Raw genomic sequence first — 268,961 nt, forward strand, 5'->3', positions numbered from 1 at the left:
TGTCCAGCCACTGGTAGGATTTCTGGATATCAGCCACCTCCTCTATCTGCCGGTGGTACATACCGTGCAGGGGCCTGTCCTTCCATGATGGTTCCTCGTCTCCCTCCTCTTTCTTGGGTTTCTGCTGCCTGAGGTATTCACTGAGCACTCGGTCAGTTGGGGCCATCTTCCCAATGTATTCTTGGATGTTCCTTGTCTCATCCTGGACTGTGGTGCTGACACTCACCAGTCCCCAGCCCCCTTCCTTCCGCTTAGCGTACAGCCTCAGGGTGCTGGACTTGGGGTGAAACCCTCCATGCATGGTCAGGAGCTTTCTTGTCTTTATGTCAGTGGCTTCTATCTCCTCCTTTGGCCAGCCTATTACCCCAGCAGGGTACCTGATCACGGGCAGGGCGTATGTGTTGATGGCCCGGATCTTGTTCTTACCATTCAGCTGACTCCTCAGGACTTGCCTGACCCTCTGCAGGTACTTGGTGGTTGCAGCTTTTCTAGCGGCCTCTTCATGGTTCCCATTGGCCTGCGGGATCCCCAGGTACTTGTAACTGTCCTCTATGTCTGCAATGTTGCCTTCTGGTAGTTCAATCCCCTCAGTTCTGACTACACTTCTCCAGTCCGAACGACATTCCAATGTCATTGCTGTATAGCCTGGTAGTGTGGATCAGTGAATCGATGTCTCGTTCACTCTCGGCATACAGCTTGATGTCATCCATGTACAGGAGGTGGCTGACAACTGCTCCGTTCCGTAGTCGGTATCCGTAGCCAGTCTTGTTAATGATCTCACTGAGGGGGTTCAGGCCTATGCAGAACAGCAGTGGGGACAGAGCATCTCCTTGGTAGATCCCGCACTTGATGGTGACTTGTGCTATGGGCTTGGAGTTGGCCTCTAGTGTTGTACGCCACATCCCCATTGAGTTCCTGATGAAGGCTCTTAGGGTCCCATTGATCTTGTACAATTCTAGGCATTCCAGTATCCAGCTGTGTGGCATTGAGTCATAGGCCTTCTTGTAATCAATCCAGGCAGTGCACAGGTTGGTCAGTCTGGTCTTGCAGTCTCGGCTGATTGTTCTGTCTACCAGTAGCTGGTGTTTTGCGCCTCTGGTATTCTTGCCAATTCCTTTCTGTGTCCCGCTCATGTATTGACCCATGTGCCTGTTCATCTTAGCCGATATGATGCCTGACAGGAGCTTCCATGTAGTACTGAGGCAGGTTATTGGTCGGTAGTTGGAGGGGACCGGTCCCTTCTTGGGGTCCTTGGGGATCAGGACCGTCCGACCTTCGGTTAGCCATTCCGGGTGTCTCTCGTTAACTAGCAGCTGGTTCATTTGTGCTGCCAGACGCTCGTGGAGTGCAGTCAGCTTCTTCAGCCAGTAGGCGTGAAACATGTCGGGCCCTGGTGCTGTCCAACTCTTCATACTGGAGACCCTTTCTTGGATATCTGCCACTGTGATGGTTACTGGACCCTGTTCAGGGAGGTCGCTGTGGTCTGCCCTCAGATCCACTAGCCACTGAGCATTGTCGTTATGGGTTGCATCCTTCTCCCATATGCTCTTCCAGTATTGCTCCGTCTCCAGCCTTGGTGGTGCTGTTCTCTTATTGTTCCCTTGCCACTGAGAGTACACCTTTGCTGGTTCTGTGGAGAACAGCTGGTTTATTCTCCTGCCTTCTATCTCTCTGGTGTACCTCCTCAAGCGGCTGGCCAAGGCTGTGAGTCTTTGCTTGGCAGTTTCCAAGGCCTCAGGTATGGACAGCTTGCTGTATTTCTTAGGCACCTTATTTGTCGCACCTTTCTGCAACTCTGTTAGTTGGCTAACCTCCCTCCGTGCTACTTTGATCTTGCCCTCTAGCCTCCTTCTCCATGGAGGGTACTGCCCCTTGTGGCTGTTCAACTTGTAGCCAAGCATCTCACTGATCACTGCTGCCGTATTGTAGATCAGCTTGTTAGTGTCGGTAATCGTGGTTGTAGGTATTATATATATATATACATATATATATATACAGAAACTCTTTCTTCAACTCAGGCTGGCTGTTAATTTTTTCTCTCCTCTTTTGTTCCTCTACTGACAGGTTCCCCTTTGCTATTTTAGCCTGAAATGTACCATTTGGTAATTACTATAATTTTTCTGAAGCATATGCATTTATACAGATTAAGAATGAATATTCACAACACAATTATGTATTAAGCAATAGAGATGCTGTTAAGTCTGATGTCATTAGCCATTTCCAGGTCCAAACTCCGCTGCAGATCCCAAAGTCAAAGGAACTCTGCGGCATCACTGAGAGTTACAAATTGTCTAAATTCTTTCATCTTTAATAAAATGATCAGTGTGGCTGCTCTACCAGGTGTCCATGAAAACAGAATACATGAAATTTAACAGAGTTAGAAGTTAGATTGCTTGTTTCCACCTAAACATGATACACCAGCTCTGCTACCACTTCCAACATAAATAGAGACAGAACACTAAACAGCAGTGATGTTTGTAGGGTTACTGAAGTTGTGTTGTGTCGCTAGCGACACAGCTATGTTAGCATAACATAAACACAGTGAAGCTGGAGGATGAATGCTAACTTTTTTCCACTTGATAAAGGTTAACGTGAGGGTTCCTGATGATTAGGCTGACAGTGATCACTGGCTGTTTTTTAGGGGCTTGTTCAGATGTAATAGAACAAGATAAAAAAAAAACATTAAAACATTTTAGCAGCACAACAGGCTTAATAAACACAGAATAGTTTAGGCACTGAAGCAGGATTAATACATCATCACTTAAAGAACAGCTCTCGGGCACAGCTAGCTCAGTAGATGCCACATGATCGGAAGGTTGGGTGTTCAAATCCAACGAACAGCGGCTATCCTGGATTGGTAGCTGCCCACTGCATCACTGAGTGAATGGGTCAAATGCAGAGGACTAAGCATTACAGGATTAATAATGTATACATAAACAATGAGATTCAAGATAAGGCAAATTCGATAATATTTGACACATCTGTGAAGCAGAAATATCAGTAAAATACACAGGAAGTAATATATCTGAAATATTAGTAAAAAATAACTTAATGTAATTGATGAATAGCACACTTTTGTGGCATTTGTCAACACCATTTGAAAAAGGTTCAACACCGTCAGACAAAAATCCTGATGGTGTTGACATCTGGTGGTGTTGACAAAATACCCGACTTTCTCTCATAACACATGTTTTTCTGACAGAAGCCATCTTGTTTTTCATCAGTTGCTTATGGCCTCTACAATCTACCTAAATGAAGCTCTTTTTACAAGAAAAAATAATTAAATCTTGGATTACATCGACTGTGGTGTTGACGCACTATGGTTGTGACACAGAGTTTTATCAGAAAGGTGTGCAATAAATGAAATAAAAATAAAACACAGTGACCTCATGGCATGTGTAGCAAACAGGAAGTGGTAAAGGGGTCCTCAGAGTGTAAGCTGCCCACAAAAATGCCTGATTTTTTTGTACTTTTAAAAAAATCTGATGGTGTTCACAAAAACTCTGGACACGATTTTAATCACTTAAAAATATTTAAAAATAAATTTTCAATTGCATATTTTGATATTATATAAGGTATTGACTTAAATACTTAGTGGTGAGAGCCATATTGTTTAATTTTATATTATTTTTAATTTTTTTCCTGTATTTTAATATTATCACACCTGCTTGTGGACAGCAGATTTTTAAGGTAATGGTAATGTATTGTACCATTTAAAATAAATATATATGTATAAAAAATGCTAAATCATACTTTTGTTGTATAAACATTGCCTTGGTTTGTCTTTTAGGCAGTTGGGTAACACTTGTATGCACATTTTTAACCACAAAATTGGGTTTTATCTGCCGGACATGTTTTGTCCCTTATCTGAAGAATCACTGACAATTGTGCTAAAACACTAGAACAATGAGCATTTCCAATTTCTTTTATGAAATGACATTAGGATGAAAGGAAAAATGAGTTGATCCGTGGACTGTCAGATGATAAATGATATTTCTTTCTTTTCAATGACAAATTATGAGAAATGACACCGTTTCTCTGACTGAGCAGGTCAGGTCAAATGTTTGACTGCCTAATTTGTCATTTCCATCAGAGGATGAGAACGGACATTTGTCCTTTGTCTTATTCCAATCTCTACATCCTCTATGAAATCTACTGGCTTCAAAATACTTCATATGTTTGCAGGGTGGAGGATTGGAAGGAGCTGCATTCAGTAGCTCAGCAGAAAGCGATTTCTATGAGTGAAGCTTCGCTCAAAGCTCCAAGGACAACTCTTTTTGTTGTGAGAGAAAATCTTGGCACCTCTAAGTAAAGGTTAACAACTCAAATTCAGTATTTCATGGTCTCCATGGATACAAGTGAAAAGTCTTTTATTGAAGTTACACAGTAACTTCGGTGTGGGCACATATGCTTTTAAAGTGTTTTTTTCATTCATTGTTCAATTGAGTTGAAAAGAATTCAAATACCTCGCATTTGAAGGTTTTTGCATTTTAATTCCTTCAATAAAAATAATCCAAATACCTGATTTGGAAAGCAAAAAATCACAGACTTCAAAGGAAAGGAGTGCAGAGTATTTCAGCATATTTAGATTTGGACATTTTTGAAAACATATCTACTTTAACTAAAAAACAAGAAATCATTTTTAAAAAACAAGAAATCAAGGAACCAAAGATTTGTATTTGTGCTGTAAAACTATCTTAACAGTTCACAGTACTGAGGCTGGAGTTATATGGCCTGAGATTAAGTCTTGTTATTTCACACAAACCTGGTCAATTTGTAAGCAATACGAATTGATGAGATCAGTTCTTGGGGAGCATTCAGACAGTAAATGTGGGTAGATTTTTGTGTTGGGTGAGAAAATGTTCCAAGGACACCGACCACACTGGAGGATCATTGTACCAACATTGTCTTGTAATAAAAATGGTTAATGGACATCCTGCATCTGTCCACTGCTGCCACCCAACATTTTGTTGGGTTGTTGAGGTTGAACGGAGACAGCCAAAGGAAAAAAGTCGAGTCATGCTTGGATTGTCCTTTTTTTTTCTCTTAAATTAAGTTTATAGTAATTCATTAATAATGATTATATCATTGTTTGGTGAAATGATAGCCCTATTATTGATGACCACTTTCCAAACGAAATGAATTACTGTATACAACCACAGACAGATCACATTTCAAAACCAAGAAAATAAGAAGATCGCACTCGCAGATATTTCCCAAGACTCTTCATTTGACTCAACACAATGTGGTGTTCAAATTTGTTGCAGGTGTCGTGACTACAACTTATATAATCAGTTTTGATTCATTGTTCTTTCACACAGTCAGAAACACCACTGGTGGCGGTGGCCATGTTGGCAGGCTGTATTGTTGTCTACAGTTGGTCATAGCACCTTTTCACAATTGCTTAACTGCTTAGTACGTTCTTCAGCTGCAAACTCTATTTGCTCAGTTCACAGTTCACTGAAAACATTTGAATGCATTCATGCACACAACACTGTCCAGTCAGTCAGCCAGCACAGAGCTTCCAAAATGCCTCCAACCTGTAGCATGCTTTATTCTGTTATGTGTGTCATCACATGTGACTAGTAGCACGTATCTATTAAGACATTCAGTCAGAGTGCTTTATGCACATGGCAAACAGTGTGCATGGACAGTGCAGAGAAAATACACAATCTTCGATATTCCAACAAATTCATTCAGGCTTTAAAGCCCTCAGCTAACATGTTAAATCTTAAAATTCATGACAATACAATTAGAAAAAGACTAAACAGGCCTTCCAAACATCTTGGAAAGGTTGCCAGGAGAAAGCCACACTGTCAGGGCTCTGTGTGCGGGCAGTCGGAGATGAGGATCCAAACGCAGGACTCGGAGACTGAATTGCAACAGAAAACCTCGGCTTTATTGCTGGCGATGAGCAACACATGAACTGAACAATGACACTGAGCACAGAAACACACATACAAAATCTGAGGGTACGACATGACAGAGAGCAAAGGCAAACACAGGGCTTATATACACAGGGGAATAATCAGGGAATGGAAAACAGGAGGGAGACACAACTGGGAGAGATTAGGGCTAACGAGACAGGGGAGCGAAGCTAGACACGCTGACATAAGACAAACCTTCACAATAAAACAGGAAACAAGAAACAGACTTAATACTGAACTAAACCTATACTAAACATGAGACGCAAACCTAAGAACTAATCCCTCACCAAGAATAACTGAAACATACTAAATCATCATCATCATCATCATCATCATCATCAAAGCTTGACAAGAGATCAAGAAAAAAAAATACAAAATCAAACCAAAAAAAAAGAGACTCAAAACACTGGGTCAAAATAACCCAGAAGTGTGACACACACTGGCTTCAGGACCTGGACACAATCACTGAGTCAGCCTTAAACATGTACACCAAATATGAGGCCCTCTGTCTGACTGCCAAACTTTGACTGAAATTATGTCAGGAAACAGGACAAGGATCCCAAGGTAACCAACAGATCTACAATAGATTCGCTGAAAAAACATCGATATGAAAAGCAATCATGGTCAGCATCCAGAGCACAGGACAGCAGTGCACAAACAAATGCCTACAAACGGCAAACGAAACGTAAAGAAAAGTTGGTCAGATTTCATCAAGGATTACGTGTGAGACTGATAAAGCAATACAGAAAATGATCATGATCTGCTAGTAAAGGTTGTACTAGTTACAGTATCATGGGTGCATTTTCTTTTTCTTTGATTTACGTTCTGTACGCTGCTTTTCAGTCCAGTAATACCCAAACGTCTTAACCAGAAGAGAGAACAGGATGCTGAAGATGCCCGGGCACAGTGTGAGAGAGATTTTCAGTGCAGTCGTTCAGTGTTTTGGTTAAACAGCTGAGTCACTCATCGGTAGTTTGGTTGAATCTGCTGTGAAAACTACAAACCGTGGTGACATCAGCAGCTGCTTGTATTTCCATCATTATCTTTTTCCTTTGTCTTCTAGACCCTTTACAGCATAGTGCTTATTGTACACAGAAAAGTTGCTCTTCTGCTTTTCAAATGCCACCATTTTAGCACTGAAATTCACCTCTGTGCCTGTTGCCAAGCAACTCCTGACCTGACAGGCTGTGTTTTTCAAAAATCTGAGGAGACAAAAATAAGAAAGCAGCGAATGAGTAGACTTTTATTCTACTTGTTTTTAATGCCTTCTTCAGTGTTTGTTCCAATCCTACAAACATCAGATTGTGTTTAGCTGGGTCTCTTTCTTTCTTTTACTTTTTTAAAACTTCTTATTTTGAATTTTCATTGTGACAGAAATATGACAAAAAACTAAAGCAAACAAAAAAAAACAAACAACAAAAGTGAAAGAGGCACAAAACGGGTCACTGTGTTGTATAGAGCGCTTTGAGTACTCCGGGAGAGTAGAAAAGCGCTATATAAGAATCAGTCCATTTACCATTTACTGTTCCAGGCATCATACAAACAGAGAGATAAGCAAAATTAAGTGACAGAACCTTCAAGACGTTGCTTATATTTATGCCATTTAATCCAACGTTGTTGAAGACGATGATCTTTTAGTCATAGAAAGAAAGTCAGTCTCTCCATAAGATGTATTTCCTCTATAATCTCTAGCACTTGCTCTAGTCTGGGAGGATCTGTCTTAAGCCAATTCCTTGTTATGACCTTTTTAGATGCGATCAACAGGATTTTAAAAATATATCTGTCCTTTTTTAGAATCGAATCTCTGGGTAGCAAGCCCAGTAAGAAGATCCTGGGATCCTTAGGGATGGCATAGGGCATGATGTCATCTGTTAACTTGGATATACTGTCCCAAAAGGAAGTCTGTTGTGTACTTGTCCAAAAGATATGAGAGTGATTGGTGTTCAGGTGGCCACACTGTCTCCAACACTGCTGCTGGTGCCCTTGAAATTTGTTAGTAATATGTGGAGTAATAAAGAATCTAATTGGAGTTCGTGGCGGAGGTGTGGTCCTGGGCTCGGCTGCAGGGGAGGAGTCGTGCAGTGAGCTCAACGGGGCGGTGCTGGGGAGGCAGGTGAGAACACAACTGGTGGCGTTTGGTCTGATGACAGTTTCTTCCCCTTTTTAAGTGAGAGGAGCGGAGGAGAGCTTGGAACCGCTGAGACCGGAGCTGACCAGACTGTGAACTGTCACAACAAGCAAAAACCAGAAATAAACGTGACATCTCGCTCTAACGAACTGTGTTTGTGTGAAGTGCATTTCACAGAGGTTTCCACCTGAATTCCCTCCACCTTTTGGAGCTAGTTGATGTTTGTTGTGTGGTGCACATTGAGAGCGAATCACCCTCTGACAATCCGATTTTCAACTCAGCTTCCCATTTTGACTTCACATATAGTGTGTTGTTGCCATTTTGCTTTTGTAGCCCTTTGGAGAGTTTAGACATGTTTTTGGTGGGCAGACATTTGTAAAAACCTTGACAAGGTTAATTTCTGGGGAGGAGGGGCCCTTTATTTCTGTACTGAAAAAATGACGAATCTGCAGATATATGAACAGATCCGTATTTTCCAGGTTAAATTCTGTTTTCATTTATTTAAATGATGTAAAGGCAGATACAGAGCTGTTAAACCTTATTTAATCCAACATGAGAATGTTGGATCTAACCTTCCAGGTAGGAAGTAGGAAGGCCATGACAAAATTTTAATATTGCTCCCCAGATTGTATTTGTTAACAACTTCATGCCAAGTTAAAAGAGTGTTTTCCACTATATGGTTATTTAAGTTACTTATCCTTGATTTTTCTACCAATCGTGTTTGGGGAGGAGACTTGCCCATGCTCAACCCAATTTGTTTCCATTGGCCCTCGACTGCCGGGAAACACTGGGCACTCCTCTGGATACTCGTACACCAGAGAAGAGCTCCTTAACTGCAGGACTACAACGCCTGTGGATTTATTTCCAATATTTGTCGCATCTGCGGCAGATTTACTGCTGACTCTGACCAGGAAAGCGAGACGCAGAAAGAGAGGGAAGCGAGCCGGCGCACTCGTGCGTTTGAGGAGACGCGGACTGCGAACTGCTCTTCCTGGGATCTTCCTTTCTAATGTACGCTCACTCGGCAATAAGATTGACGAACTGGCCCTGATGAGAAGCATGAACAGAGACTTTGCCTCCTCCTGTGTCTTATGTTTTACGGAGTCGTGGCTCAGTGAGAACATCCCAGACTGCGCGCTCAAGCTGGAGGGCTTCCATCTGCTGCGCGCGGACCGGCAGGCCGCTCTCTCCGGTAAGTCCAAAGGTGGAGGTCTCTGCTTCTACACCAATAGTGGCTGGTGCACAGATGTGACAGTGATTGCTCAGCACTGCTCTTCCTCTCTGGAATATCTTTTTATCCACTGCAAACCGTTTTATTCACCGCGGGAGTTTGCTTCATTCATCCTGGCCGCTGTTTACATCCCGCCAGACGCAGATGCGCAGGCAGCTCAGTGCGCACTCGCGGAGCAGATTCTCCACACGGAGCGGACATTCCCGGACTCTCTCATCATTGCTCTTGGGGACTTTAACAAAGCCAATCTGAGCCATGAGCTTCCAAAATATAAGCAGTATATTAAATGCCCGACCAGAGAGGAGAGGACATTAGACCGCTGTTACAGCACGATCAGCGGGGCCTATCGCGCGGTGCCCCGCGCTTCACTCGGACTTTCTGACCACGTCATGATCCACCTAATCCCCGCGTACAGACAGAGGCTGAAGCTCTCCAAACCCGTCGTGAGGACTAAAAAACTGTGGAGCAACGAGGCTGTGGAGGAGCTTCGCACGTGTTTGGAGACCACAGACTGGGACACAATGAAGGCTGCTTCTAACAGCTTGGACGAGTTTACGGATACTGTCACCTCCTATATCCACTTCTGTGAGGACAGCATTGTGCCATCACGCACCAGGGTGAGTTATAACAATGACAAACCCTGGTTTACTCCTAAACTCAAAAAGCTGTGGCTGGAAAAGAGAAAGGCGTTCAGAAGCGGAGACAGGGACTGCTACAGAGAGGCCAAGTACAGGTTCACTAAAGAAGTGGACGTTGCTAAACATCAGCACTCTGAGAAGATGCAGCAGCAGATCTCAGAGAATGACTCGGCCTCTGTGTGGAAAGGTTTTAGAAATATCACAAACTACAAGCCTAAAACCCCCCACTCCACTGATGACTTGCTCTTAGCCAACACCCTTAACGACTTCTACTGTCGTTTTGACGAGCCATCAGGCAGCCTTCACACCTCCAACGGCCCCAACAATAGAGGCACTTTGGACACTCATTCCCCCACCTCTCCCCCCTACATAGAGCCATCACCACCTTCAAACTGTTCACCTGCAACACCCCCCTCCTCACCCCACACAAAAGAGGATTTCACACCACCTCCTCCCACCACAACTCTTCATATTCATGAAGCAGATGTGAGGAAGCAGTTTAAGAGTCTGAATGCTCGGAAAGCTCCCGGCCCAGACGGTGTGTCTCCTGCCACCCTCAGACACTGTGCAAACGAGCTGGCCCCAGTGTTTTCTGGCATTTTCAACTCCTCACTGCAGGCATGTCATGTGCCTGCCTGCTTCAAGTCCTCCACCATAATCCCTGTCCCCAAGAAACCTAGGATCACTGGACTAAATGACTACAGACCCGTGGCTCTGACGTCTGTGGTCATGAAGTCATTTGAGCGCCTAGTTCTCTCCCATCTCAGGACCCTCACGGCCCCCCTCCTGGACCCCCTGCAGTTTGCATATAGAGCCAACAGGTCTGTAGATGACGCCATCAACATGGCCCTACACTTCATCCTGCAGCATCTGGACTCCCCAGGAACCTACGCCAGGATCCTGTTTGTGGACTTCAGCTCTGCCTTCAACACCATCCTTCCAGACCATCTCCGAGGCAAGCTTTCCCAGATGAATGTGCCTGATCCCATCTGCCGGTGGATCACTGACTTCCTGACGGACAGGAAGCAGCACGTGAGGCTGGGAAAGAATGTCTCGGACTCCCGGACCATCAGCACCGGCTCCCCTCAGGGCTGTGTTCTTTCTCCTCTGCTCTTCTCCCTGTACACCAACTGCTGCACCTCCACCCACCAGTCTGTCAAGCTAATCAAGTTTGCAGATGACACCACCGTTATTGGACTCATCTCGGACGGGGACGAGTCTGCCTACAGGAGGGAGGTTGAACGTCTGGTGTCCTGGTGCAGCCACAACAACCTGGTGCTGAATGCCCAGAAAACAGTGGAGATTATTGTGGACTTCAGGAAGCACACAGCCCCACTCCCCCCCATCATCCTGACTGACACCCCCATCACCTCTGTGGACTCATTCCGCTTCCTGGGTACCACCATCACCCAGGACCTGAAGTGGGAGCCCACCATCACCTCCGTCATCAAGAAAGCCCAGCAGAGGATGTACTTCCTGAGGCAGCTGAAGAAATTCAACCTGCCAACACGGACGATGATGCAGTTCTACACTGCAATCATCGAGTCCATCCTCATTTCCTCCATCACTGTGTGGTACGCTGGAGCCACTATCAGGGACAAACAGAGACTGCAGCGTGTTGTGCGCTCTGCTGAGAAGGTGATTGGCTGCAGACTCCCATCTCTGCAGGACCTGTACACCTCCAGGACACTGCGGCGTGCAGCCCGGATCTCAGCTGACCCTTCTCACCCTGGACACAGTCTGTTTGACCTGCTCCCCTCAGGCAGGAGGCTCCGGTCCATTCGCACCAGAACCTCTCGCCATAAGAACAGTTTCTTCCCCTCTGCTGTTGGACACATGAACAATAACCGTATGACTGTCCCCGCCACTAACACATGACCCTACGCTGTGTTCACTGCATCATTCCATGTTTGGCACTGATCACCACCTGCACTCATGTATATATCATGTATATATCATGTATATATCTATCTACTTAGCACTTTTAATTCTTATTCTTATTTTTATTTTCATGTCTATTTAAGCTTAATTTATAACAGTATGTTTGCACTGAAGCACCGCAGCAATTTCCTAATGTTGTAAACCCGCTCAACATTTGGCAATAAAACCCTTTCTGATTTCTGATTATTATTATGACAGGCGGAAGAGGAAGTAGTTCCTTTGAATGCAGACAATCCGAATGATATAGTTTCTTTCCACTGTGTTCCTGTTAACGATAAACTACAAATTTACCCTAAATTACTAAAATATCGATATTTTAATGTGAGAAGCGATTCTAGAACATAAATGACTGGTATCAAAGGAATCGATATTTCAGTATCGATCTGCACATCACTAGCATTTGCACAAATTAGAAACAACCTGTCTTAACCTACAGGAAATAATTCATGTATTTATGATTTCCAGTGTGGACTATTGTGATTCATTACCAGGCTGTTGTACAAACCCTAGAAAATATTTCAGTTGATCTGAAAAACTGGAGTGAGATTAATGTCACAAGATTACTTCATTGGCTCCCTCTTTAATTCAGAATCAAATTTAAAATCCTTTCTTCACGTAAAAGGTCTTGAATAATCTAAAGGTCCTCATATGATCATATCACCCCAAACCTTTCCACAGTTTGTCTTTTGTCCTGTCTCCCTCCCCCAACCCCAACTTTTGCACATCAGCATGAGCATTTGTTAGCAAAGCATTCTTCATTGCATTAGAATGTGTGTGTGCGTGCATCACTCTTCATCGCATGAGCTTGTGCATGTGTATTTTGTTTGTGGATCATGTCAGAGTTTTACCCTGATACTGCTGGATAAACAGAAGCTCACTCACACAGAGCTCAAGTTTTCACTCGCGAGAGGGAAGCACTTGTCTCCAACCCACTTCAACTTGCTTTTATTGGTTACACACATGAATATTCATAAAGCTTGTTGCTGTATTACCTATGAGAAATTACTATAACTGGTTATAAAGTGTGATTGTGCTGTGCAAGCATGATTATACATTGTGTGTGGTTATATGGTAAATGGCCTGTATTTGTAGAGCGCTTTTACTAGTCCCCCCTAGGGACCCCAAAGCACTTTACACACCCAGTCATCCACCCATTCACACACACATTTACACACTGGTGGAAGCAGCTACAGTTGTAGCCACAGCTGCCCTGGGGCAGACTGACAGAAGCGAGGCTGCCATATCGCACCATCGGCCCTTCTGGCCAACACCAGGCGGTGGGTGAAGTGTCTTGCCCAAGGACACAACGACCGAGACAGTCCGAGCCGGGGCTCGAACCGGCAACCTTCCGATTACAAGACGAACTCCCAACTCTTGAGCCACGATCGCCCCGGATGGGAGTGCAGCTCTCCCAGATTGTTGTTGGTAGAATCTGTTCTTCTCAAGGCTGCTTGTTCCCCTTATCAATGTCATGCACGTAGTCATATGCGTAGGTTACCTAGATAGCAAACAGATGAATTCTAGCTTTCTAAATGGCATTGTGTAGCTTTTCAAATGGCAACCTACAACACATACATTACCTAACAGATCACTTCTCAGTGGATCAGCATTTCGATTTAGGTGTGTGTGTCACTTCTCACTCAATCAACGAGTGCACATGTGTTTGTGTTGTGTTGTATGTATATATCACTTCATACTAAGTCAGTCTGTGTGTAGATGTGTGTGTTCATCACTTTCCTGTTCTGGTGTCTTGGGTAATCCACGGCCTGAAGCGTGCCCTGGGGTCCTGCCCTCCTCCTTTTCAGTCTGTTTGTGACCATTGCTGCTGCTGCTCACAGTTCTGTGATTCTGACCCCCATTGGGGCAGTCCTTTCTCCAGTGTCCATGCTTGCCGCAGGTGAAACCTGCATCTTCTTCTGTGTCTTGTCTGTTCTGAGGTGGCTTCTGACCTCAGTTGCTCCTTATGTCTCTGTTGCGCCCTGCTCTCTGCTGCCCGATCATCTATGTTGGTCCGTCACTTCCCTGCACTGTGTTAATACAAAGTTATCAAGGTCAGCATTCTTTTGCTCGGCCTCACTTTTCATCCAGGCTTAATGGGCGTCTCGGCACAGCTCTGTCCGCTGAAGTTATCTGGGAATTTCCTCCGTGTAGTGAAACGGGCTTTGGCACCCTCCTTCTCTGCTGCATAAAATCCCTTTCCTGCAGCACTGTCGACATTTTCAGGTTTTTGTTGTGGGTCCAGCTGCTACAGCATTTGGTCAGGGTCACGTCGAAGATGGTAGAGGGGAGAGCAGGAGTCCAGGTCAGCCTCGGCTTTCAGGGCCTGCAAAGCAGCTTGTAATCAAGCATAAAGAGGAAAACAAAAACAAAACAAAACGAAAACAGACAGGAGTGTACGAACAGGAAAATGATTTTGTTTGCTGTGTTACATGGAGAGGGGAGAAACGCTGGGCCGAGCCCTGTGTCAGCCCTCTCTCCTCCTTGTTTTTTTAAAAATAATATAATCAACTCATAGCTCGCCAAGATGACAGGACAACAGAAATGCATATTACCATATTACCACAAAATAGAATTTTCTTCATACAGTAATCACTTTTGTTGCTCAATCAGCAGAAAACATCTTACAATTTGACTCTTAACCACTAAATGTATTGTTTCGTCACTGGCTAGTCATTCCAGTCTCTTTCTTTTTTAAAGTTAAGCTGTTGTCCAGCAACCCGGAGAGTTTGTTTTGTCAGTAGTGGATAAACTCAGCATTTAACAACAAGTGTGTGTTAGGTTTCCCTGCTTTAATATTGCTGAAAAGTATTTGACATGTTTATGAGTGTAAGCTGATTTTCATTCCATGTGTGGGTTAGTGGGCAGTTCAATGTATGTGTATGGCGTGGAGCTGTGGACTCAAACTTCTCTACAAAAAGCATTTCATGTCTCCCTGTTTGAGTGTGTGTATGTTCTCTTTTTACCATTTTATTGCGATAGTCTGGACCAGGGGTCGGCAACCTCTCTGATGACGAGTGCATCTAAAATTTCCTCAGAAGTCAGTGTGCCATATGACTGCATTAGCAATAAATTGAATAACGCTCTATAGTAACAGTTACTCACTATATAGAACAACTTTATAGAATTATATTTGTTCACAGATGTTGGCAGCTATCAGCGAATAGTTATCAGCTATTTGCAAACAAAAAAAGACTTTTTATCCACAACAGCAAATGAACTGTACAACAGATAGTGCAAATGCTATTTATGGTCTCCTCACAACAATGATAAGAAAAATAAACTGGGCCAATATGGCATGTTTGTTAATACAGAGACACACATGTTAATGTGATCACTGGTCTCCACTCAGAGACACAGGTCTCCGAGTGTCCAGCATTCAGACCTGAGGACTCATGTGAGAGAAAATCTGCTCACACAGACATGTAGAGCCAAACACAATAAGGCCTCTGCAATGTTCTGAAGACAGTTAAACTTGTCAGGTAGTGACGTCCAGCAGGTGAACATGCAGCTCCATGAACACGCACAGCTGTGGATTTCAGCTGCGTTCATAGTTCTGCAAACTTTGACCCCACAGAGTCGAGCTTTTCAGTTCAAGCAGCTGCATTTTGATGTCACATTAACTGGCATTAACTCAGCCAGTTAATGTGAGACAAATCCAGCTGCTCATTAAAGCTTTCTGGTTTGATCAGAAAAGAAAACATTGGTCCAAACACCTGAAAGTCCAGAAAATCCATTGTGAATTCTGTCTCGAGTCTACGGATGTATCCGTGTGTTTCCGTGGTGCTGATGCAGCGCTGAGCGGACAGCTGCTGAATCTTTTGAAGTGTCGGAATGTGGAAATTTCAACATCGCTTGATGCTAGCAACGTCCCTCTCACCGGTAGGCTAAGTGATTTTTAGCCAATTACAAGTTGAATCTGGTAGTTGGGGTTGTTAGCTAAGATACTGTCATTAAGAAGAGGCACAATGTGTCTATGCGAGCTAATTTGCAATGTGCACCGCTGGCCCGGCCATTTATTTTTTAATGCACCCTCTCACATTAACTCACTGCGTGTTTTTCCCAGGGCTGGACTGGGACAAAATAATCGGCCCAGGCATTTTGACTAGAGACCGGCCCCCCAGGTGTTAAAGCCATGAAGCCTTATTTCCTTGTGCCCACCTCTCCCTGTTAATGCCCTACCTGCCCCCCTGGCAACACTTTGCTAGACCCGCCCCTGCACAGTTACCAGCTGTCAGCTACTTAGAAAAGGATCCTGGTGTTATTTGTCTCTCAGAAACAGTTCATAACTTCAACTCATTCATGTCACCTAAAAGGTAAACCTGTTTCTCCATCACCTGTTCAGCTCTGATGATTCAGTAAGGACATCTCCTGGTTTCATCTTCATGTTTCCCTCTCACCACATATCCAAACCATCATGACCAGCAGCTTTACAGCTGTGGCTCCAGCAAACATCAGCTGATACTAGAAATTAATATTAAATAAATTCTAACAACAGCTGATCAAACGTGCTGCTGTTGTTTAGCGCGACATCCGCTGGTTTCCTCTTTCTGGCGCAAAGGTTGGCAATTCTACTAACTAACCTTATGAATAAAATAAAGTTCAGTAACATCATAGCATCACCCAGCTGTATAGAAACTCCATCATGCTAGCTAGTACACAGTACGAGTTATTGTAACTGACTGTAAAAAGTCAGCACAATGAAAATAAACTCCACCTAAACTTGGTTTATACAGTGGGGCAAAAAAGTATTTAGTGAGCCACCGATTGTGCAAGTTCCCCCACTTAAAATGATGACAGAGGTCAGTAATTTGCACCAGAGGTACACTTCAACGTTGAGAGACAGAATATGAAAAAAAAAAATCCATGAATTCACATGGTAGGATTTGTAAAGAATTCATTCGTAAATCAGGGTGGAAAATAAGTATTTGGTCACCTCAAACAAGGAAAATCTCTGGCTCTCACAGACCTGTAACGTCTTCTGTAAGAAGCTTTTCTGTCCCCCACTCGTTACCTGTATGAATGGCACCTGTTTGAACTCATCATCTGTATAAAAGACACCTGTCCACAGCCTCAAACAATCAGACTCCAAACTCCGCCATGGCCAAGACCAAAGAGCTTTTGAAGGACACCAGGAAAAGTATTGTAGACCTGCACCAGACTGGGAAGAGTGAATCTACAATAGGCAAGCAGCTTGGTGTGAAAAAATCAACTGTGGGAGCAATCATCAGAAAATGGAAGACATACAAGACCACTGATAATCTCCCTCGATCTGGGGCTCCACGCAAGATCTCATCCCGTGGGGTCAAAATGATCATGAGAACGGTGAGCAAAGATCCCAGAACCACACGGGGGGACCTGGTGAATGACCTGCAGAGAGCTGGGACCAAAGTAACAAAGGTCACCATCAGTAACACACTACAACGGCAGGGAATCAAATCCCGCAGTGCCAGACGTGTTCCGCTGCTGAAGCCAGTGCATGTCCAGGCCCGTCTGAAGTTTGCCAGAGAGCACATGGATGATACAGCAGAGGACTGGGAGAATGTCATGTGGTCAGATGAAACCAAAGTAGAACTTTTTGGTATAAACTCAACTCGTCGTGTTTGGAGGAAGAAGAATACTGAGTTGCATCCCAAGAACACCATACCTACTGTGAAGCATGGGGGTGGAAACATCATGCTATGGGGCTGTTTTTCTGCCAAGGGGACAGGACGACTGATCCGTGTTAAGGACAGAATGAATGGGGCCATGTATCGTGAGATTTTGAGCCAGAACCTCCTTCCATCAGTGAGAACTTTGAAGATGAAACGAGGCTGGGTCTTCCAACATGACAATGATCCAAAACACACCGCCCGGGCAACAAAGGAGTGGCTCCGTAAGAAGCATTTGAAAGTCCTGGAGTGGCCTAGCCAGTCTCCAGACCTCAACCCCATAGAAAATCTGTGGCGGGAGTTGAAAGTCCGTGTTGCTCGGCGACAGCCCCAAAACATCACTGCTCTCGAGAAGATCTGCATGGAGGAATGGGCCAAAATACCAGCTACTGTGTGTGCAAACCTGGTAAAGACCTATAGTAAACGTTTGACCTCTGTTATTGCCAACAAAGGTTATGTTACAAAGTATTGAGTTGTATTTTTGTTATTGACCAAATACTTATTTTCCACCCTGATTTACCAATAAATTCTTTACAAATCCTACCATGTGGATTCATGGATTTTTTTTTTCACATTCTGTCTCTCACAGTTGAAGTGTACCTCTGGTGCAAATTACTGACCTCTGTCATCATTTTAAGTGGGGGAACTTGCACAATCGGTGGCTGACTAAATACTTTTTTGCCCCACTGTATCTGACCCAGATAGACTGCAGGTCATAACTTCTTACCTGAAGTTCAGTTCACCTGACACTTGGACCGGCGGCCGCCTCGGGTAAAATAACCTTTATCTGATTTGATGGTTTTGTTACAGACTTTTCAAAGAAGTGTTTTGCTTTTCTTTCACAAATGTGGGATTAAATTGTGTTAAAATGTACAAATCAGTGATGTCATGTTTTGAAACGAGGACCCAGGCACAGGGAGACTTGATGAATTTAAGAATCTTATGATTTAATAAAGAAATTTGCAGACTTTCACAGAGATGGTAAAATTATGATGACTGATAACAGAGACGAGGACAGGGAGGAACAGGGGTTTAAATGCACCAAGGAGACAGTCAGAGGGAACTCGGGACTACTGGAGGCATTTAAGGATGCAGGGACTGACAGAGACGGGGAAGAAGTCTCATCGTGATGAGTAAAGTTTATCTTGCCTGGATGGGCAGCTCTCTGGGTGCTCAGCACCCCCAAAGCTCTGATTCTAGAATCGCCCCTGTCCTTGGGGTGGACCAATTTTTGGCGCAGCGTGTTTTGGGGTTTAAAAGCCACAGAGATGCGGTGTTTAGAAAAAATGTGACTCAACTGTGAGTGACTCCTGACATGTACGGGATCACTACAGGTTTTCGCTTAGTCTCCTGGATCAGCTGGAACTTTCTTTATGTGCCTTCCCAGCTTTGACAAATGTCCAGCTGGGATAACCACATTTACTCAGGGCCTTCTTGATGTTCTTCTGCTTCCCTGGCTGCTGTGTCAGTGGGGCTGGTGTTCGCTCTTTGTTGTAGCGTCCTGAACATCAATATTAAATGCTTGCTCTAAATCCAGAGTTAAATTCAAAATCCTGCTCCTCACATACAAGGTCTTAAATAATCAGGCCCCATCTTATCTTAATGACCTTGTAGTACCATATCACCCTATTAGAGCACTTCGCTCTTGCTCTGCAGGCCTACTTGTTGTTCCTAGAGTATTTAAAAGTAGAATGGGAGGCAGAGCCTTCAGTTTTCAGGCCCCTCTTCTGTGGAACCAGCTTCCAGTTTGGATTCAGGAGACAGACACTATCTCTACTTTCAGGATTAGGCTTCAAACTTTCCTTTTTGCTAAAGCATATAGTTAGGGCTGGACCAGGTGACCCTGAATCCTCCAAATTCAAATTCAAATTCAAATTTTATTTGTCACATACACAGTCATACACAGTACGATATGTAGTGAAATGCTTACACAACTGCTCGTGACCTAAAGAAAAAAAGAAAAGGCTATGAATAAGATAGGAAATAAATATGAAAAATAAAAAGGGTCAATTTAACTAGGAAGGAATAAAATAAAATGTAAAAATTAAAGTTAAAAATGAAATAACTGTACAACACAAATTAGAATGAAGGGTAAATTTAACTGGGAAAGAATAAGATAAAATATATAAATTAAAGTTGAAAATAAAATAACTGTACAACAAAATACACAATATAGAACTATATAAGAATGTATGAAGAAATATAAATAAATATATACACAATAACAGCAGCTGTACAAGTATTAACTGGAAATGAAGAATATAGTGACCAGTGTTGTGCAATCCACATTATGTCTTGTGCAGTGCAAATATGCTTAAAGTGATTAAGTGATGAAGTGAAAACAATGTCCAGTGTGTGTGTAAGAACCATATGTGTGGGTCAGTACTGTGTGGTGGTGTGATTGAGAGACCGTATCGCCTGCGGGAAGAAGCTCCTCCTCAGTCTCTCTGTGTTGGTCTTCAGGGAGCGGAATCGCTTTCCTGACCTCAACAGAGAGAACAGTCTGTTGTTGGGATGGCTGAGGTCCTTCACGATCTTCCTGGCCTTGGTCCAACACCGCCTGCTGTAGATTGAGTGCAGGTCAGGGAGCTCGGAGTGGATGGTGCGCTCAGCTGACCGCACAACCCTCTGTAGAGCTCGTCTGTCCTGCATGGTGCTGTTCCCGAACCAGGTTAAGATGTTTCCCGTCAGGATGCTCTCTATGGTGCACGAGTAAAAGTTCCTGAGCACCTTGGAGGGCAGTTGGAAGTCTCTCAAGCGTCTGAGGTGTGAGGGACCAAGCAGCCAAAGCAAAGAGGACACAAGCAAAAATATCTTCAAAAAGGGTTTTCTTTATTTTAACCCTCAAAAAGTCCAAAATTAACAAAATTCAAAACCATACTTAACAGGCCCATAAAACAGGTCAACTAAATATAATTCTACAAAAAGTAATTTCCAAAAACTTAAACAACAAAGTGAGACACAACTTAACTCACAAACTGACCTAATTAAAAAGACACATGAGGGTAGCTTTTATAATGATTTGGCCAAACCATTTGAACACAATAGGGGGGAAAACACAAACACACACTAATATTAACTAAGCACAGAATAACCCAACTAAACCTAAAACACCCCTGCTCCTGGTAAGCCCATGGTTGGTCCTGCTGAGCAGGCATTTTGTCCCCAGAGTCCTCAGCCACGCCCTTTGCCCAGACAGGAAACAGCCACCGCCCAAACCCAGGTAACTCAAAGAAAGAGAAACATAATTAATATAACAAAACATTTTAGAAAAACCATACAATGCTACTATGTGCGCGCCTCATAATACCAGTGTTAGGTTTAACCAAATGATTAATGAATTATATTAATGAAGAATACTGCAAAGCAAAATAATAAAGTGAAAAATGGACTAATTTACCCCTGTGTGGCTGCTGCCATCACACACCCCCCCTCTTCAGGACTCTTGCTGGTACAGCGAGAGAGGAAGTCGGCGGTAACGTTGTTCTTCCCAGGAATGTGCTTGATGACAAACCGGAAAGGTTGCAGAGCAAGGTACCATCTTGTGATCCTTCCGTTCTTATCTTTCATCTTTTCCATCCACTGAAGTGCACTGTGATCCGTCTCCAGGGTGAATTCTCTTCCAAGAAGGTAGTACCTGAAGGAATCAAGGGCCCACTTGATTGCAAGGGCCTCCTTTTCCACTGTTGAATATCGAACCTCTCTCGGGAACAGCTTTCGGCTGATATAAGCAACAGGATGACGTTCTCCTTCCAAACCTTGAAGTAGCACTGCTCCCAGACCCCTATGAGATGCATCCGTTTGAAGGAAAAAGTGCTCATTAAAGTCTGGACTGTACAAAACTGGTTCGCTACTCAGTGATTGACCGATGTCCTTGAAAGCTGCTATAGCCTCCTCTGTCCAGTTAATCTGATTAGGACACTTGATGCCTATCAAGTCTGTTAGTAGAGCTGCCCTGGTGGAGAATCGTGGTATGAACCGACGATAAAAGCCTGCCATGCCCAAAAAGGATCTTAGTTGCTTCCTTGTCTGTGGGAGAGGACAAGACTCAATGGCTTGGATCTTACTGACCTGAGGCTTGATCACCCCATTCCCGATCACATGGCCCAGGTACGCAGTCTCAGCAGAGGCAAAAACACACTTAGAGGGGTTCACCGTCAACCCAGCAGTGCCAAGACGGTCGAAGACAGCATGCAGATGTTCCAAGTGTTCCTCCCATGTGGTGCTGTAGATGACAATATCATCAAGATATGCAGATGCAAAATCTGAGAAACCACATAGTACTTGGTCCATTAATCTCTGAAAGGTTGCTGGAGCCCCATGCAGCCCGAATGGCATCACTGTAAATTGGAAGAGACCCCAAGGTGTTCGAAAGGCAGTCAACTTCTTTGATCGCTCCGTTAGTGGCACCTGCCAATATCCCTTGCACAGGTCAAGTGTGGTCAAGTACTTTGCCTTCCCCAGCCGTTCCAGCAAATCATCAATGCGTGGTGTGGGGTATGAATCAAACAGTGATATTGAGTTTAGGTACCTGAAGTCTATACAGAACCTCATGCTTTCATCCTTCTTTGGCACCAGGACCACTGGATTACACCACTCACTCTTTGATGGCTCAATGATCCCCAAGGACAACATGAGGTCGACTTCCTTCTTCAGGGATATTAGCAGACGTTCAGGGATCCTGTAGCTCAAACGCTTTACTGCGACGCCCTCTTTAATGACAATGTCATGCTCAACAATATCTGTTTGGCCAGGATTCACTTGAAGCACCTCAGAGTTGCATGCAGCTCTCACCTGAAGCTGTTTATCATCTGGCAGATGACTAAGGTCAAAATCTACCACATCAGCAGAAGGCAAGTATTGCTCACCAACCTCTTCTTCCTCTGGCACACCCCTTATGAGCATCACCTCTGCTGTCTTTTCAGGGCGCTGCGCCCATTCCTTCAATAGATTTATGTGCAGAACCCTGCTGGAGCGTGGCTTTCCAGGGATGAACACTTGGTAAGTAGTGGACCCCAATTTCTTCTGAACCTCAAAGGGCCCTTGCCACTTAGCCAATAGCTTGTTGTTGTCAGTGGGGAGGAGCACCAACACCTTTTGTCCAGGACTAAAAGACCTCTGACGAGCTGCTCGGTCATACCAAAACTTCTGCTTCTGCTGGATTTTGGTCATATTTGACTGAGCAAGCTCACTCATTTTCTGCAGTCGCTCCCTCATCTGCACAACATAGGAAACAATGTTAACAGAGTCCATCTTTTCCTTGCCTCCCTCCCAGATGTTTCTTAGGAGGGCTAGAGGTCCTTGTACCTCATACCCATACAAAAGTTCGAACGGAGAGAAACCAGTGGAGGCTTGTGGCACTTCCCTGTAGGCAAAGAGAAGATAAGGAAGCCACTGATCCCAATCAGCACCATTCTTATCTACCACCTTCCGGAGCATCTGCTTCAGAGTCTGATTGAACCGTTCTGTTAGCCCATCAGTCTGAGGATGGTATGGGGTGGTCCTCAGGCTTCTAATGCCCAGCAGCTTGTACACCTGTTTTAGTAAGTTGGACATAAAGTTACTCCCCTGATCAGTCAGTATTTCCTGTGGGAACCCTACTCTTGCGAAGAGCTGTACAAGGCAGAAAGCTACTGATTTTGCCTTGATGGATTTCAGTGGGAAGACCTCTGGATATTTAGTTGCGTAATCAGTGATTACAAGCATATAGCGATTCCCTGAGTTACTCTTCTCAACAGGTCCAACAATATCCATTCCGAGGCGCTCAAATGGGGTACCAATAATAGGCAGTGGTTGGAGTGGAGCTTTGGAAGGGACTTTGGAGGATGTCATCTGGCACTGAGGACAGCTCTTACAGAAGTAGGCTACATCTCTATGGAGGCCAGGCCAGAAAAAATGTTGTTTAATACGAGCTGTGGTTTTGTGCTTACCAAGGTGGCCAGACCAGGGAATAGAGTGTCCCAAATTAAGCACAGTTTCTCTAACCTCTTGGGGGACCACTAGCTTCAGAAGTGAGCCCATCTGATGGTAAAGTATGCCATTTTGCAAGACATAGTCACTTTTGTTAATGCCTGCCTCCTCTACTTGGTCCTTGTCTATTGCTCGCTGAAAACAGGAAGCTAAACTAGGATCAGTTTTTTGCAACTCTATTATATTGCCAGGAATTTGAAGTCCCAAAGGCAAGTCTGGGTCAGTATGCATTTCTGGGTGTACTATAGTATGCTGGAACTTCTCCTGTCTCCTCTGTCTGCGACTTTTCCGAGGCTTCACAAGTGCAACTTCCCATTCCTCATCAAAAAATGGCAAGGCACTGAAAACTTCTGAGGTTTCACTAGATTTTTGAGCTTGGGCTCTAGTAACAGCCACATTGCATTGATGATTCTGGTCTGACTCCAACAAATCAAAAAGCACTGGAAAATCTCGTCCCAGAATAGCTGAATAAGGCAGGTTATCAACCACCCCAACATTTAAAAGGTAAGTCTGTCCATTCACTTTAATGTACATGTCAGCTGTTGAGTACATCTTCTCATCTCCGTGCACACAACAAATGGGGATGGTATCACTGACACGGACAATATTGGGGGGCACAAAATCTCTGTGTATCAGTGTACGAGAACTGCCAGAATCAAGCAAAGCTCTTAAAGTTGTTCCATTAGCTTCAATTTTTATCATTTTAACAGTCTGGTCACACTGGAGCCCATGTTCAGCATGTGAACGTGGCATGAAACACATTTGAACCATCTTAGCTGAGGTTTTTGGGCACATTGGCTTTGTGTGGCCCTCTAACCCACAGAGGTAACAAACAATCTTTTTTGAATTTTTTAATGGTCTGCCAGCAAACTGGTTCTCACCCACAGGAGTTTTTTCTGCTGACAATGGCCTTTGATGATACATCTGGGCTGATTTGGGGCCTTCCTTTGGCATTTTATTTGCATTACAGGTCCAAGGTTGCCCTTTCCTCCTGGCAGCTACAAACACTTCTGCCAGCTCAGCTGCCTTCGCTGCAGAAGACGGATTGTGCTCTCGAATCCAAACCTGTAGCTCAGGGGACAACATTCTCAAATATTGTTCAAGGATGATTATTTCACCAATTTCTTGGTTCGTTTTACCTTTTGGCTGAATCCATTTCCCGTACAGATCTTTAAGTCGAGCATACAACTCCTTAGGGTTCTCATCAAGCCTGACTTCCAGTGAACGGAATCGCTGCCTGTAGGTCTCCGGGTTAACATCATACTTGGACAAAATTGCAGCTTTAACTTTGTCATAGCTGAGAGAGTCATCAATATCCATATGAACGTATGCCCCTCTTGCCTTGCCCGTTAGCAGTGGTATTAATCGAAAAACCCAGTCTGTTTTTTCCCAACGATATGCTAAGGCAATGCGTTCAAATGTAGTCAAAAAATGCTCAATATCATCACTATCAGTCAACTTTTCCAGTCTGGGTTCATGCAATGAAAACTGACCTGATAATGACTGACTGGATTCAGCTTGAGCTTGAGGAGAACTAGGAATGTGAGGTAGCTCCCTTGACTCTGGTGACTCTGTGGTAGGTAATGGTAGCTCTGGTACTGGTGATGTCCGGGACTGCACCTCTAACTGTAAAAGCTGAAACTGATGTTGCAATGCTTTGAATTTTTGTTCTTGTCGTGCAGTTACCTCTTCTTGCCTTGCTTCCCGAGCCTCCTGTTGACCCATATGAGCTTGCAATATTGACATCAGATCTGACAGAGATGGCTCCCTTTCTTCAACCTCAGTGCTCTCCACCATTTCAGAGACTCCAATTTCCTCCTCAGCATCAGCTTCCTTCTGAACAGTTACTCCTTTCTTCTTTTCCACCTTTCCTCCACGATGCATTTTTCTTTTTTTTTTTTCTGGGGGTGAAAAAGCCTCAAAGAAAAAAATACTGTGTCCTCAACTGGCAGATCCCACTGCTGCCACCAATTGTGAGGGACCAAGCAGCCAAAGCAAAGAGGACACAAGCAAAAATATCTTCAAAAAGGGTTTTCTTTATTTTAACCCTCAAAAAGTCCAAAATTAACAAAATTCAAAACCATACTTAACAGGCCCATAAAACAGGTCAACTAAATATAATTCTACAAAAAGTAATTTCCAAAAACTTAAACAACAAAGTGAGACACAACTTAACTCACAAACTGACCTAATTAAAAAGACACATGAGGGTAGCTTTTATAATGATTTGGCCAAACCATTTGAACACAATAGGGGGGAAAACACAAACACACACTAATATTAACTAAGCACAGAATAACCCAACTAAACCTAAAACACCCCTGCTCCTGGTAAGCCCATGGTTGGTCCTGCTGAGCAGGCATTTTGTCCCCAGAGTCCTCAGCCACGCCCTTTGCCCAGACAGGAAACAGCCACCGCCCAAACCCAGGTAACTCAAAGAAAGAGAAACATAATTAATATAACAAAACATTTTAGAAAAACCATACAATGCTACTATGTGCGCGCCTCATAATACCAGTGTTAGGTTTAACCAAATGATTAATGAATTATATTAATGAAGAATACTGCAAAGCAAAATAATAAAGTGAAAAATGGACTAATTTACCCCTGTGTGGCTGCTGCCATCACAGAGGTGGTAGAGACGCTGTCGGGCCTTTTTCACCACGGTGTTGATGTGACAGGACCATGACAGGTCCTGCGTGATGTGAACTCCCTTAGTTATGCTGCAGTAGACGTAGGCTGTCGGGGGATTCCCATGATCAGAGGTGGGTCGAGTATCCAAAAATTGTACTCAAGTAAGAGTAGCATTACTTTAAAACATTATTACTCAAGTAAAAGTGAAAAGTAGTCGTCAAAAAAGTTACTCAAGAGTAAAAAAGTACTTGGCGAAAAGACTACTCATGTAGCGAGTAACTGTTTGAAATGTCCGATTTATTTTTTTAAATAAATGCTATCAGACAAACAAAAATAAATAAATACACAAATTTTACTATTTTCAAAAGGAATATATGTAAAAACAACAAAATAAGGCACAACAATTCTAATTTCCAGGTTTCAGTTTTTCACAACATAAAGCTTTTTTCACCAATACCTGCAGTAAATAATATAAATATATAAACAGTGCAAACAATTTCCAGTGACAAGATATGCTGTAAACTTTATATTCATCTTTGCTCCAAATGGCACAGCAGCCTCAGAGAAAACAGAACGAGGCAGCTTCAACGTATGTTCATACAAGGCAGCTCAGTTTACCATAAGTTGTATGGGTGTGCATCTATTTCTGCATATTCAGCAAAAATGTGCCATTTCTTCACTCAGTGAGGTGATGGTTAAGCTTCAGCAGCAGTTTGCTCTCAAGGTTCTTTCTGTGAAGCTGTGACTGTTCAGCAGTGAACAGGAGTCCTGCATGACTGAGAAGTCCTTCACAAGCTCCAGATGCAGGAAGAGCTGTACTGACTTTGATCGCAGCTTCTTGATGTGAGGAACGCCATGCAATAGAGCCACACCTCCAGTGAATGGACATGAAAGGTACCTCTCCAGCCCTGCTTCTGGCTTTCCTGACCCCATGGATCCATCATCTTCGTTGGTTAGGCCGCTGTTTGTGCTGGTCTCATCCAGCTCTGTGTCTATGTGATGTCTGATGAAGTGGAGACCTGTGGAAAGATGTAAGGTTTTCAAAAGAATCAGGTCTGATCATTATAGTGCTGTATACACTGCCAAGCTGTGGATGTTTGCTTGGAGCTAGCCTCCAAAAGCTGCCCATACACTGTGTGATTTTTGGCCCATTTTGAGCCGATTTTTCAGTCGCGCAACCGTTTTGGGGATCGGCCGTGTTTTGCCTTAATCGTGTGTGCATCGTGTCGTATACATGGGGTAACGAAAAGCAGTTAACGACCAGCTCCCAATCATCAATCGTTTGGTCGCATGATAATCAAACCTGTTTGAAATCCTGTCGCCCCTCAACGCAGCCTCTCACACTGCGCACGCACAAACACAGAAATGAAAGAAAAGGAGGAGCAGCACAGCAGTGCAGCGTGTGATCTGGACACAAGAGATGGAGGCACAACTTGTAGGATGAAGCAAGCTCATCTGAGTACGTAAGTGTAGAGCTGCCACCCAGGCAAAAGAAAAATAGAGCTATGTCACGTTATAACGTGAAACGTTTATTGTTCTAACAATATACTTTTCATGTTCATGCAATATACCTTTCACGTTTGAACAACGTTAAAAGGGAGTTTTTCCTTCCCACTGTCGCCAAAGTGCTTGCTCATAGGGGATCATATGATTGTTGAGTTTTTCTCTGTATGTGTTATTGTAGGGTCTACCTTACCATATTAAGCGCCTTGAGGCTACTGTTGTTGTGATTTGGCGCTGTATAAATAAAATTCAATTGAATTAATGCTGACGAAACAGCCAGCTCGCCACACTCGCCGCTGCCAGCCATACACATCACCACCTCCAAGAACAACACAGAACAGAGCACATGTTGATTGTAGTTGAATCCATCTCACCCTGCACGGCATCACAGACCACGCCCTGCCACAATAATAAAGCATTTTTTATTTAATTATAAACTTTGTCCGAATCATTTCCTAGGTTTTAACTATTTAATAATAAAAAGGAAACATCACAAAAAACACTTAAGGTTATGAAAATTAATAGAGATTTAGCAATTCAATGAAGCAGCCACCTTAAGTAAATTGTGACTTTCCCCAGTTAATATGGGCGCGCTTCCTAAATGATCAGCAGGTGCTAAATGCCTGACGGAGTGAACAGGATGAACAGGTAAACTCGAGATTGGATCGAGATGATTGGTGGTGTTCTGGGGAAAAGAAACAAAATATATATGTTTTTAATTAAAGTAGCTTTATTGTTGTCTGAAGATAATGTTGATATGTAAGCTATATGTATTTGCAGGAGCTGGAGATGTATTTTTTATTGACATCTTTAATCTTGTCAAACTACATGATGCACTGGCAGATTAAAAGGAGCAAATATATATCTGGAACACAGAGAGTGTAAACAAATCTAACTAGTTAACTTACACACTTGTTCATCTGAAACAGCAGATATACTTCATGTATTTCCAGTGGCTTACCCTTGCAGACAGACTGACATAACGACAATGTCCAAACTGGAGGCTTTAGTGACAGACTGATCATATTTAAAATTGAAGCATTAATTAATGGTAGGGCTCGATTAGAGACATGGGCGTGGGCTTCTGTTTAGGACTACATTTCCCCTTCCCTTGTGTATTTTAGCCCTGTGTTTTGCCCTGCCTGTTGTTGCGTGCCTTGTAAATTCCTCGTTCTAGTTTTCCCAGTTTCAGTTCCATGATCCTAGTTTTCAGAGTTTTGGTTAGCGCTTATTTGTTTGCATTGTTTGCTAGAGCAATAAAGCTGCCTCCCTGAGTTCACTCCTTGATTTTTCGAGTCCTGCATTTGGGTCCTTCATCCTGCCTGCCTCACATCTAACTATGACAAACAGTGGCTAAGTGACCTTTCCCCACTCTGACTGCGGGGGCCTGGCTAGTTACACAATGAGGGAATACTGTGAATATTATTAGCAACTGATTCAGCAGAGAGTGTGCTTTGGATAAAACATGTGAAACATATACTACGAAATAAATCATTATCTAAAGGTTTTTAATTAAACACAACAGATAACTACATAAACACCTCTGTGCATTATAACAGGAATAGGAAGAGATATAAATGGTAAATGGTAAATGGTAAATGGCCTGTATTTATATAGCGCTTTACTTAGTTCCTAAGGACCCCAAAGCGCTTTACACGTTCAGTCATCCACCCATTCACACACACATTCACACACTGGTGATGGCAGCTACATTGTAGCCACAGCCACCCTGGGGCGCACTGACAGAGGCGAGGCTGCCGGACACTGGCGTCACCGGGCCCTCTGACCACCTCCAATAGGCAAACATGGGGTTAGTATCTTGCCCAAGGACACAACGACCGAGATATCGCAGCACATTTGGTAGGAAGGCTGCTGTCACAGATACATATTCTAATATTTCCTGATATATAAAACCGTGTCGTGCCAGGGTCCATGAAAACAAAGCAAACGGAATTTACCAGAAATGCTTCATTTCATATTCTTTATGTAGAAATGCAGCAATTTATTAAAACAGGCAGACATAAGCAGAATATTTTCAATACATAGTGGACCAATTATTTGTATTTAATAGCAAAGTGAAAACCACAAAAGTTAAGCATACATGCTTTTAAGTGAGCTCAAATCATCCCTAAAAGTATGTTTCGCATCGAGCCATTACCCCAACGTGTCCATTCAGTCAGAAGACTGAAGTGCTCATCAACCCCACCGTAATCCTTTGTTAAAATGATTAATAATCTATATTAGTAAAGTGAGCCCTTATACCACCAGTCCCAACTAGATGGAAACACAACTGAAAAGGTCGTGTCCCTGTGGAAGATTGTTATGTCAGAGGTTAAGTCAGAGCTGACAGAATGTATTTAGAGTTTCTTTGCACAAATGAGGCTTGAAGGTAAATTGGCCCACCAGACAAACATGCAGAGGTGACCTGATCAAATCTACTTTTAGATTATTTTGTTAGAAATATTCTCAGTAAGATGAAACTGCGGTCAAGAGTAAGCATCAACTCGACACATTCTGTCAGGGATTGTTAACTCTGTGCGATTCTATAGTTTGTACAGTTTCACTCTTCCTCCGCCTCTGCCAGGTACCTCCAGCATGACGTTGGAATAAAACCTCACCAACTTCCCAAGTGTTTGTTTTTCCCCCAGTGCTCACCTCAGAATTCATTATAGGAGTGGAGGTCAAGGAGAACAGAGACACACCTCAAATGAAACATGTGTTGTCATCCAATGAGGCTGTCAGCAGTACTTCAGCTCTCCCAGCTCTTTTCCAGCCAGGAAGGAGAAGTCCCGGTAACTCAAACAAAAAAAGATGTATTAATATAACAAAAAATAGAACTTTGACCTTGCAGTGTTAATATGTGTGCATGCCATATAAACACTGGAAGGTGTGATGAAGAAATAAATTTAATAAAGAAACAATATTGGACAATAAGTAGAATATATTTAAAGCAGCTAGTGGTGAGGTGTGGCGCTTACCCTGTGTGGCTTGCCATCACATACTAAAAACAAATGCCAGTCGTTATTGTTGGGTCGGGGCTTCCCACAGGCCCTGCTGGTTTAGAAACTTATTCCCATTAACGACAAGGAAGCAAGGCAATCAGCGATCGATCGATTTTACTTGCGTAAGGGAGGCCCCAGTTGGTGTCTCAGGAAAGCACTCTGAATCCAACCTTGCTGCCTTCTGTTGAAAACAGTTACAGTACCTGGCAGGTAGCTCCATGCCCTCCTGGGTTTAAAATGCACCTTAGAACACACATGCATCAACACTACAATGAGCGGGTGGAGGGAGATTTGGAGTCTTCTCTCACCCCCATTCTCTGCGACCTGCTGGAGCGGGGGGGCTAGGAGGAGGAGTTGGCCGTCTGACTGCGGTCTGGAGTGTGGGGCCTCCCTGCTGCTGCGGAGTCGGGGCGGTCTGCCTCCCCCCACCGCAGGGAAAAGGGTAACACTACCTGGGTCTTAGTGCAGTTTCTCCCTCCGGGGGCAAGGGTACCTAGACCCGGTTCGTAGAGTACGCTTGGGGAGTGTGATCGTGTGTACAACGTCTCTTTATGTCTGTCTCCACGTTGGTTGAGTGTGGAGTAAGTGCATATGAGAGCATGAGGGTGGGAATGGATGTTTGTGTCTGTGTGTGCCTGTATGTCTGTGTCTATATGTCAGGTTGGGTGTCAGGCGCCACCTCTCTGGGGACATCTCAGGCCCTCCAAGGTTTGGAGGCCTATCTCCCCCTACCACCACTTCCCCTGCCGGTGGCGGACTCCCTCAGACATCGGTGCGTTGGTGGTTCTTTGTGTCTGGGGGTGGGCGTCCAGGTACACACCGGCTCACTCCTTGGCGGCCGCTTATCGGGGCCTGGAGCCTGGGGCTCGCTCGGGCCACTTCGGAGGTGGGGTGCCCCCGGCCTCTCGGCCTGGGGCTCGGTCACTCAGGCGCAGCTGGGGGCCGGCGGAGCTCACGGGCGCGTCACTGCAACTCCCCCTGGCTTCTGCTCCGCGGCTGCTGAGTGAGCCCTCATCTGGGACTCTCCTCAGCTCTTTCTGGGACAGTGGCGCGGCTGCCCCTCTGTTGGTCTTCCTTGGTCTCTTGTGTTCTGGGGGCCTCTGGATGTCTGGAGTTTTGATCTCCTCCACACCTGCTTCATGCCCTGGAGGACGGGGCTGTGGCCCCCCCCCCCCCCCCCCCCACACCCTCTAGCAGATCATTACATGAAGGAACCTTTTAAAAAAAACAAGCGCGTCCATGCTCACAGGTGTACACACGGGTGATCACACCCACAAACTACACCCTTTTTGGCTCCTACCTCAAAGCACACTGTGCGCTGTTGATCTTATGTGCTGCACAATAATGTTTAATATTTAGTATTTACTGTCATATTCCCATATATCATTGTGATGCTGTTTATTCTATTACTCTTGTTCTCTTCTGCTTGTTTTCTTTTTTCTTTCTCAGCAGGTGATCCAGGTGATTGATATATGCATTTTTTTTCTCTGCCCGTTCTGTTGGTTTTTGTCTTTTGCCCTTCTCCCCCGTCCCTCTTCTCAGCTGTTTCTCTTTCCCTCTTTCTTTCTCCCCTTCTTTCCCCCAGTCAAGTCTGTCCCGTATTCAGTAAGTGAAAATAAAATAAACAATAAAAGGTGAATCAAATGGACCATTACGGCAAGGCTGGGATGGTCAGTTTGGTAAAGTAAATCCGTTGGGCATCTTTCTTTGCCTTTAGACAACAATTCTGATGCAAAAGAGCCAAACGGGACAGGCCAAAAAAAAAAAAAGAAAACAGTTACAGTACACACAAGCACCACCCATTGTAAAACCCCCCTATGGTTCTAAAAGATAAAGTTCTATGTGTGTATGTGTGTGCACGTGTAAACACGTGTGTGTATGTGAGTGTGTGTATGCATGTGCGAGAATGTGTGTGTGTATGTGTGCATGGGAGTGTGTGTTTGTGTTTGGGGGTGCGTTTGTGTGACCTCCTGCCCACAAAAGGGTCATAAAGGCAGGAAGTTTACTAAACAAGAAAACAGAACCCTCACATAGGATGTGCCTATAATAAAACACTACAGCCTCCCACACCAACAGACTGGCTGGGGAGGGCAATAGAAACAAAAGAATGTCTTTGATCATGCTGTTTGAACTAAGAATTGTAAATTTAAGTAACACAATGACAACATTTAACAATTTGACTCCAACAGTTATAGCAAAAATAGTCTGATGGCAGCTGGAGAATATACCAGCAACAGAAAGCAAATATAAGATTATTCAGCATATTACACAGGAAAAACACGGGATAAAACATGTCCCCTCTTTAGTTGAAGTGTCCATTTTCATATTTTTGGTAAAATAATACATTAACCTTCAGTTTGGCATTTTCTCATTAATCTTATAAGACGCAGTCATATTTGGGTAGACAAGTACAGTGGGGCAAAAAAGTATTTAGTCAGCCACCGATTGTGCAAGTTCCCCCACCTAAAATGATGACAGAGGTCAGTAATTTGCACCAGAGGTACACTGCAACTGTGAGAGACAGAATGTGAAAAAAAAATCCATGAATCCACATGGTAGGATTTGTAAAGAATTTATTGGTAAATCAGGGTGGAAAATAAGTATTTGGTCAATAACAAAAATACAACTCAATACTTTGTAACATAACCTTTGTTGGCAATAACAGAGGTCAAACGTTTACTATAGGTCTTTACCAGGTTTGCACACACAGTAGCTGGTATTTTGGCCCATTCCTCCATGCAGATCTTCTCGAGAGCAGTGATGTTTTGGGGCTGTCACCAAGCAACACGGACTTTCAACTCCCGCCACAGATTTTCTATGGGGTTGAGGTCTGGAGACTGGCTAGGCCACTCCAGGACTTTCAAATGCTTCTTACGGAGCCACTCCTTTGTTGCCCGGGCGGTGTGTTTTGGATCATTGTCATGTTGGAAGACCCAGCCTCGTTTCATCTTCAAAGTTCTCACTGATGGAAGGAGGTTTTGGCTCAAAATCTCACGATACATGGCCCCATTCATTCTGTCCTTAACACGGATCAGTCGTCCTGTCCCCTTGGCAGAAAAACAGCCCCATAGCATGATGTTTCCACCCCCATGCTTCACAGTAGGTATGGTGTTCTTGGGATGCAACTCAGTATTCTTCTTCCTCCAAACACGACAAGTTGAGTTTATACCAAAAAGTTCTACTTTGGTTTCATCTGACCACATGACATTCTCCCAATCCTGTGCTGTATCATCCATGTGCTCTCTGGCAAACTTCAGACGGGCCTGGACATGCACTGGCTTCAGCAGCGGAACACGTCTGGCACTGCGGGATTTGATTCCCTGCCGTTGTAGTGTGTTACTGATGGTGACCTTTGTTACTTTGGTCCCAGCTCTCTGCAGGTCATTCACCAGGTCCCCCCGTGTGGTTCTGGGATCTTTGCTCACCGTTCTCATGATCATTTTGACCCCACGGGATGAGATCTTGCGTGGAGCCCCAGATCGAGGGAGATTATCAGTGGTCTTGTATGTCTTCCATTTTCTGATGATTGCTCCCACAGTTGATTTTTTCACACCAAGCTGCTTGCCTATTGTAGATTCACTCTTCCCAGTCTGGTGCAGGTCTACAATACTTTTCCTGGTGTCCTTCGAAAGCTCTTTGGTCTTGGCCATGGCGGAGTTTGGAGTCTGACTGTTTGAGGCTGTGGACAGGTGTCTTTTATACAGATGATGAGTTCAAACAGGTGCCATTCATACAGGTAACGAGTGGGGGACAGAAAAGCTTCTTACAGAAGACGTTACAGGTCTGTGAGAGCCAGAGTTTTTCCATGTTTGAGGTGACCAAATACTTATTTGCCACCCTGATTTACGAATGAATTCTTTACAAATCCTACCATGTGAATTCATGGATTTTTTTTTCACATTCTGTCTCTCACAGTTGAAGTGTAGCTCTGGTGCAAATTACTGACCTCTGTCATCATTTTAAGTGGGGGAACTTGCACAATCGGTGGCTGACTAAATACTTTTTTGCCCCACTGTATATTAAAACATGCATATATCAAGATCAGTGTAAATGATGGATCAGTGTTGTTACAAAGTGCCCTAAACCACTAGATTTGTGCTTTTATGTTGTCTCTCTGTTAGCCCCTTGTATGCTTTGACTGCTTTAACTGGCCATGTAGTGCCATTTGTAGATGTTGCATTGCAGCTAGGCCAAAGGTGAGCCAGTTTCTGCTGTGGTTCAACCGATCACATCAATGAGGACACCTTTATCTTTCTTTTCATCCAGATCTCCAGCAACTTTTGAAGGATCCTTTAAAGTTTTGCATGCCAGATGGGTGGTGTGAGCCCTCTGGTGTTCTTGATCTGAAGCACCTGCCTGTAAAAAGCGGTGGAGCATTTCTCAAGGAGGTTTCATCACAAACCCAAACCACCTCAAGTGAATCCTTTCAGAACTGGATCTATCCACCTAAATGTCAGAACAGCTACACTGCACTCGAATAGCCCAGATACAGTGAAACCCCCCCCCCCCCCCCTTTTTTTTTTTGCTTTAAAGACTGAGCATACCAGCTTCCCCTCCAGTACCAGCATGATGTTTCATGTACCTGAGATATTCCAAAGTCAGATTCCTACCACTATCATCCAACTCACACACAGACTGATGCTTTCAGCTGTGAGCACAATGCCAAAGATACTCAGTGCTCAGACACCGCTAATCAAATGACGGTAATAAAAGAAACGGGTCTGCAGCGCCTCGGGTCCGCCGTCGGCCCTCTTCAGCTGATAACACAACCAATCACTTCATGGCAATTTAAGCAGCCCTGCAGCCGCAGGCAGGAAAGGAAGTAGACAAAAGATTTCACTTTTATGTGTCCAATAGATAGCCACCTGTTTATTTTCTATTGTGTTACTGGAGACTTGTAAAGGTAAAGAAACTAAATCAGAAACTCAGGTTAAACTACAAGATGGAGATGATCTATTAAAGCGCTCTCATTACAGCTGCTGTTTTGGATGTTTAGTTTTGACTTGCACAGTGGCATGACCGGTCCCAGACCTCTCAGACGATCTGTGACGGTTCATCGTGCAGCAACACAACTAGATAGCACTTTGAAACGCATGTTTGCTTAATATTTGCAGGGAATCTAAGCCTGCAGAAGTAGCTGCAGCTAAATTGGGAAAATCAGTTATGTAACTCTTTTTCTTTTTTTATCTATCTTCGTCCCATTACCATCTAGGTGTCATATTGAAATTACAAAAAGTTAAAAAGGTGTCAGTTTGTCAACTGTTTAAAATGAACTACTAGCAAAAGAACAATCACAAAGTTAATTCTTCTTAAACATTAACTACTCCTCACGCTACAGTAGCTAAGAGGCAACATTTGCAAGTACGTATGTGTCAAATACTGCATTTTATCTCTTAATATTATCATTTTATAGTGTGTTTTATAGTGTGTGTGTGTGTGTGTGTGTGTGTGTGCTCTCATGTTCTGCGAGCACAGGCAGCAGTCTAAAAAACCTCCCAGCAGAAACTCATGTGACAAATCCAGTAAGAGCTTTGAAGCTGCAAAAGCAACAACAGCAGGAGTGTTAACCAGATTACCACCAGCTGACAACCATGAGATGTGTAAGACTGCAGGTGTTAAGACCTGGGTTCAGTCTGAGCCAAACATACAGTGCTCTGAGAAAGTATTCGCATTTCTTATTTTGGGTGCATATTTATCACACTTGCATGTTTCAAGTCGTACGTTTTTAGTATTTGGCAAAAACCAACCCCAGAAAATAAAAATTACAGTTCTTAAATGATCAATTAGGTTATTAAGTGAAAAAAGCTATCGAAACCCACCTGCTCCTGTGAGAAAAGGTAAGTGTCTCCTAAATCTAATGGTTGGTTGTGCCATCCTAGACAGCAGAAATGAAGCTTATGCGTTATAATAATAATGGATTGCATTTATATAGCGCTTTCGAGACCCTCAACTCAAATGGCAGCCTCGATATGGCGAGGCTGCCTTATCGTGCCATCAGCCCCTCTGGCTATCACCAGCAGGTGAAGTGTCTTGCCCAAGGACACGACAACCAAGACAGACAGAAGAGGGGACCGAACCGGCAACCTTCCGGTTACAAGATGAGCTTCCCAACCCCCTGAACCAACCAACCCTCTGTAGTCACCAATCTGTCTGCTCCCCAAGTGTTGGCAGCTAATCTACGAATCACATCACTTCCACTTTCTCACGCTGTCAAGCTGATTGTAACATCACGGTCGGGTTCAATCAGCTTTCTGCCAGGCTTTTTCATGCCAATCAGCCTTCATTCTGCGTACTTTAAATCTCACTGCGCATCTGTCATTCTTCAAACTACAAGCTGGGGGGGTTGTAGATTACCTGACAGGAGGACCAGAATATGTGCATCTTCAACAGTATGTGTCTAACAAGGGGGTCAGCAACACAGGCCCACCACAAGGGGCTATCTTTTCCCCTTCCTCTTCACCCTCTACAACACAGACTTCAGCCACTACACAGAGACCTGCCATCACAGAAGTTTTCGGATGACTCTCCTGTGGGTGGATGCATCAGTGAAGGTGTTAAGATGGATCACCAGGCTGGTCTCCTTTATCATGTGGTGTGAGTAGAATCATCTACAGTTATACATAACAAATAAGAAACAAGGAAATGCTGACAAATGAATCCACTGACCCCTGTTCCAATCCAGGGAGTTGATGTGGAGACAGTGGAGGACTATAAATACCTCAGAGTACACATGGACAATAAACTGGACTGGGTTAAAACACCACTGCACTGTACAGGAAGGGCCAGAATCATCTGTATCTTCTAAGGAGGCTGAGGTCTTTCAACATCTGTTGGATGATGCTCAGGATGGTCTGCGACTCTGTTGTGGGCAGTGTCATACTCTATGCTGCTGCATGCTGGAGCAGCAGGTTGATGCCAACAAGATCCACAAGATCCACAATTGATCCACGAGGCCAGTAACATTATGGCAATGGAACTGGACTGTCTGAAGGTCATGTCAGAGAGGCAGATATTCTCCAAGAAAATGAAGATGCTGGATAATACCTGCGACCCACTCCATGAAGTGCGGGCCAGCCCCAGGAGCAGGCTCAGTGAGAGACTGAGATTACAAAAAAGAACCACTGAACAACACAGGAGGTGATTCCTGCCTGATGCTATCTGGCTATTCCTCCATCTCAAAACAGTGCACGCATAATATCTGCAAATCCACTACAGAGAAAATAACTATTAGTAAGATAAGAGGGGTGCATTATTTCAATTTTATTTATATTTTCATTGCTAAATATTAGAGCTATTTTGTAATGTATTATAGTATTTAATATGGTACTTTAACTTGTTTAACTTGTCTACTCACCTACTGTCTACTTACCGTCTTGGAGCAACTGTGACCACATCATTTCCTCTGGGATTAATAAAATATTCTGATGACAAGTGTGCAAAACAAAACAAACAAGCAAAATAATCAGGAAGGTAGCAAATGCCTTTTCACACCTCTGTATGTACGACTTCTATTATTGCTGCAGCGGAGCAGTGACTGATGATACAAGGTTCAAACATTTAGCTTCCACCGGACAGAACCATCTCGGGCCACAAACAGCAGAACTCTCTGCCTGGGAGGGATGTGAGATGGGCAAATGAACTGAATCATTTCTTCAACAGATTTGATTCAGCCATGAGGCAGTCTGCAACATCGGCTGCAGACTCACCCACCCCCACTGCTGCTGTTCCACCTCAGACACTTCACACCTCCTCTATTCACCCTGCTCACTCCCCCCCACCCCCAACTGCAGCATCCAGTACACACTCAACACAAGGCTCCAGCCTGTCTCTCTCAACCACCCAGGTTAGGAGGGAACTGAGGAGGATTAATGGCAAGAAGGCAGCGGGTCCAGATGGCATCAGCTCGAGGGTCGTCAGGTCCTGCGCGGACCAACTGTGTGGGGTGATGGAGCACCTCTTCAACCTGAGCCTGAGGTTGGGAAGAGTCCCACAGCTCTGGAAAACCTCCTGTGTTGTACCAGTGCCAAAGACTTCACGCCCCAAGGACCTCAACAGCTACAGGCCGGTGGCTCTGACATCCCACCTGATGAAGACCCTGGAGCGGTTGGTCCTGGCTCAGCTTCGGCGCCTAATAAGCTCATCACTGGACCCACTTCAGTTTGCCTACCAGCCTGGCATTGGAGCGGATGATGCCGTCATTCACCTCCTACATCGTTCCCTCGCTCACCTGGAGACCGCTGGAAGCACTGTGAGAATCATGTTCTTTGATTTCTCCAGTGCCTTCAACACTATTCTTCCCTCGGTTCTAAAGGACAAGCTGGTGAACTCTGGAGTGGACCATCACCTCACTACCTGGATCCTGGAGTACCTCACCGACCGACCACAGTATGTGAGGACTCAGGGCTGTGTGTCGGACAGGGTCGTCTGCAGTACGGGGGCCCCACAGGGAACGGTTCTGGCTCCGTTCCTCTTCACCATCTACACTGCAGACTTCTCCCACAATTCCACCCAGTGCTTCCTGCAGAAGTTCTCTGATGACTCTGCAATAGTCGGCCTCATCACTGATGGGGACGACAAGGAGTACAGAGGTCTGACCCAAGACTTTGTGGACTGGTGCCAGCTGAACTACCTCCAGATCAACGCCAGTAAAACCAAGGAACTGGTGGTAGACTTCCGCAGGCACAAGCATTCTCCACTGCAACCACTGAACATCCAAGGTATGGACATTGAGGCTGTGGACAGCTACAGGTACCTTGGTGTTCATCTGAACAATAGACTGGACTGGACTCATAACTCAGACGCCCTCTACAGGAAAGGGCAGAGCAGGCTGTACCTGCTGCGGAGACTCAGGTCGTTTGGAGTGGAGGGCCCACTCCTGAAGACCTTCTATGACTCTGTTGTGGCTTCTGCTATCTTTTATGGCGTGGTCTGCTGGGGCGGCAGCATCTCTGCTGGGGACAGGAAGAGACTGAACAGGGTGATCCGAAGGGCCAGCTCTGTTCTAGGATGCCCTCTGGACCCAGTGGAGGTGGTGAGTGACAGGAGAACGGCGGCTAAGCTGTCATCCCTGATGGACAACATCTCCCACCCCATGCAGCAGACTGTGACAGCACTGAGCAGCTCCTTCAGTGGGAGACTGCGGCACCCACGGTGTGGGACGGAGAGATTTCGCAGGTCTTTCCTCCCCACTGCTGTCAGACTCCATAATAAAGACTTTAACTGATCAAACACACACATCCACACATGTGCAATAACACTAAGTGCAATAATCCTTTCTGTCATCGTTGTATTTTTACTCAGTTGTATATAGTATTTGTATTTGTATTCTATTTTTATCTTATTGTATATTTATTTTATTTTATTCTACTGTATGTAGTATTTTATTTTATTCTATTCTGTACAGTTGTGTACTGTATTTATTCTTATTGTATTCTAATTTTTGCCTCATAACTTTTGCACTGTCCACTTCCTGCTGTGACAAAACAAATTTCCCACGTGTGGGACTAATAAAGGTTATCTTATCTTATCTTATCTTATCTTATCTTATCTTATCTTATCTTATCTTACATAAAAATGTAGGGTTTGTCCTACATGGAGGAATGTTTGGGGGCCACTCTACCAGCTGTACCCAGCAAAGGTGAAGATCATGAGCATCAAATAACAGCATTTGAGAGCAGTCAGCCGTCCCGTCATCCAACTATGTTAAGGTGTTTTGGTTGTGACTCAGTCTGACTTTTATACTGTTCATGGTTGTAATGAAACTACGGCAGTGTCAGGCAGGAATGGTGGACCCAAAGTGTAGACTACCGGTAGGCAAAGCTGCACTCAAAAACAGCTTTATTGCTGAACATGTCATGGTCCTGGGTCGTTGACCCAGCGTTTTGTGTTTATTCTGATTTGTATTAGTTTAGGGGTTAACCTGAAGTTTGGTGTATTGTCAGCCCTACCTGTGTCTGTCCTTGGTGCTCTGTTCCTGTTCCCGTGTTGTGTTGTAAATCAGTCTGTGTTCCCTGCTTTACTTTGAAGGCTCGTGTCCTAGATTTCCTGTTCTATTCTGAAGGTCTGTGTCTGTTGTCATTGTGTTCAGCTTTCTACGTAGCACTCATAATTCTTATTCTCATGTATATATCTCATGTATATCTCATGCACATATCTTTCTTTCTACATAGCACTTTAATTCTTATTGTCTGCACTGAAGCACCGCAGCAATTTCCTAATGTTGTAAACCTCAACATCTGGCAATAAACCCATTCTGATTCTGATTCTGATTCTGATTGTGTCCTCCAGTCATCATGTGTATTCAGATCAGCTGTTCTTCCCTCCTGTGTGCGATTACCCGATTACCTTGTGTGTGTGTGTGTATATATAGTGGGTGTCGGTCTGTGTTCGTTGTCGGCTCGTCTGTGTTTCTTGGTATCCTGTTCCTTAGTCTGCGTCTCTCTGCTCCGCTCTCCGTTTTGTAGATTTTAGGTTTGCTCTTTAGTTTCTCCCAGTTTAGGTTTGTCATTACTCATGCTTCATTGCCTGTTTTTGCCACTGCCACCGTGTAAATAAACGTCACTCGTATCATCAGTTTGCTGCATCTTGGGTCCTCCTTTTCCTCCACACCACACGGCTCACTCCGCCAGCCGTGACAGTACGAGCCAACCAGGCATGGACCCAGCGGCATCCGCACCTCCCGAGGAGCTCCGGGAGGAACTAATTGACTCTGTTTCCAGGTTGGTCAACCTATGGCTCGAGCATGAGGGGGAAATGGTAAATGGTAAATGGCCTGCATTTGTATAGCACTTTTCTAGTCCATAGGACCCCAAAGCGCTTTACACTACATTCAGTCATCCACCCATTCACTCTGGACCCCTGGAGGTTAAGAAGCCAGCTGTCGCTGTCGCTGCCTGAGCTGAGTCACTGCTCTGTGCAGCTGCAGTCTGCTTTGTGTTTGCCAGAGGCCCGTGCGCCTGCTGGTTCCGACCTGTTCCTGCCAGAGGCCCGTGTGCCTACTGGTTCTGATCTGTTCCTGCCAGAGGCCCGTGCGCCTGCTGGTTCTGAACTGTGCCTGCCGGAGGCCCGTGCGCCTGCTGGCTCTGGACTGTGCCTGCCGGAGGCCCGTGCGCCTGCTGGCTCTGAACTGTGCCTGCCGGAGGCCCGTGCGCCTGCTGGCTCTGAACTGTGCCTGCCGGAGGCCCGTGCGCCTACTGGTTCTGACCTGTGTGTTCCAGGGGCCCCGGTGCCCACTGGTCCAGAGACTGTTTTCGCTGGGGGGCCCGAGGAGCCCGTCCAGCCTCCTGCTTCGCCTGCTGGGGGGCCCGAGGAGCCCGTCCAGCCCCAAGACTCGTCAGCTGGAGGGCCCAAGGAGCCCGTCCAGCCCCCTGCTGCAGCATCATCATCTGCCTCGCCTGGCCCGGCTGCAGCATCATCGTCTGCCTCGCCTGGTCCAGTCTCCTCATCGGCTTCAGCTTCACCTGGTCCGGCTTCCGCTTCAGCTTCGCCTGGTCTGGCCCGGCTTCAGCATCATCATCTGCCTCGCCTGGTCCAGTCTCCTCATCGGCTTCAGCTTCGCCTGGTCCGGCTTCCGCTTCAGCTTCGTCTGGTCTGGCTTCAGCTTCAGCTTCGCCTGGTCCAGCCTCCGCTTCAGCTTCAGCTTCGCCTGGTCCAGCCTCTGCTTCAGCCGCGCCTGGTCCAGCCTCTGCTTCGGTCTCGTCTGGTGCTGCGAAGGCCACGCCACCTTCGGGTCCTGAACTGCCGCCTCGACATCGGCGGTCATCTGCCAGGCCGCTGGTGGAGCGTCATTGTCAACATGGACGACCTCCTAGACGCCGCCGCTGCCTTCCGCGCGGTCGGCCTCCAGACTTGTGTCATCGCCGCCGTTGCTGTCCGCACAGTCGGCCGCCTGAACGGTTTCCTCGTCGCCGCCGTTGCTGTCCGCACGGTCGGCCGCCTGAACGGTTTCCTCGTCGCCGCCGTTGCTGTCCGCACGGTCAGCCGCCTGAACTGCCTCCGCTCCGCCACCGCTGCCTTCCGCTCGGTCGGCTTTCGGAGCTGTGTCGCCGACGTGGCCGGCCTCAGAAGATGAACTGTCCTGGACTTCTGAGCTGTCAGCCTCTGGGCCGGCCTCCTGAACTGTGTTGTTGTTCTTGTGCTCCAGCATGTGTGTTTTTGTTTTGGTCAGTTCCCTCGGTTCGCTGGAGCTTGTTCTGTTCGGTGTTGGTCTCTCCGTCCTGGGCCCCCGCCGCCCGCCCTGGGTTGGTCGTTTGTTTTTGTTTTGGGCTGTCTGGAGCCGGCCCTTGGAGGGTGGGTACTGTCATGGTCCTGGGTCGTTGACCCAGCGTTTTGTGTTTATTCTGATTTGTATTAGTTTAGGGGTTAACCTGAAGTTTGGTGTATTGTCAGCCCTACCTGTGTCTGTCCTTGGTGCTCTGTTCCTGTTCCCGTGTTGTGTTGTAAATCAGTCTGTGTTCCCTGCTTTACTTTGAAGGCTCGTGTCCTAGATTTCCTGTTCTATTCTGAAGGTCTGTGTCTGTTGTCATTGTGTTCAGCTTGTGTGCTCCAGTCATCATGTGTATTCAGATCAGCTGTTCTTCCCTCCTGTGTGCGATTACCCGATTACCTTGTGTGTGTGTGTGTATATATAGTGGGTGTCGGTCTGTGTTCGTTGTCGGCTCGTCTGTGTTTCTTGGTATCCTGTTCCTTAGTCTGCGTCTCTCTGCTCCGCTCTCCGTTTTGTAGATTTTAGGTTTGCTCTTTAGTTTCTCCCAGTTTAGGTTTGTCATTACTCATGCTTCATTGCCTGTTTTTGCCACTGCCACCGTGTAAATAAACGTCACTCGTATCATCAGTTTGCTGCATCTTGGGTCCTCCTTTTCCTCCACACCACACGGCTCACTCCGCCAGCCGTGACAGAACATGAAAACTAACTAAACTGAAACTACAAATAACCTAAACAGGCTCGGCAGATGGAACACACAGTACAGGATTAGGGAGCTCAAAACACAGACCAAAGAAAACACAGGGCTTAAATACAGAGAGGGAGCAATCAGGGAATGGGAAACAGGAGGGAAAAACACCTGGGACAAATCAGGACTAAATTCAAATTCAAATTCAAAAAAATTCAAATTCAAATTCAAAACAACTAACGACTAACAAGAAAAGAGAAGCAAAACCAGATACATTAAGACGAGACACGGACTTTCAAAGTAAAACAGGAAACATAACACAGACAGGCGGGCTTGTCAAGGGGATACAGTTGACAGGGGAGACAGAGCAACCATGGAACACAGAGACAGAAACCAGAAGACCAAGGACTCTAACAAAGAAACCAAAAGACTAGAAATGATAACTAATGTCAAAATCAAAGTTCAATAATAATGTAAAACAAAAAAAAAAACTCTGGGTCAACAACCCAGGCACCCTAATGGACAGCCCAGTCCACATGTTCATGCTTTTCTGCATCTAACACACTTTATTAGCGGTTGCTGTTACACGTGACTGCGACTTTCCAGTCGCCAGCTGAACATACACACCAAAAACTGCAAACACGAGACCCTACACAGATTTTAAGCTGTCGAGGCATGATTGCGGTGCCACGGTGTCCGTCTTCCCTGCTGCTGCACCACAGCCCATGCACCACTACAATGGCCTAAGAATACATTCTCTATTACTCTCAGTAATTGTAGTAATTGGTTACAATCCAGAATTTCTTGGTGGTTTAATCAGGAGTATATGACAGGGTTGCCAGGGCTCCATGTGTCAGTCATGAGTTAGTGACACATTTCCTTGCATTGTGATAAGTTCTACATTTCAGCATTAGCACAGGTCCAAATGGTACACCCCTGGGATCTGAGGAGCTAAGAACCTGGTGGATTAATTCCATTTCCAGTTATCCAAACTATTTCTTGTTCCGAGAGCAATTGGTGGAGAGTCCAGTCTGACCACTGGTGGTGGTCAGAGGGCCCGGTGGCGCCAGTGTCCGGCAGCCTCGCCTCTGTCAGTGCGCCCCAGGGTGGCTGTGGCTACAATGTAACTGCCATCACCAGTGTGTGAATGTGTGTGTGTGAATGGGTGGATGACTGAATGTAGTGTGAAGCGCTTTGGGGTCCTTAGGGACTAGAAAAGCGCTATACAAATGCAGGCCATTTACGATGACCTGGAATGAGAGCCTTCTCAGAGAGTCAAAATTAATACTTGACGAGCAGAACCACTAGGATAAACAGCAATCAGAATGATGATAACAAAGAGAGGGAAGGTAGTCAGAACTGAGGGGATTGAACTACCAGAAGGCAACATTGCAGACATAGAGGACAGTTACAAGTACCTGGGGATTCCGCAGGTGAATGGGAACCATGAAGAGGCCGCTAGAAAAGCTGCAACCACCAAGTACCTCCAGAGGGTCAGGCAAGTCCTGAGGAGTCAGCTGAACAGTAAGAACAAGATCCAGGCTATCTACACCCTGCCCGTGATCAGGTACCCTGCTGGGATAATAAGCTGGCCAAAGGAGGAGATAGAAGCCACTGACATCCACACAAGAAAGCTCCTGACCATGCATGGAGGGTTTCACCCCAAGTCCAGCACCCTGAGGCTGTATGCTAAGTGGAAGGAAGGAGGCCGGGGACTGGTGAGCGTCAGCACAACAGTCCAGGATGAGACAAGGAACATCCACGAATACATCACGAAGATGGCCCCAACTGACCGAGTGCTCAGTGAATACCTCAGGCAGCAGAAACCCAAGAAAGAGGAGGGAGACGAGGAACCATCATGGAAGGACAGGCCCCTGCACGGTATGTACCACCGGCAGATAGAGGAGGTGGCTGATATCCAGAAATCCTACCAGTGGCTGGACAAAGCTGGACTGAAAGACAGCACAGAGGCACTAATCATGGCAGCACAAGAACAAGCTCTGAGTACAAGATCCATAGAGGCTGGGGTCTATCACACCAGGCAAGACCCCAGGTGCAGGCTGTGTAAAGATGCCCCAGAGACAATCCAGCACATAACAGCAGGGTGCAAGATGCTAGCAGGCAGGGCATACATGGAACGCCATAACCAAGTGGCCGGCATAGTGTACAGGAACATCTGTGCCGAGTATAACCTGGAAGTCCCGAGGTCAAAATGGGAGACGCCCCCAAGGGTGGTGGAGAATGACCGAGCTAAGATCCTGTGGGACTTCCAGATACAGACGGACAAAATGGTGGTGGCTAACCAACCGGACATAGTGGTGGTAGACAAACAGAAGAAGATGGCTGTAGTGATCGATGTAGTGATACTGAATGACAGCAACATCAGAAGGAAGGAACACGAGGAGCTGGAGAAATACCAAGGGCTCAGAGAAGAGCTCGGGAGGATGTGGAGGGTGAAGGTGACGGTGGTCCCCGTGGTAATCGGAGCACTAGGTGCGGTGACTCCCAAGCTAGGCGAGTGGCTCCAGCAGATCCTGGGAATAACATTGGAGATCTCTGTCCAGAAGAGCGCAGTCCTGGGAACAGCTAAGATACTGCGCAGGACCCTCAAGCTCCCAGGCCTCTGGTAGAGGACCCGAGCTTGAAGGATAAACCGCCTGCAGGGGCGAGGGGGGAATTGTTTTTTTAAAATTATTTTTTATTTAAAAGGAGATTGATCTAATGTAACTTTGCTTACGGAAAGAGAAACTTCAATTTAGGTGACCCAGTTGGACTGTTCCTTGAATTGAGCCAAAATATAGGGTCATGCTCACTGGTTGATAACTGGACAGGCAATATTATCTTTGTACAGTAGGACCTTGGAGGTCCTCAGTGCTTAATTACATGTGGATTAAAAAACTGACAACCTTAATGAATCCTGACTGTCTAAGCAGGTGAAAATGGGCTAATGGAAGTAATTTCTTTGCCTGATTGGTCTGTTAGAGGTGAAGCTGGTTTTAATTCGGACAATTAAACAAGGGATATAACTTGTGGTGAGGATTGGAAATCAAATTTGTCATTTGTAAAACATCATCCATGTGGACACATTAACTGGATGGATAAGTGAGGATTTATGAACTACAGAATGGGGGACACCCAATTTGACTTTGAAAACAACAAAGCACTGCCATGCTTGAATGCTGTTTGCATGACCCTACACAACAGATAGAGAAAAACACCAACACATGCATACATTACACATTTAAATAAAGTCTTGACCCATCTGTTTGTCAATGACCTATCCTATGACCGATACCAACCCTACAGGGGCTGCATAATTGGGTGGTCTGGTAGATTTACTCAGTGTGTCACTGGCTACAAATGCTCAACCTAATGTGTATGTGTACAGGTCGCTGTGCAATTCAACACTGACTTTCCTTGAGGATGCATGTCCTTCACTGCCCTTCAGTCTGTAACCAAAACAGATGGCTGTAGCTCTTCTAATTTCTAACATGAAGTCACAGGGGATTAAGCGACTATATTCATTGGTTGACTGATATTTGAAATATGTGAGTGGGTGACAACTTAACACCTTCAGCAGAAGAGGTAGCAAAAACGAGCATTAGTGCCTGAACAAACTGAAACCTGCAGTTTGGGTATTAGCCATGCATCATGCATAAAGGACAAACACATAGCAGTGCAGCTAGTTGCAGGCTCTGAGCTTCAAAGCATGCAGTACATACCTTTTGAAATCAAAATTAAAGCCTAAGTAACCAATGGGTGTGAATTGGTAGATTGGTAGATGTTGCAAGCATCCTCAGAATTGGTGTTGTTTTAAAGTAACTGCGCAGCTACACAAAGTGTCTGAGAGCACAAGTATGCTTTTACTCAAACTGGTGACATTATGGTTTATGAATTACTAATTACTAATCGTATACAGTACTGTGCAAAAGTCTAAAGCCTCTCCTCAAACTAGGTGCAGTTATTTTTGAAATGTGAAAGCATAATATGGTACAGAAGACAAAAGAAGACTTTGTATCATTCTAATAAGCTTGAAAATCAACATTTTGTTTGACCACCTTTATTCTTTCTCTCTTTTTTTGACATTTAAGCTTTTTATTGATTTTGCAACATATAATTAAACCTGTATAAGAGGGAGAAAAACAAAAAAACAAGCAACAAAAAACAAACAAAGAAACCTCCAACAATTAAATGTAGCTGAGATCTGCCCATTTTCATAAGCTTTATACACTTTTTGTAGGACCAGAGCAAGAATGTCAATAAATGTTTTTTAATACTCAGCTGTTAGGCCATCGTTACCCAGTGATTTCCCTGATTTCATCAAGAAACTTTCTTTCTTCTTTATAGAAGCATATGCTAGATATTGCAAACAATCATCATCACACCTTCAATCCGTGCCTGAACACATATTATTCTTCCCTCTGCATCTTTAAATTCCTTTACCAGTACAAAGTTAATATTTCTTCTGATGAGGATGATAACCCCATTGAGAAGGACTTGCACTTGAGAAGGAGCTGTAGAAAATGTGACCTGCCCACCCAGTTTTTAATTTTGACTTCACCTTGCTTTAAATGTGTCTCCTGTAGAAATACTACGTCCGCTTGTGTTGTTTTTAAATAAGACCATATTTTACGTCATGTTATTATTCTAATAAATTTTCCTGTCATTTTGCGAGAAAATTTGCAGTAATTTGGAACCAGTGCTCCTGCATTTTGGAGTGATCATTCTCCCTTCCCAACTGACTAACCCCAGAAATTGCCACCAGCCAAAACCCCTGAACAGAGAAAACATTTTTATAAACTTGAAATGGGAAAGAAAGAAAGAAAGAAAGAAAGAAAGAAAGAAAGAAAGAAAGAAAACCTTAGTTTGCTGCAAGGCAGCGATATAAAACAGAAAACAAAAAACAAAACCTTATCGGGTCCGTGAGTGATGCAGACCAGCTTCGTAGCTTTGTCCCAGATGACAGGCGGCACAGAGCCCTCTCCCACCGACTTATCAACTACACGACATCTGGTTCGTAGCTAAAGTTAAGAGCCCCTCCCTTCCTTCCCTCCCCATCTCCAGCTGCCTCCCTCTACCCGCTCCACCACAATCACCCACACATGCAGGGCCTTGGGGTAAAGGTGTGTCACCAGGGTGTAGGGGAGGCATCCCCCCCTGTCCCCTTCTGGCTGCCTGTGCCTCAATTTTATCTCACAACTTAGACATTCACATTACTCACACTCTCATAACACATACATATAGGATCTTGGGGGTGGGCACGATACACGGAGTCCAAAGTACCATCAGGGTGTACAACCTCACCCCTGGCGTCGGGTATCAGACGCCACCTCTCTGGGGACATCTCAGGCCCTCTAAGGTATGGAGGCCTATCTCCCCCCACCACTTCCCCTGCCAGTGGCAGACGCCCTCAGACATCGGTCATCGGTGCATTGGTGGTTCTTGGTGTCCGGGGGTGGGCGTCCAGATACGCACCGGCTCACTCCTGGTGGCTGCTTTTCGGGGCCTGGAGCCTGGGGCTCGCTTGGGGCCCTTCGGGGGGTGGGGTGCCCTCAGCCTCTGGGCCTGGGGCTCGGTCACTCTGGCACAGCTGGCGGCCGGCGGAGCTCACGGGCGCGTCACTGCAACTCCCCCTGGCTTCTGCTCCGCGGCTGCTGAGTGAGCCCTCATCTGGGGCTCTCCTCAGCTCTTTCTGGGACAGTGGCACGGCTGCCCCTCTGTTGGTCTTCCTTGGTCTCTTGTGCTCTGAGAGCCTCTGGATGTCTGGAGCCTGGATCTCCTCCATACCTGCTTCATGCCCTGGAGGACGGGGCTGTGGCTCCTGTTAGTACAAGAAAACATAATTAGAATATAATGTGCTTAAAGCTGCTTAGATGAGAGGGTACAGCAGTAGATCAGAGGAATAGGGAAGGATTTGTCTGTGTCTTTCAGTTTGGTTTAGCTATAGGCCTGAGAGTGTGTGTAATTGTGTAGAGGGAGGGGAATTTATGGACACTGGGGGTCAGCCTGTCATATAAGGAGACAGGAAGCTACATTTGGGGGATGCTGATGTTAATGCTTGTACCTGAATGTAATAAAAGCTCATAATTATCATTATTTAGAAGTAGGTTTGCAGGAGACTCTCCACATGCTTACCTGTAAAAGTAAGACAACAAGAGGCCAATGGCCCAGTGGATGCAGAGTGGGGGTCTCAGTGCTTGTAATCTGTTAACTATGTTTTGTAGAGGAATTTGGCGTAGCTTGGGTGAGGGGAGATGGCCCTCTTTATGACCGACGTTCACAATGAGTTTACAACACACCATGTGGGTTTTACGATGGGGTCGCTTCTATAAAACTGTGACAAACAAAGAAGTAAAGATCTGCAGAGGGACACTGGCCATGCACGTCTCCCCTTCTAGAAGGTCCATGCATAACTGAAAATGAATAAAGGTTTTATGAAATGACTACTGAGTCCGGTGCCGTCTCTGGATGCCCGAGGAATAAAAAAGAACTGGGATGAAACTGCTTTACATAACACTCCCCACACCCTCTAGCAGATCATTACATGAAGCAACCTTTTGAATAAAAGCGCGCTCATGCTCACAGTCACAAACTACACCCTTTTTGGCTCCTACGTCAAAGCACACTGTGCGCTTTCAATCTTATGTGCTGCACAATAATGTTTAATATTTAGTATTCACTGTTATACTCACATATATCCTCGCAATGATGTTGTTTATTGTATTGCTCTCTTTTTTTGCTTGTTTTATCTTTTTCTTTCTCAACAGGGGATCCAGGTGATTGATATATGTATTTTTTGTCTGTTTGTTTTGTTTGTTTTTGTTTTTTGCCCTTTATCACCGTTCCTCTTCCCTGCTGTTTTTCTTTCCCTCTTTCTTTCTCCCTTTTCTTTCCCCCAGTCATGTCTTTCCTGTGTGTAGCAAGCGAAAATAAAAATAAAATAAACAATAAGGCAAAGGTGAATCAAATAGACCAAAACGGCAAGGCCAGCATGGTCCATTTGGTAAAGTAAATCCGTTGGGCATCTTTCTTGGCCTTTAGACAATAATTCTGATGGCAAAAGAACCAAACGGGACAGGCGAAAAAAACAAAAGGAATTGATCGATGTACTAGCATGAAAATTAAGCTACTCCGATATTTTGAAAATATTTCATAAAGATGTTTTTATAAATAAAAGATGAGACTGAAAATATCTTGCAGAGCTTTAGCAGTTCAGCTTAAAGTTCCTCAGAGGCTGCAAAATTAGTGTCTGAACAGAACACTGAGAGGTGGGATTTATTTCAAAACGCTGCTTTGGAAAAGACGTGTAACAAGATAAAAAGACTGAATAAAGCTGTTTTAAAAACCCTGAAAAAAAAAAGGGAGCAGATGGCTGAATTTATTAAACTCCACCGAGACAGCTGGTGACGCAAATCTGAAGGCTAAACCGTTGTCCCATTTCACAACCGCTCACTACCGGCTAACCCGGCCTTTGCGGTGTACATGAGCTTGGTCCACCGAAGGCCAGGTCGGTCCTCAGGAGTATGCTGCTTATAAATTTGGACACCCCTTGATAGTCCCAGTCCAATGTGCAGTTAATTAATGGATCAATCCCCGCAAGGCGGCAGGACCAGACAACATCCCGGGACGGGCTCTTAAAGCATGTGCCAATGAGCTGGCGGAGGTTCTGACCTCCATCTTCAACCTCTCCCTCAGCCAGAACACTGTCCCCACATGCTTCAAGACCACAACCATCATCCCTCTCCCCAAGAAAAGCCCAGCCACCTGCCTGAATGACTATAGACCAGTTGCACTCACACCAATCATTGCGAAGTGTTTTGAGAGAGTGGTGCTGTCCTACATCCAGAGCAACATCACAGACACTCTGGACCCCCTGCAGTATGCCTACCGATCCAATAGGCCCACGTCAGACACCATTGCCGCTGCCCTTCACAGGTTCTACAGCTGCATTGTGGGGAGCACCCTGACCAGCTGCATCACTGCATGGTACAGCAGCACTACTGCTGTGGACCACAAACGAATGCAGAGAGTGATAACAACCACTGAGAAGATCATCAGAACTCCGCTGCCCTCTCTGCAAAGCATCTACCATCGCGGAGTCCAGAGGAGAGCTGCCTCCATCCTCAAAGACCCCACACACCCCCAATACGGACTGCTCACACTTCTGCCCTCAAGACGAAGGTTCAGAAATGTGAAATCCAGAACATCGAGACTCACTAACTCCTTCTTCCCCACTGCCATCAGACTCTTGAATAGCTGACCCAGCCCGAAAAAAGGACATGGGCCTATCTCCCTGCACGCCCACCACCCGCAGGAGGCGCTGTAGGGTAGGGTGCATTGTGAGCCGGGCGGGGACCAGGAGGATCCCCGACTACCAAGACTGGCAATTGGGACATGGAATGTCACCTCTCTGGTGGGGTAAGAGCCTGAGTTGGTGCATGAGGCTGAGAGATGCCGGCTAGATATAGGCGGGCTCACCTCAAAGCCCAGCTTGGGCTCTGGAACCAGCCTCCTGGAGAGGGGCTGAACTCTGTGTTAGTATGGAGTTGCCCCTGGTGAGAGGTGGTGGGCTGAGGAGGGTGTCTTGGTATCCCCTCATCTTGCTGTCGGTATGTTGGGGTTTCTCAGAGAGGACGATAGGGTTTGTTCCCCGTGCCTCCAGGTTGGGGAATGGGTCCTTACCGTCGGTTGCACTTATGCAACGAGTGACAGTTCAGAGTACCCAGCCTTTTTGGAGTCCCTGGGTGGGGTACTGGAGGGTGTTCTGCCTGGGGACTCTGTTGTCCTACTGGGAGACTTCAACGCTCATGTGGGCAACAACAGCGAGACCTGGAGAGGCGTGATTGAGAGGAACGGCCTCCCAGATCTGAACCTGAGCAGTGTTTTGTTATTGGACTACGGACCACAGTTTGGCCATAATGAACACCATGTTTGAACATGAGAGTGTCCATAAGTGCACGTGGCACCCTAGGCCGCAGGTCGATGATCGATTTTGTAATCGTATCACAGAGTTGAGGCCGTATGTTCGGGACACTCGGATAAAGAGAGCGGCTGGTGAGTTGGATCAAGTGGTGGGGGGAAATGCTGGACAGACCTGGCGCGCCTAAAAATATAGTGAGGGTGTGCTGGGAATGTCTAGCATAGGCCCTGGTCCACGAGATCTTCAACGCACACCTCCAGCAGAGCTTCAACAGCATTCCGAGGGAGACTGGGAACATGGAGTCCGCATGGACATCTCCATTGTTGAAGCCGTTGCATTGAGCTGTGACCGCAAGGTGGTTGGTGCCTGTTTGGTGGTAACCGCCAAACCAAATGGTGGACACCAAAGGTGAAAGGAGCCACAAGGCTGAAGAAGGAGTCCAACCAGTCTTGGTTAGCCTGTGGGACTTTGGAGGCAGCTGATATGTACAGACAGGCCTAGCAGAACGCAGCTTGGGCAGTGGCTGAAGCAAAAACTCGGGTGTGGGAGGAGTTTGGAGAGGCCATGGAAAAAGACTTTCAGACTGCCTTGAAGAGATTCTAGCAAACCGTCAGGTGACTCAGGAGGGGAACGCGGTGTTTTGCCTGTACTGCGTATAGTGTGAATAGAGCACTGCTGACTTAGACTGAGAAAATTGTCGGGCGGTGGAAGGAATACTTCGAGGCCCTTCTTAATTCCACTGGCATGTCTTCCATGAAGAAAACAGTCTGGGGACAAAGGGGAGGAGCCGCCAATCCTGGGGGAGGTAACTGACGCAGTTAAAAAAAACTCCTTGGTGGCAGAGCCCCTGAGGTGGATGAGGTCCACCCTGGATGTTGTAGGACTGTCTTGGTTGACATGCCTCTACAATGTTGTGTGGAGATCAGGGGCAGTAACCCTGGATTGGCAAACCTGGGTGGTGGTCCCCATCTTTAAGAAAGGGGACCGGAGGGTGTGTTCCAACTATAGGGGAATCACACTCCTCAGCGTCCCTGGAAAGGTTTGGCTAAACCTAGAAATTCTGTCCATAAAATTATGAACAGAATCTGTGATGAAGAGCAGACCTGGTGGAGCCATTATCCACCAGGAACTATGCGGACCAAACTCTTGTAACAGCTCTCAGTGAGAGAGTAATACTACAAAAAAGCACCACTGCTAAACGACACAGGAAATCATTCCTGCCCATGGCCATCTCCCTGTACAACTCCTCCATCTAACACACTGTAAATACTGCAATAGTTACATCCTGTTAGGATGCCTGGGTCGTTGACCCAGGGTTTTGAGTTTATTATATTATTTATCATTTCTAGTGTTTGGTTTCTTTGTTAGAGTTCTTTCTTATGGTTTATGTCTCTGTGTTGTCCTTAGTTGCTGTCTCCCCTGTCTGCTATATCCCCGTGTCCAGTCAGTGTCTGTCTGCCCTGGTCCCACGTCTCTGTTCCCTCTGTTGTAGTGCCTGCCTGTGAGTCTGTGTCTGTAAGTTCAGTCTGTGTTATGTTTCCTGTTTTATTTTAAAGGTCCTTGTCTTATGTTAATGTGTCTGGTTTTGCTTCCCCAGTTTCGTTAGGCCTGATTTGCCCCAGCTGTGTTTCCCTCCTGTTGCCCATTCCCTGATTGCGCCCTCTATGTATTTAAGCCCTGTGTTTTAGTTTGTTGGTGTTGCAATCTACCGTTTTCTATGCTGTGTGTTCTGTCTGCTTGCCTGAGTTTATTTGGACTCTCAGTTTTGTTACCTTTTTTGAGTTCAGCATTAAAGCTGTTTTGAATTTACATTGTGCCTCCGACTGTCTGCACTTTGGGTCCTTTTCCTGCCTGCACACAGCCTTCACATAACACATCCTTTTTGCACATGCTCTACAGTAAAATAACAAATGACAAAGTTCACTGGTTAGAGTTAAATGTCAATAATATATATTTCACCTCTGTAATATTCTTGATATTTATAATTGAGCGATTTGTATATATTACTGCCATTTCTTAAATCTGTAAACTTTGCAACATATTCCATTATTTAAATAGCTTAGTCTGTTACTGTTACTGTCTTGGAGCATCTGTACCCCACATAACTTTCTTAGGGATTATTAAAGTATTCTAATTCTGATCTATCAACCTCCCCATCACTACTACACCTGTGGTAATATCACCTTAAACCTATTTGTCACTGCTATTACACACCTCACCACAGTCTTGCTGCCCACCTAAATCTCCTGCACCACTCGCCAATACTTCTCGGTGCAGATAGGAGGGCAGACAGGTGGTGATAAGTCCGAGAGCAGTTAATCGCAAGGGAGATCCAAAAAATGGTGACCAGCATCCAAGAAGTGAGTGAGCTGCTGTCAGAGCAAGTGGTGGATCCAGAGACTACAAGGGCACTAGTGGAGTATGGTAAGTTAAACATAGAAAACACATAACACAACGAGTAAAAATGGCTTGTTACAAACTTGAGGTAGCTGACAAACTAACGAAGAAACGATGGTCTTAAATACCACCTGTAGATTAACCAGGATCTTCCACAGGTGACTGTGGCAGGTGCACTGATGAATGCTTCACCTAGGGGTGGAAACAGCAACATCACAGAAAAACACTGGTTACTCGGCCCATGACACTGTTGGCACCCTGTCATATTCTTTCTCTGGATTACCACAGTATCTGGAGAAAATCAATACCATACACTTCTTCTCCATTCCTCAGGGCTCTTATAATTTTTCAAGATTGTTTAACACAATCTGGTTACATAGTCCACTGTCCTCTTTCCTAGACTTCTCCATAGGCTTTTTCACTCTCCATCCTCTTCATAGTTGCCCTCACTTCCTCCTTACTAATCCTTACACGTTACTGTCCTCCATTTGTCCTCCTCTCACGCTCATCTCCTCCATTAGCTCCTCAAAGTACTTCTTTAATGTTCTCAACACTTGTCTGTCCAGAACACACACTAAACACCTTCTTGGCAATATAGCAGCACTACAGATGTACTTTTCTCTTCCATAGCATCCACAGTCTGTTTAAACTCTTCCCTGAACTCTGTGCAACACCTCTCCTTTTTTTAAAACTTTTACCATTCGGTTCTTGCCTCTACTCACCTCCTCTCCTTAACATCAATAACCATTGTACAGCCATCCATCCAATACTGCCTTGCTGCATTTTCCCTCTCACTAACTTAAGTAGAGTTTATGGTCCAGCAGATGTAGCTCAGTCAATATCCACTCCACTCCACGGACTGCTTGTCTGCCTGAAAAGAGCTCTGTTGCCAGATAAAGGCAGGGTGAAAAGTATGTGGTACCACCAGTCTGTGGACCACTCTTGCTTGTGCCGTTGTTGGTCCGTGAGCCAGCTGCAAAGAAGAGTAAAGTTACAACATACAAGGAGCTGAAGTGAAACTGAGAAACACCTTCTCATTTAATGTTCATCTAGATGTAGCGTGTTCAAGAAAAAAAACGCTACATCTAGCTGCAAATTGTTTGATTGATCGGTGATTTACTTACCTGGATGATTAGGCATGCATCAAGACCTTCTCATTTAATGGTTTTTCCTTTATTTTCATGACTATTGTCATGGCTGGCTGTGTGGGAGCCAGGAGTAGAATCCAAACACAGGACCCAAACAAAAAGGTTAAGTGAAAGAGGCAGCTTTATTGGCTTTGCAGAAAACCCAAACAGTAAATATATAAAAACAGGGAACTCAGTTCCCAGTTTCCCAATTCCAACTAAGAATAGCAAGGGAAATGAGGAGCACAGGAAAACACAAAGCACCATGGAGGACATGACAGCAAGCAGAGTAAGACAGAGGATTTAACTACACAGAGAATAATGAGGGGATGGGAAACAGGAAGGGAACATGGCTGGAACTAATCAGAGACAACGAGACAGGGAGGAAGCAAAACAGAACAGAATGCATGAAAGACAGAAGACGTAGAATAAAACAGGAAACACACACACACTAAAACACAGACTGACTAAACATGAAATATGGTCAGGCAAGCAAACAGAACCATTAATTACACTAAATCAACGAATCAATTAAAACAGAAAACACATCAACACTGGCAATGTAAAGAACTATTTACAGCCTGGAGGTGTGTTTGGGGTCATTGTGCTGTTGAAAAATAAATGATGGGATGGCATGTTGCTGCAGGATGCTGTGGTAGCCATCCTGGTTCAGTGTGCCTTCAATTTTGAACAAATCCCCAACAGTGTCAGCAGCAAACCCCCCCCCCCCCCCCCCCCCACACCATCACACCTCCTCCTCCATGCTTCACAGTGCGAACCATGCATGTAGAGACCATCGTTCACCTTTTCAGCACAAAGACACAGCAGGTGGAATCAAAGAGCTCACATTTGGATTTATCAGCCCAAAGCACAGATTCCCACTGGTCTAATGTCCATTCTTGTGTTTCTTTAAATCTCTTCTGCTTGTTGCTTTTCTTTATTTGTGGTTTCTTAGCAGCTATTTGACCATAAAGGCCTGATTCACACAGTCTCCTCTGAACAGTTGATGTACAGATGTGTCTGCTACTGGAGCTCTGTGTGGCATCTATCTGGGCTCTAATCTGAGCTGCTGTTTATGTTCTGAGGCTGGTGACTAGGATGAATGTATTCTCAGCAGCAGAGGGGACTCTTGGTCTTTCTTTCCTGGGCTGGTCCTCATGTGAGACAGTTTCATTGTAGTGCTTGATGGTTTTTGCGACTGCTCTTAGGGACACATTCAACATTATAAAAGGTTTTTGGACTGACTTACCTTCAGTTCTTAAAGTAATGATGAACTGTTGTTTCATCTTTACTTACTTAAGCTGATTGGTTCTTCCTGTAATATAAACTCTTAACAGTTGTCAAAAAGAGCTGTCAGCTGTGTACCAGCCTGACTGCTGCACAACTGATGGTCCCAACCCCATTAAGAAGGAAAGAAATTCCAAAAATGAGCCCTGACAGGTCCACCTGTGAAGTGAAACCATTTCAGGTGACTACATCATGAAGCGCACTGAGAGAAGGCTGAGGGGTCGCAGCGCTGTTAACAAAGCTACTTACAGGAATCTATAAACAGTGTTGGGATTTTTTTTAAACCTGTTTCGGTCTGGTTTTCAAAAGAAACATCCTACTAAAACTGTTCCTTTGAAGGCCTGTACTAATCTGTGATTGCTCCTGACGCCCATGATGACATATCACTGCATATGCTTAATGTTCTGACTGTGATCTCTGCCTCTGTGTTACATTGGTTTTCTTATTTATCTAATAGGACCTTCACTGTTAGAGCAAATACATGCTCTCTAGCAATTACCTTGTTAAAATACCATCAAGACTGAGACCATGGTCATTGTTTCTCCTAAAACCAGTCAGGGTCTTACCTCCTTTTATTTAACTGCTAAGTTAAAATCGGTGCTTTATATTGATTCCTTGCTAGTTTCTGTTTCACGTGTAAAATATAGTTCTTGTTCCTGTTTCCTTCGATTAAGGGACATTTATAAGTTGTGACATATGGTCTTTTTGGCTTAACTGTAGATAATAATTCATGCATTTGTGTCATTGTGCTTAGATTAGTGTAATGCCTTATTTAATGGCTTATATAAATCATCTCTTTCGTGCCTCCAAGCGATACAAAGGCTGTGGCCCGACTACGAACATGATCTAATGAGTGAGCTCACATTACTCCTATTTTATATTCGTTATGCTGGTTCCCAGTAGATTTTAGGATTTGTTTTAAAATACACACAGAGCACTAAATGTGCTAAACACTCTGCAGCCTGCAGTCTTTGATCACAGGCTCAGAATTTGATCTTCTTTGTACAAGATTAAAGAGTAGAGGAGGCAGAGCCCTTCAGTCTGTGACACCGAGACTGTGGAACAGTTTCTCACTGTAATTATGCTTAGCTGACTGTGGATTTACAAATAGTTAACAGGTCTTTTTTTAATGTAACCAGGCTTTCTGTTGATTGCCTGTTCACTTAATTTTGTGTCTTAATCTTTTATTACAGCAGTTTATTTTCTTGTTGAATTGACTCTGTTTTATTGTATCTATGTATGTATCTGTGAAAAGTGTTTAATAAAGAAGCTTGTTTATTTTACTCCCCAACAACATGAGCTCCATTTGCACTTGTTAGCAGGCTAATGACTAATTATATGTGTCATCCAAGTGGTTGTTGAAGTCTGAGTTGCATAGCAGTAAATGTAATGTAAGGCTCTTTGCCTTCTTTCAGCTCCTTTTCTCTGTGTTTCTAATGGATTGTTATCAGGGACCAAGCCGCCAAGAACATACAGGCACAGGTATAACCTTCACAAAATGGGGTTTTATACCCCAAAAAGACAAAACTATTAGAAAAATTCAAAATGACAGAAACAAACTGTTTTAAGAACCAAGTGGGCTCATGAAAGAGGTCAACTTAACAAACATTTAACAAACCTTGGCTGTGTCCCAATTCAGCGACCGCAGGCTTCGTAGTGCGCATTTGGAGACCGATTACGTCACAGCGATGCGACGAAGGGTGTCCCAAGTGTACTCCAAATGCTGTCGAGAAATGCACCATCGATTTCCAAAATTTGAAGTGTGGTCTTGTGTAGACTTCATGGCCCCACATATCCCAGGATTCATAGCGCGGTGGTGGGTGTGGATATTTTTTTCTGAAAAAAAAGGTGGGTGGCTGAAGCGGGGCGGCCGAAGAGTAAACTTATAAAAGTAAGTACTGAATAAGGAGCTTGCAAAGAAAAGCGTCTGGACTTCTTTAAGTTGCTTGAAGACGTTTCACCTCTCATCCGAGAAGCTTCTTCAGTTCTAAGGTCAAATGGTGGAGAGTCCCAGATATAAACCTAGTGGGAGTTTCCCCCCACAGAGGGACAAAAGGACCCCCTGATGATCCTCTAATTTCCTGAGCCAAGGTGTGAAACTGGGTGTGGGTCCCAATCAGCCAGAGTTTCGGGTGAGCTCATTGTGAAACCTGGCCCCACCTTATCATGCGAATTCCTGAGATCAGATGGCCCAGGATGTGAGTGGGCGTTAAGGCGTCTGGGGAGGGATCTCAAAACTGGATTATAGATGGCAGAAAGAGCCAAGAGCCTTCCTTTCCTTCCCCCTAACCCTTTACACAGACAGTTGGCCGCCTCTGTTCAAAGATGGTCGCTCACAGTGGACATAGATGCTTCTTTCACTCCTCTTTCAAACCATCTGTCCTCTCTGTCCAAAATGTGAACATTGGCATCCTCGAAAGAGTGTCCTTTATCCTTTAGATGCAGATGGACTGCTGAGTCTTGTCCTGTGGAGGTGGCTCTTCTGTGTTGTGCCATGCGCTTGTGAAGTGGCTGTTTGGTCTCTCCAATGTAGAGGTCTGAGCATTCCTCGCTGCACTGTACAGCATACACCACATTGTTAAGTTTGTGTTTTGGCGTTTTGTCTTTCGGGTGAACCAGTTTCTGTCTGAGTGTGTTGCTGGGTCTGAAATACACTGGGATGTCGTGCTTGGAGAAAACTCTCCTGAGTTTCTCTGATACACCGGCTACATAGGGGATGACAATGTTGTTGCGTCTGTCCTTCTTATCCTCCCTCGCTGGTGTCTGATCTTCTTTTCTGTGCCTCTTTGCTGACTTTAAGAACGCCCATTTAGGATAACCACATGTTTTAAGTGCTTCTGTTACACCACTCCAGGACAACTTGGTGTAAACAGCAGAACCGAGTTTATTTGGGTACTTCAGAACCGTGGCTTTCACATACAGAGCCCAAGAATACACTCTTCTTCTTTTTTTTTTCCGAACATTGTTTTTCTTTTTCCGTGACTGCCCCCTACTGGTGGAAAAACATGTAGCAACCAAAAATCCAAACATATAGTTGAATAACACAAATACCAACAGATTCGTGCAATGTTTTGGACATATTTTAGCTTTACACTTTACCAAGTGCTACATTCCTCCCCTGCTAAATAAATGTTGTCCCAACATTGAGAAAACATGACAATAAGAAACAAAAATAAACAACTATACTTCTCTTTTCCTTGTGACAACGTAGAGATGGCGTAAGTCGGCATAGGGTTTAGCAGTGCTCTAAGATCACTTTCACGATGCACTATTGGACCTCAGGTGACAGAATCACATGTTACTCTCTTACCAGATAAGCATCGGCTTACAACAGTGCTGAGTTGTTTCCGACAGTCCACATACAAATATTACCCTCCAAGACGTTACTATCACTTTACCACGTGCTCCGGAGCTTGTCAACTTAGATAGTAACCATTTAATCACAATTTACCTCATCAAACATAACGATCCAAACGCATCATAAGTCAATATTTTCCGTGGACATCTCTCCCTCTGAGATCTTCTCGGCTGCGGTTCCGACAGTTCTGGGTTCATTTCACTGGGCTGATCTGGCGAAGCAACAGTGTCTGATGATGCTGAGGTGTCATGTTTAGCGTTACCTTGTCCATTCACCATATCTACTTGAAACTCTTCAGCATCCACTCTAAGCGCCGTGCTCTTTCGCTGAAGGTCCTGGTCCAGTTCAGTAGCAGGTGCAGACACCATTAAATCCCCTTGAGGCTGACAGTGGTGGTGCCTCACTCTCTGAGACCAATACTGTTCTTCATCATCTGAGCTCTCTATATGGTTCGATGCGTCTTGTAGGTCTCTTTGTTTTTGTGTCTGTGTAGTGTGGCTTCGTTCAGTTCTTGTTATTGTGGGAAGTGGTAATGCATTACAGGGCATTAACATGTTGCGGTGGAGGATACAGCCTCGCCCAGCACCACGCTCCGGCTTAACCTCATAAACAGGGCTGTTTTCCCCCTTTTGAGAGATCACTATGCGAACTTGATCCTCCCAATAGGAGCGTAACTTTCCCGGGCCTCCCCTCTCTGACATGTTCCTGACAAGTACCCTGTCCCCAGGTGAGAGTACAGCACTTTGTCTCTTCAGGTCATAATGTGATTTCCCTCTTGCCAGAGTCTTTTTAATGTTTCTGGATGCAATGTCATATGCTTCTTTCATTTGTTGTTGCCATTTGTGAGCATAATCCTCATATGATTTGCATTTGTTTGTCTCACTCAGTCCAAAAATTACATCAATAGGGAGACGTGGATGTCTACCAAAGAGTAAATAAAAGGGCGAATATCCTGTCGAGTCACTAGTTGTGCAATTATAGGCATGCACAACTTTGTTTACATAGTCACTCCAGTTTCCTTTCTTTTCCTCATCCAGGGTCCGCAGCATTGACAGCAAAGTGCGATTAAACCTTTCCACCGGGTTCCCCTGTGGATGGTAGGGTGTAGTCTTTGAATTGGCTATTCCTGTGTACTTCTGCAGCTGTTTGAATAAATGGTTTTCAAATTCTCTGCCTTGATCGTGATGTAATTTACCAGGAAAACCACATTTCAAGGAAAAGTCATTAAAAATTTTGTCTGCTGCTGTTTTGCCAGATTTGTTGCGTGTAGGGTAGGCTTGAGCAAACTTGGTGAAGTTGTCCTGTAACACTAAAATATACTCATACCCTCCCCTGCTCTTTTCGAGATGGACATAGTCTATTGAGACCATTTCAAAGGGTGCAGTAGCCGGCACGTGACACATGGGGGCCCTACACTGAACTGTAGGTTTTTTCTGAATATTACATTTGCACACGTGTGATGAAAAACTCAATATCTTTGTACATATTCGGCCAATAAAACCTACTCCTTGCCAAATTCATCACACGGTCCACCCCCAAGTGACCCATTTCGCAGTGAAGGTGTTTGTACACCAGTTCTTTGTGCGATTCCGGAATCACAATCTGAGTGTAAGTCACAGTCTTTCGTATCAGCAACCCGTCATCTGAGATAAACAGCTTTTTCCACTCGTGTAGTAGCTGTTTTCCTTTAGGGGTTTTGAGCGCTGATGTCTTGTCAAAACTCGCACCAGTACTCTTTAAGTTGAGGACATAAGCTATGGCAGGGTCCTGCTTTTGAGCTTGCAATAGCTCCTGCGTTGTGATCCTCACATCTGGCGGATTTTCTGTAAGTATTTTGTTTACTTCTGGATTGCACGTTATGGCTGATATCCAATCCAGTTGTTTGTCTTCCTGTGTTTCAATGGCATTCAGTACTGCACTTAACACTTCAGGTGAACACAGCTCAGTACATTCTGACATGTATGAATCCATACTAGAAGGTGTTCTGGACAAAAAGTCTGCATCAACGTTACTTTTTCCGGGTCGGTATTTCAGTGTTATGTTAAAATCAGCCAGCTCGGAAACCCATCTGTGTCCTGTTGCATTCAGCTTAGCTGTGCCTAAAACATAGGTTAAAGGGTTGTTATCACTGTACACTGTCACTGAGGGAGCATAGAACAAATAGTCTCTAAAGCGCTCAGTCACAGCCCATTTTAGTGCCAAAAACTCAAGTTTCCCTGAGTGCCACCTGTAATTCCTCTCAGCTTGTGTTAATGTTCTTGACCCATATCCAATGACTCTTAATTTACTGTCCTGCCTCTGATACAAGACTGCACCAAGGCCTTCTTCTGAAGCATCGATGTGCAGAATGAAGGGTTCCTCAAACTTAGGATAAGCCATCACAGGTGGATTAGTCAAAACATCCACCAAATAGTCTAGTGCTTTTTGGTGGCTGTCACTCCATATGATTTTTTGGGTGGGTGCAGCATGCCCCGCCTTGGCTGACCGCGCTGGTGTTTGGGTGTGGTCAACTGAGAGTAAATCATATAGGCACTTTGCATGTCTTGAAAAATCTTGTACATAGCTTCGGTAGTATCCTAAAAATCCTAAAAGCTTTCTCAGCTCTTTAATGTTTGTTGGTGGGTTGTCCTTCAAAGCTCGTACTGCTTGTACCTCTTTGTCATCCATTTTGTAGCCGTCTGCTGAAATGATTTTGCCCACATAGCGGACCTCATTTTTAAACAAGTCACATTTATCAGGTCTTAGTTTTACTCCCCAAGCCCGCTGACGTTTGAGAACTGATCTCAAATCTTCAATATGCTGTTCAAATGTTTGACTGTACACCAAAACATCATCTAAATATGGAGTGCATATTTTGTCCCTCAAGCCTTCCAAACTTTCCTCCATGCTCCGCTGGAAAGCTGCAGGTGCATTGGTGAGTCCAAATGGGATTCTATTCCATTCATACAGCCCCCAGGGTGTTGTGAAGGCGGTATATTTTTTTGAGTCTTCGCTGATTTCACCTTGATAGTACGCTTTGCCTTGGTCAAGCACACTAAACCACCTATTGCCGCCAAGTCCATCAAGGATTTCCTGTATTCGTGGAATAGGGTGTCTGTCTGGAATGGTCTTTTTATTGGGGCCCCTATAATCAACACACAGTCTCAGGCCTCCATCCCGCCTCCTCACACACACTATTGGAGAGGCATATGGTGAGGTTGATTTGTGAATAAAGTCTTTTTTTAACAAGTCCTGAATGTGACTTTTTACTTCATCATAGAGAGCATGTGGGACCGCATTATAGGATTTGGCTACAGGAATCTGATCAGTGAGTTTGATATCCATTTTTAAATTTTTTATGTAACCAACTTCCTCTTTGTGTTTAGCAAATGCGCCTGACTCCTCCCTTAACATTTCCAAGACAACTGCCTGTTGTTCTGTGTTAAGGTGGCCCAAATTGACAGGTGGTTCCCAAGGCTCTTCTGCTGAGCTAGGTGGGTTCTGATTGTCTTTTTCTACAATCGAGCCCATCTGAGCTTCTTTGAGATTTACAGGATAACTATGTGTTACCCTCTCTATGTTACCTAGAAGGGTTTTAGGTGGCAGCACAATGTCATGTTTGGTAGCATTAGTAACATAGATATTGACTTTGCGGGTACTGCCTGATATAGACAGCAACTGGCAGTTAGATTTCAGACCCTCATCTAAAGACAAGTTTTCATCTGGCTTAAAAAGCATTTCACTTTTTACCTTTAGGTCTGTTTTGATGGAACAACTAACGCCGTACATTTGTCCACTCGGTACGACAATAGCTTTGCGTCCTGATCTGATAGGATAAAATTCAAATTCAAATTTTATTTGTCACGTACACAGTCATACACAGTACGATATGTAGTGAAATGCTTGGACAACTGCTCGTGACCTAAAGAAAACAAAAAAGGAAAAGGCTATGAATAAGATAGGAAATAAATATGAAAAATTAAAAAGGGTAAATTTAACTAGGAAGGAATAAAATATAAATTAAGGTTAAAAATGAAATAACTGTACAACACAAATTAGAATGAAGGGTAAATTTGACTGGGAAGAATAAAATAAAATATATAAATTAAAGTTGAAAATAAAATAACTGTACAACAAAATACACAATACACAATATAGAACTATATAAGAATGTATGAAGAAATCTAAATCTAAATAAATATATACACAATAACAGCAGCTGTACAAGTATTAACCGGAAATGAAGAATATAGTGACCAGTGTTGTGCAAAAACAAAGTCCAGAAAGTCCAGTGTGTGTGTAAGAACTGTATGTGTGGGTCAGTACTGTGTGGTGGTGTGATTGAGAGACCGTATCGCCTGCGGGAAGAAGCTCCTCCTCAGTCTCTCTGTGTTGGTCTTCAGGGAGTGGAATCGCTTTCCTGACCTCAGCAGAGAGAACAGTCTGTTGTTGGGATGGCTGAGGTCCTTCACCATCTTCCTGGCCTTGGTCCAGCACCGCCTGCTGTAGATTGAGTGCAGGTCAGGGAGCTCGGAGCGGATGGTGCGCTCAGCTGACCGCACAACCCTCTGTAGAGCTCGTCTGTCCTGCATGGTGCTGTTCCCGAACCAGGTTAAGATGTTTCCCGTCAGGATGCTCTCTATGGTGCACGAGTAAAAGTTCCTGAGCACCTTGGAGGGCAGTTGGAAGTCTCTCAAGCGTCTGAGGTGGTAGAGACGCTGTCGGGCCTTTTTCACCACGGTGTTGATGTGACAGGACCAGGCCCGACAGCGTCTCTACCACCTCAGACGCTTGAGAGACTTCCAACTGCCCTCCAAGGTGCTCAGGAACTTTTACTCGTGCAACTAAGTAACTATCTCGTTACTGGTGGTGTGGATAAGGTTCAACAGTGCTTCTGCTTTGCTTGATCCTACTCTTAGAGAGTTTCTGAGTAGAGACAAGCTTTCACTGGACTGAGTAGTGTCTTTTTTTATCAGTTCCTCAATAGCATTAAACCCTATTATTGGTTTTTGCATCACATCCTGACTTACTAGGATTGGAACCCGAACCTCATTCTGAGCTACAGCTTTTCCTCTCGAATCACAAAGGCTAAGGCTAACTTCTACCCAACCCTGGAAAGGGACTTCAGATCCATTTACAGCTCTCAAGTCTAAAAGTTCATCCTTACTTAGTAAATCGCTGATGGGGTGAACTTCTAAGTGAGGTAAATTGTCTGATTTCCAGCATGCACTCATTATTGAAACTTGGGCTCCCGTGTCCCACAGTGCCTTTGTTTTGCAGTTATTCATTCTACACCATACTAGACACTTTCTGCCCACGAGCTGTGCTACTTTTCTTTTTTTGGTACTTAAATTTAACACGTTTGGGGGTTGGTTCCTAATTTTAGGATTTCCTGAGTCAGTTGGTGATGCTAGGGATAAGCTTTGGGCCTTGGGAATGTTATCACATTGGGACATTGGTGGTAAAGCTGTGGCTTGTCCCGCAGTCACAGCCCCGCCCAGTTTTCCTGCTTCTGAGCTCCCCTTACTTTACATCCCTTTGCCCAGTGAGAGTCACTGCCACATTTGAAACAATGGTCACAGTCCCTGTTTTCTTGTTGACATGCAGAGCATCGCCTTTTTGGTCTCTGAGCTGCCTTTCTGTACGCCCTGACTTGTCTATCACCATCACCACTTCTATCTCGTTGGACAGTTTGCACTAGTGAAGCTACCTGTCCTGTGAGTTCCCTGATTGCTGAGTTACTTTCCTCAATTTTTGCAAATAAGGAGTTATCTTTGAGGGTTTTAGCCAGCTTTGTGTCAGGCTGGCTTGTGCGGGGATCAGTAAGCGCTACATTCTGCTCAACTACATTTAGTCCTGTTCTAAATGACCTGTGGGCTTTTGCCTTTAACGCTCTCTCGCTTTCATTGTACTGGGCTGTTTGCATTTTCATTAATAAGAGTTCATCGCTACAGTTTTCATCCTGCAAATATGCTCTCATTTCTGCTCTGACATTGTCATTTAGAAGACCCGTTCTAATGGACTGAAAACATTGACTTTGAACAAGTTCTTTGTTATACTTTAGGCTAGACTGGGTGCGCTCAGATGCGAAAAGGATTTTTTGACGCAAATCCAGCACTCTAATCAGGAACTCAAGTGGTGTTTCATTTGCCCCCTGTGTAGCTTTGGTTAATTGCTGGTACAGTACTGTTGCATCCGTTTCTGCATAATGGGCTTTTAGAACTTGTCTCAGGCTGGTCAATGTGAGATCTTCTTTCCCTTCCAAATAGCTCCTTAGTTTTAACCCAGGACTGACAGCCTCCACAATCTCAGCTTCAGAGTAGCCCGTTTTTAAGCCGCTTTCCATCTGGTGCTTTAAGCTACTGAAACTCAGCGTGTCTTTAGCTGTCGACTCACCCACATGCCCACTTATCCTGAAGTCTTTTCTGAATCCACCTGATGAAACATTACAGCAGCTGTTGCCAATACAGTCTCTCCCCCTGCGCTGTGTTTCGCCGTCCAGCGACGTCCTCATGGCCACCTGCTGCTCCGCTGATGTCCCTTGAGCCGCCTGATGCTCCAGCGATGTCATCGGCCCTGTCCGCCGCTCCGGAGGTGCCCGCGCCGCTGCCAGTTGCTCCTCGTGCACAGCCTCCGCCGTCATCTCCGCTCTGTCTGAAGATGAAGACCGGACCACCGCTCCTGCGCCGACAGCCGCTGACCGCGCCTCCACCAGCAAAACCAGCACATCATTTAGCTCGAGAAGCACCGACATGCCTTCATCCTCTCGCTGTAAAAACTCTTCTCGTTCACAAAACTGGCTAATAAGCTTAACGAGAGCTCTGCGAGATTTGCTTTGTATTTCTTCGCTGCCCTTTTCTGTAATATTACATAGTTCACATACTCAGCAGTTCTTCCAAAGAAAGTCCACATAACTTCTGCTCCAATTCCAACAAAAAATCTTCACGGTTCACAGACATGCTTGAAAGATAACTAAGACGAATAAAACTCTCTCAGTGTATCCGACCGGAGAAAAAACAGTTTGCGTGGCATTAGCTAGACTGTCGCAATCCGTTAGCATTAGCTCCTCTGCTCTGTCACGCTCCTTTACCGTGTTCCTCTGTGTGAAGTAGTCCCAAAACTATCTCGGTGGGACCTCCAAAATGTTACACCACTCCAGGAGAACTTGGTGTAAACAGCAGAACCGAGTTTATTTGGGTACTTCAGAACCGTGGCTTTCACATACAGAGCCCAAGAATACACTCTTCTTCTTTTTTTTTCCGAACATTGTTTTTCTTTTTCCGTGACTGCCCCCTACTGGTGGAAAAACATGTAGCAACCAAAAATCCAAACATATAGTTGAATAACACAAATACCAACAGATTCGTGCAATGTTTTGGACATATTTTAGCTTTACACTTTACCAAGTGCTACACTTCCTTTACATGTGCATGTTCCTTCTTTTTTCCTTCAGACTTAGAGGGAACATGTTCTGCCCGGTGGTGTAGGGTCCTGATTACTCCAAGTTTGTGTTCCAGAGGGTGATGGGAGTCAAAGAGGAGGTACTGGTCCGTGTGTGTGGGCTTCCGGTAAACTTCGATGTTGAGGTTGCCGTTCTCTTCAATGTGCACAATGTCACATCCTGGGCCATCTGACCTCAGGAATTTGCATGATAAGGTGGGGCCAGGTTTCACAATGAGCTCACCCGAAACTCTGGCTTATTGGGACCCACACCCAGTTTCACACCTTGGCTCAGGCGATTAGAGGATCATCAGGGGGTCTTTTTGTCTCTCTGTGGGGGGAAACTCCCACTAGGTTTATATCTAGGACTCTCCACCATTTGACCTTAGAACTGAAGAAGCTTCTCGGATGAGAGGTGAAACGTCTTCAAGCAATTTAAAGAAGTCCAGACGCTTTTCTTTGCAAGCTCCTTTGACTACGATGACCTGGATGACTGAGAACCTTCACAGACATAAGTACTGAATATTATGTCACTTATTTATGTGCAAATGTTTAATAATGAATGTGTTTGAACGAGCTGATGGTTCACTCGTTAAGCTGAAAGAAAGATGCTTTAATCACAGCAGTCACACATGTGTCCACTGCACCATCTGGAACTCTTCTTGTTTACACTCGTAATAACACAAACACTAAATCCTCCTGTTTGTAGCAGTGTGTACACCTGAGACTGTCACCTGTCTGTCTGTCCTGCACTCTCTCTCTGTTTCTTTCTCTCTGATTGTGGAATAAAAGTATGAACATGTGTTTATAAGTTACACTTGTGTTTGAATCCTGCAGCTTATCACACATTTGATTTCCATGTGTGACGACTGCAAGTGTCCAGAGTGAGGACAGACTGAGGGACCCACTGCTGCATATCATCTGTGAGGCTTTGCAGCCCTGATGATCCACCAGGACAAACTCAGCAGTGTGTGAGGAAGAGGAGGAGGAAGAGCCAGCAGCAGCTGACAGATGGAGAGAATAGACAGACTGTTCCCTGTTTGTGAAGGACTGCTAGGAAAGTTTAACATAACTGTCTGTGCTGAATCAGTCTTATTAGGTAATGTTCAAATAATGTGATCATCCCAGTGTTTTCAGTGTGAGAGAAAGTACTCAGGGCCAAACGGCTAAAGATCCGTTTGGATCTTTAGCCATCAGAATTGTTGTCTGAAGGCCAAGAAAGATGCCAAGCGGATTTATTTTACCAAGTGGATCATCATGGCCTTGCCATATTGGTCCATTTGATTGACCTTTATCATAATTATGAATTTATTTTATGTTCGGTTGCTACAAACAGGACAGACATGACTGGGGGATAGGACAGGGAGAAAGAATGAAAGAAAGAGAGGGAGAGAAAGAAAAACAGAGGGGAGAAGAGACGGTGAGAAGGGGGGAAGAAAGAAAAAAAACAAACAAAACACCTGGATCACCTGTATGGAGAAAAAAAACAGAGGAGAAAGCAAACAACAAAGAACAACATAATAAAAACAGCACCATCACTATAAACTAGCTAGCAGTAGATATCAGTAGATACTAAATAATAAACGATATTGTGCAGCACGCAAGATAGACAGCGCACAATGTGCTTTGAGGCAGCAGCCAAGAAAGCTGTAGTCCGCGTCTGTGAATACCCGTGTGTACACCTGCCCCAGACATCCAGAGGCCCCAGAGTACAAGGACCCGAGGAGGACCACCAAAGGGGCGGGGGGGGGGGACCGTGCCACCCTGCTGGGAAGAGCTGAGTAGAGCCCCAAAGGAGAGGTCACCCAGCAGCTACGGAGCAGAGGCCAGAGGGGGTTGCAGTGGCGTGCCCGCGGGCTCTGCCGGCAGCCAGCTGTGCCAGAGAGGACCAAGCTTCAGGCCCAGAGGCCTGAGGGCATCCCACCCCCCGGAAGGGGCCCAGCCGGGCACCAGGCCCCGCCAATCGGCCACCAGGAATGAGCCAGTACATACATGAGCGCCCAGCCCCAGACGACAAGGACCACCAACACACCAACGTCTGAGGGCGTCAGCCACCGGCATGGAGTGTGGTGAGGGGAGTTAGGCCTCCGTACTTTGGAGGGCCTGAGATGTTCCCAGAGAGGTTGAGTTTAAGACCCAACCTGACATATAGACACAGACGAACAGGCGCACGCAGACACAAACGTGCATTCCCACCCCCATATACACAAACAAATACTCGGCACTCACCTGACGTGTAGACAGACACAAATAAACACTGCACAGACAGTCGCACTCCCCAAGCATACTCTATATCCCAGGTCCAGGTACCCTCAGAGGGGCAAACCGCACCCAGACCCAGGAGATGTAAGGCAAGGCAAGGCACGGCCAGTTTATTTGTATAGCACAATTCAACAACAAGGTGATTCAAAGTGCTTTACAGAGACATTAGAAACAAAAACAAATAAAAAGCATGATTTAAAATTGATTAACACAAGCAAACAAACAAACTAACTAATTAACAAACAAACAACAAACAACAGTATATAAAATCAAAACAGATAAAATCAGAACAGTAGATAAAATCAGTAGTTAAATGTAAGTTTTGAAATTTAAGCTTAAAGTGTGGATTTGGTGCTTTATTCAAATGCAGCTGAGAACAGGTGAGTCTTCAACCTGGATTTAAATAAACTGAGTGTTTCAGCTGATCTGAGGCTTTCTGGGAGTTTGTTCCAGATATAAGGAGCATAAAAGCTGAATGCAGCTTCTCCGTGTCTGGTTCTGACTCTGGGAACTGATAAAAGACCGGATCCAGATGACCTGAGGGATCTGGAAGGTTCATACTGGGTCAGGAGGTCATTGATGTATTTTGGTCCTAAACCATTCAGAGCTTTATAGACCAGCATCAGAACTTTAAAGTCTATCCTCTGACGGACAGGCAGCCAGTGTAAAGACCTCAGAGCTGGACTGATGTGGTCCACTTTTTTGGTCTTAGTGAGGACTCGAGCAGCAGAGTTCTGAATGAGCTGTAGTTGTCTGACTGATTTTTTAGGTAGACCTGTAAAGATGCTGTTACAGTAATCAAGCCTACTAAAGATGAATGCATGGACTAGTTTTTCCAGGTCCTGTTGAGACATCAGATCTTTTATCCTTGATATATTCTTGAGGTGATAGTAAGCTGACTTTGTTATTGTCTTAATGTGTTTTTCTAAGTTTAGGTCTGCATCCATCACTACACCCAAATTTCTCACCTGGTTTGTGGTTTTTAGATGTATAGATTGAAGTTCTCTGGTGACCTGTAATCGTTTTTCTTTGGCGCCAAAAACTATTACCTCAGTTTTGTTTTTGTTTAGCTGGAGAAAATTGTGGCACAACCAGTCATTAATTTCCTCAATGCATTTACCAAGAGCCTGTACAGGGCCTCGGTCTCCTGGTGACATTGTGATATATATTTGTGTGTCATCTGCATAGCTGTGATAGTTTATTTTGTTGTTGTTTATAATCTGTGCCAGTGGGAGCATGTAAATGTTAAACAGAAGGGTCCCAAGATGGAACCTTGGGGAACTCCACATGTGATACTTGTCTGCTCAGATGTGAAGTTACCTATTGATACAAAGTATTTCCTGTTTTCTACGTATGTTTTGAACCAGTTTAGTACAGTTCCTGAAAGACCTGCCCAGTTCTCCAGTCGTTTGAGTAATATGTTGTGGTTAACTGTATCAAATGCTGCACTGAGATCCAGTAAAACTAGGACTGACATTTTTCCACTGTCTGTATTCAGACATATGTCATTAAACACTTTGGTCAGAGCGGTTTCAGTGCTGTGGTTCTGTCTAAAACCTGACTGGAAGGCATCGTAGCAATTATTCTGTTTTAAGAAGTAACTGAGCTGTTGAGAAACTGCTTTTTCAATGATCTTACTTAAAAACGGGAGATTTGAGATCGGCCTGTAGTTTTTCATTTGTGTCTTGTCAGGATTGTCCTTTTTCAGTATAGGTTTTATTACAGCAGTTTTTAGTGATTCTGGAAACACACCTGATAATAAAGAAAAGTTGGCGATCTGTAACAGGTCTGACTCTAAAGTCTTTGAGACCTTTTTGAAAAAACTTGTTGGCAGGACATCTAAACAGCAGGAGGAGGAGTTCAGTTGACCTAAGATGTCCTCCAGGTCTTTGCTGTTAATAGGTTGAAACTGTTTCGTGATGTTTAAACAGTTTTTTGGTGGACACAGTACATATCCTGGATCTGCTGTTGATGTACCAATTGCTTGTCTAATTTTTTGGATTTTTTCTGTGAAGAATTTGGCAAAGTCATTGCAGGCCATGGTTGAATGAAGTTCAGCTGCCACTGACACAGGAGGGTTTGTTAGCCTGTCAACTGTAGAAAATAAGACCCGAGCATTATGGCTGTTTTTAGTGATGATGTCAGAGAAGTAAGACCTTCTTGCACTCCTCAGTTGTAAATTATAATTGTGAAGTTTCTCTTTATAAATGTCATAATGAACCTGGAGGTTTGTTTTTCTCCATCTGCGCTCAGCTTTCCTACACTCTCTTTTTTCATTTTTCACCAGTGTGGAGTTTCTCCATGGAGACTTTTTCCTTCCAGAGATAACCTTCACCTTAATGGGAGCAATAGTGTCCATTACATTTAACATGTTAGCATTGAAGCTATTGACGAGCTCATTGACTGACCCTCTGGGCAGGTCAGGTGTTAATGGGAAGACCTGGTTAAAGATCTCACTACTGTCTTCAGTTATACACCGTTTTGTGATCACTGCTGTTGATATATTTGTGTGGGCTGAGATTTTACTTTCAAAGAAAACACAGTAATGATCAGACAGGCCCACATCAGACACAGTAACCTTTGAAATGCTCAGGCCTTTGGAGATCAGTAGGTCAAGAGTGTGTCCTCTATTATGTGTGGCCTCTGTTACATGCTGAGTCAGCCCAAAGTTGCCCAGAGTGTTACTCAGGTCTTTAGTCCCTTTGTCCTGAGGGTTGTCCACATGGATGTTAAAATCCCCAGCAATAATTACACAGTCGAAATCAACACAGATCACAGACAGCAGTTCACTGAGGTCATTAAAAAAGTCTGTGCAGTATTTGGGAGGCCTGTAAACATTAAGAAACACAACTTTGGATGGGGCCTTCAGCTGTAAAGCCACATATTCAAAAGACTGAAAACTTCCAGGAGATAGCTGCTTACATTGAAATGGTTCATTAAATAAGACAGCAACCCCCCCTCCTCTCCTGCTCGCCCTGACCTCACTGATAAAATTGTAGTTAGGAGGGGTCGTCTCGATGAGAACAGCTCCACTGTTACTTTGGTCCAACCAAGTTTCAGTTAAAAACATAAAATCAAGGCTGTGCTCAGTGATTAAATCATTAATTAAAAATGTTTTCCCAGCTAAAGATCTAATGTTTAATAAAGCCAACTTAAGTGTTTTAGAGGTATTACTTGTCCCCTCGTGTTTGGGAGCAGTCTGTGGCACACAGGGTATGTTTACTATATTTAAAGATCTTTTAGAGTGCAGCTCTCTGTGTTTTGACCAGGCCACATGTCTCCTGTCACCTAAAAGTACAGAGATTTTAAAACCTTCTAGTAAACAGGGTCCCAACTTCTCCTGGGAAAAGTCACCACTGCCATAATCCTCGCAGCCCGGACCCTTCACACATCACACATCAGACTGCGGAGACAAAGCATGAAGGTGGTAAGGAGGAACTAAGGGGGGCGAGGCTGGGCAATGTGACTTCGATTGCTCTGTTGAGGGTGGGGCTCGATGGCGAACCTTTGGCCGCTCTGGTGGGGGGTTTATGGGGGACAAAAAGGGATTGGGCCGGGGGGTAGATCTGAGCCCAGCATTGACCCGCTCCATCTGTAACACTTCTCTCTGGGGTGGAGGCAAGCGGACCACCTCCTTATCTGCAGTAGCAGGGAGGCCCCGCATCCCAGACCCCAGTCTGACGGCCAGCACCTCCTCCCAGCCCCCCAGCCCTAACGGCTAACAGAACCGGGGTGAGTGAAGACCCCAAACCTCCCTATGCCCGCTCATATGTAGTGTTGCTGTGTGCTGTTCTAAAGTGCATTTAAAACTCAGGACAGCTTCAGTAAGTGAATGAACCGTTGTATACACCAAAGGTGAAAACCACAGAGATAGTAACTAACCATAATACAAGAAGGAACCCCAGCCCCCCTGCGTGAACACTATAGATGGTTAAGTCCATGTTATTGGCCTCTGCATTCAAACCAGCTCCACCCTCAGCCTCCTCTGTTACCCTAACCAGGAAGGACTGCAGCGGCAGCCAGCTAATTCAAAAAGAAACCATAACAAACAGACTCTATGTATGTGTTATGTGAGAGTGTGAGTAATGTGGATGTCTAGGTTGCAGAATAAAATTGAGGCACAGGCGGCCAGAAGGGGACAGAGGGGGAGTGCCTCCCCTGCACCCTGGTGACACACCTGCACCCCAAGCCCTGCGCGTGTGGGTTGGTGTGGTAGAGCGGGAATAGGGAGGCAGCTGAGGATGGGGAGGGAAGAAAGGGAGGGGCCAGCTCACCAATAGCGGGGGAGCTTTACTAACTAATTTTAAATGACTGTTCAGTACAGAAATGAAGCCCAACAATCATGTTTTACAGTCCTGTGGTCTCAGCCTCAGATACTCAACTAATCAAAGTGATTTCATAAAATAAATAAAATAAATAAACAAACAAAAAATCATTTTTTCTCCCGTATGAAACGTTTCTCGCGGTTAGTATCATGGTTGCTAGGCAACCTGAGCAGCGCGACAAAGGCTAGACCTTTCCATTTCACGAGCCTCTGACTTCCGCACTTCATAGTACCCGACGTACGCGAGCTGTGTCCCAAAACGTCGGCTGCATCCTCCTGAGGCCGCATTTGAAGGCCGATTATGTCACAGCCAGGTGACAAAGACTGTCCAAATTCGTCGACTCCTTTAAATGCGACCAACAAATGCGTCCTTCATTTCCTTGAATTTGATGGATGGGTCGGGTGTGTCCTTCGTGGCCCACCATATCCCAGAATTCATAGCGCGGCCCAGCCAATTCCAGTTTCCAACAATGGCGGCCGCTACTAAGTTCTAATATTGCTCATATTAATATTTCTGTCACAAAATAAACTTTTAACATATTTTCGTTACACCTTAGTTTTACTTAAGACCAACACATTAAAACAAAATTTACCCAACATTTTACATTTTAGGGCCACCAGACCTTCTTTACAAAAAATAAACCCTGTTTTTTAGCGAAAACAAATTGAGAAAATTAAATATTTAATTGTTTAGATAATTTTGACTATCTGAATAACTAGAGAGTGCTGTATGTTGAACTTTAGTGAGAAAGTTTTTTTTCAAGCGTTTATAAATTTTAAATGGCAGCACATAATCACACTTGTGGTCCTCAGGGGTCAAAAATGTCCCCACTTCATTTGACTGTTTTTTTAAAGTAAAAAGTATAAATTGTCAATCAATTCAGTGTTACACCTTAGTTTTACTTAAGACCAACACATTAAAACAAAATTTACCCAACATTTTACATTTTAGGGCCACCAGACCTTGTTTACAAAAAATACACCCTGTTTTTTAGCGAAAATAAAACAAGAAAATTAAATATTTAATTAAATTAAATATTTTAAAAAAAAAATTTTTTTTTTAAATTCTCACTAAAGTTCAACATACAGAGTGCTGTATGTTGAACTTTAGTGAGAATTCTTTTTTTGAACCATTTATAAATTTTAAATGGCAGCACATAATCACACCTGTGGTCCTCAGGGCTCAAAAATGACCCCGTTTGCTTTGAAGCAACAAGTATAAAATATCATCCATCTCTGTGTTTCAAGGTTTTATTCAACTTTATTCCAACTCATTGCCTGACAGTTTTCTATATCTTGGCATGGTAGGAGGGCATGAGTCTGAGTGAAGGCAAACTTTCATGAGGACAAAGGCGTGTCCATATTTGACCCAAGTGCAGGAGGAAGCTCAGGTTTATTCCTCTGCACTGGTCCCATCATGGACAGCATTCTTTCTGCAGTTGCAGGCCAAGGGTCATATACAGTAAACAAGCTGTTACAGGTGATTGTTTTCTTTTGGAAACCTGCAATGTTAGGGACAACTCGTGTCCTGACTGCAGGACAGACGGTTTGCCATCGCACACGAGCATGTTCCATGTACAGCTGGACCTGCATCACATGCTGCCCATGTTTTTGTCTCAAAGTTCCCTGGTTTACTTGGATGTTCTGTTGGAGGGGACAGAGTCCTCTGAAGGGGACTTGGTGCTCATACAGTCACATCAGTACCAGGATCTTACATCACAGCAGGAGGAACACCCACTTGTGTTTCAAGTCAAGTCAACACCAACACACATCATACACCTCAAATGGGAGCACGTTTGTGTCATGAACGACGATCATCTATTGTGTCTTTATCAAGAAATTATGTCCTTTTTGTGCTTCTATGATTAATCTTGTGTCAGCATGAAAACTTCTCTACCAGACTCAGGATGTCATAAACTGGCCGTAGCGACTCTACTGGATGCACGGCAGTAAGAATCAACACACCCACATATGCCTACAGCTGCATTCGGTCCATTTTTCTTCCTCTCTTGTTGTCCCTCCTTGTTCATCATTGAGTTGGCTGTAGAGCAGGTCATCTGCTAATTGGATGGTTGTTGGTTCAATCTCTGTGTGCTCTAGACTGGAGTTCTTACCAAGGTGTCCTTGGGCAAGTTACTGAACCCCAACTTGGTCTCTGATGCATCCATTGGCATGTGAACGTTAAAAAGCAGAATACAAGCAGAATACACTGTGTATAATGCTTTCAGTACTCGAGTAGAAAAGCCACTGAAGGAGTATGGGACCTGGCACATGTGCTTGGACTGTGGTAGATCATCTTTCTCTGAGGCACATGAGAGAGTCAGGCATCGTCTGTCACTGGGAAGGTTAGAAGACCAGATCAGTGTTTCCTCACATTACTTTCCTCACATTACTGTACTAGCGCACATTACTGTGCGCTAGTACCACTTGCCACGTGTACCTACAATCCTTTGCAGTTTCACCCCGGAAATGACATCACATTTTCAGTCTCTATTGGGACACAACCCTTCACTCAGCAAACTGACCTGCCCAAATGAGAGACAGCTTCAGTAAGTGAATGAACCGTTGTATACACCAAAGGTGAAAACCACAGAGATAGTAACTAACCATAATACAAGAAGGAACCCCAGCCCCCCTGCGTGAACACTATAGATGGTTAAGTCCATGTTATTGGCCTCTGCATTCAAACCAGCTCCACCCTCAGCCTCCTCTGTTACCCTAACCAGGAAGGACTGCAGCGGCAGCCAGCTAATTCAAAAAGAAACCATAACAAACAGACTCTATGCCATCATTTGGCCTGTAGCTTACTGCTGTCATGTATTACAAACTAACTCAAAAGTTTAAATTGGTTAATATATAATCACTGAAGCTTTACAGCACAATGCAAAAATAGGAAAGAAAGGTAAACATGAATATTATTATTAGTATTTCAGCTGTGTGGTTGCATGGAGCCTTCACAATTGTTTCTCCCAATTTTAATTTGCACAACAAGAAATGAAATAAAGCTTTTTTTTCCAGATCATCTTGGTGAATAAGCATCAACTCTATGAATTCAGTTTTTATTACCAGGAAACATAAAGGCTGTGCCATTCTCTACAGTGGATTAAGACTAGGTGCTGTTTGTATCACATCAGGTAAGGACCCAGTCATGTGTTCGTCGCTGTGCCTCTCTACTTGTGATAGCAACAGCAGATGACTACAACGCCCGGGATTCCTTTTCTGCTCCTTCGTCCTTTTCCATAAATGGGGTTTAAGTGTTTTGTGTCACACAGCTTAATCTGTGGTTACGTTTCCTACTCCGAGGCTTTTCTCACTCCCTCTTGTTTTTCTGTTTGTTCAGACACAACCTGACAAGGCAAAAACCAGGTGAGCTACTTTGTGTATCTAATTTTATGTTTTTCATTGCATTTTAAGCTTATGCTTTGTGTTTTGGTTTCCAATGTGAATGTTTCTGTGATTATTGCTGAGACCTGCTGTCTTTTGCTTAAGCTTTCATTAGTTAGTTCATGACTCAACCCAGAATTTAGCCAGTTACAGTCTCAGGTCTTCCTGCCCTAGTTCTAAAATAGTTCTAATACTATGAAAATCTACTCAATAATGAAGTATGATTAATTTCTTTCTTGATTCAGGTTGGCTTATCTTAAAATAGAGCCTAATCCATATTAAATCCAAGCACAAAAACCTTAAAACAGACCTTTTTCCTAGAATACTCCTTGGCTTCTACTGAAATCACAACCAGGACAGGAGTGATATATGTCAACATTCATTCCTCTCATGAGAACAAAATCCTTTTTGTAAACAATATAGGGCTGCTGCACAATCTCTAAAGTCTAAATCAACCCTTTAAAGGGCCTAAACAGAGAAACAAATTACATTTTTGGCCCTAAACTTTGTAAATAACGGCATTACTGACTTAAAACTTTACATGCCTCAGGTCAAGTGTCACTAAGAAAAAAACAACTTTCATTTGTAAAGCATTATAAGTAGAGCCGTTTCTCAGGACATTTCTAGGCAAATTAGGAACAAAGTTGTACAAACGCACTACAAAACTAAACAAACTGCAAATGACCTGATAAAATCCTGCTTGGTATTCACCTATTTTTCAAAGAACGACTTCCACTCAGCTATTGCTTTCTTGTATGCACAAGTAGCAATCATGGATGGCATCCGTGATTACCTCAGTTTGTATGGCAGAGAGGACCGTTGCAACACATTTCGGGTATGTTAGGTGCAAGGTGTAGTAATATGCCATCAACACCAACATTCCTTCCCAGAAATCCTCCAAGGGGAGAGTGGTCACTGGTATGTTTCCTACAGCAACAATGCTGGTTGTCCCAGCAAAAAGCAGCACTGGGGAGGAGAGAGGCCGCTTCTCCAGGTATATCATCTTCACCCGGCTAGAAAAGCACAAAAAAAGGACAAATTCTTCACGATTTTAAATGAAAGGGTTGCTGTGCATCCAAACAGCTTAAGACACAAAAAGCAAAAGCAAGAATGTTTAGAATGATTTACTGTTGGAATAGAAGAAATAAATGAAATTTTGGAAATGTATTAATTCTGAGCATGAATTTTCTCTAGTTTACAGCCTTTTTATCGTGTATATTTGTGCTTTTTTTTAAAAACTTTGTTACATATTCTAGTTTTTGAAGGCCTTTTTAAATATATAATTTTACCCATTTTACTTGTATCCCGACTGCAATGTGCTTTTGCTCTGTGCTGCCTCTCTGGAGTAGGTTTTAAATGACAATTTAGAAATCCTGAATAAGGAGTAATTTAATCCCTGCTGAATTGAACTTTGACCCTCTCTTATTAAGCATGAAAAGCAAAATAATAATATAATAATAATAATAATACAAGCAAATGGAGTACAAGTTACAGTGGCTGGTATTGCAGCTGTTCTCACCTTGAGGATATGAAGGAGAGCCTCACTGGCACTTCGGTGGTGTAGTTGGTGAAGGAAAAAGAGATGGAAGTGCATTGAAGAGAGTGACAGTAAACTCCACCGTGGACAGAGAAAAGTATCTTAATAAAGTAATCTGAACATATCTGATGGATTTAATGTATGAAAATGCCACTTACCTCCAAGGGGAGAGGAGGTTTCAGGACCTTCTTCTAAATGCCAAAGAACTGCACCTTCGATCAAAACTCTGCCCATCGACCCTCCATGTGATCTACCGTATTTTCACGACCATAAGGCGCACTTAAAAGTCTTAGATTTTCTTCAAAAAGTACGGCGCGCCCTATAGCGCAGTGCGCCCTGTGTGTTGTAATGAGGACGTAGTAGAGAACACAATGAGAACGCTAAAGGGTGAAGTGTGTCCGAGTTGGAGGAAAGACTCGAGCGGTGGATCATCGAGCAAAGAACGAGCGGGAGAAGCGTTTCGACGGTCACCATTCGGCTAAAAGCAGTTTCACTTTCACTTTTTATGAAACGGTGCCATTTTTCCATCCGGACCAGGACTACGGTAGCGCAGCAACTTCCAGCGGATTATAAGGAAAAGCTGGCCATCTTCCGCTCCTACTGCAGCAAACACATCCAGCCCAGCCACATCACTAACATGGACGAGGTCCCGCTCACTTTTGACATCCCGGTGAGTCACACTGTGGAGAAGCAGGGGACCAGCACGGTAGCGATACGCACAACGGGGTATGAAAAGTCTTCTTTTACTGTTGTGCTTGGCTGCCATGCTAATGGACAGAAACTGCCGCCTATGGTGATTTTTAAGAGAAAGACTTTGCCTAAAGAGAAGTTTCCAGCAGGAATCATCATTAAGGCAAATGAAAAGGGATGGATGGATGAGGAAATGATGAAAGAGTGGCTGAGGGAGGTGTATGTAAGGAGACCAGGTGGGTTTTTTTCCACGCATCACCATCGCTCTTAATCTGTGACTCTATGCGTGCCCATCTCACAGCCGATGTGAAAAAAACTAGTGAAACAAATGAACTGTGAGCTTGCTGTCATTCAGGAGGCCTGACAAAGGAACTCCAACCGCTGGACATCGGTGTGAACCGCCCGTTCAAAGTAAGGCTGCGAGCGGCCTGGGAGCGATGGATGACCGGTGGAGACCACAGTTTCACTAAGAGTGGAAGGCAGCGCCGGGCGAGTTACGCCACAATTTGCCAATGGATTGTAGATGCTTGGGCTAACATGTCTGCTGGCACTGTTGTTCGAGCTTTCGCAAAAGCCGGCATCATTTCCGAGGAGCCGCACGGCACGGAAAGTGACTCTGACGGTGAAGACAGTGAACCTGGCATGTTTGGTGGAGATTTAGCGCAGCTGTTCAATTCAGACACAGAGGATGAGGACTTCGATGGGTTTGATTGATGATAAAAATGTGAGTACCAAACTTTGTTTTGCTCCTGCTTTATTTTTAAATACGCACACTTGTATGCTTGTGTGTTGTTGATGATGACGATTACCGGTAATAAAAATGTGAGTAAGGTACCGAACTCAGGTTTGCTCCCGCTTTATTTTTAAATACGCATACGGTACTTGTATGCGCCCTATGATCCAGTGCGCCTTATGTGTGTGTTAAATACAGTAATGGCACACATAACTGAGACTGCGCCTTTTAGTACAGTGCGCCTTATGGTCGTGAAAATACGGTATGTATTTGCACTTGGAACCACCAACGATGCGATGCAGTTCATCCATCGCCTATGACAAGGTTGTGCTCAGTTAGTCAAGAACTAACTAAACCTATCCAGAGAAAAGCAAGGAATTTAACTGAAGGTAGTTGAACTTACATTTCCTATGTCTTTGAAGCACAGGTATGCTTCAAATATGTTTGTGGGCCTGTCTTCTTCCCTTGTAACATCTGCATCAATAAAAGCTCGTGTGGCCTCAAACTCCAGTCCAAAATTTGAGCAACGTCACTTTGGTTGGGTTTTGCATTGGGTTTCCTGTACATGTTGCTCAAGGTTTTGTAATGTCTTGCCTGCATCTTCAGGCTGTCATGGTCTGCTAGGGAAAGCAAAGAGCAATTGTAAGACAAGGTGTAACTAGACTTCAGAAAATCCAGATTTTTCTAATCAGTCATTTCTAACAAGGTTGTAGGATTATTTTTAAGTGACTGTTTTCAGTTTAATATTTATGAGAATTAATGTTTGGGTTAAATATGTTTAAGTAATGAACTGACCCTACATGTCCTGATGATTTCCCTTTATGTCCTTGTCCTATAATGATCATGGATTTATGTTAATTGTTACTTCGAACAGAATCAAATATTAAAAGGAAAGTTAAAGATGCCCATGAATAAAATCATTGTGAAAACAAGGTACAGTTTGTTTACTGTGTATACCGCTCACAACAGTGTGGACAGTGATTATGAGCTGATGGATAAAAATCTTTTAGGTAATTTGATCTATGACAGAAACACTGTGATAAAGCATGATAGATGTGACCAGCATGAGGATTTACATGTGTAAATAATCAGTACTGAATAACACCCACTACAACACAAGGTATTAAAATATATACTACTGTCTGGTGATTGTGTGCAACACTGTGTGTGTGCTATGGCTAACTGGCAAGATGGTATGAGGGATATATCATATGTTGACACACCATTGTGTGGAATACACATTTAGAAAGGGGTTCATTGTTGTAGCCATATAGTGGAACAGTTTGTAAGAGGAGACAGTCAGCAGATAGAGAGGTAGCTAAGGGTGACGGTGGACTTACCAACATCGTCATCTGGAGTTGGTGGACCTATAGCAGCCCTGGGTGCAGAGCATGAGGCTGACTTAGATAACAGTGGTGAAGCCTGGGTATTATTGTTTGACTGTGTTGGTACAGTAGAGTGTAGCTGGAATTTTGATGCTTTCTCTGAGAAAAAAAGTAGAGGATGAACAGAATTTAATAACAGGAAATGGCTAGAAAGTTAAGGCAAATATTCAAAACTGTCTAAATCTTGCAATACACTCTGAATAGAAAACTGAGGACAAAAGTTTGAAGTTTTATATGTCCAAAAGTCATTACTACAGCAGACCAGAGTACACACCTGCATTTGAGTTGTCCTTGCTGAGGTCAAGTATGGTATAGTCACTTGAACCACTTGCTTCGCCACTTAGGTCCCCTTCAGTCCCATTGCCTGTGTCGTCTGAGCTGAAAATAATCTTCCTGGGCCTGCCTCGCTGCAGCATGGAGCCCTGCTTCCTCCTTGAAGACTTCATATTTTGGAGTCGTTTGTACAGTTTGGTGTAGATGGTCAGCTGTGGTAAAATAATATATATTTGTACATCCTTTTTTTATCTCGCTCAATTTTAGATATTGTAGTGGGTAAAGAATGACTTACATATGGCATGTGTGTGTCAGCATCACGTAACATGGGGTAATAGTTGACAATCTTCTGTGACATTGCTCTCATTTCAAGTTTGGAGGGGTGTCTTACTTCTTTCCTCATGGGACTAGCATGGAGGATTGCAACCATGCTGGTGACTGTGCTCCTTATAAGTCTGCAACAGAGCTCCTTCGACATCTTACAGTCCTTTTCCTTTCCACTGTGAAGCAATGCAAAGTACTGACTGCGCACCATGTCCAGTTCTGAATCTGTATACACCACATACTCCGGTGGGTCTGGCATTTTCATTGTTTTGTCTGCAGTGTAGGAAATGGGACTGGAAGTTTGAGGCTGACATTCAGACTAGGGTTGCCAACTCGCTGAAAAATAAATAAGGGACACCTCGTGGCCAGGGCCGGGCAACCCAGTTGTCTTCACCCTTCCCAGTGTGGTAGCTCTTTTTTTGTGTGTGAAATTATTTTTTAACCATTTGACTTGAACTTGATTTAAGCAGATGCATATTCTTTGTGATATGACCATATGGGAAACAAATGATCATTTAGCCATTTATTTTTAGCTCAAAATGACAGCATTAACACAGTAAAACAGGTCTCTTTCTTAAACAGAAGCCTGTCATGCTTAACTTTTGAGAATATAAGTAAATCTTTCTTTAAAAGAACTCTGTCCTGCTTAACTTAAAATTATATAAATTAATAGAAAGCAATAGAACAAAAAATATTCTTGTAACAGTGCACATATAGTGCATATAGTACAATTGGCTTCAGCTGAGGTATTATTTCAGCTTTTCTAATGCTAATCAGCTGCTCCTGTTTGTAAACCCACTTGTTCCCATGATTACGCATCATAACTCATCATCATTATTCATCTATGTATTACTTTTATGTATTAGTCATCTATTTGTTGTAATCATCCATCCTTGCAGTTGTTTATTACACAAAATAAATGATATTATCACACTTCTGGCCACATAGCGCTGATATTCACCGCACATGCCCATATTAACCTTAACCAGAGGGTTTAAACAACAAACCAGTGTTTACATACCATATCTGCTTCTGCCGTGGCCTGGTGGACAAAAAAATGGTTAAGGGTTCCCCGAGCTTTCACACCCCTCATGTTCTTCTTGTGCCCACCAATAGAAGCATGCCTATGGAAAAAGTGCGCCGGCACACAGTGCAGTGCGCTTTAAAGGTGTTATCGTGCACTTTTCCAGCCAGGTGTTTTCCTTTTCCCAGTCCTCCCTGTACTTTTGCAGCCTTTTTTTTTCTTCCTTTCTCTGAACAAACATTGCTGCTCTAACGCTGGGCTTACACTGTGCGATTTTTGGCCCATTTTGAGCCGATTTTTGAGTCGTGCGACCGATTTGGTGATCGGCCCGATTTTGGCCTTCATCGTGCATCGTGTAGTATACGTGGGGTAACGAGAAGTGATTAACACCTCACGACCAGCTCCCGATCATCAATCGGTCGTGAGGGTGTCAACACAGCCGCTCACGCGCTAACACGTAAACGTCGGTGAAAAAGATGGAGCAGCATGGCTGTGCGGCGTGTGATCTGGACCCAAGCGATGGAGGCACAACTTGTAGAACTTTGGAAAGCTCATCCGAGCCTTTTCGATGTGGCATCACAAAATTATCACGACCACAACAACCGTGAAAATAGTTTGATTTACACTGCTGCTTAATCACAGCTGCCTGATCATGTTTTTCAATTTAGCAAAGTTGATGGTGGTGGTGTGTCTGTGTGAGTGAAAGACAGAGAGAGCGAGCGACAGAATTTCTGTTATAACCTTCATTTTATGGAGGCACAGTGTGAGCACTCAGGTCTCATCAGAGCATCGGGCGGTATAGTGTGAGACTCTGCATCGTGACCTACCAACTTCTAACCCCTGCGAGTCAATCGTGCAGTTTGAGCAGGAGCTGAATAACGTGACTGAAAAAATCGCACAGTGTCTGCCCAGCTTTAGGTGTACTGTCGTCCGAGACTTGCACCGCAGTGTCAGCGTTTGTTTCCCTGTTGGCCATGCTTGTTGTTGTGGTCATCTGTTGTCTTCCGGTATTTTCTCCGCAAGCGACCTTTCCTCAACCAATGAGATGAGCGGTAATCTGAATTGTCATACTCGAATTGTCATAAGTGTGCTGTCAGCTCATTGGTCACAAAGCAGGAGAGGGGCTGGGAATTATGTTTTCAAACAAAGCGTTAATTCCATTAACATTTATAGACTACTTTTGATTCTCACTGTATTACGGGACAAAGTGCGTCCCTTATTAGCTCAATACGGGACGTGTACTTTTGTTTCTAAATACGGGACGATTCCGTATTTTAAGGGACGGTTGGCAACCCTAATTCAGACACATCAAAGCCTAAGGGGTTACTCCCACTTCGATGGCAAGTGTTGGCATCTTGTTCAGCAGTCTTAAGCAATAACAGTTGCGGGATATAAAAAAAATACACAATTAGGCAAATTAATGCTAGACCGTAATATATTCTAGCATTAATTATAATATTAATAATATTAATGATAACATTAATTATAATATTCTTAGTTACAACACAGACAGTATGGTCAAACGCATCCAAGCCGTGACAGCGGTTCTCTAGCTCGATTCCAAAGCCTCCGCTCACAGTAGCAATATGCCACAGCTGAAGTCATTTAGCTAATGATCATGTTAGCTAGCTTGCTAACTAGCGGCCCTCACAAAACACGACTTTATCTTAATAGCACAGTTATACTATAGTGTCGTTCATAAATGTAATTATTGAACTTAATGTTACCCACCTTAAACTATTGTTTTTTTTAAAAAAATAAATGAGTTTTATCTTGTAACGGTCCAGTTGGTTAACAAAGCAGGGAAAATGATTTGGTCCCAAGAAAGTAAGGTCATGACAGGAACTGAGAATGTGCAGAAAATTATTTATATATTTTTTTCAAAGTACACAAAATTCAAAAATGAAGTCTAAAATGCTTATTGCCTAAAAATAAAAATAATTGACATAATTTAAAACTGAAAAATTGGATAATTAAGGAAAAATATATTTTTAAAATTGCCTACATTTCCCATGGTCCCACGCTCTCATCTGTGGCCTTCGGTGGAGAGCGGTAAAGTATGCCGCATGGCTACAGCACATAAACAGTTCACCATGGCGCTCTGGAGATGTATGATCTGTTTGATCTTTGTTTCTTTAACTCTGAATGTGCTCCTAAGCCACATGAATGCAGCTCGTGGTCGAAGGCAGGATTTGGTGGTTTATTGTGGAAAAGATGGCTGTGAACAGGAGTTTTTAACTCGTTCTTTCGCCACATTAAACGGACGCACCCTCTGTATTTGACGAATGGAAACCCACCAAGAGGATGGAGGATCCCCCCAACGTCCCACTCTGTAGGATCGGAAAAATTGTCTGGTTCTGTGTTTGCCAACCGTGGTACTACAACAACAACCAGCACTGTGGAAATATCAACTCGTGGATCTTTGCCTGAAGCGCAGGAGCCTCAGGTTGACAGCCCGGTCACAGTAAGTAAGATAAGATAAGATAAGATAGAACTTTATTAATCCCTCGGGTGGGTTCCTCTGGGAAATTCGACTTCCAAAAAGCACAGCAACGACCGAAGTTACAGTTACAGAATTGTTATATATATATATATATATATATATATATATATATATATACACACACACATATATAAATACAGAGACAAATATAAATAAAATATACAAAGGGGATAAATAGAATAAATAGGAATAAAAAATAAAAATACAAGTGAATTGCACATTTAAAGTATTGAGTCTATTGCACTGTTGACTATTTACAAAAAGTATTGCACAAGGTATTGTACAGTGAGGTGAAGAGGCACTACAGCTTAGTTGTTCCCCCCTCCTTTGTCCTCCTGTTTCCCCTCCCTCTCCCCTCCAGAGAGGAGTTAAACAGTTTGATGGCGTGTGGGACAAAGGAGTAAGTGTTAACCTAAATAAAATGTAGTGTGACTTCTGATGACACAGCCATGGTCCTATATTACTTTTACTCATTTTCTCCATTTTCAAGTGTTTTTCACTATGGTTGGATTGTAAATCACCAGGATGAGTGTAAAGGTCACGTTGCAGCCGGAGCAGGCACGCACTCTGCGGCTGGCATGTCTCCTGGTGTAGTTTGCATCAAAGACACTTTGCTTGTTTAAATCGTTCATGTGGCAGCAATTTGGGCATCTCGTAGGAGTTACAAATGCTCAGTACAGTTACAGATAAGACAGTATTTGAAAGCCCTGTAAAAAAAGTAAACAAAAAAATACAAAATCTATTGGCCAGAAATACTGCCAAAACGTATGCGCATGATTCTTTGGAAAATTAAATAAAATAATAAATGCATACAATAAAAATATGACATATATATTTATATAAACATCAATTCTACGTGAAAATCTAAATTACATTATTTTAAAATACATAAATAACGGGCACGGTGGTCAGCACTGTTGCTGCACAGTAAGAAGTTCCTGAGTTCAATTCCACCATCAGGCCGGGGTCTTTCTGTGTGGAGTTTGCATGTTCTCCCCGTGTTTGCGTGGGTTCCCTCCGGGTACTCCGGCTTCCTCCCACCGTCCAAAGACATGAAGCTTGTTTGGGATAAGTTTCCACCCGGTTAATTAATGGAGACGCTCCGCGTAAATAAAGAAACGTGACTGCTGCTGTCCCTTTTCTTCAGTGGACGCTGGTGCGAAGTGATGGAGAGGACATCTGAGGGCACTGCCGCCTTTTTAGTTGACTTTTCTTAATTAGACTTTTATTGATTTTAATTGATCGGCCGAGACTAGGACTTGTAGTTGTGCTGTTTTATATATTTAAATCCTTGTGTCCCTGGCCAGGGTATTTTAATTGTTGGTTTTAAGTTAAATAACTTATACTTTAGAAACCTAGTTTTTATCTTTCCTACTGCCTTCGCTCCACTTTTCCCATTCTTACTGTTTCAGAAGTTTCCCTTCTCAGAGAACACCTCGTGATACTAACATCAACTAAAAACAAACAGTATAAGACAGAACGCAAACTTTGACTGAAATTAGTTTTTTACCCATGTGATCTCTACAACCCTCTTCTGTAAAAGCCAAAAAGGTTTGAATGTATAAGCTCAAAGTGCTTAAGTAAGGCAGCTGGAATGGAAAAGCAAAGTACTGTGACCTGGGCACAAGAGCAAGCTACTAGTAAGTTCACGGTTGTTTGGCTGCATTTAAATCACAGGCATCTGAATTATTCACAATTCCGAGGAGGGAGGAGAAGGATACTGGGTGTGGGAGGCTTCCATGCTGTAATTACTGCCTTTTTTAAAACCTAGCATAACTATTAAATATATTAGAATTTATCTCTGACACCGTTTCTGGCAATAATCCAGAACAGCAAAAATGGATTCTGTGAATTACAGCTCCCACACCTCTAATTCTATATTAAACACCCTAACCCTCAGTGCTCTCTGTCTCCCAGACATGATGACTAATTGATGTTGCTGAGCTAAGAGATTCAAAATGGTAATTTAGTCCAATTGTTCAAATTTGTATGTCCTGATTAAAGTTGAAACTTCTATGAATATCATGTGTAAAAATGGTTACTGAAGAGATGTTATAAAATTTTGGTTAAGTGCACCTCCATAACCAGAAAACCTGCTAAAGCTCTGTGTGACACCTGCCAGTCAGACGTCTAAGAATCCACCTTTAAAGGTTGTGTCTCCTATATGACATTAAAATTGTTTTAATGAGTAGAAAGATGCACATGAGTTTTATAGTTTTACAGATACGTTTGAAACACATTTCCACTCTACAGTGGATGTTAGAAAAGTACAACACTGACGTGATCTGCTGTTGTCAAAGTCGGGTCCACTCTCTGGGGAACACTGTTTTGGACAGTACTGATTCATACATTGCAGAATGGGCCTCTCACTGCAACTTTCTTATTCCTCTAAAGGCATAATAAGAAAGTTGCAATCTTCCTCACTATTTGGAGATCAGCTAGATACAGCAATTTATGGTTGGGGATGAGGTCCCAATGCAAGGCTTTGGAAACTGAGTCGTATAGGGCTGCGCTTTAGAAACTGCAAAATAGTAGGCTTCTACTTGACCCCAAAAACAGACCAGAAGTTGGCGTTCCAGCAAAAGTGCAGGAATTTAAAGGCACTTTTGCAAACCAGGCACCTGTGCCAGAACATTTAAGATGGAGATGGTGTGGTTCAGTTGAGTATTTAACAGAAAAGTCATAACTAGGAATTTATTTCAACTTGTATAGTTCCATTTTGACAGTATTAGAAAATATAAGAATTAAAGCTGACAGTCTGTTTCAATCACTTTTTTCCATAAGTGTCAACCATTTCATTTGCACTTCATATTCATGTGTGACAGGAGTCATAATGCATAATTGCTGTGTCCTAAAACCTAGGCCGCATCCTTCGGAGCACCCGGCCTTCACGGGCTACGTGGGCCGGGTTCTTCGAAGAACGAGAAGGCTGGAAGTGCGAGGCTGTGAAATGGGACGGTCTCGCCTTCAGATCTGCAGCACCGCTGTCACCGCCGTGGAGTTTAATAAACTCGGCCGTCTGTATATATATATATATATACATTATATATATATATATATATATATATATATATAATGTATATATATATATACATTAGCGAGACAGATAGATATGAAGGCATGCCGGCTCGGACGTCGCCCGGATCAACAAGGTCCGCGTCAGGTGTTGAGGAACCAGGGCACCCTGACGAAAAGTGGGCTACTGGAACAAGAAGGCATCGGTGGGCAGGAGACGAAAACAGGGCGTTGTTGGAATGCTACTACGCAAGTAACCCCGGCGGAAGGGGCTACATGATTAGGATGAGGGACCTATGGATTCTTCGAAACCCAACATCCACAATGACGGCGAAACAACTAGTAGCTCAGTGTTCCAACATTCGAAAGAAGGGACTGCTCTCACAGCAAGAGATTGACGAGGTACAACACAAATGCTACGGCAAGGGGGAGTCAGGACGCCAGGTCAGGGGGGCGATATCATCACCCCCAAGTGCACTTGGTACATAGCCCCAAGTGCGATAGGAGAAGGATCGTTGAGTGCGAGAGGAACTGACCTGAAAAATAGGATCATGGCCAAGCTTGAAACCTGGATCCCCCGTAGCCGGTTACCAAGATTACGTGAAGTACCCTCAGAAGGTCTGCTAGATGATGTTAATGCAGCACTACGGGCAATACCTACAACCACGATTACCGACACTAACAAGCTGATCTACAATACGGCAGCAGTGATCAGTGAGATGCTTGGCTACAAGTTGAACAGCGACAAGGGCCAGTACCCTCCATGGAGAAGGAGGCTAGAGGGCAAGATCAAAGTAGCACGGAGGGAGGTTAGCCAACTAACGGAGTTGCAGCAAGGTGCGACAAATAAGGTGCCTAAGAAATACAGCAAGCTGTCCATACCTGAGGCCTTGGAAACTGCCAAGCAAAGACTCACAGCCTTGGCCAGCCGCTTGAGGAGGTACACCAGAGAGATAGAAGGCAGGAGAATAAACCAGCTGTTCTCCACAGAACCAGCAAAGGTGTACTCTCAGTGGCAAGGGAACAATAAGAGAACAGCACCACCAAGGCTGGAGACGGAGCAATACTGGAAGAGCATATGGGAGAAGGATGCAACCCATAACGGCAATGCTCAGTGGCTAGAGGATCTGAGGGCAGACCACAGCGACCTCCCTGAACAGGGTCCAGTAACCATCACAGTGGCAGATATCCAAGAAAGGGTCTCCAGTATGAAGAGTTGGACAGCACCAGGGCCCGGCATGGTTCACGCCTACTGGCTGAAGAAGCTGACTGCACTCCACGAGCGTCTGGCAGCACAAATGAACCAGCTGCTAGTTAACGATAGACACCCGGAATGGCTAACTGAAGGCCGGACGGTCCTGATCCCCAAGGACCCCAAGAAGGGACCGGTCCCCTCCAACTACCAACCAATAACCTGCCTCAGTACTACATGGAAGCTCCTGTCAGGCATCATATCGGCTAAGATGAACAGGCACATGGGTCAATACATGAGCGGGACACAGAAAGGAATTGGCAAGAATACCAGAGGCGCAAAACACCAGCTACTGGTAGACAGAACAATCAGCCGAGACTGCAAGACCAGACTGACCAACCTGTGCACTGCCTGGATTGATTACAAGAAGGCCTATGACTCAATGCCCCACAGCTGGATACTGGAATGCCTAGAATTGTACAAGATCAATGGGACCCTAAGAGCCTTCATCGGGAACTCAATGGGGATGTGGCGTACAACACTAGAGGCCAACTCCAAGCCCATAGCACAAGTCACCATCAAGTGCGGGATCTACCAAGGAGATGCTCTGTCCCCACTGCTGTTCTGCATAGGCCTGAACCCCCTCAGTGAGATCATTAACAAGACTGGCTACGGATACCGACTACGGAACGGAGTAGTTGTCAGCCACCTCCTGTACATGGATGACATCAAGCTGTATGCCAAGAGTGAACGAGACATCGATTCACTGATCCACACTACCAGGCTATACAGCAATGACATTGGAATGTCGTTCGGACTGGAGAAGTGTAGTCGGATGGTATCAAAGAGAGGGAAGGTAGTCAGAACTGAGGGGATTGAACTACCAGAAGGCAACATTGCAGACATAGAGGACAGTTACAAGTACCTGGGGATCCCGCAGGCGAATGGGAACCATGAAGAGGCCGCTAGAAAGGCTGCAACCACCAAGTACCTGCAGAGGGTCAGGCAAGTCCTGAGGAGTCAGCTGAATGGTAAGAACAAGATCCGGGCCATCAACACGTACGCCCTGCCCGTGATCAGGTACCCTGCTGGGGTAATAGGCTGGCCAAAGGAGGAGATAGAAGCCACTGACATAAAGACAAGAAAGCTCCTTACCATGCATGGAGGGTTTCACCCCAAGTCCAGCACCCTGAGGCTGTACGCTAAGCGGAAGGAAGGGGGCCGGGGACTGGTGAGTGTCAGCACCACAGTCCAGGATGAGACAAGGAACATCCAAGAATACATTGGGAAGATGGCCCCAAATGACCGAGTGCTCAGTGAATACCTCAGGCAGCAGAAACCCAAGAAAGAGGAGGGAGACGAGGAACCATCATGGAAGGACAGGCCCCTGCACGGTATGTACCACCGGCAGATAGAGGAGGTGGCTGATATCCAGAAATCCTACCAGTGGCTGGACAAAGCTGGACTGAAAGACAGCACAGAGGCACTACTCATGGCAGCACAAGAACAAGCTCTGAGTACAAGATCCATAGAGGCTGGGGTCTATCACACCAGGCAAGACCCCAGGTGCAGGCTGTGTAAAGATGCCCCAGAGACAATCCAGCACATAACAGCAGGGTGCAAGATGCTAGCAGGCAAGGCATACATGGAACGCCATAACCAAGTGGCCGGCATAGCGTACAGGAACATCTGTGCCGAGTATAACCTGGAAGTCCCGAGGTCAAAATGGGAGATGCCCCCAAGGGTGGTGGAGAATGACCGAGCTAAGATCCTGTGGGACTTCCAGATACAGACGGACAAAATGGTGGTGGCTAACCAACCGGACATAGTGGTGGTAGACAAACAGAAGAAGACGGCCATAGTGATCGATGTAGCGGTTCCGAATGACAGCAATATCAGGAAGAAGGAACACGAGAAGCTGGAGAAATACCAAGGGCTCAGAGAAGAGCTCGAGAGGATGTGGAGGGTGAAGGTATCGGTGGTCCCCGTGGTAATCGGAGCACTAGGTGCGGTGACTCCCAAGCTAGGCGAGTGGCTCCAGCAGATCCCGGGAACAACATCGGAGATCTCTGTCCAGAAGAGCGCAGTCCTGGGAACAGCTAAGATACTGCGCAGGACCCTCAAGCTCTCAGGCCTCTGGTAGAGGACCCGAGCTTGAAGGATAAACCGCCCGCAGGGGCGTGCTGGGTGTTTTTATATATATATATACAAATATAGTATATACACTGGGTGAATGTGCAGTAGTAGCAGCAAGCAGGTGAATTCTGTACATTAATATGAATAGACATCTGACTATTTTACAGGATAGACAATATAAACATATTTAAAATTAAAGGAATTGAAATGTACATTGTGCCTTGGTTTAGTGTCTGGAAGAGTCCTGTCTCAGTCAATTATAGATGATGTGAGAGGGCGGGTGTGTGTGTTTAGGGCACGGATGGCTTGGGGATAGAAGCTCCTCTTGAGTCTCTCTGTCCTTGCCCGGAAGATGCGGAACCTTCTACCAGATTGCAGAAGTTGGAACAGTTTGTTGCCAGGATGGGACGGGTCCTTCAGTATCTGCGCTGCTCTAGTCCGGCATCTCCTGGTGTAGGTGTCCTGAAGCGGGGGGAGAGCAATCCTGCAGCAGCGTTCTGCTGTACGGATCACTCTCTGGAGAGCTTTTTGGTCCTTCACACAGCTGTTCCCAAACCACGATGTCATGTTCTGTGTGAGGATGCTCTCCACAGCGCCTGTATAGAAAATCCTGAGGATCTTTGGAGAGACCCTGAACTTCCTCAGTTGTCGTAGGTGATACAGGCGCTGCCTAGCCTTTTTGGTCTGGACCTGAATGTGGGCAGCCCATGTCAGGTCTGAGGAGATGTGGACACCGAGATACTTGAAGGACTGCACCCTCTCCACTGGAGCTCCATTGATGATAATGGGCTTGTAGTCTCTGTGCTGACCCCTTCTGAAGTCCACCACCAGCTCCTTGGTCTTGCTGACGTTCAGCTGGAGGTGGTTGTCCTGGCACCACGATACCAGATTCTTCACTTCATCCATGTAGGCCGCCTCATCGTTGTTGGAGATGGCACCCAACACCACTGTGTCGTCAGCAAACTTCACAATGTTGTTGGAGCCGTGGGTGGCCACACAGTCTGAAGTGTAGAGGGAGTAGAGCAGTGGCGAGAGGACACATCCCTGAGGTGCTCCTGTGTTGATGGTGATGCTGTTGGAGAAGCACCTGCCCACCCTCACCACCTGAGTTCTGCCAGTGAGGAAGTCCAACACCCATGCACACAGACGGCTGTTAAGTCCCAGATCCCTGAGCTTCGTGAACAGTCTGCAGGGCACTATTGTGTTAAACGCTGAACTGTAATCAACCATCAGCATTCGCACATAGTTACCCTGTTTCTTGTCCACATGGCTGAGAGTGGTGTGTAGGACGTGGGCGATGGCATCCTCTGTGGATCTGTTGGATCTGTAGGCGAACTGCAGCGGATCTGTGGTGTCTGGGATGGAGGAGGAGATGATGTTCTTCAGCAGCCTCTCAAACACCTTCATTACTACCGAGGTCAGTGCAACTGGCCGGTAATCGTTCAGGGATGAGGGTTTGCTGTTCTTGGGCACAGGGATGATGGTGGATCTTTTGAAGCATGTGGGGACCACAGACTTAGCCAGGGACTCGTTGAAGATGTAAGTGAACACACCTGCTAGCTGGTCAGCACAGCAGCGCAACAGACGGCCGGTGATGCCGTCTGGCCCCGCCGCTTTCCTTGTGTTCACTCTCCTCAGTGCCGCTCGGACGTCATGCTCCGCGATGCTGGTCACCGGTCTCTCGCTGATGACGTCACTGTCCTCAGTAGTCAAGCGGTAGATAGCATTAGCCGCCTGGCTAACCTCGAAACGGGCGTAGAACTGATTCAGCTCTTTGGTGAATGCAGAGTCGGCGTTGATCGGCGCAGTGGATCACTTGTAAACACCTAAACCTTACTCTGTCCTTAAAGCAGTCCAGGTTAACACAGAAGCTTTCACTTTTTATTTTCTGATCTTTTCACAGTGTAGGAACAGAGTAGACTCCACACACGTTTACTTGATTAAATTAAATTATACCGTTTCTTATGAGGAACTAAAATTACCAGAGGTACTGCATTCCTACTACATGTGGCACACTTGTAAAAACAAGCAAACCTACAGTTGCAAATAGGTTAAAAGTTTCCTTTACCTTCTCTTGATCATCCAGTTTCTAATCTTATAATAATATTTCCCCTTAAAAGTAAACCTTGTCTACATACCCTCATCACATACTGCATGTGTACTAATTTTGAGTTGTTCCAGTTCTGTAAGCTCAAACTGACTTTTTTATGCTTAATACTTTTGACAAAATGTCTTTTTGGCTCAAATCTCCACATTCAAAATTAAGAGCCTAAAGCTGTTCTATACACTACAAAAATATCAGACACTTAAAAGCTTCAGAGCATCCTCAGGTACTCTGGCTGCTTAACTGTGACAACAGGAGAAAAGCTCAGCAACCACTGTGAGATCAAAAATCCACCATGCTAAATTTAACTGGGTGATATGAGTGCCCCTCGCAATGCCTGATGCAACGGTGTGCATCGGCTCACCTTACTCCGACTGGCTCATTAGCATGCTGCTGGGCACATGCTGTCTGTGATCTCTCTTTGTGTTATAACACAGAGGCAGCTGAGCTGGATAAAGGCTGGGCTGATCAGTGGGTATGTCTGACGCCAACCCCCACCCACCACTCTGCTTATCGTCAGGATATCAAGGCTCAGGATGTCAGGTGCTTCACTTCTACAGTACATAAAATGATTCTGGGAACCTGAAGATACTCGAAATTGACTCAGTATGTTGTAAATCTTCATCATTTGTTCAGTCGGTGATCTCATTTGCTTTTCAGTACAGGCTTTTAATGTATTTTTGGCAGCAATACAGTAGGCACTGAAAAAGTACTCATCAAATAGCTGAGACACTCATTTCGCCTCATCTTAATGGTCTTATTCTGTCTCTGGATATTTGTGTCTCATCTGTGGTTATTGTCACTTCGGAAAGCTCCTGCGAGTGTGACTGTAGCAAAAAGTGTTCTCATGCTACAGCGACACTATGAAAAACAACTGTCATTGATTTTGAAATGGTTGCTAAAAAAGATGCAGAAGACGTCTGTGACCATTAGGTTGTTGCAGTTTTCAAAGTCACTTCGAGTCAAGGCAGCAAATGTGACAACAAAATGATTAGTCTGCTACCAGTCTGCTGTCAGTTTGTGACTTCAAGCTGGCAACTACCAGTTTTTTTTTATAATCAGATGGTGATAAACTGTGACAAATAAGCAAAAATCGTCATCTGTGGCAAATTTGGCATTCACATAAAACATTGAAAGTCCAGCCAAAATGTCACTGTCACGGTCTGCGGGTTAGGGTGGGTTAGGGTTAGCAAAACTCAATACATTGACAAAGGACATGGACTTTCAAAGTAAAACAGGAAACAATGACGCAGACTTAACCTTCCTGCCTTCTTGGGACCTTTTTGTGCCACTGCTATGTGTTAAATGGCTGCCATTTCCACTGTGTTCAGTGGAATATAACCAAACTTGCCACAGGATAGTTTTTACCTGTCAATGTTAATATTCCAGTGTGAATTCCTTAAATCAGCCTAAAATGGCTGAGCAGCAGAAATCCCCACACGCATCACCCTGGGGACCATTTTCTGCCCATTGACTTCCATTATAAACGCTATTTTTCAACCCCAAATTATCATCATATGATTTTATTTTTTCTTCTTTTCTTGGATGTCAATGAAGACTCAGGGCCTTGAAGTTTTAATTTTTAAATTGCAAAAAAAATGCAAAAAAAATAATGGCAGGTCAAAATGTATGTTGGTGCCAATCTTTGGTCCATCTAAAGGCCTACTTATAATGACAATCACATATTACTTCAACTGGTTTTTTGTGGAAATATTTAGTTTCGTTTTTTGGTTTTTGGGGCTTATAACACAGGGCGCTCATGTAATAACACTGGGATTTGGAGGGTTAAAACAACGAAAATATAATTAAAACTTTACATGAATATTTCAGGGAGAAGTAGTTTTACAAGGTTGGCTAATTTAAAGTGGAATAAAATATGGATATATGGTCTTTTTATGGCGTGGCTGAGAATGGTCCCTAGGGTGATGGGTGTGAGTTTTTTAAAGGATGGCAGGAGGGTTAACGCAGGACTTAAGCTATACTAAAAACACGAGTGTACAAGAACAAAACCCTTAACTGAAACATAGACTAAGAATAATAATAATCAACAAGACACAACCAGAGATTAAGAATAGCCCATAATACAAAATCAAACCAAAAGATAAGAACTCAAAATGCTGGGTCGATATGACCCAGAACCTTGACAGTCATAGAAACTCAGGAAAGGAAATCCTGAAATTCCTCCATAAATAGTGAACTAGTTGCTTCAGGATGATGATTTAACTGCAAAATGACATGGCTTGGCAACCATGCTTTTATAGAAAGTAGGAATATAACCATATTACAACCAGTTGGCAAGCAGCTGTGTCACGGTCCTGGGGCAGTGACCCAGTGTTTTGAGTTTCTTGTGTCTGAGTTTTTGTATTATGATCTTAGTTCTCTTTGTTGCCCCAGTTTATTCTTTAGTCTAGTGTCTTAGTTTGGCTTTCTTGTATTCGAGTATTTCGTAGCTGCCCTCTGTGTTTCTTCGTTGCTCTGTCTCCCCTAGTCAAGTCTGCGTCTATGTTACATTTCCTGTTTTACTTTGAAGGTCTGTGTCCTATGTGAATGTATTGAGCTTCGCTTCCCTTGGGTCTCGTTATGTCTGATTTCTCCCAGCTGTGCTCCCCGTCTGTGTCTCATTCCTCTCGTTATGTCCCGGTGTATTTGAGCCCTGTGTTTCTGTGTCAGTGTTGTGATCTCCCTCATGCTGTGTGTGAGTCTCCCTGTGGTTCCTGGTGAGCTTTATGTTTAGTTTTCCCAGTTTAGTTTTTTATAACTTGTGATGTTTTTCCAGCAATAAAGCTGTGCTTTTTAGTTTATCACCCGTGTCCCCGTGAGTTTGCGTTTGGGTCCAATTCCTGCCTGCCACACAGCCGAATCATGAAAGCTGAGTTGAGTCATCTGTTGCAAAGAAACTGGGATGGACCGCAACCAATCTGTCTGAGAAAGATTCCAGTTCGCCCAATGCAGGACTCTGATTTTTTGCCACCAGGTGACCTACGCTATCACCTCACAGAGTGGTTGCAACAGCTAATAGCAATACTAATGTTTCTTGGACAGCTTTTCTAGTGTGCCTGACCCATGACACCGACAAACCACACACTACATTGTCTTTAAAGACTGTAACTTTAAACATCTGCATTTCTATTTACACTAAGAAGTATAAAAAAACACATCAAAATAAGGCAGCCTCAACAATGTAGAGCTTGATAGGAACATTTCAAAAGCTTTGAAAGGTGAGAGAACCAAACAACAGCTTATTTCACAAAGTCAAACGCTTTGTTTTTCTTCCATCAGACATAGTGGTCAGCTCTGGTCAGTTTAACCCTCAGGGCCCAGAGGGGATAGTTCGTTTTAGAAGTGGTATGCTGAGACAGTGGCTCTCATTGTCTGTGTCACAAACAAGGCCTCAAAAACCTCTTTCAGTTCCCATAAGTGTTGATGAAAATGTTAATGGAACAGAACAAGAATCAGGAGGACAGGTGTTTCGCAGTGTACAGTTCCTGCTAGAACGTCCCGTGTTTCGAACACCTGTTTCACATTCAAACATTGATTTCCTCTAGATGTTCCCATTGTATTCAGACAGACACGTGAGACGTTGCTGTGACGCTTTACACTATTTAGTAATACAGATGAAGAAGCAGGATGGCATTAACGTCAACGTAAATCTATCTAGTATCCATCCCTCTCTGGGGATCATTTACCTGCCACAGGGTGACCTCTGACCTCTCTGTGAAAAGAGAGACAATTCTATGTAGGAAATTAATAAAATTAATAACAGCAAAACAACCACAACAATGATGATGATAATAACATACTAATTATTATTATTATTATTATTATTATTATTATTATTATTATTATTAACAACAACAACAACAACAACAACAACAACAACAATAATAATAATAATAATAATAATAATAATAATAAAGCCTTGAAGTGATGAGAAATACTTTCTTTGTTATTTTGTATCTACACCATTCTCCTGGTGTGCTCAGGGATCATTAAAGTCCTGCAAACCTTCACAAAGCAGTACATAAACAAATATTATGAAACCGATTTAATGTAGCTGAAGAGAACATTTGCACTGCCATGACTCCCTCTTCCTGCAGCTAAATAAAGGATGAAAACTCTAAACTATGGAGGAGTACACATTGGTAACCCACATACTTACAGTCATGAAGTGGTGCGCAGGATCGCTCAAGGGCCGCTTCCCTGCGAAGCTGATGTGTGGACTCATTTCCTGCTGCAGCTGGAGTGTCTTTGCAGTTTGAAGTTCCTCTCATTTCTGCGGTGTATTTCTTTCTATCTTAATTGTTAACTTTCTGTCATCTCCCAAAACTGATGCTGGTATTTAGAGCCCTAGCAGGTCCTAACACTTAGCGCAGGCCACTACATGCTGCCCTTCTGGTTTTCAGTGAGGGTCTCCATGTCAGTGTGTGAGTCATTTACAGTGTCCCTGTGGCTTTTTGAGTATTTACCTATAACAAAGCCTGTAAACGGAGCCCCTACTCTACTCCCTGACTCACTCTGCCCTGGACGACTACGCCAGTCTCAGTACATGGTACTTATCAGGATTTAAATGCCACACTGCCGCTGTGTAGCAGCTCCAGGACCTAGCATCTTGCTTGCATTTCAGCAGTGTGTATAAATATACAAAGGGTCATGATTACAACAGTCATTGTCAGGTACCTTTTATCATGACACTTACCAGGGGAATCCTTTCTTAGCAATTAACCTTATTTCTTACCTTTCTTTTCCCCAGTCAAGTCTGCCCCGTATTTAGCAAGTCAAAATAAAATAAAATAAACAATAAAAGGTGAATCAAATAGACCATTAAGGTAAGGCTGGGATGGTCAGTTTGGTAAAGTAAATCCGTTGGGCATCTTTCTTCGCCTTTAGACAACAATTCTGATGGCAAAAGAGCCAAACGGGACAGGCCAAAAAAAGAAAGAAATTAACCTTATTTATTTTTGTCAGTTTATTTTAATGCAACCGCTGCAGTTCTATGGATTGTAAATGCTTGGGGCTGATTGGTTGTTATGTGATATTTTCTGTTGATTTTAATGACACTTCGTGGATGAACTTCAGCTATTCTAGTTCCATTCCTCATCATGTAAAGTATACCATGTGAAGTCTTTAAGAAGAGATGTAGATTTGAAGGGTGGCAATCAATGATTGAGGCAGTGCAGGACGATAGTGTTGCTGCCCCTACAACGCTGAAGTGGACGAGCAGGAGAACATGGATGGCGTGTCATTTTTGTGTACTGGACATCTTTCTTTCTTACCTGAAATATATTTACTATATTATGTGTTGTCATCCATGTATAATCTATGCAGTGAGGGAGGGTCCTCTACACTCCTGTGTGAATCCAATGTATTCATATGTGTTATTCTCTAAGACTTCCTGATGCTTTTATTAATCATCTATCATGACCATGGTATTAAACTCCTGCTTGTTAGAGAGAAGCTCCCACAGGTGTTTCCGGGTAGTCATTACTATTCTTTAAGTGTGTTTGAAAAGGTTATTAACTGGTTAGTAATGTGTTGATTAATAGAAACAAGCACTTATTACACAGAAACTACCCGAGGTAATTGAGTGTTACCCTACTATTACCCCTTTATTACCGGGTTGTAACTAACATACAAAATGCGCATAAACATGCCTACTTAGTCCCAATATTGTCACAGTTACCTGTTTGCAGGAGAGTAGACGTGCAGTCTCTTGTCTCTGAACAGCTGGCAAGAGCTGGCTAAACAACAGCAGCTGGTTTATGACGTGACATTGTGCCAGCTAATGTTAGGCTTGAGTGTCCTAAAAAATTACACTTTCACTCTGATAAACAATTACTTTCTCATACCATATGAGTTTATTCACTAAGACTCCAGCAATGTTACATCCACTTCAAAGAAAGTTTCACTTCTGGCAAACGACAGCTAACAGATGCTAACAGTAGCTAACAGTGCCAGAAATGCTTAACGACAGTTGAGGATGTCCTCAACAACTCACAGTTTTATGTCTGTTATCAGTCAGAAGTGACGAACTCTGACTCATAGACCGATCTCAATTGGGATCCAGTCCGAACTGTAGTAGAAACAGGCGAGACATTTAATTTTAATGTGCAACACATCTTGCTTACAAGAAATACAAAAGGGATCAGTGGTTCAAGTGGCCAATGGAAAGGCTTGTTGCAGTAGTAGTCATCAGTACTAAGCATATCATACAATTAAAATTAAAGTAATCGTACAATGCAATGACAGTAGACCAGTAAAAATGTAGAGGTTACTTTGGTAAAATAAGAATTTTCAGGGTGCCGGTTTAGCTCAGAGTGCAATGAGCGGGCGCCTACATGCATTATGGCTGAGAGCAGCCGTCCCGGGTTCGAGTCCAACCTGCCGCATGTCTTCCACCTTCTTTCTCTGCCACTGATCTATCTAATAAAGTTGCCCCCCCCCCCCCCCCCTTTCCAAAGATGTTTAAAACAGCCCATGATGCAATATTCCTGCCACGAATTTGGTATTTTGGATTTCAGCAGCGTCCCCCACCCCCACCATGCCAAGGTTGAGGCAGGGTTGGTGGGTGGAGGAGAAGAAGGGAAACGCAGAGTTCCTGTCCTGAAAAACACACTCCCAGCTTTGGGTGTTTACATCTCCTTGGCATGTCTGTGGCTGTTTCCATAGCGACTGGAGTAAAGGAAGTTGGGATGTCTCAGAGATATGGTGTGCCGAGTGCTGTTGACTGTTGAACCCGAAGTGGGAAATGATCAGGGAAAACAGGAAGTGGGAGAGGAAGGTGCTGACTCACCATTATCTCAGCCTGAACCTGTGGGAGTAATCAGAGCTGGTCTCCATACAAAGACCAGCTGCTTTGTTTGTCTGTTACTCTCATTCACAGCTGCACTGGCTTGGCTTTAAACACACCTGTGTTATAAGAGTAAATGGGAAAGTGCAGCTACAACAATCAGCTTCCCATCAAACTGGAGTACTGCACATTTTACTGAATGACAGTTTGACCTGAGGCAATACATTAGACATATTTTGCTTGAACCACATCAGTGAAATATGATCACATACATAACGTTTTTAAAGATATGAGTAAATTTTCTCTCCAAAAAATCTCCCAAAAGCTTTATCCCAATAAACTTTTACATTTTTGGGGATCTAGTTTCCATTCTTTCTGCAGTATATACTTGCCATATAATAATTACTGGACTTGATTTTTTTATTTTTTTTATTTGCAGAATGCAAAAAAACTCAAAAAACAAAATGTGATGAAGCTCTGCACAGCTGGATAAAGACCCCTCTGCTGAGAGAGGAGAGACTCATTTTGGAGGAACGTCTTCAGGTCTTCTTTCAAGAAGATGTCCAATTGTTTTCTACATAAAGATCTTTCCTGACAGTTATCGCTGAAGTCCATGACTGAATCTGTTTGGTAAATGTGTGTTCTGCTCATCTTGGCAACCTTTCTGACGTTTTTCAAACATTATGAGCAAAACTCTGGAAACCAGACTAAGTGCAGTCTGTGGTTCTAAATGTTTAGACAGCAGAACTATTTTTAGATGCTAATTCCAAGTTCATCTCTGATGCATCCATCAGATTGCTGTGGAGCACTCAGAGTAGAGCACTATATAGCAATATCAGAACCAGTCTATACCATTAATCTAAAGCAGGGGTGCCCAATCCCGGTCCTCGAGAGCTACCGTCCTGCAGCTTTTAGATGCATCCTTGTTCCCACACAGCTGAATCAAATGAATGGCTTGTTATCAGGCCTTTGCCAAACATGATGGCATGCTGAAGAGGTAATCAAACCATTTGATTCAGCTGTGTTGGAGTAGGGATGCATCTAAAAGCTGCAGGATAGTAGCTCTCGAGGACCGGGATTGGGCAGCCCTGATCTAAAGGAACAAAGTGATGGAACACAAACTTGCCTCCTGGCTTTAATTCAAGGTTAGAGTATACACCAGTACACCTCCAGCGTTGGTCACATGTGTAGTCAGTGACGTCATTACATTGCCACCTCTATTTATGCTTCATGTATGCAGAAATGGGACTAGCGATGTTACAATTTTACATCATCTTTGTCGGCCAGCGCTGTTGGTGTGTTCACGGCAAGTGTCAAATGACCCTTACACCCCCGCCATCGCTCAAATGTCCTCATAAGGAATGTCACACTAAGGACAACAGCAGTCAGCATGGTCACCACGACACAACCGAAATTACGGCAGCTGTTTGCAGCGAGCATGTTGCTTTTGAAACAGTTGCTTCAAAGATGGGGACCAGGTGTGTGACCACTCACAGCCAGCTGCCATCTTCACATCCACTTTGTGTTGAGGCGTCAATAAATGAGCGATTAGATGGATCAGTCTGGTTTCAGTAGTTAACTGAATAGGAGCAAGTTGGCTACTAACTGTAATAAACTTGCAGAAATATCAAATCTATAAATGATGAAAATCATATATCATGGCAAAAAAATGTATCTGTTTGAGATTCACTGCAGTCAGTTTAAGTCGGGCAGGTTGGCTCAGGTTGGACGGCTGGTTCAATGTTGGGGGTGTTTCACACAAACTCCCTGAGCGGACACTTGGACCACTGTGAGCAACAGCAGACGTGTGCACTGTGGTCACGCCAGCATCCAATCCATCCAAGTCACATGTTTATTAAAATAATCAAATTACAGCATTTACATTTATGTTAGACGACTTTTAATTAACTGCTTTATCCCACTTACAATGAAAATCAAAAAAAATCTTGTTCATGTGCAGCATGTTAACGCTATTGGAAGTAAAAATAACTTCAACTCCAATTTTGAAAACACAACTTTCTTTTTTTTTTTTTTTTTTTTTTTTTTATAAAGCTCTGACTACATTATGAGTCTGTGGTTTTTTGCAGCTGTTTACCTGAAAATGCAGCCAAGGCGTTTTTAAACAAACATTTCAAACTATTTACAGAACAATCAGCTGTTCTGCATCAAATCTGATGCCACACAAATTATTTGTGTCACAAAAAATAATTTGTGTCCACTATGAGATGAAGGAGAACAACAGCCTGATACCTGCAGGCCTGACAGCAGCAGATGTGTCACTGCTGTAACACCTGTAACACTCAGCAGGCGCCTCGTTGTTCTGACACACAACACTATTGACTACACTACACACTCACTACACACTAACTACACACTGACTACACACTGACTACACACTGACTACACACTAACTACACACTAACTGCACACTAACTACACACTAACTACACACTAACTACACACTGACTACACACTAACTACACACTAACTACACACTAACTACACACTGACTACACACTAACTACACACTAACTGCACACTAACTACACACTAACTACACACTAACTACACACTGACTACACACTAACTACACACTAACTACACACTAACTGCACACTAACTGCACACTAACTACACACTAACTACACACTAACTACACACTAACTACACACTAACTACACACTAACTACACACTAACTACACACTAACTACACACTAACTACACACTAACTACACACTAACTACACACTAACTGCACACTAACTGCACACTAACTACACACTAACTACACACTAACTACACACTAACTACACACTAACTACACACTAACTACACACTAACTACACACTAACTGCACACTAACTGCACACTAACTGCACACTAACTACACACTAACTGCACACTAACTACACACTAACTGCACACTAACTGCACACTAACTACACACTAACTGCACACTAACTGCACACTAACTGCACACTAACTACACACTAACTACACACTAACTGCACACTAACTGCACACTAACTACACACTAACTACACACTAACTACACACTAACTACACACTAACTACACACTAACTACACACTAACTACACACTAACTACACACTAACTACACACTAACTACACACTAACTACACACTAACTACACCCTAACACACCCAAACTACACACTAACTACACCCTAACTACAAACTAACTACACACTAACTACACACTAAACTACAACACTGAACTACAACACTGACTACAACACTAACTAACACACTGTACACTAACACACTAACTACAACACTAACTACACCAACTGACTACACACTAACTACACCACTACACTACACACTGACTACACACTAACTACACACTAACTACTACACTACTACACACTACTAACACCTACACCTAACTACACACTGACACTAACTCACACCTAAACACTAACTACACACACACTACTAACACACTAACTGCACACTAACTGCACTACTACACTAACTCACACTAACTACACACTAACTACACACTACTGCAACTAACTACACTAACGTCACACTATACACACTAACTAACACTAACTACACACTGACTAACACTAACTGCAACACTAACTACAACACTAACTGCACACTAACCCACACTAACTACACACTAACTGCACCACTAACTACACACTAACTACATCAATAACTAAACCCTGACACTAACCTACAACCACTGACCTACACACCTAACTACACACTGATACACACTAAAAACATGCTACCACTAACAAAACACACTAACTAAACACTAACTGCACACTAACTGCACACTAACTACCACTGACTACACCACTAACTACACCTAACTGCACACTAACTACACACTAACTGCACCACTAACTAACACACTAACTACAACACTAAACTGCACACTAACTACACACTGACTACACACTAACTACACACTAACTGCACACTAACTGCCACACTAACTGCACACTGACTACACACTAACTGCACACTGACTACACACTAACTGCACACTAACTGCACACTAACTACACACTAACTGCACACTGACTACACACTGACTACACACTAACTGCACACTAACTGCACACTAACTGCACACTAACTGCACACTAACTACACACTAACTGCACACTAACTACACACTAACTGCACACTAACTGCACACTAACTCAACACTAAACATAACTGCACACTAACTACACACTAACTGCACACTAACTACACACTAACTGCACACTAACTGCACACTAACTACACACTAACTGCACACTAACTGCACACTAACTGCACACTAACTACACACTAACTGCACACTAACTACACACTAACTACACACTAACTACACACTAACTGCACACTAACTGCACACTAACTGCACACTAACTACACACTAACTACACACTAACTGCACACTAACTACACACTAACTGCACACTAACTGCACACTAACTACACACTAACTGCACACTAACTACACACTGACTACACACTAACTACACACTAACTGCACACTAACTACACACTAACTGCACACTAACTGCACACTAACTACACACTAACTACACACTAACTACACACTAACTACACACTAACTACACACTAACTGCACACTAACTACACACTAACTGCACACTAACTGCACACTAACTGCACACTAACTACACACTAACTACACACTAACTACACACTAACTACACACTAACTGCACACTAACTACACACTAACTGCACACTAACTACACACTGACTACACACTAACTACACACTAACTGCACACTAACTACACACTAACTGCACACTAACTACACACTAACTGCACACTAACTGCACACTAACTGCACACTAACTACACACTAACTACACACTAACTACACACTAACTACACACTAACTACACACTAACTGCACACTAACTACACAAGACAACACACTATGTTCAGACTCCAAACACGCTAAATGTCGCAAATCTCCGCCGTCACTCCTAAAACTCCCCCCTTCCTAAACAACTAAATGTCATGTTGCCATATCATTTTTTGATTGGTCGACCAGGTTTCATTTTTCCACCAATAGGAAAGGCTGGGGGGTTTTTTTGGCGTTGTTTTTGCTCACAGGCTTTCGAGCGTTTTCCTTATAAAACGCCGTTTTTACCGTTTCTTCTGCAGTAAATATAAACAACGACAGTATTCAGGAAGAAAAACAAACATTGCAGATATTTTATCATAACTCTGGTTTTACGTGGCCGATCAACACAATTTAAAATCTGGTATAAAGTCCACACTTTGTCCGTCAGTTGTTCCGTCTGTCCTGCTCACATCTCCAATGGTTGTACACGTTGTCATTAACCTGGCTTCACTCCACATCAGCCGCTTTGCTCGCTAAAACTCCGGCACATGAGGACGCTGTCAGAGCCTGTCAACCACGTTGATTAGCTGCGTATATACGAATGTGAATCGCATCATTGGCTGGACTGTGGGATAAGGCGGCATCGTTCTGATCCCATACAGGAGCAGCCAGTCACTGACTCACACTGTGGAACAGGATTGTTAAAGTTTTAATTTTAATTTCAATTCAGGTTAGATTTTTTTTTTTTCTGTGCGCAGAGACCTGAGTCACTAATGTAAAGGGGAAAGTTTGAAGGTGGTTTAATAGGTGAAGTTAAGCATTATCAAAAGAAATAAGTCGATTTTCTATTTAGAAAAGTGGAGACGATTGACTCCTATATGAAAAGTGAGGGTTTGTGTGGTGTGCGTGAAGGTTAAACACACATTTGTGTTTTTCTGACAACCAAGAAGAAAATAGGTGAAATTAAGCAAAGACAGAGACCATCTGTTAAAAGATAAATAGTTTATGTGAGTCTCTCACATAGTATTTACCTTTACTCTATACACATTGTTTTGAACGTGATATACAATATGTCATCTTATTTTTTTTTTTTTTACAATTTGACATAATGATTTTTCTTTTCAGCATGCACTTGCCAACAAAAGGCTCCACAAATACAGAATTACAAAAACTAGAATTATGCTCACAGTAAAACATACGAAACATGAACTTGGATCAAAAGCCTGACAGTTGGAGGACACGATGTAGAAGCACAGCATCAGACTACCAGGACTTTACAGGAAAGAGCAAAGTACTCCACAGTAAGACACAAAAATACATGTTCTGGTTTCAAAAAAATAAACACCTTTTTTTTCAAGTTATAACATCATCCTAGAAATACACGAAGAACGGTACCCCTTTGTCAATTCAAAGAGTGAAGCAGCGTGTGTACTACATGAGGAGGATGGTGGGTTCAGGGCGACACTGGAACAGCTAGCCTACAACTGTGCCGGTTGTGCCACTTTCAGATCTCGCCTGGCAGCTTCTCCAGCTGCTTTTTCACTCGTTTTCCTTCACCTTCCTGTTTTAACAGGCTCCTGAAATCACAGTGTGGATCGGTGCTTTTGTTTTTCGGGTGCTTATTGCGAATCCAATCTGATTGTGTGGGTATGTGGGATTGCTACGGTGCAGATGTAGCCATTCTAGAAGTCCCGCTGTATAACTTGGCAAACTTCTGCTACACGTTTGCTTCACCCCCACAAGGGGAAAGATCTGGAAGAATCAAGTTATTTTTGTTAGCCACCAGGAGTCATGAGGAATAGTCTGGTCAGAACAATTTGGTTTGTATAGAGATGAACGTCTGCAGCACTAACGCAGGGTAGAGAGGGGACTTCTACAACGGCACTGCATCACAGGGGAGCTCTGTCTCATTTCTGTTTGTGCTAAATGTACAAGAGTGACAGCATCGAGTCCACTCGCTGGTCTTCTCTGACCGGGCCTTTCAAGCTATAGACCTTACCCTGGATTGTTAGGACACGCACACACGCACGCACACACACAGTTACACACAGCAGCAATTAACCTACTGAAATTACAGAGAGAAACAAAAGCAGAGATGATCGTAATGTCACATTTGTTCAACGTTGCCTCTCTACACTGTATATACTCGGTGTGGAATTTCATATATGAACACACTCCTTGTTTTGAACACAAAGTGCCTCGACTGATGCGTCTCAATACATTTATTGCAAGGAGGGATATCACAGCAAGAAATATGATCGACTCAGAGTGTCAACGGCGCAACGTAGCAGCGAGCCGCCTCGTACCTGACTCGCTATATCAAAAGACAGATGTGTGGACAGAGCCACATGGCCCAGATGTGCTGTGTTGTTTTGTATTTACAGGAGCAGAATCTACACACTAGATAGTCTCTTTTAAGGACGAGCCCAGTTTGCTTTCCTCTCCTTTTCAAAATAAGAATTTTTTGTGAGTTGTCCAGTCTGCTCACCGACAGCCTGTCAGTCAGTGGCTCTCGGGTGCGTCCTCATCCTTATTGTCCTGTAGGCGTGGCCTTATGGCTCCAAATGAGGTCTTCCCACTGCAATAGGTCCTCATACTGATGACAATTTATCCCACTGTTATTCAAATAGGAAATGAATTGTCTAAATAAAATATAAACACATGTCTGGATGAAAGAAATGCATCAGATCTCACCATGCACACGCTGTCTGTTTAAAAATATATGCACAAAAATCAAAACAGTACAAAATTTTATTTCTAAAGGCTCGTCTGTGTGCTGGGGTCGTTCATGTAAGGCGTGAATCAATAACTAGGTGCAAAGACAAAGACAAGCTCCTCTTTCTGATAGTTTGACTTTTTGCCGAGCTACGTGGAAGATGCATCTAGTTGTGAGCCAGTTGCTTAGCAACCTCCTGCTACTTCTATAGACACACTGTAGTGATGGGCGAGGCACACTGCTGCATGGTTACGTCTGCTTCCCCACACCTGTTGGTACGCAGAGGCAGTTTATGCCTGTCATTGTCAAAAAGACTGATTAGCTTCAATTTCAACTGTGTAGTCTGGGGACGTACATCTATTTATTTTTTGTGGACATTGTCTCATGAATAAAATGCTACCTGTCTATGCCCCCCCCCCCCCCCCCCCCCCCACACACACACACACTGAAAAATAGCCAAGAAAAGGGTGAGATGGCACCGCACCCTCATTCCTTTACCTTTCCACTATGGCGGTGCCTTTCTTCAAGCCATTAAGATAGAACGCTGCTCTCTGCTTGTGTAAAACCAGTAAAGACAACCTCTTTGCAGTTATCTGTGAGTAAACAACCAGAAACACAACAGATTTGGTGGCACTACGTCAGAGGAAAAAGAAAATTAGACACAGAGGAGGAGAAAGTTATTCAGAAATAGCAGCAAATGAGCAGAAAGCAACGCCCAGCTGGGCTTCTGTGTTTTCAGTCTCCTCGTGGATTGTTGCTGAAGCCAATGGCAAAATGAGACATGGTACGAGTCGGGTACGCCCTCCCTCGCCTAAATCCCAACATAACAACATTTTCTAGAAACAACTCCAAGTCTGTTCTACAGATCCTCGAGCTCTCCTCCCCTCCTCTGTGCACGCTGCTTGAAGACGATGGTTACAGGATGATCCATGCAAAAACATGAGCAGGCCCAACAGCGGGTGAAAAGCGACTTGCCCCTCCTCTCCAACTCCAACCCAATTATAACACAGTTTACCATCAACAAAGTCACAGTTTGTGTGAGGTTAAAACAAAGTGACATCTCTCTTTCTTTTTCTGGAAGCACATCTATTTCAAGGTATCTAAATATAACAACATCTAATATCCCTGATTATTAAATGTCCTTTATTACACGTTATGGCTGCTACCTCTGAAGCCACCAGTAACAGTTTTTTTATTGCAAGACTCACATTATGATAATATCGAGCTAAAAGGTACATCAGGAGATGAATGTGAGCTAAGCAGATGTACCTCGAAGGAAAAGCGCAGAACTTGCTCAGGTTACTCGAGACATTTACACAATTCTTGGCTACGATGGTGGAGTACTTCTCCACTAGTCACAAGAACTAAACAGAGTTCGGATTTGATGCCAGAGGGATGTGGTTTGTTAGTGGAACGGATATGGGTTGGTTGGGGTCAAAGTGGTCCAGAGGTGGACATCTCACAGGATGGAAGGGATAGGGGAGCGAGAGCGGCGTAGCGGGCAGGGCGATCCATAGGGCGAGGTCACAGGAGACAGCCTCAGAGTGTTACCAGCCATGCCAGTCATGCCCGCTATGTTGTTTAAGCTCCGGGATTTCTCATAGCCTTCAGATGAGGGGGGCGACAAAGGTGGTGGTGGTGGTGGTGGAGGTGGTTGTGCAGGAACAGGACATGAACACACACAGGCAGGCAGGCAGGCAGGCAGGCAGGCAACGATCCAAATCCGAGCCAGCCGAGTGAACCGAGACAAGACAGGAGACAGGAGTGAGACATAGCAACAGTAGCATACTGTATGGTGAGTGCATGTACAGCACATTTCATGACACTGGCCATAAAGCATATTGAAATTCTTAGGCCTGGAGCTGCTTGAGAGGAAGAAACAACCTGACTGGCTCAAAAGTGCTTCTTAAGATTGCTTTAAGTGCAAACTATCTATATTGTTGCTGAAGTAACTGAAATATGAAATCCATTACATCTACAACAAATACAAACAACACTGGATACACCGATAGCTGTTCACATCTTTAGTTCCTGCAGTAAATCGATGCATAATTAAATTAAATTCTCTTTATTTAAATCTTTGCCTACTCTGAAACAAAATAAGTTTGTGTGGCGACATTTTAAACCCGAGCTGTTCTTTATGCTGCATTCATGCTATGCTAGCAGGGAGTTACTGGTAGCCTTGTCGTCACAGCAGATGTTGAAAAAAAGGCTACTTTTATTGTTGAACAATGCACTACTATATCAATTTATTGCCCAATAATATTATATTTTCAGATGGCAAGAGAATCTCTATGCCACATCAAATCGTCTAAATGTTTTAAAATTGAGCGATGAAAAAGTGGAAGACTTTAAAGCCCCACCATGCACAGTATTCATGTTTTTCTCTTTAGGGTCCAAAAATGTAACAATGCCAGCAGTTTAGCATGTCAGAGTTGAATCTCACTTGTGTTTGCTGTTTGGCCAGCTGTGCTTTTAAGATGAAATATTGAATTTCAACAGTACGAAATGCTGTCATTTAAAAAGAATCAATATTCCTTTAAGTAGATTCTTAAGAAAACATTCTGCTTTAATGAACTTGTTCCTGCTTTGACCCACATCTGCAGATCTTGATACAGAAAAGAAAGCTCTGTGATTTGTTCTGCAGCATCTTGGACCACAGGTTTGCTAACTCGTGGATGGTCAGTGAACAAGTGAATTAGTCATGGTAAAGGTTATCTGTTTCTACTGGCGTGTGGCTGCTCCTCTCTATCAGCGGCAGCGACATGTCCATAATTTCATCAGAGATGCCCCTCATAGCTGCACGACGTCACAGATGGCAGCTTTGGTGAAATTAAGTTGAAGAAAGAAGCTGCACAGCTATCTTTGGTTAGGGAGTCTGAGGTCAGTGATCAGGCCAGTGTTGGACGCACAACAGGAACATTCGTGGGATTTGTAGTCAGTCCTCTGATGCTGGGAATCTACTTCATTTCTCTTTCACTTTACTGACAATCTTTCCTCTGAAAAAGTGGTGCTTAGTTACTTAATGAAAAGTTGATATGGGACGGAAGAGTCAGCTTTTGATTTTGTTTATATTGTAGACAGTGTTTCTGTTTCTTGGTGCTTGTAATGAAAACTTAAACTAATAATAGAGCAGTCGTGCTACCCTGTAGTTAGCTAGGTAATTAGTAAGTAGCATATCTATTATATGTGTTGCCATTTGAAGCTGTATGTATCTTGAAGTTCTTTGAACTTTGCAAGCCAGCGGAGCTCCTTCGTAATTGTATTTCTGTAACTTGCACAGCAAGCTCCACCCCTGAGAAATACCTCTGTGAACTCTGTCAGAGTTTTAGCTAAATGAGAGATATTATAATTCTTTAACTTTAGGGCTGAAGAAAAAAAAAAAAGTCGTTCATGTTGTGGCACCAGTGACAGCATCATTAGTATTTTCTCCCATTAGAAATGGATAAAATTTCCAAGGAACGGTTAAAGTTAACAAGTGCACATATAAACCACCAATTCATATATTGAGCCACAATATGTAGCTTAAAATGAACAACATGCATGTGTCTTAGATTATGTATCAAATGTTACTGTGTGTGTATGAATCCAGACACATACTGATGATGATGATAATCGACACACCGTAATTCAATCATCTTAACAACAACAGCTCAAACTTCTGAAAATGCTGCATGTGATGCACATCAGTAAATCTGCATTGGGTTCAAAATAACCAAACAAGCCACAGCAGCCAGCGCAGTGATGGAGCATGCCAATCGGCTGATGAGGAACAGCAAATGGAAATGTTGCCTCATTACCACTCTGCATACACCACCATTTGATTCACTGAGAGCATGGGTGCAAATTAAACTGGGGCTCTTTCAGAATGAGCCAAGCGAGCAGAACAAAAGAGAGCCTGGGTCTGAGCCAACAGGTAGCGGGAACAAGAAAGGAACCCATGTTTTATGCATTACCGTCAGTGTGGCGGCAACTGCAACCATGATGGATAAAAGGGACAGCTGCTCACCTGACTTCACTGAAAATCATGATGCGCTGTCGCTGAAGATGTGGACAGGTTAACCTGTTAGACTACTCCAGTAATCACCTCAAAGCCATCAGCAGTTGTTTTTTGTTGTTGTTGTTGTTTCTTTTGCTTAATGCAATGAAAAATAAGGCTCTGTTAGCAAGCCTAATGAATTATTTGCATTCATTAGAATTCTTGTATAATGGGTGCTTTAGCAAAATAATCAGTGGAACAGAAGCACTGATTTGCCTGCCATCCAATGAGTGCTAGGTGGCTTTACAGCAATAACATTAGGAGCCGGATATTCAGCTAGGCTCCTGGAGATGCAGCTACCTTCCCATACAAGGCAGTTAGCCAAGGCTTAACACTTCCACTTTACTTTGCAGATTAACACAAGATTCATGTCTCTGCAGGTAAATAGAAGAAGCAATCTGAATGACATATGTTTCACATAGCATCCAAATGACATTTTGGTATGTTCTCTATTTAGCAGAGATAATCTGCATCTATCAAAAAAACTGCAGTCTGAACTAATCTCTGCTCTGCGAGCTGCTTGATTTATGTGCTTTGTTTCCTGTAGTGATGTGTCGGTCGCGAATGAAATGGCTCTTAGAGCCAGATCTTTGACGTGAACGACGCGAGCCGGCTCCTTATCGCGAGCCGTGGTTTTTTTTTTTTCTTTCTCTCACTCTCTCTCTCTCGCACTTTTTTCGCTTCACTCCGCACACGAGCCTTGTGCTTTGCTGGGCAGAGGAGGGAGGGGCGATAGTTAAACTCGCAGTAGCACAGGAACAGAGCGGGAGGGAGAGAGAGAGAAAGAGAGCCAGGGACAACAACCTCCCATCAGAAAGGTATTGTATCCACAACTATTTTCAGCTGTGGATGATAAAGGATTCAGAAAGTTTATTCATGCAGGTCCATATGACAGAGAATATGCATCTTCTTTTTGTTTTCATATTTTAATTTATATTTAATTGTGTTGTGGTTTGCAGTGTTTTGTGTTGTTTCACTTGAAATTTGTTTAAAAGGAAAAAGCTGAAAATTTAAATAGTTAAAAGTTGAACTGTGACTAGTTGGTTTTTGTATTATATGATTTATTTATTACATTTTATGTGGAGTGAATAAATAAAAGTATATTTACGGTGGCCCCTACAGACAAAGCACATAAAAACTCAAAACACGTACAAAACACAACAGAGGTGCTCCAGGATGCTAGGGGGCAGTGTTGAGCTTTTGTTACCTAGTGGCTACACAAGCCAGCAAGTACCAACGACCGGATTTGGTGTGTGGTAGTAACAGGTAAATGAACATTTTTTAAATTATTTGAATATATATGAGTGCGTGTGTATAAATACACAAACACATTGCGTTCAATTGTGTAATTTAAGTGATCTAGTAGCTCTGTTTTGGAAGTTCAGTTAACGCTAGAAATGTGTTTTGGAGTTTGTACGTGCTTTGTCTCTAGGGGCCACCGCATATGTTTATATGTAAACATGTATAAATAAAACCACTCTTTTTTTTACATTAGTAATTCCTTTTGTGCATAATTTCATATTATTGTTAATAATAAATTAATTAAAGCAACAAAACAACCTGAAGAGCCGGTTCAGGGGGCGAAAGAGCCGGCTCTTTTTAGTGAGCCGAGCCGAAAGAGCCGGTTCTCTAAAAAGAGCCGGAAATCCCATCACTAGTTTCCTGACCTTTTCTGCCTTTGATATCATACAGAACAGCAACAACACTTTTAGGAAATTCAGCAGGTGCAAACTTAACAATAACCTTTAGGCTGGGTCAAAGTGTTAGCAAGCCCTTTCTGAGTCTGACCTTTTCACAATGTACTGGCACAAGGTGACATGTGCTATGCAATTCAGGAGGGCAAGTCTGACAGCAAATAAAGATGAATTTTATTCCTGTAGTTTTATGAAAAACATTATTTCAGTCATGCAATCAGAGCTATTTCCAACTCATAATATTTGGGAAAGTGACTTCATTTTTCTGCAAACTCAAATTTAAAGAACTGCTTTATTGGAACTGATGGTTTGCTAAATAATGTAAAAACCAAAGGTACAAGGGAAAAAGTTTAAGAAACTGATAAATAGTGTATTTATCAATTCTAACAGGAGCTGATAATGTAAGCTTCTCTTCCTAGCTAGCTTCAGTCTTTAGAAATAAATATTAGCTTTATGGCCAAGAGTTACAAACAGAAACTAAAACCTCGTCTCTGTCCTGCAGATCCTCTGATGATGATGTTTGGTAGGGCTCAGCCAGTACAGGATTTGTAAGAACGGTAGCCAGAGCTATAAGACTGATATCCATTGGTGATTTATACCCTACCCTATAAATATGTTTATGAGTTGACTAAAGACACTGGGTCAGAAATGTATTCAACTGTTTCCAGGCAACCAGAAAACAGGAATAAATTGTGAAGAAAGCAACAGTTCTGAGTCAGCTGCCGGGATGCGTTTGCCCCTTAGAAAGGCCAAAAATGTTATGCAGTGTGTCTGTGGAGAGTCGCGACAGCACGTCAACAGGTTACGTTACCTGAGCTGACTAGGGCTGAACATAAAGCCTCCTCCCTTCCTGGGATGTTGGTGTGCCACTCACTAAGGACATGGATCAGCTGATGAGCATTTGGACAAGTATCTGTGATTTTAATAGTACCTTCTAAAATGATAGGCGGTTTATTCAGACCGGTGGTTCCAGGAAACTGAACTTTACTAATGATGACTGATGATTCAAGCAACTAATCAGTAGCAGTGCACAACAGCAAGCGTGGATTTGACAATGATTTCCCAATAAACAACAGATCTGCATGCTTTTTAGAATACTTTATAAAATCACATCACAATGTTCTAATTCGATGTTGAATTAAATGACATTAAAAAAGTGAAATTTTACATATCAGTTAAACTACCTGTCTTTCGTATCCCTCCGTCTGCAGGGCAGGTGTAATCACTGGCAGCAAGCAGGAAACAGGTCCCCCCACTCCGGCGGTCCTGTTCTCGGGTGCTGGACCTACGCATGGGAACCCTCTCCTCAGGAGACATGGTGAGGTCGCTGCCCCCGCTGCAGTCTACAGACAGAACTGAGAGAAAAATCCATTTGCACATCCATATTTGCTTTTGTTCATTCATGCAATTTACACCAAGCTGATGATTTTGTGGTACTTTTCCCTCATAGACATGACAACAGAAGAAGTTACCAAGCAATGAAACTACAATCCTCACGTCTGCCTTCAACAGAAAGAAACTACGATCTGAATCCATGGAATAACGACACTCTGTGGATTTCAAAGATTTCAAGAAATCTGTTTTTACTTTAACCTTGTGAAAAGATACAGGTGAGACTGATGTTTCCATTCTTACCCAAAAAGGAAAACCCTGCCAAACAGCATAATTCATAGAGCCAAAACCTGATGTCGTTTTTGCCTTGTCTATATAAAAGAGCTATGACTGTGTATTTGAGTGACATTTTCCATCCATTATTAGGAAGGCGATCAGGCTAATACATTCTTCTTAACGTGTAACTACATGCTCTGGCAGTCATAGAGCTCCTCTTTGGGGACTAAAGACACGTACTGACAGTTTCACAATTGGCCATGTCAATTTTTATGATTAAATATGTAATAAAATTGAAGGGCTGGTACATTTACGTGGTTCTAATAGTTTGTGGATGACAGTGGAGGTCCTTGGTATAGCAGTGTTTCCCTTTGCAGGAGAATCATATCAATTTTTGGGGGGGATGGTGAAGATGAAAAAGTATCAAGATTAAATAACACCAGTGTGGAGCATTAGCAATTACCATAGCTACACAGATTTATACATCTGTGCCCTCAAACGTATTAGATTTTAAATCAAACAGTGAAGACGTGATTGGTGCAGACTTTAACTGAACGGGTGCAAAAACTGTATTATCTGTTCAGGAATTAGAGTCAATTGTTTGACATAGTCTTAATTTCAGATGCACCTTCATGGCTCCAATGAATTAACTCGCATATATGTTACCTGGACAGGTGAATTCTCTATATTTGATCCAAAGAGACATCAGTGCAAGGAGCCCCTCCCCCAAAAAAGCAAAACCAAAAACTGAAGGCACAACTTACAAACGAGTGGCAATTAAATAAAGACCTAGCAGAGCATCTCAGTGGCGGAAATATACATGTAATGAGATCCATGGGCTCCAGACTTGAAAGGACTGTTTTGAATCCTTTCATTTAAAATTATGTTAGTTTGTCCAATTACTTTGAGCCTCTGACAATGGGAACTATGGCTGTGATTCATAAACAGTAAATGCAAACATTATTGTAAAACTCTTTGAATTAAAAGCTACAATTCTGTACTTTGATTACACTGTGATTGTTTGATTTAAAAAACTGCAAAAATATGTAATTGTTCAGAACAAGTTGTATGATTTGGAAAAGAAATATGTGTGCCATTACCAACAACAGTTAAAACAACAACATATTCTGATGTCATAGGGTTGGGGGTTGTATGAACTATCAGACTCAGTACAAAGCTGGTATCTATATGTCCTATCTAAAGGACACATGAGAGGAAAGTATCTTTGCAGCCTTAAATTCTAAATGACCTTTGAGAAAATCCGAGAGGTGACTACGGCAGAATGATTCTGTTTGTGCATCCAGTCAATGAATCATGAAATATTCTGCGGTTATTAAATGTAAGTTTCAGGGACTTAATAAACAGATAGTAGGGAGCACCAACCCTGAGGAATGTCTGTATTAGAATTGAAAGAAAGCGAGTATACAGAGGTCAACATTAATTTCCATCAATATCAGATGTGTCAGAGTCAATTACTGATATGGTACTGGAGGGAAAAACAGCCACCTACGGTCTGAGCACCAAATGAGCAATCCTTACAGGAAGAAACACTTGGAAACAAGGAGTCTGAATGCTTATCTCCCACTCTCTGTACCTTTGGCATTGGTGCTGTAAAAACAGCTCAGTCATCTGTAGGGAAACTGCTTTGGAGCTTATGGGTCACATGGGGAAATCAGTAGAATCTGTCAGATGGCCACGGCTTTCTAACTGAAAGGAAGTCCCTCATGAATTCTCTTCATTGTCACTACATAAACAACCCCCTTCAGTGTAATCTGAATTAACTGTTAAACAAAGCGTCTTAGTTCTGTTTTCCATATGACCTTTGTCTAAACATATGGTCTTACCTGAACGGTTGCGTTCTAGTACCCTGCTCCCTTTGACGTGGCACAGGTCACCTTGAGTACTGTTGCAGGTGGTGTTGAGATCAGCTTTGCAGTAGGTGGGGGACCCTCCCTGCACTGCTTGAGGGATATGTTTCTTCCTCTTTTTGGGTAACTTCTGCTTGGCCATAGCCAGAGAATAGTACATCCCAAAGTTATTGACGATAACGGGCACAGGCATGGCTATCGTCAGCACACCAGCTAAAGCACATAATGCGCCCACGACCATACCTGACCAGGTCTCTGGATACATATCACCATATCCCAGTGTTGTCATGGTTACCACGGCCCACCAGAAGCCGATGGGGATGTTCTTGAACTTAGTGTGGAGGGTAGCCGTGGGATCATTGGGCTTGGCGCCGATTCTTTCGGCATAGTATATCATTGTGGCAAAAATTAACACTCCCAATGCCAGGAAGATGATGAGCAGCAGGAATTCATTGGTGCTAGCCCGTAACGTGTGGCCCAGTACTCTAAGTCCCACAAAGTGTCGTGTTAACTTGAAGATACGCAGAATACGAACAAAACGAACCACCCTGAGGAAACCCAACACATCCTTGGCAGCCTTTGAAGAAAGGCCGCTCAGCCCAACCTCCAAGTAGAAAGGCAAGATAGCCACGAAGTCGATGATGTTAAGAAGACTCTTAAAAAACTCCAACTTGACTGGGCAGAAGGTCACACGCACCAGGAACTCAATGGTGAACCAGAAGACACAAACACCTTCCACATACGTAAGAGCAGGATCCGTTTCGATCTCATACTGTGGACCTGAGTCGGTCACGTTGCTGTCTCGCGCCACATCAGTCTTGTTGATGATTTTGTTGAAAGCCTCATGAGTCTCCAAACAGAAGGTGGTAATGGAAACCAGGATGAAGAACAAAGACACGAAGGCAATAAACTAAGAGAAAGAAGACAAAATAGAGAAAAACACATTATCGCCATTACATTTCATTTCAACCATGGCTTCCTATACTATTTAGGATAGATTTGACACCAAAATCCTTCATTAAGTGTTCTCATGAGAAAGGGACAAACTACAACAGGTTTATTACATTTGCATCATTTTGAAGAGCGGAGACTCAATCTGGGAATGCAGATCCAGTCTAGTAAAGCAAGAAAGGCCCAGTAGACTTCAAACCCAGTGGAGAAAGGTGACGGGGAATCTCTTCATTTGGTTTTGCATATTGAGTTACACACCCGCTCTCAAAAACATACTTCATTCTGACCTCATAGTTTAGCTGCTGTTACTATATTAGTCTAGAGCCAATAGCTCAAAGCTTACAGGGCAAATTAAAAAGGCTATTCTGCTGTAGGATGTTCAAACCCTGATCTCTAATACATCTGGGCATGTCTATTAGCAACACGTTATAAAAAATGATCATCTTAATTATAGATCGACTGACTTTGGCCTTATTTCTGTCACTTATGTTAGTGCTAAGCAATCGTCTTTGGAGTAAGATGTGACGTATGGCAACTGGGAAAATGCCATACCTTATCAAACCCTGTAAGATGCAGTATTATTTGAAAGGTCAATAGTAAATTGCTATGCTATAATAGGTTAACTGGCACCCAGTTGCAGACTTGTTCTTAACTCATTCACTGGTAGCGTACCTTACTGGACATCCTTGAGCAGATAGAAATTTGTTGCACAGTGGTAAAGTCTAAATCTATAGATCTACGATAAAAATATCATTGACATCAGTTTGGCATTAGCAATCTATTCATTTTCCCAGAGGGAGTCTGCATGTTATTAAAGTAACATCGATAATTTCCCAAGCTATTTTACTTCATGTTTTTGACATATTTTGCAAATCCTTAATGGAAACAGCTTCCTGAGCTCAAATCCAGACATTGAGCTGCTGTGGAAGAAGACATGCTCAACCCTCTCTAAGAGCTAGATGGAGCAGATTTACAGCCTGGTATGCTGCTTCTCCACCATCCTCCCACAGTCCCTCCACTGGTGTGCTCTACCTACTGTGCTCTAAAGAAGTCGTTTCACACTCTGCCTTGTTTTGGATTGCATGACTCACACGCTCTCATAAATATCATTGCCACTATTTGGGTTACTGTGATCCTGAACTGTGTGTGTGCATTCACTCAAGTGCCTCTCTTTATGTATCTTTACTACCCTGTAAGTGTTTTTGTTCATACACTTTCAATGGCACAAAGTTAAAGCCTCAGCACAGTGTGTGGGGATAAGTCGGTATCACTAAACACCATGTACTGTGGATTACTCAGTTTATATGTATTTTGAGATTGTTGATTATATAGTATATGTAGATAGATATGCAGAAAGTGCTGTAAAAAGTTTGACAGAGGCAATATAACAAGGCTGTTCAGTTCCCACCTCTGACATTGGGCTATGAGTTTATTTTTCCTCTACTACAGACTGATCCAAGCTGTAGGCGAAGGTAAACAAGACGCCATTGCTGCAGTGGGATGTCACTTCTGAACTAACACAATAAATCTCTGCAGTACAGTGCACTGCATGTGAAGGATTTTACTCTGATTTTGCTAAGAAATTAAGCAAATCATCGGACTCAATCTGGATGCAATCAAATTCTGATACCTGCTGCAAAAATAAACATCATTCAGAAGAATAATGCTCCCTCTCGAGGGCCGTGGCTGGGTCTGTCCAAACTGTTTGAAGGATTCCAAAATGCAAGATCTAAACAACTGAGACGGGTTTTCACGTCATGCACGGTTTGAATACAAAATATAAGCATAGTTTTTGAGAGCTGAATGAGTAAAAAGTTTGTTTTTGTGGTTTAGAGCAGCGGTCTCCAACCCCCGGGCTACGGACCAGTACTGGGCCGTGCGAGAGTTGAGGCTCAGGTGTGAAATTCATGGGTTTTAGGTTTTTATCGGTTTTTAGCGTTATTTTTTTAATCATTTTTATCATTAACTCTGTTTCCCTGGGTCTTTTCCTGTGTGTTATGAATACATTTTTTGGTACCGGTACTGGTCTTATTTTGTTATATTTATCTGCGACACCTGAAAGGCCGGTCTATGAAAATATTGTTAGACATAAACCGGTCTGTGGCGCAAAAAAGGTTGGGGACCGCTGGTTTACAGGGTTTACAAGTGTGCTTATCAGCCACAACCACAACAGGCAACATGACAAATACTGATCACGTTATTAGAATGCAATGTATTGCTAGAAATCTAAGACTACTGCTGTACGTGTAGATATTATTTTTACATTTAACCCTACCAAAGACAGGCACCAACCCATGGTTGCAGCCTGTGCCTGCAAGACACTGCACCCCGCCAAGGTGTTGACCCAGCTTTGAAACTGCAGATTTGAATCTGATGGAGCATATGTGGCATGCACTGTAACATGCTAACCAGCAGGACCAAACAATCCTTTGCCAGCACCACAGGATGCCACCATAGCTCCAGTTTGCATGCCCCGATAGGTCAGAGCTCCTGTGGAAGCTCTTTTAAATTTTCACAGTGTTTGTTTGTTTTGTTTGTTTTGTAGTCGCTTCTTTGTGTACATTAAACAGAAAAATGGAAAAATTCACTACTTCAAAATTCATTCTTTTTTCCTGTGTTTCTTTTATGATGTCTTTATTTCACCATCTCTGTCTTATCATGACATTGGCTGAAACGAGCAGCCTGAGCTGTTTCCTGTAGCTGTGTGGATGCTGCGCCAACTAATGACTAGTTCTGTCTCATGCTGGGATGTAATTCTGATGTGTTCACGTCTGTAGAGAAAGGATGTAGCATACAGCAGCCTTTAAAAGCTGGATCACGTCACAGTACAGCAGCTGGACCTGAACTCACACTCACATGCTGGTGTAGCACTGATGCCCCTGTTTACACACAGCCTCACAAGGTTATTTATGGTAGGTGTTAAAAATGCAAAAGTGCTAACTTATCATGTGATTGCAGCACATGCACTCTGCATGATGAAGAAGTCCTGTGCTTCTATGAGTCGCTGTTTAAAGCCAGCACAGGGAGCATCACACACACACACACACACACACACACACACACGCTGTTCAGTCGATTTCTGAACAATGCAGATCTAATTTAGCCAGAGGACGAGCTCCCTTTGTGTGGCATGCTTCTTCAGAGAGTTTTTCAGACACAGTGATAACGGCTGCTGAGGAGCTACGACCTGTGACCTTCATGTACGGCTGCCACGTCACGTGCACATGGGGTAGAGACTGTAGATTTGACAGTAGAAAAAGTATGTCCACCAATACTGCTGACAAAAACTATTTGCTTATTTGTCACTATAACAAGGCAGCCCTTAGCAGCTGGATTTACAGTGAGAAACGGGACAATTTTAGTGGAACAAACTTATATTTATTTGTCATACAGCTCTCCTTAAAAACAATTCACTCTTGAGCTTCTTCACAGCACAATCAACCCTCTCTAATGAGAGCTGGCAGCCTTAAATACTTTCAGCTGTCACAGACTAAACCATTATTCCACTCACAGGTGAATTCTTAAATCCCAACCTTCCACCACAGTATACAATATACCAATTTGAATAAATAAATAAATACATACATTTCACATTTAATAAATATTATAGACTTTAATCCTACACCAAACCCAATATTATAAAACCCCAAAAACCCAAGCACAAAGGATTCCCCACACTCCCTTAACCCATGGTCTCTCCCGGAACCTTTAAATGGTGTCTGGACCCCGGGGAAACATTTGCCCAAACACCTTGGAGAGAACACAGGTTTCCTTACTGGTAAAAGCTTATGTTCTCTCAATCACCATTCCTTTCTCCTCACAGACACCACCACGTTCCTAGATGAAGAGCAGCTATGCAGGATCTGAAACAAGGCTAGCAACTGATTTTGAAATTCCCAGTAAATATTCAATTAAACTTCTTGTGTGCAAATGTTTAACTGTGCAAATCCATGCTGAAAGTGCGATGCTAAATGAAGTGCTTGATAAGGTGCCTTTAATAAAGTGCAAGGTGTTCTCTAAAGTGCTATACAGATTATAATATAAATAATAGTAAGGCAGTCCTCTTCCTTACAGTCACACGTCGATGTTTCAGTTCATTAAACACATTATAAAATTAGACAAAGTAAAAAAAGAACCCAAGTAAATACAACATGCAGTTTTTCAAAGCTGTTCCCTTAATAAAGTAGTTTGAATAACTTTTCACTTAAGCTGGATTTTGATTTTCCTCGGGTTATCTTTGTCTAATTATATTTTTTGTCTAATTCTTGTGCTGATCAATTAAAAAACATTAAGTATGAAACATTCTTCATTATGTGTGAAGAGAGAATGGGGGGACAGTGGCTCCTTTTCTGCCATCATGTTGGATAAGTGTGAGAAAATGGATCGATAGATTTAGATTTTATTTTACCAGTTTACCAGTCCAGTTAATCAGGAGGGCTCTACTACAGAACACTGTATGAAAAACAAATTAGGAATATGGCCTTTTTTTAATCTCCTGCATTGAAAAATTCCCCTCAAAAAGGAAACATCCATCAGTTCTACTAAAGGACCAGAGCTGTTGTATCAGTGAACTCTAACATGGTCTCTATGATTGAATGCACTCTTTGTCTAAACACGATGAATCTCAAAGGTGCCTCTGAAGCTGATTTGGTGTTTTTAACACACTAACAAAAAAAACAAAACATCATCACTGTGTTGTTTGCTCTGTTTGTCCAGTGGATTTATTCTGCAGACTGAATTGAGCATCTTGGTCTCCAAGGGCAACTAGCACAGCAATAACCTTTGGCATTGCTTTAAGCATGACTGAAATCTCAAGCATATCTTTCTCTCCCCTTACAATATATATGCAGCCGTTTGTTCTTACTGAATATCAACAAGTGGCTTGGAAAAAGATGAGACCTTCATGTTGCTCAGGCGCTGATTTTGTGTTATTTTATTGTGTCTGAGCTGAATGCTTTCATATCACTGCTGCATCACGTTAGGCTTGGTTCCCTATCTGCCACTCAGAGGAAGAACTGTCTCCTTCAGGAAAGACTTTATTTTATTATTTTATGATGTAGTGTTAACTAGGGATGGGTACCGGTGTCCGGTGCCATGATGGCACCGGTTCTGACATAAACGGTAGTAACCAGACCGAAAAGCAGCGCACATTTCGGTGCTTTATTTCGGTGCTTTTTTTCCCTGAGCTGTGATAGACTTCTAGCCAATCACTTTACGTTTCCGAGGATAGTAGGCGGGGCCAGGTACGTACGTTCTGTTAGAGCAGAGCTACAGATTAAAAATGTCCAAGGCGAAGCGGTCAAAAGTCTGGCTGTACTTCACAGCAAAAGATGCAAACTCAGCAGCAACAAGTGCTTTAAGCTGATACTGTGATACTGTCAAAGGAGGTAACTCCTCAAATCCGATGAAACACCTGGCGACGCATAGCGTTTTTTTAAAAAGCCCAGAAATGCGCTGTATTTGATAGCTTGCTGCGAGACCTCACACCGAGCACATCTACTGCAGGTGGGTTGCCTGTTATGCAACATCCCCCAAAAACCCGAAGAATAGAGTCCTGGCCCCTAGCCCTGCCAGTGTAGCAGAATGATGAGGATGATGATGCAGCAGCAGCCGTTCTTCTCTGCGTGAGTAGCTTCATGTTGTTCGTGTGTAATTTACGTTGAGTAGGCTAACCACGTTATTACATTAATGCATGTAAGGTGAACTAGCAAACACCATCATAGCTACATGAGGCTGTCTTCTTGTTTGATGGCAGATGCTCCCTTCACCCTGGCCACAAAGGCTAAAATGACCAAAGAAAAAGTGGAAAACAGTTAAACATGAGAGGTTTTTGGACAAAGTTTGTGTTTTTTCCATTGTTTAAGCACTGCTTCCAGCCAAGAGTATATACCATATATGCCCCATAGCTGCAGAAAAGGCTAACATTGTTATCTTTTTACAAAAAACAGCTGAACATGAGAGGTTTTTGGACCAATTTTGTGTTCTCCATTCTTTAAGCACCGGTTTGAGCACCGTTTAAGCACCGGCACCATTTCAAAAGTACCGATTTGGCACCGGTATCGGATGAAACCTAAACGATACCCATCCCTAGTGTTAACTCTGATTATTCAGAAAAACCATAAGCAGCATCATGAAACCAGGATTTCATAATGACTGAGAAATGAAAAGCAGGAGATGTCAAGTCATCCATGTAGTACCTCTGTTAGACGCACTGTACAAACAGAGTGATTCATTAGGAGTTTCTGTCAGCAGCCCCATCACCTCCCCAAACCCTGATGGGGTCTGATAGTTGTCAGACTTGAACCGTGGAAGCCATCCACATAATCACACAATTTTTCACCTGACATTTCTGCCTCGTGTCTCTTCTCGCTGTCCACAGCCAGGAAAAGAGACACGAGGAAAATGCCAGATCAAACTGCTGCAAACACACCAGCTTCCAGTGCATCACAACTGCCTTTGGCCTAGTAGCACAACAGATGTCACATTCAACACCAGTGTGTGTGGACTCCACAGCTTTCTGCAGTCAGGGTTGATACATGAAAGAAAGCCTTGTCCTGATTTAAACATGAAGTCAAGGCTTCGTCTACTCTGCACATCACATCTGCTGTGTTCTCGCTCGAGTACATGGTTTTAAAAAACAGAAACACTTTGGACTGTGTTTGATTCACCACCTCCATCTATGCATACTGGGTCAGGTGCTTCCATTTGTAATAGTGATCAGACAGCAGTTGGATTTATTATAGCGGAAATGTAGTAAATACCACAGAGACAAAACTACAACCTCTACAGTGCAAGAGCTCAACGTGTGTCAGAGGTTGCAGTACTGCTGAACTGTCATGGAGAGATCCATGATTATTAGCTGCCAGTCTGGAAAGACATTTACAGTCCGTTGTGACGATAAATGTCTTAAACCCCACGATTTGAGATATTCTCTGTAAATCCCGGTAGCTTTGGGTCTCAGTCATAGAGCTAAAAACAGAACGACTCTAATGGACAATACATTTGTTTGTATACTGGCACAGCAACACGTAGGATGGACAAATCTTGGCAGTCTCCCAGTGAAAAATCCCCCACATTCACATGCACAGACACAACCAGCTCACCGCGCTGCTCAGGCTCTGTTTCAGAAACTGCCCTGCTGGCTTGGCCAATCAGCACGCTTGCTGTCCTCACGTCCACCATCTGTTTGACACTATGAGTGGAAGCTCTGTGTTCGGTCCTTGGACCCGAGACCACCATCCACCACTGTGATGGTGAAGGCCCCTGTAAAGCTGTTATGACATGATGAAGCTAAGGGGACCCTGGAGGTGCTAACACAGTCTGAGAGGAAGTCAGACACATGCACACACGCATGTGCACACTGACATGATGAAACCTGTGGGGTTTGAGCCTGTATGTGAGCTGTCTTGTGTTTCTCTTCTGATTGTCTGGTTATAATTTCAGTTTCAGGGCTTTTCCATGTCTCAGCTTAAACTGCACGTCCACATAGTCGCAGCCCTAACTCCCAGTATGCAAAGATAGCATGTACTGGGAGGGTGCATTCACCTCGAGACACCTGATCCCTCTGGCTCTGCTGCTACTCCACTAGCTCTTTAGTCCAATCCAACATTACATGAGGTTTATGACATTGTAACACAAAATGGGCAGTTACCAAGTCAATGAACTTTATCCCAGTGGTGAACAGCTGTGCTGGTGTAGTTCTTCTTCCCACCAGCAAGAGTCACTACAGTTCTTTCATGCCAAGATTTGTTTGTTATTAGCTGTAGAGTTAGTAATGCAGCATACTTTGAGAAAAGACTGACTCAGCATGTTGTTCTGATAAACATCTACATCCATCCTCTTCGTTGTTTTACAGAAAGCATCGCTTATGAGTATTTAAGTTGAACAAGAGTTAATGCAACTATATTTGCTATTATTTATGCACTCTTATGGTTAAAGGTGTACTGTATTCAGATTTACTTTCTTTCCAATGTTAGCTAGTTCAGTCAACTGATTTGCATTATCGTGTGAATATATAGACTGAATATTGCTTATTTCTTCTGTTTGTAGTTTCACTCTGTTGATAATTGAAGGCAGCGTCAATAAAAGGGACGATACACCTGTCAGTGTTCGGGGAGTTTATCTATCTGCATAACTGTATGGAGTGTAGCAGTGAGGGCAGAATAACAGCTACCACTGGGAGTGAGCACCACAGTCCTCTGGTGACCAACTGTAATGAAGAAAAAGGGATAAATATGCAGTTCGTCTAATGGCCACTTGGCTTCAGGTGAGTCAGTCGCCTGCTGCATAAATGGTTTCAGACTTCAGACCAGCTGTAGGGTTGGTCTTTTTTAAAATTCATGATTCATCCATTTCACACCAGCAGCTGTAACTAATGTCTGCCAGGCTCCGCCCCCACCAACTGGAGTAACTGAACTGGACCTATCAGCATTTGGAGAACGTTTGAATGAATGCTACGACTATCATATGGCTGTCTGTGTGATGCAGACTGTGCAAGAAGTCTGTTCTTCAGTTTGGGTGAAAGTCACACGGAAACACGGATCTATGTGCTGCACCTGCTTGCACTGACCTGCTGCAGTCATTAGATTCATTTAGAGTCAGATTTCAAAAGCTCTGATGAACTCAATTTATACTTCATTTATAATACTCATAACAACACAGCATCCAGAAGTAGATGCTGAGCACACTGAAGGTTTCGCAGCTGAAAGAGCCAGACATTTCTCAAAGAGAGCCAAAAACACGACTCCCAAATAAATACTAGAACTGCTCCGTGTGTTCGAGCTCGGTGAGCTGGTGATGGTTAAATATTTTGTTATTTCTGAAGTGAGCAAAACAACAACAACAACAACATTTTCATTTCAGTGTTGAAAAAAATGTAAAAATAAAAGCATTTTTCCATTAAACACAAATTTAATTGATCAAAGTTCAAACAGATCCTCTCAGTGTAAATATGTTGCTACCTTGCATTACTCTAGCTGGATCAGGCAGAGATCAGCGTGCAGACATCCAAAGCTTTCTGCTCCTTCAGTCGCTGAGCTTAGCTCCAGCTGGAAGCAGAGACCCCCGGGCAGAGACATCCCTCCGTCTGTCACTCAGTAGTGTTGTGTCTCTTCAAAGCAACTCCCCCTCCTTGCTTTCACATCACTACAACCCACTTTTCTGACAACACACCAGGGAGCGACACTGATCACCTACATAATGACGAGAGCGTCTAGCGCTGTATCTAACCCTGTCTTCTTCCTCTCTTTGCGCTGCCTAGTAACCAATGAAGTGAGTCTCGTAAACATAAATCAAACCGATTCCACAGCTGCTTGTTTTCTGACTTTTGGAAGTCTGTAATCCGAGCAGATTAGGGATTTTTGCAGCTAGCGAGAGAGACGGACAAAACAGATGGACCACATATTCCAGATGAACCGTTAGCTGTCTCCATATCTAGAAAACCTCCATGTATCTATGCCACAAATCACTTTTAAGTGTCTTTTATGGACAGAGAATTAAATTATAAAGAGTTGTTCACATTTGACATTTTAACTGTCATTGTTTTTTTTTTTTTATTTATTCATTTGTTTATTTAACAAAAACATATTTGGATAAAAGTTTGGTTAGCTTGATCAGCGAGACACATTGATGCTCTGCATGTGTGGACAGGTCTACACTGATGCCTGCAAAGAGGTGCAAACAAGTGAACAATTAACACTAGGATTTTATTCGTAGGACTAGCAGACCGCTAGCAGCTACTGTCAGTAGCCTTACTGAAACTTAAACTAGTGAGCTATAAACACTTTTCATAAAGTTTGGAAGAAGCTTGTAAACGTGTTTGCAATGAGCTTCCAGTTACATGATCCCATTAGAGTCAGATTTGCGTCACTTCTTGTGTCCACACACATTTAAAAAAACAATGTGTTTCATCCCAAATGTATTTGGGTCAAATCTTGATAATAAACTAATGTTTTAGTGTTGACATCAGACAATCAGACGAGGAAAAACAACCCTTGCAAATCACAAACAGGCTCTATTTCAGCTTTTTCTGCTTTCATGTGAAAATTCCCACATGGAAAAGATATATATAAATCTTATAAAGTTTGTATCTGTCTTGTGTGAAACTTGTATGAAAAGCATATAAGAGTGAAAACAGATATAAGATCCCTTGAAAAATTATATAATGAAACTTGTATGTTTTGGATACTTACTGGAACGATGTATGAAAGTAATGAGAAAGTGGCCACTTTCATGAGTAATCACATATAAGTTTTTACTATTTCTTTTCCATATGGGTTGATTTGAATTGAAACATCAAGTTTGATGGCAGCCCTTTCTTTAAGGACAGGCTCAGTCTACATGAAGATATTCTTCACTTGTTTGACCTTTCAAGTGTGAATAAGAGGCCAAGTGACTGACACAATCCTCCAATGATGCTGTTTTCAAACGCTGAACATGCTGCTGTCCACTCTGTGTAGTCAGTCTGCTGAATACTAACACTGAAAGCTAAGTGAACTGAGTAGACAAGGAGAGAGTATAGAAAACTGGCACCGATATAGAAGATTTTGAAATCTTGAAGTAGTTTAAAGCTAAAGTTCTGTAAAGCTCACTCGCCCTGTGGGGATCGAGAACCTTTGGGTGGCTGCATCCGGAGAGTCCAGCCCGTTAGCTGTATACACAGTTCGTGTATGTTCTTAGGCTTGCTGTTTGCTAGCTGGGCCACCCTGTAGGAGCACTGTGCATGCTGTCGCATTCAGCTCCCAATCTAAAATCAAACAGCAGCTAAATCAACTTTAATCAGTGTAGTTAACTGAATGGACCATTTAAAGATCATCGTACCACATACATAATTAAACCGCCAAGTAACTGATTTCCATCTCAGCCTTTATTTAATAAAAGAAAGCCCTGTGTCTATAAAATAAGCAGGGGAAAAATAGAGCAAGGGGCTGCGAGGACAGTGATGAGTCCTGGGGAATATCAGAGATGGCAAAAATAGAGTCTATTAATCTTACATTACAGTAAAGTCCTCCCCAAACGCATGTTTTTGTCAGACACAGGACTGCACTTTTCTTCATCCATGTCAGCTGCCACCATGGAAACAGCACCGTTCCTTTTTTCCTTTTTGTGATCGCTCACGATGGTGAATCGCAAATGAGGAGAGAGAAAGGGAAGAAGAATGGGAGGCGGAGGAGGCAGCAGAGGGGTAAATGAATGCTCATGTTCTTTAGCAGGGAGAGGGTTTCCCCTCACTGTCACTTCCTGCCTCGGTCTCCCTGAACTAAAAACATGTTTTTGTTGTTGTTAGCACAGACTAATGACAATGCAACATTAGCTGCTGTCTCTCAGCCTAAGAGACTGGTTTCAGCGCTTACTGAGAACCAACAGATGATGCAGGACAGATGTTAGCAAGCAACATCCAACCCCACACTGCAAACCGAAAACCACAGAATGTTCTCTCTGGCATTAGCTCCCTCATTATACTGCTCGCTGTGACATGACAGCCAGCTCACAGAGGGAACCCTTCTAAATCCACAGATTTTGGCAACCAGCCACTTGTTGGGGCTAAAAATAGCCTATCAACATTTTTTCCAGGCATGCTAATTTGAATAATTCGTTGTCACTTTAAGTGGATGAAGTCAGCGTTGGAGGAAATGTTGGGGAGCTGAGGTAGAGACAAATGAATCCTTGCCAGCCCCTGCTGTTGACTCAAAGGGTCAAGACAAATGTAGAGAGATTCAGCTTTAATGAGCACAAGGCCTAATTTATGCTCATATGATTTCTTTGGTATTGTGCAATACATCCATTCACTTCCGCTCATCCTTTTCAGGGTTGTGGGGGGCGCTGGAGCCTATCTCAGCTGTCATAGGGCAAGAGGCGGGGTACACCGTGGACAGGTCGCCAGTCTGTCGCAGGGCCAACACACAGGGACAGACAACCATTCACACTCACACCTAGTGACAATTTGGATTAAACAATTAACCTATCCCCACAAGCTGCATGTCTTTGGACGGTGGGAGGAAGCCGGAGTACCGGAGGGAACGCACGCAAACACGGGGAGAACATGCAAACTCCACACAGAAAGACCTGATGTTGGAATTGAACTCAGGAACTTCTTGCTGTGCGGCAACAGTGCTAACCACCGTGCCACCGTGCTGCCAATTGTGCAATAAAAAGTACGATGTGACAAAGCTAGGTTCATGGAGCATTTAAGATAGATTATGTTGATAGGATTCAGCCTGTGTTTGCCATTAAACCACATCTAGTTCAAACCAGGCAGCATCTCGAGAGAACTGCTGATCAACAGGGTCACAACAGTGGCTGTATTTTTGGAAAATCACAGCCTGTTAGAGCCTTTACATGGACATTTTTATTTTAATACAAACAGAATAGCTTGCTACTTCCAGTCACCTGCCTGCATTTTGTAGGGCTTGCCCTGTTTCCAAGCCTTTTCATTGCACTGTGTGACAAACCATCTGATGTGAAAAGTTAAAATAACAAAAGCTGAAGTAATAGTTCCATTTAAGGAATCAGAACAGCTAAAACCAAAGAAACTGGCCGGTGTTACATACAGAAAGGTTTTTTTTGCATATTTTTGTATACGTGGATCACCACAGTGGATCACAAATAATCAAGATATAACTGAAGTGCAGACTTAATTCAACTTATTGAGCATAACACTATATTAATCTGTTTATTTAGATACAAAGTGTTTATATAAGTAACTGGAAAAACTAATATAATTTTATACATAAGGACTGTTTGAAGTCTTGGATCCGTCACAGTCAAAATCAATGGCTGAAGTCTAGAACCAAAAGAAATCACCAAATAATGCGTACCTTCATTTACTGCAACAGCTTTTACTTGTTGCATGTTTGTGAGTCTCTGCCTAGAGATGGACCGATCCGATATTACGTATCGGTATCGGTCCGATACTGACCTAAATTACTGGATCAGATATCGGAGAGAAATAAAAAATGTAATCTGATCCATTCAATATCACAAAACCTGCAACGTAGTGTAACCCAGCTCATAACCTTAGCGCGCCAGAGGAGTATGCGTCTCGTGATAGAGTGGTTGTGGCATGCAAGACCTGTCGGCGGTCTGGTTGAGCATTTGGAGCCTCACTACGTGCTTCCAAACCGGCATTTCATCTCCGAGACAGTTATCCCAGAGAAGTAAAGCAAGTGTGTAAGTTCATCTCTGAATGTTTGTAAAGCATTCCCAGCGACTGCCTCTCTCCCTCCCTCTCCTGTTGCTACTTCAATCATGAAACTGATCAATGATCAGCTGATTGGCTTTTCTCTCTTGTTTATTTATCGCCCACTTTGCACCAGAAAGAGGAAACCAGGCGCTAAACAACAGCAGCACGTTTAAGCTTGATCAGCTGTTGGTAGAACTTATTTAATGTTACTTTCTACACCGGCTGGTAACTGTGCAGGGGCGGGTCTAGCAAAGTTTTGCCAGGGGGGCCGATAGGGCATTAACAGGGAAAGGGGGGCACAAAGAAATACTTTTCTTTCTTATTGTCATTTAAATTGTCTAGCTTTTAATAAATAATTATCTGAATCTTTCACCCAAAGTTTTAATCTGATGTAAAATATATAGAAGTCCATTACTGTATATGAACTATTAAGTCAAATTTATACCCTAGTAAGCTATAGTACATTTTCCTTTGGGAAGGTACCATCTGTGCAGTCTGCAATTCTGTTGAAGAAGATTTTGAATCTATTTAATATTGTAGAAAAACAATTGATTTCTGTGCATTTTTATTTATTTATTTATTTTTTTACACATGCATTAAATTAAAGTTGATTACGTCAATTAAGCATCGCGAGGCGGAGAGTGGGGGTGGTTCCCTTTTTTTTTTTTTTTTGCTGGGAGTTTGTAACCCTATTCAGGGCTCTAGACTAACTTTTTGCCATGGGCGTACCAGTACGCCTAACTTTAAAAAGTTGTGTTTACGTCTTTGTGTGGAGTCCGTGTACCTGCTCTCATTTGCTGTTTGGTTGTTGTTGAAATGGTTTTGTGAGCTTTAATCTGAGAATCTGGCGTTTCTGGCAAAACACAGTTATGTTTAAAAGTCGATTCAGGATTTAATGAATTGATATCGCTTTATTCAAGCTACTCACCTCCCACTTCCACCTGCACTTTCAACTGGACCACGGCCAATCAGAGAGGTCCCGCCCCTGACTATCTCTGATTGGTTTAGTCCACGATAGGGGCACAATGTGTGTCTGTTGTTGACCACAGGGAAGGTTGCAGATTTTTTATTTTTTTTGTTACCTGAACAGTTGGTCGCACAGGTGCAACCAAATATTTTTTTTAGTCGCACCACTGAAAAATTTGGTCGCATTTGCGACCAAATTGGTCGCACTCTAGAGCCCTGCTATTAGTTAGGTTGTTTAACCCTTTACAGCCGATCGGAGCGGGCACGCTCTGTTTTGCGTAACTATTTTTAAATCCCAGTAGCACTGCAACCACGTAAGCTAGCTCAAAAAAATTTTTTGCATATGAAACCGGAGGAGTTGTACTCACATCTTATGCCATCAGCTTGTCCTCGGTCACGGTTTCCTTCCACATAAAGCTTTGCAAAAACTGCATAAAAAGCGCTTGCAGGAACAAAAACATAATATTCCAGAAACACGCTGTGCCGGTCCGATCAGCTGTTCATAACACTTCCTACGTTGGAATAGACGTCAGCGCGAACTTTTGCATTTCCGCCATTACCTGCCCAAAACCGGAAGTGACGTCATTTTCGCGGAAATGTAGTCTTTTTTACTATCAGGCCCTCAGGGCCTATACTCGTCTTTTTAAAAGTTATCTTTGACTTTATGACTTTCTGTGTCGTTTCTGGGATGCTTAGGACTCATACTGCACTGCTGGAAATAGTTTATTTTGATGCATATGCTGCTTTTTTGCAAATTTGCAGTATAATATTTATTTTCGTTTTTCCTGCAGTGTATAAAAATTGGTGTATTTCAAAAATAAAACTATGAAGACACTCAAAATAAATTTCCTGTGGTGGGAAACTATTTTGTGCAACTTTTTTGTATTTACAGTTTTGAGGGATAAGCCTCTTAAATTTCTCTAACTAGAAATATATGTTAAAAAAACAAAAACGATTTTCAATTTTTTTTGTAGTTTATTGCACTTTTTTGCAATTTATGTAATTACTATGCACTTAATGAACACATATTATTAAAATCTGGGCTATAATGGTTGTATTGATGTATAGCAACTTGAAATGCTCCCAAAAATGGCTCCACAGCAGGTAAAAATATGATATAAGCTCTGGCGGACTTGGTTCTATGGTAGGTCTTAAAGGGTTAATATTTCCACTAAGTACTCTTTAAAATACCAGAATAGGAAGGATGGAGCAGGTTTAAGTTTATTAGATTTTGCTGATCTATGAAATATTTTGGGTGCAGTGTATTTTTTGCATACAGGTATAACAGAATAGCTTTAGTTTTGTTTTGTTTTTTAAACTTGAGTATGAACTTATACAAAATGCAGCAAGATATTAAAAAAAACATTTTACTGATTATAAAATTCGCTATATCGGATTTATATCAGTATCGGCAGATATCCAAATTTATGATATTGGTGTCGGTATCGGACATATAAAAAAAAGTGGTAACGTGCCATCTCTTCACTGTACCCGGACAAATATCTAAACAGTCCAAGTTGCATCCTTTTAACTCATTTCTTTGAAGCCTATAGGCTCCATAGGTTGTGCAGTATGGATTAGGGAGGTGTGTAACCTGTTAAGAATGAAGCACTGGTGCTGAAATGCCCGTATACATCCCTTACATGAACAATGAGCAAACCAGCTAATAAAACTGTGTGTCACCACAATGTTCCTTGTATCTTAAACTAAGCACATTTCTCAGCTGTTGTTTCCTGTCAAAGCTGGCCCAAATAATGCCTGGTAAAAAAAAAAGAAAAACAAAGAATTGAAGACAAAGATTAAAGTGAACAGCAGGCAGACAGCATGTGAACGCTTATCGTAACATCACTCAAAAACCTACAACAAAAGCTGTATTCAACCTCTCCAGTCAGACAAAAATACTCCTGCTTGAAGATCCCAGTGAGAATGTGCTTCTAAATATAACCAACAAGCCTCTCTTACTGCTTTGCTCTTTCATCTGTTCATCTAACCATCAATATTTCAGCTCTTTGCCTCAGACAAATCACTGACTCATGAATGTTGATACTTATTTGAGCACGTTTACAGTACAGTGGCATGAACAGTAGACATAATGGTGCTGATGTATTTAAGAACCCGTATGTCACAAAAAAAAGTTCAGCTGGGGAAAACATGATTTGAATCCCTGCTGGTTTTATACGTTTGCTCGCTAACAAAGAAACGATCAGTCCATGATTTCAATGGTTGAACAGTGAGAGGCAGAACAAGCACCAATAATGCATTTCAAGAAAGTGATAAATTTAGTTATAAGTTATACAAAGTTATACATTTTCATGAATGAAATAAGTATTTGATCCCTTTGCAAACTGTGCTTTAATACTTGGTGGCAAAACCTTTGTTGGCAATCACAGAGGTCTGGCGTGGATCGTAGTCGGCTATAAATTTTGCCCACACCTCAGGGGGGATGCTGTCCCACTGCTCTTTGCAGAGGATGTCATTAATGTTTCGTGGCTGATGTTTGGCAGCTCGAACCTTCACCTCCCTCCACAGATTTTCTTTGGGATTAAGGAGACTGACTCAGCCACTCCAAGACCTTAATATTCTTCTTCAGCCAATCCTTTATTGCCTTAACGATGTGTTTTGGATCACTGTCATGCTGGAATACCCATCCACGACCCATTTTCAATACCCTGGCCTAGGGAAGGAGGTTCTCACCCAAGATTTGATGGTACATGGCCCCATCCACCCTCCTTTGATGCGGTGCAGTTGTCCCATCCTCTTGGCAGAAAAACTACCCCAAAACTTAATGTTTCCACCTCCATGTTTGACGGTGGGGGCAGCATTCTTAGGCAGGTCTTATCTGACCACAACACTTTCACCTCTGAATCGTTGAGATGTTCAGGGGCAAACTTGTGCTTTCTTCAGCAGGGGGACATTGCGGGCACTGCAGAGTTTCAGTCCTTCACGACATGGTGTGTTACCAGTGGTTTTCTTGGTGACTGTGATCCCAGCTGCCTTGACATCACCTCCCGAGTAGTGCTGGGCTGGTTCCACAGCGTTCTCATTTTCATTGAAACTCCACCAGGTGAGATCTTGCGTGGAATTCCAGACTGAGGGGGATATTTTATGGTTCCTCCATTTGCAAATCACACCAGCTGTTGACACCATCCCACTGCTTGACGATGGTCTTGTAGCCCATTCCAGCCTTGTGTAGGTGCAAAATCCTGTGGATTCAAATGATTCTCTTACTGTGCTGTGTTTGGAATCTTGACAAAATAAATAAATAACAGTTAAAAAAATAGAAACTTACAAAAAGTAAAAATGTATACTTTTCCTTTAACTTAAAAGCAGCAGTAACAACATTTCATTGCTTGGACAAGTCCTACACGATCATGTGAAACAGACCAGGATCAGAGACGAGGCTCCAGTGGAAGACGAATAGCCTCATTTGACTTAACATCCTTGATGTTTCGTGGTCCACAACACATCTGATTCAGGATGGCACAGAGCGCTCTGGGCCTGGCTGTCTGGTAAGTTGAGGAGCCTCAATTTGACAACAGGATTGTCGTGTGAGCCACAGTGGAAAAAGGCAGACATACAAGCCAGTGTTTCTTTTGTTTTGTTTTTGCCTTTCCCGTTTGGATCTTTAGCCATCAGAATTGTTGTCTGAAAGCCAAGAAAGATGCCAAGCGGATTTACCTTACCAATTGGATCATTGTGCAGCAAGCTAGATCGACAACGCACAATGTGCTTTGAGCAGCAGCCAAGAAAGGTGTAGTTTGTGTCTGTGTACACCTGTGTGGATCAGCACGCTTGGATTCCAAAGGTTTCTCCATGTAACAATCTGCTAGGGAGTGTGGGGAGCCATAGTCTCGTCCCCCAGGGCATGAAGCAGGTATGGAGGAGATCCAGGCCCCAGACATCCAGAGGCCTCAGAATACGAAGACCCGAGGAGGACCACCAGGGGGGCAACCATGCCACCCTCCTGGGAAGAGCTGAGTAGAGCCCCAAACGAGAGGTCACCCAGCAGACACGGAGCAGAGGCCAGAGGGGGTTGCAGTGGCGTGCCCGCGGGCTCTGCCGGCAGCCAGCTGTGCCAAAGAGGACCGGGCCTCATGCCCAGAGGCCTGAGGACACCCCACCCCCCGGAAGGGGCCCAGCCAGGCCCCAGGCCCCGCCAATTGGCCACCAGAAATGAGCCGGTACATGCATGAGCGCCCAGCCCCAGACACCAAGGACCACCAACACACCAACGTCTGAAGGCGTCAGCCACCGGCATGGAGTGTGGTGAGGGGAGTTAGGCCTCCGTACTTTGGAGGGCCTGAGATGTACCCAGAGAGGTCGAGTCTAAGACCCAACCTGACATATAGACACAGACGAACAGGCGCACGCGGACACAAACGTGCATTCCCACCCCCATATACACAAAAAAATACTCGGCACTCACCCGACGTGGAGACAGACACAAATAGACACTGTGCACACATTCACACTCCCCAAACATACTCTATATCCCAGGTCCAGGTACCCCCGTCCCCAGAGGGGCAAACCGTACCCAGACCCAGGAGATGTAACCCTTCTCTCTGGGGTGGAAAGCAGGCCGCCTCCTTATCTGCAGTAGCAGGGAGGCCCCGCATCTCAGACCCCAATTCAACGGCCAGCACCTCCTCCCAGCCCCCCAGCTGGAACTCACCCCCGTTCTGGTTAACAGAAAGGGGGTGAGTGAAGACCACAAGACCCCAAACCTCCTTCCGCCCGCTGATATGTAGTGTTGCTGTGTGCTGTTCTAAAGTGCATTTAAAACACAGGAGGGCATGGTACTAGCTTCCTCTCAGAGAGCAGCACGGCTCCTCCCGAAAACCCTCAGTGTCTATATGCATTTAAAATTGAGGGTAGGGCACCAGCGCCAGAGGTGGGTTTGAATACACAGAACATCCTCTGGATGCTGTAGAACGTGCTCACCCCCAAGGCCCTATATGTATGTGTTATGTGAGAGTGTGAGTAATGTGGATGTCTAGGTTGCAGAATAAAATTGAGGCACAGGCGGCCAGAAGGGGACAGAGGGGGAGTGCCTCGCCTGCACCCTGGTGACACACCTGCACCCCAAGCCCTGCGTGTGTGTAGGTGTGGTGGAGAGGGAGGCAGCTGAGGGTGGGGAGGGAAGAAAGGGAGGGGGAAGCGGCCCCTCCCTGGGGCCAGCTCCCCCGCTGACCCCAGGAGGCACCCCCACACTCTGGAATCCACCAGGGCAAGAGGGCCCAGGCCCATCCGGATCGGGGCCCACAGCAGCAGCACCACCCCACCCCACAGAGTCCGGGGCAGCCCACCTGACCCCACCGCAAAGAAAACTGCACCCACCCCATCATCCAATCTTCTCCCAGACTACACAAGACAATAGACACCCAGGTTGGGTCATTCTCCACCTCTCCTATATCTCTGCCCCACCCACAGAGTGAACTCCTGTTTTTGCTGAAAAGGAAGCAGATTTTTTTGATGTGTGTTATTCCAGGTTTATTCAACACTACCTGCTTCTGTCAGGAGAAATACTGACAAGTTGGCAAAGTCAGAGCTGGAAAAGTCAGAGCTGGAAGGGAATCGTTTTTGGCAGAAAAACTAATTTCACACTCCTTTGACTACCTTGGAACAGCAAGACAAATAAAAATACCACTGACAGACTTTAAGAAATGCTTCCAAAATCATAGGAAGCAAGAAATAGGTCAGACAGCAAAAGTAGTGTCTGTCTATCCTGGATATTCAAATGGGGCTTTTATGAATTAACTAATGGAGCTGTTATTGACACAACGTGTTTACTCTAAAGTCTAGCGGGGTGTTGCAGTACTCATTATTTAAACGTGTTCTGATTCCCTTAAGATCTGACCCAAGTGTAGAGATGTCCAGTAGCAACAAATTTGATTCTTAAAGGAAAACTTGTCTTCACTGATTTGAGACTCTATATTTCTTGGACTTGCCAGACTTGAAAATTAACTTGGAGTCTGCTCACCTGACTTAAGACATGAGACCATCATCCTGATGAATCTGTCACTTGACTTTAACTGGAGAAAAACCCCAGCAAACAGTGAAGCACATTTCCTTACACACCACTGTGAGAGCTCATGGTATTCATTCAATAAGCAGCGCTGGAAGTGGGCTGCATTTAAACTTGACTAAATCTTCATATTTTGGGACTAATTTGCTTGCACTGACTGAGGACTTGCAATGACCAAGGTTAGACTTTGTTTCCTTCACACTGTGAGACTGTGTTGTTCAGTGTAATAGGATTTTCAAACACATTGAATAGCAATGTAATAAATATGGATTATGTGCCTTTTTCCTGTTGTCAGTTTATAGATGAGCGAAAAGGAACATATGATTTGTGTGTTTGTCTTTGTGATAGAATGTTAAAAATTCATGTCAGTATCTGCCCTCTTTTCTGTTGTGATTAAAAGCCTAGCTGGCATTTACTCGTCCCTCCCAAGATTTCATGAATACATTATTGTCTTTTAAAAGAAACAAACATGCAATTATGTGGAGGATAAGAATAAAGAAGAGAAACAGGCCTATTCAAATGGCTCTACATACCCTCTTTGAGTGTGACTGAACACACACACACATACAGACAGTACCCACTGCTGACTTCTGCACCACTTCCTGTCAATCTCATTTTGCTAAAAACAGCCTTTACGTCACATACATACTTTTATCTGTCACTTTGCTATTATTTATGCTGTGACAAGTTTCCTGCTCCAGATTTCATCAGCTTAATTTAGACAAAAACTACACTGAAGTGGATCACAAACACACAAATAGCCCAGCTGGCAGTGTCCAAAACAGAGCAGCCTGAGTACCGATTTCTCTCACTCCATCATGGAACAGCTAATACCACACTATGGAAAATTCATAACCCCAAGCATCCTAACTGTGGCCTCCCAAAACTAGAATATTCTTCATTTTCAGGCTTTGATAAAATCCTAAAATGTGAGACAACTGCAGCCTGAAATTATGATATACTGCACACGTAGGGCACCATGAAGGACAGGGAGGAAGACTGGGAGGGGGCGATTCATCCAGTGAATACCAAAACTGCAGGTTAGTTAAGACTTTAGAGGTGCACTAACAGAAAAACTGCAGAAAGAGGTGCTGTTTGTCACTCATCATATTTTGTTCCCTTCTGTGTTAACTCTGACATCATGGCTTCTAGTGATCATTTATTCACTAACAAGGTACTCAGGAGTTTCTATAGTACACGTTCACATACTTGTATACATGCAAAGGACACCAGTGTTGTGAGGAATGCTCCTAATGAGACCATGAATGATGTCCTGGGTGATCTCCTCCCAGACCTGAACCAGGGCGTCTTTGAGTTCCTGGACAATCTGAGGTCCAAGATGGAACGACCATCTTTGAACAGAGGGTGGGGCTTACGACACCAACTGTCTGCCATCTATAATCCAGTGATGAGATCCCTTCCCAGACGCCTTAACGCCCACTCACATCCTGGGCCTTTTGACCTCAGGAAATCACATGATAGGGTGGGGCCAGGTTTCACAATGAGTTCACCTGAAACCCTGGCTGATTGTGACCCTCAGTCGGGAGGAGTGTGAAGTCAGTCAACGGTATCGATTCCGTCATCCTCCAGGAACTGCCTGCATACTTGTGTCACATGAAGTCCAGGCCTTGTGTTGCACCAGAAGGAATCCAGGATCCACGTGGATCCAGGCAATGAATCCAAGGAATGCACACTTAGGGTGTCAAGGAATATTAAAAGTCTTAAATATGAAGGTCCAGATAAAATAGACGGACAAATCCTTAAGAACGGTGTTGAGCAGTTGGCTGGGATTTTTCTTTCGTCTTTTCTCAAAGTCTCTTGAGTTTCGCAGTCCCTTCAACCTGGAAGGGCTCCAGGTTGACGCTAAATGATTTTCAGCCTGTTGCTTTGACTTCCCTTGTGATGAAAACTTGAAACTAGCAAAAACGTAACTTTTGCATGGCACTCAGGAAAACCTAGACGTCCTCCAATTTGCTAGAGAACAGAACAGGTAGAACAGGTAGAGGGGTAGACGATGCTGTGTGCACCTTGCTCTAGATGGTTCTGAAGCACCTGGATGGCATGCAAAACTTTTCCTGCTTACTTTTTTGGATTTTCCATGTACTTTTAATGACACCCAGATCTATCTGTCCATGAAGCCAGATAACACACACCAATTAGTTAAACTGCAGGAATGTCTTAGGCCCTGAAAATCTTAGAAATATGGTATCTAACCAGATTCTTACTGTCATGATCCTGGGTCCTTTTGACCCAGCGTTTTGTGTTTTCTCTTCGCGATTTTGGTTCTGTTCTCTAATTGGTGTTTACCCTGTTCCCCCCGTGTGTTCCTGTTTTATTGTGAAGGTCTGCGTCTTATGTGAGTGTTTTCAGTTTGCCTCCCTGGTCTCGTCATGTTAATCACTCCCAGCTGTGTCTCCCACCTGTGTGTAATCTCCCTGTGTTCTCTGAGTGTATTTAAGTTGTATTTTCTGTCTTAGTAATCGCTGGTTCGTCTGTGTTGTTTCCCCTTGGTCTCCCTGCGTCTTCCTGTATATATTTCTCCGGACCTCCCTGCATCCTCATTCTGGTTTGTCTTCTTAGTTTACCCAGTTTAGGTTTCCGGTTTCATGTTTTGTCGCCACCGCTGTTTGTACTTACCCACCCCTGTAAATAAACACTCACCTGCACCAGAGCTGCTGCCTTTTTGGTCCTTTCCTACAATCCCACACGGCTTGCCTCGGCAATCCGTGACAGTACGAACCAGCCACCATGGACCCTGCAGCAGTAAATCCGTCCGAGGAGCTCCGGGACGACGTTACATATAACGTGGAGATTCTCCTCGGGCTGTGGCTTGAAAACCCTCCAGAGGAGCTTCGCCGCGCCGTGGAAAGTCGGCTACAACGGCTCTTTTCCGGCCTGCCATGGCTTCTAACTTCGCTTCCTCCGACCATGCAGGTTTTTCTCCGGCACACACCCCACCTTCTCTCAGCCACTCCTGCCTCGCTGCCCGACTCGCCGGATGTGGTCTTGCCCGGCCCGTCGGAGCCATCTGCGGGGAAGAAACGCCGATCGCGCCGCGGGTGCGCCACCCCACAGCCGGACGTTCGGACTTCTAATTCGCTGGCTGTGGTGAGTGAGGACTCTGTGTCGGTTCCAGACTTTGTGACTGTTCATTCAGGGGCTGTGTTTTGTGTGGCGGATGTCAACGCGAGCTGCTTATCGCCTGTGCAGCTACCGGCAGCTCAGTTAGCTCAGTTAGCTCCCCCGCAGCCTCTCTCAGCTCAGTTAGCTCCCCCGCAGCCTCTTTCAGCTCAGTTAGCTCCCCCGCAGCCACCCTCAGCTCAGTTAGCTCCCCCGCAGCCACCCTCAGCTCAGTTAGCTCCCCCGCAGCCTCTCTCAGTTCAGTTTCCAGAGCCTCCCTCAGTTCAGTTTCCAGAGCCTCCCTCAGTTCAGTTTCCAGAGCCTCCCCCAGTAGCTCCAGTGCCGCCTGTAGTGCAGGCCCCAGTAGCTCCAGTGCCGCCTGTAGCGCAGGCCCCAGTAGCTCCAGTGCCGCCTGTAGCGCAGGCCCCAGTAGCTCCAGTGCCCCCACTACCCGTAGCTCTGGCTCCAGTATCATCGGCTTCACTCATTCACCCCGTGCAGGGAGAAAGTTTAATTTCACCTCAAGGTGCTTTTCATGGTTCAGCCGCCATTGGCACAGTTTGCCGCTCCAGGGCCTCCCCAGAGGCTAGGTCTCAGTCCCCAGCTGATTCTAGACCCCTGAAGTCTAAGCAGCTACATGAGAACTGCGCCATATCAGCATTGCCTGTGCAGAGCCCGTGCTCAGTGCATTGCCAGTTGCCTTCGTGTTTGCCAGAGGACTCCATGACTGCTGGCTTAGTGATGACTTCTGCTGGAGGGTCCGAGGGGCCGCTCCGGCCTTCGTCTCGTGTCTCCGCTGGAGGGTCCGATGGACTGCTCCGGCCTTTGTTTCCTGTTTCCGCTGGAGGGTCCAAGGGACCGCTCCGGCCTTTGTCTCCTGCTTCAGCTGGGGGGCCCGAGGTGCCCGTCCAGCAGCCTTCCTCGTCAGCTGGTGGTTCCGGAGAACCACACCAGCCTCATGCCACGTCAGCTGGAGGGCCCGAGGAGTGGCCGCCGTTGCCTTCCGCACGGCCGGCCCCCAGACCGCCGACGCCTGAGTGGCCGCCGTTGCCTTCCGCACGGCCGGCCCCCCGAACTGTGTCCACGTCGCCGCCGTTGCCGTCCGCACGGTCGGCCCCCCGAACTGTTTTGGACTCCTGTGCTGTCGGCCCCCTGAGCTCTTCTGTTTTGGACTCTGTTTTTTCCTGTGTTCTGGTGTGCTTCGTTTCTTTTGGTTTTGGACTCGTTTTTTGTTTTTGTCTTTTTGCCTTCTGGTGCTCCAGTTTTGTTTTGCTTCGAGCCCTCCTTCCTGGGCCCCCGCCGCCCGCCCTGGTCGGGTTGTTTTCTGTTTTTTCTGGCTGTTTTTTTTTTCTTGTTGGGCTGTCTGGGGCCAGCCTTTGAGGAGGGGGTACTGTCATGATCCTGGGTCCTTTTGACCCAGCGTTTTGTGTTTTCTCTTTGCGATTTTGGTTCTGTTCTCTAATTGGTGTTTACCCTGTTCCCCCCCGTGTGTTCCTGTTTTATTGTGAAGGTCTGCGTCTTATGTGAGTGTTTTCAGTTTGCCTCCCTGGTCTCGTCATGTTAATCACTCCCAGCTGTGTCTCCCACCTGTGTGTAATCTCCCTGTGTTCTCTGAGTGTATTTAAGTTGTATTTTCTGTCTTGGTAATCGCTGGTTCGTCTGTGTTGTTTCCCCTTGGTCTCCCTGCGTCTTCCCGTATATATTTCTCCGGACCTCCCTGCATCCTCATTCTGGTTTGTCTTCTTAGTTTACCCAGTTTAGGTTTCCAGTTTCATGTTTTGTCGCCACCGCTGATTGTACTTACCCACCACTGTAAATAAACACTCACCTGCACCAGAGCTGCTGCCTTTTTGGTCCTTTCCTACAATCCCACACGGCTTGCCTCGGCAATCCGTGACACTTACTCTGGATGGCATTACCTTGGCCTCCAGTAACGCTGTGAGGAACCTTGTAGTCATTTTTGACCAGGACATGTCCTTCAACGCACATATTAAACAAATATGTAAGACTGCTTTCTTCCATTTGTGCAACATCTCTAAAGTTAGAAATATCCTGTCTCAGAGTGACGCTGAAAAACTAGTTCATGCATTTATTACTTCCAGGCTGGACGACTGCAATTCATTATTATCAGGAAGTCCTAAAAACTCCCTGAAAAGCCTTCAGCTGATCCAAAATGCTGCAGCAAGAGTCCTGACAGGGACTAGAAAGAGAGAGCAGATTTCTCCTGTTTTGGCTTCCTGTTAAATCCAGAATTCAAAATCCTGCTCCTCACATACAAGGTCTTAAATAATCAGGCCCCATCTTATCTTAATGACCTTGTAGTACCATATCACCCTATTAGAGCACTTCGCTCTCGCTCTGCAGGCCTACTTGTTGTTCCTAGAGTATTTAAAAGTAGAATGGGAGGCAGAGCCTTCAGTTTTCAGGCCCCTCTTCTGTGGAACCAGCTTCCAGTTTGGATTCAGGAGACAGACACCATCTCTACTTTTAAGATTAGGCTTCAAACTTTCCTTTTTGCTAAAGCATATAGTTAGGGCTGGACCAGGTGACCCTGAATCCTCCCTTAGTTATGCTGCAATAGACGTAGGCTGCCGGGGGATTCCCATGATGCATTGAGTTTTTCCTTTCCAGTCACCTTTCTCACTCACTATGTATTAACAGACCTCTCTGCATTGAATCATATCTGTTATTAACCTCTGTCTCTCTTCCACAGCATGTCTTTATCCTGTCTTCCTTCTCTCACCCCAACCAATCACAGCAGATGGTCCCGCCCCTCCCTGAGCCCGAATTGAATAAAGTGTTTATGAAAATGTTTTAAACTTTCCTTTAATCTGCTGGTTTGGGTTTCTTAGTTTGAGGAATAGAAAGACGTTGGAGCATATTGTTAAATTTTGTTTCAAAGTGTGAGGCATAACGCTAAATGATCTTGCCTTCTGTATAGAGGGAGGGTGACCCTGAAGGCAGAAAGGAGTTGGGGTGAGAGCAAACATCCTGTGTGAGTATGAGCAGTTGCCTTCAGGGAGGAGTTATTCTTTGTCTTGTTGTAAAACAAATAGATTTAAATTCACATTTGTTCCTACCACTATTAATGTTTTAAATTCTATAATGTGATTTGTGGGTTTTTGGGTGTATGTGTTATGTGTGATATTTATGCTGCTGGCTACAAATCAGATTGCCCCTCGTGGATAATCTTGATCTTGATCTTTCCTATCTCCTGGAATTTCCTCCATGCTCTTGAGACCGTGCTGGGAGACACAGGAAACATGCTGGCAATGGCATGTATTGATCTGGCATCCTGGAGGAGTTGCAGTGCCTGTGCAAACTCTATAATATCCATGTATTACAGTAGCAGTCAATGTGATTGCAGCCAAATGCAAAACCAGTGAAAAAACATAAGAAGGGAAAAGTGTCCTCCACCCATAAACCATTCTTGTTTTGGGGGCTGTATCATTGTTGCCCCTCTAGTGTCCCTGTTGAAGCAGTTGAAACTGATTAACAAGTGACCAGATCAACACCCCTGAAGTGTAAAACCCCTTTTCCATTAGGACCTACTCGGATCGACGGTTCACTATGGTTTTCAGGGTTTTCCGTTAGTTAATAGTACCAGGTACTAAAATAGTACCTGCTCAGCCTGCTCAGCTGAGGTTCCCAGCGATATGAGCAGGTAGTAAAATGTGACATTGTCAGACTGCATGTCTCAGATAGGCTGGTCAGTAGCGTCACTCGATGAGAGCATCTCATTTATGGAAATAAAAACAAGACAATGAGGGAAATGGCTAAAAGAAACCCGACGCTGTGGTCCCCGAGTCTGACGAAAAGACACAAACCAAGCAGCAGGTATTTTCTTGCCTCGGTGTCCACCTTTGTTATAGTGTTCATGTTACATATTAACCCTTTAAGACCTACCATAGAACCAAGTTCGCCAGAGCTTATATCATATTTTTACATGCTGTGGAGCCATTTTTGGGAGCATTTCAAGTTGCTATACATCAATACAACCATTATAGCCCAAACTTTAATAATATGTCTGCATTAGGTGCATAGTAATTACATAAATTGCAAAAAAGTGCAATAAACTACAAAAAAATTGAAAATCGTTTTTGTTTTTTTAACATATATTTCTAGTTAGAGAAATTTAAGAGGCTTATCCCTCAAAACTGTAAATACAAAAAAGTTACACAAACTAGTTTCCCACCACAGGAAATTTATTTTGAGTGTCTTCATAGTTTTATTTTTGAAATACACCAATTTTTATATACTGCAGGAAAAACGAAAATAAATATTATAGTGCAAATTTGCAAAATAACAGCATATGCATCAAAATAAACTATTTCCAGCAGTGCAATATGAGTCTTAAGCATCCCAGAAACGACACAGAAAGTCATAAAGTCAAACATAACTTTTTAAAACACATAACAAGTAAAACACAAGCTCATAAGGCCCCGATCGTAAAAAACTACATTTCCGCAAAATGACGTCACTTCCGGTTTCGGGCAGGTCATGCGGTCATGTGATAGTTCGCGCTGATGGACGTAGGAAGTGTTACAAACAGCTGATGGATCGGCGAAGCGTGTTTCTGGAATATCATGTTTTTGTTGCTGCAAGTGATTTTTATGCAGTTTTTGCAAAGCTATATGTGGAAGGAAACTGTGACCTAGGACAAGCTGATGGCATAAGATGTAAGTACAACTCCTCTGGTTTCATATGCAAAAAAAATTATTGTGCTAGCTTACTTGGTTGCAGAGCTACCGGGATTTAAAAATAGTTACGCAAAACAGAGCGTGCCCGCTCCGATCGGCTGTAAAGGGTTAATTACGTCACCATGCACGTTTGGAGGTATTGTAATGGGAAACCAGTCCATCCAAGTTGAGTCGTGGTGAACCGTGGCATCCAAGTAGTACTAATGGAAACGGAAACTGACTTTATGCTACAGCTGATTAAAAAGTGTTCCTTTCCTTTTTTTCACTAGTGTATAAAACCTTAAGATTGAAAGAGCGTGTGCACACAGCTAATGGAAGGAATGTTTAAACAATGTTTTGTGCAATTCTGTCATATTTGAAGCTCGTCTGATTTAACTTGTGATGCCATACATGCAGTTTTATGTCTCAGAACGACTATTGAAACTTGGTTCTGACTTGTTGATTTGTTTTGTGTTTTCCACTGACACACAAAGGTAATGTGCAATTCTGAATACCAGGAGTAATGATGACTTTATGACATCATCGTCTGAGTCACATCCTACCAGTCATGAAGGAAGTCTGAATTGTTGGATATGTAAGACAAAGTCATCACATCTGCCCCATTCACTGATTCCCACAGCAGATCAGCAACATTCAACATATTTAGGGTCATGGCTCTAACTGAGAGATGAGGTAGGGAAAGGCACTGTTGCTATGGCGATGAGGAATGTGAACACGGTGGCTCAGGAGCACTCTGACAAAAGACGAGGCGAAATCCAACAACGACTGCACTGAATGCTAATGTGTTTTTACACGTCACCGTGTTGAACTAACATCCAACTGGAGTGCCATACCTCGGGTTCTTTACTCTCATGGCATATGCTCTAAATCAGCAGATATTTAGACATTTACACACTGATTGCATGTCATTATGTCAGACTGCAGTAAAATAATCTCAGAAAAAATACCTAAACCACAGTGTACACCGACTGACATCATACGGTGTAGACTGCTGTATTGCCATAGCTCGTTTTGTTGTCAGGCTGCAGATGTTGCTTAACAATGTTTAATTCAATAATAACACAATAGAGACTTATCACAAACACAGTGAAGCTGGCATTGCTCGATTTGCTGTTATAAAAGAAAACACAACAAGAGTTTATTTTAATAAAAAAAATTCAAATCACTCATCAGAAAAGCAAATGTTGACATTTTGCTTATGAACGACAAACTCAGACTTGGTTCCTTTGAAGGCCGGCCGTGTGATCTGATCTGTGCTGAGGTTTCTGCAAAGACTTCAGAAATAACTATCAGCACAAATCTGTTGCTGAGCATCAGCAGCTTATTTCACATCAAAATCTACTTTACCAGGACACAAACACACTCACACAATTCAGAATCACACTTTAACCCCACTAACCGCACGTCTTTGGACTTTGGAGGAAGCCAGAATACAGAATACCAGTTTAGGACAGGAGTTCCAGTCAGGCTGTACAGGTATAATTCTACCAATGGACAGAGGCTTAATTACAAAACACAATGGCCTGTATGAAACTTATTTAGATTTAATAACTCATTTGGCAGTGATGTCACAAATCCTTTGTCATAAGATGATTTTATGACTGAAGTGTGTCTGCATACACTTAACTCATTCACTGCCATTGACGTCTATAGCCGTCAATGGCAGTGAATGAGTCAATGGGTTTAACTCATTCACTGCCAATGGCTGGCAGTGAATGAGTTAAAAATGATCCTTCGGCAGTCACATAGAGGGAACCACCCTGCAGCTTATCATTTCTTATCTGTCTACAGCTGGAGAGCAGGGAGGCCCCTGATCGAGTCTGGTTGCTGCCTCACGTGTTACCTCTCTCCCCCACCCCAGGAAAGTTGAAATTGCAGGTCCCACATTGCCATCGTGCTGTGCAGGATGAATGCCCACATACTAACAGTCAGTGACTATAGCTACTTGCCATATACAGGGAGTGCAGAATTATTAGGCAAATGAGTATTTTGTCCACATCATCCTCTTCATGCATGTTGTCTTACTCCAAGCTGTATAGGCTCGAAAGCCTACTACCAATTAAGCATATTAGGTGATGTGCATCTCTGTAATGAGAAGGGGTGTGGTCTAATGACATCAACACCCTATATCAGGTGTGCATAATTATTAGGCAACGTCCTTTCCTTTGGCAAAATGGGTCAAAAGAAGGACTTGACAGGCTCAGAAAAGTCAAAAATAGTGAGATATCTTGCAGAGGGATGCAGCAGTCTCAAAATTGCAAAGCTTCTGAAGCGTGATCATCGAACAATCAAGCGTTTCATTCAAAATAGTCAACAGGGTCGCAAGAAGCGTGTGGAAAAACCAAGGCGCAAAATAACTGCCCATGAACTGAGAAAAGTCAAGCGTGCAGCTGCCAAGATGCCACTTGCCACCAGTTTGGCCATATTTCAGAGCTGCAACATCACTGGAGTGCCCAAAAGCACAAGGTGTGCAATACTCAGAGACATGGCCAAGGTAAGAAAGGCTGAAAGACGACCACCACTGAACAAGACACACAAGCTGAAACGTCAAGACTGGGCCAAGAAATATCTCAAGACTGGTTTTTCTAAGGTTTTATGGACTGATGAAATGAGAGTGAGTCTTGATGGGCCAGATGGATGGGCCCGTGGCTGGATTGGTAAAGGGCAGAGAGCTCCAGTCCCACTCAGACGCCAGCAAGGTGGAGGTGGAGTACTGGTTTGGGCTGGTATCATCAAAGATGAGCTTGTGGGGCCTTTTCGGGTTGAGGATGGAGTCAAGCTCAACTCCCAGTCCTACTGCCAGTTTCTGGAAGACACCTTCTTCAAGCAGTGGTACAGGAAGAAGTCTGCATCCTTCAAGAAAAACATGATTTTCATGCAGGACAATGCTCCATCACACGCGTCCAAGTACTCCACAGCGTGGCTGCAAGAAAGGGTATAAAAGAAGAAAAACTAATGACATGGCCTCCTTGTTCACCTGATCTGAACCCCATTGAGAACCTGTGGTCCATCATCAAATGTGAGATTTACAAGGAGGGAAAACAGTACACCTCTCTGAACAGTGTCTGGGAGGCTGTGGTTGCTGCTGCACGCAATGTTGATGGTGAACAGATCAAAACACTGACAGAATCCATGGATGGCAGGCTTTTGAGTGTCCTTGCAAAGAAAGGTGGCTATATTGGTCGCTGATTTGTTTTTGTTTTGTTTTTGAATGTCAGAAATGTATATTTGTGAATGTGGAGATGTTATATTGGTGTCACTGGTAAAAATAAATCATTGAAATGGGTATATATTTGTTTTTTGTTAAGTTGCCTAATAATTCTGCACAGTAATAGTCACCTGCACACACAGATATCCCCCTAAAATAGCTCAAACTAAAAACAAACTAAAAACTACTTCCAAAAACATTCAGCTTTGATATTAATGAGTTTTTTGGGTTCATTGAGAACATGGTTGTTGTTCAATAATAACATTATTCCTCAAAAATACAACTTGCCTAATAATTCTGCACTCCCTGTAGAGTATCCAGCCAGTGATCCAGTCCCCTGTGGGACTGCTGAGGGTCACACAGAATGTAATACAGGTGAGGTATAGAGTTTCTCTGCAGCCTCCAGTTTCAATATGTATTCCTGGATGACAAAAACAGTCTTAACAAGTTCCAACATCCATCATTTGACAGTTCTTTGGCAGATCCATGCATAATAAACAGGATAAAATTAGAACAGTGTTTACTGGCAAAAATAGCAAATGTTCAAAAAGGAAACTGCTTTGCATTCTGCTTGGATTCATCAGAGGTGAGCAGCTGCTTTTATACAACTTTCACATTTTGGAGGGGACTTAAGTAAATACAGTATTTACTTAAGTCCGAAGTCTTGCCAAACATCTGCAGCTTGGCAGTGTATACAGCACTATAATGATCAGACCTGATTCTTTTGAAAACCTTACATCTTTCCACAGGTCTCCACTTCATCAGACATCACATAGACACAGAGCTGGATGAGACCAGCACAAACAGCAGCCTAACCAACGAAGATGATGGATCCATGGGGTCAGGAAAGCCAGAAGCAGGGCTGGAGAGGTACCTTTCATGTCCATTCACTGGAGGTGTGGCTCTATTGCATGGCGTTCCTCACATCAAGAAGCTGTCGATCAAAGTCAGTACAGCTCTTCCTGCATCTGGAGCTTGTGAAGGACTTCTCAGTCATGCAGGACTCCTGTCCACTGCTGAACAGTCACAGCTTCACAGAAAGAACCTTGAGAGCAAACTGCTGCTGAAGCTTAACCATCACCTCACTGAGTGAAGAAATGGCACATTTTTGCTGAATATGCAGAAATAGATGCACACCCATACAACTTATGGTAAACTGAGCTGCCTTGTATGAACATACGTTGAAGATGCCTCGTTCTGTTTTCTCTGAGGCTGCTGTGCCATTTGGAGCAAAGATGAATATAAAGTTTGCAGCATATCTTGTCACTGGAAATTGTTTGCACTGTTTATATGTTTATATTATTTACTGCAGGTATTGGTGAAAAAAGCTTTATGTTGTGAAAAACTGAAACCTGGAAATTAGAATTGTTGTGCCTTATTTTGTTGTTTTTACATATATTCCTTTTGAAAATACTAAAATTTGTGTATTTATTTATTTTTGTTTGTCTGATAGCATTTATTTAAAAAATAAATTGGACATTTCAAACAGTTACTCACTACTTAAGTAGTCTTTTCACCAAGTACTTTTTTACTCTTACTTGAGTAACTTTTTTGACAACTACTTTTCACTTTTACTTGAGTAATAATGTTTTAAAGTAATGCTACCCTTACTTGAGTACAACTTTTGGATACTCGACCCACCTCTGTAAATACCAGACATTTATTGAAGAACTAATCAGATAAGAACAGTTTCATTTAGTACCAAAAGTATTTTTCCCCATAGGATTTATATTATGGTATCTCCATTCATAGTATCAGACAACTTTTCTATCACAGTACTAATACACTTCTTTCTTTCTTTCTTTCTTTCTTTCTTTCTTTCTTTCTTTCTTTCTTTCTTTCTTTCTTTCTTTCTTTCTTTCTTTCTTTCTTTCTTTCTTTCTTTCTTTCTTTCTTTTGCAGGAGTATAAACTTCTCTCTCCTTGTCAATTTGAGCTGCTTATATCGAAGTCCAAGCCTCCCCCATAGTTCAGTAAACACTGCCAGAGAAAGAGCATCACCCTGGGATACATCACAACTAAAATTTGGTTTTTGCCACTGATTTCTCCCTTAAATGCATGAATGATTCAAAGGTCAGTGCAAGTTGGTAACAAAGAAACAAAGCAAAATTCCTCTGAAAATAGCCAACTGCAAGGACTGGAGTGAAAATTCAGCTAATATCCAACAAAAAATAATTTGAAAGGCGTTGAAAGCCTGGGGAGCTCCTGGCTCCTTGGGACAAAAATGCAGATAATGAGCGCTGGCTCAAGACTATTGCACAGTACTGCCTGCACTCTACTTTCTTCTGTGAGTTGAAAATCTACAGCGTGGGTCATTTATATGAATACATCGTAATAACATGGGAATGGTTGGTGATATTAAAGTCCTGTTTGTGGCACATTAGTATATGTGAGGGGGCAAACTCCTCAAGATGGGCGGTGACCATGGTGGCCATTTAGAAGTCGGCTATCTTTGATACAACTTTTGTTTTTTCAATAGGAAGAGGGCCATGTGACACATCAAACTTATTGGTAATGTCACAAGAAAAACAATGGTGTGCTTGGTTTCAACGTAACTTTATTCTTTCATGAGTTATTTACAAGTTTCTCTTTGTTCACAGCCATTGACATGTCGAAGAGGTTAACACGTGAGGATTGAAATTGTGTTGATATCTGGTGAACGCAGTAACCGGGTCATTGCAGCAGATTTCAATGCAAGACACCCTACGAGACCACCCATCTCCCATGCTACAGTTAGCAAACTGCTTGCTAAGTTTCGTGAAACTGGTTCAGTGTTGGATTTGCCAAAATGTGGACGCAAGAAAACTGTCACTAATGAAGAAACATCAGTGGCTGTCCCAGCTTCATTCAGCAAGAGCCCACAGCGTAGCACTCGCCGCATGTCAATGGAGAGTGGCATTAGTCGAACATCCCTTCGGCGGATATTAGCTACTCACAAATGGCAGCCTTACAAACTCCAGCTACTGCAGCATCTCAGCGAGGATGACCCAGATCGGCCACAGAATTTGCAGAATGGGCAAAACAAAAATTGTAACAGGACCCTCAGTTCACGCAGAAGATTTTGTTCAGTGATGAGGCAAACTTTTATGTGAATGGTAAAGTTAACAAACAAAACCACCGCTATTGGTCTGATACTAACCCACATTGGATGGATCCCTCCAAGACTGTTGGAACAACAAAAGTGACGGTTTGGTGTGTTTTTTGTTTTTTTTTAAGAACAGGCTCAAGACCCACCTTTTTAATTTAGCTTTTACTTAGCGTTTATTTATTTTATGCTTATTTATTCTATCCTGTTATTCTATTATTAATTTAGGCTTTACCTAATATTTATTGATTTTATTCTTATCCATTTTTTAATCTTCTTACTCTATTTATATTTATATTTATATTGTATCCTGTTCTTATTTATTTTATCATTTTACCCTGTATATATCTTATTGTGTCATATCTCCAGTGTTTCCTCAGAGGGGGTCTCTGCACCGGGGCTGTGATCGACCGTGGCAGCTGGGGCTCTGGGGGTCCTCTCAGCCTGGCTGGGGGGCTCCTTTGCCTCCCTCCTGCTGTGTGCCTGGAGGCTGCGGTCTGTGACCGGCTCCCGGTGCAAACGGCTCCCTGTGATAGTGTTTCCTCACTTGGCTCATGCGAACCCAGCCCAATTTTTACTCTTTAAGTGTGCGCGTGTGTGTGTGTGTGTGTGTGTGGGGGGGGGGGGGGGGGGGGGGGGATATGTGTATATTCACATCATTTATGTTAATGACAGTGTGGGGAGTGAGTTGGAGGGTGGGGTGGGCTGCTTTTAACTATGTAAAGCACTTTGTGCTACATTTTTTGTATGAAAAGTGCTTTATACCGGTAAATAAAGACTGATTGATTGATTGATTGATTGATTGATTGATTGATTGATTGATTGATTGATTGATTGATATGGGGTACAACGATAGTGGGTCCATTCTTCATCAATGGAAACCTCAAGGCCACTGGATATTTGAAATTGCTACATGATTATGTGTTTCCCTCTTTATGCACTGAAGCTGGCACGTTCCCTGAGTTTTTCCAGCAAGATGGTGCACCACCACATTATGGGTGCAGGTCCGAGCATTCCTAGATGAACCGTTTCCTGGAAAGCGGATTGGTCGTCGTGGGCCAGTTGAATGGCGCACAAGGTCTCCCGATCTGACCCCCTTAGACTTTTATCTTTGGGGTCACCTGAAGGCAATTGTCTATGGTGTGAAGATACGAGATGTGCAGCACCTGAAACTACGGATACTGGATGCCTGTGCTGGCATTTCTCCTGTGGTGTTGCTATCAGTGTGTGAAGAGTGGGAGAAGAGGGTTGCATTGACAATCCAACACAATGGGCAGCACATTGAACACATTTTATAAGTGGTCAGAAACTTGTAAATAACTCATGAAAGAATAAAGTTACGTTGAAACCAAGCACACCATTGTTTTTCTTGTGACATTACCAATAAGTCTGATGTGTCACATGGCCCTCTTCCTGTTGGAAAAACAAAAGTTGTATCCAAGATGGCCGACTTCTAAATGGCCACCATGGTCACCACCCATCGTGAGGAGTTTGCCCCCTCACATATACTAATGTGCCACAAACAGGACTTTAATATCACCAACAAATCCTAAGTTATTACGGTGTATCCATATAAATGACCCACGCTGTATATTACTCTTTTAAAATAATTTATTTTTTATCATTTACTGTCCCCCCTTTTTTTCCCGCTTATTTTAATCTCATCTATTTTTCTTTTTTGGCTTTTGCACAAAATCACTAGACTTTCCTCTGGCGCTTCACTGTCCCATCCTCCATGCAACATTGCAAAAAAACAACGACATGCATGTTGGTATTCAATCATCTCACTTTACTGTAATTGCGCATGACCACTTCGTCTCTGTCCTGTCTTTGTTTATTATACATTGATATAGTTAATAATAGCACATTTTTATCTCTTAATTCTCACCCAAATTTAGCAAGTTATTATTTATTTGCAATTCTTAGTTTTATAGCTCTTGGAGATATATCATTTACATTATTATAAATGCACCATGGGGGGCTTGGGGTGTGTTATGGAAGTTTTCCATTAAATAAAGCCTGCAGACAAGCAATGAGCGATAGCCAACATTCTTTAATCATAACGAATGTTATGGGGCGACTGTGGCTCAGGGGGTTGGGAATCGCATCTGTAACCGGAAGGTCGCCGGTTCGATCCCTGGGCTCTCTGTCCTGATCGTTGTGTCCTTGGGCAAGACACTTTACCCTACCGCCTACTGGTGTTGGCCAGAGGGGCGCAATATGGCACTGTAGCCACAGCCACCCTGGGGCGCACTGACAGAGGCGAAGCTGCCGGACACTGGCGCCACCGGGCCCTCTGACCACAACCAGTAGGCAACAGGTGAAGTGTCTTGCTCAAGGACACAACGACCGAGACTGTCCAAGCCGGGGCTCGAACTGGCAACCTTCCGATTACAAGGCGAATGCCCAAACTCTTGAGCCATGATCGCCCCAGTGAATGAATAGTGGTATTGTAAAGCGCTTTGGGTGCCTTGAAAAGCGCTATATAAATCCAATCCATTATTATTATTATTATAACAAAGAGCAGAAAACCAAGCTTGGGGGAGAGCATGCATGATTGCGGGGCAGAGTTTCAGCAGAGTCTCGCTGAGCCTAACATGGCTCTCATTTAAATACCTTCTCCAGGAACAAAAGGCAGTACACGTCTAAGGCCACGTCCACAAAATCTCTCCATTTTGGCCTCCCGTCCACACTGAGATGGTGTTTTCCTCAAGGAAAAACGCAACATTTTGAATTTCAATTCAATTCAATTTTATTTATATAGCACCAAATCACAACAAAAGTCGCCTCAAGGCGATTCATATACGCTCTTGAAAACGCATACAACGGAGCTGCCCCGACGCAGTGTGGACACTCGAAAATGCAGACTTTCTAAAACGATGACGCATTTTAGTCATGTGATGCAGTCATGTGACCAATTAAACAAAGATAGCGGAGTGCATTATACAACAGTTGTTTTGTTTGCTCTCAATTTTGACAGCTCTTTGACAGTTCTCACTCACTTTTGCGCAGGACTGGAACGTCAGCGTTTTGGGCCGTTTCAATGTGGATGCTCAACTCTGTGAAAACGACTGAAAATGCGAGTGTGGACGCGAAGCGTTTTCAGACAAAAACACCATTTTGGTATCTATCCAGGCCAGTGTGGACGTAGCCTAAGAGACAAAAGACTCAACAAGAGACATGTTAAAATCCAGTGGCACCAAGGCATTATACAATAAAATAATGTGAATAATACATAAATAAAAGAACTTATACAGGTGAAACAGCATTTCAGTACGCTGTATAATGTGTATATTGTTGTATTGACAATAAATTTCTTGAATTTTGAATGTATGAGTAGCTAATATTAGCAAGTTAGCTAAGAAGAGACAACTTGTAGCATAAACAAGACAACTGCAGAGGACAGCCTATGTGCTCCCTCTGAACTTATAATACAAATATATGACACTAACATTAAGTTAGTTTTGAAAATAAAATTAAAACAGAACAAGGTCTTTTATCAGAGTTCCCAAGGGTCACATCTGCTTAGATTTAGGCACAGCAATTAATACGACCCAAATGTTGATTGTTAACAATCATTGTTCCCCTGAAGTGGAATTTGATGTCGCTGCCAAATGGAGTAGATCTGGGCTCATTCTGCAGGTCCCCCTGGGCTTAACAACCTCAGCAATGAATAAATTCATGCTTGATGTAGCTGCAATCACATCCCCCTTTTACCTCTACACACACACACACACACACACACACACACACACACAAAACCTGAATGTTAATGCAGATGAAGGTCACGGCAGTGTGTTTTGCTCTGGGATCTAGGCCTTTTGACTGATGACTGTCCCCCGGCTAAATGTGAACACCTCCTTTTCAATCTGATGTACTCCATTTGCCATGTCACAGGGAGATATAGCATTCGGTTTATTTCTACTCGTGGGAGCTACGTGCAAAATAATTGGAAAGGAGATCAATTATTTATCCATGTAATGTTTAAAGTCCTTGTCCTGACACGGTATGACAGAAAGCATTCTTGTTTTCCACCTTCTGTCCATCTGCTTTTATGTCTCAGTGATAAACCATGGACGACACTCAGTGAGCAATAATTTAAATATATTCCTGTCATTTGTAACTAAATGTTGACAAACCCAAATTAAGCTACTGTATTCTAGTGTCACCTCCACTCACAGTGTGTCTAAACTGTAACACTTTTTTTGCCAGTTAGTCTTAAATAAGTAACAAATTTGTAAATGTAAACAAACAGAATTATTAATATCAGATGATATCTGATACCTTTAAACAGGGTCACGTTAAAACAGTTATGTCTAGAGGTGTAGATGATTTTCAGAAGTAATTTTGGAATTAAAGTGTTTGGCTAAGATCAAAGTATTACTAACACTTTATTTCATGAAGTCATTTTTAACAGTTTACTTGTGTAGATTTTGCAATTTTTTAATAGTTCACAGTCTTCATCCCTCACCTCTAACCGGTCGCAGCAGATGGCCCCGCCCCTCCCTGAGCCTGGTTCTGCCAGAGGTTTCTTCCTGTTAAAAGGGAGTTTTTCCTTCCCACTGTCGCCAACTGTTTGCTCATAGGGCTGATTGTTGCAGATGTCTCTCTGTAATGGTAGAGTCTTTACAATAATAAAGCACCTTGAAGAGATTGTTGTTGTGATTTGGTTGTTGATTTGTTGTGATATAAATAAAATTGAATTGAACCAAATAATCAAATCAAATCAAATCAAATCACTTTTATTGTCACATCACATGTGCAGGCACACTGGCACAGCACATGCGAGTGAAATTCTTGTGTGCGAGCCCCACAAGCAAGAAGTTCCATCCATCCATCCATCTTCATCCGCTTTATCCGGGGCCGGGTCGCGGGGGCAGCAGCCTAAGCAAAGAGGCCCAGACCTCCCTCTCCCCAGCCACCTCCTCCAGCTTATCCGGGGGAATACCAAGGCGTTCCCAGGCCAGCCGAGAGATATAATCTCTCCAGCGTGTCCTGGGTCTGCCCCGGGGCCTCCTCCCGGTGGGACATGCCTGGAACACCTCACCCAGGAGGCGCCCAGGGGGCATCCTTGTCAGATGCCCGAACCACCTCAGCTGGCTCCTTTCGATGTGAAGGAGCAGCAGCTGCTCTACTCTGAGCCCCTCCCGGATGGCCGAACTTCTCACCCTATCTCTAAGGGAGAGGCCAGCCACCCTTCGGAGGAAGCTCATTTCTGCCGCTTGTATCCGCCATCTCGTTCTTTCGGTCACTACCCACAGCTCGTGGCCATAGGTGAGGGTAGGGACGTAGATCGACCGGTAAATTGAGAGCTTCGCTTTTACACTCAGCTCCCTCTTCACCACGACGGACTGGTGCAGCGTCTGCATTACTGCAGCTGCAGCCCCAATCCGTCTGTCGATCTCCGGCTCCCTTCTCCCATCACTCGCGAACAAGACCCTGAGATACTTGAACTCCTCCACTTGGGGCAGGAACTCATCCCCGACCCGGAGTGGGCACTCCACCCTTTTCCGGCTGAGAACCATGGCCTCAGATTTGGAGGTGCTGATCCTCATTCCCGCTGCTTCACACTCGGCTGCGAACCGTTCCAGTGCGAGCTGGAGGCCCTCACCCGATGAAGCCAACAGAACCACATCATCTGCAAAAATCAGAGATGAGATTCTGAGGCCACCAAAGCGAAAGCCCTCCGCCACTTGGCTGCGCCTAGAAATCCTGTCCATAAAAATTATGAACAGAACCGGAGACAAAGGGCAGCCCTGGCGGAGCCCATCACCCACCGGGAACGAGTCCGACTTATTGCCGGCAATGCGAACCAAGCTCTTGCAACGGTTATATAGGGATCGAATGGCCCGTAGCAATGGGCCAGACACCCCATATTCCCGCAACACCTCCCACAGGACACCCCGAGCGACACGGTCGAATGCCTTCTCCAAGTCCACAAAACACATGTAGACTGGTTGGGCAAACTCCCATGCACCCTCAAGTATCCTGGAGAGGATAAAGAGCTGTTCCGCCACCAGGACGAAAACCGCATCGTTCCTCCTGTATCCGAGGTTCGACTAACGGACGAACTCTCCTTTCCAGCACCCTGGCATAGACTTTCCCAGGGAGGCTGAGGAGTGTGATCCCCCTGTAGTTGGAACACACCCTCTGGTCCCCCTTCTTAAAGATGGGGACCACCACCCCGGTCTGCCAGTCCACAGGTACTGCCCCTGATCTCCACGCAACATTGCAGAGGCGTGTCAACCAGGACAGCCCTACAACGTCCAGAGCCTTCAGGAACTCGGGGCGGACCTCATCAACACCAGGGGCTCTGCCACCAAGGAGTTGTTTAACTGCCTCAGTGACCTCGCCCCCGGAAATTGGCGGGTCATTCCCCTCATCCCCAGACTCTGCTTCCTCCTCGGAAGACGTGTCAGTGGGATTAAGGAGGTCCTCGAAGTATTCCTTCCACCGCCTGACAATTTTCACAGTCGACGTCAGCAGCGCTCCACTAGCACTATACACAGTGCAGGTAGAGCACCGCTTTCCCCTCCTGAGATGCCTGACGGTTTGCTAGAATCTCTTCAAGGCAGTCTGAAAGTCTTTTTCCATGGCCTCTCCGAACTCCTCCCACACCCGAGTTTTTGTTTCAGCCACTGCCCGAGCCGCATTCCGCTTGGCCTGTCGATACCTGTCGGCTGCCTCAGGAGTCCCACAGGCTAACCAAGCCCGATAGGACTCCTTCTTCAGCCTGGTGGCTCCCTTCACCTCTGGTGTCCACCATTTGGTTCGGGGATTACCACCACGGCAGGCACCAACCACCTTGCGGCCGCAGCTCAATGCAGCAGCTTCGGCATGAACATGGTCCATTCGGACTCAATGTCCCCAGTCTCCTGTTGAAGCTCTGCCGGAGGTGTGCGTTGAAGATCTCGCGGACTGGGGCCTCTGCTAGACGTTCCCAGCACACCCTCACTACGCGTTTAGGTGCACCAGGTCTGTCCAGCGTCCTCCCCCGCCACCTGATCCAACTCACCACCAGGTGGTGATCAGTTGACAGCTCAGCCCCTCTCTTTACCCGAGTGTCCAGAACATATGGTCGCAGGTCTGCTGATACGATTACAAAATCGATCATCGACCTACGGCCTAGAGCGTCCTGGTGCCACGTGCACTTATGGACACTCTTATGTTCGAACAGGGTGTTCGTTATGGCCAAACTGTGATTAGCACAGAAGTCCAATAACAAAGCACCGCTCGGGTTCAGATCAGATAATCAGAAGTTGACTTATTAAATATTAACTACAAACAATAGCTACGTCCCAATTCAGAGGCTGCATCCTCTACGTAGGCCGAGAAGGCCACAAGTGCGAGGCAGTGAAATGGGACGGTCTAGCCTTCAAGATTAGCGTCACCGCTGTCTCGATGGAGTTTAATAAACTCATCCGTCTGCTCCCTGCTATCTAAAGTATAACAGGACACTGGAGTAAATTCTCGACCATCTCACACTCACACTTTACTCAGGAACAAATAAGACCCTGAAAAAAGCTAAACAATAATATTTTAACTTATCTGAGTGACTTGTATATCATGTTTAACCTGAGGGAAAGACCGCGAGGGTCTGAAACTTTGTGCCAGGAGCTCGATGTTAAATGGACTGGACTGGTGCTTATAAAGCGCTTTTCTACTCTCCCAGAGTATCCAAAGGACTCTATACAACATGCCACATTCACAGTCTTCTAAGGTTCTTAGTGCTTCCTAACTACATACACATCACACTCCGATGGACACATATCCTTGGACTGCCCAAGGATACTTGGCATGCAGACTGGAGGAGTCAGGGATTGAACCACCAACCTTCCAAACAGTAGCGGACCTGCTCTACCACCTGAGATACAGCCACAGATGTTCTCGCCGGCTCATCGAGCTCCCGGCTAGCTATGGAGCTGGTGGGTAACAGACGTCTCTGAAAACGTCGGAGCACTTTTGCAAATATGTGGTGTCTTGATAAACCGAGCAGATATTTGAAGTTTACACAGCTACATTCTCGCCTGAAAATATGTTAAAAGTGTATTTTGTTACCTAGAAAGAGTAATAAGAGCAATATTAAAACAAGTAGCTGCCGCCATTGTTGAAAACTGGAATTGGCTGAGCCGCGCTATGAATTCTGGGATATGGTGGGCGATGAAGGATACACCTGACCCATCCTTCAAATCTGGGGGAATGGATGTCGGCCGCATTTGGACAGCCTTCGCGTCGCTGTGACCTCAGGAGGATCAAGCCCATGAATTTGGACACCCCCTTTGTTGCATCTGGCCATTTGTCTTCCTGTTTCTATAATTTTCTGGGGTTAGTCGATAGGGGTGGCTGTAGCTCAGGAAGGTTGGTGTTCAGTTCCTGGCCATTCCAGTCTGCATGCCAAATATCTTTGGGCAAGATACTAACCTCTGATGCATCCATCAGAGTGTGAATGCTAGATAGAAAGCACTTAAGCATAAAAAGTACTTGCATAAATAGGTATATTATTTTTTAGAAAGTGATTTGAGGTTTCAGGTAGAGCAGGAAAGTGCTGTAAAAGAACCAGTCCATTTCTCAAATAGGGAAATTTGATTTTCATATTTTCCTAAGAAGTGACCAGGCTGGACGACAAGAAACAGGAGTATCACCCCAGTTCGAGCAGTTGTAAATAAAAATTTGGTGAAGGATTTTAAAGATGGAGCTGCAAGGCAAAAGGATTTAATGGTTTTATCAGGAGTTGAAGCTGTATTACAACCACTTTTGTAGATATTTCAGTTAGTGGGGCAGTTTGAGCTCTTGTTAGCAGAGTAGGGACAATCTGTGAAATCATTTCAGAGAGCCAACTGACCTGGAGCTGCATCAGCTGTATGTCTGAGATAAAGTAGTATTATTTTACTATTTCCATGCTCGGTACCGGTGTGAGATTTGGGTTACGAGAGCACATGTTGTCAAATTTAATCATTTGATTGGTTAGATACTCAGACATACAATATTGTTTATATGCAGAAACATAATTTAACCTTCAGAACTGTTTTGTTTTACTTTAAACGTCAGTTAGTCTCGAACAATGGCCTCAAATTATTGCGTTATGTATTGTTATGCTACAAAGGTAGCCATACTGCTTAAAAATGTAAAAAAAAGCTTTATACTTGTTTTAAAAAGAGGTAAACATGTTCTAAATTTAAATTACTACACCATGGTTACAACTTCTTCCTGCCTAGTTGTAATAGCAGTGTGCCAGAAAGCTCTCAGGGATAAAATTTACAGTTAATTCAATAATTACATTTCTGTAATTAGATTAAAACCCTCAGAGAAAAAGACACAGATCGAGTCAGTGATAAAAAGGCTGTGAGTACAGGAAGTAACAGTGAGTGATGCTAAAAGGAAGGCACGAAGACTGAGGGAAAAATAAGATATCAGAAGTAACAAAGGAGGAAAACAAAGAAAGGCAGAGGGTGATGATAATAATGAACGGGGTTGATGGCTGTGCTCACACAGAACAATCCTAACCCTCCATGGTCCAACTGCTCCGTGTTAAATAATATAGATAAGAGAGGAAAGCAGCTCGTTGTCCACATCAATTTAGTGAAATCGCCCTGTATTGCTGGGAAAAAAGTGCTTAATGATTCATGAGCTCCCATTACAATCACACCAACTTCCTAAGAAAGCCTCAGTAAAGGACGTGTGAGGAGCTGAACTATAGCAATATGAAGCTTGACTTTCATTAACAGAAAGAACAGGGTTGGTGAGCAGGTGGAAAAGTATGCACACTATGTATGTGGCAGATGATGGATCGAACATTTGACCTTCAGTCCTCACTTTCTTCTCGCTGCCCAGCAAAGCTAAAGCAATGACTGCTGGTGGTGTATGTTATAGGGTGTATGTTAGTATTACACCACCAATGTAATAATAATATTTACACTTCTGTCCAGCAAGGCGGCAGCTTTTCAGCCCTTTTTGAGATGTGACTGTGATTGCTGGGAGTTTGGCCATTAAAAACCAGCATATTAACAATGCAAAACTGAAGTATTTATAGATGGTGCTATACAGCAGAAGGTTTATCAAGGAGAGAGCACTAAATCACAGACAATGGGACCTGAGAACAGAAAGTCAAAAGTTGTATGAGAAGAAAGCCAGATGCAGAATGAAAGGCAGATTTTGGATTTGCTGTTAATGTGACTGCGATAATGAATAAACTGAACTGCAGTGCAGTTGGTATTTAGGTAGAGAGCTCAGAAACAGCACTGCACAAAATCTGCTTTTAGATACATAACTGAGCGACCAAATGACCGGCTTTACCCCAAACCTTTCAACAGGAATTCAGTTACTTTCAGCACTTGATAAAAAATGAACAAAATAATCTTCTACAGGAGTCATAACAAAGAAAGACTTTAACTGACATCTCAGCTTATTTCAGTGCTTCAGAAGCTACTGTCACTTTAAGTGCAGAAGCTTTCACTCCCATACTTTATTTAGCTTGCAAAGAATAAATAAAGAATGGCACCCTTTCAAATCTAACACCCATGCTTGCTATTTTATGATCTTTAACAAATTTCACATGGAGGTTTGTTATTTTTTCACTAAGACTCTCACAGCCCCCAGACTACAGCAATTACAATAATGAGTTATTATTTCCAGTATTAGGCTTAAATAATGAGGTTTGGAATTATGATAATCTGGCTAAAGAGTGAGTAAATACGCAGCGATTTCACTACAGCTTCTCCAATTAACGTGCTCAGTCAACCTGAACATTCTGCCAGGCAACATGCACAACACAAACTGACATTTCAGAGCAGCCATTCGATATGTTAGCGCTGTACCATGGAGATATCTGGCACACACTTGCAGACAGACACACAATATTGCAACCACACACACAGTCTGGTGCACAAGCAGACACGCAAGCCACCACTACCTCACTCCCCCCCTCTCCACTGTCTGTGTCTCACGCTGAGGCAGTGAGGTGCTTTTGCTGAAACAGAAAAGAGCAGCCTCCCTGCCCAGCAGAAAGATCAACACAGGCATCACTGATGGACCTTTCTGGTGTAGGAAGGCAGAGGAGCCGGCAGTGATTAGAATGAACTGTTTCCCACCATGAAGTCCAAGCTTAATCTTCTATGTTGAACAGATAGATAGATAAAAAGCTTGTAGAAGCTAATATACATAACCTCCTGTTGTGCTCACAAAAATCAATGTTTGACTGAAGGTGCTACTGTGGATAACCTCCAGGCCATGGATTGGGTGTGCAGGTGCTACATGCAGATTGTAACTCATTTCAGCTTCTAGAATGTTCTTCTTTTCAAAAACTTAGTTGTGGAATGCCGTTGGTGTTTCTGGATGTGGTGGAGATGAAAATTCAAAGTATTCACACCCCGAAACTCAAGCACCCTTAAGGAAAGTGACTGGAAAACACACCAGCAAGTCCACTTCTGAATGGCCCAAAAACCAAAACATAAAAACGTCTTTGGTGAGACCGAGTCAAAGTCTCTACTCTACTCCTCCTCATCTAAAGAAGCCAGCTGTGGTGGTTGACGAGGATGCCTCCTTAGACCACATCGTTGGATGTCATATGTTGAAAATGCACTCAACATGTCAGGCCGAAAATTTTGTTCTTCATAAATAAACTTAGAGTTGAAATATTTTAAAAAATGGTAAATGATCCACTCTGAGACAACAATTGTCCGTATGTTGCCCATGAACTGAAGTTTGTCACGCCTGTTATAAATATGCTCCGCAGGTAAGTCAGATTATAAGATTATACTCTCTCCATGAACCTTTGTGTCACAGCACCAGCCAATGGACCGCCTATACTGCAGCCACAAACAGACAAATGCATTTATCACCCCAGGAGTGTGTCAAACGTGTCAGGATCAACAGGATTTGATTATGATACATTATAATAATAATGGCAATAATCAATATTTAAGAAACAGGCCTCAGAATTAAAACTCTAATAAAAAACCAGGATACAACAATATTCTTGTCCTGTATGTTTACCACAAGTACAGTATGTCTGCTGTTCCCATCTCCCCTTGCAGATTTCAAACAGCACTTCACAGACAGACAACTACAGCACCTGTGTGTAGCATGAGCGAACCAGACTGCTTTCAGTGTGCAGGGATTTCACAAGCACTGCGAGGTGGAGGTGATCTAAGCGCTGAGGCAGGATGGATATAAACATCATTTGTTTTCCCTGAAGGTGACTGAGATAAGCAGCCCAGCGATGGATGTGTGGAGCGAGAGGGCAGCCCTGCAGATTGATGTTGTGTTAACATGAAATGAATTGCCAGAGGGAGGGAAGCTGTATAGTGTTTGGAGATATGATAAGAGATCAAGCAGAGATGGAGGTTGTGGGCATGTGCGTCACCATTCGTACGCGTGTGTGGGAACATGAATTGTTTGTGAATGAGCAGCTCTGAGAGCAAACGGCAAACCATCGTGTGAGATTCAACGGCAGTATCCAAATGCACCTCCGCTGCATTTATGGGAAAGTAGAGAGAGTAAAAAGAGTGCGAGAGAAAAGAAAGTTGAAGACAAGAAAATGTGAAAGACAGTCAGAAAGAGAACACCAAAAATGGACACGTACTCTCATCTGGGATCCTGTGCCCCTTTCCCCTCCTTTGACTGTCTGTAGCTCCAGTCTGTCTCCCTCTCACCGGTGGGTCCGAGTATCAGCTTCTCGTAATGAAAGCACACACTTCCCCTGCTCACACTACCCAGCTTCCAAATGAGGCCTGGGATCTGCCATCGACATCCATCCCTCCCTTGACTGTCTAACGGGTTTGTGATTTCCAAATTCTCCAATGTCTCAAGGTCGTTGCCATCCAGGAGGAGGGAAGGGGCTGTGACTGTGAGCTTTGTAAGCTCCTGTTTATGTAGAGGAACTTACAAACAGCTAATTTATAGAGCTTAAAAATGCAGCTGCAAAACCTGCAGTTCCTCCAGATGCTGCTGGTTTCCCAAAAAATCCCAAATTTAGAGCATTAAGAAGTATGTCTAGGGTCTAGTACAAAGTGCAGATTGACCGCGTTGATTGTTTCTGCCCATCTTTCTTCTTTCCAACAAACCAATCACAAGGTAGTTACTGGTGCACCTTACCCATTTTTGCACCTGAACACATGCATGCCCGAGCCAGTTCAGTCAGGTGAAACCATAAATATACATCTTTAGAAATCCAGCATTACTTTGGTTTACCCACTGATGTAACTGCCATAGTGTAGAAGCTTTAGATGTAGAGGCAGCAGATGTGGTGTCAGTGGGTTCTTTGTTATACAAAGTGATTTTGCCACCAACTCTATATCACTTCATAACAACATAAATGTCTGGAGTAAATGGTGACCAATGAGGCTTTGTGCTGGAGGCACGATTGGAGCAACGATTCACTGCACATGGAGTTAAAAACACCTCACACACCATCCTTTATCATTCCTATCCCCGCCCCAAAACCAACCCCAGTAACAGCAAAGGTTCACATTTGTGTTCACAGTGGCAGAGAGAGCGTACACAGAGACACGTGCTGTTTTAAGCCAGATCTTTACTGTGCTGACATTTAACCCACAGCAATCTGAGGCAGACTATCCTCAGAGTCTGTGACTATCCAGTTACTCATGGCAACCAGGAGCTATGTAAAGCAGCTAGCATGCCTCACAAACATTTTATTGCTAATTAATGAACACTCCAGTGTTAATGAGCAGAGCTGTATTTCACTCCGGTGAGAAGTGTTGCTGTATTTTTGTAACCAGTGATATCAGAGCTGCCGCTGCACAAACTCTCCTCCACTTGCACTTCGGCTGATAATCATCACAAAGCTACATCATTTTAGGACAAACCGCTGTCTGCCCTGAGACACTGACGTCTTTAACACAAGTATGGAAGCATTAATAAAGAGTTGCACCGCTGCCTGCCTTCTCATATAACTTATAGAGAATTGTCCTTCTACACTGGGTGAAACCACACTCAGTGTCCAAGTCAGCCTATTGGCAGCTACAATAAAAAAAACTGCAGTGAGCCAACATGCTGTTCTACCCTCGGGGGTAGTCTGAGGTCCTGGACCGATCTGGTAATGTACATTGCAAGTATACCTGCACAATACATTTTGCTTGTTGTTTTGTTGTTTTGTTTGCTGGCATATTCTGAACGTTGCATTTTGACTCCATAGGCATCAGAGCAGCTGTAGTCCTCAGGACAAGTTTCACATTTTAGGAAATATTCTCCATCCAGCCAGGCTTTCTGCTACACTGTGCCTGATCACTTGATTGATTGGTACAGATAATGGGGTGTCACCTTTACTTTCTCTCTATTATACTGTTGTGTGAGTACGCCTGAGCCTGCTCCAGCTCATGTTGAAAACCATGAACAAAACTTCTGCTTTAGAAATAAGTTTTCCTGCCCAGCATTAACCTCCTAGCACCTGCCGTACACATATGTGGACATCACATTTTGGCTTGTCTAGACCACAATACTAAATTTTCCTCTACAAGGCCCTGATGTCATCTTCTCAGAAACTACATCAGGTAAAAATATCATTCTTTGTTTTTACATTCATCAGGTCCCAATCAGCCCAAAGAGCAAAGAGAAAATAAAAATGCAGTTCAGGTCTTTGGAGATTAGGATTATCTCCTGAACTTTGTTTGTTTCATTAAGCAACATTAGCATTAGCAGGTTAGTACCCTGAATTTAAGGATGTGGCCTTTCAGTTTTTTGTTTCTATCTACTGATGAAGATGTCAGTGGTCTTCCACTCCCACACAGTCTGAGGAGCAAACAGGGAAAAGAACTGTTTGGTTTTTAATAGTTATGAATACTAATATACACTCAACCTGGATGCCATACACAGTTAATATTTCAAACCAAGAAGCATCTTGTTTGGCCTTGTCTTGTTTTTCATGCACAGAGAAAGTGACCTCCTCCTGCTAATCTCAGCTGCTTGCAGCTTCAACATTCATGCACTGCTTTGCAGGTGATAACAGAGTTCAGAGCGAATGTCTTATTATTACCGATCTGGGTGAATCTGCCTTATAATGGAACCCAGTTTTTGGGAAATTGAAGTTTATGGTTAGAGCATGAAAAATAGAGAATACCTGCAAACTGTGGGACAAAAAGGAAAACATGTTTTGCCAGCGGCCTGTTTTACACCTTGGGGACTGGATTCAACTTACATCCACAGCATTCACAGGCCCTTTTGCACAGTTGGGGAAGATGTGAGCTCATGGTGGAGATATTGATGCCTTTGCATTTGGTGGAAAATGCCTGAATGCCATGTGAGACAGGAAAGTTGAAGGAGAGCCTCAAAGAACTGGCTCCCCAAACTGGCCTACTGGTTCCAGTAGATTGGCTTGAGATGACGTGGCACTCCAAACAAAGCTATTTCTGTCTTTCAAGCTTGCTTACTTCATTCTGATGACAAATGGCCAAAGTCTGACCTCCCATAGAGGCCATTTTACACTTTAACTCAATTCATTAATGCTCTAAAAATACCAACATTCAAACAGCAGCACAGCTCCAGATGTCTGAAGGTTGGAAAACAAAGAAACCATGTAAAACCGTGTTTTCCTGAACAACAAACACTTGGAAAAAAAGGGGGGATTAGTGGATATGCATCGAGAACTTTGGCTATGCGTAGCTGGAAAACACACTTTGGTGTTTCTACGATGTGTCTGCGTGGCCACAGAGGTAAGCAGAGCTATGCTGTCTTCTTATGCAAAAACCTTTTCCTTCAGAATAAAACTGAAGATACAAAACAAGCACACATCAAGTTAGGGCTGGGGAATGAGTCAAAGCTGTGTCCCGTGTCAGTTATTTTGGGTCTTTGTTTTTAAATGCTATTAATTCTTCAGCACTTTAAACACTACGTGACCCTGACCTGTCCAGAAACATCGTGGAGGAAAAGTCAAACGCTGGCTGACTGCAGGGCTGGAGCCATTTGTACCAAATGAAAACGCTGAGTCGGCTGTTTGTAAATAACAAAAGATGAAATTAGAAAACTGTGTGAGGAATGGCTTTGACAGTAATGCCATTAAAACCATACCTGAAACAATATAAAATAAAATAATGACTGAGATCAAATGGGAGGTCAGATCAGCCAACATCAGTCTTACTGCTGGTGTCGTGGGGTGCATGCTGTGCACAAACACATCCACCAGATAAAGTGCAGCAGGAGTTTAGATGTGTTTAGAGTCTGATGCTCAGTGATAAGAGACAGCATTCAGACAGCTACAGGAAATCTCTGAAAGTCATCTAATGATAGTGATTCCATATATTCTGCCCGTGAGTGTAGTCAGGGATGGGAGGCTTTTAGCAGGTCACATGGTCCTGTGGGCTTTGTGAGAACATAACCAGAGAGCATGCAGCTGAGGTAAACACTTCCAGGTCATAGGTCACCTTGGTTGGGGGAAAGCTACTCTCTAAGCAAAGTGATGTGGAATGTATGTAAGGATGTGTTCATGAATGTTGGGGAGGTGAAGGCTAAAGAACCCGACTTAAACTCAGAAGGAACGAATGCAATGGATTCTGTATAATGACGTATGTTTGCATGAATGAACGTCTGACGTCCAGTTTTGACACGGAAAAAGATCAAAGATCAGGCCTGGTCCAAGCAAACACAGGACAGGGATCATTTCATTTTACACAAAATTAGCTCCTAAACATGGGAACTCTACAGATGGAGCACATCTAAGAACACTGTGAATGTGGGCCAAAGTCAGAGACAGAGCGTAGAGAGAACAGAGGTTCAAACTGGTCCCTGGTGTGTCTGTGTTCTTCCTGTTCCTGACTGATCACCCTGCTTCCTCTACAGGTGAGGCTTCCTGCTCCGCTGCTCGCTGCTACCTGAGCTGGGAATAGATGCTGCCTGCAGAGCCGAGGGAGTTCTGAGAATCTGAACCCAAGAGGACGTTTGGCAACAGCTCGGTGTTAGAGAGCAATTCTGCGCTCAGTCAACTGAGATACCTGTGAAACTTTCTACAGCCAGTCACCGCGCAAACCTGCTTCATTGTTTATACAAATCAAAATGGCCGACTGGAAGTTTTAGTTTCACTGAAGCCTGGAAGATTGTCCATATTCCCGACAGGCAGGCAACAGGAGGGGACAGTGGGAGATGTGATGACTGAAAACAGAATCAAAGACACAGGACGTTAGCACAATATTATGTTATGTCACAGACTGAAGAGTGCACAGCTTGTAAAATCAGGTTATCATACATTAGACAATACTACTGTCTTTGATAACTTCTGTTCTTTTTTGTTCTTGTGTTAAAAGCTACAAGAAATCAAATTAAAGTTTAATAAAAACTAAAAACTAAGAGCACTCGTGCAGCATCCTTTGTTATATCAGGGCTGCATGAGGTTTGTCCTGTCTGTCAGTGCTGAGATTGTTGTGCATGGTGCCGTACGACAAAGCCGCCGTTGCTGCCAGTCGTGTACGTCTTACTGTGCCGCTTTGGTGACATCAGAAGCGCAGACATTCACAGATTGGACAGAGCGAGATGTTGCAGCAGTTTGAATTTCTTCTCCTCTGCTACTACCTGTACTAACAAGGAGAAGTGAATGAATGGTGACACCTGTCTTTCAGGAGAATGCTGCATGTGCCATAACGGCATGCATAATGCAGGTGGCAAAGCAAATAATGCAGCAGGTGCATGTGGCCCTAACTCTGTTTGTCTCCGAGTCTGTAGTGGCAGTGAGTCGTGTGACAGACATCGAAGGTGTTGAGCTGGTCATGAACTCACTACAGAAAATCATTCTCCAAATGATCGCATGTTTTGGGGAAGAACTGGAGGAATGGATATTTGGGGGTCCTCTTCCTGACCGGGGAAGCCGGACAGCCAGTCTGTGGCATTCTGTGTATTTTGTGCCACGACGTCTGTAAGGCTTCATATTTTCTGAAGAGTAATCGAGGTGATCATTGACAGACGAGCGGCGTCAAGCTTGTAGCTATGATTATTCCTTAAAAAAATAAAAATGTATTTTAAAAAATCAATGTCACGAAAAATGTTTTATTTAAAGTTTCAATAAAAATGTTACATTATACATTTTTTATTGAAAAACGGGTGATACGTACTGATCGAACCGTGATGTGTGAGAGGTACAGAACAGTATTCACTAAATATTGGTTGACATGATTGGTAATAATGAGCTATAAACCCACTTGTGTGTAGCTGCCCTGGGTCAGATTAACCCAGGAACATCATTGCTGTGCCTGACAAACACATAATGCAGAGCGGTTATTAACATCGTCTCCGTGACAAACTTCATGCATGAAATCCTGCCAATAACGTTCTGTTGTTATCAAGGTTTGGACTCGGGATGCTGTTGAGCGATGTTCTCGTGGCATTCCCACAAAGTGATTTATTCCACAGACACGTTTGAGGAGAGGACACACCAAAATGACTGGGAATGCATCCAGCCTTCTCAATCCAAGGAAAAGTCATCTTTCTTGTCACAGCAGTGTACATTATTCTGTCATTATGGCTGCCTGTCCCATGGTAATCATCTTAGGCCTGTGGGTTTCTCTTTGTGACCATTAAACCTGTCAGCTGATTTACGGAGGCCAGCGCTTCCCCGGAAACCGTTGAGCTGTAATGATAGACACGTCTTCCTTTTGTTTTCCCCCAGCAGCTTAGACTGTGAGCTCTACTGCCATTTAAAGCACTTAAACATTAGACTTTGCTCTCTAACACCTATTGATTTAGACCGCTTTCCACACAGCTTTGATCATCTATGAACTGTGGCTGCTTCCAAGTATCATCAACGACTGTTCTGCTCTTAACATTCAGTAGAAGTCACCGGTGTTTGGCTCAACTGATGCCTTTGGCACTTCTTACAGGCCAGTAAATTACTCATTGATTACCTAACATCACTTTCATAGGGTTCCATCATTGTAGGAAAAAAACGTCTGTAGTCCAGCATGTGATTAAACACAAAATGACCCTGAATTAAATGGAAAGAGGGCAAGTTTAGAAGGTGCAGACAGATGATGATTCCAGGAATAGGATTTAAGTGAGGAGTGTTATTCTGTGGTAGCACTTTGGCACAGGTACACGGTGGCTCAGACGTGATTCACATCCAATCCTTGTGGCTATCTTTGTCTGTCCCAGTGACAGGAACTCTGCCTACCCTATTCTTTTTCAGGCTTAAATGCCAAACTGATCCTTTGTGCCCTTCTTGAAATAGAAAATCGAACTGAACTGAACTGACCTGTGAGATAAGGCTCAGTCTTAAGTTTCAAAGTGAAATTATCTGCTTCTTGAAAGAAATGATGCCACTGTACAGGAAACTCTATCCAAACAAAGTGGATACTGTTGGTATTCAAAGCAACGTCGTTCTGTGTTTAAGAAAATGATTCATTTTAGCTGATAAAAAAGTCCAACAAGAAGTAGCTGCAAAGCTGAACCAAAGACTAGAGTTCACACAATTCTTTAAATAATCAGAAATCAGAAAGGAATCAAAACTCAACCCAACAGCCAGAAAATAAAGACACTAAATCGTGAACACTGCGACAGCGACAGTTAGTAATATCATCACAGATATCATAAATGTTTGATTACAAATATTTATCCGTTTGTGTTTAAATTTCCTTTTATGGAGCAGAATCTCTGCTCGCCATCTGAGGCCGAGGCGTGTGCGCAGTGGCACCATAATGGAAGCCTATCAGGTTACTGCATGCAGCAGGTTGGTCTTTGAGTGCCATTCAAGACTCGGGACATTATACTGTCGATTTTAGAGCCATGACTGTTGAGGCATTAATAGGCCCCTGTGATTGTTGTTATGTGAGCATAAGGTTAGAGGGAACACATGACAGCAGGCCGCTGGCTATGTGCTCTCCTCCATAATCACCTCTATTTGGAGGGGTTAAAGGAAGGGCCATAAAACATGACCTTTCCAAAGGCTCTAATCTCTGTCCTTGGGGCTATTCCGAATGTGACGCTTTTACAAGTCCCTTCTGACACCATTGACTGTGTTCATGGTCACTAAACATGGATAACTACGGATTAACACAGTCAGGGATGACAGGAGGGGAGGGGTGAAGGGCAATAGAAGGACTTCCTGACATATGGTCTAAGGCACTATGACAAACATCAAGAAGGCAGAGAGATTAAGATGCTGATTAGCAACAAGCATCTGGTTCAGTTTCCCTCCATTACATAAACAGTCATCTTTCATTTACACACTAAAGTTTAGTGTGTAAATGACTAAAGGAACAGCCTGTACTAACATAAAGGCCAGCATATGTACAGTGTACTTAAAAGCAGTCATCAACCACCATCTACAGAAGTTTTTTGTTGTGTTGGCTCAGTGTTTGCTTCTTTTACTTACAGAATAAAAGCAGTGTTAGTTCATGTCTTAAATATGGTGGCCAACTTAAGAAAACACCAGCTGATAGAAAATGCTGCAAAAATACGCCAAACATGATGACGCACTGAAACACTTCCTTTATCCAGCACGTTTTCTGTATGTATTCTGCTGTGTTTTGGGAGTTTTTGTTATTTTTCTAAAGTTGCAGTGCATTTGACCTCTCAGGGCCACCATACTTCAACCCTTTCAAAAACATTTGTGAATTTGGTCCAGCTAATTTATTTTTAACACTGTCATTTTTAGCCAATATCTCCTCCTATCAGCTCACCGTAACCATCTTTGTCTTTGAGCAGATTTCAGCAAACCTTGTATATATCATTCATTCAATGCTGCTATGACTGCATTCATGTGAAAGTGAAAGCCTACAGTGTAAAAGCAAAGGTAACACTTGTAAGTGAAACACATGAAGTGATGATAATTTTTTGGTCGTCTCTGTATATGCCGAGACATTTCTCACATTGAAAACAGATGTGTGACATGTGAGACGGTAAAAGGCCGATAAAGTCAGAGCACTTCAGTGAACAAGAGAAAACGATGAAGCATGTTGCTTCAACCACCAGTGCTGACAATAAAACACTGCAGTTCCTCTTATGGCTGCTTTACATTGCCTCCAAAGTGAGACAGTTCCCACAAACACCCATGTTTGCATCCAGGCTGTATGGATACTCCCCCCCATATGATGGCTGGTACATCCTGTCCAGGACACTTGTGCTTGAGTTTCAGACAATAAAGTTTAGTGTGTTATTATTAGCAATAATTTCTAATTAGTGCATTGCAGCTTTAATATGGGTGGATTATGGCTGTAGCCTGTTTTCTCCTAGTATTACCTGCAAACTTCTCTGGCCTGCTATCCAAGTGAGGAAATGTCGGCTCCAAAAACAACACTGCAAAATGTTACCATTAAGGCTTCAAAATGCAAAGTCCATAACCAATGGGTGAGTTATGGTCATGTGTTATACAAGCCGCACTCTTATATTCCATATTAACATGAATCCAGTGCGACTCATCGTGACTGACAGTTTCAACAGTGACAGGAGTGGCTGGCTTCCTCTGGAGTGAACGGGTTAGGGTGCTAATTCAGATGTACTTTGTAACAAATGGAGACCTCCTTAACATGAACTTCTCTGAGATTGTAGCTCGGAGATGAGCCATGATAGGAAATCTGTTCTTTTTAGTTCAGGGAGCACAGTTGGGAACTGGTCAATGTCCAGAAGAAAGCATAGTAACAAACTGCATTAATTTAACAGTACGCAGTCCAGCATCAAGAGTCTCACCATACACTTTAACTTGAGGAGATCTTTAGTGAGAAACTAGAAGCTTGCAGTGACATAAGTGTGTACTCAAGAGTTCATCTGTCACGATCCTGGGTCTTATGACCCAGTGTTTTGAGTTTTAGTTCATTTTGATGTTTTAGTTTATGTAAGCCCTTCAGGTTCCTAAGTTCATTTGTTATCATGCTTAAGTGTTTCTAGTTCTTATTATTTCCCCCTCGTGTTTCCAACTATGGTAAATCTCCCCTGCTCTTCATGTGTTTCATGTCTGTGTCTTACATTGTGAAGTTTGGGTTGTCATGTCTACGTCTCATTATGTTTCCTGTTTTATTGTGAAGAGGTCTGGTGTTTCTGTGTTCATCGTGTTCAGTTTTACTCTTCCCCTGTGGCGTTGTTATGTTCATGTTGATCTACTGTGCCTTTCTGTTCCATGTTTCAGATCCCTATGTTCTGTCTCCCCCAGTCTGTTAAGTCCACATGTCTTGAGTTCCGTCAGTGTGTTTCCTGTTTTACTTTCACAGTCTGTTCTATGTTAATGTTTCTAGTTTTGCTTCCCTTGCCTCGTCCTGCTTACTCTCAGCTGTGCTCTCCTCCTGTGGCTCATTCCCCCTCGTTATCCCTCAGTGTATTTAAGCCCCATGTTTCTCTTTGTCAGTGTTGCGTCCTCCATCATAGCTGTGTGATTTTTCCCTGTGGCTCCTTGTGCTTTAGTTTTTCCCAGTTTAGTTTACTTTGTATTGTTTTTTCGTGTCCCACTCCACGCCAGCAATAAAGCTGTGTTTTTTGAGTTTACCTTTTGTCTCTGTGAGTTTGCGTTTGGGTCCTACTTTTGCCTGCACACAGCCGTATTGTGACATCATCTGCAGTGTTTCTGCATGGCAAGCTTTCTAAATGTTGAAGGGGGAAATCTTTTTTCAAAGACCTAAAGAACAAGGACTGACAAGGCACTGAATAACGGCACAAAATACCTATGTTGTTTAGCAGGTTGGTTTCAGTTTGAGAGGATACCAACGCCACTGACCAGGAAAGTATATAAATAATAATTAAGTGATCCTCTAAATATAGAGGAACTAAGCAGTTGTATAGGTAGATAAAGGACTATTTATTTGGAGTGTAAGAATTGGAAAAACAAAAGTCTGACATGTGTGCCTGTCATGGCTGTCATACCGCAGGCTTTGAGCTCTTTAAGCAGTTGTTGGGAAACCCATCAGCACTTTGTGGCCTTGGTCGTGAGGTTGCTGAGTGTGGGAGCGTTGGGGTGGCAAGAACACCCGTATGTGAGTGACTTTACATGCCAACACCTATAAACAACACAATAACCAACAATTCTGAAAAAGCTTTGGACACTCTGACCTGAGGAAACCTTTGGGTGAAGTGGCTTACATAAGCACATGACCTGCTCTAGGACATAAATATCATAAAAGGGACAATGTGGCAGCCAATCAAATATCTGACTTTCTATGTGTCTAAGCACAAATTCTTATAACAAAAAAATCTATAAACTGCTAAGAGATGCTTGTAAAAGTGTAATTTGTCATCCAAATATTAATTCCCATTCATCAACAATGTCTACACACAATGTCTACACCTGATAGGTTCGTAGCTTGAACCCATCCGCTGGAACGTTGAAGACAATATAATTACACTGCAAAGCAAGACACAAGTAGGCAAAGTTCTTCATGTTTACTCATGCATGATGGGAGATCTGGCTGGAGCCAAGCGTCGTCCCACCACCTGACCTCCATCAGACTCTCAGCCAGGCTCCCCATAGCACTCCTTTTATTGTGGTTACATGAATATGCATAGGGTCATTAACATATAACATCTTACATAGGTATACATGTGAACAAAGAATACTGTGTGTGTGTGTGTGTGTGTGTGTGTGTGTGTGTGTGTGTGTGTGTGTGTGTGTGTGTGTGTGTTACTGCTTTTCAAAGGGTCATATAACATGAAAGCACGAAGGCAAACATCCTTGGTCAGGAAGAGGCTAGACCCCCCCTCACCCTAGATAACACGGTGAGGAAGTCAAGCAGTTAAAGCACTTAGACTAGAACAGACGCAACTACGTTAATCCTACCATAAAACAATAAGACACGGTACGACCTCTCATGCTCCCAGAGTGCTGTCTAATACACACAAGGTTTGCAGACTATCAAGGATCAAAACCTCTACCAATCTACAACTAATTACAAAACTCTAAGCACGTATAAGTAAATATTTCTAAGCATAAATGACAATCAACAATACAAATCTAACAACACCCTCAGTACCCTAAGAATTATTATGGTAGTTAAACACAGTGATAGTCACATATCATATCACTTCAAACACAGGTGATCCAGTAATGCTGCACTAATGAATTAGACCAACTATTCACTTTAGCTAAAGTTATTAAGTTAGCTAAAGAGTTGGGATGCTGTGTAAGACATAAATAAAGCTAAAACACAAAGGTTTGGACACCGTTTTGCATGTTTCCCTACTGTAGGGGTCTCTGCAAGCATACAGAGGGGGTACTCTGAGAGGGTATAAGATGACAACTTTGGAATTCTACTAGAAACAGTCGATCATATTTGTTTGTCGAAGCTGAATCCAGGGCAAACTAGGCTAAATTAGCGTTTTTAGCTAACAGCTACAATAAGCATAAAAGTTACTGTACAGCCAGGGGCGATTTTAGCCCATTTTTGGTGCTTCAGCACCCCCAAAATGAATCAAAGCACCCCCAAAGATTTCTTACTTTTTTGACAATATTTGCTGTTTGTGTGACACACTACTAAAAATATAAAAAGCATACAGTACTTGGTTGAGACGTAACATTTTAACAACAAAAGTATAGATACCCCCCCTAATGGTTTGTTCCAGCTCTCCCCTGCTCTGGCTCTAGCGCCGTTGCTGCCAGAGCGATGGTGGCTGAGACGCAGCGGAGTGGAGGTGTAAGTGCCTGGCTTAAAACAGGACATATTAGCTGCATTTAACCTTCAGTTACTCTTTATATAGTTGGGTAGGAGTCAGGCCATGAAAACATTACACCAGGTAACCTGCAGTGTTGGAAACATGTTTTCCAACGATGTTTGCTGCCCTACAATCCGTCCTGCTCTGTAGTAAAATCATCAACATTTCACCGTCCTGTTGCTCCCATTGAAATGTATACAGCCTGTTTAAAATCTAAAACTTAAAATTGTCCGTAGCCTGCTGCTGTTACCACTGTCCTGTTTGAAATGGATACTAACTAGCTAACTGACTGGATGTCCATTAACCTTATAACTCCTGTTGTGTGTGTGTGGTTGTGCACAGAGAGAGCCAGGTTCATAGGTTGAAAGTACACTGAGAGGACTTTTTGTTAGCGATCTTAATAGTATTTTTTTCATGTTAATGTAATTTTTCATCTAATTGAATACAATCTATTTGTGTATGATTGTCAGTCCAAAGAGGGAGAGAGGAAAGAGGGAACGTGAGGAGAAAGTACGAGGTCAGGAAGAACCAGGTAAGCAAACAGACAGGGACCAGTGACAGGCAGAAACTGTTAAACTGACAAAGAGAAAAACCTGATTTTACTCACAATCTGGAAGTTGTGTCCTCCCTATATTAAAGCTGCTGTACAGAATCTGCAAAACAAACTGGGTTGAAGCATTTTGACCCTCTTTAACAACATTCCAACATAACATTATCATTGATTGGGGAGATTCAAATTAACCCAGGCACAGAGAGACTTGATGAATTTAAGAATCTTATGATTTAATAAAGAAATTTGCAGACTTGCACAGAGATGGTAAAGCTCAGCACCCCCAAAGCTCTGATCCTAGAATCGCCCCTGTGTACGGCTATCATTTGTTAACATGATGCTTGTTCTTATACATGTAATACATTTATTACCAACCTGAGAGTTTATCCGCTGGTGATTCGAATGACTTCTGAAGTCTTAATTCAGCTCAAGACGCTGTAGATTCCCGTCAGTAACACTTTCTGTCCACTAGTAAAACGTAGTTCTATTAATCTGAGCTCGATTTTCTCTTGAACCGGAACTGGATGTTAGAAGTGAATCTGAAATTATTCGAGAGCTAAACTTTTAAAGGATAAAATACAGTTTCAAAGCAAAAAATTCATTTTAAAAATATAAAATTCTATTTCAATTTAGTGATGATCATTTTCAAACCAATAAATTGAATTTGAAATTAGGATAATTCATATTCAGTTTTTAAAAGCATTTATTCAAGTTACAATTCAGATTCAATCCGAGCGATTCAAATTTAAATTTAACTTATTCAGATTCAGTTTCTGATGGCACAGATTTCTGCCCATACAGAACGTTTGACTTAAAAGAGCACTGCAGATATTTTTAGATTAAAAGCATTTAGTGCTTTCTGCAGATTTTTACTCTTCTTAGTGTGGAAGCACCTCTGAGACAGCATTTTGACTATAACGGGATGCTAAACCTGAGTCATATTTTAAGAGTTGGTAAGGCACAGAAGATGACTCACCGGATATACTCAGTGAGAGGAAAACACTGGGGTATATTTCACTTCAATAAAGAAATATCAGACAAACAACAAAGGGACTCTGCTGCTTTAGCTTGTTCCTTTTTTACATTTTGATCGGAGAAGAATGACTAATATCGTGTTAGCACAGTACTGAATAGGTGAGATCCACTGAAAGTTGCCTCTAATGTTTTCATTTCCCCATCGGGGCTTAGAAAAGGTTTTTTTTCCAGCTTGTTTCATGCAAGCCAGTAAATGTAAGGCTTCTGTATACATGGATTACAAAAACCAGCCACCCAAGCCATTTTAAACTTTAATGGCATCTGAAAGTAACACGGACATAGACCTCACCTGTTTATATGTGAGCGGTAAAACTCAAACCCAAACTCAATGCACACTTTGACTTCTTGCCATATTTCTGCCGAGGCAGAAATATGCATAATGCATAAATGCATAATTCCTAAGTCTTTGGATACAGAAGGATATCTGAATCTGGTTTTGTTTGGGATTTTTTCTTAACAATATAAGGCATAATGACTCAGTGTTTTCTTATTTCAGTTGATATTTGTGTATTTGTGAGGTTATTGGGATACAGGTTGGAGGAACTGAACCGAGTTCTTACTGCAGTTAAATAAACAAAGCAGAATCTTGGGACTCAGATCAGGTATTTTAATAAAGCTTGGTCCAACTGCACGAGGGCAACGGTCACCAACAGTCGACAAAGAAACAGGACAGGTTTACAGAGTTGTGTCAAAATTGCTGCATAATACACATAGAAAAGAATAAGGGGTTGTTTTTGCATGACTGCATACAGCTGCTCTAACTCTATAACAACTAAAGCTTTGCAGGAACTGGATCATGCAACAGGATAGTTCAACAGAGTGACCCAATCAAAGCCAAGAACTCAACTGAGAAGCTGTGATGGGAACTTAAGAGAGCTGTGCATAAACAAATGTCCACCATCTTCAGTGAACTGAAGCAATGGTTTAAAGATGTGTGAGCTGAGGCTGCTCCACAGCAAAGCAAGAGACAGAGAAAGTGTGATGTCTCCTTAATGAGACAACTCCATGGACGCAGTGTGATGAAATGGCTTACCCATGACATTTAGAGAATATGCCTTTGAAACACATACTCAGCTGGACCCAGTTAGATATCACGCATGTTTCTGAATCACATAGCAACATATGACAGCAAAGTAAAGATATACACTGAGAGTCCATGAGGGCAGATTTCATGTGAAGGATAACAAGACAGACATGTAGACAACCAGACTACATCCTGTCAGATAGGAAGTTCTGACAGCAGCCTTATACTTACATGCTGGGCATGAATTTCATTGCTGTGCTGGGAGCTGGTTAGATTGAGAGCATGTATGCCGTTAATGTGTATGAATGCATGTGTGTTGCAGCAGGTGGTGCAGTGACGTTAGTGTCATCATGTGATGTTGATCGTGGAGAGCCAGAGCTGCACAGATGGTGTCGAGGCAGGGCTCCTCCAGTGTTGTGGCCCCGCTGCCGTCTGTGCTCACAGACGGTGAGCAAGAGATCAAAAGGGATGGCAGAGATACGTCACATGACTGAAACTGCTAACCATGTTCACATTCTTGGGTCTTTAAAACAAGGCTCCATCCACTGATTTTAGACTGGTCTCCCCGATGAAAGCTAAGGCGAAGCGGTAATCAGGGTTTGGGAGAACCCTGGTTGGGAAATAAACATTAATAGAAGTAATTTCACTATTTGGTAGGACAGAGCATTCCCATTCCCGCAACATACCGACGATTTGTCCCGAGGCGTCTCATAGTAACGCGAAAGGTGCCCTTCGGCATCCTTACGATACGCTCCAGACTCTCAACTGAATCCAATAGAATGCTGCTCGCAGCGGTAACACACGCTCCAGCCATCTTAACCATAACCATCAGATAGAGTTTTCCAAAGTGATCAGAGCGTAAAACACATTTACATGTATAGATTCATTCCAAACGGCTCTCGTGCCTCCGAACGCTTAACATAGCGGCGATTTGTCACATAGTGTCGGGATGAGAACGTGTTGCCTTTTGTGATAACTTTCATCCTTTATGAGTGTGCAAAAGCTTGAGTAGTACAAAAAGCACAAAACTGTTAGACTTGACAAGAAGAAAGTTCATGTAGTGATGAACTTAAACCAGTTGAACCGTTCAGGATGTAAACATCCTTAACAGCGCCTATTAGATCCTTTAATTTATTTTGCATTGCCTCTAATGATTCTCTGCTATGATCATAATTCAACAGTTGCTTGGTGATTCTGTTCAGCCTGCTTCACTCTGAGGGTCTCTGTACTCGGGCTAGACCAGTCTATCAAAAATCTACCCGCTGTTTCTGATCCAGTCCAGAAGATTGGTGATTTTGGACATTTGTGAAGCTAGTGGCTGAATTTGAATTTGAGAATATAATATTTAATGTAACATAAGTCACATTTCATGATCTTTCATTGTGTTTTTTGCTAAGGGGTGCTGTAGCTCAGGAGGTAGAGCAGGTCACCTACTGATTGGAAGGCTGGTGGTTCAATCCCTGGCTCCTCCACTCTGCATGCCAAATATCCTTGGGCAAGACACTAACCCCAAACTCCAGTGCATCCATCGGAGTATGGATGTGTGTGTGAATGTTAGTTAGAAAGCACTAAGAAAATATGCTTGTGCGAATGGGTGTGATTGGGTGAATGCACAACTTGTGTGATGCTTTGAGTGCTCAGAAGAGTAGAAACGTGCTATATAAGAACCAGTCCATTTACCAAAACGAGGCTAAGCACAAATAATTATGGAAGCTGTAAAGGCATGGACATGGCCAGCAGAAGTACTCAGGTAGTCTGTGACATTTGCTGAGGGGCCCAAAGTAGGTACAGAAAACGTCCCCCACACCACTGCACCATCAGCAGCAGTTTAAACTGGTGATACGAGGTAGGGTGCTTCGTGGCTACCATCCACCATCTACCATCCAAATGTTGCTGCAAAAATCGAGACTCACCTGACCAGGAAACTCTTTCCCAATCTTCTGCTGTTCAATACTATTGATCCTGTGTTAATTGTAGCTTCCTGTTCTTAGCTCACAGGAGTTGCGCACGGTGCAACTTTAAGCATAGCCCCAAACTAAATGAGAACGGAGGAAATTAAAAGTTGGATGTCTAAAACTTTCCTGAGCGCAATTTAACCAAGTGCTGAAAGCTGAAGTGGGCAGGAGATGAAGCTGGAGCTTTATTGGCTGTCACCCTCATTAGGATGTCTTAGTGTTTGGAAAGCTACTTATACGCACACTCTAAGTGTAGGTCTAAGTGAAAAAGAGACCCTCTCCACAAACGCACTAGCCTCCTTCAACATGCTGCTTAAGTGACTTCTAACGTGAAGAGAGTCATGGATGGAGGTAGAGCTTGGCAGAGAATGAATAGCATAATTGCCTGTGTCTGAGGAGGGTGGGGATATGAGGGTGCTACAGAGGAGAGGGTTATATTTACATGCTGGGTGGTGCGCAGACACACCATTTAAATCTGACACTGCACGTCACACAGACCTGTAGATCTCACACAGCACCTCGTTGTGTTTTACTCCCATGACTGCTCGGTGCATAAACAGTGGGATGGCTTTAGTGCAAACATGCTGCGGTAGAACACGTGGGAACTCGCGCTGCTCATTGATGACATCACTGACTTCAGAAAATGATTAAGGGGAGAAGGTTTAGCTCCAGTTTGTGCTCCACAGCCTCCCAGTACATTGACCCCAACAAGTCAAAGAAAGACTTGAGGAGCTGCTTAGATTGCTGTCACCTGGAGGACTGAGAACATACACAGAAAGATTTTATTGTGCTTCTAAATCACAAAAGCCTGGGATGAACAAAATCTAGAAAGATCTATTTATCAGAACCCTGGAGGGTAAATGAATAAACAAACCTTGGAGTAGTGAAGGGATGGTACTATTCAAGGAAAGAACAATGCAATTCTTAAGCTTTCAGATTAAAGAGATTATATTTTTATTTCTCCTGCTTATCCAACACTGGAGGTCCTGGACGGGTTGTCAGCCTATTGCAGGGCTAACATAGAAACATACACCAGTTTGCATCCACAGTCTTCCCTACAGTGAACTTCGATTAACCACTGAACCTAACATGTTTGGATTGTGGGAGAGGAAAGCCACATGTGCACATGCAAACTCCACACAGAACGGCTGGAACCAAGAACCTTGTTGCTAACCGCTCACTGCTTATGTCTGATGAATTTGAAAACATAATCCCAAATATTTACAGTCTTGAAGCTTTTTCTCTTTCTCAGTATTCTTAATAGTATGCACTTGTAAAGCGTGGCTGCATATACCGCTGGCCTTTTATTGACTTGAGTCAACGTTTTTATGAAGATCAGACCATTAAATGTGCAGTGGGACGAACTCAGCATGTTGACTGTTATTCTGAGCAGCAGATTTCTAAATAGTCTGCTGTCCTTCAGTGACCCACACCTGAGTAAGGCTTATCCTAGCAAGGCTTCTGACTTTCTGCTACGTCAACTTAAAAGTGTAATCCCGTCAAAGTCAAGCCATTTACCTGAACAGCAGACCCATTTCAGCATCTGGGTGAATGTGATACCGGAGGTCATTTAAATAAAACTCCAGACATGCAGTGACTTAGCTCTTTCTCTTTTTTACAGCAACCATCCTGCCTGCTGTCCTCTCTTTCTCATCTAGTGCTCATAAAAGGCCAACAGGCTGCAGGTATTTTAGGTTGGTGCTTTAGTAAAATAACCCATTTCTTTTTTTATTATATCTTCCAAATGAAGATGGTAGCGCTGGCTGATGGATCCACATTTTTCTCTCATGTCTCTGACTGACCTGGGCTCTCACAAACATGGTCATTTTACATATTAATATTGTCAGTTGCACTACGAAAGTTCTTATCTTCTTGCTAAATGATAAAATAAGATTTTTAAGTAGTGTATGCTGATTCTTACTGCATGCATACATAAATGTGTTCATTAAACCCGTGACTATGTGTGACATACAAACCTCACATCACTAAACAAACAGATACACACAGTCCAGCCGGACTACAGGCTACACACAGGCTCTTCTGCTTTCAACAGTATTTTCAGTTGGACACATTTCATCACAGCTATATTCACAAGACTGTGTTGCTGTGCACATGATGCTCTATACCCTGATAAAACTATGGAGTAGCTGTTGTAATTGGCCAAGGGATTTTCAACATAGTATTTCTAACACGCTAGTTTTCCTTAGAAAGCATCCATTATTTATATTTGCACACAATAACAAAATGATTTCAGAAACTTTTCCAGAGTTAAAATCAAAACCATTCACCTCCTGAAAAGCTGACAAACCACTGCTGTGCTTGCTTTGCTTCTAAAATTAAGTTCAAGCTGAGAATTATCTCCCCAATTTATACACACTATAAAAACTTCAGCAAATAATAAAGTTTATTTGTTTGTTTGTTTGCTTGTTTGTTGAAGCTGTCATTTATGTAAACAGAAAGACATCAGTTGAGAAAAACAAATGATTTATGTTCACAAAGTAGGAAACACATATATGAAGTTTTCATAGCTTTTCCAAGTGTCGAGAACTGGCGTGAGAAGAAAGAGAACCACACAGCACAGAGCAAGCATGGTTTCAAAGACTTAGGAAGGAAATCTAATGAGAGATGTGTCCAAAGACACAAGTGAAGACACATTCAAGCCAGACTGAAGTATGTTGGGGACAACCTGGACAGAGACAGTGCGTCATTGAAACTAGAGCTGATTGGAGAAAGAAGGGAGAGGAAGCGAGGAAAACGCTGAGAGGAGAAGATTCGCTGCTTATTGTCAAGGTGGAAAGAATTATGAATGATGTGCGAAGATTTTGAAAGAAAGCCTCACGCAGTCATCAGTGTGTGCACCAGCACAATAACAACATGCCTCGCTCCAGGTGAAGACCACATGAAATGTTGCTGACTGGCCTTCACAAAGCTGTGACATCATTTTAAACATAATATTATTGGTCTCCCAGGATAGGGTTATCGGGGTCCTGCCCTGGAGCCAGGCCCAGGGAGGGTGCCCGAAGGCGAGCGTCTGCTGGCCGGGCCTTAGTCCATGGGGCCCAGCCGGGCACAGCCCGAAAAGGGGACATGGGCCACATCCTCCCACAGGCCCACCACCCGCAGGAGGCGCCGTAGGGGTTGGGCGGCGGCCAGGAGCGGAGACCCTGGCAGACTGATCCCCGGCAACCAAGACTGGAAATTGGGACATGGAATGTCACCTCTCTGGTGGGGAAGGAGCCTGAGTTAGTGCGTGAGGTTGAGAGGTACCGGCTAGATATAGTCGGGCTCACCTCTACACATGGCTTGGGCTCTGGAACCAGTCTCCTGGAGAGGGGCTGGACTCTGTCTCAGTCTGGAGTTGCCCCTGGTGAGAGGCGGCGGGCTGGGGTGGGTATTCTAATATCCCCTCGGCTTGCTGCCGGTACGTTGGGGTTCTTCCCGGTGGATGAGAGGGTTTGTTCCCTGCGCCTTAGGGTCGGGGAACGAGTCCTGACTGTCATGCACTGAGTGCATTCTTTTCTATTTCTATTTCTATTTCTATTTCTATTTCTATTTCTATTTCTTCGATGTATCTTTTTGAACATATGGGAACCCGCACTTGCACAATAAACATGGTTTTAAAAGAAAATAACAGTTGAACATTACGACTGTAAATCGTATTAAACAAGTGGTTAAATAAAGTTTCAGTGGAAATGAAACAGACTTTTTTGGGCATCAAGCAAAGCTAATTCCTGGTTCTTAGCGGGGGATGATCACATCATCTTTTCCATGGCAGAGAAAAACCCTGTGAAACATCGACCCAAGTTAAGAAAACAAGCAGAGGTTCGAGTCGACGTGCTAACTTGTGACCAGTTCATAGAACAGAATCACCCGGAGTCAGACTAAACCAAGCAGCTTTAGAAGAGTATTTTCTGGACAAAAGAAACTTGGATAAAACGATGTCAAAATAATTTCATTTTTTCACATATGGAGAAGGATAGTGAGGACATATTACACCTGTAAAACAAGCCAAAGGCAGAGTGATGGATGGTTTCTAATTTCCAAAGTCACTTTTATTTACTGGTGACAAAAGACAAAAGCAGAGACATAAAGACAGCCTGCTCATACTGAGCCATAGCAGTTGTGCTGACTGACACTCCTATTGTATTGGCATGCACACATAATACTGTCTGCATGCATTCTGTTGCTGCCTGAAACATTACAGCTCTTCTGGCAGCAAACAACAGTGGCAATTTAAGATATATGACACAGCAGGAGGCACTAGCGTCTGTGAAACAGTGTCATGCACCTGGTCAGGTGAGGATTACCACACACTGGGAGCCTGGCACCGATGCAGTTGTCCTTGGATAACAGTAGGCATAATGCCGAGAGGCTGCATTTGGTGCACTTGAGTGGTTTTGAAGTCAAACTCTTTAATGGCTCCTCGGCCTGCAGGAACAGACGCCCGGTGACCCTCTACACCGAGCCATATGTGGGAAAATAATCCCACAACATTCAGTTTACTGTTCCAGAGGAGCATTCAAGGAACAGGTGGGAGCGCTCAGGCTGGAAGTGAGTTTCATAGAGACGTGCGCATCAAGCAATCTGCTGAAATTCATTTTTAGACTAACTCAAAAGTGAAAAGTGCCTCATCGTATTCAAACTCCAATACATACAGTGTGCAGCTCCAGAGTCACAGAAAACCTCTGAAATATACAGAATACCTGGAAGCATCCTTCACTCCTATTAGCACAGAGGTGTCCAACTCCAGGCCTCGAGGGCCGGTGTCCTGCAGGTTTTAGATCTCACCCTGGATCAACACACCCGAATCACATGATCAGTTCATTCCCAGGGGCCCGTTCTTCGTACGTCGCTTACTACATCCAAGATCAAATGACACATCCAAGATCAAATCATCACGCTAACCGTGAGCTCGCTAATCCGGTTCCCCGAACACACCTGCTGTTGACGATTACTACAGCTGGACGCAGGAATGTGACATCACTGGGTGTCGTAAAAGGGGCTACGCATCGATAGTAGAAACATTGATCGGCAACCCGCTGATTGGTCGGCGAAAATGTCGAAGGGGCGTGCACGGTATTTTCCGGCAGCAGAGCAAGAACTCATGAGTGAGGGATTTCAGGAGTTTCAGAGTTTAATTAAAACGCAAGGGAACACTGCAAAGGCTGCAAAAGCAAGGAGAGAGGGCTGGCAGGAAGTTGCTGACAAATCAAACTCGTAGGTAATTTAATAATAACAATAATAATGGATTGGATTTATATAGCGCTTTCCAAGGCACCCAAAGCGCTTTACAATGCCACTATTCAGTCACTCTCACATTCACACACTGGTGGAGGCAGCTACGGTTGTAGCCAGGCTGCCATATCGCGCCATCGGCCCCTCTGGCCAACACCAGTAGGCGGTAGGGTAGATCTATCATATGACACTATATTGTCCAATATCATATGGCATTATATTATATTATAATATGTTATATTATATCCCCTTTCACATTAGAGCCACAACAGGACCCACAAGAACATGGGAACAAGTAAAAGTGAAATACAGGAGTATTCTACAGAATGGTAATATTTATCTCTTAGATTGCTTTGCGTCTCTTGGCAAGGTAATACTGGCCTGTAATACTCTGTTAGTTTGTTCATAACAGCAACCAAGAAAAGGGCAGAGGAAAAAAAGACAGGTGGTGGTCCTGCACCCCCTCGTCAACAAGTTGGTTAAGTAAATAATACCCTCACGGGAAAATCGATATCTCTCTATGAGCACACTGTCGCGCTGAGCTAAAGGATCCTGTCTGTCCCGCAATATACGCTGAATTCTGAGGACTCTCCTTATCAATCTTGCACCTTCCGCAATGGGTTGGTCGCGTATACGGACAGGACATGGCTGCGACAGACTTCCCAAATCCACCTTCACTTTTATAGCCGTGGTCTCTCATCTTGATTACACGAAGTAATTTACAATTACTACTCTGAAATATGAATTACATCTGTAATAATCACATACATGTAATAGAATGTTAATAGTTCATTTCCCTTTTTTAGGAAATGACCTGTATGTATCTGTGTGACATCAATAAAAGGATCAAGTGCTGCATTATCTTTAGTTACATTGATAATATTTATTTATGGTGAAACAGTGGTAAAATATCGCTGTTGCTTTCGTATAAATGAAGCGGACATACCTGCGTGGCCGCGATCTAATCCTGTTTACATAAAGTAAACCTGCTCCCGAGCAGGTTTACGCTTACGGCTCTGTTGCTATGACAGCAAGTCCCGGATGAGCTTCGGGGAACCGACTGATCCAGGATCACGCGAAATCGTCAACAATCTAATCCGGCTAACCTACTTAGCGAGGTACGAAGAACGGGCCCCAGGCCTGTGGAGAACTTCAAGACATGTTGACAAGGTCATTTAGCTGTTTGAATCAGCTGTGATGGATCAAGGACACATCTAAAACCTGCAGGACACCGGCCCTCGAGGCCTGGAGTTGGACACCCCTGCATTAGCAGTTCTTTCAGTCATTCACTACAAAGTCAAAGAAATGCTTAAATGTGTGACTGCATCACCAATGGTTTCATCTGTTGTTTCTTCACAGTCTGTGTGAAGGCTTTCCATAAAACCAGAAAAATCAAAAGCTCTGCTAACTGCAACCTTAATTATGCACTTTTCCCTGTCACTTTTATTTATAGAGATCTGATATTCTCCAAAAACATCAAAGATGGAGAGTTAAAAATAATTTTTCAACCGTTAACACAGGTATTAGAAGCTCTGAAGTACACTGCTGTCCAACATGGACACGGCCACTATCATGCAACACAAAGTAAGACACAGCAGCAGTTAGGTCCTCTGCTTGTTCCACCATCAAACGTTTCCTCGGAGGACGGGCTGATTATGAAACCGTCTGCCAGGTGCAATCAATCAGTGAGCAGACCTGCAGCAGCGGCGTGCTTCTCTCTGTGCCACATGGTTACGCGTCACTGACACAGGCATTTGCACCATAAATGACTTTCAGAGTGTTATCATTAAACAGCTGAATTTTGGAGTCATTTATAGAAACGGCCGGGGGCAGTGATGTCATGCCAGCCTCACACCTGCAACACTGACGTGGGAGTGAATCAGCGATGTCCTTTGAGACAAAAGCTCCTCTTTTGGAACATTTACACAGAAATTATGCAGAATATTTTTTCCAAATGGATCGACTCCACCTCACTCACACTCAGTTTTTCTCCGGCTGAGATAATATCAAGGCTCCCATCCATATCATCTCTGCATAAACAGGTGCTGTTTGGACTGTATGTAAGAAGACTACAAACATGGTGCCCCGTGTGCTGCCTATCAACACAATAAGTTCATCTTTAACCGAACACCAAGATAACAGTGGGACAGTCGCACACTGGAGCATTATAACACTTGTATTAGACTGCTTAAACTGCTGCTAAACCTTTAATTTAATACATTTTCATTCCAGGTGTGTTCAAAATGTGATCATAACTAATGGGCCATAGTGTATTCAGAGCAAATGATTTTTTATCATGATGCTGGAAACATACTGGGAAGGACTCTGTGGTGGATAGTGACAAAACAACAACAGATGACCGCATCAATATTTCCAATCCTAAACAAAATAAGTTAAAGAGCAGAAATATAAATAATGTCTTTGCTTATAAATCAAATCTCTGCTAATAAACTAATTAAGTTATATTATTAAGTTGACTTCATTAATGTAACTTGATTTCAGTAAATGTTTTTAAAACACTGAGTTTCACATTGTTGATGATGAAATAAATAACAGTTAGTCACAAACACCGTGTTCTTTGGCCCATTTAGTCCCATATCAACCATTTATAAATCGTACTTGCCCTTCCTTCATAAGTCATATGAACTATTTACCTGGATTTATAATAATAATACTGTCATACTAGTTGGTCTACTTGATGCTGTGTTGTGTTCAGATTCATGTAGACGGTCGTTTGCAGTGTCAGGAACTTTATAACGTTTTAACATTACGAGCTCATCATCAGGGCAAATAATTAGAATTTACACACAGAGACAAAATGTTGTCATGTTGCAGTCAGTTTGTATTAATGTGTGCACATCTGCAGTGTGTGTGTGTGTGTGTGTGTGTGTGTGTGTGTGTGCGTGTGTGCGTGTGTGTGTGTGTGTGTGTGTGTGTGTGCGTGTGTGTGCGTGTGTGTGTGCGTGTGCGTGTGCGTGTGTGTGTGTGTGCGTGTGTGCGTGTGTGTGCGTGCGTGTGTGTGTGTGTGTGTGTGTGCGTGTGTGTGCGTGCGTGTGCGTGTGTGTGCGTGTGCGTGTGCGTGTGTGTGTGTGTGTGTGTGTGTGTGTGTGTGTGCGTGCGTGTGTGTGTGTGTCTGTGTGTGTGTGTGTGTGCGTGTGTGTGTGTGTGCGCGTGTGTGTGCGTGTGTGTGTGCGTGCGTGTGTGTGCGTGTGTGTGTGTGTGTGTGTGTGTGTGCGTGCGTGTGTGTGTGCGTGTGTGCGTGCGTGTGTGTGTGCGTGTGTGCGCGCGTGTGTGTGTGTGTGTGTGTGCGTGCGTGTGTGTGTGTGTGTGTGTGTGTGTGTGTGTGTGTGTGTATGCAGCAGCTGGCTGTACTCTTTTTGTCATCCTGGACAGAAGGATGTTTGCAGATCTTTATTATTATTATCAACGATCCTCTGGATGAACTGTAACATTTATTTTTATTACATATTTCTATATATGCAGGTTAGCATGCTGATCAACATGATCACAAAAATGCAAATAATTCCCATTATATGCATTTAGTTTATATCCATGAAGTCACAAACTATTTCAACATCTATTTCATGTCATCTCGATGCACCAAAGTAGCTCTGACGAGGATCACAGACCTGCAAAGCAACCAGATCACCAACTCACTGCACACAGCTGCAGTCAATCTGTGTGGTTGTGCTTTTAATCAGGAGATGATTCCAGTCAAAACTAAAACTGAGATTTCCAAAAGTTGATTCTGTTCATCTGGACGTAGCGTTTTGTGGGAGAGCGCTTCGTCACTTGGATCTCACACACCTGAATCAGTTCATTAGTTCCAGGCCTCTGGAGAACTTCGAGACATTTAAATGAGCTGTGTTGGATCGAGGACATGTCTAAAACCTACAGGACACCGGCCCGCGAGGCCTGGACTCGGACACCTCTGATCTAGAGCTCTTTTACTTTGGTATGAAAGTACCAAAGTAAATGTGAGTTCTATGTTCTCAAAATACACAGAATAACTCTTAATTGAAAAACATTTAGTGGTCATTGTTACATTTATATGGCTTTTATAAATTGTACTTCAGGTTATGGATCATATTTTTAAAAGTGTGACTTTTGCTCCAGGGCTTATGACTCTTATGAAGTCGTTCATGTGTAAATGCTGCTCGTTATTGCTGTTACTTTGTATTCTTTGCCTCATGCAGACTTTTCCATTGGTTGGTCTTTATCTATAAATCTGTAGTTGGGCTGGTTCCCTCTTATTATGTGTTGATGTGGGTAAAAACCACAACCAACAAAGCCTTCGTTCGCACAATATCATACAACTGATGGTCCCAAAAATCAGAACAGAATTAGGAAAAAAGGCTTTAAATACACTGCCCCTGTTTCCTGGAATGAAATGATCAGAACTGGTTACCTTGGAGGAGTTTAAGTCCATCTTAAAGGAACGAGAGAACGACTCTTTTACTCAGTGTGATTGTTTTTAATGTCGCTCTTAATGATTTGTTATTGTATATTTTTCACGTTTGTACAGGATATTGTATTTGTTTTAAATGTTATATTCTTATGTAGTACGTGTACTTTGACTGCTGTTGCCATGACGCCAGGTCTCTTGGAAATGAGATTTTTAATCTCAGTGAGATTTTTACCTGGATAAATGAAGGAACCGACTGTTAGTGCTGAATTTCAGGTTTTATCGCTGATAACTGAGGAATGAGTGTGTCAGAGTGAGCGGCCTGCTGATATCATAACTCAAATTCAACATTGTCACAAAGTATTGCATTTTGGTGACACTTACGTCCAACTGACAAGTAGTGAGCGGAGTCAGCTGAGAAGCCCCGGGGCAGCTGCCCAAAATGAACTCTGAAAGGTAGAAGCCTATAAACGCTGCCATGGTTGTTTTTTTAAAGCATTTAAGCATTTATTAGAGCGCTGGAGTCTGGGCGGATGCTGAAATCTAAATTTGATGACATACTGATCTACAGACATGTAAACTGTATGTCCACAGCTTCTGTCTTTGTTTCAAGGCTAATGTTAGTCTCTCCTTCAGGAGCAGAATTCAAATAATATTTCTTTCTTCTTTTACATCTTTTACATGTTTATTGGTGCCAAACGATCAAGGATAATTACTACTAAATGTCTCATTGGAAACTCCCTGCTTTGCATTAATTAGTATGAATTTCTGTAGCAGGCCGTGACACTGATCTCTGGGTTGAATTGGGAAAGTGAGGCTTGTGATTGAGGCTCAGATTTCACCAAAGGCGTCATAAAAATCATTAAATATTTACCATCCTGCCATCCACCTGCCCGAAGCTCGGTCTGATCTTTCCCAAACACTGCACCATCAGTTCGAAACAAAGAAGACTGCTGCTGTATTTTTTGCTACCAAATCACAACTGTGTCACGTAGATGTGTAGTGTAGTTAACACATTGACTAACAAGTGACAGATCTGTGGTTTGAAGAGAAATCCCCGTCAGGTGGAAAGAGTCCATCTACTGTGGCAGCACGTTCTCACTCCCAAGGCGTAACATGTCGACGTTTTGTCACGTCCCGCGGCGTTCCTGAGGAACACGAAAGGAGACCTTCGGCGTTCTTATGGTACGCGGCGGGTTATGGCTGGAATCCAGTGCAATGACGCTCCCGTGGTAATAGACGTTCCAGCCCTAAACCTAACCTTATTCCTGATCTTATCCAGGACTATAATGATGTTAAATTGCGTGTTTCTAAGCGATTTGAAGAAAAAGAGCGAACATGTGTAGATGGAGTCCAGACGGTTCTCATATTTCCTCTTTTTTCCGAGGTCGTCATTTAGGAACGTGGTGGGTAGCCGAAAACGTAATATGGTGACGATTTGTCACCTAGCGTAAAATGTTACGCTTTGGGAGTGAGAACGTGTTGACTGTGGTGATGCACCAAACATTCAATTGATCACCGGTATCATTTACAAAGGCATTGTTAGATAGCATGATAGCAATCTTTACAAACATGCCGAGGCTTCAAATAACCTGCAGACATCTGACATATTTAAAGAGCATGAGGGAAATATATGTTCAACTCCTCTTAGTCCTGTTTTATCTTGATTTTTTCCTTAATAAACGCAGTGATGATGCATCTTCCAACAAAAGTCTTATCAACAAGAGGATGCAGGAGCAATTCAGCTGGCCACCAGCTGCCATGAATGAGGATAAAAGACGTTTAAAGGATGTTGCAAACACAATGAGAGAACTAGAGCGTCCCCGGCAGCGGCCTCTTAAAGTCCTTCTTCACAAACAGGACTCCAACTTTGTACCGGCAAAGCTTGTGTGGTTGTTACTGAACAGCACTCAGGCATGAATATCCTCTGTCCTGGTGCCCGTCAGAGAGAAGAGGATTGTGTGAGTAGAGGGCTCCTCTGAGACCACAGGAACCTGAATCCGGTAGAGAATTACTAATGGGATGGATTGTGTCAGGTCTGTGTCAGTGAACCACAGAATGCAAACTGAGAAGCTAGGGTCAGCTCGCCTTCACTTCAGCCACGAAGCTGATTCAACAACAGAAATGTTCTTTTTTCTGTCACTGAAGCTTAAGTCATCATTTTCCAACATCACTCAAGCATCACATGTGAGCTTCAACAATGAGGAATTTTTAAACGTACCTAAAAATATTCAAACGTTTGGATGTCTGCTGCATGAATGCTTCTACTCTCAGAGCTGCAGATCCACCCAACATCACTGCTAGGTTTGTTGGGTTAGGGTTGCATTAAAAATAAATCTGAGGCATATTGTTTATTTAATATGTTCAGCACACTTTGTCCTCAGACTGATCCCAACATGCACAGTTCAGCTTTTCTCTGGTAACCTTTAATTTCACCACTTTGTGTCCGTACATGTGCTGCATCCTGTTCCTTTATAATGCAGGCAAGATGCATCAAATATGTTCTTGGTTGAAGACGTTGAAACCTGTTAACTTGTTATGATGAATAACTGACTAATCAAGCTGATCGCTGGATTCGAGCGTTTCGATCTAAATGTATACGTCTACTGTAGAAGGCTAAACTTAAAGCAGTATTGTTATTTCAGCAACAGGCTGGTCAGACAGTACAGACATGCTATTCCAGTGTTAAATAGTGTTTGTTTGAGTGGGTGTGAATGAGGCCTGTTGTATAAAGTGCTCTGAGGGTAGAAAAGCTCTATGTCAGAATCAGCCCATTTACCTTTGAGATCAATTGATCACATGATCTCCACCGTCGTGTGGAAAGAATGTTCTGCTGATCAGCAGCCGAGTGCTCAGAGATGTTCACAATGACACCGGGCTGCCCCTGTGCAGAAATAACTGTTCAGCAGAAACATAAATAGAATATAGAAATATTGACCATCAGTGAGCACAAAATAAATGGTTGATAATAACTGACAAACCAAAGGATTTGTAGATTTGGGTTTAACATCCATCCTTTTCCAATCAGGTTTTTTCCTAATTAGAGAACATCTAAATGTGAAAGCTTGTAAAAAAAAAACCAAAAAACCAAAACCTTACAATAACAAAAATAATCTGTACTCTTAATTCTAACCCAAGGACAGCTGACCACTGAACAGATCGAGTACCGTAAAATTAAATTTTGCCTTTGCCTTCCATAAAGCTTTTTCTGTATGGATACATACAGTAATTACACTCTCAGCAGGGTTTATACCACGAGAGACGTCCTATCACTGTGTGCAGTGAGTAAGAAGAGAGTGGATTGTTCAGCCGAGCGTAACATCTACCCAACAACATTTTCCGCTTCAAATCAAACAAGCTGCAGATCCCAGGAGGGAAACAGACTTAAGTGGTAGAGGTCTGCAGTCTGGTGAAGGTTCATCAGCAGAGGCAGAAGAGAACGTCTTCGCTCTGATTCATACAGCGATTGAAGCCTCAGCTATACATCTGAGTCATTATTTACATTATTGTGAAAATGTGTTTTTATCCAATTCCTTCTTACGTACTCAACAATATCCATTTCACATCTTATGCAGATTTCCTCCTGGAGGAAGCTATGAAATAAAAAACCTTTCTGCAGCTCCACCTCAGGCCTGACTGTGATGTTGTCAGAGGGCAGAGGCTCTGCACAGACGCCTCGTGTAGTCGACTTTCAGAGAAACAACCCACTGGGAGGACTCTTTCACTGGCTGCAGTCACACCCTGTATTATTACTACCAGCCAGAGAGACTCCTGATGATGATGACAGAAGTTTCATTAAAAGTATTTACAGTAACTGGTTACAGTTCTTGAGTCTGCCCAAGAGAAAAGACATGGAATAAATGGTAACAGGAAAACAGACAAGATGTAAACACATTTTTACTTTTGCTTTTATGAAACAAACATGACTGATGGAGTCGATGCAAAATGAATCTATTTCTTTTCCATACTGGTACCTTCCACGGTACCTTAGAGCGCTTTGAATGTTTACTGTTGTTTCTCTCTTTGACTTTTGGTAGAAAGCACAATTCACACTTTGAGTGGACACCGAGCCGGCACACTCATGTCACCTTACACCTTAGAATTAATTCTAAAAGTTCCGTAGTTTAAGATAAAGATATTTGATCCCTTTAATAAACTGTTGCCAAATTACCAAAAAAAGAAAAAAGGTGTTTGTGTCTGACTTTACTGTTTGATAACTCACTGTGAACTCAGACGATCAAAGTAACTCCCAGGTGGATGCAGGACCCAAGGTTTCCCAGCAGGACGTTACCCAAAGCTTGCCTTTATTCCGTTGTGTATCCTTGTGCCAGGTGTTCCCAAGGATAAGCAATGCACACACACCTGAGCAGGCCACCTTCTTCCATTGCTCTGTGGTCCCACAGGCCCATTGTTGGTGCTTTCAGTGGTAGACAGGTGTCAGCATGGGCACCCAGAGTGCTTTGTGGCTTTGCAGCTTCATAAGCCACAAACTGTGATGCACCGTCCTATCAGAACCAGCTTTACATTTTTGACAACTTGGACAAAGCTACAGTAGCTCGTCTGTTGGATTGGACCACATGGGGCAGCTTTTGCTCCCCACGTGCATCGAGAAGTCTTGAGTTCACTTCACCTGTCAGTGGTGTGAATCTTATGCCCAATCAGTGGATGCTTTGCAGTCTTTGTCCTTGTGTTGTCTTGTGATGGATTCTGTGACACTATCGGCGAGACAGTCCCAGCAATAGCTCAGTTTACATTTGACTCATTTGGAGCATTAAGCTTGCTGCTGACCAAGTGAATCGTTGATTTTGTCCAAGGACACAAAATGATGAAATATTTTCTCTGCATTGTCTGAAACCACAGGCTGGAAAACAAGCGAAAACCTTCAAATCAACACTGAAGCTACATATGTGTGATTCACAAGATCAACTTCTTTCCACACACTTGTTACAGGACTGTTTTGTCCTCAGTTGTCTGGCGGTCTGTCACTTTGGTCTTTTTGAGGTGTGGATTTGTCTCGCCATGTAACTGAACACCTGCTCGCTCACATGTGGCTGCATTTGACAGTGGACCCCCTTTAAGCCAGCATAGACAGACAGAGAGATCCAGGGGCTGATGCTGCCGAGTAACCAGGCACTCAGTTAGCATCAGATAAAATGACCAAGCAAACGTCACCAACGTTACTGCGCTTCACTTTGTAGGGACAGAAATAAACACCAACAACACCTTCAGCTGTTACGGGGTCAGCTTGCTCCATTATTAGGAGATGGCAGCTCGTTTTGTACACGTCTGTCTTTTCCTTGTTTGTATGATATTTTTGAAGCCTGACCCTTGTGTGTCTGACAGTGTACAGTCTGTACAATGGATATTTGGCCTTTTTTCAAAGCTGTGAGGATAGCTGAGCAGTGTGCTGTCAGCCAAAAGCCTGTGTGCAACAACTGTGACTCTTGGCAGATAAATAAGATGCCACTGAGCATAAACACGTCTTTAGAAATGCAGCCTGACCTTTGCCTAAAGTCAGAGGCTCTGATGGTGCGCTCCTACAAGATGTGAGTTAATCTAAGCAGCAGGAAAGCATTTCTTCAACACTTACTTTGGCTTAAAGAAAAAAAGGTCTGAAGGATGTGCAGCTTATTAGATTTCATCAGCCTTCAGTTGCTAAGTGACTGGATTTCAAACCCTGGGTAGGAGAAGCAGACAGACAGAAATATTCTTTTACATGACTGAAAGCATTTCACTATTGGGTCAAAACATTAGCTTCACCAGGATGTCCAGCTTTTTATTGAGCTACATTTTATTTGATGATGTTTTAACTTGATGATAAAACATTGATGTATTATAATGCTTTTTAAAAAGGCCTCGTTGTCTCACACAGTTACACTTTAACCAAACCCACAGATGACATGCTCACACCGAAGTCTGGGGGATCATCATCACAGCTTAATAGATTAGAAAGAACAGTTCTGCATATAATTTTTTATCTGAGTACTGGAAATACACAGCGTCCATTTATCTGAAATACCTCATGTTACCATATCACCCTATTAGAGCACTTGGCTCTCGCTCTGCAGGCCTACTTGTTGTTCCTAGAGTATTTAAAAGTAGAATGGGAGGCAGAGCCTTCAGTTTTCAGGCCCCTCTTCTGTGGAACCAGCTTCCAGTTTGGATTCAGGAGACAGACACTATCTCTACTTTCAAGATTAGGCTTCAAACTTTCCTTTTTTAAAATATTATAGTTGTGGTTGGATCAGAGGATCCTAAATCCTCCCTTAGTTATGCTGCAATAGGTGTAGGCTGCCTGGGGATTCCCATGATGCAGTGGGTGTTTCTTCTTTACTCGCTTACCCTGTGTTTATACACCACTCTGCATTTAAGCCTTAGTTATTATTCATCTCCGGTTCTCTTCCACAGAATGGTCTTTGTCCTGTCTTCCTCCCCACACCCCTGGTTGAGGCAGATGGCCCCGCCCCTCCCTCAGCCTGGTTCTGCTAGAGGTTACTTCCTGTTAAAAGGTGTCATGGTCCTGAGTCTGCCGACTCAGTGTTTTGTGTTTCTTCACGCTTTTGTTTATCCTGAGCATGTATTCTGTTATGATTTGCCATTTGTTAGGTTTCTGTTCTGTGCCTGTCCTGGTGCCACTTCTGTCTATGGTGTCACACTGTGTGTGAATCTGTCTGTTCAGTTCAGCGTCTTGTCTGGTTCTGTGTCTGTGAGTTTCCTGTTTTATTCTGAAGGTCTCTGTCTCATGTGAGTGTGTTCAGATTACGCTTCCTCTGTCCCGTCGGCTCTGATTTCTCCCAGGCAGGGGCGTCACTATATTTTAAGGACAGGGGGGGCTTAGCCCCCAAGAGATGCACACGATATGAACGAACGTAGTGAATGAGCACAAAATTTCACAAACAGAAAACAAGACTGAGAAATTGTTTTCGTACTTTTTTGGATAAATTAAACATCCTAGGCCACCAATAGATCTATTGTTTTATTTCAGTCTGTTTTATAATACAGTGCAACAAGAAAACAGAGGAAATGTGTTTGCTGCATCAATAACAAGAAAAAAACTGCACCATCATATGTTTGTGCTACACATTTAAGCTCTGCAAGACCATAGTTTTGGATCTGCTGCTGAATCTCATTTGCAATGGACTGGGCATCAAACGATTTTATCTCTGCTAGTGCAAGGAAACCTTCACTGCCCCCTCTGACACGTACCTGACACAAACAGCTAACTGCTCTGCCTTTTCATCCCTTGCCTCATCTGCCATGATGGCATAGACTTTAGACTTTGTCATTTCAGATACAATGACACCAGTAACCAGTAACTTCCTGGGCACAACAGTCAATCATGTCATTCTGGGATGTTGGCGAGATATACTGTGCATTTGATGGGGGATTATGTTTTTGAAGAAAAGGATCAAACTCCTTCAAAAGCTCCATGCACGCAAGAAAATTCCCTCTGTTGGTGCTGTCTTCACCTTCATCATGGCCACGAAAAGGGAGTCCCTGTCTCCCTAACATGGAGGTGAGTAGTAATATACCTATACTTTCCCCCCCCCCCCACCCCGAGGCATTCCCCCCCCCACCCCACCCTCTCCCCCCCCCCTCTCCCCCCACACCCCCCACCCCGAGGGCATTTTCCCCCCTCCCTATCCCCCGCCGCGTCCATGTGCGTGTGCACGTGCGCGAGAACGGACTTTTTGCATGTGCGTGTGTGTCCAGGGGTCATATGAGTTCACATGTGTTTAATAGAGTATTATTTAATGAAACCATTATGTGTTTTAATTAAACTCTTTTTAAAGGATTGTATAGGTCTCAGAGTTCTGTTATTTAGACATAGGTGATTTAATTTAGCTACTTTAGGGGTATTTTAACTAGTTAGGAGCCTTTTGCATTTTCTTCAGTGCTATTTAGGAGCAAATAACAGGTATCCCTTTAGAAATAAACAGTGATACTTTTAAAAACCGTGTATTCCCACACAGCATTTAATTTAGCTAGTTTAGGAAGATTTCACTTTTCTAATAGTTTCACAGGCTAGTAGTTTTTTTTTTTTAAATAGAGCACCACAAACAACATGTATCCCTTTAGAAATAAACTGTGATACTTCTAAAAGTACATATTCACACTAGAGCTGTATCAACCTCAATGTGGCTTTAATGCAGCTAGTCTTATAATTATCTACTAGTCTGCAACAGTTAGACTCGCTGATTACACATAGATGATTTAACTACTTTAGGGGCATTTCACTTTTCTAAAAGTTTCACAGGCCAATAGTTTTAAATAGAGCACCGCAAACAACATGTATTCATTTAGAAATAAACTGTGATACTTCTAAAAAACACATATTCCCACACTCTGTAACAGTTAGACAGAGGGGGGTACAGTTAGGCTCCCAACAGTCTGTAAAAAAGGTATGAAGCAACAAAAGAGGAGACCTTATCAAGAGCATCCCAGCCCAAAGGTGTTTCTTCACAAATAGTTAATTCCCACACTCTGCAACAGTTAGACCCGATGATTACACATAGCTGATCAGAGGGGGTGCAGTTAGGGGCCCAACAGTCTGCAAAAGAAGTCATGAAGCAAACAAAAGATGCTCCTTATCAAGAGCATCTCAGCCCAAAGGTGTTTCTTCACAAACAGTTAATGGCTTTAATGCAACTAGTCTTATCATGTCAGAGGCCAGCAGAAACCATGTCCAACAGAGTCTCCAAAGGCCTGCCACCTTTCTTCCTTACATCATGCTCTTTTATCTCTACATCTCAGAGGTCAACTGAAAGTAGCCCCACCTATATAAAAACACCCCATCAGACACACAGTATTTTCCTCAGCACTTCCCAACTGCCGCAAGGTATAGCGTTTTAACTTGTTATTTTTTCACCTGAATGTGCGTTGGAGCCGACTTTGCTACCCGCACAGAGCGTTTCTGGCAGTCGGGCGCTGCTTATACAATAGAGAAAAGCAACAATACAGAGTGTTTCTCTGCTCCAAGAAATCCGAGGGCCTTTCACAAGGTAAGCATGTCTGTTATACCCAGGGCATAAATGTCTGTATGTCAGTGCTGATTATTCAAACATTGTTTAAAATGTGACACATATGTTGTCCGAAAACAATTCCTCTAAATTTGCAAAGTTACTGATTTAAAAAATATATATTTTTGAATTTTTAGTTCCATGTCAAACATATGATAGACTCTTGAGCATATTCGTATAGCTAAATTCACAATGGTATAACCGTGCTAAATAAAAGAGGCCCAAGCACCAATGCACTCTAATCCACTCCGCTAAACTGTATGTTGATAAGTACATGAAGCGTACCTCTACAGCTGAAAACAGTTTGTATCCGCACTCTGAGGGGCTGCTGAATTGTTTTTAATACGGCACTTTTTGACGAACAGCAGATGATGAATTCCTCTTTATTGTAGAAACTGTCCCTAAGCTATTGTTGCTCATACTTACTGAGGTCCCTAGCTACTTCCTTACTATGTCAGTAAACTTTTTTGAAAAGGAAGCTGTTGTAGATTTAAAGAAACATCTTAATTGAAGCAAAGGCAAAAAAAAATGGAATGAATTTTATGTGACTGTTCATATTAAAGCCAACAACAAGTGAAAATCCAAAAACGGCTCCAATCCTTTGTATTAATGATCTCCCCCCCTCTCTCTCTCTCTGTGTGTGTGTGTGTGTGTGTGTGTGTGTGTGTGTGTGTGTGTGTGTGTGTGTGTGTGTGTGTGTGTGTGTGTGTGTGTGTGTGTGTGTGAGTGTGTGTGTGTGTGCCCTCACAGAAGGAAGGTCACAGCAGGAGCTTTTCTCAAACGCATTACCAATCAGTTTTTTACAAGAAGTGTAGCTCATACAATGGTATAAATGTATTCTTTGCGATACTTTATAAATATGAAGCTAAAGATTTTGAGTTCGTGCACATTATGAAGCAAGAATCTAAATATCTGTGTCACAATGATTTCTATAAAAGCATTTTGTTTATGGGGATAATGTAACAAATCTTTTGTGCGTCGTATTAATGATCAATGGTAATTAAAGAGGAACCCAGGCTCTGAACATTTTCATGACAAGTGACAGCGCAGACAACTACTAATGAGAGAACCTGTTTTATCATCATAAACACGATGATATGAAGCATCGTTAAAGTGTCACTTCAGTAATGTTGACTCATGTTTTTAATAATGACTTTAAAACACTAAACTCTAATTTCTGTGGTTTATTTTAAGTTTACAGAATATAACATGTGGTAAGACGACGAGTTTTACTTCTCATGTTATGTGTATCTATTTATCATGTATGCTACTTTGCTCTGTGGACTGTAAAATGTTTCATTGTGTTCATGAAATAAACCAGACTTTCACCGTCTGCATCTTTTACTGTTTTTCTGCTTTTGTTCACTCCAAGTTTGACAAAACCTACAGATATCCAGAGTTAACTCGCTAACAATGTGGAGCAGTCTCAGTGTATTTAGCTGCTTTTTCCCTGAACACAACCAACCGAGAGAAACGCCTGTAGGCCTCACTTTGGTCATTTGAACGCTGAAGGAGATTTGTTCCATAGACACCTTATACTAGTGTTTCCTGCACTTAATCCATCACTACTATGTTCTATATAAATCCAGATTCCTTTTATAGTTTGCAGTGAAATTTGTTAAACCATTGCTTAATGGGACAGAAGTACAAGTCACTCTTTACTAACACATTTGTAGATGAGTTTAATGCTGAACAACACAGCTAGCAGTCTCACACACTCTTTAGGTTTTTCACGTTATGTGTGTAAGGGTTTAGTCTATCAAACCTTACCCTTTTTCCCCAGTATCACAACAGTATGACTCCCAAAGTACGGCTCAGTAAACAACCTATGATTCTAAAGCCAGAACAGAAAGATACAGTTGGAAGATGAATGATTGCGTTTTTATGATGCGTAGTAAAACGACCCCCTCTTCTTCTTCTCTGTGTTGTTGTTGTTGTTGTTTGTGTATGTGTGTGTGTGTGTGTGTGTGTGTGTGTGTGTGTGTGTGTGTGTGTGTGTGTGTGTGTGTGTGTGTGTGTGTGTGTGTGTGTGCCTTAGAAGTCAAATAATACATTAGCCATACTTAAAAAAAACATCTGAATTTCATTTAGAACTGAGATTCTAAGTTGTAAGCAGAAATCTTATGCACAGCCAGAAACATGTTTCCCCACTTTCACAATGCTGAGGTGTCAAATCCACAACCCCCAACAAATGGTTTGTTACACGTGGGTGTGAAGGGCAAGCTTTACTTTCACAGCCTCACACACAGTAGATTTTTAAAGTTTTTGGGTACAGGGGTTTAGCCACAGATGCAACATCCACTTTTGATAAAGATCACTCCACCTGTTTATTTCTTAAGAAATTAAGCATCTTTATTAAGCTCTTATTTATAAAAGTCTACACAATAATAGACACCGTGTGCTCTGTGACATTATAGTCTTCTACTTCTGCTTCCATCGGTTTGCATTTTAAACTCCCGGCCTTTCAGTTTGTTATGAACGACTTATATTTCTAACATTTTGTGATGTAAAAGTGAACCATGCGACTTTTTTAATTTTCTGTTTGATGGAAGGACTTAAGACACGAGTTATTTAAACAATTCTAAATGACCGTGTGATGGCCATAGTACTTTATGTGGGCCAAAAGTGTTAAGGATAATGTTTATCAATGTAAAATTGCAAAGAACTTGTGGATAGATTATAACATTTTGTAAACAGATACCTCAGAAGCTGTACTGTCAGCCTTATGTATGTAAGGTAAAACTATCCACAGTACTTCCACTTAAGTAGCTAAACACATAAAGTCACCCTTAACCAATAATCCGCTGCTCCTTGAAAAAGTAGCACAAACAGACAACTGACTGAGCAATGATAAGTAGAGCTACCCGAGGCCGAGACTCAAGCAGAAGAAATTAAAAGTTGTTGTTTTTGTGGCTCGAAAAATTAAAGAAAGTATGTTTAATAATTCAACAAGACCCGCACCTTCAACACATGTACATTCAAATTTTGGAACAGGCTCAACATTGCTGCTGTTCAATAGTTTTTATCCGTTTGAAAAAGTCATTTTACGGCTTTAATGTTTCCAGCTGATAAGGAGAATGAGTGCATTTCAAATGAGCGTCCAAAGGCTTTAAACATCTGCTTTGTCTGTAACGACGGTATCAAACTACAGAGCATTGTTTTTACTAAAATTCAACATTTTCAGATGAAAATTTGGCTGCTTTTTGTTTTTTCACTGTAACACACACCTCAACGCCGTTTTTAGGATATTCTTGGTGATCACACCTTTTTCATATTTAGGCTTTTGGCACTGAGGGTATCTAATACGTATGTTGTCACAGTGTTTTTGTACTACCAGCTGTGAGGGCTCTGCCTTTGCTTTGAGCAGTCTGTTTTTATTTTGTCTCGTGACTGTGTGGTTTTTTTTTTCAAACGAGATCCTCGTCAGTTTGATTTTGTTACCACAAACTTTGTGTGAAGTTCACAACAGAGGTAAAGAGATTTAAACACCCCAGTTTAAGGAGGCAGGCAGGGGTTGGACCACCTGCACAGGACAGGTGAAGCGGAGAGTGTCCGGGGAGATGTGCAGCAGAAGCAGAGGGAACATTTTACTAGATGATAAATGGCAGATTTAGATGATTAAGGATTTGTTGACAAGATTAAAAGACACGTCCGTCAGAGTTCAACAACATTACAGTTTGATTCAATAAAAAGTTTTTAGACTACACAAGGGTCATTTTCTCCTCTGATAGTAATCATATTAAACATGTCGAGAAAGAAAGAGTATAAAGAAAAATAGTAAATGTGTGTCTAATTAAACTCTTCCTGTGAGCCTTACATCATCCTTTAATATGTTTGGTGTTACAAACTTGAAGAAGCACAGAAAAGATCATCAGACATTAATCTAATCAGTTTTCAGCCTTCATTCGTATTGAAAAGTTGAAATCTTCCCTGCTAGACCCAAGTGCAGCGTTTAACACCGTCGGCCATAACATTTTATTACAGCTATTATTAAATGGAGAGTGCTCTTCACACACTGAGGTTAATTATGAAGCTCCACAGGCTTCTGTGCAAAGACCAGTTTTGTTTACATTATACGCGCTTTAGAAGGCATAGCATAGCATACATTTTCACTGCTATGCATATGATACCCGCTTTTATTGGTTAAACCGCCAGGATGTCTTAGACACATAATGAGCTTTAATTTTCTGCTTCTAAGTTCAGATAGAACTGAGGTTATTGTAACGGGGCGTAAAAATCTTAGAAACACTGCGGCTAACAAGATCCTTACTCTGGATGGCATCGCCTTGAGCCGCCTGTTGTAGTGATTTGGTACATTATAAGTAAAATTGAAACATACAATCCCATAGCACAACATCAACATTTATTTATATACAAAAATAAAAATGCTTTTTCAGAAAAGAATTGTAACTTCACAATTCATCACCGGTTACGTGGGTACATTTTCTTTTTAAATGCACTAAATGTAGAATACATGGTTTGGTAAAATGCTGGTTACACGTTCTAAGAATGAAAAAATCAGTCTTTCAGAGAAAAAATTAGCAGCCACCTTTGTAACACTCTGCGACCAACCGTCGCTGTCTGATTTTTTCTCTGAAAGACTGATTTTTTCATTCTTAGAACGTGTAACCAGCATTTTACCAAACAATGTATTCTACATTTAGTGCATTTAAAAAGAAAATGTACCCACGTAATCGGTGATGAATTGTGAAGTTACAATTCTTTTATATCACAAAATGTTAGAAATATAAGTCGTTCATAACAACCTGAAAGGTTGGGAGTTTAAAATGCAAACCGATGGAAGCAGAAGTAGAAGACTATAATGTCTCAGAGCACACGGTGTCTATTATTGTGTAGACTTTTATAAATAAGAGCTTAATAAAGATGCTTAATTTCTTAAGAAATAAACAGGTGGAGTGATCTTTATCAAAAGTGGATGTTGCATCTGTGGCTAAACCCCTGTACCCAAAAACTTTAAAAATCTACTGTGTGTGAGGCTGTGAAAGTAAAGCTTGCCCTTCACACCCACGTGTAACAAACCATTTGTTGGGGGTTGTGGATTTGTCACCTCAGCATTGTGAAAGTGGGGAAACATGTTTCTGGCTGTGCATAAGATTTCTGCTTACAACTTAGAATCTCAGTTCTAAATGAAATTCAGATGTTTTTTTTAAGTATGGCTAATGTATTATTTGACTTCTAAGCCACACACACACACACACACACACACACACACACACACATACACAAACAACAACAACAACAACACAGAGAAGAAGAAGAGGGGGTCGTTTTACTATGCATCATAAAAACGCAATCATTCATCTTCCAACTGTATCTTTCTGTTCTGTCTTTAGAATCATAGGTTGTTTACTGAGCCGTACTTTGGGAGTCATACTGTTGTGATACTGGGGAAAAAGGGTAAGGTTTGATAGACTAAACCCTTACACACATAACGTGAAAAACCTAAAGAGTGTGTGAGACTGCTAGCTGTGTTGTTCAGCATTAAACTCATCTACAAATGTGTTAGTAAAGAGCGACTTGTACTTCTGTCCCATTAAGCAATGGTTTAACAAATTTCACTGCAAACTATAAAAGGAATCTGGATTTAAATAGATCATAGTAGTGATGGATTAAGTGCAGGAAACACTAGTATAAGGTGTCTATGGAACAAATCTCCTTCAGCGTTCAAAATGACCAAAGTGAGGCCTACAGGCGTTTCTCTCGGTTGGTTGTGTTCAGGGAAAAAGCAGCTAAATACACTGAGATTGCTCCACATTGTTAGTGAGTTAACTCTGGATATTTGTAGGTTTGTCAAACTTGGAGTGAACAAAAGCAGAAAAACAGTAAAAGATGCAGACGGTGAAAGTCTGGTTTATTTCATGAACACAATGAAACATTTTACAGTCCACAGAGCAAAGTAGCATACATGATAAATAGATACACATAACACGGACAGTGAGAAGTAAAACTCGTCGTCTTACCACATGTTATATTCTGTAAACTTAAAATAACCACAGAAATTAGAGTTTAGTGTTTTAAAGTCATTATTAAAAACATGAGTCAACATTACTGAAGTGACACTTTAACGATGCTTCATATCATCGTGTTTATGAGGTGACTGCAACAATTCGTCTGAGATACTCTCTTCTTTCGACTATCTCTCTCACATTTGCAGTTGCTATCATCTGTGCAACGTTTCCCTGTTTGCTAGTTCCCTGGTAGCTTTTCCATGTAACAACACTGTCCTTGTGTGTTTGAGCCATCTCATGCTTGCCAAAGATGACTAAAGCTTTCTTCCAGTTCTTGCAACCGTTACTGACCAAACTATCATGTTTGATGTTTTTGCCAAACACTCTACATGGGAAGCAGAAAGCTGCATTCTGGTTGACTGAATATTCAAACCAGTTGTGCTTTTCAAACCAGCTGTGGTTAAATGCTCGCTTCTGTGTACCAAAAGTATCATGTGGATAGCTCTTCAGCTTCACCTGTCTGGGCCCTGTGTCTTTGTCACCTAAATCAAACCCTGTAGTAGAATGAGTTGCTGCAGCTGCTTCATCATTTTCCCTCTCTTGGCCTGTTTGCTCTCCTCTCTCTGTAATAACTTGATCTTCCTCTGCCTCTCGATCCATTTGCTGCAGCTCCTCTGTCTCTCCTTGCTCTCTCTGACTTGAACTTGCCTGTTGACCTTTTTCTCCCTCAGCCACTCCTTCTGCCTCACCCTTCAAGATACATTAAAACATACTGAATTGTAATGTAAATTGCTAATATCATGAGTTCTGCTCACGCCCCACAGTAATTTGTTGCTCTCAAATATTTTGAAGTTACAAACATTACATTTTGAGCACGCATGTGACTAAAATGGTTGCAATTTAAAGCCCTGAAAAATATTACTAAATTACTTGAATTGAAGTAATATTAAAATAGAACCCTCAAAATATGTGAGTCAGGCTAATTTGACTTATATATATATATATCTTTGTTCTCTCCACTTTCTAACCTTGACTCTCCTAAATAAAAGCTCAAGTTAAACAGGTCTTATATGTTGTACCGTGACTGAAATGTTTCATATTTCATATCCATATTGAGTCCCATAACATTCTAATCAGACTGTCTGCATCACAAATGACTCCATCCTGTGAAATCTTAGGGATGATCTGATATCCTCGTGTTGGTGTTGTTCCCACATCATCATGAAAATGTTGTTCCAGGTTCAACATTGCAAGTGACCAATCACATTGTTGTGACGTTATTCTTTTGCGCGCCAAGCCATTCGTGCATTTATGAAATTCCAATGTTGCAAGGACAATATCAATTCTGCTTACTGTTTATTAAAGGGTTAGGGTTAGGGTTAGGGTCAGGGTCCGTTGATCGGCGGACAGAGGCGGTTTCATGCAGCTTTAGTACAGTTTTTTGTTTTACGCCGGTTTTTTACGCAAAAGTATGACGTCACAACATTCTGATTGGTCACTTGCAATGTTGATCCTGGAACAACATTTAGTATGATGATCTGGGAACAACACCGACACGAGGATATCAGATCAACCGAAATCTTAGACCCACCTCTCCAGCAGAGGTCTCTCCCTTCTCCCTCTCTGTGATCCTCTGCCCTGACTCCTACAGGTTAATGGGGATGGAGGAGTGATTATTATTATTTCCACTGATGATAACCATACCTGAATGAGCTCAGCTCGATTTTTCAGAGCTACAACGAGTGACAGAAATTAACATTATGCTAACAATTTAACTTAATGCGCTAGCCAGGTTTTTATTTATCAGAATGGGGAGCACCTGGTTCATTATTTACATGGGACTCTCTGCTGTTAGCTGGAGCTAACTAATTGTTACTACCAGCCAGTGATGAAGACTTACTTTCTTGAAAAACTTGCATATATCCATGATTTCTTGCTGTTTGGCGCATGCACGCTAGTGTGTCTGCAGGTGTATACGAGCGGAGTGTAAAGTAGCAGTGAAAACGAGGACTGGATTTTCAGTAATGTGGATGTCCCCTGTGAACAACTGGAACGGATTGCATAACGAAGCACTGACGCTACCTTAACAGTGTAAAGTGAAAGGGACCAACCGAGTTATGATCATATTTATGTGAATAGCGACAGGTTTATATTATTATTTCTTTAAACTCATATTCCTGCATCTTTATATTGAATTTGTCTGCAAGTTCTGTAAAAAAAAAAAAAGTTGAATTAAAAAAAAAAACAAAAAAAAAACAAACAAATTATTTAGGGGGGCTTAAGAATATTTTAGGGAGGTTTAAGCACCCCTAAAATAGCCTAATGACGCCACTGCTTCCAGCTGTGTTTCCCTCCTGTCTCTCATCCCCTGATTGCTGCTGTGTGTATTTAAGCCCTGTGTTCTCCTGCCTGTTGCCGGTTCGTTTGTGGTCCACGGTGTCCTGGCCCTCGTCCGTGGCGCCCTGCCGCTCCCCCCTGCTGCCCCTGCTGCCCCCTGCTGGTACCCTCTCAGGTTTGTTATTTAGTTTTCCCAGTTTCTTTAGTTTTGTCATCCCTCACTGCCTGTTTTGCCACTACACCACTTTGTAAACATCACTAGCATTATCATCTACTGCCTGCATTTTGAGTCCTTTCTCCCTCCAACACCACACGGCTCGCCTCGGCAGCTGTGACAAAAGGGAGTTTTTCCTTCCCACTGTCGCCAAAGTGCTTGCTCAAAGGGGGTCGTCTGATTGTTGGGGTTTGACTGTCTTTACCTTACAGTATAAAGCACCTTGGGGTGATTGTTGTTGTGATATATATACAGGTGTTAGAACATCATCAAAAAGTTGATTTATTTCACTAATTCCATTCAAAAAGTGAAATGTGTATAATGTGATTCATTCCACACAGACGGATGTATTTCAAGTGTGTTTCTTTTAATTTTGATGATTATAACTGACAACTAATAAAAACCCCAAATTCAGTATCTCAGAGAATCATTGTGAAAAGATTCAATATTGCTGCTGCTGAGCAGTGAAGTGATGTTCTCTGGTGAAGGAAAATTCTGCATTCCTTTGGAAATCAGGGTCCCAGAGTTCCAGAGGTGAAATGTTTCCACAGTCAGTGATGGTTTCGTGTTGCTCCACTGTGTTTTCTGAGGTCCAAGGTCAACACAGCCATGTACCAGGAAGTTTTAGAGCAATTCATGCCTTCTGCTGCTGACCAACTTTATGGAGATGCAGATTTAATTTTCCAACAGGACTTGGCACTTGCACACATTGGCAAAGCTACCAGTACCTGATTGAAGGATCATGGTATCCCTGTGCTTAATTGGCCAGAAAACTCGCCTGACCCTAACCGCGTTGAAAATCTATGGGATATTGTGAAGATGCGATATATGCCAGACCTAACAGCTGAAGACTCCTATCAGAGAGTCTGTCATAACACCGGAGCAGTGCCACAGACTGATCGAATCCATGCCCCCCCCCCCCCCCCCCCCCCCCCCCCTTTAGAACTGTTGTATTATAATACCACCATTATCATGGGCAGTGTCACATTGTTCTCACTCAGCTATCCCACCATTAATGAAGTTATTATTCATGGTTGCAGATTAAATTGTGATCTGTAGTGAGAGCAGGTGGAAGAGAGCCTGGAGAGGTGGTGGTACGCTCTGGAGAGAAGAGGAATGGAAGTCAGCAGAAGCAAGACAAAGTCTGAGAGGGAGACTGGTGCAGAGGTAGCAAACATGGATGGAGGGTGGACTGAGTAGAGATGAGTGCAAGCGATGATGCGTGACAGAGCGATGGCAGCAAAAGTGAAAGGGAAGATTTATATAATGGTAGTGAGATGTGCTATGAGGTCTTGTTTGGAGACAGGATTAGAGGTAGAGCTCAGGTGGAGTAGTTTGGAGACAAAGAGCAGTGAGTCTGAGATGATTTGGACATCTGCAAAGGAGGAACTGTGGATATACTGGACAAATCATGTAGAACACGGGAAAAGAGGGACCACAGTGAAGATTCATGGATGTAATGTAAGAGGACATGGAGGATGAATAGGTTGTTCCCTTAAGGGAGCAGCTGAAGGAGGAAGAAGTAAAGGTCTAATTTTTTGACCACTTTATGTCTCTTTTATAATAGAAATCCAATATTGAGTGTTGTGGCCTTTTGTCCCTGGGGCATCAGCTACAGTACAAAGGTTACACATTCCACTGTCGTGGCAACAAATACAAAATCATACTCGTCTTTTCCTCTGCGTGCTGGATGTTTGCATGGAGAGGATTTCTTGTTGTGGCGCCCACACATGGTCAAAACAATGAATACCCCTTTTGTTACAGAAGCTCAGGTTCTCAGACACTGTTTAGATTCATAAATGTTCAGTATCATCTGCATCAGCTGATGAATGACTCGATTTACTAACAACAAATATGTGATGTGTTTGGCTAAATTAACGAGTCAAGGGTTTATGACCCACAATTTACACACAAAATTAGTAACTGCTGAGATTTAAGGGACAAAACAGGATCATCAAACCAAGCTTAAGCTGGTCCCAGTGAACTCGTGCTATGCTATGTAAGGAGCACCTGAGCTACAGTCAGCCAACTGGAGTACAGACTTGAACACAAATCAGACTAAAAGCCTGATTTATTAATTACCTTTTAATGCATGAGCCTTGAGGTTGTGCAAATGGTGCCAGAGGAAAGAAGTTTCAGTAAATCCATTGTCCTTGGGAAGCGCTCAGTCTCTTAGAGTGAATGGATAAGCATTAATTATTCAGCAGTAAGCCCAAACAAATGGCACATCTAGTGTCTCGGTGCCTGCGTCAGGGCCCCTCCTGGCAGTCGATGGGTAGAGCACACGCAGACAGGAGGAGCACACCTTTAGCATGCATCGCATTACATTCATAAATGCATGATACATAGCTTGTATCTCACCCACTCCTAAGTGCACTTCTGAAGCATGTCTTTCTACTGTATAACTGAGTATCTTTCAAGGTGTCCTCCTGCTGATACAGACATCAAAGAACAAGACCTATCTCCTTCGCTTTGATCCGTTCCAGTTCCAGCAGCACTCCTCGCAGTCTCCACCCATGGTTGCATCATTTTTTGTTTGCAAATTGAACATTAAAGCTCTTCCAGTTTGGGCGACATCGAGCCATACGCTTTCTGTGAAAACCACCACATTTTTGTGGTGACTGTCACACAAACTGGCTGTGTGCAGCAACCCATCCCACCCACCTGAGGTGTGTGCTTAAATCCAAGTCTGGTTTTTAATGGAAGACTCTAACTACCATCAGGACACAGAGGAGTGTGGCAATCATGGAAGTCAAACATGCAGTAATTGTGTCATGCTGCAAAATGCTTCTACGTTCACAATCAAATGCACATCATGCCGACTGCCTTCCACATACTGTATGTATTTTACATGAAATGCAGGAACCTTGTGGTCTTTTTCCCCAGCTGCTCCATTGAGGGCGAACACATTCAGATCAAACTGAGGTTATTGTACTCAGCCCTGAAAAGCTTAGAAATATGGTATCTAAGCAGATTCTTACTCTGGATGGCATTACCTTGGCCTCCAGTAACGCTGTGAGGAACCTTGGAGTCATCTTTGACCAGGACATGTCCTTCAACGCACATATTAAACAAATATGTAAGACTGCTTTCTTCCATTTGCGCAACATCTCTAAAGTTAGAAATATCCTGTCTCAGAGTGACGCTGAAAAACTAGTTCATGCATTGATTACTTCCAGGCTGGACGACTGTAATTCATTATTATCAGGAAGTCCTAAAAACTCCCTGAAAAGCCTTCAGCTGATCCAAAATGCTGCAGCAAGAGTGCTGACAGGGACTAGAAAGAGAGAGCAGATTTCTCCTGTTTTGGCTTCCTGTTAAATCCAGAATTCAAAATCCTGCTCCTCACATACAAGGTCTTAAATAATCAGGCCCCATCTTATCTTAATGACCTTGTAGTACCATATCACCCTATTAGAGCACTCCGCTCTCGCTCTGCAGGCCTACTTGTTGTTCCTAGAGTATTTAAAAGTAGAATGGGAGGCAGAGCCTTCAGTTTTCAGGCCCCTCTTCTGTGGAACCAGCTTCCAGTTTGGATTCAGGAGACAGACACTATCTCTACTTTCAAGATTAGGCTTCAAACTTTCCTTTTTGCTAAAGCATATAGTTAGGGCTGGACCAGGTGACCCTGAATCCTCCCTTAGTTATGCTGTAATAGACGTAGGCTGCCGGGGGATTCCCATGATGCACTGGTGTTTCTGCTTCACTCACTATGTGTTAACAGACTCTCTGCATTGAATCATATCTATTATTAATCTCTGTCTCTCTTCCACAGCATGTCTTTATCCTGTCTTCCTTCTCTTACCCCAACCAATCACAGCAGATGGCCCCGCCCCTCCCTGAGCCTGGTTCTGCTGGAGGTTTCTTCCTGTTAAAAGGGAGTTTTTCCTTCCCACTGTCGCCAAAGTGCTTGTTCATAGGGGGTCATATGATTGTTGGGTTTTTCTCTGTATCTATGAAGCGCCTTGAGGCGACTTTTGTTGTGATTTGGCGCTATATAAATAAAATTGAATTGAATCTCCACCGAAGTTATTACGCACAGTCCACTACTTCTCTTTCATTCAAACTGCCGTTGCATCAACTGGGATTTTTTTTAAACAACTGACTGCAAAGCGTGAAGATTAAAGACAAATATGTCAGAACTAACAGTTACTAAAAATAATTCCAAGCAAAATGTGATAAAAAAAAATTCATGAAGAACATTATTTTTAAAAGTGATTTCAAATCGCCCCGTGAATATTCAACAGTTCTTACAAAGAGAGAGAATGACGGAAACCCACATTAGCGTCTTAGAGTGACAGTCATCATGTCTGCCACAGCTGGCACTTTCATCTGCGAGGTAATAATTTAAAAGTCTCTGTGTTCTTCAGTGAAATGCTTGTGACTGTGAATATGTGAGAAAGGGTGAGTCTGTCAGAAAGACCGAGAGTGCAAGACCTGCATATAGCAAACAGCGAGACCTGTGAGGAAAGGGATCCAACCATGCATGCTGAACACTCTCTGTCATAAACTATCCAAAAGGCTCTGTCTTACCTCTGCTTTTGATTGTGCACAACAGCACAATCCTCCAAATCATCTTTTTGGTGGTGAATGCTCACTGCATTCTCACAAAGGATAAATACTCGCTTTGCTAATCTCTTTGCCAATTCATAAAACACAAAAGTAATGAAGCCACTTTATTATCCAAGCACAAAAAGGTGTTTATTTATCAAATGCTTGATATTCTGATTGGTCTGGTGGGTTTGGATACAAAATGTTCTGTTTGACTGTGATAAAGCAAACAATAGATGGGTCTTCAGCTCCTGGCAGTATCTCATGTGCTTATATACAGTTATGTGGCATTTTATAATATAACATGTTAGAAGTGTTTTTATTTATAATCTTCAAACAAATTAGTAAACAATGATTTAAAGTGAATGTTATGAAATGTAAAAGAAGCAGCACATATCATAAGTAGAAATACTAGAATATAGTCAAACTGCATTTCAGTAAAGTACTTGAGTACTTTCTATCACTGATGCATCGTAAGACTAAATGACTCTAGCCCAAAGCCATTTGAGATGGGCTAGTGAGGGTCCAGACATAGTTTGGAGGGCGGTACCATCACATGACCTCCCTGTGGACACGCCCCCATTGATCAGGACAAAAGCCAAAACTTTTCAGGGGTGACTGTGTAACACCTGTGACTTATAACATAATTCCTTAGATGGGATCATGGGATACTGAATAAAAATGCGGAAAAATCTAATATTCCTCAATGATTTTAGGATAGTTTCCTTTATATGCCTAATCTTACTCATACTAAACTAATTACCACAGCTGCAGCCCCCCACGCTTCCCCCTGCACACAAGCTATTATAGTCCACCAAAGCAGCGCAGGATGATGATTGGCGGGGCAGATTAACGTGACTGGCAGCGGCTACAAACATGCCCAGCGGCGTGCCGTCACCACCCACACTCGGGCAGCCATTCGCCCTGTTCTCCTACCCAGTGTCAGGTCTGCTACTGTTTACATGTCAGACTCTATTTACTCAGCGTGGCCTTGCAGTCTGTTTGCAGTGGATCAGGAAAATTTCCTGTCTTACAGCCTCAAACTCTGCATAACAGGATTCAACAAGTGTTTCTGATGAGGCACAAGGGCCTGTACACCTGTAGCTCAGACAGAGAGTGACAAAAAGTTAAGAAGCTACATCACAATCAACATGTGTCACCTCTCACAGTGATAAGAAAACAGTTAAAGAGACATGCAAATGCAGATCTGTTGTGCAAGTGACTCTCAAACACCCTTTTTTTTGGCATCACAGAACTAACAAGCCAGCACGCAAGGGGTTACTGAACATTAAGGGTTCACGGTCGAGCAGGTTTCTGAAATCAATCAGTTTCACGGACCGGACACATCTCAATGAAAACAGGCCGTGGTGATGAGCAATGATGTTGCCATGACAACAGGAAGGCTGAGCGTGCAGCCTGGCTTCGGTATCTTCAGGCGTGCGGCAGGCGGCACCCAGACGGTTTGGGTTTTTAACCTTTTAAGTGGCAGAAAGCAAGCTGCGGTTTCAGATGGGATCATGGAAAAATGGGGGCTGTGGGCGTGGGTGGATGGGTGAGGCGTTTGTGAAGAATTGGGGGTGTGGGGTGTCGGTGGGGGGCACAACAAAGTCAGGCATCATTTAAAACTGTGCCTCAAAGCATACACAGGGGAAATGGAAAAGCTAGTGGGTGGGCTGTTTTGTTCTGTTTTGTTCTTTTTTTTTGTTACCCTCCTAATCCAGCCATGGCCAACTACAGAGACATGAGAGGGACAAACAAACAGGTTAACACAAATACACACAGAGACACACAACCAAAATACATTCACTTTTCCTTTTCAGAATCATAATCAACCAGAAATGTTCAGACTTCCTACTATTAGAGACACACACACACACCAGTGGACATGCTGACAGTCACTCTTAAAACACACTGCATGCAGATTAAAGAGACAGCACTGAGAGTGAGAAGAGAACAGGATGGCTACAACAATAGAAACAGTGTGGGGAGCTCAGAGAAACACGCCTGCTACCACTGACTGCTGGCACATGAACACTCGCATACGAGCTGGTTAAAGGAACAGCTCAGACTTTGGGATTTGAGCTTACCTGCAGAGACAAACACATGAAAGGCTTTCTGACAGCTATAGACGGCTGATCTGACACAGAGCTATGCCCTGGTGCCACTCATTCTGCTGTTAATGAAGCTGTCATGTGGAGAATTGCCACACTTGTTGTGATATCATTGTAAACAAATGATCTTGTGCAAGACAAAACTATAGCATCTGAAAATGTACCTCTTTACCTTACAATATAAAACACCTTGAGGGAACTATTGTGTATGAATGTGAGAGTGAATGAATAGTGGCATTATAAAGCGCTTTGGGTGCCTTGAAAAGCGCTATATAAATCCAATCCATTATTATTATTATTATTATTGTTGGGATTTGGCGCTATATAAATAAAACTGAATAGAACTGAATCTATCAGCTAAACATCGAGCAATTTACCCTTAAATTTGTAGCACTGTTTGCAAGGTGGATGTTTTGGTCGGTCCATTTGTGAAATAGTGCATTTATTATGGGGCATGCTTTTACAGCATTTGCCATCTGCGAGCATTAAAGACTGAATGATCGGAAAGAACTTTTGCTCGGTGAGCAATCACAAATTTTTTCCAAAATATCTCCCCAGTGGCTTATCCAGTCTTTAAGTGTCATTAGCCGTGCCTGAGCCCAAACTCTGCTTCAGGTCCCAAAGTAAAACAAACACTGCGGCATCACTGAAAGTCGTCTAAATTCTTTCATCTGTAATAGAATGATCAGCGTTCTGCTCTACCAGGTGTAACAATTAAGTTTAACATCCAGGCATCCATGAAAACAGAATTTAGTAAATTTAACGGAGTTAGAAGTTAGCAGGAAGTTAGCTCGCTAGTTTCCACCTAAGCATGATATTGCATGTTCTGACTGAGAGATTTCTGAAAAAATTCAAACGTACAGCTCTGCTATCACTTCCAACATAAATGAAAAATGGCCTGTATTTGTAAAGCATGGAGACATAAAACTAAACAGCAGTGACGTTTGTAGGGTCACTGAAGTTGAGCTAGCTGGTATATAATGATGTGCTACGTGATCGCTAGCTATGCTAACAGAGGGATGTTAGCATAACATTAACTGTGAAGCTGGAGGATGAACGCTAACTTTTTTCCACTCGATAAAAGTTAACGTGAAGGTTCCTGATGGTTAGAGACAAATGCAATCGCATGGCAGGATGCTGTAAACGGACCAGACTTCAGTCAGGAGAACAACTGAGATAATCCATCCACAATTGACTATGTGCACGTTAGCATATGCTACTTCCGGTGCAGAAACTCCTGTGGGGAGCTTTGTTTCCGGTGTCCTATTCGCGCCTGGTTTACGGTCCAAAACAAGTTAAGCAAATGAATGAATCAAGCGGCGATTTACATTTCTATAGATGTCTCGGGCATTTACCCAATATATCTGTAAATGATGTTCATCGACTTGTCGATATTTTTCCCCCGCGCCTCAGAGCAAAAGAGAAAAGGGATTCAAATGTTATATTTCTCAGCTGTCCCTCATTTATCGCGGGTGTTATGTTCTAAAAATAACCAGCGATAGGTGAAATCAAGTAGGTCACACTGCTAACGATCGATGCAGCGATTCTGTACTGTACAGGAGAGACGTCACGGAGGAGATCGTCTGCAGCGATCAGGACACAATGTGACGTAAAAAAAAAGCATGCAAACTTGCACTAAAAAATCTGTGAAACAGCGAGGTGAAAGGTGAACCGCGTTATAGCGAGGGACCGCTGTAATTTTGAAGGTAAGTCACAACATACCCTTCGTAAATACTAATGTATAGAAACCGTTACCAGCAATCATTCATTTTTTGTGTGGCTTTTTTCACGGTTTGTTAACATGCTGTGTAGGTGTGTACTTGACTAGCTGATCTCGACATAATGGGGAAACATCTGGTTTGACTATTCTTCACCTGTAGTTTGAATGCTGAACATTTGCCTGTTTAAATCATAAGACCAGTCACTACACAGAGATGTGCTTCTGAATGTGGACGATGTGTCTTCTGCTGCAGTGATGCAGTTCTGCTTGTGCTGAGTGATGTAAACAACTGATCGATCTAAACGCTTTAAACGTCAAAATTGATCATTATATTTGTTATGACACAGCAGCGGTGAGTTTTCCCACCTCTGCTCTTTGTAACTTAACGCCATCTTTCCGTTTTCGAGTTTTGGACATGATTGTGGAGGATATCTTCGCAGTAGCGATTGACCGCAAAGTAAAGCTACCGGAAATGCACAACCCCACATCCGGTCTCAAACCAGGAAGTTAGCATTGTCTCGTGCACAGGGTCAATACGAGGTTAGTCATTCATATACTGCTGCATGGGCTGGGCTGTAGTTGCATCGTAAGGGCTTACAAACTGAGCTTTAAAAACGGAGAGAGGCCGACAGTGATCACCGACTGTTTTTAGGGGCTTTTTGAGATTAAATAGAACAAGATACAAAGCACTAAAACATGTTAAAAACACAACAGCCTTAATAAACTCTGAGTAGTTTGGACCCAGAAGCAGGGTTCATACGTCATCACTTAAAGCCCAGATAGTTCTTTTATCACTCTTTCACAGATCCAGTATTACCTTTAGTTACTTTCAGTACTGAATATATAATAGGTCACCCTAGCGGACTCGGGGTTTAGGGAACATCTCTAAGTTTGTGTCTGTAGAGGGACAATCAGAAATTAAAACGTATTTGTTCAATAAAAAAAAAAGGACTGAGATTTTTTGAGATTATTAAGGAAAGCACAACAGTTTTGAAGGTCATATCATATGAACACACAGTTCAACATAATTGAATATAATTTGCATTTTCTATCAGTTTTCCTGTTTTTGTCACAAGACGATGATACTGCACACTAGAGAGGTCAGTTACTTCCAAGAGCACAAAACTCAATAACATCTACAAATGTAAGGGCATAAAATTAGGTAAAGCAGATATGCTCCTGTGACAGGGTTCACCTCTGTGGTTTCAGTGACTGTGATCAGAAACAATCCCAGTTCACATCCAGCTGTTGCTTCTTCATCCAGCTTGCTCATTGAAATGCAGTGTAGAGGTCTGAGGTCAGTGTTATAACTAGAGATGGACCGATCCGATATTACGTATCGGTATCGGTCCGATACTGACGTAAATTACTGGATCGGATATCGGAGAGAAATAAAAAATGTAATCCGATCCATTAAATATCAAAAAAGCATCTCACAAAAGTTGCGACACGGCGTAACTCGGCTCATAACCGTAGCATGTCGGAGCAGTGTGCTCACCTGATAGAGCAGCTGTGAGTATTTGTAGCCTCGCTACCAAACCAGCATTTCATCTCCGATGAAGTTACCCCAGAGAGAAGTAAAGCAAGTGTGTAAGTTCATCTCTGAATGTTTGTAAAGCATTCCAGCGTTAAGCTTAACAAGCGATATGGAGCGACTGCGTCTTCTTGCTGCTACTTCAATCATGAAACTGCTTAATGATCAGCTGATCAGCTTTTCCGTCGTGAGTCCGTCTCTCTTGTTTGTTTATTGCTCACTTCGCGCCAGAAAGAGGAAACCAGCGGCTGAACAACAGCAAAACGTTTAAGCTTGATAAGCTGTTGTTAGAATTTATTTTATATTACTTTCTACACCAGGATCTTTTTCTACGCAGCTGACGTAACTGTGCAGGGGCGATCTAGCAAAGCTTAGCCAATGGTCAATGGTAACTTTATTGTCCCTAACGGGAAATTGATTTGCAGTATGTCCGTACAAACAAACAAACAGACAACCAACACGTCACCTCACCAAGAGCCCTGTGTACAGGAGCTGCATGCAAAAAGATATTTTGTTAAAAGGGTTGGCGTAATAAGCAAATGCTTCAGCCAATACCTTTTGATTAGCCTTGTCTCATGCTTTCTTGCTTGGTGGTAGATCTTTGTTCTGTTTTCACTGAGATATTTGAATGCTAATCAATAAAAATCAAATCAAATAATATAATATAAGCCTGATAAAACAACCTAGATTTTTCATCAAAAAAGCACAATGTGCAATGGCAACAACACTCATGGTTTAGTGTTATTAACTATGATAATAGCACTAGGTACAAAAGACAGTCTATGTCTCTTTGTCTTCACTGCAGGCACTTTATAACGACGACCTGATGGAAGCAGTTGAAAATCATTAAAGAGAGGGTGATCTGAACACAACAGGACAGAGGCTGCCTTGCTCAGCACCGGCCTGTTATAAAAGTCCACAAGCTGGACCTGAGACCTCCCTGAAATCTTGACAGACACTTTAACCAGGTTGTTAAGTCTGGTCTTATTATTCAGGGACATATTACCGTACCAAGCAATGATGTGTAATTGTTTGAGAGTAGCACTGACTCCAAACAACCGTCAGGATTGCCAATAATAAAACCATGCGAAATAAAAAACCCATCTTCATTAAAAGAAGTTCCACAAAGCACAAGCCGATGCTATAGGATTTCCTCAGGCAAAAAAAAAAAAAAAGATAAAATAAAATAAAGGAATAAAAGAATGAAATAAAAAAAGTAAAAACACTGACAGACAAAGACAACCTGCTGGTCGCCGCAAGAGCAGCGCCCTCTCCTCCTGACTGAGGCCTGGGACGACTGCCACCGGGAGCCGGGGGGGCCGATAGGGCATTAACAGGGAAAAGGGGGCACAAAGACATACTTTTCTTTCTTATTCTCATTTAAAATGTCGAGCTTTTAATAAATAATTATCTGAATCTTACACCCAAAGTTTTAATCTGATGTAAAATGTATAGAAGTCAATTACTGTATATAGTAACTGTTAAGTCTAATATACCCTAGTAAGCTATAGTACTTTTTCCTTTGGGAAGGTACCATCTGTGCAGTCTGCAGTTCTGTTGAAGAAAGATGTTGAATCTATTTAATTATTCTTGAAAAATTATTTATTTCTGTGCATTTTTTTTCACACTGCATCAAATTAAAGTTGATTACGTTGATTAAGCATCATGGGGTGGGGGGTGGTTCCCTATTTCTTTTTGCTGGGAGTTGGAACCCTATTAGTTAGGTTGCTTAATATTTCTGCTAAGTACTCTTTAAAATACCAGAATAGGGAGAATGGTGCAGGTTTAAGTTTATTAGATTGATCAGTATTGCTGAACTATGAAATATTTTGGGTGCAGTGTATTTTTTACATACAGGTATAACAGAATAGCTTTAGTGTTGTTGTTTATTTAAACTTGAGTATGAACTTATACAAAATGCAGCAAGATATTAAAAAAACTATTTTATTGATTAAAAAACACTATATCAGATTCATATCGGTATCAGCAGATATCCAAATTTATGATATCGGTATCGGACATAAAAAAGTGGTATCGTGCCATCTCTAGTTATAACTCACATTATTGACATGTTCCCTGGATATAAAGAAAGTGTTCGGTTGTTAGCTGTGCACTTCGTTTGGCCAAAGCTACCCCCTGAAAATCCTTACAACATCACGCCGTGCACGGCACCCTGCACAGAGGTGAACCCTGTCGCAGGATGGATTTCAGCTTGTCTTTGATTTATGGGTCCCTGAACACAGTGAGTTAGAAAGAAAACTGGGACTGCAGCAGATCACAACCCTGAGACGTTTTACAACTTCCTCAGCAGGTAATATTTATCACATACAACTACAAAAGGAAAAATATGTGGAAATCATCTACTGCTGTATATATCTGTGAAGGTTCTCAGTCATCCAGGTCATCGTAGTCAAAGGAGCTTGCAAAGAAAAGCGTCTGGACTTCTTTAAGTTGCTTGAAGACGTTTCACCTCTCATCCGAGAAGCTTCTTCAGTTCTAAGGTCAAATGGTGGAGAGTCCCAGATATAAACCTAGTGGGAGTTTCCCCCCACAGAGGGACAAAAGGACCCCTGATGATCCTCTAATCGCCTGAGCCAAGGTGTGAAACTGGGTGTGGGCCCCAATCAGCCAGAGTTTCAGGCATAGCTGGACTGGCCATCGGGCATACCGGGCATTTGCCCGGTGGGCTGCTGGCGATTTTTTGTTTTTATGGGCCGATCGATTTTTTTTTTTTTTTGGAAGGGTATAAATAATGAAAGGTGTTGGATTGGCCAATTGGTCATGATCGACTCTGGGCTGGACCAATTACAGCCGAGGAGGTCGGCTGCACCCTCCCCCTTGTTTAGCAATCTTATAGACGAACTAAAGAAAATGGAGAACAAAATGGAAAGGAGGTGCAGAAAAAATTAGGGCCAAAAAGAAACAAGCCCTTCAGGCAGATGCTGCCAAATGTGTAAAAATAACTGAATTGTTTGGCGGTAGCTATGGCATAGCTTCCACAGATTTAGCAACATCAGCAAGTGGTGGAGGCCAGCAGGTGGATAAGGGAAAGGGGAGGCAAGAGGAGGAGAGACCCGAGGCGGCCGCCGGTCATAGTGGCAGAGGAACTGAACTTCAGGTAAGAAGTTATGACCTGCTGTCTGTCTGTGTCAGATATAAACCAAGTTTAGTTGTAGTTTGTTTTCGTTGTGCTGACTTTTTACAGTCGCTTAGAATAACTGGTACTGCGTACTAGCTAGCATGACGGAGTTTAAATACTGCTGGGCGGGTGCTATGAAGTTACTGATAGTACATTTTATTTTATGCTTAAGGTTAGTTTCTCAAACTCCTCAAAATCTTAACAAATTGTGCCAATCCTTACATGTTGCACCAGCTGATTTATCATCTAAAGTGGAGAAGTCCGTGACAGAGGAGACAGAAGAGCAGCAGAGAGAGAGATGGAGATGGAGAGATGACTTTATGTCATCCGTGAGGGATGCATTTGACATATGTTTCACATATTATAGCCCAACAAGTTACTCATAGCAATTTAAATACGAGCAATCTGTTTTTGGCAAATACCGGCTATTGCAGTTAAGAATACAACAGCTTGTTGCCATTTTTTGTGTTTCTTTTTATCGCTGTGTGACTGAGTTCAATTGAAAGCCTGCATGCGCTAGTACCTCTTGCCACAAGTTCCCAGAATCCTTTGCGGTTTTACCCCTGAATGACGTCACATTTTTGGTGGGCCGGTCTCTAGTCAAAATGCCCGGGCCGACTTTTTGTCCCAGTCCAGCCCTGGTTTCAGGTGAGCTCATTGTGAAACCTGGCCCCACCTTATCATGCAAATTCCTGAGATCAGATGGCCCAGGATGTGAGTGGGCGTCTGGACTTCTTGAAGTCCAGACGCTTTTCTTTCCAAGCTCCTTAGACTACTGCTGTATATGCTTACAGAGTCAGAACTTTGGTTCTTAAACCCTGTTCACTGCAGTGTAGTTGCATTAGAAGATCTTTATGTTCAAAGGAACAAGTGACTTTTAACTGTAGTTTTTTGAGAAATAACCACCTGCAGGTGAAAACAACTCGTTCCTCTGCTGTCTAAACTCGTTCTAGCGCAGCACAGCCAAAATGCTGGATGGCTGTTGAGTCAAATGCACTCATTCTTTCTGTGTTTACTCAGTTTGTAACAATTGCTAGCAAAGGGACTATACTTCTTGTTAACCCTGCGATACAGATGCATTAGCCATATGTAACCAATGCTGTACAGCAGGCTGGGTTCTTAGTGGTGGATCACTGAAAATTACACTGGAAATGAGCTTTGATTAGATTTATGTCATAATAGATTGTGATTACCTGACCTGAATATTACGATCCTTATACACAGACTAATGCCCCACACTGCTGATTACAGTGAGCCTGAAGCTCAGGGCTGATGCTAGCTGGCTGTACCTGACAACACTGCTTTGACGATGGGGAGCTCTGCATATGTAAGGACACAGTGTAGAGTAATAGTAATGTGGCGGGACTTGAAGTTACGTTTACAGGTTTCCTAACTAAAAACTGTAACAGCTGTAACATAAATAATCTCCAAATGAATGTAAGAAGAGCTGAAATTTTGCGTTAGGTTAATGCACACGTGTAATGTGACAGTGAGTCTGACAGACACCACCGGGACTTTCAGTCCAACGAGAGGAACTTCACCGTTAGCAGTAAATCTCACAAAATTAAGGAAAAGTTGTTTTTCATATATATAATTAAATTCCTGTTGGTCTGTGGTGGATCGTCGTACACGAGGCTGACATCTGATGTTTTTCATGCGCTATGAGATAATCATCAAAATGAAAACAGAAAACAGAACATTTAAAGTTTTCTTGTTTCTATTAAATGACATAAACCAAATCAAACAGGATCCAGTCGCGTCTCATCTTCCTGCTGTTAAAGAGCACTTCACTGTTAACGCTGTCCCCGCTGTGGTGTCAGGGCTGGAGGTGAACTCAAACGACATGCTTCCTTTCCTTGGAGGATCATTTCCCTTCCTTCTCTCCTTAACACCTTGTCAGGGAGTAGATTAATGCCCTGAGGGGGTTCTTTCAGGCACACACCGAACACTTGTGTAAGAGTTGAATTATCAGGTTAATCATACGCCAGCTGGTCTTTAATGCTACAGGAGTGCTTTAAACAAGAAGAAAAAGGCTGCAATTATCACATCACAGTGAGGGAATGTGATTCTCATGGAGACAATAAAGGTTTGAAGGCGCTCGTAGAAGCAGATGCTTCTCTATTGTACTGGTGGCAGGAAAATATGGTTGGTTAGTGTTGCTACAGGAAGACAGACGTATGCGTGTTGTAAACACGAGCATTCATCTCCATCTACTCCGTCCTGCTACTAAAGCGACGTGGAGACTAACTCAATATTTACCTCTTACACGTCTGCTCCTTCCTCTGTCAGCAGGGTAATCGCCAAGAAACACTTCCAAGAAATTAGCAGCCACGTCTGGAGGAACAAAAGGCTGGAAAGATTGAATTTTGTCCCCATCAGTTAGAGTTTCCATTTACAGATTAATGATGTGAAATAAATCCAAGCTCAAATTTGTGTGGGAACGTCAGCCTTTTCACACACAGGAAAAATTCCCTGCCGTCATCCTCGCTCAAAGTCTGTTGATGGACTGAAAGAGGAGGACAAGCGATCTGGGGCGAGGTCACCTGCCCACCCACACACTCTCATCCTGCCCAGCACCTCCACTTTGGTAAAATTATAGAGTCAGACTCTGAAATGACGAGTGAAAGGACATTTACATTTCCTGCTGATCTTTGAGGACTCCTCTGACCTGAGAACATGGGCTCGTAGCAATTCCACGAGTGAACAAATTTACACTGATATTCTGGCTTTTCTGCAATTTTTCACAGTTTTCAGAACTGGAACAATTCTTATCTCACCACAGAATTATGATAGAATTAGCGTATCAGTACAACATAATTAAGAAATGTATGTTTGCCTTATCACCTGCTGTTACGGCAAACTTTGTCTGATGAGTTGTTGTGCGAGGCAACAACTCTGCTTTCTTTATTTAAACATCAGCCTCATGGTGGTCCTGCAGACGCTGAAGAGGAGGAATGATATAATGGTGAAAACGGACTCTGCTGTTCTCTTTTTAGATGGATGAGCTGCTGCGTGAAGAAGGCAGAGCCTGATTCAGCTTACTGACGAAAGGAAAAGCAAACGCTCAAACATACTGAGGGGAAATTTATCAATGAGCAGGATGTGTGGTGAATATATAACAGCAGCTCTTATTGTTCTGTACAGACGCGGTACGATAAATGCTCGAAGCACAGAAATCTACTTTGTGCTTACATGTTTTCACCAAAAAAGATAAAAGCATATTTTCCCTCAGCTGTAGGTTATATCTAGCCTAATATCAGCCTGTGGGCGGAGCATTTGTGCCTGACTTACGGACGCCTTCAGAGCCTCCGAGGATTATGGGTGAAAAAGCTAAAGAGCTGTACTGGATGCAACAATCGTGCCGTGGTGAGGATATTCAGTTTCCAAGTGGCACTGCAGGAGCCTTCACCACCTTTCTATTGGCCGATCTTCTCTGAGATGATTTTGTCCCCGGTTTAAAGACCAGTGGTTGTTGACATTTTGGATATTATATATGCTGTAAAAACTTACAAATGTGGGAAAACCAACTTCAGAAAGAAATAAAAACAATATCAGCTAACAGATATTCAAGTCCATCCAACCTCTCCAGGGTGGCGGGTGCTGGAGCCTATCCCGGCTAGCTCAGGGCGCGAGGCGACAGGTGGCCAGCCTGTCACAAGGCTGAGACACAACCACTCACAGCTGTGGGGATTCAAACCCAGGACGTTCTTGTTGCTGTGCTTACTGCGCTGCCTGTATTTTTTCAAAATGTATTTATTTTAAATAATGCTAAGAGAAATATTAATCTTGTACTAACATCAAGATCACAGTGTGTTGAAACAAATAGTTTTATTAAATCCACAGATGGATGATCAAGTAGTGCCGCTGGTGTCGCAGAGAGAAACAAGCTGGCATCAGAGCTTTGACACAGCAGCTGCAGCAACAATGGACACCAAGACAAAATGCTCTTTTTGAAAGGCTGATGAAGGAGGTGTGAGGAGTGGCGCTGGCATTGCAAAATATCACAATACTGTCAAGCAGAACTCTGATTCACGTCCACAGTGGGAGCCTCGTTTTAGCACTGCGTTTTTTTATTTATGTTTCTTTTTCATTCACTGTGGTTACAACAAACAGCTCCATTACAACAAAGTGGACCTAATTTATCATGCCTTTTTCTATACATAATATATGCATGTAACAGTAACAATATACTGTTACTGTAAAAGCTTCGTTTCAGACAGTTTTCTTCTCTATCTGTGGCTCTCTGATGTCAAACACATCCGATATGATTGATGTAGTCTTCTCATGATAGTACTATCTGCCTTACATTTATGAGACAGCGAATCAGAAGACAGTTAGTTAAAAATGTCAGACAGTGCATGAGCAGAGAGACTGCACAGAGTCCCAGCACGACATAAACAAGGTTTCATTTGAACTGTAAATTATGCCAGGTCACTCAGGTACGAGTGGAGGAAGAATAATGTGATACTGGCACGTTCCTTTAACCACGCACAGTGAAACATGATGCCGTTCATTTCTATGTGACAGATTTGAGCCCTGGTTTGTATATATATCATAAATGTGGCCTCAGCTATGAGCACTTCAGGAGCTCTTCCAGCCCCCCTGACCTCTAACCACACCCTGAACAGTGATGTCAGGTCAGATGTTCGTTGCCCTGACACTTAGATCAAACCTCGCCAGAGCGCTTTGTTCCTGCGTCGCTGTCTTTGTGTTTAATTACCCTTCAAATCACCTACATCACTCAAACCTGTGCAGCAGCAGCATGCTGTCTGAGACATCCTGAAGACTGTGAGGCATCATTTCCATTTACACAACATGACATCACAACTTGCTCATATTCCCTCTTACAGCACATCAATCAGCCAATGAGGGAACAATTTGCCCCAGAATATACCAGCAGCCTGAGGCGAGCTTACCACAGCTCCTGCTCTGAAAGCAGACAGGCAGCTGTTCCAGATGTGGACTTCTGCAGAGAGACTGAATGAACTATTCCCAAACTTTTGCTGATTGATTTATAACACCTGAGGGCAGCGTGTGCTTGTCTGGGTTGGTTCTAACATCTTGGTGTTGCACATTCAGTAAACAACAAGCCTCGTGAGCCGGGTGGTTAAATCCTTTGATTTCACATTGTGCTCGAGTCTAAAATAACTAAAAGATGAGCAGAAAGGAAAGATGAAGATGCCACATGTGGCCTATAAGTTGACATCACTATTATTCCCAGCACGAGGCACTGCTCTAATTTTAGAAAAGATGAAAGTCCCACACATTTCTTTGGAGCAGTGCTGAGATGCAGTTTATTAGAAAAGGCTGGCTGTGATCTAAATAGTGTCAGTGATGGAGTGATATTTCCCAAGCTGGGGCCGATAAACAGGAAGCACTGAGAGACAGATACAGGATACAACACTGCTGCTATGAATATCCACCCTGACGGTGTTGGCACCTTGTTTGATCATGACTGGAAAAATCTGCTTATTTTTAAAGTGGCATAATTAAATCTGGAAATCAGCAGGACTCGCTATAAAGCAATGGGTTCTTCCTATTCACAGTAAAGCTTTGGTTGCAAAGAAAACACTTCAGGAGCGCAACGCTCACATTTTGGGGGAGGTGGACAAGTTTCGAGACAACTTGCCAACTTGTGAATTTGACTCATGCAGTGAAACTGTGGAGCTACCCTTAACAGCGTGAGCTGCTGTTTGTTTCTGTGAATGAAAGGCAAAGAGTTAGCAGAGTGGAGCTCATTGTGTGTTTTGGAGAGCCTCAGACGCAGCGGTGCGCTCTTACCCTCGCCGCCCTGGATGAGTAGGGGTCCTCGAACAGATTCCAGATTACCGGCTGCCACTTCCTCCACAGGCTGATATTCCCGTCGGCAGCCACGTCCTCGATGCCGAGTCTCTTCCCTATCTCGTCGTCCTCGTCTCCGTTGTCCACGTTGAGCTCGAACACGTCCAGAGCCTCCTCCGCGTCCCGGTGCTGTCGGTATGTCATCCAACAGCAGGGCTCCACGTCCGTCTCATCGATGCCCCAAAAGGAGAGCTCCTCCTCGAACAGCGGTCCGCACACATCCGCCGGGCAGTGAAGCTTGCCGGTGCGGTAGTAGTTGAGCACGTAGGCGAAGACGCCCGGGTGACGGTCGAAGAAGTACTCGTTGGTCCGCGCGTTGTACTCGATGAAGCCGGGGACTTGTTGCAGCTGATCCAGCACGGAGTCGATGTCCGAATCGGAGGCGAGCAGGGCCAGTCGCGTCCCCGGCAGCGTCTTTAAGGTGGTTTTGTAGGTCTCGTGCCTCGTCCCCCCGACGTTGAGGATTATCCTCTCGTTGTCGTCAAACTTGCCCATCGCTCTGTATCAGACATGACTTGATGAAAGCGGGGGAAGTTGGCGAGTGCAGTCTGAAGGTTTAACAGCGAGCCTGACGCGCACACACCCACAGCCCTGTTCACAAAAGCTCCGGGATTTTGGCCGCCGTGCGCAGCATCTCCGATTTCACTCACCCGTCGCTGTCGTATCTTTTGGGGGGGGCGAGGAGGACATCCATCTTTTGTTGACGGATATTTCACAGAGACATAAGGAGTCTGTTTGTATCCCGCTATCTGTTCAGTCGGCCGGTCGGTCAGTGCTGGGAGTGATGAATGATCTCAGCCGGTGGCTCCAAACAGACTGAGCTCCTCATGCCGTTGCGCGTCTCCGGCGTCCAAGACGCACAGCCGCTCGTCATCGTCGGGCTCGTTACTTAAAATGTGTAACGTGTCGACACCTTACATATTATCACATGATTAAAGTCACCCATTGTGGCACCGCCTCACTCTTTGCTTCAGAAAATCAGGACGTTGATCTGCGCCCGTCTTCCGTGCCGTCACGGTTTGGACTCGATCAAAGAATCTGAAGAGGAAATTTCCACCCAGGAAAGAAAAAGAGCCTCCAGGAGGCTCCAGTTTCAGCACAGATCGCACAGCTCGCTGTGAGTGATGGTTTAAATACTCCCATCTACGAGGACTTCATGTGTGTTCATGCAGAGGCAACACCACAGAGACACCTGTTGTAAAGGTTTGCCTATAAATGTGTGCAGATGAATGAAATACTGACCTTAAAGAAGACATCTGTCCTCCTGACAGCACATCACACGCACAGTAGCGAAAACACGTGACGCGTGTTTTAAACAATAAAGTAAGTATTAGTTTAGTCATAACGCTCAACTAAACAGGAGAATAACAGGGGCCGACACACAGACAGTAATCATGTAACCAGGGCACCGATTAAAGCTTTAGTGCGTAAAGGGCAGGCTGGGACGGAGGAGCTGATCCGTCCTCTGCCACCACAAAACCAAAACTGTGTTAACAGTGGCAGAAGAAGCAACAACAGCTGTCTCTGCATTGTACAGGTGGTGCATTACAAAATCTAGCTGGACAGAGACAATTATGGCTCAGATACTGAATAAAACCTGCATAGAAAGTGTTTGTTTACAGCAGCACTTAGTATGTTTGTAAATGAAAAGCCAAAGTAAAGACTTCACATTTATATCACACAAAGGAGCATTTTTATGTTTTTTTTACAAAGGACAAGAAAATCTTTGCACAATCCCGACGAAGAAACAAAGTGACCAGCGAGAAAACTGAAGGCAGTAACTTCCTTTCACAATCAGCTTAATAGGTGTCATAAAAATTGGGTTCTGTTTTTTTAATATACATTTTAAAGTGCAAATCATACTTGACAACATTCAGTGACATACAGTTATAATATAAAATTCATATTCTATAATCGTCTGGGATAACTGTGGTTGCAGATGAGCCAGTATCGTGCAACTCTGCATGTAGTTTTCTTTACTCTGATATAAAACTCTGTGTAGCATTTTCCTTTACTACTGTTATGTTTTTGATGTATTCTTTATTTATTGATGAAAGCAAACGAGGCCCTGCAGAGCTGTCTCAGACTCACCAGTCTGAGCATCCTTCCATGTCAAAACCAACACACAGAACTGGTTACCACTGCAGCTGTGTATCTGTGTGACCGATGTATCCGTTCCCATCTTCAACCTTTGAAAAAAGGAACCTCAAAGGCCTGAGACCTAACCACAGCAGCCCACTTTACTCAGGCTGCCATCGAGTCTCAGATGCGTGGAGTGGTAACATCAGTAGTACAACTTGTAACAAAAGTACCATAAAGTACTTCATGGTGTGAACAGAAGTCATAGCAGCAGTTCAAATATAAGCTGTATATGTACTTTAGTGTCAAGGTAAAGTGTTGCTTATTCACAAATTATTTGTGATGTTTTTGCATCAGGTGGCAAACGTCAGTGACAAAACCAAGAACTTTCCTTTTCCTCAGTGAAACTCATTTAACAGCATTTGCGTGGTTTTCAGCCAGCAGGTTTTACCGCTGAGACGCTGCCAACCAGAGTGCACGAGCAGGAAACAGTGACATCTCTCAGCAATCCAAGCACAGCTCAATCAACAAGTAGACACAGCAGCTGATCTGTCTGTAATTACATGCATCATTATTCCCTGACGTACGGCTGTTCAGTGAAACTCTGAGTAACCGAGTTACTCTCCCTCTTCATCACATCTATAAAATCTGGGATCAGAATGAAACACAGAGTATTTTAGTGGGGCTGATGTTGGTCTCTCATTTGGTCTTGGTTAGCTTCTAACTGCACTGGCAGATAGAGAGGGAGGAAGTGGAGCGAACAGAGCTCCAACAGAGCTCTTTACGAACCCCTGTGAATGATCCCCACAGCAGCAAAACATTCAGCACACTGTAGCACATCAGTCAGACACAAACACCACAGGACAATCAGACACGTTTCACCCTTCATTTCTTTATATTGTTCTGGGAAAATTGAAATAGGCCCCACTCATCGTATAATTACTACTAATTACTTACTACTTCTACTTCTACATAGTACAGGATATTCCATAGTATACTATCAAATGTTTGCAAACCTCATTTCAGGATTATGTTACCTTCAAAATCAACTTAAATAGCTGGATGACCTAAGAATAATGAATTATGACAGATTTTAATGTAATGCACCAGTTTTAAGGTGGACTTGAATTTTCAATCCTAATCAAAGGGTTAATCATGTTGAACAACTTGTGAGGAGAGAATCACACTGCTTCTAGTCAAGGTGTTTGGAGGAGCGAAGTAGTAACTGTGTTTACTGTAAAGTGTTTTAATTCATGCAAACGATCATTTCTCAGCTCAAGGGGCTTTGCAAGATTTTCTCCCTTCTTTAGGCCTGACACTTATTTTTGTCCTCTACATTCCTCAACTTTCTTTAGGACACATTGCAGCAGTTTGGGAAACACTTTGCTACTTCTGTTTTTTGCCTGTCAGATTATGTAGTCTTTGATATTTTGCATAGATTTTAAAAAAAAAGGGAGCAAATTATATTTTTGCAACAGGCTGCTAAAAACTAAGGTGCCCAATTTAAAATAGGTTCTTTTTATGTTGTAAACACAACTCTGGTTCATCTCTTGAGTTAGCTGTCTTTTTATATTTCAGTTATTCGGAGGTCAGTTTTAAGTAGTTCAACTACCAAAAACCAAACAAAGAATAATCCTCTGAAATGTTCAGGCACAAGGACTCAAAATGGGTGAAAAAGCAGCCAATGTCCAAAGGAAAACTTTGAAAGATTTGAGAACTACGGCTCAAGAAGACTGGCAAACAAAAAGAAATGCGGGGCACAGTACCGTACACCATATAGTGAATGTGGTTTTAGGACAGTGGGCGTCGGCTTTGCCTGGAATTCTTGTTGATCACCACCAGAGGTCGGATCAGGTCACGAACTCTTTCTGTCATAACGTTTCTCATTTTCCACAATGTGCCTTATCCCATTTCAATTAAACACAGGCGACTGAGTTCTGAATGTGGGGAGTTGAGACCCTTTAATGTTTTGCTAATGAGGCCGATCATCATATAATTTGAAGCGTCGGGCACAGCAGTGGGGTTCAGACAGTGCTTGCTGATGAACAGCCATCCCTGATGATGCAGGAAGCAAGCAGCATACAAAGCTGGAGTCTCCATCCCCTCCTTGCCAGTAATATCTTTACTAAAAATAGAGCAGCCAGATTGCTGATCTTTATCAGGAACTGGACAGTTAAAAAAACACAGGGTCCCTGGAAGGCCAGCGTCCTTCAGCTGCAGAATCCGACCTGCTCGGGGCTCGCCCCCCAGCCTCGGGGTATGGTTACAGTTTCTGTTTTCTAGCAAAGAAAATTAAAGAATTTGTTTTAATGTCTCATTTTTTCACCTGCTTTGAAAATAATCCCAGAGAGACATTTTTAAGGCAACAGCAGCAGGAAGTCTCGTCTCTGAAAACACAACACTGGAATATAAAAAGGACAGTAGCAACAGAAATGTAAAGCTGAACAGTTCATAGAATACAAAATAGCACAATGTGAGTTTCAAAGAAACGACGAGGGTCGCTGTGTCGTTGAACTGGCGCCACAAAGGCAGCGGTCCAGTCAGACAGAGAGCTTTCTGCCCTTTCACTCTGAACTTTCAGTGCTGTCTGCTGCGATCATATCTGATGAAGCGCAGCACCTCTGCCTCCATCCCAAAGCTCCGACAGCACCATCCTGCTGCCTTTGAACACATCCTGGGACCAAAAGAAAACGTCTCTGTCTGAAGCCTAAAATAGAAACACTGCCATTTCAAGTGGCGCTTCAAATGATGACAACAAAATGAAGCTTGCAAGCTTGTGTTATTTCTGATGTGACACGGTGACCTGCACCGCAGGAGTGCAAAATGATCTCAGCCAAAACACCGCATGCCGTTGTCATATATCTGCTTTAACTGGTACTCGTCTTTGAGCTTTTTTAAGGCTGAGAGACTCAGGAGAGACAGAAAGGAGGAAAAAGAAGCTGACAGTTAGTTTCTAGCATGAACACATTTCCTATAATCACCTTCAGTGCACTCTTTATGCAGATCCTCACTGCTTGCTGAACATCCGTACTGTGAGTCAGGCTCAGGTTGATGAAGTGTGTAAGTCTCTAATGTTTCTGTGACAAAAGGCAGAAATTTTCATTTGAAGCAGCGTGTCTCACAAACAACGTTATCTTTACCTTCAAAACAGCTTTTATCCTGGAGGCCAAAGAACAAATATACTAAATTCATTTTTTTATTTATACGTATTAATTTATGGTAATGGTAGCCAGCTTACAATTAACAGCAACTTGGGAGTCTGTATGGGAAACAGTCAGAGGTCAGTCATGCTGGAGTATTTCCTCTGTATTGTAGGAAACAGAGATGTGATCACAGGATGTAAATATGGTGAACCTAACGCTATCAGTAAGCGTGCGCGCTGCATGAAAACATAAACATCTGTCTTTACTACCAAGCAGTCACACATTCAATTATTCCCAGGTGCATTTAACTAGCAGTTAAAGGAACAGCATTAAATTATGTGGAAAAAATGAGGATGGGAGAAAAAAGCCAGAGACGCACAGCCGTCAGCTCAGGCGGTACAGAAGCACCAAAAACGAACACAGCAAGAGCGACGAGGACACAAAAACTTGAATGTTTTGGAGGCTAAATGGTAAATGGATGATTCATCTTTATATTTTCTAAACTCCCAAAGAGCTCACAGTGCATTTTATGATGTTTTATGACAACATGCTGGCGTCAGCTTGTTATGGTGTCACTGGGATGTAAGACACCGTATTGAAAAGATAAGACGTGGTTGTTCAGCTCTCTCCATGCCCTTTTATACCACATACTCGATCGTGGCTCAAGAGTTGGGAGTTCGCCTTGTAATCGGAAGGTTGCCGGTTCGAGCCCCGGCTTGGACAGTCTCGGTCGTTGTGTCCTTGGGCAAGACACTTCACCCGTTGCCTACTGGTGGTGGTCAGAGGGCCCGGTGGCGCCAGTGTCCGGCAGCCTCGCCTCTGTCAGTGCGCCCCAGGGTGGCTGTGGCTACATTGTAGCTTGCCATCACCAGTGTGTGAATGGGTGGATGACAGGTTGTGTAAAGCGCTTTGGGGTCCTTAGGGACTAGAAAAACGCTATACAAATACAGGCCATTTACCATTTACCATACTCAATACGGTTTAGTCAGTGTCCAGATGAAATACTTAGCCAACCTAGGTACTCATGTCCCCCAAGACCCAGAATATTGCTGTGAAGTTTGAAGATGATCCATAAAAGCGTGTGTGGTCTTAAATAATCAGGCCCCATCTTATCTTAATGACCTTGTAGTACCATATCACCCTATTAGAGCACTTCACTCTCACACTGCAGGCCTACTTGTTGTTCCTGGTGTATTTTAAACCCCCAACTGGTCGCAGCAGATGGCCCCGCCCCTCCCTGAGCCTGGTTCTGCTGGAGGTTTCTTCCTGTTAAAAGGACATCAGAGCTGAAATCGATTTCTTGAAATCTGTGGACACTAGACCGCTAACAAACGGATAAACCAAGAACAAAAATGACTGAAAGCAGAACCAACAGCCTCTAAGACAGCTGGAATAATAATAATAATATAATAAGCTGGAATAGTGGAACGCTGTAACATTATCGAAGGTGGAATTCGTTCCAGGTCAGATGTCGACACGTACAGTCAATTTTTCAAAGTTTGCAGTTTGGTGCAGTGTTGGGAAATAATGAAGCAAGACTACATCCACATGTACACAGGTAGTTTTTATAACAGGTGGTGATATGACCCTAATCGCTGGCCACTCAGAAGCCTCCGGACAATAACACAGTCTGATGTCAAAAAGGGGAAACAGGCGCACGGCTGGTTCCTTTGTCTGCATGTAAATGTAGAGACAGAGTTTCTGAAAAGCTTCAAAATTCTGTTTTCAGTGACCTAAAACACACTTAGCATGTGAACAAAAGGCTAGATAAAAAATCTGAATAGCTTCAGGTTACTTTGTGTTACATTTCATTATTCATTATGTAAAAGTAACAGGTTTTTAGTTGTTGTGTTTGATGTGATAACGGAACAATCAGAATTCACATGAGGCTGGAATATTGACTCGTCAGTTAGCTAAATTTTAATGCATTGCATATTAACTCAGTACTTTTTTTTCTTTCATGTTTTTGCTAACATGTAATATATAAGCTTGCATTACATCAGAACCACTAGCTGATCTCTGCACAGGGACCTAAACAGCCAGCTAAGCAAGAATTATTCATTACACTCCTTCACACAGCACAAAAGCAAAAATCCACTGTGTTAAAAACACACTTAACAAAAGTTCAACAAATGATGTCGATTATATCTTCAAATGAAGATAAGAAGACCTGACTGAAACATTTCAGTTCCACATACATCCACTTTATAAATGCTCTAACTGCTTTGAGAATGCTTTCAGTGTGATTAGAAGTCCAGCCCTGAAGGAAGCTGTGAGGGAATTAGTTCTGTGTACAGGTCGTGCTGTACTTTCAGCTTCTGTCTCACAACTGTGGAATGCAGTCATTAAAACACACACACACACACACACACACACACACACACACACACACACACACACACACACACACACACACACACACACACACACACACACACTATCCTGCTAACCACGGGCTCTTGGATGGAATTAGGCAGAAATCCCAGTGGAAGAAAACTGAGCTGATTAAATGTTGCTTTCCTAATTGAGAGAGCCAGGCTAATTTGCAATGAATCCCAGACCTTTTTTTCTGTGTTTCATGGGAGGAAGCTATTAATAAACTTTGTTATGTTTAATTATAAGTTTGGATTAGAAGAGCAGGTTCGTATCACCAGGATGCTTCTGAGAAGGGTCCTAAAGAGGTCTGTTGTACTGGAACATTTATTGTTCCCCATGTAACTGTTTTCTGTTTGACTATCCATAAATAAATAGATCCTTTTTTAATGCATTAAATAAATAGAAACCTATGCACACCCAGTAAACAGTGCTGAGCCCTTTTGCTTTTGCTGTAATTATGTTCCTGTGGCGCCATCTGCAGGTAGTGCTTTGACATTTCGTCTGGAATGAACTCATTGATACTTGCTGACTGTGCGTCTGCATCTTTTACTATAATGGCTGAAACAATAACGTTTCATATTTCACTATGTAAGGTCTTTTCACCTGTTATTCCTCAAACCTGTGTGTCTGTGGTTGCAGCCATGTCCTCTCACTTCTGATCCACTTACCGTGTGTTCATAATCCTCTGTCACAGAGAGCTTAAACGATCCAGTGACTAAAATGGCAATGGGGTGGTTCTGATGTAACTCCACTCTTACCCACAAACACATTTAGTCTGATACAGTTTCCCTTATTTGGGAAGACGGGAGACGTACAGGAGTCTGTTCTTCCACGATGGTTCCTCCTCTTTCTTGGGTTTCTGCCCCCTGAGGTACCAGAGCAGAGTCACAAATTCTTTGGCACTCTTTGGTAATATTGTAGAAAATGTTAAACTTAATCATCATCTTGGCCTCCTCTGACAACCTGTTTGCTGTTGTCTGCTGCTGAAAGGCAGTGGGGAGAGGGGAGACTTGGGCAGTGCATTTATAGCAGCATATAATGTGTTTCTGGATACACTGCTGCTTTTTCAGCATTCAAATATTGATGGCTCCGTGTCAGAGCTGGCTATGAATTTAAGACGGATCAGGCCTTAACAAAAAAGTTATCAATAGTTCTTTTCAGGCTGCTCACTGGGGCTCACTGATCATCACTGATTTCTACAATCTATTCGATTCCGGTTCACAAGGTCCCGGTTCGATTCAATTCAACTTAGCCTCAGACAGTCAGAAATATTATAATTCTGAACATTTATCAGTACTGATACATGTGAGACTTCATCAGCATTGTGAACATCACAGCAGAGACCTTTGTGTGAAAGTAACTGAGAATAAAACACAGAAAAACATGAAGGAGATTTTCCTGGTCTGGCTCTTTGTGGCAGATAACCATAAAAATATTCTGCAGTTTTGCATCATTTTAAAATGTTTAAATTTCTTCAGTATTGAACAGCAGAAATGAGCCTTTCTTGTCCGAGGTCATTTAAATGAAAAAAAGCAGACAGCGCTGTGAACAACAGTAGACTGATGGGTAATAAGCGAATGAATAATGCTGAAAAGAGAAATTTGAGATGGGAAACTGTTCTTGAAGTACACACAGAGCTGTGCAGGAAGTGTGATTTTTATCGTGGTGGAAGCAAAATAGTAAAAGTCAGAGGGAATTCATATTTATCAAATGTGAAGCGTAGTTTGCTGCTTCTTTTGCTGCTGGTTCAGTGAATTTTGGTCGGAGAGAGACAAAACCTGCAGCTTCAGAATCGAGCGCAAAAAAGATGTAAACACAAAGCGCAGACCCAACGCATCAGAATCAGTGAGCTGTCGGCTTTCAGCCCCGATGGCGCGTCCGTGTACGGGTGGTCGGGTGAGACAGCTGAGAAAGACAAAGCTAATTCTGATGCGTCAGGTCCGCTTTGTGTTCACGTCTCTGTGCAGAATCCGTGTACCTGCTCTCAATATGAACATCTGCATGGAGCCATTCGGTACATGAAGAGAGGTAGGAAGTCCTCTTCCTTTTTTTGGGTGGAACAGCTAGGCCCCTCCAGTTCTCAACTGCATCCCCATCAGCCGGAAGAATGTTTGTGGCAGCATCAGATCCCACAAACGGGTGAGCATCCATTTTTATTTTGTCTTCTGCATTGTGAGTCAACATGGATCCAGAATTGGCATCTGTGACTTTCAGTGATCCCACTGTTGCCTCATCTTTGACCTTTTCTTTTGCAGAACAAATCCGCATATTTCCCTCGATGAAGGAAAGATGACGAGCAATGAAGCGATCGACTCGAAGAGGCAAGTTGTCATGTTTGAAAAGGCCGTGTTTTATGTTTTTGAACTCAGCTTCAACAGTGGCTGAAAGGTACCATCTGTGCAGTCTGCAGTTCTGTTGAAGAAAGATGTTGAATCTATTTAATTATTCTTGAAAAATAATTTATTTCTGTGCATTTTTTTCCCACATTGCATCAAATTAAAGTTGATTACGTTGATTAAGCATCATGTGTCAGTGCGCTACAACGTAGCTGCCATCACCAGTGTGTGAATGGGTGGATGACTGGATATGTAAAGCGCTTTGGGGTCCTGAGGGACTAGTAAAGCGCTATATAAATACAGGCCATTTACCATTTATCATGGGGTGGGGGTGGTTCCCTATTTTTTTTCCTGAGAGTTTGCAACCCTATTGGTTAGGTTGCTTAATATTTCTGCTAAGTACTCTTTAAAATACTAGAAATATTTTGGGTGCAGTGTATTTTTTGCATACAGGTATAACAGAATAGCTTTAGTATTGTTGTTGTTGTTGTTTTTTTAACTTGAGTATTAACTTGTACAAAAAGCAGCAAGATATTAAAAAACAGTTTTATTGATTACAGTTTTTGCCCGTTGCTTGAACACTATAAACCCATGCTTAGACTAAAGTAACACAACTTGAAGCTTTTGTTACCATACCTCAAACACATGTACCCATACCTTAAACAAAAGCGCTGCTTTGCACCCTAGTTGCAATTATGCAACACACTTACTCCTTTATGCAACACACATGGTCCTGCATACTACACTCTATTTCATACATAAGACACTTCGTTCACAAAATGAAATTTCAGGGTGCCATTTGGAAAACACATGTATCCAAAATACAAAACACATCGGGTAATTGCAACCACTCAAATATACAACTGAAGGCACGTACTTGCAAAACCGAACACCAATTAGCCAACTACAAAAAGCCCTCAGCGTAGCCAATTCAAGAACTTTGCAAGCATGGATGGAGGGAGAGCAAGAGGAAGAGGAGGAGGAGGAGGTCGAAGAGGCCATGCACAGACCCATATTTCTGATGATATAAGAGCAACTTTGGTGTCATCAACCATGGCCTGACTATGAGGGAAGCTGGGCAGAGAGTCCACCCACATCTAAGCCGCTTCACAGTGGCATCTGTAATACAGTTTTTGCCCGTTGCTTGAACACTATAAACCCATGCTTAGACTAAAGTAACACAAGTTGAAGCTTTTGTTACCATACCTCAAACACATGTACCCCTACCTTAAACAAAAGCGCTGCTTTGCACTCTGGTTGCAATTATGCAACACACCTACTCCTTTATGCAACACACATGGTCCTGCATGCTACACTCCATTTCATACATAAGACACTTCGCTCACAAAATGAAATTTCAGGGTGCCATTCGGAAAACACATGTATCCAAAATACAAAACACATCGGGTAATTGCAACCACTCAAATACACACCTGAAGGCACTTACTTGCAAAACCGAACACCAATTAGCCAACTACAAAAAGCCCTCAGCGTAGCCATTTCAAGAACTTTGCAAGCATGGATGGAGGGAGAGCAAGAGGAAGAGGAAGAGGTAGAGGAGGAGGAGGAAGAGGAGGAGGAGGCCGAAGAGGCCATGCACGGACCCATATTTCTGATGATATAAGAGCAACTTTGGTGGACCATGTCATCAACCATGGCCTGACTATGAGGGAAGCTGGGCAGAGAGTCCACCCACATCTAAGCCGCTTCACAGTGGCATCTGTAATACGAACATTCAGACTAGAAAACAGGTCTGTCTTCACCTCCATACCTTCTGCTCTACTCAGATGGTTTCATAGCACTGTTCTACAGTATATCACATTACCATATCAAGTGTACGGGGTGCTAATGCTCCTTTTGCAGCCAAAGTGGCTGATTCCTTATATTGAAGTACAGTGTTGTACAGTGGATGACACAGTACATACAGTAAAGTACTGTAAGAAAAATAAGCAAACCGATGACAATATGTGGTTGTATTTCTCCAGAATGACTCGAAGACCTTCTGGGGGAGGACGGCAACGCCTGTTCACACAACAGCAGGAACTTCCCGTTGTGGACCTAGTGAGGGCAGACAATGCCATCCGTCTCCACCAGCTACGACGGAAAATACTTGCAGACAGGCGAGTGTTCAGCAACATAGACCATGTGAGCATCACCACCATCAGACGCATCTTGGGTAAACACAGCATCACCATGAAGCAGCTCTACAGAGTCCCATTCGAGAGGAACAGTGACAGGGTCAAAGGACTTCGAGCTGAATATGTACGGGTACGTGTAACTGTCCCTTACATTTACAATAGAGTATTGGTGAAGTCCAGCAGCAGCTGAATATGTACCATATCAGTACCACATGGATCCATCCTGAGAGCTACACAGGTACCTGTGTGATGGGGTGAGGGTGCTGCATGTGTAGCACTGTAGTACAGGGACATGTTCCCCTTTTTTCCAGAGAATCTTGGCCATGGATGGAGCTGCACAGCCTCATGAATACATTTTCATTGATGAAGCTGGATTCGACCTGAGCAAAACAAGACGACGGGGTCGTAATGTAATTGGCCAAAGGGCAATTGGGGCAGCGCGGGGGAAATATCACATTGTGTGCCGCCATATGCCTTCGAGGGCTTCTGCACCATCATGCAATACTAGGTCCATACAATAGCCAACACATACTCACATTTCTAGATGCTCTCCATGATATAGTTGTACAGAACAGACCAGATCAGCCCAGGTTTGTGGTGATATGGGATAATGTCAGTTTCCATCGGCTGCTCTGGTCCAGGCCTGGTTCTCCAACCACAATCAATTTGAAGTGGTATACTTGCCCCCTTACTCACCATTTTTGAACCCTATAGAGGAATTTTTTTCGGCTTGGAGATGGCGAGTATATGACCGCCAACCACATGCCCGCATGCCTCTTCTGCAGGCAATGGAACAGGCCTGCGGCGACATTCAGGTGACAGCAATCCATGGATGGTTTCGACATGCAAGAGGATATTTTCCCCGGTGCCTAGCGGGAGAGGACATTGCTTGCGATGTTGATGAGGTCCTGTGGCCAGACCCCAACAGACGGCGGGATCCATGAGCCCACTTATGCACAATTGTCATGGTTTTTTGTGTTTACAGTATAGTGTTTTTTCTATTGCAGTATTATTGTGTTGTTGTTGTTTTTTGCTTTATCTGAATTCATGGTACTGCAATGTACAATATTGAGTAGGTCTATTTGCGTTTTTGGTTGTTTGAAAATGTGTCTCCTGTAAATGTGCCTTCTGAATAAACAATGGGAATCAAGGACTGCAGTGTTTTATGTGAAGAAGACTAGTGTGTTCCCCCTGATCTGTAAGTGTTTGCATATGATGCAAGTATGTGTCATTTTGTCAACAGAGTTACATTTTGACAGAGGAATGTTAGGTTTTGATAGCAGAGTTTAGGTTTTGGGAGTAGAGTTTCAATTTGGCACAGATGTGAATGGTATACAGTGGGGCAAAAAAGTATTTAGCCAGCCACCGATTGTGCAAGTTCCCCCACTTAAAATGATGACAGAGGTCAGTAATTTGCACCAGAGGTACACTTCAACTGTGAGAGACAGAATGTGAAAAAAAAATCCATGAATCCACATGGTAGGATTTGTAAAGAATTTATTGGTAAATCAGGGTGGAAAATAAGTATTTGGTCACCTCAAACATGGAAAATCTCTGGCTCTCACAGACCTGTAACGTCTTCTGTAAGATGCTTTTCTGTCCCCCACTCGTTACCTGTATGAATGGCACCTGTTTGAACTCATCATCTGTATAAAAGACACCTGTCCACAGCCTCAAACAGTCAGACTCCAAACTCCGCCATGGCCAAGACCAAAGAGCTTTCGAAGGACACCAGGAAAAGTATTGTAGACCTGCACCAGACTGGGAAGAGTGAATCTACAATAGGCAAGCAGCTTGGTGTGAAAAAATCAACTGTGGGAGCAATCATCAGAAAATGGAAGACATACAAGACCACTGATAATCTCCCTCGATCTGGGGCTCCACGCAAGATCTCATCCCGTGGGGTCAAAATGATCATGAGAACGGTGAGCAAAGATCCCAGAACCACACGGGGGGACCTGGTGAATGACCTGCAGAGAGCTGGGACCAAAGTAACAAAGGTCACCATCAGTAACACACTACAACGGCAGGGAATCAAATCCCGCAGTGCCAGACGTGTTCTGCTGCTGAAGCCAGTGCATGTCCAGGCCCGTCTGAAGTTTGCCAGAGAGCACATGGATGATACAGCAGAGGATTGGGAGAATGTCATGTGGTCAGATGAAACCAAAGTAGAACTTTTTGGTATAAACTCAACTCGTCGTGTTTGGAGGACGAAGAATACTGAGTTGCATCCCAAGAACACCATACCTACTGTGAAGCATGGGGGTGGAAACATCATGCTATGGGGCTGTTTTTCTGCCAAGGGGACAGGACGACTGATCCGTGTTAAGGACAGAATGAATGGGGCCATGTATCGTGAGATTTTGAGCCAAAACCTCCTTCCATCAGTGAGAACTTTGAAGATGAAACGAGGCTGGGTCTTCCAACATGACAATGATCCAAAACCTGCCAGCTCCATAGCAGACCGGGAGGTCGAGGGTCACTAGAGCTGCCGAGAACAGCGGACTCCTGACAGGGGCGGATCTAGAAGGGTGGCATGGGGTGGCAAGTGCCACCCTAAAATGATCCCTTGCCACCCCAAGTGCCACCCCAGTTTTGCATATGACAGTGTTGGTTATTAAAATAAGATAGCATTAACAGTAGGTATGGTGTTCTTGGGATGCAACTCAGTATTCTTCTTCCTCCAAACACGACGAGTTGAGTTTAAACCAAAAAGTTCTACTTTGGTTTCATCTGACCACATGACATTCTCCCAATCCTCTGCTGTATCATCCATGTGCTCTCTGGCAAACTTCAGACGGGCCTGGACATGCACTGGCTTCAGCAGCGGAACACGTCTGGCACTGCGGGATTTGATTCCCTGCCGTTGTAGTGTGTTACTGATGGTGACCTTTGTTACTTTGGTCCCAGCTCTCTGCAGGTCATTCACCAGGTCCCCCCGTGTGGTTCTGGGATCTTTGCTCACCGTTCTCATGATCATTTTGACCCCACGGGATGAGATCTTGCGTGGAGCCCCAGATCGAGGGAGATTATCAGTGGTCTTGTATGTCTTCCATTTTCTGATGATTGCTCCCACAATTGATTTTTTCACACCAAGCTGCTTGCCTATTGTAGATTCACTCTTCCCAGTCTGGTGCAGGTCTACAATACTTTTCCTGGTGTCCTTCGAAAGCTCTTTGGTCTTGGCCATGGCGGAGTTTGGAGTCTGACTGTTTGAGGCTGTGGACAGGTGTCTTTTATACAGATGATGAGTTTAAACAGGTGCCATTCATACAGGTAACGAGTGGGGGACAGAAAAGCTTCTTACAGAAGACGTTACAGGTCTGTGAGAGCCAGAGATTTTCCTTGTTTGAGGTGACCAAATACTTATTTTCCACCCTGATTTACCAATAAATTCTTTACAAATCCTACCATGTGGATTCATGGATTTTTCTTTCACATTCTGTCTCTCACAGTTGAAGTGTACCTCTGGTGCAAATTACTGACCTCTGTCATCATTTTAAGTGGGGGAACTTGCACAATTGGTGGCTCACTAAATACTTTTTTGCCCCACTGTATACAGCCAGGAGCAACCCCTCCCCCAAGTTCTCCACCAATCTACACTTTCATATTTTGTGGAATTTTTGTTTTTAAGATGGAGCTATTGAATTTGTGAGTTTATTAAATTGAGTCTGAGTATTTAACCCATGTACTGTACAGCACTTTAGTCCAGTGTGCTACATGTTTTAAAGTGCTTTAGGCTACGTTCACTCTGCAGGTCTTAATGCTCAATTCCGATTTTTTGATCAAATCCGATTTTTTTGTCTGCTCGTTCACACTACAAATAAAATGCGACAGCAAACGCGCTCTAGTGTGAACGCTCAAAGCGGCCGCATGCGCAAAAGAAGACGTCACACACAACGCGCTCTGTTTAGACCCAGAGCAAACAGTATTGTTTGATAGATGGCCCTTAATATAAAGACTTTACGTTTCCCAATTTTTGCTTTAAGTTATTTTGTTATTTACATAATAATGTAACTAACCTAATAATGATCCTTATTGCTGTTTTAGAGGAGCGGTGCTTCAAAGGATAGTTGCAGATTTCTGTCAGAATCTGCAGATTATACAGTACAAATAAAATGTTCACGTTTCTCCAACATTGTCTTCCCAACAGTTTCACTGATATCTACACGGGAAGCGTTCGCGATGTCTTCTCTGGCGCTGATAATTGGTGTCTGTCTTTTGTCGGTGACGTAAAAGACGGATTTAATGCGACCTGACCGTTCAAACAGCAGTCGCTTTCTAAAACATCGGATATGTATCGGATTCAGTACGACATACGAAAGTGACCCAGATCGGATTTGAAAATATCGGATTTGTGCCGTTCACACTGTCATAGCAAGATCGGATATGGGTCGCATAGGGTCAGAAAAGTCGGATTTGATGCGCTTTCGCCTGCAGTGTGAACGTAGCCTTAGAAACTTTTTTCTTGGGCATTTTTGAAAATGTTTAACATTGAAAAAAAATCCTTTTGATCCAGTTAGCTATATCATGTATTAACTCAGTAACTAAAACCTCAGTATTTTAAATGTAAGCTTACCTTGTTCAGAAATCAGATGAACGCTGTTCTAAGAATCCTTCAGACACAGTAATGCCAAATAATATTTTTTCTGCCAGAAAATGTGTATTTGATGCAAAAGACTGCTAGCTTGTTCGTTTCTCAAAAAGTGTTCATGGGAGTGTAAAAAGTTTTTTTAATCCACTCTGAAAAAAATAAATACTCAAGCATTTGCATCGTGGTTTTATGAACAAAAAGTGAGTAAAGAAATTGAAGTTAAAAAAAAATACACTCATTACAAATTTAGCTGATTAAATACAACAAGAGGGTTTTTTTAACAGAACTTTATTGAACAAGTGAACACACAAAGTGAAAGGTCATATGAAAAAGACATTTTTCAGCAGTAAACCATAACAGGATATCTCAAATCATAGCAGCATAAACGCTAATTTTACCTGCACAAATCAGCACAAATGTAGCACTAAAAAAGTAGACCATTTTGGTTTGTTTTGGAGCAGTCTGGGGGGATGGTGACCTTTGAATCACCTATAAAATAATGTTTAATATCTCGGAAACCGTAGCAGCACAAACGCTAATTTTACCTGCACAAATCTGCACAAACGTAGCACTAACTGCTATTTGCCTTTACGTTTCAAGTGGGTGGGGGGTCAGCTTCACTCTGCTGGAGGGAGAGAGAGCCAGGGACAACAACGTCACATTAGAAAGGTATAGTAATCATCCACAACTATTTACAGTTGCAGATGATAAAGGATTCAGAAAGTTTATTCATGCAGGCCCATCTGACAAAATATGCATCTTCTTTTTGTTTTCATATTTTAATTTATATTTAATTGTGTTGTGGTTTGCAGTGTTTTGTGTTGTTTAAGTTGAACTGTGACTAGTTGGTTTTTGTATTATATGATTTATTTATTACATTTTATGTGGAGTGAATAAATACAAGTATATTTACGGTAGCCCCTAGAGACAAAGCATGTACAAACCCAGAAGCACGTACAAACTCCAAAACACGTAAAAACTCCAAAACACGTAAAAACTCTAAAACACGTAAAAACTCCGAAACACGTACAAAACACAACAGAAGTGCTCCAGGATGCTAGGGCGCAGTGTTGAGCTTTTGTTACCTAGTGGCTACACAAGCCAGCAAGTACCAACGATCGGATTTAGTGTGTGGTAGTAACAGGTAAATGAAAATGTTTTTGAATTATTTGAATATATATGAGTGCTTGTGTATAAATACACAAACACATATGCTTTCAATTGTGTAATTTAAGTGTCTAGGTAGCTCTGTTTTGGAAGTTCAGTTAACGCTAGAAATGTGTTTTGGAATTTTTACGTCCTTTTTGGAGTTTGTACGTGCTTTGTCTGTAGGGGCCACCGCATATATTATATATAAACATATATAAATAAAAAGGCCCTGGGGACTTTTTGTGGCTTTCTTTTTCCGGTTACAAGCCATTTGCACTGTGTTGAATGGAATATAGCCAAATTTTACAAAAAAAAAGTTTGGTATAATTTTATTTCAAAATTTAAGTCTGACTTCCTTAAATTAGCTTCAGTGGCTAAGCTAATAATGCACATCCTCTTAAGGCCCTAGTGGCCCATTTGTGCCCCATTGAAACCCATTATAAACGCTATTTTTCACTGCCCAATCATTACCATCAAGTTAAATGTCATCTTTTCACTTTCACTGTGACTTTCAAGCAGGGGTCTTAGAATTGTAATTCTTTTTTATTTGTCCACCAGGTGGCGCCCTTGTTTCACATTTGACACCTGCTGGAAAATACAACATTTACAGCTGGAAAATCCCACATTTACCACAGTGTCTTTATGCTCAAATGATGAGTTTGGGTCACTATCAATGTGGGTGTGTCTTAAAATAAAATAAAGGAGTGTGTGTCTAACCTCAGAATCAAAGAGTGTGTGTCTAATTTCAAACGTTTTTTCTCCTTTTGAAGTCCACACTGCAATGCAAACAAATCAAATATAAAACTAATACCAAAGCCAAATTAGACTTGTTTTGTCTGCAAGCTCAGGTTGTTTATGCAGCTGCACTAAAGCCGTGGTTATAAGAATGAGCAGTAGCGCGGGAGTAGTCTTTTTCACAATGGCAAGACGGTACAACACGGAGGAAGCGTTGCAAATGATCCTGGACCCCGAGTGCGAGGATAGCGCCTCATCATCCACCGAGGATTCGGGGGATGACGCGGAGATTTCTTCGGAGGAGGAAACGGAGGAGCTGGAGTCCGGTTCCGACTCATATGGATCAGAGTCTGAAAATGAGAGCGGAGAGATGGAGGAAGAATCAGCAGGGTGGATTTCCAAAAATGGAACAAAGTGTTCTCCGACAAACGCTGAGACGCTCCGCTACGTTCCAGCGGCCACGGGACACACCGGACCTACTTTTCATGCCACCGCCGGGATCAGTGACCCACAATCCAGTTTTTCTCTTTTTGTCACCGATGAAATTATCCTGCATATCGTCTCAATGACCAATATCCAGGGGAGACGTACTATCGCTGACTGGAAAGATGTGGACAGCGATGAACTGCGTGCGTATGTGGGGCTACTAATTCTGGCTGGTGTTTACCGTTCCCGAAACGAATCAACACTCAGTCTCTGGAGTGAGAAATCCGGCCGGGTGGGTTTCGGGCTACCATGTCCGAGAAAAGGTTTCACTACATCAGCAGCGCTCTCCGATTCGATGACAAACTTCCGAGACCAAGACACCGTGATGACAAACTGGGTCCATTTCGCAAAATCTGGGATATGTGGACCCATCGCCTCCAGATGATGTTCTGCCCAAACAGGGAAATTTGTGTGGATGAACAACTTATTCCTTTCAAAGGGAGGTGCGCCTTCATGCAGTATGTGCCCAAAAAGCCAGCAAAGTATGGTCTGAAGGTATGGGCGGTCTGCGACGTAGAGACGTCTTATGCCTGGAGACTGCAGCTCTACACGGGCAAAGCAGTCGGTGGGAGCGAGATCAACCAGGGGATGCGAGTGGTTCTGGAGCTGACAGAGGGGCTCCAGGGACACAGCGTCACGTGTGACAATTTTTTTACTTCCTTCCCTCTGTCAGAGGAGCTGCTCAGGCGAAAAAATACCCTGGTTGGCACCATTAGGAAGAACAAGCCCGAGCTTCCGCCACAACTGCTGCAGACAAGGGGGAGAGGAGTGTTTTCCGTCTTTGCTTTCACTACAACGCACACGGCCGTGTCATATGTCCCCCGCTGCGGCAGAAATGTCCTCCTGTTGAGCTCCAAACACCGCACTCCAGGAGTATGCGACGACCCGAAGAGAAAGCCCCACATAATAAAGGATTATAACAAATCTAAGGGAGGTGTGGACAAACTCGATCAGGTAGGTGTCATTACGCATCAGTTGCGCACGAATTTATTCATTCTTGCTCATATATTCTTGTGTAAAATATACGTAGGTTTAATGTTTTTTGTGTGTGTGTTTTGTTTTTTTATTAGGCTGTTGCCACCTACACCTGTAGAAGGCGAACGAGGCGGTGGCCGTTAGCCCTTTTCCACCACCTGATCGACATTTCGCTCTATAATCGTTACGTCCTGTGGACCGCGGTTGACCCAGCCTGGCAGCAAAGCAAAGCTTACAGAAGGAGGCTCTACATCGAGGAGGTTGGAGAAACCTTAGTTCAACCGCATATTGCCAAGAGAGAGCGACTTCCCCGCTCTTCCCATTTGTGAAAAATGCGCAGGGTGCTGCTGCTGCTGCTGCAGGTCCCTCTCCAGGCCCCTCTGCAGCCATCAAATCTAAGGTGAGGAAGCGATGTGACCTTTGCGCAGGAAAAAGGAGGGTCTTTACCACCTGCTGCAAATGTGGGAAGGCCACATGCAAGGACCACAGCCTGACCATCTGCAGCAACTGCTCCACCTGAGCAGGACTGCCCCCCCCAGCCCCCATCTCTCACTCTTTATCTCTTTCTCATATCTCTCATACCTTTCCCCATTCCAAACAGTATATGTTCATTGTTCTAAAGTTCTAAAAATAAATGTTTTGTGGTTCAAAGTGATCTTGTATTTTTATTTTCATATATTTTTTTTTTTATTTTAGAACACAACAAGGTAATAGTATTTAGTGGTAATAAGCAATAAGTAAATAATAAGTGCTAATAAGCAGTTAACATAATCAAAAAGTGAAAACATGATCACCATTATATTACATTTACTGTGCTCCTAGAAAAAATAGTAATTGATCAGAATGAATGTTGGTGCCAATCTTTGGTCCATCTAAAGGCCTAATTATAATAACAAACGAATATTACTTCAAATGTTTTTTATGGAAAATATTTAGTTTCTTTGTTTTTTGGGGCTAAAAAAACAGTGCGCTCATGTAATAAAACTGTGATTTAGAGGGTTAAAACAACGAAAATATAATTAAAAATTTATATGAATATTTCAGGGAGAAGTAGTTTTAAAAGACTGACCAATTTAAAGTGGAAAAAAATATGAATATATAATATTTTTATTGCACTTTTTGGGGCGTGGCCGTTTTGGTCCCTTAGAGCCTTTAAAGGGTGCATTTTTTTAGGGCCTAACAACCGAAAGAGCCGGAAATTCTATCACTAGTAAACTGCCATTAAACAAAACAGAAGAAGAAGAAAACCCCTGCACATGCACGGTACGGATCGGGTAGACCCGATTTGTACGGTCCGACTTTGCACATGCGCAGTAAGGATCGGGAGTCCTGATCCGTAACTATCTTTTTATTTTTCGTTTTTGTCTACATTATATTGAAATGTTTCATTATTGGAAACATTTTAAGACATATTTATTATTCTTAAAATCTTAACAGATACTCTGACCTGTAACTATTGTAAAATGCTTCGAGTGGAAGCAGTGGCCTTTTGGCAGAGGTGGGACCAAGTCATTGTTTTGCAAGTCTCAAGTAAGTCTCAAGTCTTTATCCTCAAGTCTCAAGTCAAGTCTCAAGTAATGTCAGGCAAGTCAGAGTCAAGTCTCAAGTCACTGGTGTAAAAGTCCGAGTAAAGTCACAAGTCTGAAACTTTGAATTTCAAGTCCTTTCGAGTCTTGCAGTTATGCTAAATGTAAATATTAGACCATGTAATTTTAAAATCTGTGTTTTTCTCAACACATGACAAAATAGTGAACTTAGAAAATATACACAAATTGTGAAATTGCACCTCTTTAAAATGCAGCTCAATTAAACCTAGCTCCAAGAATAATTTTCACCGACAGTTCTGAGATAAGCTGCATGTTATTCTTGGATGCGGTTGTAGGACCGGCTTTAAAATCGCATGACAAAAATATCATACACATTAAAAAAAACTGTATCACCAACGTAGCCTGGACAACATTTGCTAGTTAGATGAAGTCAGCTATCTCATCGTAGCATATTTATATGCATATTTATAATTATACGGTTCTTGGAGTGAGTGCATACACTCATGAAGTTTAGTAACTTCCGGTCACTGCAACAAGCCCAGGTACAGTTTACCGACGGATGGGTGCAGGACCTTGAAACGCACCGTGTAGAACGAAAGACCATCGTACGTATCATAAGTTTACCAGTCTCACAAATCGTCTTCATAAATACAGATTCGTTAACCGTTTATTAATAGGACCTTTGAGCTCAGCGGTAATTAATTAGTAGTGGAAATAATTTCTGGTAGCATCACAGAAATGTAGCAGTGACAATAATACTGTATGCTGTAATCGTACTGGGCAATTAGTGATACAAAAAACCTGTTTTATCCTGTGAATAAAAGCATATGTTTTTGTCAATGTTTGCTATACCATATAACAAGAGAAGATAGGACCTCTCTTATACTCCCAGAGTGCTCTCTAATGCACACAAAGTTTGCAGACTATCAAGGATCAAACCTCTACCAATCTACAACTAATTATAAAACTCTAAGCATATATAAGTAGATATTTCTAAGCATAAATGACAATCAACAATACAAAAACTAACAGTTTCCGTTACGGATCGGGTAGCAACAGTGACAGACCGCATTTGGAGTACACTTCGGATTGGGACAGCCGTCGTCGCGTCGCTGTGACGTAATAGGTCTTTCAATGCGTACTCCGAAGCGTGCGGTCGCTGGATTGGGACACAGCCTCTGTCTCGAGCCTTGCTGTTCTCATATTGTTCCCTGCCACTGAGAGTACACCTTGGATGGTTCTGTAGAGAACAGCTGGTTTATTCTCCTGCCTTCTCTCTCTCTGGCGTATCTCTTCAAGCAGCTGGCCAAGGCTGTGAGTCTTGGCAGTTTTATATGTGTGTGTCGCACCATTGATGAAAACTTCTTTATAAGTGACATGAAGGCGAAAATATCGAATGATCCAGCATCGTTTCATATTCACTGAAACTCCGAAAACAAGCAGAACCAAAGAATGACATTGAATTATTTTTATTTCATTCTAAGCCGAGCCAAGTTTAACGACTCAGCAGACACACAAAACACACAACCTTCAGTACACAAATGTTAATATGCATAATAGGAACATAACAATATGAAACATGTAAGTAGGTTAAGGCAGACATTAGTGCTTTCCAAAACGTGTTGATGAGTAGTTGGTGTCAGAACTGTGACGTCTTGTTTTTTTATTTCTTCACATATAAGGCAAAGTCGTGCTTTGGTCTGACAACAGACAGTAAAGACCATCGCTCAGGGCAGCCTCTATTATTTTAAAGTCATTCGATTCATTTTACTACATCGGCATTAGTCCCACATGGAGCAAATTTAGATGCAAACCACACACACATGCTTAATATAACCATAGCTTCATTTGTGGAAGTACTACTTGCCATTAGCTCATATCAGCAAAAAGACAGAAGAGAAGCTGCCTTCAAACTACTGAGAACCCAAAAGCAGTCTGAGGTGCACAGGAGCCTCGTCACAGTAAGCTCTGACTGTTAAAATGTCATCAGATAAATATTTAAATAAATAACAGCAAGAAGAGGTAAAGTGATGACTCGTGCTGACAGAAATGAAACATAAGGTCAAATGTTTCTATCATACCAGGTGAGGGTCATTGTGGCGTGCATTCACCGCGTACACACAAGGAAGTCACACATGCAATGTTTTCATGTATAAACAACTTTCCACACGTTGGACATATTTTTAGTTCCAAAAGGATCCAGCAGCAGCACTTGGTCATTTCCATTAGCACAGAGGGGATTTAGATCAACATGTTCTTTATGGGGAAGAAATCCTGAAACTATCAGACTCCGCACGAGCGCAGCTAAACCCAGCTGTCAAATCACAACTAGGCCGAAAGCAATCTGAGGGTGGCAGCACAGCCCTGCACTAGAGTCCGGTCGTCCTGCTTCATGGTGAGAACAACAAGCGCACAAGCAGACACGGTGCTTTGTCTCTGCAGGCTGAGCAAACAGCCGGCACAAGCTGCCCCACTGGTAGGTAAACACAACGTGTTTGCATTTAAATATTCAAGTAAGAGCAAAATTAAAATGAATGTCAGGAGTAGATCCGATCAGTGTATAAACAGCTTAAACAAACTGTTGTCTCTAATTTTCGCTACAGCACAAAGAAGAGAAGCCAAATGTGCGGTGGCTGAGTCTGTACAGGCGACAGGACGCAGACAAAGTTAGACTGCGTAGCATCACTGACAGACTCTGTTAGGATGCAACAGGATGAATTTAAAAAAACATTTTAGGAACATGGAAACTCCTTAATGGGAATCTTTGAGCCTCGTTGAACCTTTTACCTTGTGTAACTGCAAACTGGCACCATTGACTTTATAGGCCGAACTGACTACAAGCTGAATCTTGAGTGTCGTTGTTGCTAAGATTCTTTAAATTCATGGTGGAGCTGAGGAGAAAACAAGATCAGACCAAAGTGCCATCTCCATCTTCGGGAACATGTTACCAGGCTTTCTTTTCCTAAAGACTCTATCATACGTCTTGATGAATATGCAGACAGGCTTTTGGGAAACATCTGAAGCATTTTTAAAGAATAAATATTTGTAATAATGTCACAGTCCAGGTTCATTCAGGCCTGTTGCGTCGCCTGAGGCCGGACACGAGCTGCTCCGCCCCAATCTCCTCCGTCTCACGTGAGGCTTCTAAAGAGGGTATGAGCTCCGAGTGTTCCCACCCTCCTTCCTCCTCTTCTTCCTCTCTGTCACATTCTTCCACTGTTTCGTCTCCATCATATTCCTCTGGTCTCACTTCCTTCGTCTCTTCACCTTCTGCTTCATGCTTAATGTCTGAATGCTCTTCAGAAACTCTTGCAGTAGGCTCTGCTTTCTCGCTGGACGGCTGCTTGTCTGAAGTATCACTTGCCCCAAGGGACTCAATCAGGTCGTCCAGATTACGCTCGCCACCTGGAACAAAGAAGCTGATTAAAGAACAACATTTCTTCTTGTGCACGTAACGGAGAGCCAGCAATAAGCTTTATGAGTCAGGACTACACATGACATTGCATGTTCCACTCAAAGATATCTTTGTGACCAGTTCAACACCTGGACTTACTCAAGTTTGCCAAACATTTACAGCAAAGTTGTAGCAAATTTACTGAACAGTATTTCTTATTTTGCACCTAGCGCCTAGAGTTTCAAATCTCTGCCCTCTCTACTCCGCGTGCTTAGAGCCACATGTTTTCATTACTAACATTATTGAAACACAGCAGAACTGAAGTGAACTTGATGACAGGAGGACCAAAATCTGCAGATATCTTGTTTTTACAGCGAGCGGTGGATTTCAGTGTTACATCTCTCCGTGCCTTTTCTCAGCAGTGTGCACACAGAGCAACTTCCTGTGAAAGGTGGTGTCAGTCAAAATGCAGCTATAGCAGGGCTGTATTAGTGCGTTCGATTGTGTGGCTGCTGGTTAAATTCATATGCACAACATTCTCAAACCAAGCTGTCCTCTTTGCATTTGACAAGACAAAGACAAACAATTTTATAAGCCAGAAGTGAATCGAGTGCTGTCACTCCGTTTCACTCTTTAATTTGTAGTAATAATAATGTTACAGCGTCGCGGCACAGAATTCAGTTTCAGGCTAAGAAAGAAAAGGAGACGAGATCAGATTCCTTAAAGAGTATCTGCTGTGATGGCGTTTTGTTGCTCCGACAGTCTAAATGTCCATGCTGCGATGATGCAGGGAATGACAGGTTAGTGCGGCTGCTCCTCTCCGTCAGCTCTGACGCCAACACTGAGCGTAGTATTTCTGCTTCGACACATCACACGTGTCAGCTGATTATCTGCAGAAATGGTTTTTAATAACGAATCCTGTGGTGAGCAGAGTCTCTACCAAAGCTCAGCCACAGGTTTTTAGTTGCTTTGTTTTAAAACAACTAAAAACATCTTTTTAAAATTGCATTTCGTTAACTTTTGTCTGTTTTTGTTTTATACTGTGTCATCTCTGAAGCACTTTGTGATCTTTTATCTATGAAGGTGCTATATGAATAACATTAATGACTTTTATTCAGCCTCCTTTCATGTATCTACACTTGTTTAAACACACTGATTTCAGAGTAAAGGTGCATTTTTACTCTACTCGCTCCCTCATTTACTCCCCAGGTTGCTCGTGGCAGATTGCTGTTCGTTAACGAAGTAAACGAGTTACCTTTGTTTGTTTCTAAATGTGTGAATGAGAGACTGGCCCCACTCTGTAGCTGAGACACGCCTGCCTCTGGCACAGCATAACTATTCATCGCTGTTGAAAGATGATCGCAGACTGATGTACCAAAGTGGGTTTGAAGATCACATAAACTCAGTTTTGATTTTGTGGAAGTAGAAGCAATGGACAGGATCCAGAGGAACAAATGTCAATTAAAAAGGGAGAGTACGCTCCACCAACACGTGAGACTGTGGAGCCTTCAACTGGAAACTGCTTGGCTGAAATTGGACACCCAGCTGCCATCCACAGAGATGATGCATGTAAAGCGTGAGGTTTGTGGTCAAACAGCAGAGTGCACACTATAAGGGCTTACAGCGAGATCTCCAGGATGTGGCTAAAAATGGTGCAAGAAAAGGCACACAGGCCAAACTGAATCAGACGTGCTTTTTGATTCTCACGGGTGGAGTGGTGGAATATTTGGGTCACACCTTCAGTTTTAGGAAGAGAAACCTGAGGAGAGAGCGACACCAACCAATCCTGCAGCCCACTCTGCTCTGCTGTCAGGTGTGACTGTGGTTGTCAGCTTCAACCACCTGATTTTAAAACACAGCCCACAGTCTTCACGCCACACGCAGGATGGATATCGAACAGTGCTGAATGCTGAGTTACTGCAAACCCAACGCTGACCATAAATGCAAAACAGAGAGAAACGAGTCGGCATCCCGGTCCTGACCTGCCTCGCATCAGCCACACACGCCTCTCCTTTCACAGGAGACCTAGAGTTAGACACTGATACACTACACTGTACAGTGTAGTGTATCAGTGTACACTACACTGATACACTACACTGATACACTACGGTGCACTGCATCAAGATTTCCTCTCATGGACTGATCTGTGCAGGCGCTGATGTAGAAACATTTCTTTAAGCAATCAGTGATTTATTCAGACTTTTGCACCTGAATTTATTGAGTTTGTGAACAAACTTAGAAGTGCCTCTCACCATGCGTACGAACAAATGTCACCATCACTACAGTAACATCAGCTTTGAGTGATCCTGTATTTCAGCCACAGCCTCTCTTTTAAAAGATGTCCTCGCTGCAGCGTGGACCCTTTTACAAAGCCTGTCTGGGTCACTTTCCCCACTCACTCTTTCTCCTCTGGTGGGTCAGCTCTGCTTATACAGAGACATGTGGGCGTGCCACGTGCAGACAATATGCAGATTCCACAGGCTGGTCGAATTCACTAACATGACACGACAGCAAGAACAAAACAGGCTTTGTTAATGAGGACCATTGTTCTCAACTATCAAACATATCACGCTCCTTCAAACATCGACGATGTGCAGTAACAGTGTAAATCAAACACTGAGAGCGTTCTCCTCATTCGTCAGTAAGAACAATAGAAACTGGGATGTGTTTCTATTTTGCACACAATCTGAAAACAGCAACCACACAGTCTAGAGTCAGGTCTGCAACACCTGACAAATTCACTCTGATCACCACAAAGTGACTGAATTATGCTGCACGGTTAAAAACAAACAACCCACTGGTGGCATGGAGGGGTGGACAGTCCATTCCTCTCTTCTTCATCAGGTACCGAATGGTCTGCAGCTGAGACATGATCTCATTCTTCTGTTCCTGGGCCACCGACTTCACGCTGGAGGAACAAAAGAGAAGAGACGATTCTCACAGGGTCTGTGTTTGTCATAACGGCCGTTTTATTACATGAAACTAAAGTCAGGTGATCAGCTCCACGCCGTCCTGCAGGCGGGTTAGAGTCATGTTTGAGAGCTGTGTGGGGAACACCTGGAGAAACCTGACTGGGAAGGTCACTCACCAGTTGGTCAGCGGGTCCAGCTGGGTGAGGATGGAATTGAGCATCCTCTCTGTCTGTGCAAGCCTTTGTTCCAGCTCGTTCAACTGGTTCTCTGCATGAAAGCAAACACACACGATGGGGAAACCACGACTGAAACCAAATAAAACGTGCAAACACATATCCTGACACACACCTGCCTCCATGGATTTTTTGGCCCCTTTTGCAAACTTGTCCTTTTGGGCCTTGTTGTCTGTAGACCTGATCTGGAACAAAAACAAACATGACGGCTCAAACTGTAGATGCTATCCGAGACCTGAGGTGCTGCAGTGTACGTAGTTACCTTCAAAAACTTGTATGCTGCAAACACTCCCACTCCAATGGCGTAGAGCGGCATCAGCGTGAACACGTAGCCCTTATTGCTGCTCGATTTGTATTTGTCACTCTTCAGCTCTTGCTCCACCCGTTTCTTCATCTGCTGCAAGTTCTCCGGGGACTGGCCGGCGCCGTTCATATTGATGGGCTGACCTCGCGCTGGGCCTGCTGACACAACATCGTGACGGACGTCAGAAACACGCTAAGAAATCGCATTCATGGCACATGAGCACCGTTCCAAATCATTTGTCTTAAAGCAGATAGTGAGGTGAGGGTCAGGGGTATTACCAACAAGCTACAGTAGGGGTTTAAGTCACATGTTTACGTAGTGCTGTATGACAGTAGGAGTTTTATAGTGCAATCATCTGCTGTTAAAGGCCGTTCATGCACCACCCTGCTTTTACAGCCTTTCATAGTTTACTTAGTGTGATAGTTCATCTCGAAACAGCTACTTTCAGGCTGTTTCCTGACAGGTGACGATGACAGACAAATGTCAGCATCACATTTTATGGACTGGATTGGAACAGGCACCCATGATCACCATAAGAAGTGTGATTACTGTGTGAAGGAGTCCAATGAGACTGTGTGTGCGTGTGTGTGTGTGTAAGATTCAAGCTTCAATAATCATATTTGCTAAAGACCTCCTGCAAACAGAAAAGGTCTCCGAGTCATGATGTCATCTAGGGCTGCTCGATTATGTCAAAAATGATAATCACGATTATTTTCACTGAAATTGAGATCTCGATTATTTGACGATATTTATTTAACCCTTTAAGACCTACTATAGAACCAAGTCCACCAGAGCTTATATTAAATTTTTACATGTTGTAGTGCCGTTTGTGGGAGCATTTAAAGTTGCTATGCAACTGTTATAGCCCATATTTTAATAATATGTATGTATTAAGTCCATAGTAACGACATTAATTGCAAAAAAGTGCAATAAACTACAAAAAAAATTGAAAATCGTTTTTGTTTTTTTTACATATATTTCTACTTGGAGAAATTTAAGAGGTTTATCCCTCAAAACTTTAAATACAAAAAAGTTGCAAAAAATAGTTTACAACAACAGGAAATTTATTTTGAGTGTCTTCATAGTTTTATTTTGGAGATACACCAATTTTTATATACTGCAGGAAAAACGAAAAAACAATCCTATGATGCAAATTTGCAAAGAAAACAGCAGGTGCATCAAAATAAACTATTTCCAGCAGTGAAGTTTCAGTTCTAAGCATCCCAGCAACTATTCAGAAAAGTCAAACATGACCAGTAGAGGCTTTTAAGGCCTACAAGTAAAAAACTACAATTTCCGCGAAAATGACGTCACTTCCGGTTTCGGGCAGGAAATGGCGGACATGTGACAGTTCGCGCTGACGTCTGTTTCACTGTGGGAAGTGTTACGAACAGCTGATCAGATCGGCAAAGCGTGTTTCTGGAATATTATGTTTTTGTTCCTGCAAGCGCTTTTTATGCAGTTTTTGCAAAGCTATATGTGGAACGAAACCGTGACCGAGGACAAGCTGATGGCATCAGATGTAAGTACAACTCCTCCGGTTTCATATGCAAAACAAATTATTGCGCTAGCTTACACGGTTCAGGTTCTACAGGGATTTAAAAATAGTTACACAAAACGGAGCGTGCTGCTCTGACCGGCTTTAAAGGGTTAACAATGACTTTAAAAAATAATATAAAATAGTGTGCAACACCACTGAAGTTTTTTTTTTTTAAACTCTCTTTTCAACCAGCGGCAGTCACTCTCCAAATAACTTCTGCTTAGCTTTCCGAGCTTCCCTCGGGTCCTCTTAATCAGCGGTCTCCAACCTTTTTTGCGCCACGGACGGTTTATGCCCGACAATATTTTCACGGACCGGCCTTTAAGGTGTCGCGGATAAATGAGGGAGGGGCTAATAATCGGCTCTGTCATTTTTAATGATCGTTGAAAGCCCAGATCGTAATCGTGATTAAAATTCGATTAATTGAGCAGCCCTAATGTCATCACCAGCCGACCCGTCACACGTCGTGCAGCATCCTCACACTCTGCTTCCACAGGTCCTTTCTTGGCACCCTCTCATATGTTTTCTCTACACAGTACACAACAAGTGCACAAACATACACATAAGGAACACGTAGACGACGATGTGTAGACGATCAGTGTCAAACACTGTGTGCGGCAGTACTCTGCAACTAGACACCGGTGCTGGGAATCTTGACGCTCCATTTGGCCACAGATTTGAACTGACCTCAGTCCTAATGCCACTTAATGGGGGCAACACATATAATCATCATCATCATCGTTTAAGCCACATCTAATGTGCTGCTACATCACCACATCCGTCACCTCTTCCTCTAGCATGTGGAAGGCTTTTCAGAGCAGGTTGCTCTGTTTGCACAAAGCTGTATGAAACCCGGGAGGACGTCATTTCACACGGGAAGCTTTGCCCTGCAGGGCCTTTCAAAGGTTTACTGCTGTTTTTGACAGTTTCTGGGAGGCTGAGAACTTACACTGCACTGTTGGAAACAGTTTTGATGCTGTTTTGTTGCAAATTGTGCACAATAATGTTTATTTTCATTTTTCTTGCAGTTTATCAAAATGAGTGCATCTCAAAAATGAAACTATGAAGATGCTCAGAATAAATTTTCTATGCTTTGAAACTATTTTATGCAGCTTGTTTTGTATTTACAGATCTGGAAGATCAAACTCTGAAATTTCTAGAAATATGTGTAAACAAACAAAAACTATTTTTGGAGTTTATTGTTTTTGCAATTTCCTGTAGACTAATTACACATCATTACAATTTGGGATATACTGCTTGTATTGATGTATAGCAACTTGAAAAGTCCAAAATGGCACTACAGCATGTAAAAATGTAAAAATGCAAAGCTCTGGTGGACTTGAATAGAATAGAATAGAATAGAATAATCCTTTAATTGTCCCACAAGGGGAAATTTGGATGTAACAGCAGCAATAAAGACAAATACAAACAAACAGTACACAGGACACAGAACAGAAACATACACAATTTTTACATATTTACATCAAGGACAATGGTTACTATAAACAGTGAGTACTGTACAGTTATTAAATTAAATAAAATTAACTACAGATAAGAGGCAAAGCAGGTTGTAGTGCGAATCGGTTAATAAAATAAAATAGTGCAGTTACAGATGTAAACATCTATGTTTGTTAGGAGCAGTTCTGATTGTGCAGTCTGACAGCTGCAGGGAGGAAGGACCTGTGGAAACGCTCCTTCATGCATCGAGGATGCAGCAGTCTGTCACTCTCTCTGCAGCAACATCTGCATGCATGGGAGGGGGAGACTCTGTCCATCAGAGATGTTATTTTGGCCAGAGTCCTTCTGTCTCCACCACCTGCACTGGGTCCAGGGTGCATTACAGAACAGAGCTGGCCTTCCTCATGAGTTTATCCAGCCTCTTCCTCTCAGCTGCAGATAAACCGCTGCTCCAACATACAACACTAAAAAATGACAGATGCCACCACAGAGTCATAGAAGGTCTTTAAAAGCGCTCCCTGGACTCCAAATGACCTCAGCAGGTAGAGTCTGCTCTGACCCTTCCTGTAAAGAGCATCAGTGTTGTGGCTCCAGTTTATTATTCAGGTGAACACCCAGGTACCTATAAGAGTCCACTATCTCAATGTCCACTCCCTGGATGTTCACCGCTGTCAGTGTGGTGGGTCTGCGTCTCCGGAAGTCCACCACCAACTCCTTGGTTTTCCCGGCGTTGATCAGCAGGTGGTTCTGCTGACACCAGTCCACAAAGTCCAGAGTCCAGTGTCTGTACTCTGAGTCGTCCTCACCTGTGATGAGGCGACTATGGCAGAGTCGTCAGAGAACTTCTGTAGGTGGCAGCGTGGGGAGTTGATGGAGACGTCTGCAGTGTAGAGGGTGAAGAGGAACGGTGCCAGCACAGTGTGGGGCCCCCGTACTGCAGACCAGCCTGTCAGAGACACAGCCCTGTGTCCTCACATACTGTGGACGTTCTGTGAGGTAGTCCAGTATCCACTGGGACATGTCCACTCTTCCACAAGGGTTAACCAATGAACCCTACGACACCACACACACCCAGTCCACACAGACAGCCTGATGGTGGAGTTGATCTCAGGACCTTCATGCTGTGAGGCAACAGTGCTAACCACCACAGACAGATGAAGGCTGGGGGTTTGAGCACAGTGGAGAAGCAGGCAGGTTTGTGGCTGTGCAGAGCATCCACAAACCTGCCTGCTGACCCTGAGCACAGGAGTGTGGAGAACTCACCATCCAGGCAAATAAAGAGTGGGCAGAGCAGCCAAAGGTTTGAGGGCTGTGAGCAGGTGAAGCTGCAGACTGAGGCGGAGCGCTGGATGAGAGACTGCAGGTTCTGGTCAGACGTGGCTGAGATGATGAACTCTACTTTTACAATCATTATTTCAAACATGTTTCTTACATTTTTGTAGCTAGCTGTGAAGTCAGTATTAAAATGTAGGCAGTGCTCTGGTTTTTATCTTTAATCCCACACACTAGAGCTGCTCGATATAACGATATATATCGGATGATGATATAAAAACATCTATTGTTTCATTTTACGCTATCGTTTGTTTCGTGGTGTCGTAAAATAAACTGTTTGCAGTAGAGCTGGGCGATATAAGATTTTTTCATATCACGATATGTTTTTTTCATTTCAGGCGATAACGATATCTATCACGATATCAGCCAAATAACTATATTTGTAAGATTTAAATGTGCCGTTGCTCACAAGTAAAATGTGAAATAATCAGCAGCTTGTTTTTATTTAAATATTTATTTCCCATAATAAGTTCAACAGGGTAGATGTACTTAAGGAACATGAGACTTTTTCAGATGAATAAAGGCAAATATTGCAAACTACACAAAAGGCAGCCGCTAAAGCGTTTAAGTTTCAAAATAGAACAAACGAAACAGACTAAACTGTCAATTCCACTTAGAAACAAAATATTAATTCTAAAAATAAATCTTAGTTTGTTTTACAGAAGAACAGACAAAACTGACTAACTTTTGTCAATATCAAATAAACTGAGAACTAAAAGGAAATTCTCAATCTCTCCTTGTTGTATAGCTGAGCTTTTCAAACAGTTGTAACAGTTACTTTAGTCTGACAAAAGCCGAATGACGAATTAGCGCTTCCAGTCAGAGACTGAGGCTACGTCCACACGTACACGGGTATTTTTGAAAACGGAGATTTTCCGTTTTCGTTTTAAAAAATAATCCCGTCCACACATAAAGGCAGAAACGAAGGAAAACGCTGCTAAAGCAGCAGGTGGCGCTAGATTCCTAACCGTGCAGAAATGTTGACCAATCAGAAGTCTAGAAGCCTCGGTGGGAAAAAGTAAACAAAGCTGGGGCATAGAAGCAGAACCGAGTCGTATGTGTGGAGGGACAGTAACTGTGTGTATATGTAAGCATTTAAACACTGCAGAGAGTAGAATTAACAGTATTGTAGAAATTCATTTCACCGAAACAATAACGTGGCGCACAGTGTGACGTCAAAAAATGCGCACACCTTTGACGCTGCGTTTTCTCCATTTTTCTAGTCCACGCGTAAATGCAAAAACTGAGTTTTCAAAAATCTTCGTTTTCAGTGACCAAAAACGCCGTTTATGTGTGGACGAAAGGTGCAAACGCATAGAAAAATCTGCGTTTTCAAAAATACCCGTGGACGTGTGGACGTAGCGCATGCACCAGTTTATTGTATTTCCAGACTTGCTTTCGGCACAATTTACAGTGAACGCTACTCTGTTTTTTGTCAGACTTGAAATTAGGGCTGCTCAATTAATCGAATTTTAATCACGATTACGATCTGGGCTTTCAACGATCATTAAAAATGACTGAGCCGATTATTAGCCCCTCCCTCGTTTATCCGCGACACCTTAAAGGCCGGTCGTGAAAATATTGTCGGGCATAAACCGTCCGTGGCGCAAAAAAGGTTGGAGACCGCTGATTAAGAGGACCCGAGGGAAGCTCAGAAAGCTAAGCAGAAGTTATTTGGAGAGGAGAGTGACTGCCGCTGGTTGAAAAGAGAGGTAAAAAAACTTCAGTGGTGTTGCACACTATTTTATATTATTTTTTAAAGTCATTGTTAACCCTTTAAAGCCGGTCAGAGCAGCACGCTCCGTGTTGTGTAACTATTTTTAAATCCCTGTAGAACCTGAACCGTGTAAGCTAGCGCAATAATTTGTTTTGCATATGAAACCGGAGGAGTTGTACTTACATCTGATGCCATCAGCTTGTCCTCGGTCACGGTTTCGTTCCACATATAGCTTTGCAAAAACTGCATAAAAAGCGCTTGCAGGAACAAAAACATAATATTCCAGAAACACGCTTTGCCGATCCGATCAGCTGTTCGTAACACTTCCCACAGTGAAACAGACGTCAGCGCAAACTATCGCATGTCCGCCATTTCCTGCCCGAAACCGGAAGTGACGTCATTTTCGCGGAAATGTAGTTTTTTGTACTTGTAGGCCTTAAAAGCCTATACTGGTCATGTTTGACTTTTCTGAATAGTTGCTGGGATGCTTAGAACTGAAACTTCACTGCTGGAAATAGTTTATTTTGATGCACCTGCTGTTTTCTTTGCAAATTTGCATCATAGGATTGTTTTTTCGTTTTTCCTGCAGTATATAAAAATTGGTGTATCTCCAAAATAAAACTATGAAGACACTCAAAATAAATTTCCTGTTGTTGTAAACTATTTTTTGCAACTTTTTTGTATTTAAAGTTTTGAGGGATAAACCTCTTAAATTTCTCCAAGTAGAAATATATGTAAAAAAAACAAAAACGATTTTCAATTTTTTTGTAGTTTATTGCACTTTTTTGCAATTAATGTCGTTACTATGGACTTAATACATACATATTATTAAAATATGGGCTATAACAGTTGCATAGCAACTTTAAATGCTCCCACAAACGGCACTACAACATGTAAAAAAATAATATAAGCTCTGGCGGACTTGGTTCTATAGTAGGTCTTAAAGGGTTAAATAAATATCGTCAAATAATCGAGATCTCAATTTCAGTGAAAATAATCGTGATTATCATTTTTGACATAATCGAGCAGCCCTACTTGAAATAGCCGAAATACCTTCACACTACGGAGCTTCTGTGGCTCTTCCGTTCGACAATCTCTCCGGCATTGGAACCATCATCTGTTTTCTCCTCTGTAACCTTCGGTCACGCTCGGTTGATTTTTCTAGTCGGCGCACTCATTTCCTCCATTACCCGGGCGGTACGGTGGCCGGCTGCTTCCCAAACAAATACACATGTGCGGCTTGGCACTTGTGCTGTACGTAACAAGTCACGTGACGCTGCGGCTGTGATTGGTTCGGCTCTGCGCTACGTAATTTGGATTGGCTGTTCTTTTTTTTTTTTTTTTTTTTAAGAGGACAAGAGCGGTGAGGTCTATCGCGATAGTTTAACTTTTCTATCGAGAAAAAGTTATATCGCGATACATATCGTTATATCGCCCAGCTCTAGTTTACAGCTATATTTTTTCATGGTTTTGATGTCACTGTAGTGGTTATATTCATTTCTTAAAGTTCTCTCTTTCTCTTATATTTAATATAACCACACTACAGACGGACAAGCGCCTGTTTGTATGAGTTGTCGTTAGCAACAACGACGGTAAAACCATCGTGTGTCCGCTTGTTTATGTTCCACATAAACCTTTCACAATAAAGCTCAAGATCCTGTTGAGACTTTTCAAAATAAATGAAATCACGTGAAAGATGCAGATTATTTACGGATGAGAAGTAAAAAAGAGCCGCCAAGTGCTAAAAAATAAACCTTAGACTCAAACGTTAGAACAGGCTTCTCCCCGCAGCACGCTGTGTAATAAATACTCACAAAGAAAACGGCGCCGTTACAACTTATGTCTAAAAATGTATCGTTTCATGCATCGGTTAGACCAGCGGTCCCCAACCTGATTCGTCATTCGGCTTTTGTCAGACTAAAGTAACTGTTACAACTGTTTGAAAAGCTCAGCTATACAACAAGGAGAGATCGAGAATTTCCTTTTAGTTCTCAGTTTATTTGATATTGACAAAAGTTAGTCAGTTTCGTCTGTTCTTCTGTAAAACAAACTACGATTTATTTTTAGAATTAATATTTTGTTTCTAAGTGGAATTGACAGTTTAGTCTGTTTTGTTTGTTCTATTTTGAAACTTAAACGCTTTAGTGGCTGCCTTTTGTGTAGTTTGCAATATTTGCCTTTATTTATCTGAAAAAGTCTCATGTTCCTTAAGTACATCTACCCTGTTGAACTTATTATAGGAAATAAATATTTAAATCAAAACAAGCTGCTGATTATTTCACATTTTACTTGTGAGCAACGGCACATTTAAATCTTACAAATATAGTTATTTGGCTGATATCGTGATAGATATCGTTATCGCCTGAAATGAAAAAAACATATCGTGATATGAAAAAATCTTATATCGCCCAGCTCTACTTTTAACTCTTCATCATGGTCGTCTTCTTTAACAAAGACATGTTTTGCATCTGTTAGCTGTTGTGTTACTTGTTATACCCTTTGTTTATTAGGCTTCTGTCATATTTTAACTTTAAAATCTGTAATGACAAGGATTCAATGAAAATGAACAACTGAGCTTCATCAAGAAGACGATGTATGTGCCATTACTGCTGTTGTGGTAGTTCTAGTGTGTAAAGTAGCTGCCTTTTTGGAGGCTTTGACCTGCCAGGGTGTCTTGTTGTTCGGGCTTTATTACCCTTAATTGATAGAGGGTGAACTGGTAATTCTAAATGAATGTGAGTGGGAATGGTTGTATGTGCCTGTGTGTTAGCCCTGCGACGGACTGGCGACCCGTCCAGGCCGTACCCTGCCTCTCTCCGTGTGGTAGCTGGGAGTTGACACTTTATGTTACACGCTATCACTTGTATGTAAGCAAATGTTGTCAGTTACAAAGACAGCCCTGCATCAAAGACCTTGCTTTAGTAGCTAGGAGACTGTTGCAGTTGCCCACAGTTTACATGGAAGATGCCAACTTGTCTGCAAACTCTTGCTAACGACCAACGAGCAGATGTAAAATTGGAAAAAGAGCGGCACAAACCAGAAATGGGGAATCTTGGATTTCAAAGTAAAAGCTGAGGCCAATACATTTTAAAAGGTGTAACTTTTACTCTGAAGGTAAATGGTCTCACCGCTGCTAGCCAACTTTGCAGTCGCCATGTTCCCCCTTCACCAACCTGCCAGCGATCAAAGCAATCCTAACTGGGTTTCTGAGACCGCTCCACATGCTTCTTTGCAACCAATGTCACTTTCTCACTGCCACCAAACATTCACCAGCTGGTGGAGGAATGCACATTTTTACCCACTGACTGGTGGGCTCTGGGTCTAGGTGACAGGCCTTCTTCACCTGACCCTCCAGCATGACACGTCCACACAATGCACTGACATCATTAGCAGTTACAGGACTGCAAACCCTGTAACTCTTTTGTCCTCCTCCTACAAATGAGGGCTTCAGCCATTTTCCAGCTGGATTTCTCAGGACACACTTTTTGCCCCATTCTGATGTTTCAAGTGAACGTTAACTAAAGTTCTGCAGTCCTGTAGAAACACATCAATGATGATGAATAACTGCATGAATACGCAGGTGTGCGGCTAATAAAGGCACGTGTATTTTGGGATGGAAGGACATAATTCATTAATGGCCTCCACGGCGTCACGGATGAAGGATGTCACAGACATAAATACACAAACTCACATGTGTGTACAGATCTCCACCAATCTGTCATTTCATTAGGAATAATGTGTGTAAGCTGAACCGACCGAGGGTGGATCTGATCGCACTTAAACATAAATAAGGTAGAAACACACAGAGAATGTGTAATGACTAAGTTTCTCTGGAAAATTTAATATACTCGCTTTTTCCCCTCACGATAACTAGTACAACGTGAACCTCAAAGCAAATGTGGAAATCAAGCCAAATCTCGCGATAACTAGAGCAAAGTGAACCTCAGAGTGCCCAAGAACCAGTTGTATATTGCTACCTTTTCTGCTGTGACGAGCGTCCAGTTTGGCGTCCTTCGCCGCGGTCCCGCTGCCAAAGCCGTACAACCGCGGCAGCACGACAAACATGAAGAGCACGCCCGTGAAAGCCAGAGCGACTTGTTGTGATGTTGACAAAACCATCTTTCCGTAAAGCCGCGGAAGGAAGGAGCAGCGTAGCAGGCAACTAACGCTGCTAAGTGCTAAGAGAGACGCGAAACAGTAACCTCACACAGTCAGGCCAACGAGAAAACTCTCGGTAACTTGCATGAGTCCAAAACTCAGCCCGCTGCTCTGCAAAACAAGCCTCCCGGAAGCGGACGTTTTCTTCTTCTTTTTCCTGGTTTGGGTGGAGGCTGAAGAATGCACCGTAGTGCATTACTGCCCCCTACAGGAAGACAGATGAGCAGCAAACGTGAACAATGGCTCTTGTCTTAATTCAGACATGAAATGAAGCGATATTAACAGCCATGATAGTCACAGAGTAATACTTGGCCGAGGTGTTGTATTTTATTTTTGTAGTAGACTTGTTTTTATCCTGATGTTGCTGTCATTCGCTACATCGATCACTACGGCCGTCTTCTTCTGTTTGTCTACCACCACTATGTTGGTTAGCCACCACCATTTTGTCCGTCTGTATCTGGAAGTCCCACAGGATCTTAGCTCAGTCATTCTCCACCACCCTTGGGGACATCATTTAGACCTCGGGACTTCCTGGTCATATTCAGCACAGATGTTTCTGTATACTATGCAGGCTTATATACAGTTTATGTTATGGTTATGGCTTCCTTCCGCTTAGCGTACAGGTGCTGGAATTGGGGTGAAACCCTTCATGTATGGTCAGGAGCTTCCTTGTCTTGAAGTCAGTGGCTTCTATCTCCTCCTTTGGCCAGCTTATTATCCCAGCAGGGTACCTGATCACGGGCAGGGCGTAGCCTGGATCTTGTTCTCAACGTTCAGCTGACTTCTCAGGACTTGCCTGACCCTCTGCAGGTACTTGTAGCTGTCCTCTATGTCTGCAATGTTGCCTTCTGGTAGCTCGATCCCCTCAGTTCTGACTACCTTCCCTCTCTTTGTTATTATCCGACTGCACTTCTCCAGTCTGAATGACATTCCAATGACGAAAAAGAATCAGCTTAGAAGGAAACATATCTGGGAAATCATTTTGTTTTGTCGAACATAATAAGAACATGCTGACCTTCTGCTGAGTTTTCTTTTTACGGCTCGTTCCACCAAAGGATTGGAAAAAAGCAGTTTGAAAGAAGTTTCTGTTGCTATTGGTCAGTTTTTCCTGGGTCCCATCACTGCTGCAAAATTCTTTACAACAGTGACAAAAGAGACGATACATTTTCCCACAACCTTTTACTTTGTACAGTAAAATACTGTAAAAACATTTGACAGCATCTTATGATACAAATCCTCATAAAGTACTCTTAAACTTACTGAAACTCTTTACACTGAAGCCTCTTCAGGGAGTTTTTAGGACTTCCTGATAATAATGAATCACAGTCGTCCAGCCTGGAAGTAATAAATGTATGAACTAGTTTTTCAGCGTCATTTGTTAGGTTTCTGTTCTGTGCCTGTCCTGGTGCCACTTCTGTCTATGGTGTCACACTGTGTGTGAA

General features: G+C 43.1%; 4 protein-coding genes and 1 pseudogene across 8 annotated transcripts; 1 reads left to right on the plus strand and 4 right to left on the minus strand.

Moving 5' to 3' along the window:
• Window positions 1-23,234: 23,234 nt before the first annotated feature.
• LOC113009749 (uncharacterized) lies at window positions 23,235-25,374 on the minus strand. Its single transcript, XM_026148254.1, has 2 exons — window positions 24,623-25,374; window positions 23,235-24,548 (listed from the first exon to the last, which is right to left on the minus strand). The coding sequence occupies exons 1-2, from the start codon at window positions 25,365-25,367 to the stop codon at window positions 24,502-24,504; spliced, it is 792 nt and encodes a 263-aa protein (XP_026004039.1). The 5' UTR covers window positions 25,368-25,374; the 3' UTR covers window positions 23,235-24,501.
• Window positions 25,375-81,196: 55,822 nt separating this feature from the next.
• LOC113009572 (uncharacterized) lies at window positions 81,197-83,294 on the minus strand. Of its 2 annotated transcripts, XM_026147967.1 has the most exons (6): window positions 82,904-83,294; window positions 82,610-82,820; window positions 82,291-82,434; window positions 81,746-81,782; window positions 81,354-81,570; window positions 81,197-81,264 (listed from the first exon to the last, which is right to left on the minus strand). In XM_026147967.1, the coding sequence occupies exons 1-5, from the start codon at window positions 83,195-83,197 to the stop codon at window positions 81,561-81,563; spliced, it is 696 nt and encodes a 231-aa protein (XP_026003752.1). In that variant the 5' UTR covers window positions 83,198-83,294; the 3' UTR covers window positions 81,197-81,264; window positions 81,354-81,560. The 2 variants fall into 2 exon arrangements, with proteins under 2 accessions (XP_026003752.1, XP_026003751.1); XM_026147966.1 differs by lacking the exon at window positions 81,746-81,782.
• A 24,243-nt stretch (window positions 83,295-107,537) lies between these two features.
• kcnc2 (potassium voltage-gated channel, Shaw-related subfamily, member 2) lies at window positions 107,538-230,357 on the minus strand. Of its 3 annotated transcripts, XM_026148176.1 has the most exons (5): window positions 228,854-230,357; window positions 118,452-119,385; window positions 116,184-116,354; window positions 109,765-109,859; window positions 107,538-109,165 (listed from the first exon to the last, which is right to left on the minus strand). In XM_026148176.1, the coding sequence occupies exons 1-4, from the start codon at window positions 229,406-229,408 to the stop codon at window positions 109,798-109,800; spliced, it is 1,722 nt and encodes a 573-aa protein (XP_026003961.1). In that variant the 5' UTR covers window positions 229,409-230,357; the 3' UTR covers window positions 107,538-109,165; window positions 109,765-109,797. The 3 variants fall into 3 exon arrangements, with proteins under 3 accessions (XP_026003961.1, XP_026003960.1, XP_026003962.1); XM_026148175.1 differs by lacking the exon at window positions 107,538-109,165 and having other exon boundaries at window positions 109,792-110,871; XM_026148177.1 differs by lacking the exons at window positions 107,538-109,165; window positions 109,765-109,859 and adding an exon at window positions 114,918-115,872.
• A 16,560-nt stretch (window positions 230,358-246,917) lies between these two features.
• Window positions 246,918-249,517, plus strand: LOC113009276 (piggyBac transposable element-derived protein 4-like; annotated as a pseudogene).
• A 2,407-nt stretch (window positions 249,518-251,924) lies between these two features.
• LOC113009317 (uncharacterized) lies at window positions 251,925-267,664 on the minus strand. 2 transcript variants are annotated; one of them, XM_026147543.1, is made up of 6 exons: window positions 267,339-267,664; window positions 257,273-257,469; window positions 257,126-257,195; window positions 256,954-257,044; window positions 256,664-256,773; window positions 251,925-253,876 (listed from the first exon to the last, which is right to left on the minus strand). In XM_026147543.1, the coding sequence occupies exons 1-6, from the start codon at window positions 267,478-267,480 to the stop codon at window positions 253,539-253,541; spliced, it is 948 nt and encodes a 315-aa protein (XP_026003328.1). In that variant the 5' UTR covers window positions 267,481-267,664; the 3' UTR covers window positions 251,925-253,538. The 2 variants fall into 2 exon arrangements, with proteins under 2 accessions (XP_026003328.1, XP_026003327.1); XM_026147542.1 differs by having other exon boundaries at window positions 257,273-257,472.
• Between the last annotated feature and the right edge of the window lie 1,297 nt (window positions 267,665-268,961).

Source organism: Astatotilapia calliptera, chromosome 17 (assembly GCF_900246225.1).
Source record: "Astatotilapia calliptera chromosome 17, fAstCal1.2, whole genome shotgun sequence".
Classification (NCBI taxonomy): Eukaryota; Metazoa; Chordata; class Actinopteri; order Cichliformes; family Cichlidae; genus Astatotilapia; species Astatotilapia calliptera.

Coding starts and splice junctions, on each gene's coding strand:
- LOC113009749 (XM_026148254.1), bottom strand. CDS start 25,367: ATGCATCGTGGAGGAAAGGTGGAAAAGAAGAAAGGAGTAACTGTTCAG. Junction 24,549..24,622: donor GAAATGGATTCAGCCAAAAG/GTAAAACGAACC, acceptor CCTGAGCTACAG/GTTTGGATTCGAGAGCACAA.
- LOC113009572 (XM_026147966.1), bottom strand. CDS start 83,197: ATGAAAATGCCAGACCCACCGGAGTATGTGGTGTATACAGATTCAGAA. Junction 82,435..82,609: donor CAAGGACAACTCAAATGCAG/GTGTGTACTCTG, acceptor TTTTTTTCTCAG/AGAAAGCATCAAAATTCCAG. Junction 81,571..82,290: donor AACTCCAGATGACGATGTTG/GTAAGTCCACCG, acceptor TGCTTTCCCTAG/CAGACCATGACAGCCTGAAG.
- kcnc2 (XM_026148175.1), bottom strand. CDS start 229,408: ATGGGCAAGTTTGACGACAACGAGAGGATAATCCTCAACGTCGGGGGG. Junction 119,386..228,853: donor ACTCATCCAGGGCGGCGAGG/GTAAGAGCGCAC, acceptor TCTTTCTCTTAG/TTTATTGCCTTCGTGTCTTT. Junction 116,355..118,451: donor ACTAGAACGCAACCGTTCAG/GTAAGACCATAT, acceptor TTTTTCTCTCAG/TTCTGTCTGTAGACTGCAGC.
- LOC113009317 (XM_026147542.1), bottom strand. CDS start 267,480: ATGGTTTTGTCAACATCACAACAAGTCGCTCTGGCTTTCACGGGCGTG. Junction 257,473..267,338: donor CGCTCGTCACAGCAGAAAAG/GTAGCAATATAC, acceptor ATGTTGTGTCAG/CAGGCCCAGCGCGAGGTCAG. Junction 257,045..257,125: donor CAAAAAATCCATGGAGGCAG/GTGTGTGTCAGG, acceptor GCTTTCATGCAG/AGAACCAGTTGAACGAGCTG.